The 229,709-nt window shown below is 44.1% G+C and overlaps 9 protein-coding genes and 2 long non-coding RNA genes across 20 annotated transcripts; 2 read left to right on the top strand and 9 right to left on the bottom strand.

The window, feature by feature from the left end:
* Nucleotides 1-433: 433 nt before the first annotated feature.
* On the bottom strand, nucleotides 434-14,195 carry HOXB1 (homeobox B1). Its single transcript, XM_035135926.1, has 3 exons — nucleotides 14,182-14,195; nucleotides 4,111-4,796; nucleotides 434-771 (listed from the first exon to the last, which is right to left on the bottom strand). The coding sequence occupies exons 1-3, from the start codon at nucleotides 14,193-14,195 to the stop codon at nucleotides 434-436; spliced, it is 1,038 nt and encodes a 345-aa protein (XP_034991817.1).
* A 10,448-nt stretch (nucleotides 14,196-24,643) lies between these two features.
* On the bottom strand, nucleotides 24,644-29,645 carry HOXB2 (homeobox B2). The gene is made up of 2 exons (XM_035137114.2): nucleotides 28,932-29,645; nucleotides 24,644-27,279 (listed from the first exon to the last, which is right to left on the bottom strand). The coding sequence occupies exons 1-2, from the start codon at nucleotides 29,323-29,325 to the stop codon at nucleotides 26,600-26,602; spliced, it is 1,074 nt and encodes a 357-aa protein (XP_034993005.1). The 5' UTR covers nucleotides 29,326-29,645; the 3' UTR covers nucleotides 24,644-26,599.
* A 4,364-nt stretch (nucleotides 29,646-34,009) lies between these two features.
* On the bottom strand, nucleotides 34,010-103,887 carry HOXB3 (homeobox B3). Of its 6 annotated transcripts, none has more exons than XM_060281432.1 (4): nucleotides 102,695-103,887; nucleotides 58,697-78,230; nucleotides 46,350-46,950; nucleotides 34,010-40,448 (listed from the first exon to the last, which is right to left on the bottom strand). In XM_060281432.1, exons 3-4 carry the CDS (start codon nucleotides 46,822-46,824, stop codon nucleotides 39,676-39,678), a joined length of 1,248 nt encoding a protein of 415 aa, XP_060137415.1. In that variant the 5' UTR covers nucleotides 46,825-46,950; nucleotides 58,697-78,230; nucleotides 102,695-103,887; the 3' UTR covers nucleotides 34,010-39,675. The 6 variants fall into 6 exon arrangements, with proteins under 6 accessions (XP_060137415.1, XP_060137416.1, XP_034991482.1 ...); XM_060281433.1 differs by lacking the exon at nucleotides 102,695-103,887 and adding an exon at nucleotides 89,058-92,943; XM_035135591.2 differs by lacking the exon at nucleotides 102,695-103,887 and having other exon boundaries at nucleotides 58,697-58,747; nucleotides 77,950-78,083.
* Nucleotides 80,792-89,064, bottom strand: HOXB4 (homeobox B4). The gene is made up of 2 exons (XM_035135597.2): nucleotides 83,853-89,064; nucleotides 80,792-82,018 (listed from the first exon to the last, which is right to left on the bottom strand). The coding sequence occupies exons 1-2, from the start codon at nucleotides 84,271-84,273 to the stop codon at nucleotides 81,681-81,683; spliced, it is 759 nt and encodes a 252-aa protein (XP_034991488.1). The 5' UTR covers nucleotides 84,274-89,064; the 3' UTR covers nucleotides 80,792-81,680.
* On the top strand, nucleotides 103,084-120,540 carry LOC132593032 (uncharacterized). Its single transcript, XR_009558453.1, has 2 exons — nucleotides 103,084-103,193; nucleotides 120,275-120,540. It is a non-coding gene; the product is annotated as an uncharacterized LOC132593032 (long non-coding RNA).
* HOXB5 (homeobox B5) lies at nucleotides 104,037-107,347 on the bottom strand. Its single transcript, XM_035135596.2, has 2 exons — nucleotides 106,688-107,347; nucleotides 104,037-105,261 (listed from the first exon to the last, which is right to left on the bottom strand). Exons 1-2 carry the CDS (start codon nucleotides 107,334-107,336, stop codon nucleotides 105,014-105,016), a joined length of 897 nt encoding a protein of 298 aa, XP_034991487.1. The 5' UTR covers nucleotides 107,337-107,347; the 3' UTR covers nucleotides 104,037-105,013.
* Nucleotides 110,650-116,013, bottom strand: HOXB6 (homeobox B6). The gene is made up of 2 exons (XM_035135598.2): nucleotides 113,130-116,013; nucleotides 110,650-110,909 (listed from the first exon to the last, which is right to left on the bottom strand). Exons 1-2 carry the CDS (start codon nucleotides 113,548-113,550, stop codon nucleotides 110,650-110,652), a joined length of 681 nt encoding a protein of 226 aa, XP_034991489.1. The 5' UTR covers nucleotides 113,551-116,013.
* Nucleotides 120,541-124,232: 3,692 nt separating the features above from the next.
* On the bottom strand, nucleotides 124,233-130,529 carry HOXB7 (homeobox B7). The gene is made up of 2 exons (XM_035135589.2): nucleotides 129,985-130,529; nucleotides 124,233-125,407 (listed from the first exon to the last, which is right to left on the bottom strand). The coding sequence occupies exons 1-2, from the start codon at nucleotides 130,382-130,384 to the stop codon at nucleotides 125,154-125,156; spliced, it is 654 nt and encodes a 217-aa protein (XP_034991480.1). The 5' UTR covers nucleotides 130,385-130,529; the 3' UTR covers nucleotides 124,233-125,153.
* Nucleotides 130,530-133,675: 3,146 nt separating this feature from the next.
* Nucleotides 133,676-135,836, bottom strand: HOXB8 (homeobox B8). 2 transcript variants are annotated; one of them, XM_035135588.2, is made up of 2 exons: nucleotides 135,017-135,836; nucleotides 133,676-134,096 (listed from the first exon to the last, which is right to left on the bottom strand). In XM_035135588.2, the coding sequence occupies exons 1-2, from the start codon at nucleotides 135,441-135,443 to the stop codon at nucleotides 133,789-133,791; spliced, it is 735 nt and encodes a 244-aa protein (XP_034991479.1). In that variant the 5' UTR covers nucleotides 135,444-135,836; the 3' UTR covers nucleotides 133,676-133,788. The 2 variants fall into 2 exon arrangements, with proteins under 2 accessions (XP_034991479.1, XP_060137414.1); XM_060281431.1 differs by having other exon boundaries at nucleotides 133,676-134,093.
* A 6,351-nt stretch (nucleotides 135,837-142,187) lies between these two features.
* HOXB9 (homeobox B9) lies at nucleotides 142,188-182,048 on the bottom strand. Of its 4 annotated transcripts, none has more exons than XM_035135584.2 (3): nucleotides 181,487-182,048; nucleotides 147,584-147,682; nucleotides 142,188-145,659 (listed from the first exon to the last, which is right to left on the bottom strand). In XM_035135584.2, exons 1-3 carry the CDS (start codon nucleotides 182,046-182,048, stop codon nucleotides 145,424-145,426), a joined length of 897 nt encoding a protein of 298 aa, XP_034991475.1. In that variant the 3' UTR covers nucleotides 142,188-145,423. The 4 variants fall into 4 exon arrangements, with proteins under 4 accessions (XP_034991475.1, XP_034991476.1, XP_034991477.1 ...); XM_035135585.2 differs by lacking the exon at nucleotides 181,487-182,048 and adding an exon at nucleotides 149,331-150,323; XM_035135586.2 differs by lacking the exon at nucleotides 147,584-147,682.
* LOC132593031 (uncharacterized) lies at nucleotides 174,435-182,256 on the top strand. The gene is made up of 2 exons (XR_009558452.1): nucleotides 174,435-179,227; nucleotides 181,642-182,256. It is a non-coding gene; the product is annotated as an uncharacterized LOC132593031 (long non-coding RNA).
* The last annotated feature ends 47,453 nt before the right edge of the window (nucleotides 182,257-229,709 follow it).

Below are 229,709 nucleotides of genomic sequence, written 5' to 3'. Positions count from 1 at the left end.
GCGATGCCCATCAACTTGGAGGGAGGCTCGAATATTTTATGGGGGGGTCGAAGACACTCCGCCCGCTAGGAATTGGCTCCTATGACCCCTCCCCACCAGAAACAAAAATACCCAAGGAGAGAAAGTATATACCTGCGTCATTTGGAAGCTGATCTGTAGGTGTGTTTCTGAACACACGGTTCTTTGTTTCTGAACACGCGGTTCTTGTTTGTGTGCACAGATGCCCGCGCTTAGGAATACACGTGCCTGCGCGGAGGCTTCCTCGATGGGCGTGTGATGTGCTTGCGCATGACGATAGAGGCTTAAGGCAGACTGCGCATTGGCCTGGCGTTTCTGTTCAAGGAGGAGCCATTTCCTTAAAGGGGGCCTGTGGGTGGGGAGGATATTCCAGTGCGGGTGGGGGTGGGTGGGAGGACCTCGCGTGTCTCCCTCTTCAAGAGGACACGGAACTGGGCGAAGCGTCGGGCGTGGAGGACCTGCTGGATCTGTCCGAAGCGGCCTCGCTGGCTTCCTTGACCGAGCCGCTGAGGGCGGCGGGGGCTCCAGCCAGACCCTCCTTCTCCCTCTTCTTCTGCTTCATCCTCCTGTTTTGGAACCAGATTTTCACCTGGGTCTCGTTGAGCTCCAGCGTGGCCGCGATCTCCACCCGCCTGGCTCGGGTCAGGTACTTGCTGAAGTGGAATTCCTTCTCAAGCTCCGTCAGCTGCTTGGTGGTGAAGTTGGTCCGGATGGTGCTGGCGTGGACGGCCAAACCGTAGTCGGACACGGTCGCTGTTCAGAGACGAACCACAAGGCCAAAGCAGGGGGGGGAGGGAAGCAAGGAAGCCACGCGTTAGAATTGCAGCCCCCTCGAGTCTAAAATCAGAAGCACATACACGCCCACCCACGGGGGAGCTTTGGATTATTCCCCCGTTTCCACACCACCTGCAGGGTCTGTGGGAACAGGTCTGTGGCTATCAAGCAGTCAGGGATATATGCACTCTGCAGATGCTCAAAGGTAGGCTTTTCCTCAGGAACATTCTACTAGTATGGCCACTGAGGGTCCTTTTTCTCCTGGTGTGAGGGCTCCTACTCTTTCACCCCAATTTTGGATCCTAGAAGATTGTGTTGTGACAATTGGGGCCCACGATGACACTTTTGCATTATTCGCCATTGCCCTTTAAAACAACTTTACCGGTTCCCCCCACCTTTAACCGTTTGTGTTTATTTACTACTTTTTTGTACACCGCCTTTCATCCACAACCGCTCCCAAGGCGGCTTAACAAGAGAAACACATCAAATCAGTTCGCCGCTGTTTATATATTGTTAATGGAATATTCGTTCTCTTATACTGCCCTTCTCCTGCAGGAGCCTAAGGCGGCTAACAATATTCTTGCTCATTATTATTTGTAGTTTTAAGGCATCTTAGTTTTAATAGTTTTATCTTGATACTAATGCCATACTACCATGCCATCCGTTCTCCTGCCAAAATTGCAATTCCAACGCTCGAGAAAGAAGGCAGAAAGAAGTGCAGGCTACTGGCACAAATACCAAAAGCGCACACTAACCTTATGCGCAAACCCTACATACACACCATGCTCATAATGGTTCAAAGTCACCGAATGTTGAGTAGGAAAAAAAAACTGACAACTGGAGTGGAGAGGCTGGAACAGGACAGGAGGATAGAGAAACTCAGAGAGAGATAAAGGGCAGAAAGAACCATCTCATTGTCTAGATAGGTCACTTCCTGGTTCACACAGAGAAGCTATTTTTCAATGTCTCCAGGAAGGTGGGGAACTCTGCCCGTAGGCATTAGTGGAGAAATATTTTTTTATTACACCCCCCCAAAAAAAAACCCTAAATGGAGAGAAAAACCTCAAAAACAGCCAAATGAGGACTGGGTATGTTCAGTGAGTATAGGGATACTGGCTTTGGGAGATAAGGAAGGACAACGAAGGAGAGAGAGAGCAGAACAGAATGCATAGCTGCCAAGTTCTCCCTTTTTTAAGGGAAATTCCCTTATGCTGAATAGGCTTCCTCGTGAGAAATGGGAAAACTTGGCAGCTATGACAGAATGACTGGAACTCTGAACAAGAAGCACTTAATGGTGCAAAATTTTGTTGCAGGGACCCACTTGCAAGTTTTAGGTTATAAATGTGTGCGTTGCCTTGGGTACCGCGTGGCAAACAGGTGATTCGCCCACTGGATTTATTTCGGATAAACGTATCAACCAAATTACTGCTTCAAGTGGTCCGTAAAGTTAACCAGGATCCGGGGCTAAACTCTGGTGAACCCAGCCTGATAAGAAAACTCTCCCAATAAACATTTCAGCCAACGCTTAATTGCTAGGAAAATACACGCCGGGAAATTGTAACACCATCCTCTACATCCCGGGTGTGAGAAGACTCTCTGTGGTTAGTGACGGGGTATACTCTGCACCTGCTCAGAGGCACTCTCTACGCTTCTAACTGCACTGTTCCAGGGCTGACGCCAAGCGTCAGAAACAGATGCTCGGACTGACTCTGAAGCGCTGTACCGGGTATCTTTATCCGTCCCTCTGTCCATCCATCGCCTCTACGCCGGTCCTGCTTCCCAGTCCCCCAAACGGTCTGGTCTTTTCCTTAATTTCATTTTTGTCCCTACCTTCTGCTTGCAAATTCCTCTGATTTCCCCCAGTCAGTTCTACTAGGGTCGTTCTTACATGGCTAAGATTTGTTCTTTTCTTTTTAAACCAGCTGAATAAACTGAAATATAACAAACAACGAGGAACTTTGGGGGCAATTCAGACGACATTCTCCGGCGTGAGCGCCATTCGTTTGGAATGGTTGCTGCTCACAGACGTCAAGGAGTACTCCTACCCTCCAAGGAATTAAAGGCTTCCACGCAACCCTAAAGGGAATTGTGCGAAGCTCGGCCACCCCAGCCTCAGAGGATGCTGCCCTGCAAAAAAGCCCAGCGCTGGGCTGAGCCTCCATAGGAAAGGCCAGGACTGCCCTGGCTGTTATTATGCCTGACACGCACCCAATGGACACTTCCCAGTTCCTACATTTAGAGGGGATGGATCTCGCGGGCTTTGCGCGTGCCCTGACTGACTACAGCAGTAGGAAAGTTGTATTCAGGATGTCATGCCCATCCCTAGATTCCTCTACCCTTGTGGGTGAATGGTGTGAGGCAGTCCTGATTTTCCCTTGGTGGAGCAGCGTTTAGCGGTAACCCTGTTGCTGATGCTGCAGCGGCCAATTGCCATAGCTGCCAAGTTTTCCCTTTTCTCGCGAGGAAGCCTATTCAGCATAAGGGAATTTCCCTTTAAAAAAGGGAGAACTTGGCAGCTATGCCAATTGCAGGTGTGAAGGAGCAGCCACAGGACCACCATTCTAGACTCGGCTCAGACATGCCTTTATAACACGCGCGTGGGGGAGGGGGCAACACTGATTATCTTCTCGTGGGCATGGACCGAAGAGTGAAAGTGCCGCGGAATGTTAGAAGAGCTGGTTGCACGCGTGCGCGTGTGTGCCTCTACATGCTGGGTGAAACCCCAACCAAATAAACTGGCGCCACGTTTTCTGAGTCCTGTGAGCAGCCCTGAGAGGCAATGTCCGTCTGAAAAGCGTCATAAATATATCACATAATGAATGAAACAAACCTGCCTGCCCCATAACCAGAGGGGGAGGTGATCCCTGGGAAGGAAAGAAGATTCCGTCCTTTCCTCCACTAGATCCCATTCTGCAGTTTGAACCCCCGTTTGCCTCTCAGGGCCTAAAGCTAATAACGCTGGTCTTCTCTCTCCCCTTGGGCAGCTTTGGAAACAGAAGCAGATTGTACCCCTCCCCAGAACCATCCGTTTCCTTTCCACCCACGCCCTCTGTTCTGCACACTCACTTAACCCATTATGGTTTTTCCGTTCTGGCAGAGATGGGAAAGTTGGTGATGGCAAGGCCTAAGAGTATTGTTTTTTCTGGACCAGATCCTGCCTCCATGTGACTCCACAAGTCACATGCTCTTGGGATGCTCTGGACTCTGGAGTAAGGCATGATGGAGACAACAACCACCCTCCAGTGGAGGGGGAAAACATGGAAACCAGCCTCTGCTAGCCTCCCCTCATCTTGTGAAAGGGAACCGAGGGGGCTTTACCTGTTTTAGGAGGGTTCCTTTTCACTTTCATCCATTCAAAGGTCTGGGTGGTGGCCGTGGCGGTGGTGGCAGCCATGGGGCATGGCTGGGCTGAGCAAGCCCGCGGGTCTTTGTTCTCCTGTAAGGGTGGGGAAAGGTTGCCAAAAGCCCCTTGCAAATAGCCACCCTGCTCAGACCCATAGAGGTGTGGCTGGAACTGGCCCGGGGTGGCGCAGAAACCGTCAGGTAAGCTTCCGAGGCTGGAAGAAGAGGAAGAGGAAGAAGGAGCCACGCTGGTAGGGTAGGCCGAGGGCTGGAAGTAGCCTCCATCTGTCTCCTGGGGGCCGAGGAAGAACTGCTGGTTGGCGAAGCTTGGGCTGCAGTTGGGGGCTGCCGAATATCCTGTACCCGATGGCTGGGATGACCCCGCGAAGGAGATGCCAAGGCCAGCAGGGTTGGGAGGAAGAGGAGGAGGAAGAGGAGGAGGGTAACTGGAGTTCTGCTGCTGGTGGTGGTGGGCGTTGAGCCCAGCAGCGCCCACCCCCGTCGTCCCGAAGCGTCCCTCTTGATGATAGCTGTCACAGGAAGGAGAGGTACCTGAGCAAGATGGAAAGGAAGTTGTCCCTTGGTCGAGATGTTGGTAGTCCTTGGGCGCGTAGGCGCTCGTCCCACGGTTACAAATTGCATAGTCTAAGAAGAAGTTCATTCTAGGTATTGTTCCTTTGCCAATGATGGAAGAGGGTCAGCCTGTTTTACGGGGATCCCTTCTGCCCTACAACCTTTAGATAGTATGTCAAAAGTTAACTAGGAAAAAGAGAGAGGGAGAGAGGGGGAGAGAGAGAGAAGCCTTCCCATCTACGGATCTCCAGCCCTGGAGCCCCCCATACCCCTACCCCTCCTTCCCAAAGCCTTCAGGGTGGGGGTGGGATAGAAAGGTGGGGGTGGGGAGAGGGGTGGAAGAGGGGGTCTGGACCACGTGGTCGCCATCAAGCCCAATGAACAAATGCCTCCTGAAGTTTGTCAGATATCTACCATCATCCATCAAGTCCTTGACATTTGCATGACAAAGGAACTTCAATCAAACTTTTCCCCATCGATCTGATTAACAACACGGATACGTCAAAAGGTTTTTTTTTTCCTCAAAGACTTCGGAAGAGAAGGGGGGGCAAGGAAGTGACAGAAAGGGGTTGGGGAAAGGAAGGGGGGAAAGTTAGGACTATTCAAGTTCTGTTCTATGAGTTAAAAAGACACACACACCTTCCAGTTCATAATATGGTGAAAATAATTAAAACTTTTCTTCCTAGCTGGGGGGTTGGAGGGAGAGAGCGCTTTACCCCCCCCCAATATCAGCTACAATAGGCTCACGTATCCCGTAACATAGGGGGGGGGAGAGAAATGGGGAGAGGTAGGGAAGGCTTCTTTATAACGGAAAATGTTCTTTTTCCTCATTTTAAAAAAATTAATCACCCAAAAGATACTTAAAGGTTTATGGAGTTTGCTTAAAGTGCTTTTTGCTTTCCCTTAAAAAACAACACACAAACTAAATCCAAATAGCTCTGCTTTGCACATCGCCTTTGTGTCTGGAAGCAGTGTGCTAAAGAGCAATTTAATTCAATCAACATTCTAATGAGTTGTGAAATAAAGTTAGAAACACAATTGTGTTTTGTTGGAGGGGGGAAAACGCAAATGAAATTGAAATTCGATCTACCCTATCCATCTACCCGTTATTTATGTTATCTGGCTATCCATCCATTTATTCTCATCCTTAGGCCCTCCCCACCCTCCACCCCTCCTCTTTCTACATTTCATAAAAATCAACTATATTACCAGTTGGGCTTGCTGTCACTGGAGTTTGATTTAGCTGCTGTTGCGGGGGTGGGATGTTTTTAATCGCTGCTGCGGATCATTCTTAAAATCGAAACATACAAGCAAACGACTCCCAATAAGACCACTTTACTCCAGCCACACTTTTTCTAAGACTGGCAAATTCTAGAAGAGAAGAACAGGCAATGTTGAAAGGAGGCGGTTTCTCATATGATTTAGAGTGAAAACAGCTAAAATAGGCGTTGGGTTCCTGAATGCTTCCTCAGATGGGTTGCATTCGTTTCGTTTGGAGTAGGGGCTCAGATTCTCTCTCCTCTACTCTTTTTCTCCTCTCGAGCAAATGTTGCTGAGAGCCACCAAACTTCGCAGCTCTCCTCCAAAGCCAGCCCTGTAGGTGAACTTTTGGCCTGCTCTAAACCTCTGGTGCTCTCCTCGTGGGCTGAGCTACCAGTAAATATCCTGACAAGTAACAAATGACCGTGGGCGTCAGATTGGTGGTTACTCTTGTCTTCCATGTGCTAACAAGTAAATAAATGTTGCTTGCCTGGGCTTCCCATTCTATTAGGCGTGGAGTGGTTCGCAGTCTCTTCGTCCTTTGTCAATTTACACATGGCCTAGGGAAAGAGGCGATCCCATGGAAGGGGAAGTTCGTAATCATCCATTTATGGACTCTCGAAAGTAGCCGAATGGTCCTTTAATGACGCATCAAACAGAACCCCGAAGAAGGGAAGCGGGCGACTGAAAGGAGAAGTGCCCACAAAGGCTTTAGGAATTGATAGCAATATCTCGTGCTGAAAGGGTGGGGTGGGGTGGGGTGAATTATAGAGTCCCCACCCCACCCCCACATTTATGGAGTTGCTCTCGTCAAATCGGAGGAGCTTCATATGCTGTCTTTATGGGGTATATATTTATTGGGTTCCACACTACAGAAAAGGGGAAGGTGGGGTGGGTAAGTACAGAATTGCTGGAGTAATATTCGAGAGGTTTGGGGAAGATAGAAAAGAAAGGGTGAGTCAAAGAGAAACAAAGACAACTAAGGGCGAATCTACTATGAAACAAATGAAGCTTAAGCTTAGGGCCCCCGGAAGCTAATTTAGTCCACATTGCTTGAAAGAATTGGGTCCAGTAGACCCAATTTGAGTCGCACGACTCAAATCATTACAGGATGCATCAAACATGTATATAACACTTCCCTAATTTTCATCCCTCTTCCCATAATTCAAAAACTATAAGGCACAGGATTTTTTTCCCACACCAGTGACTTTGACGTGTGATGTAACCCAGTATAGCAATTTCATTCAAAATCTGAGATGTAGTAGTTAATTTTTGTAAAAACGTTGTGGTGATCTGTCATGGAACAACTCCATTGAAGAAGATAACACTGGTTACCCAGACCTTGCTGCTGGTTGTGAAGGGGCCCCCATAACAGTTCAAGCTTCAGGACCCCAAAAGTGGAGGTTCGCCACTGAAGCCAAGAAATATAAAGGAAAGAGGAAAAAATAAAAATATATATAAATGACTTAAAAGAAGAAAGGGAAAGTTATGTTGTTTGCAAATACACACACACACACAAGTACATAACACTTACATTAAATTATTAAGGCTACAATCCCAATCCCACTTGGAATAAACCCCATTGAATTCAGTTGTTGATGGTGATACTTTCTGATGATACTTTCTGAAAGCTAGTTTTGCGACACTTAGCCAGCTGTCGCCCTGTAATTGCCATCCTGTTCACCTGACTGTAAGCCAGAGCCCATTTTGGCATCTTGAGGACTAGGACTGTTTGACACGTGTTTTCCGCATCCACGTTTTATTTTTTTTAGATGGACGCCTTTACAAAACCTTGAAACCATGATGACCCTTTGAGACCATAGCTGCCAAGTTCTCCCTTTATTTAAGGGAAATTCCCTTATGCTGAATAGGCTTCCTCGCGAGAAAAGGGAAAACTTGGCAGCTATGCTTTGAGACAGTGATATATGCAACGCTCTCATCAAACTTTGGAGGCCTGCGATCCTAACCTGTGAATCCCGGCAGGTGCTGGACTCTCTCCCTAGGTTAGGTCTGGGGGGTTATCAGAATGCGATTACTTGGGTGTTCTTACATGACATTCTACGGGCTGAACTTTCTCCCAAAGAAATTACTATGGTGGCCCAGTGATGTGGGGTGTGTGTGTGTGTGTGTGTGTAACTACCGGTAATAGAGTTATTTAAAAACTTTTTTAAAAAAAACCAAAAGCCATTCCTCCCTTGGAAAGTATGGCTAACTTCAGGTCTCAGCTTGTCATTTGCTTCCTTCCGGTGTTCGGCTTGTTAAACGCGGGATTAATTTGCCTGGTTAAGAGACATCAAATTGTGGTCACGGAAAGACTAATAAATAACTCTTCCTGCGTAAAGCCCAAATAAAACCCCGAGACCATTTATCAAGTCCTATCAGTGCTTCTGAATTTGAGGGTATGGCGGAGAAGGAACAGCCAAAATGTGATAGGTATCCTGTCTTCGGAAATATTTGCATATTGGGTTTTTGTTTTGTTTTTGCAACTGTAGGAGAGACAGGTCCAGGATTATGGTGACACGCACGATGACGATTACTAATAATACTAATAATAATTTTTTAAAAGCTACCAGGAGTATGGGGCTGAAAAATTCTACCAAAAAAGCAAGGAAAAAGAAACTAGAGGGGAAACAAATAGGACACAAATCGGCATCACGTGGTTTAAATAAGCATTAGGGGCATCTATAACAATAATATTTTTTTTAAAAAAAAGAAATTTAAAACGACAAAGTTTTCCCCCCTGGAAACTTAACCAAAAAACGAGCAGGATACACATGGTAAGAGAAACTGGAGAACTGGAATGAAAGCAAATAGGACGCAAATATGCATCGTATTATTTAAATAAGCATTCGGAGCGTGGTTCGCCTACTGAAACTTCTCATATGGCATAGCAGCAGCGTGCTATGAAAACCTCAGGTCCTCCTATCTGCATGCCCGCGAGCTTCTCGCAACGAGCCCTTCCTTCCTCTCTCCTTTAAAATCACAGCTAGCTGGCTTGTTTAAGTTTGCTGTGTCTCCAACTGCTTAGGACTTCCCACCACCGTTTCGTTCCACATTATTGCTATGGCGAAGGGCTAGCTGTTGCCTACGGAAAACTCAATAGACCGGCTTGTTGTAAACCAGTTTAAAAGTGGCTAGATTTAAAACTGCAACAACTAGTTGTTGGGCTTTCCCAGTGTAGATGATACTGCCTGGGGGAAAAGGTGTGTCGAGAAAGGTCTTTCCTTAAGTGCGCCTGGGGGTCTCAACAGGAGAAATGAGTTGCTTGGGGGTCTTCTTCTGCTTCTATGCATTTCCCTTTGGAACTCCACGGCCGCTGGCCATCTGCTCCCGACTGGGAGTGACTTACACGAGGACGTCTTTCATTCCTACCACACACACACCCCAGCCCTCCCCGTCCCCATCCTCTGGAGCCTTGCGACAGATATGTGCCACAGCAGAGCGAAGAGAAGGTGTCTGCTAGCTGCTCCGGGGAAGATATAAAAACAAGGAAGGAACTCTCCTCCAAAGAGCCACTGTGAAGTTAACATGCCCATTCCGCGGGCGCACCCTTAATTCCAGCAAGAAAAATAAATGGATAAAATGCCTATTCTATAGAACCAGGTTCTCAATGTAAAAGAGGAGGGCAATCTAAAATTCAAGCGTTTCAGTTTTCAGATCTCACCTTTGAAATCCAACGGTGGGGGTGGGGGGGACATTGTACTCTTCAAACACTAAATCAGAAGTTAACTCATTTTAAGACCGTCATGCTCTCATAGAATTACGGATTCATAGAATTGTAGAGTTGGAAGGGGCCCTAAGGATCATCTAGTCCAACCTCCTGCAATGCAGGAAATATATAGCTCTACCATATCAATCTGCCACATTTGCACTTTGCTACCCCTGCTACCAATCTAGCAATCCGAAAGCACGTCAAAATGCAAGTAGATAAATAGGAACCGCTACAGCGGGAAGGTAAACAGCGTTTCCATGTGCTGCTCTGGTTTGCCAGAAGCGGCTTTGTCATGCTGGCCACATGACCCGGAAGCTGTACGCCGGCTCCCTCAGCCAATAACGCAAGATGAGCACCGTTAACCCCATAGTCGGTCACGACTAGACCTAATGGTCAGGGGTCCCTTTACTTTTACCCCTGTCTTAAGAAGAACCTCCACAATCTAGAACAGAAGAAAGAAAGAAAGAAAGAAAGAAAGAAAGAAAGAAAGAAAGAAAGAAAGAAAGACTATATCTTTGAACATTGGCAAGAATACGTGTTACAGAATTTGATAATCTTCCCCCTCCCCTTCTAAACTTGTTTCAGTTCTAAAAAGGCAAAGAACTTGGTGGTTTGTTAGGGCGAATAGGACAAGCTGCCAGGGAATCTTGGTTTTTTTATATCTATTTTTTCCATCACATATTCTCTCTCTCTCTCTCTCTCTCTCTCTCTCTCTCCACACACACACACACACACACACACACACAGAGAGAGAGAGAGAGAGAGAGAGAGAGAGAGAGAGAGAGAGAGAGAGGGAGCCTTTGTACTTGCAGAGAACTCTGGGCAACTTTTCCTGACCATTAAAGAGAGAGGAGGAGGAGGAGGGAGAGAAAGACGTATATTTTCTCATCCCAAAGACAGCCCATGGTAGAGACAGTGTGAACAATGCATTCCTGTTTCACTACAGCTGCGCTGCTTCTAAAACGAGATGTGTTGCTGGAGCTGAAGTTTGCTTGAGAGCCACACCCTGCAGGTGATGATGAAGTAGTAGTTTTTGCCTTTGGAAGCTCACACCATATTACATTTGTTTGCCTAAAGGTGTCACTGGTTTTGTTTTTCGTTTTTGTTTTGTTTTAAAATCTGGCAGCCTTGCATCCCAGATGGTAGCCAGCCTGTAATTTCTTGGCAAAGTTAGTATTTTGCACATCTTCAGAAGCATTTTCTTCTTTGGGTGTGGCCGTAGCTTAGCTGTGGAGCTACAGGGTTCTTGCTTTGCATACACAAGGTGCCAGGTTCAGGATCTCTAGGTAAGAGTGTGGAAAGCTCCATAAAAAAGTAAGAAGAGCCTGCTGAATCAGGCCAATGACCAGTGCTATTTTTCTAGAAAAAGAGGTGTCAGAACTCACAATGAACGACTCCTTCGTTCCCTTATAATAGCAATGATGTCCACCGTGTGGGATGGAACACTGGGGCAGACAAGTCACAACAGTTCCTAGAGTGTCCACTAAGACGGACTCACCTGGGGGAACATCTGACTAAGTTCCTGTTCCTCCAGATATGCAGATGAGATGGATTAGCTGGCAGACAAAAGCCCCTAGCCAACAGCCATTCTCTCTCTTAGCCTTTTCTCCTTCAATGGGAACACATCTCCAGAGAATCTCCAGTTAGGATGGATCTCCCTCTTGGCCTGCTGCCAAGAGAGAGACCAGATAGAGCCTCACTTTATTAAGTAGACTCCAGATGTACATACTTGTAACTTTTCTACGTAAACCTGCCTTTCTGAGATTATGCTGTTAACTCAGGATGTCATGTGAGTAAACTCTATCTTATTTTAATACTATTGTGTCGTGTATTTCTTTTAAGAGGGACAAAGGGGATTTGCCAGGAAGTATAATATTGAAGTATAATATTGTTGTAGAGGTTCTAGCAAACCTAACGCTCACGCTTTGCTGCGCACAAAAGGGGAATGTCACTCTGCTGATATTGGAAGCTTGCTAACACAAGCTTGGATAGGATCTATCTAATAATATAATATCCTAATCCACATTTCTAACATTCCCACACACCGACCTGAGAGGTAGCGGAAATGAGTTCAAGTGAGTTCTGGCTGGAGGGAGGGAAAGCCCCTGCCAAAGATCCATCTAGTCCAACATACTGTTATCACAATTGCTAACCATATGCCTATGGGAAGCCTGCAAGCAGGACATGAGCTCAATAACACACTGCCTACTTGTGTTTCCAGCAACTGGCATTCAGAGGCATATTGCCTCTGACAGTGGAAGTAAATCACAGCCATCATGGCTAGTAGCCATTGGCAGTCTTGTCCTCCAGTCTGAGAAATGATAGAGAGCTGCTGCCACTCACTGCAGAAATTGCAGACAATGCTTAATTATCTGTTTTGGTCTAAGGAAGCTTTTGGTGCTTCCTGTGTTCCTGGTGTGAATCCTGGCATTCCACTGAGGGGGAGGCTGGCTCTGGCATTTCCCTTTGCATTTGTCTACGACTGTTAACTTTTGGCTGCTTGGGGCCATGGTGCTACTTGCCTCCTCAAGATGGAAGCAGTGTTTTCCGAGTTGCTTGGCCGAGGGAGCCGCCGGCGTATAGCTTCCAGGTCATGTGGCCAGCATGACAAAGCCGCTTCTGGCAAACCAGAGCAGCACATGGAAACGCCGTTTACCTTCCCGCTGTAGCGGTTCCTATTTATCTACTTGCATTTTGACGTGCTTTCGAACTGCTAGGTTGGCAGGAGCTGGGACCAAGCAATGGGAGCTCACCCCGTCACAGGGATTCGAACTGCTGACCTTCTGATCAGCAAGCCCTAGGCTTTGGTCCCCACCTGGGTCCCATAACACCTTTATTAGGGCCAACCAAATAGTCACAAAAAATGTGGCAAGCTTTTGAGTTCTCCAGAACTCTTCGTCAGGCAATATGTTATACAAAAATCAGGTGGTGGTATGGGGGAAACAAAAACAAGAAGAAAGAATGAGAAATTGGGTGAGTGTGTAGACTCAGTTCTGGGACGGAGATTGTAAGCTGTGTAAAAATCCCATCCCTACACCAGGTGCTACTAATATCAGATTACTCACCTAGGATTCTGGGATAAAGAAGCAATACAGTGGTACCTCTGGTTAAGAACTTAATTCGTTCCGGAGGTCCATTCTTAACCTGAAACTGTTCTTAACCTGAAGCACCACTTTAGCTAATGGGGCCTCCTGCTGCTGCCACACCGCCGGAGCACGATTTCTGTTCTCATCCTGAAGCAAAGTTCTTAACCCGAGGTACTATTTCTGGGTTAGCGGAGTTTGTAACCTGAAGCGTTTGTAACCCGAGGTACCACTGTAGCTACTTTCCCTGTGGCTGGTGAGAATAAAGTCTGGCTTGTAGGCTGTATGTGTCCCATGCCTTAAATGAAATGCACAGGTCCCCGGGCAAGCAAAGAGGAGAGAAAATATTGTCTGAAGAGTTATGGAGAACCCGAAAGCTTGTCAGATTTCTGTGACTTTTTGTGTGGTCCCCCCAAAAGGTATCACAGAACTTTGGGCGTTGAGGGTTTCCTTCCGCTTATGGACCAGCACAGATACTTAAGGTTTTTTTGTGCCAGATAAAATGGTAACTGACATAGCCCAGTCCAGACAGTATGAAATGCTCACGATTAGGTCTATACTTTCTCATAGGGCTAGTGGTCATTTTCTGACTCAATTAATGTTACCCCTAGTTTTCAAAACCTCTGTGTGCCTGTGGGCAACCAAGCTATCGAGTTCTTTCCCCAACATGCTGGATAGTCCGTAGGGCTGCAGTTTAGTCAATAGTTAATCAACTTGAGGTCATTACCATATTTCAGTCAGGGAAAGTAAATTGTACAGTATCTGGTTAGGCTGAAAGTCAAAGGCACATGTTTAAAGACTCCTGGTTATGTTTTGTAACTGTAACAAAGGATAAGAAAGACACTATTAAGCATGGCCTTTCCATCTAAGAAGGAGTGGGAAATTTTATTCACCACTGCTCTCCTTTAAGTATCCTTGCAGTTCATTTGTGGCAATTTCTTTTTTTTTCAAAGATAAATTTTTATTCATTTTTCATAATCATATTAGCAAACATTCATATTGCAAATAATTCAACCTATATGACTTCCTTCCAACCCATAAGTGGTAAATTCTGTCAATCCTACTTCGTATTTTCTATTTGCAACAGACTCAAGACACTGTAGACGTTATGTTGCTACCCCTAACGCTCTCATACCCATATAATTTCCTTTAGCATACTCTATAAATTTACTCCATTCAGCTTGGATGTGAATTTCTTAGTCCCTTGTTATGTCCTGGATTTCAGGTTGCATTTGCCTCCTTCAGCTCGCTTAGCACTTACTTAAAGACAATGGGATATGGGTGTTGGTCTAGGGGACTTCAGAATCAATGGGAACCATGCTCTGGCCTCTGCTACCAGCCAGGACACCAAGAACCACTACTGGGAGGCTGCACCCCCTGCCTGACAGAAAGATCATCATGGCAAAAGGGAAGATCAACCTGGTCCCATCCATCAATCAGAGAAATAGCAGTTGCAGGGAACTTGCCTGAAAGAACACACTGCTGCCACTGCTGGCTTCCCAGGACTGCAGCCCTAAAGAGAGGCACACTCTAGCCTCATCCATCAGTCAAGGAAGGAGAAACAATTCCAATGCTTCCTTCCTTCTTTCCTGCTCATTCCTTTTTCCTTTTGTATCATGCCTATTAAACTGCAAGCCTGTAGAACAGCCTTTACCAAAGGTGTCATGGGCTTTGAAGACACTCGAACTCAGCACGGAAGGGAGAAACATGCTAAGAGGAAGACACACTTGGCAAATCCACACTGTGATCAACTCCCACCCGGAAACCAATGCCCCCACTGTGGAAGGACGTGTGGATCCAGAATTGGCCTCCACAGTCACTGTTAAAACCGTGTTTATGGAAGACAGTCTTACTTGGCTACAAGTGATCACCAAAGAAGAATTTTAATATATAGAGAGAGCTTAGCATGTTTTAGTTGCTTTATGTTAGTTATTATTACAGTACAGAATGATTAATAATAATATTTATTATCACTATCGTTTGGAATGTTGTTATTAAGCAAAGTGCCCACCAGTTTGATGGTCTGCATCATGGAAACTGGGGTATTGGATTTTGTTTGTTTGTTGCACTTCTAGTCTACCATTTTCCTCCAAGGAGGTCAAGGTGGCATACGTGGTTCTTCCCCTCTTCATTTAATCCCCACAACAACCCTGTGAGGTAGGTTGGGCTGAGAGGCAGTGACTGGCTCAGTGTCTCCCAGTTCATGCAGTGATACAGCCTCCATTGCCACAGGGCCAACATGGGCAGAGCAGGGTGTTTCTACCCCCTTGCTCACTCCCTACAAGCATCAAAGCCTGAAGCAAGGGGAAGGAAATGCATCCCTGTGGAGCATGCAGAGGCGCATAACCCCCACTGTCTCTTGGTCATGCCTCGCCCTTCCAAAGCATGCTCAGTGCTCAGAAAGGGCTGCAAAGCCAAGGAAATGGGTTCAGAAACTAGGTTTGATATTTATTTAGACATATAATTCTCATGTCCCTTTTCGTGCCTGCTTTGCCACCCCAGAGCACCACCATGCACTTCAGTGCAGCTCTTTAGCAAAAAGACACAGGGTAGCTGCGACACAGTTGGTGTCTCCCTTGTTTTATATTTCCTTCAGTCTTCCAAATTAGCAATTTTCTTTTTTGGCTAGTGTACGCGAGAAAATCTTGAAGGTTCCAAACAACAAAATAATAATGGGATCCCATCAGGGTACTGCAATTAAAAGAGATGGTGTATTCCATCAAGTATCAGGGTGTTGTTCTTTTTTTTTTCTTGCTTCCTAAAAATATTTAATTAGACATTAGCCTTTAATTATATTTACTGCTTCATTTTCACTTGTGTATTTAGAGAGGCGATAGTGTCACTAATTATTCTTATCCCCTAAAGCACAACCGATAAAAGCCTCCCTCTTAATACTCACTTTGACTTGATGAGGCTCCTTTCCTCCCTCCCCAATTTTATTGCAAAGAAAAGCAATCAGAGGGTTTTTTAAAATATATATTATTGGTGTAGAACTCTGGAACAGTCTCCCTAGAAAAGTTGGGGGAGCAAAGAATCTCACTGGGTTCAATGCATTTAGGAAGATTATATTGTAGTATCTCAACTAGAGCTTCAGTAGTGGGCCCCTGAGATCTGGGAGGAATTTTCCCACATATAATCTTGAGCAGCAACAGCTCCTCCTCCTCCTCCTCCTCCCCCTCCTCCCACCCCTTTGAGCATCAGAGATTGCTATCACTAAAGACGGGATGGTGCATGGCATGAATTTGCACACCCTTGGCAAACCTCAGTTCATGGGTAGTCTTCATTGACACAGTATTTCAAGGATGACATACTGATGACTTTTGGGCAGTGCCCCCTACCCTTTCCAGAACCTACTTGTGGTTTGACACTCTACTGTGTTTGCTGGTTGACCCTTGCAACAGGACACCCTTTACCAGACATCTGATGAAGCAGTCTGTGGTCCATGAAGGGTTTTGCCGTAATAAATTTGTTTATTATAAAATTTATATCCTGCCCTTCCTCCCAGATGAATGTGTTAGGGCTGTCGCCAGCTAAGCCATACTAAGAATAAACCCATCAAAATCAATTAAGTCAGTCATGTCAATTGATTCCAATAGGTGTACTCTGAGTTATATATAGCCCTTAGGCTGCAGTGCTACCCCCACCCCACCCCACACCAGCACCTTGCAGTAAGACTCTTGGTTGATTTTGCTCAAACATATTAATATAGCTACTCATCAGGGAAAGCCATGCCCTCCTCCTGCTGCAACAACACTATCCATGCCCTAGGCCCTTAAATATATAGTCGATCATACCATCCATTGAAACATTCCTGCTTTGTGGTATGCATGAATGAACTGGACTCTGAACAGTTATTAAAGCATATGACTTAAGAAGAATCCGGACATCCCTGGTGTAACTAACCAATGGGAATTTTGGAAAACAATATTGCAGGGGGTTACGCCTCATGCATCTGCTCTTATGAGGAAAGGTTGTAGCATTTGAAACTATTTTGTTTAAAGGAAAGACAACTTAGTGGAGACGTGATGGGAGTTTGTAAAATTATGCATGGCATGGAGAATAGGGGTTTTTCTCACACTCTCCTAGCACTATAATTTAATGGACATTCAATTAATCTGAATGCTGAAAGATTAAAGACAGATGAAAAGAAAGTACTTCTTCACACAGCTCATAGTTAAACTGTGGAACTGACTCTCACCAAAGGCAGAGGTGGCTCCCAAATTGGATAGCTTAAAAAAAAGCATGGACAAATTCACAGAGGATATGGCTATCCATGGTTACTATCCACAAGGGCTATGTTCTGCCTCCATGATCAGAGGCAGTGGTATTTCTGAATACCAGTTTCTGGAAACCACAGGAGGGGAGAGTGCTCTTGTGCTTAGTTTCTGTCTGAGGGTTTCCCAAAGGTTTGGCACTGTGAGAACAGGTTTTTGGGCTAGGTGGTCCTATCCCAGCAGGCTCCTCTTATGTTCTTACATTCTTTGAGTCTACTCATGCCTGGCTTCATCAATTCATATGTTTGAGGACTCTCTTCCTGTACCACAAATGTACATGTCATCTACTCACTGACTTTCCTGTTGTGTGTGTGTAACTGCTCCCCCCCCCATGTTTGTTTTGCCTATTATCATTGTATGTTTCGGGGTGGAGAACCTTAGACCTCACCTTGGAGCTTAATGTGGCCCTCCAAGCCTCTTTACCTGGCCCCCAGGATTCCTTACAGACCACACACCCTCTCTAGACACACATCTTGTTGACCTTGCTTTGCACTTTCCTTGAGTAGTTTCTTCCCTGGCTGGAATTTGTTATATAGTCCCTGTTGTTTCCCTGGATGGAGGATTCAAAGGGTTGTGGGAGTGTAGAAATTTACACTTAATGGTCCACCCACTTTTGCCTCTGGCCCCACCCAGCAGCACTATTTGAACCTCAGAAGATTGCCCAGGTGGGAATGTGTCCCTCGGGGTTGAACAGGTTTCGCATTCTGGTATATGTGTGTGTGTGTGTGTGTGTGTGTAATATCATTAGGGCATTCAAGTGGCACCATGGCTATAACATATCCATAGTCTAGATCAGGACAAGGTAAATATTGCTTTGGTGTCTTTATACTACATTAACTTGCCTTGTTTGTATATTTGCAGTTAATAAGCTCTCATCTCATGGAGAGGGGAACCATCAGATGCTTAATTTATGCTCTGCAGTTGCTGAGAGCATCAGGCCTGGGCTTTCGAAACGTGTTTCCTCTGGCATTTGACATTTTGAAGGAAGTAAAAAATGGGCTAAACAAATGGTGAAATCTTTCAGTCATTCAATAATTTAGATTTTATTGAATGTGTTCCCTTCTCTCCTCTGACACTTTGGTCTTGCTAATTAGGACAAATAAGAAAGGTTTGCTGTGAGCAAGGATAATAACCGGCGAGGCCCCCCATTTATTAAGTCACTTTCTGTGGGTGGAGAATTGATTGGTGGCTGTGAGTGGCATGCTGCCTAGACCTGCAGCGACTTGGAGGAGTCATTATGATCCGCAGAAGGGCCCTAGCTAGAGATTTGTATTGATAAGGTGTCAGTTGTTTTGCATTGGTCCTCCTAGAGAATTAACCCCTCTCACTTTCTCTCTCCGCCCAGTGCTGAATTATCACCTCCTCAATATGCTCTGAGTTCAGGCATAGTCTGAACCAACACCAGGAGATCCAGGAACTCCCAAAGAAGGGACTACAGTCTTAGTGCAGTCTGAATGGGACTCTCAGAATCAAAGCGAACCTGGTCATTTTGAGTGGCAACCAATGCCAGGTAGAAAAGGCTTTCATTATAAAGATGTTGGTAGAACAGGTCCTCTATCTGCAGCCATCAGTTTTATGGCCTTGCTATGCCAATGATGGTTTTCAGTTAAGTGCAGAAAACTAGGGAAAGGCACCTCTTGCCACCAATTCCACCTGCACATCTAAGAAGATTAGTGAGTCAATGGTCAATGAGAACCAAAGCTACAAAACTTAGTATTTCAGGGGGTGTGCAACTCCATTCAGAACAGGTTGTAAACTCCAAACCTGTGTCAGCCAATCTGTCTACCAGCAATACAATACTACTTTTGTTTTGTCTGCATTAAGTTTTAGCTTGTTCACCACACAGTCCCTCATAGCTACCAAACAGCAGCTTAGCCTTTTAACTGCCTCCCTAAGATCAGATGAAAATGAGAAATAGAGTTTCAGTTAACCTGGGGAGAGAGGTCAGGAATGCTACACGCCATGGCTATAATGTCTTCTTCCAATGGCAAGGACAGATTCTAACAGTTAAAATGCAATATATCGCTGTTTCCATGAAGTCTAGAAACTTTATAGATCTAGAAGCTATATATCTAGGATAGGAAAGAGAGAGATATACCTTTAAGACTCTGTCTTGTTAGTCGTTGTAACAAATACATGGCTTTCGTTATTAACAGCATCCTTCTAGTATCTAGAGCAAACTTGTCCAAATTGCTGTTTGGTGCTTTAAAAATCTCTCCACTTTTATGTATATATACTCAGTCCAATGAAACAAACATCACAGTCCCTCAATGTTATGAATAGGATGGGAGGTGGTATGAATGAGAAACCAGGTACCGAGGATGGAGAAGCAGCACTGGGGTGTGTTGCCTCCTCCTGAAAAGGGAAGCAAATGTGAAGGGTGAGCTGAGCATCTTGTAACTCTGTCTGGACCAAATAAAGGGTTTGAAATGCAGGCTCTTTGATTTAGTAACACTGGATTCTTTCAATGGGAAACAGTCCTCATGTTCTGAGCTTCCAAAACATTTGGATTACTCAGAACACTTTGATTGCTAGGTGCTTTTACATATTTATTTTTATTTTTATGTATTTATTTTTTTTGTACATGCATATCCCATCTTTCTTCCACCATGGAACCCAAGGGGGTTCCCAGGCAATCACCCACCCAGGCGCTGATCTTGCTCAGTCCTCCTTAGCTTCAGCAAGATGGCGACCTCTTGAGACTTCAGTCCATCCTGAGGAACCATATGCCTCAGGTCTTCATTCATTCAACTCCATTTTGCCAGGGCTGAGGGGCCCCAGAATCTTTATTGTTGAATCAAATACAATAAATTCCGTTGCACATCTGAGACTGAAGGAAGACGTTCCAGGCCATGTCAACCAGGAGAACTTGAGCCCTGTCTCACAAGAAATCACCACTGACTCTGCTCTACAGTGTAGGCCAGCCTTCCCCAACATGGTACCCTCCATATGTAGTTGCATGGAGGCCAGCTCCCAGCATTCCTGACTATTGGCCATGTTGGCTGGAGCCAGCGGGACCTGTTCTTCAAAACAGCTGGAGAACACCAAGTTGGCAAAGCCTGATTTAGGCAAACTGCACACAAATGTTGTAAAAAGTCCCACTCTTTTAAAGAAAATCAACATTTGGATGCTGTGATTTTGATCAGACAAGTGTTTTGGAAAGGGAATGCTTATTTCTTTCCCTGCTGGCCATTTCCCCATTCAAAACCACCCCCCTGCAGCTGCCAACAGATGGGTGTTTACCCTTGCATCTTAACCATGTTATTTAGCTTAACAATGAATCTGGCATGGACTTAATAGAAATGATCTTCCTTGGCATCCTGCCTACTTTTTAATTTTTTTAAAAAAAATTTGCATTTCTTGCACTGCAATAAATGTGTTTCTCTTTTGAGTACCACTCATCTCTTCCCCAGGAACTTCCCTCCTGGGGTTGGCCACGTCCAAAGCACCAAGGAAAGCTATTCATTATCCACGATTTTATTTAATATTACTGGCTTCTGGAATATGCTCAAGTATGGCATGAGAAATGCCAGACACTGTCCATAAATGAGTCATTTATTCCTGTGTGTCTGTGGCCTTGCAAATGGAAAGAGAAGCCTGTATACCTTTTTTAGCCCCTTAGCCTCCATTTACAGTTTCGCAGAACTCTGGAATTCGTAGTCCACCTATCATTAGCCCCAGATATACTGTGGGAAATTAACCCACAGTGACAAATATTCTAGCTTTACCACTGGCTAGAACTTAAGCCAATTCGACCATGACTCTTAAAGGCTGCATCTGGATTATTGTAAATACAAGCTGGCAAATGCACCCTTCATATATTCAGAGAAATGTCCCATGTGGTCAAAGGATTCAGCCTACTCAATGAAAAAGAGCCTCCAAGGTTTAGACTTGCTGAACCATCTCCCCCCTGCATTCAGATTTACTTCTTTTGGTTGCCTTTGCTGAGCCATTGGGAAGAGGCAATTTGTAGTTAGACAGTGGCCTTGTATCTCAATCAAATTTCCAGTGGATGGATGAATTTTGCTTTATGATTGATGCATAATCTGACTCCCTTCCCAATCAAATTAGTTGATGAGATGATTCTGTGGGGGGGGGGATGGTGATCTCCACTGTGTGCTCCACCTGATCTTAAGACCCAAGAGGGTCTGTAGGAAAGTGGGTGGTCTTCTAGATACTGTATTTGGGGCTTAAGTCATTTAAGGCTTTAAACACCAATTTGAGCATTACAGTTACCTGTGGTGTCCATTCTCAGCGGTGCACCCAGGGAAGCACATTGAGGCAGGGGTCCAGGACTCCACTTGGGAGAATGAGTAAGAAGACCCCCAGATGTGGCAGGGGTGGCTTACCATATACCACATTTTGAAATAAGAAAATACATATTATCATCTAAAGTGAGGGTACACAATGTGGTGCCCCCCATCTGTTTTTGTACTACAACTCCCATGATCATTGGTCATGCTGTCTGAGGTTGATGGGAGTTGTAGCCCTGCAATATTTGGAAGGCTACAGTTTCCCCATGCCTAATGCACATGGTTCCACCCTCCAGATTTCTCTTCAACACTCACATTTTTCGTGAGAGTTTGGCTTAATCCCTTAATCTGCACCCACAGACGGAACCATATTTAAGAACGCAGAATTTAAAAAGCATCTGTTAATATTCATCCATTGCTACTGTTTTCTCCCCCCCCCCCAGTTCCTGTTTAAATAGTAAGTACCACCCTGGGAGCAGTCAGCTGTTGTTGTTTTCCTTATAAACTGCTATAAATCTCCATTACGTCATTCATGCACATTATTATATGTGTTTGAGTTGGAAACTTAGATGTGTTCTGCACATGCTCAGAGGCATATGTTTCTTCATTGCTTTAACAGTTCTGAGGCTAAACTCTCTCGCACTGGAAGTAAATCTCACATTAAGTCCTTGATGGAGTTGCCTTCCTAACCACTACAGATTGGTATAGACAGATAAGAGTCCTTAAAGATTGCCAGGGATCAGGTTGAGCCAAAGTGATCAGAATGTACCATGGGGAACTGTTTGCGATGCCAGTGCTGAGACCTGCATCAGCACTTTTGAAGCATATCTCTCACACAAAGAAGTATTAAAACCGTAGGTTGTTAGAGATGCTGGGAATTGTAGCCCTTTAGGGGGTAAACTATGGTTCTCATGATTCTTTGGAGGAATGTTCTTTAAATGTGCTTTAAATGTAAGGTGTATGCAGACTCAGAGCAAAATTCTATGCCTGCTTACTCAGAAGTCCCAGTGGAGTCACATCTACACCATACATTTAAACATACAAATGTTTAAAGCACATGATTATTTGAGGGAAGCCATGTGCTTTTAATGAATGTGGGTGTGACCTAAGTTACATGGGGCTTCCCCCCCAAGTATTTTCTTCCAAAATAAATCACCCCTGGACATAGCTAATGTCTTGCATGCAGGTTCAAACTCTGTTATCTCCAGGTAGGACTGAGCGAGACTCGTTTGAAACCTTGGACAAAGCCATAGCCTCGGAGGTGGTGGTGGAGAAATAGTCGGGTCCCCCCACATCAAGCCTCCAGAGGGGTGCCATTGAGGCTCCCAGCCAATGTGTGTGTATACACAAATGCATGTGGAGGGATGCCAAACTGTGGAGGGATGCCAAACTGTGTTTTTGACCAGGGTGAAATAAAACCTAGTTTTGCCCCTGCCTTGGAGATCTGCTCCCAATCAGAACAGACAATATCAAACTAGATCAGGCATCCCCAAACTGCGGCCCTCCAGATGTTTTGGCCTGCAACTCCCATGATCCCTAGCTAACAGGACCAGTGGTCAGGGATGATGGGAATTGTAGTTCAAAACATCTGGAGGGCCGAAGTTTGGGGATGCCCGAACTAGATGGACCAATACTGTAGTCTGAACTGCTTCCTATGTTTATCTAAATTCCTAGGCTCCGAATGTGCTGACACCCTATTTTTCCTTCAAACCATATGTCTGTTGCATCTGGCTCTGGTTGAGAGATCTTGAAGTTCTAGTAAATAAATAAGTAAAGTAGATCTGACAGGCCCAAAGTCTGCCCATCCTTTAAGTCTAGGAGAAAAGTGAGGATGCAAGCATTGTGAAACCTTATGGAGAAAATCTTGGGGGTGCAGCAGTGCAGTGCTGAGGGACTGGCCACTCTAGGACTTTCAGGAAGCTGCTGCTTTATGGTAAAAACTTCAGAGGTATCTTAAAGGGCCATTTGTTGTCATTAGGCATAAGCAAAAGCAGAGAGAAAATTCTACATGTGTGCTACTGACTGAGTAACAACTGAAGGTAACTGAAATTGACATTTTATCATGAGATAGATACTCAGGCACTGTTAACTCCTGTGGTCACTCTCAGCCTATTATTTTATTGGTTTGTTTTTCTTACATTAACCTCCGACTTTTCCTCCAGATCTCAGAAGAGCATAGTTTGCACAACACAATTTTGTCCTCACACCAACCCTCTGTAGTAGGTTAGGCTTCTGCCACCTAAGGCGACTCCTTTACTCTGCCTAATGGTAGGGCCAGCCCTGCTGCAAACTCAACTGCTAAGCCAGAGGGTTTATTGAGGCAGTTTCATACCTTAAAAACCTTAAAACAAATAAATGCATTCTCATTTATGAGAATATTTGAATATTTGTGTTGTGTGATGCTTGTAGCCCTGCTTTGCTAAGAAATTTATTTTGAATAGCATGCTGATACACTGTATAAAGTGGACTATGCTGCAATGAATGGAGTGGAGTGGATTTTACCTCAAAAGAAAGTCCCAACTTCAGTGGGATTTACTCTATGTAAGTGTGTAGCTAGAAATGCAGCGCAAATTGTAAAGCATATGCCTGTTTGACTATACTTACAGAATAGATTTCAACTGGTTTGGGTGGAGGGTGTGGCGAATGAGCAGGAATGTATGTTTGTTTATGTGGTTTTGATTCCGTATTGTGGTTTCCTAAATAGAATTCCCTGATCATATGTGTCTTGGGTGGGGGGTGGGGAGGCATGTGTAATAAAAAACAACAACATTGCCTACGTTTTATTTATTTTCTTACCGACGTGCAAGAGGACGCCTTTCTTTGCAGCAATTTCTCCTTCCACAAACGCGGGTCTTCTTCCTTCGCGATTATGGGGATAGAATTGGGGTGGGTGGCGGGGCGGGGGGGGAGAGAGAGCGCACGAGAAATGAAACAGGGTTTATCTGCAGCGAAGGGGAAACGTGTATCAGACCATCTTAGAATGTCGTTAATAAAAAAAAATCCTTGGATGCAAAAGCCCATCATGATAATTGTCTAATCTTGCTGAATGAAATCTTACGAATGGAGGATTCAGAATCTCAAAAGCTCCCTGTCTTGTTCAGAATCACAACCAACATTCCATCCGCCCACGCTTCCACCACCCCCCTCCCCCGCGTCACAACCTACCCCCGGCATAATAGAACAGTTTCTTCCATCTATAATGGCTGCCTGGTCGTCCTCACCGCACCCTCCCCCCCGCCTCGACTTGTGTAGTCTTCGATTCCTGCGCCATTTTGAGCTCCTACTCCCCTCCCCCCTCACTCCGATCTCCTAGAGTCCAACAACACCCCCCCCCCTCGCCCTTCCTCTCCCGGATCTCAGTGTGTTACTTTGGCCCACAAATGCGACTTGAACGCCTCCCAAAATCCTGCCATGTTAGGGGAAATACCGGTGACTTAGCAGAGACGTAATATGATTTATTTGTGTATGTGTGTGTTAACATTGTGCATGTCACACACACGGCCGGCGATCCCTCTTCTCTGACCGTTTGCCATTCGCAACCCAGCAAAACTCGCCTCCGCCACCAACCCCGCCACAAGCCACCCACTTTTAAGATAGGGTTTGGTTTAAAAAAATAAAATAAAATTAGGGCTAAGAAATAAAGGTCCTTATGAGTTGAATAGGCATAGGCACAACCAATCGTTAATTCCGAATCTAAAAGGCAGACAGAAGGGTCTTTTATTTCGTCTATGTACGTGGGGAGCTTGAATTAGTCGATTGAATAGCCTTCTCTGCATAGGAAATTTCCTATTTTCACGTCTGAATTTTTTTTCTCCGTTCCTCTGCGTGTCCCTAAATTTGGAACACCCCTTTCTTCCACATCGCTAAAAAAAATCTGGAGAACAGACGCCTGTTTCTCCTCTCGAGGTGACGTGTAAAAACCACGGAAAAGATATTCTAAAATCTGTACTGCGCCCACCTATTGAATTATTTCTTCTCTCTCTTTCTCTCCTTTCCCTTATCCTGAGACATTGCGGATAAGGGGCTTTTTTGTTCTTATTTTCTTTTCTTTTTTTACAACGGAGGGGTGACCTAATTTAGCAAAAAAAGGGGGGACATAGAAACTTTGGGCATTACTGATATTTTGTAATAATAATAATTGCAACAACAATAATAATCTTTTTGATAACAAATTGTGCCCCTTACTTTCCATTCCCTTTCTGGTTTATGCTGGGTCAGTTAACTAGATGCTTTTTAAATAAAAGTGGCCCTGCTCAGAGTGGTCGCCCCCCCCCCCGCACCTCTCAAGAACAAATCATATATTAACACGCATCAACTGAAATATTTCCAAAGTGAGGTGTTTTGTTGGTTGTTGTTTTTTTAGCATTATAAATATTATACAGGATCTCTGCTACTCATACTACATATTGTAAAATGTTAATAAAAAGAGAAAAGAACGTGATTTTAAAAAGAAGTTTAGTACAGCTTTTTAAGCCTTTGAAAATATTTATACTCCTCAGCGGCTATCGCCCCTAATTCTTCTTGTTATGTAAACGAAAGGCTAATAAAAATAAAACCTCAAAGAATTTTAAAGGGAGGAAAACGAAATACAGTCTCCTGCTTTTTTTTTAACGTGAATGTAAAACAGGAATGCAGCGTTTAATACTATAAAGCCATTTATTTAATCTATGAAAATAATGTACAATAAATAATTTGCATTTTACTATTAAAGCATTTGAATAAATAATCTACCTCTAAAACATAAAAAGAAGGGACAAAACCTCCGTCGCTCTTGTTGTTTTTAATTTTTTTTCCTTCTTCCTATTTTGTTCTTTAAATTAATAAATCTAAACGTCTTGCTTTGTTTCCTGAGAAGTTCACTTTTTTTTAGAAAAACGGACAGACATTTTCTTCTTGAGTCGAGGATTTCTTATGCAAGGTGAAGGGAGCTTCTAAAGATATTTCAAAGGCCAGAGCTCATTTTTCTCCCTTAATATCTGATAAATATCTCCTTAAGCGTGGCACCCCTTTATTATTGTCTGAATAAAAATATATACGAGATAGAAATACCTGAATTCAGTCAGAACATAGATTCCTTTAAAAGAAAGTGGCAGAAATATTTCTTAGGTTCGGGTCCACTAGTGACTCACAAACCTCTTTCGAAATAAATGCTTTTTCAATGGGGTGTGGAGGGGGTGTGAGGGGGCTGTCAGGCGTGGGGGGAGCGTACTTTCGGTTTCCATGGCATAGGGAGTTGTTGGTGTGTGCATGCCTGTGTATATTTATAGGGGCATATAACCCAAGGCAGATAAGGAATGTCGGAGAGGGTGTTTACTGGAAATTCAAATGTGGCAGATCGAGAGAACAAAGTGTGCTTGTAAAAAAGTCCAGATCTTCTACGGAGAAGCTGACAGGGCTGTCTAAGAACCCCTGGAAGCTGGGAGAAAGCCTTTCTGAGGTCTGTGGGCAGGAATCCACAGAGAAAATATTCAGGTCTGGTGGCAACAAAGGAGACTTCTGGCTTTCCAGGAAGGCATTGTCCAGGGAGGAAGAGGAAGAGGAGGAAGAGCGGGCGCCAGCTGTCCCATTTGGCTCTGCGTTGGGGGCGCTCTCCTCTGCGGGTGTCAGGTAGCCAGCGGGGGGCCTCGGCGGCTCTCTGCTGCTGCGGGCAGGGTAAGGACAAGGGATCTCCAGGACGTCTCCAAATGGAGAGTTGCCCTCCTCCTCTTCCTCCTCCTCCACCTCTTCGCTGCCTTGATCCAAGCTGGCGTCCCCCTCGGGGATTTCCTTATGCTGCGTTTGTCGCTTATGCTTCATCCGTCGGTTTTGGAACCAGACCTTCACTTGTCTTTCCGTCAGGTCCAGCAAAGCCGCGATCTCCACCCGGCGGGGTCTGCAGAGGTATTTGTTGAAATGGAACTCCTTCTCCAGCTCCAGCAGCTGCGTGTTGGTGTAAGCCGTCCTCAGCCGTCGAGAGCCGCTCCCGCTGTTGTCTAACAAACCCTGGACGTCTTGGACACAGAAAGAAAGAAGAAGAAGAAGACAGTTTTAAAAATGAAAATGAGACGAAATAAAGCCATTAAAAATAACAGCTGGGTGAAGAAACGTTCCTCCTAAGTGGGGTCTGCCCACGTGCGCTTTTTTTATTGAGACAAGGGCGTGCGGGGGAACCACTTGGAAATTATAGGGAAATTTTACAAAGTTTTGTGCATCTAAGTCAAAAGTCTTACACACACATACACATCCCTTACAGATAAGCAACAGTGGAAACCAGCGCTGGGAAACTTATTTAAGGTCCTGCAGAGAACAGAGTGCGGGGGCAGGACAGGGGGAGGGGAGAAGGGATGGTGCAATTTTGGAGGGAGACTCAATGCGAAGAAGAATTCCCTGCACGCTCACTCTGGGATGGAGAAATCAGTATTCAAGACACGCTTGTGGAAGACCAAGTCTCCATAAGACATCTTCAAGCCTCTCCTCCATCGATTGCAAGAGACGACGTCAGTTTCCTGCCTTCCGTCTTCCCAATCTACCTTCTTGCCTAAGAAGGGGACCTTTAATAAAGGAATGGCAAAGCCTTCTTAGCGGGGAAAATAGGAAAGGGGAACCCAAAAGGGGACGAGAGAGAGAGAGCGAAAGAACCGATGGGATCTTTCTTTCTTCGCTGCTTTATCCACACAGCCTGGGAAATAGGGGATCCAGGGAGCTAATACTGTGTCCCCCTCCCAACAACCGCGTTGCTTCTCTCCCAATGGAGTCCTAAGGATGTCCATCCCAACCACAAATCCAGGATGTATGCAGGTGGGACGTGGGAGGGTGAGGACACTGAAGGAAAGGAATTACAGTAGCTCCTTTCCTCCTTAGCTTGGTGGCTAGGTTGACCCCACCGCGATGCTGACAGGGCAGGGCTTGTAAAGCAGGGGTCCAGGCCCCCGCTCAGCAGAAGGAGGCTTATCTCATTTTGAAGCGAAGGAGTGCCATCCACCCCAACTATAAGACCATGAAGTCCAGGATTTACAATTTCCATAATTGCACTTCTAGAAATCCTACAGGACTTAACTGAGTTGGTGGGACAGAAATGTTGAAATGGAAGACTCTCGCATCTGCAGGGAAAATTGAAGGGGTGCCCTGCAAATTACCAGTCTATGAAATAGGGGTGGTCTAAAAAAAGGACTATATTCCCCGCTCCTTTCCTCTGATGTCTTCTTTCCAACCATATTTCTTCTAATCTTGACATAAAACAGCTTATATAAAATATACCCCCCCAAAAGCGAATCTGCAGAATTATATTCTGTATTGTCCACGGTTTCCCACTGGAATGACTACCCAGAGCATAAACAAGGCGCCCAGAGGGCCAGAAATGAATACCAGTTCGGAGAGGCTGTGTGGATTTTTATTTCAACTTGTTCTAGAGATTTGCTAGAAGAGGATAAGGAGAGAGAGAGAGAGAGAGAGAGAGAGAGAGAGAGAAAGAATGATTCTCCCTGCCATTTCAATAATTTCTTCTGCTTGGTGTTGGTTTAGGATTAAGGCAGGCGTAGAGCATTGCCTCGGTTTCCCAGCAGCGAGCACATTTTATATAGTAGGATTTTTTTGTCCTGTTCAGTCAACTCCGTCAGTCCCCCCCCCTTGACACCCCAATTTCCCCCCTTCGTCGTATACAGACCTGCAGGAGAACCCGCGGCAGATCCAGGCAAGGAGGAGGAGGAGGAGGAAGGAGAAGTAGTAGTAGCAGCAGCAGCAGGGACCTGGCTGGCTTTCTTGAAGGATTTCTTCTCCTTCATCCAGGGGAATTCTCCTGCCAGGGAAGGAGGCTGGAGCGCGGGTCTCTGGGCCTGCCCATGCCTTGGTCTCTTTTGGCTCCTTGGCGTAGGCTGGTTGCTGGATGAAGGATCCAAGCCGAGGAGGGTTTGTTCTAAAGGAGGAGGAATTAACGTCGGTGGTTCCTTGATTGATGAAGTTTGAAATGTCTCCAGGACAGCGGGAAGGGACGTCAGACACTCCGCTAGCGATGGCTGGCTGTTTATGAAGCCTATCTCCCTCTCAAATTCAAAATTCATGGCTTTTTCCAGGGGCCCAGTGCAAAAAAGGGAGGGGGAAAGAGGGGGGGAACGCGGGCGGATGGGAGGGGAAGGAACGGTTGATCTTAAAGGCCCTTCCAATATTTTATATCGCTTCAGTATTAATATTATTTGCAGTCTCCTCCCCCTCCCTCCCCCGTTTTTTTATTTTAAAAAATTCTTATATTGCTGATAATACAGGCGTATGGGGACCTTGCTCTATTAAACTGACGAGCAGGGATAAATTGCAGCCAATCCTGGCCATGTGACCTGGCTCGCCCAATAGCAGGGCCAGCCCGGTTGAAAACAGAAAGTATTTTTATTTAATAGCCAACAACAACAACAACAACAACAACAACAACAACAACAACAACAACAAATAATAATAATAATAATAATAATAATAATAATAATGGCAGCATACCTATCCTTGGGAGAATGCCACTGATCCCCACCCCCCTTTGCTAACAAATGCTAAGTGAGTGTTAAGGAAGATACAGTATTGCGAAAGATCTGAGGAGGCAACTGTGGGGTTGGTGGTGGTGGTTACAGTTTGCCTTATTGCCTCGTCTCTGTCTGGTTGATTGAATCGTTGATTTTAGCTCAGTCCAGGAGGGAGGAATTAGAAAAGAAGAGACAGACACCAGGGTTGAAGTAAAAATCACCCAAGCAGAAGCCGAAAACTTAAAATTTACAACCAGCCCAACACTGAAACCCAAGGAAAGAAAAACGAGTGGATTAGCAGACACGAATCTGTTTGGATTTGCATATATATATATATATATATCACACATTATAAACACTGCTGGAGAATATCAGGTTAGTGTGAAAGGATGTTGGAAAGAATTATTTCTAGAAGCTGTCCTCTTCTAAAACTTATGAGAGCAGTTGGGATTGAATAGGCGATAGTGGAAACAGTTGTTAATGAGTTTATTAGTCCAAAGTTTTCTTTAAAAGTAGGGGGAAACCTAATGTATCTCCCCACCCCAGCTCAGTTATATGCACCCAGAGACCATAAACTCAAGGAGTTAATTTTTTTTAAAAAAGTTAATAATATATAATGAGTCCTTTAAAAAAAAAATTCCACGCAAACTGTGAGAGTAAAAGAGTAGAGAGTGAGGGGGAGAGAAAGAAACGATCAATCTTTCTCCACCAAAGACTTCTGACAGCCCCGGCTTCGCTAATGTCCTAAAGAATTTGGACGTTCATCAGAATTCCTCAGTGAAGATTTATTCACAGATTTGGGCCTGCTTGGTAAAGGTACAAAATAAGAAAGTTTGGAGTCTGGAGGGGGGAAAGTTGAAAGAGTGAGAAAGAGATTAAAACTAATCAAAAGGGAATTCTGAAAACCTTAGAATGCTTCTTTGAGATTGTTTATTCAAGCTACATTTATCTCCTTCCACAGACTTTCTAGAAAGTAAGGCTAGGAAACTACACCAAGGAGTGAAGAAAAGCTTGGCAACTTTTGTCAGCTCAAACATCTGTGTGGGTGGCATTATACAAAAACCCTGAATCTGGAGGAAATTGAGGTTTGGGAAATGTGAGAACACCCCCCCAAAATCTATGCATGCAGATTCATGAAGTGCTCTGAAATTTACTATAGTACTACTATGAGCCCTAGTTCTCTCTGTTTTTGTAACAAACATTTGAGAACTGTGTTATCTGCTGTAATCAAGAAAGTGACATTAAGAAGCTGCTGGAAAATACATTATTAAAGAAACATGTTTTGATGTGATTTGGTGGTCTTGCTGCTAGTAGTGGGAATATTACTAGGTGCACCAATGCTAGTAGCAGTTTAAGACAGGGGTCAGCTTTTCAAATGCACAGAATTTCAGAAGCAATAGATGAAGTGGGTTTTTTTGTTTCTGTTTTTCTCCCCATGCCCATTCATTGCAAGATTTTGAGTGAAATGTGTGCAGTCAGGCTCATCCTATCATAGATTCTGTTGCTAGTAAAATAGTATGTTCTTATCCGGAGCATGCACAATCTTTCAGAGTAGTTTCATAACTTTTTTTATGCATAGTTCTCCCTAACATTCAAAGGAAGAGAATAATACGTTATTGTATTGTGGTGTTTTACCAACATCTGTAAAACCTTTGAAAAATTCTACTGCTACCATAACATTATGTTCCATAATCTTAAAAAAGTGTAGAGTGCAGATGATTTAAAATGGAGTGGACCACTTTTATTAGCTTACAAGGAGATTGGGGTGTGGTGAGAGAATATGGGGGAAACGGAGACAGGTTGTTTGAAATGCAATTACTTTTAAATGCTTGAGTTAAGCATACGCAACCCACCACTGGAATTCTACTTTCTGTTCCATTTCCCAGGCCAAGAGCATCAGATTTCCACAGGAAATCCATCTGACTAACCAGATTTCACTTGGCTGCATTTGCACTGCCAATCCTTCAATGCTGTCAATTGCTGACATCAGTTAAATGCCCCGAATGCTTCAGTACATATGGACCTCACCCACAGCATCACAGCGTAATGGGTTTTGTAGTCTTGCAGCTTTCTAAATGGACTTCAGACTACATGCACAAATGTTTCAGACATAGACATAAAGATATGGTTAAAATACCATAAGCACTTGCCCTTCGCACGTGTCAGTTTTGTGAATGAGAACGAACATGGTTTGGATTGAAGGGTTTCTTGTGAGGGTTTGGGTTTTTTTAAGGAATGCGCAAATATTGCAAGTGTAGTGATGACTTGGCTGCAAAAAATTCATATACAGATGGGTACAGCAGATTCACTCAAATCATTACTTTTCGAATGGCACACACAATATTGACTGTTTTAATAATCAAGTTTTGAGGTGGATCCTGGTGTATTATTTTTCAGTGGAACCCAGAATCCATCTGAAGAACATATGGGGGGGGGATGTACAAGAGGCCATGTGTGGGAGGGGATATTTCAAACTGCAGATGTATTGCTGCATTCCCAAAACAGAGGCCTATTAAAACCTGGTGATAAATTAAACCTCAATTAAACTGGAGCTATTGGAACTTCATATTGCAATCCTATACCACTGACCTGGGTATAAGCCACATTTAACTCATGGGACTGACTGAATTCTGAGTAGAAATGTATAGGACTGCACTGCTAAAGAGCCATTTCCAATGTGTACGTTTTTAAGAGGCTTCCTGATCTGATACATTCCCTAGTCAAGCATGCCTTGAGAACATGTGTCTCTCCCAAGCAAAAGACTTTTGAGAAACGAAAACAAACCTCATATATACAGCGTATTAAAGCCAAATCAATTTGATTTTAGTGAAATCCCCATTATTTGGTGGTAGTAGCAGCACTACTACAAAGCAAAAATGTGTGCTATTATGGTACTTCTTTAAATTTATTTATGGAGATAGTGTGCAAGGAACTGGGCCCTTTGGCAGGCATTATCATAGCTGCCAAGTTTTCCCTTTTCTCACGAGGAAGCCTATTCAGCATAAGGGATAACTTGGCAGCTATGGGCATTATACAAACTTATTTTAAAACTATTTGAGGAAACCTTTTCACACAGGACTGAAAAACACAGATGCCAATATTTTGGCTTAGTTGTATCATCCATAAAATCACATTCAGGGAAATGGAAGGAGGCGGCGGCATTACATTCTTGACTATTGTTGTTTGATCATATCCCAATCAAAGTTTCCACGCTCTTATGCTTTTAAATTATAGCATCAGATAATATTAAATTACTTATTGCATGGATGAACATAACCCAGCTACAGTCATGGACACAGGGAAAGAGTGTTGCAGTTGTTGTTGTTTTTAAAAAACTGTTATTTATTATTGGATCAAGGCTAAAATTATCAGTGAAACTTAATATATGAAACCAAACATAAAACAAAATTAAAATAATCTTTCTTACCAAGCCCTCTGGCCTGAAGTTCTTGGCTGCCCATGGATTCAGTCTTCACATTAACTAAATGTAGGGCTACAGACCTCATTACACATGTGTTGCAATCCACATTCTCCCTTTCTCTAAGGTGGTCCTTTTAAAGTTGATGGAACTGCTTGGGGTTTTGTTAGTTGGTATTTGTAAACTTACACCAGATAACTATGGACATAGTACAATATCCAATCATGTAGAAACAATTATTTCTCAACCCAGAAGCAATTACTCTAATATAATCCTATAGACCTCAGTGAATAGTTTAGACCCTGCATCCAGAAATCTCCATGTCTATGGCCTGATTAATATATTTTCTACTCTGAGTCTAGCCTTAAACAACATCTGTCAAATGCACAGTAAAGGGCAAACATGACAGCAGCCATTGGTAAAGTGCTTGCCCCTATAAGGGATCCATGCATACCCCATCACATATAACTATGCTTACCATGTGAGTTACCCTGCTGAGATGTAAAGCGAATGTGCCAGCAATTGGTGCTAATTCTACACATAAACCAGCCAACTAACATGGCGGGTGCATTTATATGTGATGGAACACATGGCCAAGGATAGTCATGTGGGGAAGGGCCATAGCACAGTGGCAGAGCATCTGCCTTGCATGTAGAACCTCCCTGGTTCAATCCCCAGCATCTCCAGGTGGGGACATCTGGCTGAAACCCTGGAGAGCCACTGCCACTCAATATAGACAATGCTGAGCTAGATGGAACAATGGGTTGACTCAGAATAAGGCAGATTCCTTTGTACTTATGACCACCTTAGCATCTATTTTGACCCTAGGTAAAGCTGAACTATGCAAACAATTTGGTTCCTTCCCACAATGTCCCTTCCCACAAGCAGCTTGCAGAAGTGGCTAGAAGTGCTGAAAAGAGGCCATGGTGATAATCCAGTCCATATGATTCCAAATTACAGAAATGACCTCTGTATCATAAAGTTAGGATACAAGGAAAACATCTCACCACCGCAATAGCAACATATGGATCAGGGCTATGACAATGACTGAAGGGACTATGGCTTAGTGATAGGGGCTTCATATTCCATAATCCCTGACATTGTGAAATAACAGTATTTCAGAGAGCAGAACTGGAAAAAGGCCTCTCACTAGGTTTGGAGAGGTGCTACCAGTCAGGAAGTCTGTGGTGGGCTGGATAGTCTGTGAGTAAATGTGTATTATATATATCCTGCACAAACCTGGTACCAATTTGATAAAACGGGATATATCCAATTATATCCTAGGGCAGGGATAAGGTACCTGTGGCCTTCCAAATGTTGTGAACTGATAGGAGTTAGCATGTGTGATGGTGAGAGCTGATGGGAACTGTAGTCCAACAATATTGGGAGGATCACAAGTTCCCCATTATACCTGAGCAGCAAATGTGTATCACAGAAGCACCAAAATGGTCAGTACCATCTATTAGACCAGCAACCTCCTGTGCCTAAAGAATTTATCTGCACTAGGGTTTCTGGTATAAGTGTAATGATGGATAGATAGGTCAACCCAAATCCTCAGTAACTGGAGGTCATAGGCCTTGAACAAGTTCCCCTAATTTCTTAAAGCCCCCCATTGCCTGTATTGCAATTCAGTTCCAAGTCTCCACATCACAAACCCAACTCCAGGGGTTCCAGAAATGAGCGTGCTTCCTCACTCCCCAACTGGGCAGAGTAGAGTCAGAAATCAACCCCCCCCCCTTCCTCTTATACAAAGGAAGCCTCCCTTAAGCAAATGGCAAAGGCTCCTTCAAGGTGGGAAGGCAGAAAGAACGTGAGGGCACCAGGGGAGTGAGTGACTTTCATTCTGTACAGCACCGAGCACAGTGTTTTAAAGCATGGAATAAAGTAGGAGTGGTGGTGGGAGCTGCCGGAGAAGGAGCAGCAACAGGGCTGGTCGTCGTAGCAGTAGGAGTAGGTAGCAGGCATTCTTGGCAACCAGAGAATGGCGGAGTCTCTTCCCAGCCCTGTCCCGAGCTCTCTCTTCCACAAAGCTCGCATTTCGACCTGAATCGCTCTTACAGGCACATAAACGTGACGTTCTAATTTGACAGGCCGTTTACATTCGGTTTCCAACATCATAAAAGTTTTATGGAAACGCGCTGCTTGTAAAAATAAGTTTTTTTAAGGGTTGAGAGCATAAAATACAAATTAGCAGAGCCTTTATCTTATCTCTGTCGCTGTGGCACGTTCCCCTCCCCCCACCCTCTCTCTTTCCACGGCTGCTGCAGCATCTGCCTTCAACTCCTTTCTTGTTTTATTTAGCGATTTAATTTCACGATAGGTTTTCCCCCCACCCCCGCATACACACACACACACCCGCTCTTAATTTCAGCCAGATAGCCCCGTGTGTGCCTTTTGTTATGATTAATCATTTTCCTTTGTTTTCATTTTAGGCCCAATGGCTGTTTAGTCTGGACGGCACGTGATCGGACTTCTTTGTATCCACAAAAGATGAGGGGTAATTTTAATTGGCGTGAGACTATTTAGAACAAGATTTTCAAAGTGGAAGGAAAAACGGGGCGGGGGGGGGCAGAGACAAGGCGGAGATCGGGGGAGCTGGAGAAGAAATGAACCCCCTAGCGATTAACTTTTTAAGTAAACACAATCATCTAGGAGAAAGTGCTCTGATTTTATAAGCTGTAAAAATAAAGCAGCGACAGTCATAACCTAAGGGGGAAGCGGGAGAGGAGGAAATAGATAAATGTCTTTCTCGTTAATGTCTGAAAAATTTAGAAATGAAATGTGTTGTTCTCTTTTCCACCCCCTCCCCTATTTGACAGCTCCAGAGCTTTTTTTTTTTCCTTCTGCCTGTTTTCAAATCCGACCAATGGAACAAGAGCCAATTAAGAACAGAAAGTTTATTCAAGAATTGTTCAACAGACAACCCTTAAGGAAATAAATAAAGTTATCTACTGTAAAGAACAAAGAAAGATGTTTCAAAAAAGAGGAGGAGGGCGTGGTGGAGGAGGAAGAGGAGAAAGGAAGGAAGGGTTTAGCTAGTTCTTCTAACTGAGGACTATACAATTACAGCCTGGCTCGGATTTCATGCCTCCAGTAGAACTAAACACATTATTTTAAGTACGAAGGTAACTACTGGCTTTTCCCTAAATTACAATAACTAAAAAAAGAAAGAGAAAAGGGAAAAAAACTGGTTGTACAATGACAAGGAAAAAACACCATATTCCTTTATAACAAGTAAATACTAAAAAAAAAGTACATATTTTTTCTTATAAATACATAAATGTTGGGGATAAATAATACAAAACCAACAAAAGGGAAAAAATAGTTTAAAACTGGCTATAACCAATAAATATATAATATATATATATTTATATATATGAATGTTCAACCGGAACACGCGCACACACACCCATTGAAAGACGTCTCCAATGGGTGTCCTTCAAAAAGTTGGTATATATACCCATTAAAATGTAAACTCTAAGTGCAAGAAGGATGCCAGGCCAAAGAGGAAGCGCCAGGAAACACGCCCCCTCCCCAAAGGGCCATTTCCTTCCGCTTCCGTTTGGAGGACATAACAGTTTCTGCTCAAATATACCCTGTTTTCACGTTCAAGAAAAGAGACGCAAAGGAACGCAATACGCCTTAGAGGTGACGCTCCCCCGACCCATAGCGAATCCCAAAGAAATGGGGAGAGGCCACTACTTCGCAAGGAAGGGAGGAAGGAAGGAGATGAATGTCTCTATTTTTTCTTCTTCATAATGTCGCCCCCTTGTACATTTTGCACAAAAAAACCCTGTTTTCTCTTTTAAGCCAAGTTTTGCTGTATAAATTAGTTTGCAAAAGGGCACCTCGCTTTTCTCTCTCTCCCCCAACCCTTGACGGAGGTAGTGGGAATTCAAAGAGAGGAGCACAGGTAGCCCTAAAGAATTGGCAAGGGTGGTGTTTTTAGATGATGGGGCTGTAGGGTGGGCGGAGGAAAGGGGTCAAGGGGGAGGAGAGCCAGCTTAGGAGGGAAAATTCAACCATTTGTATGTGGTGGAGATGAGTAGGGACTGGAAGACTTCAGGAAGGCGGTTTTCCACTTAAGGTCTTAGACCAGGCATCCCCAAACTCGTCCCTCCAGATGTTTTGGGACTACAACTCCCATCATCCCTAGCTGACAGGACCAGTGGTCAGGGATGATGGGAATTGCAGTCCCAAAACATCTGGTGGGCCGAGTTTGGGGGTGCCTGTCTTAGACTTTTTCTTTTCAAAGAAACCTTTTGTGGTTAGCTGTGGGGTGGGGGCGGAAGCGACTTCTTTAAGAATAATTGGTGTATTCACAATCTACTACGACCACAATTGGTTGTGCATGATGCATGTTTTTTGTGGGTTTTTCCCTTTAAAAAAGAAAAGAAATTAAACTGTTTCATTTGATTCTTCCATTCCTCCCCACCCCGCAAAATAAATAAATAAAAATCAGCCCCATTTTTTCTGCATTCAAAATATTTGTGTCGAAACCCTAGGACCAAAATTAGTTGAAAATGCAAATTGAGAATGGATGAACTGTATTGACTTCAGGAATTGTCCATTTATTTGTCAGGTTTTGAAAAGTGTATTGTAAGTGGGGGTTAAATTCACTGGTGAGCCCCCCCCCCGAAGTTCATTGCTCAATATCAACTGGCCTTGCTGTCTGATATCTATGTATCTAAATGTGTACCTGATTGTCTCTACAACACCTACTTAGTGGTCTAAGATTGGAGATAAATGTATTTCTCTCTCCCCCCCCATGGGTTTTTATTACAATTTGTGGTGCAATCCTACACACGCCTACTCAGAAGTCCCAGTGAATTCAATAAGATTTACTTCCAGGTAAGCATATACTGCATAAGAGAGCAGCCTAAATGGTGTTTAGGTCTGGGAAGAGTATTCTTATGGACACAATGCCAAAAAGGAGCAGAAAGTCTGCGAGTTCCATTTCCATGATCTGCAGCAGCGATGCATTCCGCCCCCAATTGTGTCCATCAACTCCAACACTTTCAATAAGTGTTATTGCAAAGCAAGCGCTTTGAGGACTGACATCTGTAGGATAATCTTGAGCAACCTATTTTAATCAGTTTCATCTGTATTAAAGGAAAGGAGCTACATCAATTTATACCAATAAATTATTCTGCCGGCTTTTTTATGGTCTGCCTAGGGCATATACACAAGGCCACACATTTTTCATTGGGAGTAACTGGCAGTGACGACATTTGGTATTGTCACTCCACCCACCCATGATCCTGAAAGGGGGAGGAGGAGGCGAGTTCTTTGCCACCCGGGTAGTTACAAACCAAAGGGTGGTTTCAAGAGGTGGGCTTGGAGCCCTGGTTTTGTGGCATGCTGGACTCAGTCTTGGGGTTCCTCTGCGGTGGGGGTGTGGTGTGAAAGTTTGCTACTGTTGCTTGGCTACAAGCCTTATAAACACACACACAACAATAAATGCTCTAGCTTGGAAGTCTAGCTGGTCTCAGTGGAACGTCTTTCCAACTGAGGATGCTTAAAATGTATATTTACTTGGGAGCAGTAAGAGTAATTCTACAGTAAAAGAACTAAGTGGGTTAGCAAAGTTCTTGAGCTACACCACTTCAAACTGCATATGGGGAATTGCATTTTAAAATGCTCCCTCATTTAAGATAGATACACTCCCTGCATGTAGAAATCTAGCACATCAGGAATATGTGCTAGTTCACTGCAGGCGGGGTTTTGTTTTAAACTTTTTGGGGGGGGGGCAAGATCCTATAATAAAAAAATGATCCACACACACACACCTCTGCAGTTTGAAAAGCTACTGTCCAGAACCCTGCCACTTCAGTCTGCCCACTGAAGAAAGAAGATTCCTCACTGAGAAACCTCACTGAGTTCACAACATTCAATTTAAGTCATGGCCATCAGCTGGACTTGAAACGAGGGTCCTTTAGGGCCCAGTCAAGGGATCTGCTCCCCCCCCCGCACTTTCCCCCTTTTTAACACGAGGGCTCAGAATCGAAAGTTGCCAAGGACTTTGTGCTGTATGTGCAGAGTGCATTTTGTCCCACCCCCCTGGAAACACAAGCCACTCCCCCACTGCACCCCCGTTCTGAGGATGGGATTGGCCGAAAGGTTCCCAAATCAAGTGACGTGACCGGCAGGCGAGAGGCTTAGCTCCTTGCCCCTAGAAAGCCAACACCCCGCCCCCCCCATCAACATCGACTCCCGCTTGCTCCTTTTGTAGGGTGTGGGGGACAATAGTAGGCTGGGGCAGAAGGAAGGAAGAGGCAGAAGGTAACCCTTCCGATTTGCAGGGCACATAACATCTGACGGGTTCCTAAAGGGTTTCAACACAAATGCTTTTTGTTTGTTTGTTCCTTTAAGAGAGAGAGAAAGCGCTCACCAACACAACCAACAAACCGATCCAACCCAGCCAGCCACCCCCGCCACGTCCCAGTTGTCTGTTAACTCCCACCCCCACCCGATCTGGCCCCTCCTCATCACAGATGGGTCAGTTTGGGCGCCTCTTGGATTCTACCCTGAGTCGAAGCGTGGTGGGTGGAAAGGTCTGTGTAAGTCGGGTGGGACTCGCAAGGTCCATGGTGCTGGTTGGAGCCCATTTGGGTGGGACCCCCGTTGTACTCCATGCTGGCTGGCTGGTGATGCTGGAGGGGGTTCAGCCCGTAAAGCGATGGGGCGGAGTTGGGCATGGAGTCCACGTAGTTCCCGCCCACGTACACGGGGCTGCCTTGCATATTGGGGGGCCCGTATCCGCCTCCCCCATTACCCTGTAAGACGTGCGGGTCGTACTCCGGCGGCGCCGTGTTGGCGTACTTCTGTTGGGTGGGGCAGCTTTTGATGGGGTTTTGGTAGGCAGTGGGCATGGCGTAGGCATTCTGGTGGGGTTTGCTGAAGGAGGGCGGAGACGGGGCGTCGTAGTTCGAGGTCATGGGGTGCAGGGCGCCCAGGAAGCCCGCCGAGGACTGCATGGCTTGCGGGGGGCTCCCCGTCGGGGATGGGCCCCCGGACGAAGAGCCCAAACCTTTCGACTTCTGATCCTTCTTGTACTTCATTCTCCGGTTCTGGAACCAGATCTTGATCTGCCTCTCGCTGAGGTTCAACAGGTTTGCCATCTCCACCCGTCGTGGCCGGCACAGGTATCGGTTGAAATGGAATTCCTTCTCCAGCTCGACGAGCTGGGCGCTGGTGTAGGCCGTGCGGGCTCTCTTGGAAGCCGAGTTGCCCGGAGGGCTTTTCTCGCCGCTGCAGCTTTCTGGAGAGGAGGTCGGGAAATGAAATCAGAGATAATTACTTACATGCAGAAAATTGAATGCACAGGCCTCTTAATAAATCCTCCAACAGGCGAGAAGACTTGCAGCCTCCCCTCCTCCTTCCATTTCCCCCACTCCATAATCATGTCATTTATTAAGAGTTCTGTTCTCCAAAGCTGCCCCCTCGCTTTATGAAAATTTGATCATGTCATGCAGAAAAGGAATCCGAGGCTATTTATTTGGGAGTCGATTATTTTGAAGCAGACCCTTTCAAAGGAAATTACGCCTGGCAAGTGGGCAGTGTTTGGAAAGCAAAATTAATCAGGCGCTCCTGTACACAAGCCTGCAGTGTCAGTGTCCTTGTTATTCTGTGTGATTTAAACAAGCCCACAAAAGCACATGCACCCTTCTACATACGTGTGTAAGGCTCAAATGTCAGTATATGCTTGCCAATGAGCTTCTCTATCTCCCTCTTACTTACTCACTCACTCGCTCTCTCACTCACATACACACACACTATGCTCAATCTAGTGGGAAGGTCTCGTGCAATCTTTATTTCACTGCAATGGAGGTCTGTGAACTGCCCGCTGGGTTGTGCTTCATGTGTTCCTACAACCAAAATTGAAATTTGGAACCTCTTTCCTACGCCAAATATTGGATAAATAACAGAGTGCCTCTGAGCATGTGCAGAGGGCCTTTTCTCGTCACTGACTAAAACCAACTTCTACACATCAGAGATGGGGGGAGGGGCTAAAAGCTTTCAGGGGCAGGATTCATCCTTTTCATACAGACCAGAAACCCAAGTACATTTCCTTTTTTAAAGTGAAACGCATTCCCGGGAGGGGGGGAGTTTTGCATCTGAGTCCAGTGCTGTGGATTGCAGCCTAGCTGCAGGAAGTAAAATCAAGTGTAAATCAGTGGAGCACAGGCCTAGTTCAATGTAGGTGGTAGAGTCTTGATGTAATGCAACTACATCAAGTTTTGCAACTGTAGTTTGGAGTGCCATTTATGATTAATTGTCCTCAAGGAAACTCACTACAGGGGAAAAATGTGTTGAAGGTTCTAGCCCGTTCTGCCCATTACTATGCTAGTTCTTGGCATGCATGAAGATTATGTAAGCAAGCAATTGCAAAAAAAAATGTACAAAAAGCGCACATTTTCTGAAGTAGGGCAGTCCATTTTACTACCTCAGAAGTACCACCTCATTCTACTGCATGTGTAATTTTCAACTTTTTTGAGAGAGAACTGCATATAAGATAAATATACCCAAAGATGTCTGTATCTGTCATTTATACGTGTGTGTGCCTGTAAATATCTACATGGGTGTATTGTGGTTCATTGCTCATTTAGCAACTTAGGTCTATTTTGACTACTGTACATGATGTTTGTGTCATTCACAGGACTATAAATGTGGGATATATTATTACTAGAGCAGTCAAGTACAACATTCCCCTGTTGCCTAGAATGGACTCACAGGGAATGTGTCTCCAGACAGGGAGGACTTCCTGTCATACCTGCTCTGGAGCTTCCTCCCCCTGTGTGTGACCAGGTAGATGGGTGTGACCCTAGCTGACCAGATAAAAGGGCTGGTCACACAACCATCTCTCTCTTGGACTCTTACTCTTGGACTCTCACTCTCCTGGCTCTTAGCCAGCGCACAACTCAAACTTCACATAGGATGTAGCCCACAAGCAGAAAGTCTGAGATGTAGCTCAGACTTCTTTTTACTGTAACCACAAGATAAAGCCTGCCATCAGATTACTGCTGTGAACTGAATGTGAGTAAAACTTTATTCTTACTTTTAAAGAAGACTGTGTTGTGTTATTATTATTTTAAGAGGGAAATAAAGGAGACACTTGCCAGAAACAATCCAGACTGGACAAGCCAGATTGAATTGCTTAATTAAAGGATTCTAACAAATCATCAACTGGCTTCTAATAAGTTGCAAAGGGAATGTGCTCTGCTGTTTACTCACTAGCATGAGTGAGAAGGGACAATATCAAAACAATATATCCTCTCCTACCTTCCTTAACATTCCCACAGTAAAGAATGCTAACCACTTTTTGAACACTGAAAAGAAATGTGGAATTAATGTAATATTTTAAGGGAAATGTTTTATAAGTGGCAGAAAGATTCTTCTATCGTTTACTCAGAAGGGGAACAGTAGATGCTGGGAGAAATGCATTGTGTTCATCATCCAGTGATTGCAACATGGTGTACAAAACAATCTTTGCAGATCAGACACTGGGATTTCATATAATCTCATCAAAGGTACTGTATATTCCTGCGTATAAGACTACTTTTTAACCCAGGAAAATATCCTCAAAAGTCAGGAGTCGTCTTATACACCGGGTCGTATTTCTTATACGGCGAGTATATCCCAAACTCTATATTTTAACTGGAAAAGTTGGGGTCGTCTTATACGCCCAGTCGTTTTATACGAATTTCCTTAAGAAATGTGTTTTCACATTCAGGTGTAAGGCATGCAATGATGCTTGCATGTGAAACTTTGAATGCACTGTGATTTTAAAGGAAGTGGGCTTTGTGTGGGATCCACACAAAGTTAGTTGCACATAGAATGCAATCCTAACCTTGCCTACTCAGAAGAAAACCCTATTGAATTAAATGGGACTTACTCCCAGGTAAGTGGGGTTAGTATTGCAGTCTTAGTTCTCATTGAAATCAGGTACTCACAACTTGCCAATCTCTTATTGATTTTCATGAGAAATGGGGCATTTACTTAGAACTCCTGAGCACTTGTCTCTTTCCAGGTAAGTGTATTTCACAGTCAGTAACATCACTTATTTGCTTTGGATTGTTATGTTTATCATTGGCAACTTGTCTAAGGCAAATCAGTTTCAGAATGCTCGATATCTGCTTGACTCCTTAAATCAGGGGTCAGCAAACTTTTTCAGCAGGGGGCCGGTCCACTATCCCTCAGACCTTGTGGGGGGCCGGACTATATTTTGGGGGAAAATGAATGAATTCCTATGTCCCACAAATAACCCAGAGATGTATTTTAAATAAAAGGACACATTCTACTCATGTAAAAACACCAGGCAGGCCCCACAAATAACCCAGAGATGCATATTAAATTAAAGAACACATTCTACTCATGTAAAAACATGCTGATTCCCGGACCGTCCACTGGCCGGATTTAGGTGGTGATTGGGCCGCATCCGGCCCCCAGGCCTTAGTTTGGGGACCCCTGTCTTAAATGCTTTTTCCTTCCACACAGATGATACAGGCAAAGTTCATCAGCTCCAGTGCCACAGTATAATATTTACTCATGAATAAAAAGAGTTTGCAAGTTTGCAAACTATGTCACAACCAAAACAATATAGCTTCTTTGTAGATCCAAATTATACTGGTACTTCAAATTGGCTGCAGCCTTAATTCAGGCACTAATCCAGTTCTGTGCATTTTGTGCCATGGCAACACTTCCGTTTTATACAAATTGTGTGCACTAATTGCATGGTACACACTGCACACATTTCATTACTAGAGCATCTTATGCACAGGAACTTTGCATGGAAAACTGGTTAAGATAGTCTTAGCCAAGAAAACAAATCCTTTTCACTCAGGAGGAAGAGTCCTGGTGGACTGTGTAGTCCAGCATTCTCTTCTCACAGTTGTGGGATATCTAAAATAATGCAGTCAAAACCAATGACTTCTGATTGCTAGAAAGGCACACACACAGAGGAAGTTGGATCTCAGAGTCTACAGGAAATTCTCCCTGTGAGAGCCACTCCCACTGTGTCCAGCCAGGTAAAGGGGCACAACCTATATAAGCTGGTCATGCCCCCAACCTGCTCTCTCTCTCTCTCTGATCTCTGCTATCTGATCTCTTCACTTTGATGCTTCATCAGTGACTAGGAATGTAAGACATGTGCTGAATCTGAGTCACAGCTCAGACTCCAAGTCTAATCTAAACTATCATATATGTCTGTAGCTACATTTTAAGACTGCCTTAAGACTGCTACTGTGAAACTGAGTGAGTAAATCTATCTTTACTTATAAGAAGACTGTTTTGCATGTTTATTGTTTTAAGAAGAAGAAGAAAGGGGGGAAATAACAGGAAATCCAGTCTGCAGTAAAGCATCCTGAATTACTTAAATTAAAAGGCTAAAGCTAGCTTCCTTACTTTTGCTGACAAAGGGATGTACTCTGCCAAACTCACAAATGTGATTCAAGAAGGGTCATATCTAAGAAATATATCCTCTTCTGTTTTCCATACTCTTCCCTATAACAGTGGGCAATCAGATTCCCTGTAGGGAACCCACAAGCAGGACAAATGAATAAATTCCCAAACAAGACCCATATCCTAAGTTTGCTTAGAAGTAGGTTCCACTGAAGTCACTCACACTTCTTTCCAAGTTAATATCCTTAGAATTCTGACATATATATCCTAAGGATGGCAACCAGAGTCATGCAGCTGTTTTGTCCTATATAAAACCTGCTGTCTTTAATACATCTTCCATCAAAATATCAAGATAGAAAAAAAGCCATTTTGCCTGAGTGTGGTATAACAGTAAGTAGCCTTTAGCATTGCAACAAATCAGTTACTCACTGGCTGGTATTACTGAGCATCCATGCTAAGCCAATGAGATATAAAATGGAGTACATCACACTTCTTGGGCTTTGATGAAAACACATTTTGTCAGGGATAAAAACCAGGCATTGAGCCAATGACAGCCAGACTTTGCAAGGGACCGAGAGTAGGAATGAGATGGCAAGAGTCCTGAGGTGATGGAACAGACTGCAACATTTCAGCATGCAAGCCAGGGATCAGCCTTTAGGACAACAACAACAACAACAACAACAACAACAACAACAACAACAACAACAACAACAACTCATTGCAAGGAAGGAAGGAAGGCTAGAACCTTTCTCCTCCACCTGCTTTTAGTTTATGGGCAGTTTTAAAAAACAAGCACAGAAAACCTTCCAAAATGTTCCTCCCACCTGTAGCCCAAAGTGGCACAACTCTACACCCCACCTCTTTCTGATGCATACTGGTATGTAGACTAACCCTGAGTTCAGCAACTGGCATCCATGTGAGCCAATTTCATTTGGCATAAAAGCAGAGTGCTTTCGACCACAGTCTGGTTATCACTGTCACTTGGGACAGAAACTGTGTGTGGTGGTGGCAGCGGAACTAGCCCACGCTGGCTTTAATATCCAGAGATGACCCTCAAAGCCATGACCTTCTTTGAGAGATTGGAGACCCAACGCAACTTTCTGAGCTATGGATGCATGTAGGCAAAGTAAGTCGCCCTATCCCCTTTCTTTGCTCTTTGGCCTTCCTTGCACACTCCAGAAGGCCATTTATCATACCATCAACACCTTAATCTACTGCCCCTCCTATTGCCTGCCACCCTCACCCCATCCAGTCTAAGCCTTGAGGCCACTCCCCACTTCTACATCAACTTCCTCCTTCTGGTTCAGGGTCTTTAGCAGGCCTAGCACAGCTTTTTGGAGCCACCAATGTCTTGCTCCTCCTTTAGGTCTTAAACTACCCCTGGCTCTTTATATGCCAAGCTGGGACTTTTGCATAACCCCTGCCTTGGCAGTGGCTCACAGTAACCCATTTGGAGCCTGCTATTATTATTATTATTATTATTATTATTATTATTATTATTATTATTATTATTATGTGGCTCTTTGTACAGCTGCAATTAGTTGATGTGGACTCAGAGCCCCTCTCCTCTAATGGGCCTTGCCCTTTAGATTCATGCATCAACATATCCTTTCAGCCCCCACCCCCACCCCACCCCCCTCCAGATAGGAAGCTTTGGAAACTGGGCTCCTTCCCCGTCCAGCCTGGCCCCACTGTGCCCATGCACCTGTGTGCGTGTGTGTCTTATGCACATGGAGGGGGTGGATATTCCAAAAGCAGATACCTGCGCTGGGGGAGCTGTTTTTCTGCTTGGAGTTTTGCCTCGACTCTTTCATCCAGGGGAAAATCTGTTTGGCGAGAGCGGCGTTACTAGAGCCCAGGCTGGATTTGCTGGGAGTGCTTTTGACCCCCCCAGGCTGGCTGTGGTTATTGCTGCTGCCGCCCCCGTTGCTGCTGCTGCTGCTGCTGTTGGTGGCGGTGATAGGATTGGGGGGTGGCGAGACGGGCGGGGGCGGATGGTGCTCCTGAGGCAGGCTGGGGCGCATGCAGCTCCCGTTCAGGTCTTTCGTTTTGGCCAGAGGGGAGGCGTTGCCCAGGGACTGGAGGGTGCAGGCCGGCCTCTGGTAGTCGTGGTTCTCCACGTGAGCCGCAGGCTGGAAAGGCTGCGGCGGAGGGCCCTCGTAGCCGAACCCATTGGCTCCCTGATAGGAGTAGCCCCCGAAGAGCGTGGAGGTGTCGTAGTAGGTTGTTTTCTGCATCGCTGGGGCTCCCCGAGGTTCTCGCGCGCTGCTACCAGGCTCTGGCTGACCCCCTCATGGAAGGACATTGGCACCCCCAAGGTCACGTGGTGAGGAGGCCTTCCCCGGTGTCTTTTGCAAGCTGACCTGAAAGGTTAGAAAGGCACACACAATAATACGGCACGGCCTATGAATCCATCTTGGTCATTGAAAAGCCTCGTGACATGAATAGCTCGGGCTGCTACGCGCGAGGGGAGCGGAGAGCAGATGCTGCCTGGGCGCTCCTGGGCGCGCCTCTCGGCGAGCCCCTTCTCCCCTGGAGCAGCCTCGCCAACTATTCCAGGACAAAACACAGAGAAGGGGAAAGGGGCTCCTCATGCCCGCTTGGATCACTAAAACCGACCCCTGAGCAGTATTGTCCTTTTGTTCTTTCCAATTGGGTTGGTATTGTTCGAGAACCATTGCTGAGATAGGGATAGAAATCTTCCAACGGGGGGGTGGGTGGGGATGATTTCTTATAGGCCATTCAATCTAACTCTCTAAGGTGTGCACATAGGTGCCTGCCTGCATACATAACATTGTCAATACACACACACACACACACACACACACACACACACACACACACACACACACACACACACCATACAGGAAGAAGGCGACATAGTTCGCCGCGCACCCCCACTCCTAAGAAAGCAATGGAGTCTTGGCTTTTTCCACGCGAATCTCAAGCCCGTCGATTTCCGTGAGGGAAACCTCCAATAAAGGGGCCCCGAGCAGAAATAAAACCCAGCTGGGAAGTAAAAGTCCCATCGGGGCTGACCAAGTTTGAGTTGTGAAGTTACTTGGTAGATCCATACTGGATAGGTTTCTTCTGTACCGGTGGTATCATTTTTATATCTATCCACACACACAAACGCATTGTATGCATGCAATTATCAAGTTCTTCTAAGTTGAATTCGTATTATAATTTAATATTCTCCTGATATGATTCCTACCCCAACGAGGAACCTCAGAAAAATAATATAAAGTGTAAAAGTATAGATTGTGTAATAGGATTATTATTATTACTATTATTAAATCACTGTTACCTTAAAATTGATCAGGATCCATGTTTTTAAATAAACATTTAAATGTTAAACATAAAACTGAACTCAGCTTCTGACATTCTGCCAAATGGTCCACTTGCAGCATAAGGCTAGGCATGTTTACTCGGAAGTAAGTCCCTGTGTGCTCAAGGGGGCTTACTCCCAGGAAAGTCCAAATATAGGACTGCCGCCTTAGTGCGCTGAATTTAGAGAGATGTGATGGCTGGAAACATTGTCAGATTTAGAGACCTGTGCTGAATTTTTTGATGTTGGCGCTTTTGATACTGTTTTCCATGTTGTTTTTGCAACTCTGTAACAGTTTGGAAACAGGCTATAGAATCCACTCTACCCTGCAAGCCCTTAACAAATCTGGTTCAGTTGCGACTCCCAAGGTGCTAGTCCGATATGAGAAACAGCTTCCTTCTATGGCTTCTCATCCTTTCTTAAAACAAAACAAAACACAACCCAGTTTTGCCACCAGACCATTTGGTTCTCTTGATTTTCTTTCCCTTTAACTGTTATGTTTGGTTTGTCCTCCCTTTATATAGGGGTGGGAGGGGGAAATTCCTTCCTCAAAAAGAAAAAAAGTACGTATCCTTCTAAGGAAACATTAATTTTCTCCATGTTGGAAGGGTGCAAAAAGGCTAGAATTATTTAATGGGTCAAATAATAAATCAGTAGAGAAAGCACGCACACACACAGAAGGATGAATAAGAGAGAATCCTGTTTCACTGTATTCTGTATTTCATTTCAAATGCCTTTTTTCCCAGTGAGCTACAATCTATTATACTCCCCTACAGAATGAAAAATAATACTGTAACCCAATATTGGTCAATTCTGCCCATAGGAACGCAGACACAACAGGAGCAACCTTCCCCCCTGACTTCCCTACATCTATGCACTTCAAAACCTAAATATAATTCAGACCTCATACCCAACCACATGCCCCACCTCCTCCACGAACCTCCTCCTCCTCCTCTTCAGTTTATGCCTGTATAAATTCTGCAGTTTGCAGAACAGCAACTCTAAAAGTCTATGTTGTGATCCTTTCGTATGTTCCATGGATTAGATACAACCGTTGCCTTCCAGAAGCAGGCTGTTAAAATATTTGCTATGTATTAACTGGAAAGAATGATAGAGTCGCTGTCTTGTTTCAGCTGTTCCTTAGCAGACATAAACAGTCGAGTACTCTCATGGCAACAGATTGATTAAAAATAAAGAAGAAACGCAATAATCATTAATTCGATATTAAAAGACTGGGTTCGCTGAAACTGTCTAAGCGGTTCAGCCATAATGATAATTTTACTAGGCCTCGCTGGTTTGTTTTGGATTTCTTGGGAACTCTGGAAGGCCTATGAGAAGGCGGAGGCAAATGTCTTCTTCTTTTAAAGGAAGAATTAAACAGTGCATTAAAAATAAAATCCCATTCTACTCTTCTCGAAAAGGAATCCAAAGTGGTCTGAGCGTTCAGTAGCAAAGATTTTTTCGCCCCTTTTGTATCTCATCTTTCAACACGTCCCAAATGTCGGTCATTTATCTTAGTCGGAGACGGGTGGAATCGTAAATGATTTACTCCAAGGAATTGTTGCTGTAGTTGTTGGGATGTGCGTGAGTTTTAAAAAGCACCCAGAAATCTCCAAAGGAATAATAAATAGGAATAGTGCATTGGAAATTAGTCCTCCGAAATGGTAACCGCAGAAGTTCCTTCTCTCTCTCTCGGAAGTTTCGTTTTTATTCCAGAACAAGAACCTAGATTCTAAATAAAAGCCTCTCTTCTCGGGAACTTTGGCAAGAGAGATATTTTTTTATTTATTGCAAATTGATTTTTTTAAAAAAGCGTGAATCCAATAATCTAGAAGTCCGTTAAGGGGTTTGTAACAAGAGGGAAGGGAAGGCCGTGGAGCATGGGAAAATATAGTATTAAAAGCTCCCTTTAACCTCCATGTTGGAAAAAGAATTCTAAAATTCGCAGTCCTACTCTGGTTATGGGGGAGAACCGGAGAGCCGTTCTCCTTAGGGTGTATTTCTCCATAGTAGGGCAAAGGTAATAATAATAATAATAATAATAATAATAATAATAATAATAATAATAATAATAATAATAACTGGGGTTCCGGACAACTCTCCAGTTCACAGCAAATTGTTCACTACATTTAGAGCTTTCCCCAAAATTAAAGGGGCAAAAATCCTCCACCACGTCAAATAGAGAGAGAAAGAAAGCGTTCTAGATGAAAAGGCGAAGGAGAAAGGGGGAGGAAAATAGAAGGGGGAGAATAGCAAAAAGAGGGGGGAAAGGGGGGTAGAAAGAAGGGGAGGGAAGGAGGGGGAAGAAGAAGAAGAAGAAGAGAGAGGGTGAGAGAGAGAGAGAGGAGAGAGAGAGAGAGAGACGCTGCGTGGAAGGAAGCTTAAAGCTTGTGAACTCTTCATGAACCGCGATGCGAGTCATACAGCTATAAATCATGGAGACACGGTCTCCGCCATTCACAAACTGATAGCCTATTTCGGTCCACCTTACCTTAGCCTCTGACGAGAGCAGCGCGGCGAGCAGACATAATATATTTTCGCAGCCAGCAAGCAACGCAATCAATAAGCGAGGAGAGCTCCCCCCATTCCTCTCTCGTGCTTTTTTTTTAATGTTCAAGGAATATCTAGAGAGAGAAATCCGGTCATAACGCCAAAAGGAGGGGGGACATCTCTATAGGAGCTTACGGTGAGGGATGCTCGGGTCCTCTCTCTCTCTCTCTCTCTCTCTCTCTCTCTCTCTCTCTCTCTCTCTCTCTCTCTCTCTCTCTCTCTCCTCTCTTTCTCAATCCGTTTGGGGAGGAGTGCGGGGGGGGGGAAGGTGAGAAGAGGTAGGAACCACAAGATGCTAGACAGCCTTCCAAAGATGCATAGGGAATCCTTTGATTGTGGCTGCCCTATAGTCTTGGTACGCCCTGTTCACGGTTAACAATGGCCTCTGGCTTAACAGCAGAAGGCAAGAGAGAGGGAGAGAGAGGGGGAGAGAGAGAGAAAGAGAGAGAGAGAGGCAGGGTACAGAGGAGGGGGAAACAGAAAGAATAGCTGACACGAAATCCTCGACAAGGAATGCATAGACTGAGATTTAAATGACATAATAATAACATCCAGTTATTATTTTTGTTAAACCGGGCAAATTAAAACAAGAAAGCGCGGGAGGGGGAGGGGTTGAGGGGGGATTCAGAAGAGAGAGATGTAGAGATTTCGTTTCTGGGGGCGGGGGGAACGGAGGGGTGTTTTTTTTTCCTTCTCCCTCCTGCTTTGGGAGGGCTTGGGCAAACGCCAAGGTTGCTTCCTGACGGCGTCAGGAGTGGAAAGGAAATATGCAAATAGAGAGGTGGTGGACAGAGGCCTAGCAGCATAGCAAAAGCTGTATTGATTCACGTGCTTCGCAATTAGGTGTCAAGTTATGCTAATAAATCTTTGGAACAGAGGCAGATTTTATTTTTTTTCTTTCTCTCTCTCACTCTCTCTCTTCCCCAATTTCCTTCAGCAGAGCAAGCGAGGGAAAACTCTCTCAGGCCTCCATTATACCCCACCCTGGCCAAAATGGATTGCATAACCCTCCAATATGACTTAATTATTATGACAAGCATATGCGGGGAGGGGGAGGGAGACGCAGCAAAAGAAAGCAGCATTTTTAAAACAACAAAACAAGCAACAGCTGCTGAGAACACGTCCTTGAAAAGTTTTACAAACCCTCTGGGTGACATGAAAGCGTAGGAAAGGGAAAGTTTTAGAAAGTTTATATACTTAACCTGGTTGAGTGCTATTGGTTCCCTGAATGCTCATGTTGTGTATGCATTATGGGTTGCAATCGGGTACGTCAAACTCGGAGCAGACCTGCTGAAATCTTCAACTAGTAAAGTCCATTGATGTCAATAGGTCTACTCTGAGTATGGCTTAGTCAGATGCCACCCATAATGCAAGCGTTCACACATAGGAAGGAAGAAGAAAGACTGACTGACCTACATTTCCGGCACCTCTCATCGTGTTATGCTGAACATTTGGGATGCAAAGTTTCATTCAGTTTATTGGGATTTACTTGCAAGCGACTGTGATTGGGGCAGGAATGTGATAAGGTCACCTGACACAGGGAAGTTATTTAACATTAGATAGATAAATAGATAGAGATGACGTCTCTTTAAGTCACTCAAGATTTATGACCCCCTTCCCTGCTCATAACACAAGGCGCTTTGCTTGCCAAGACAAAAACGTTTTTGCTCTGCTTTTGCTGCTGACCTGAAAGGGAGCTGCCGCTACAAACTGAGTGTGGGAGGAAGAAGTTGAGGTGTCTGCACATTTTTGGGTGCGTGCGTGCGAGGCAGAGGAATAGAGGAAAAGGAGAGCTATTGTTATTCTCTCTCCCGACTCCTTTTTGCACCTCTACCTTGAAGGGGGCTAATTGCTGAATCGAGGGGAAACTGACATTCAAAAAGGGAGTGGGCTCTGGAATTGGCTCATTCCTTTCTTGGGATGTTCTTAGTCCTCCCCATCTTTGAGAAGGGTTCTGTTTGGGGAAAACTTTTTCACTTAACTTTTCAGACCTAACTTTGTCTCTCATGCCTAAAATTGCAAGTGACTTTATCCACCCGGGCAATGTTATCTTATTCCTGTCCACTTTGGCTTTTTTATGAGTTAAGAAAAGAAATCCTAGATCTGCATGCGATGGTGGGCTATTTTCTGCTTTGGAAGACCATCCTGAGATTGGACGCTCAACTGAACCATGGTATTCAAGAAGAACTTCATTGCCAAAACACATCCTGTGGAATTCTCCGGGTGAAACTTAAAAGTCTGCTGCTGGACAATAAGTAGTGTCTCCACGGATGGTAAACATAACTTTCAGGAGGGGCGAGCGCTTCGCTTTTTTATTGGCATAAACACTCCCTTTCTTTAAAAAAAAATCGTATTAGTAGCATTGTGTGAGTATTTAATGGTCTTTTTGAATTTCCAGGTCTACTGTCCTTTTAGTCCTTCCAAGACTTAAGGCTGCAATCGCATCTGGGAGTAAAATCCATTGAATTTAATGTGGGTTACATCCGACAAGGATTGCTCTATATAAGGCTGAAATCTAAACGCTAGGAAGTAAGTCCCATTAAACATACCAGGTCGTCCTTCTGACTTACATGCTGAGGACTACGATGCATGGAATAGAGGCTCAAAACAAGACCAAGGTGGAAAGCAAAACGATTAACTGCAGAATGTAAAGTATCGAACTTTCTGCTTAAAAAAAAGGCCTTTAATAAATCCTTAAAGTCTTTCTGAAACTGGTATGGGATAGGGTCTGCTGGTCGTGCACTTTAGGCGGGACCCACACTAGGTCAATGGTGTTTTCTTAAAACTCACCAGTTCCTAGGCTGCTGGTCCTGAAAGTATAATGGAGAAGTACAATTCGAAAAAGGAGGGGACCTGTTCAAAATAGAGACCAAGAGAAAGAGAGGGAGAGACACAGAGAGAGGGGGGGAGTGGGGGGGCCAAGTGGGGGGCGTTGGACCGTTTAGTAAAAGTCTAGAACGTAAAAACAGACAAGTTTGGGACAGGAGGCAAATTAATCACTTGGGTAAAAAATAGCCTCCTCCGTTCCATAACACCACTGTCCAAACACTCCTACCGGAGATTCTACAACAGGACCCAGGTCTTCACCACCATCGTTCGCTCACTTTGAAAGTTGCCAGCTAACGTTTACATGTGTGTGCTGGGAGTCAACCGAAGTTAAAGATGATGCATGGATACATAAGAGCCATATTTTAGGCGCGCAAGCACGCATTTAGGATACATTTCGTTCCGAATGTTTCCTTTCCAGGCTGGATTGAGAGAGGGTTATCTTGCCTGATTGGGGAGAGGGTGTTAGCAAGAGGCTTTGGATGTTCTCTAACGTTGTTAGGGTATGGTTTCCCGCGGTTGGGGGGAGGAGTTAACGGGTTTATGTTTTCCTGTTGGTGAACTTATATCTTTCGATTAAAATAACAGGAATAACCTAACAAGGGAGGGATATCCAGATCCCTCCATTTTATTTCTTATATGCTTAGCACGTCGTGGTTTTTAAACTTTGGCAGAATATTCGCGAGGGGCCGGCTCCGAGAGAAGGGAGAAGCGACCCCAGTTCATTTACCTGCAAGTAAGCCTCGCTTATTTTCAACGAGTACGTGTGTACACAACACACACACACACACACACACACACACACACACACACACACACACACACACACAGGTCCTTCTGAGCCTTTGAGACTTTGCAATAGGACATACACGAACCCAACGCAGATAAACAGGTGATATTGCTCTCAAGTTAAAGCCTGCCGGAGATCCCAACTTTAATCCCACCGAGGTCTAGTAAGACTCAGAAGGGTAGTCAGATGGTGTCTGGCATTCTCATGTGTAGGCGAACAAAATGGGCCGAAGGGGAAAGCGATTTCGCCAAACAATTAACGAGGATTTGTGGAAGGCGAACTACTTTGAGATTTATCATTGAAGCTTGGGTAAGGCTTTGGTTTAGAAAAAAAAACGAGAGAGAGGGAGAGGGAGAGATCATTTTAAAATATTTTCGTTTGGGGAAACATTCCTTGGCTCTAATAACCCGGTTTTCCGTTCTGAATGCTAATATTATTAATCTGCAATAAAAACGTCCGCTAACCACACACCAACACTCCCCGAACGGTATCCCTGCACGTCGCAGAATCTCTGGAATATAAATCACGCCCGGGAGGCCCCAGCTGCCCCCATCTCAATTTTGCGGCCTTTGGCAATAATTCCAGCTTCATTCCGCCTGCTTTTTGTTGTTCATAGAGGCGCCCGCCCCTATGAACGGCCACCGAGTTGGCACCGGGCCACTTATAGCACTTGCCAACATCGGTGTGCTATTTCTGGCTCTGAGTTTAAATTATTCGTTATTTGCATCATAAATAAAGTTGCTTTTTTGTTTGTTTTGTTTTGTTTCATTGTGACGTGTTTCTATGTGTGAGAAATCTAGCAGCTAATAATAATAATAATAATAATAATAATAATAATAATAATAATAATAATAATAATCTCACGCTTCTAGAACTCAGTGAATAAACCTAGTGGCGGCAAAATGGGGCCAAAGCAAATGAAGGCAGCTTACTAAAACGATTTCTGTTAACCTGCTACTGCTGCCGCAGTTCATTAGCTACAGTTTGCACGTTCAGCTGCGAGTCATCCAGTATTGCCTTAGTATGATGATGAGGCAAGAGTGGCATAAAAAGCACGTGTGAAGTGGTCCTGAGCACCTTCAGGGAGAAGTCATTCCCATCTTTTTAAATCTCGGCTGCTGGCTTTTGGAGGGCAGGGGTAGTGCGCCAGGGGGGGTGGGTCACCAAGACAGCCCCATAAGTGGTGTTAGCCGTTGGATAGAGGGCAGAAGTGGAGCAGTCCAAGTCTAAAAGACATAGAATCTACAGGAAAGGGGAAAGTGCCTTCAGGAAGGAGAAAACTTCCTCCCCACACACCAAATTCCGTCTATTTCAATGGGGGAAAGTTTCTGCCCAGTACCCACCAAAAAGATGGGAAAGCAGCAAATAGACAGAAACTATCCCGTTCTAGTGTTTGGTAGTGTTTTCTGGTCTTCTTCGTGTATTTTCTTCAACATAAGGTTTTTCTATGTGTCCTGATGGCATTACTTAATGCTGTTGTTATTAATTGCATAAATACTGTCTGTCCGTCCGTCCATCCATCCATTCATCCATTACGTTTTTATCTTCATTTTCTGCTGTGGAAATCAAGGCTACCAGTAGTAGTAACACATTATGGAATAGGGGCAGATAGCCTCAGACCTTAGGGCTGAAGGTGGTCCTCTATATCTCTTTACCTGGCCCTCGGGGCTCTCCCCAGGCCACATCCTTCTCTCCAGCCCTGCCTGCCACCCTCCTCAAGTATTCTTGCCTGGAATGTATTATGGAACTCTGATAATGGCTCTTGCTTGCCTTGATGAATAAGGGTATGTGAATGTGTGTAGAAATCAGACATCAATACAAAGATAACATTTGCATTCATTGCTCCACCCACATTTGTCTCTGGTCCCTCCCAGTATGGGCATGTGGCCTCTGGTTGCCCAGAAGCAAGTGAAAGATGTGGACTGAAAAAGCTTCCCCAAAGCTGTTGTAGGACAAGAAATCTTTATAGGAGTCCTTTTGTATGTAGATAATCTACATACAAACCTTGTTTATTTAATATAACATCAGTGATGCTTCACTGCAGCTATAGTTGTTTTTAATCTATCTATCCATGTAGTCGTCTATGGAATGCATATTTGTGCTTATGGCTCTAAAACTTTGTATAAGTTATATGGAAATAGAGCTTCCTGATGGAGAGTTTGGGAGTACAGTATTGGGTAAAACCTGTTGTTTATGGCCCTACTATAAAGGAAAGTGAGGTAGCTGCCCCAGACATAAGTCTGTCATAAGTGCACAGGGAAATTTTCCCCGGAAGCCAGCAGTACTTACTACAATATTTATCTGTGTTTTTTTTTTCTTTAGGGATTTATATCCTAGAATGCCTTTCTCCGTTACATAGGAGCAGGTTTAAGATAACTTCAGTTCTAAAGAACTTGGTTTAGGTACAAGTGCATCTGGCTTAACGAAATGTACATCCAAATAAGTGTGCGCTTAACATTCTCCCTCTTCCTCCTTAATCCTCTCATAGCCACACGTGCACGGAAACTCTACCCATGCGCCTACTCAGGATAAACCAGCATCTCTCTATCCGATTGTTTCCCTTGATGGATTGTAACTCTTTCTCCCCCCACGACCTTTGGTTTAGAAGCCTAATAACTCACCGGATTAATGGTCAATCAACGGAAGTAGCTTTAAATTGGCTCCAAAGTATAAAACATAAACAACAACACCAGCCAAAAGGGGGAAGGAAAGAGAGAATCCCCCACAATCCCGGTCTGTTTCGTGCTCCACCCTCTTTGGTGGGGAGCTACTTTGTCTTGTGTAAGTGGTCCCTGGGTCTTGTTCTACAGTTGGGGTGGCTGGAGAGGGGAGGCGTGGGCGCCCTTTACTAGTACGGAACAGTCCAGCACATATTTAAAAAGGAGGAAGATCAGAGAACCTGATAGCATCTGGATTTCCATGGAGACTACATTTTCAAGGGGATTTGCTATTACGGAACGTGTTTCGTATCAAATGCGAGGGCTTTACAGGGACAACCTGACCACAAGATGATTCTAAATGCGATTTACTCCTAAGGCTGCAATCCTATGCGGTTACCTGAAAGTAAGAGTCAGTGGACACCGTAGGACCTACTTCACATGAAGTGTTCCTGTGAGCGGGACCTCTAGGCAGCTGACTTCTTGAATTGTCTTTCTTTCGAATTATGAAATAAAGGATTGGACCATACTTTCACGACGTGACCATTTTCAAATTTCTCTTTCTGTGTTTTCTTAAAATACTTAGACCCCGCACCTTACTGTTCCCACCTGATTAACTTCACGCTGGCAAACTTATTAGGTTCTTAATACCGAGCTTTATTACTTGGATCTATGTCAGGCATCCCCAAACTGCGGCCCTCCAGATGTTTTGGCCTACAACTCCCATGATCCCTAGCTAACAGGACCAGTGGTCAGGGATGATGGGAATTGTAGTCCAAAACATCTGGAGGGCCGAAGTTTGGGGATGCCTGATCTATGTGTTCCGAAAAGGAGAATGGATGGCATTCAATGAAGTTTTACTTAGAGTAGTCCCATTAAAAGTAATGGGCCTAACTTAGTCATATCCCTTAATTTCCATGGACGTACTCTGAGCAAAATTTAGTTGAGTAGGAAGCAGTATTTTTTGCTGCTTTCATAATCGATACCCTGGCGCCCCTCCTTCAGCAAGGGTGAAGTTGACGAAGGAAATCACGACCTCTCCGTTATTTCACTGAGCAGTTTACCCTTTCTGGCTCCCTGCTCCCTCCTCCTCCTCCTCCTCCTCCTCCTCCCTCCAGGATTCAAAATTTCAGCGTTGTTATCTCTTCCTGGCCGAAGATAACCGTGGGAGCAGGCGGAGGCACTTCCTGGTTTACTAGAAAGCTACTCTGAGCTGGCATGGAGGAGGCCCAGTTCAACACCCACGCTCGACCTCTTAATAGCAGCGTCAATTGGGAGAAAATAGCGCTTCCTTGGGAGCCCGTGTAGCGTTTTTGAAAACCTTCCTTCCGCATAATTTCTGCAGAACTTCATTCAGGGCAGATAAAACTTGATTAGCACCTCAGCAACGCTGCAATCTTAGTCGTGCTTACTAGGAAAGGCCAATTGAATTCAGTAGGACTTACTTCCACGTAAACATATTTAAGGCTTTGGCTATTTTTCCTAGCTGGGAAATTAAAGTGGATTGTGAGGTGGATGGGGACTAAAGTGAAGATTCCACCTCTCTTCATTTATTTACCGCGCAATCCTATGCATGTTTACTCCGGAGCAAATTCCCACTGATTTAAATAGTCCAAGGGAAGAGGGGTTATCAGATTGCAGCTTCAAGAAGGTGAAAAATGTAACGAAGACAGATTGTTTGCTGGTGGAGAGGGTGGCGTCGTCAATAAGTTTCAGATAATCTGTCTTTTGGCATGAAAATACACTGTTCAGAGTCATGCATGCAAAAAGGGAGAGGAAATGGGTGAGAAAACAGATTCCTATCCATGTCTTGTGCACGTCACTTCTATCCTTCAGCCTTTTGGGCTTCTTTGGAGGTCAGTGGCCTGGAGAGCAGACCCTGATCCCAGCAGTAGAACGAAGATTTCACCCCGTTAAAGAAAAGTTGTTCACAACTTTTAAATTTAGAATCCACTTACTTCTGTCTGGGAAGGAAGACGACGATTGGATACCACAGAGCGAAATTGCGCCTACAAGAAAGGAGAAAGGAAAATATTTTCAGGCAAGGCGAAGGCTTCCCTTCTGAAGTTGCAGCTAGCTATTCGTATATTGGAAACTTGCCAAATGGTAAAAAAAGGCAGGCACAGGCAAATACCCGAGTTCTAGTCAAACTTTATGGAGCTGGAGTGTGTCCCCTCCCTTTCCTTCACTTCGAGTTCCGTCATAACATCATAAAGTTCGAGAAGGGGGTGGGAGTTAAAATATATAACCGCAACAAGCGGAGTCATCTACCATCACTAACTTTGGGTGGGGGGGGAGGAGAGAAAAGAGGGACACAATCCTCCTTGGCATTTTGGTTCTGTTTAATGCACAAGGAGGCTGGCGGTACAGAGTGGCTTACTGTATGCTAGCAGATATTGCTAAGAATCTGCTGTCAGAGACTGCGCAACTTGGGTGTTCTGTGAAGCGCTCAGCACACTATTGGAGCTTGTAATTGCCCAGCAGCCCACAGTACTGGAAGGTGCCTTGAATGGCAATAAACAGGTTTACATAATTAATAGGCAGGAAAAGACTGAAAGGGTAGGATGGAATGAAAGAGACAGGCAGAGAGAACAGATAAGCACTCCTCTCCTATACAGGGACCCTAAAAGCAGCTCTTTGCATTGAAAGAGACTATCACAAACCAGTTTGAAGGTGACTATCTGCTCTTTTTATCCCAAAGTAGTTTATTCCTGCTTGCACCCCCGTCTCTATTTGGGGATGCTAGCCATCTCCATGGAGCTAAGTTGCACTACAGTTAGTGGGACTTGATTCCACGTAGAGGCGTGTAGGATTGGGAATGCCATTCTGTTGCGTTTTCTTCATCCACCCTTAGATATATTAGGTTTCACATATTAACCATCCGTTTCCTTGTCCCGTTTCCTGCTTTACTGAAACCCTCCAAGGCTCTTTGATCTATGGCATTCATCAGCATACCTAAAGGCTAATTGGGACCTAGGCATCCATAACAGACGGGCATAGAGCTGAAGCCTAGAGTTAATTTTTAATTGCAAGATGAAGAATTGTGAAAGCGGCCAATGTTTAACAGGCCCTCAAAAGCAGTATTGTGGGGCATGACTTGGAGCTTTGGTTTTAAGTCATTTATTGGGATGGGGACGTGCTTGCAGATCTACTTGTAAACGCAAGGACTTGACACATTCAAAAATGCGTTTTGGAAATTCTCAATCATTATATTATAAACCATGGGCCAAAAGGCCTTCTCTCTCTCTCGTTCGCTCTCCAATTCCCAAATAGGTAGGTAGCATGATGAATAGCTGATAGTGGACCAGCATCCTTGCTCTTTGTGAAGACAAAGATCTGGTGGGTTATCGGAGGCAAGTGGTTTGGTGTTTGGTGCTGCATTCATTAAAATCTGACCACAGTCTAGATCAGGCATCCCCAAACTGTGGCCCTCCAGATGTTTAGGCCTACAACTCCCATTATCCCTAGCTAACAGGACCAGTGGTCGGGGAAGATGGGAATTGTAGTCCAAAACATCTGGAGGGCCGAAGTTTGGGGATGCCTGGTCTAGATAGACCCTCAATGCTGTAATGGAACCTTGCTGAAGTCCAAGAGGCTCCTTGTGGTTCTTTGGCACGTTGCTACCTAAACTGTCCTAATTAAGATAATTAAAATAACAACAGCAACCCAACATGATTCCCATAGAAGTTGCCCAGAGAATGCCAACTGAGTTTGTTTTCGAACTGGTAGAAAACAACATCTGAATTAAAGAAGCAGCCACTCCATTAATATCAATTTCCTTCAGTGAAAACTTTGGTTCTTCATCAAGTTGATGATTTATGATAAAATCGATTAAATTAGGGTCACTTAAGGGCCTTGTGGTTTCCTCTTGGATTTCATCTGTCAACGCATCAAGCAGTTGTTTTTTTTAATCAAGTTTAGCTGGAGGCTAGTAAGGAAGATGATTCTGGAGCTGAGGAAATTTAATGCAAAGCAATTTTCAGGGAAGGGAGGCGCTCAGAGAGCAGAGTTCTTGCTCTCTTCCAATATGGCATTACTTTGCCGGAGGAAATATTAGACATTGGGGTGGTGTTTTGTTTGTTTTTAATAAAAAAAAAGTGTACGTTTATAGCTGGGGTATGGTCCCAGGAACTGAGTTATTAACATCGCCATCCTGAACTCAGAACATATTTGTACTGTCAGCAATAGTGGCTTTATCTATTTCACCATCCCCCCCTTTTAATTTTTTTGGTGTGTAAGTTTGACTGTAACCTCTGCTTCCCGAAGACTCAGCAGAATGAAAAAGCCCTGGCTTCCTAACATAAGAAGAATTCTTATGTCAGATTCAATTGTAAGGAACAAGGAAAGAAGAAAGGAAGGAATTTGATGGAAGAGTCCCTTCCCTCCTTTGGTCTAAGAGCATTAAAAACATTTAAAAACAAAAAAAACACAAAAAGAAGTACAGCCATTCAAGTGTAAAAGAAATTTGCCCTTTATTTCTAGAGAATGTGGACTGCATTATTTACCATGAAACTCTGGAAAGAATAAAATAGTCCAAACCGTCCATGTTTACCTGGAAGCAACTGCCTTGAGTTCGGTTGGACTCACTCCTCTGTCCAATAGGATTGCAATCAGATAGCCCGATTCTATGCATTGTTCCTCTGAGATAAACCCCACAGTGCAATCTTATACATGTCTACTCAGAAGCAAGTCCCACTGAGTTCAATGGAGGTTACTCCCTGTTTAGTGAGTATAGGACTGCAGCCTCATTGTGTTCGGTGGGGTATGAGTCCAGGTTAAGGGTGCACCCCCGGATTTTGCAAAGGCCAAACAATGTGTGCATACCGTAGCTACATATGACTGCGAGGACAAACAAGCTTGTAAGATGCCTCAGTCTCTGAAAGACTAAGGGGGTCCCCTACAAGGTAAAACCGCAAGCTTCGTTTTACATTGCTGGCTCTGTGGAGACTTAACACTGCTTGCTTCACACTCCGGTAAGATATTTGTTAACTACAACTCACAAACATAAAAGAAACGGGGGAGGGAGGGGGGAGAGGTAGAAAAGGGAAGGGATACAGATTTGGTCTTCTAGGAAAAGGCTGGTCGTGACAGGAGCCACCTCAAACAAACACAACTTTCTCAACACCATAAATCACATCTCTCTGTTTAACACCAGGCTTCCCCTCCCTTAAAGAAGCGTTTGTAGTTTTCCCTTTCAAACAACCCAGAGGCGTTAAACCTTTAACAAATGTGGCCTGGGAGGGGCGGGAAGTGCGGAGGGGGGGACCTATTTGGTCCAAACATCAGGTTTGGAAGAAGCAACCTGCCTCCCCCTTATTTTATTTGCATTGGACTCCCAGTATCCAACCATTATCATGAGATCATTAATATTATTTGTTTACTATATCCCAGCCTTTTCTGGTCAAGCTACAGGACTAGTTTCCGAGAGTGGTGGTAATGTTTTGGGGAGGGGGGGGGCTGTGCTTCAAGCTAGAACTCCAGCGGACCAATGGACGTCTTCCCAAGCTTTGTCAGAGCTATTAATTAAATCTCAACGGCCCCCGGAATTTCCTATGCTAGGATCAGACGAAGTTGTATAGTGGTTTGGGATTTGTTTTGATCTGTCTTGTAATTTATTTTTTTATTTTTATTTTTATTAATCCCTCTTACCTGCAGCGATTCTCAACCAAACGACTTCAGCAGGAAGATCGAAGGCGGCTCACGAGGTTCAGAGGAACTCGAAGGAAGCCAATTTGGGAGAAGGAGACAGAGAGAAAGAGAAGAACTACTTGACTGTAGCTTTGTAGATTTTGCTGCTAAGGTTTGTCTTGAGGCTTTTTTGGGGGGTCGGTTTTTCCACCGCAAGGAAGCTTTGATTTTTTGATTTTTTTTTAGGAACGGGGGGGGGAGGCTCTATTGGATTCCAACTTGACAGAAGGAAAAATACAATGGTTTTCGAGACACAAAGGGAGAGCAAAAATAATAATAAAATAAAAATATTCTGCAGCAAGACGAAGACACGGAATACTTTTTCATGGGACAACAATGCTCTCTCCCTCTGCCACCCCCCCCCTCCACCTCCGAAAAGGAGGAGGAAAGCCTCTCTCGTTTCTAAGCAAGGCTGTTTCTCTTTATAAAGACTTAAAAATGTTGCAAGAGGGGGGATCCTACTGACTGACAAGAGGTGCCAGATAGAGAGGGACCAAATGGATTCTGGTTTTAAAAGACCAACAGGAATTGGCTGGTTCTCAACGTCAGGATACGAAATTGATTCCATATGTCCTCCCCCCCCCTCTTCCTCAGCAGTCTCTCACGCGGGGAAAAAAGGATCCAAAAAGAGCAAAGGCTAACTGAGATATCTCTCTTTGTTAAAATAAAATATACATAAAATAAAAACCAAGGGGGTTCAAATAAAAGGTTGTTACTATTGGCTGTTTTAAATAGCAAATCGCTACGGGTTTATGCTTAAACACGGAAAGGTAAGGAACTGAGAAAAGGTCATTGCGAATGGGAACGGCCTTGCATGACATTTTAACGTGGTCTTTAGCAAAATCTCCGTCTATCCACCCATGCATCTTTATCCCTGTCCTTAGATTTTTGCCAAACGTGATATGCCTTCCTCCAGTTTTAATCCCATCCATTAATCCATTATATTCCTCGTATTCCCCCCGCCCCCGTTCCTTTTCTACAAGTAACCCAACTCAACCCTTACTGGTGTGTTCACTTTTCACCCTTTCCATCATTCCCTGTTTTATCGTCTATATCCTAGATGTCTGCCCGTCCCGCTATTATATGTAATTCTCCCTCCCTTTCTACCTGGCACCGCGACCTGGCAAATATTTGCCGGGAATTGCTGGCTTTTGCTCTGAAAGTCGTTTGAGATCGGTAGCCTTTGGGTGGTAGCAGAGCCAGGAACAAAGGAATAAATTCACGTGGAATCTGGAGGCCGGCCTCCCCCTCCTCATCCCACGCTATCTACAGTTGCCTGCAGCTGGCGCTGGATCCTGTCTGGAAACCAAGCTCTCGGGGACACTGGCCTTTTAACAAAGAACGAGCCCTTTTTGGTAAAGCTAGGCCGCCTTAGCCTTCGGTTTTTCCTGTGCTAGTGATTCCCACATTGCGTCCATTTTTGGAATCCATCCGGTGTGAACATGGTCCCTTTTTCATTCATGCCTGGCTGATCTGCCCTTTCAACATGTCTCCCGGAGTTTTCTGACCCCCTGGAAATAGCCAATAGCCGAAGTTTTTTGTTTTTTTTAATTAAAAAAGAAATGCACCCCCACAATATGACATGAAATAATATTCTCCTTTTATAAAGGGCCAGTTTTACGCTCCAGAACGCGTGTGCGGGTACGCGCTGGGATTGTGCGCGCACATGTCTATCCAGTTATGGTCCTGGAAATGTTTATTCGGAAGGGAGCCCCATGTTGTTCAATGGGATTGGCTTCGTCCTACGGCATGGGTTAGTATTGCAACGTTTTAGCAAGCGTTTACATTTGATAATTCCCCGCCAGACATCAACACTTTCTTACTATTTGCCTTTCTTCAACAATGAAGCAGAGGGAGGTGAACGAAACACTGATTCTAAGCGCTTGTGGTCCCCCTGAAAAAGTCTAGCAATCAACGTATTTCCTCTCTTTCCTTCTCCACCCCGCCTCGTTTTGCTTTCAGTAATCCCTGCTGAAAGTGGACACGTTGCAGAAGCAGTATTTTTTTTAACGTCTGTGACATTTTTATCTCCAGAGTTATCGAAAATAGGATGAACGCCTGCATTATTTTAACCAACTGCCCTTTTTTCTTTTAAATAGCAAATTCGTCAAGGAGACCCACATAACATTACCCGAAAGTAAATTCCATTGATTTCAATTTCCAGCAATCAATTCCTCAATTGATTTCAGTGTGCACCCCAATTCTAATGTCCAGTGGAGGGAAATACAGGGGGAAGTTCTCTTGCCAAATCTCATTGAAATGAATGGGAGGCCTTCATCTCAAGGAGAGGTGCTCAGGAGACCTTCCCAGCGGATTGTACACAGCAGATTTTAGCATTGCAGCCACTGCTCCAACTTGCTACCCCATTCACTTTTTTTCTAACACCACAGCACCCCTAAATGCATATGATTAATGTAATCCAAAGCACACAAAATTTGTTCTGCTTATAACATTATAAATGTAATGACTCAATCATATTTATCACGAGAGCATTATATGAGGCAAAGTAATCTCCCCTCCCTTCCAGTACCTGAACCTGACGTTACTTGAAAAATTCATTTATTTTCATTTCAGTTGAATTTGCGCAGGAGAACTTCCTGTTGGCTCACTCCCAATGAATTTATGAATGGTACATAGCTGTATACTGTTATATTCTGCATTACACCGATGTTATTATATTCATTGCGTGGCAGTCTGCTCCACTTAAATGAATGGGGTTCGCTTACATGGAGGGCTGTGTATATTCCAGATGTCAGATCTGCTGGTTGGCCTAACTTTAGTCATGAAATTTATGTAGCCCTACTTGGATGTAAGGTCCTTTATGGATAGTAAATCAACACACACTCCACTCCATTGCGCTGAAAGTAAAGTCGCCACTGCGCTCCAAGTTAATCAATCTGGTGGCCCAATACTAAACAGATTTACTTCGAAGTAAGTCCAATGTTACACCCAAAATATACCCATATAGTTAACTAGCGGGGTATAAATGCATTTTAAAATCGGGCTGCACGGGTTATTTCAGGGGTACTGATTTGCAGAACGGGAACTTTATCGGCATGCTTTCGCGAGCTAGCGTGACTCTTCCCTTTTCTAGCTCGCGTTAGCAACATCCCCTCGTGGATACAAATAGCGTGAGAGTTTCCGGGGAGCTTTCAGCGTCATGCGTGAACTCCACCCTCCTCTCCTTTGTTCCCGCTCGCGCCTTTGGCATTAGAGAACCTGGTCTCTCCGCTATGCTGTAGGGCTCCCTCCTTCTGTTATGTGTGAGTCGGTCTGTTAGGGAGGTAGAATGGGGTTGTTTACACAATGAGCCTCAGGGTTGGAAAATATGGCCTTAAGGGACCCACCGTTCCAATATCCCTTTGACTTGACTTGATTAAAACCTCCAAGAATTAAATTTACGAGAACAGAGCCTTTCGCCTTAAAATTTTATAACCCTTTGTAAAAATGATCACTCGGGATAAACCGATTAGTGGTACACGGAGACAAAATCTTTGGCAGTTCACAGCAAAGGAACCTTTTGCGTACTGTTTATTGGAGTGCACATTGTATTGGCAATGTATCGGTAATACAACATTCCCTCCACTAGCAGTATAATCCTAGGCATGTCTACTCAGGAGTAAGTCCAATAGGACTTGTTCCCAGGTAAGGGTCTACAGGGCTGAAGCCTTATGCTATTCCACAGGGGCAGACATGTTAGTTGGAACAAAGAGTACCATAGTTATTCTAAGAAAGCATATGTATTATGGCATTTTCGTGGACTGTACTCCACGAAAACATTTGATATAACCAGTGTGCTAGGTCAGGAGTAGGGAACGTCCAGATGTTGCTGGACTACAGCTCCCATCATCTCTGACTATTGGCCACGCTGTCTGGGGCTGTTGGGAGTTGGAGTCCCAACAACATCTGGGGGGCCACAGATTCCCCAGCTCTCTGTTTAGCCTTTAAGGTGCCACAGGGTTTTTTGAATGTTTTCTCTCTTGGGCAGTGGACGCTGGAATTTCTCTCATTGTTCCCCCCAGGTTTTCTGCCAGTTAGACTAGGTGTCATCGGATTACTGATACTTGCTCTTAGCAACCCGATTCTTCTGGAGTTCAGTAAACCAGTATGAAGTTACCCACAGAAGTCAATGGCTAAAAAAATAAAGCGGAAGTGGAGTAGCCCTAAGTAGCGAATATTTATCTATATGTCTGTCTCGCTCTTCCTAAGAGCTCCTTGCTGTGGCCTCCAAGGTTCTCCCCTCTCATCCACACAACCCTATGAGGTAGGTAAACTGAGAGGGAGACCGTTCAGTAGACTTAAGTAGAGATTTGAACCTGGATCTGCGCTTTTCTCATTCCGCTACTCTAACCACTACACCACATCAGCTGTTAGGGTGAAACCTGGAACTGGGGGGGGTTGGTTAGTTGATATTTCGATTTCAATTTACTGTTGTTGCTTCATTTATAATATATATCCGTAGTGTTGATTCATGGTTTGGAAGATTGTGGGAGGGAAGGAATGGTGCTGCAACTTACTTTGAGCTTAGGAAAACAGATGCATGCAGGATATAAATAAAATTAAGGCTCATTCATCAGTTGATTTTAAAAATGCTGGGAACTGCACATAAGGCTAAGATCCCAAGTATGGTTACTGCACAAAAATGCAATCGATACTGGTGAGAATTGTGTCCAGATAAAACAGATATAGAATTTAGGAAGCTGAGTTCTGGATTGGCAAAATCCAGGAGTGAGTTTGCCTTCATGGGTACAACTGGAATTTAAAGGCGATGTGGAGCCAGAAATCATATAAAGCAAACTATACTTTTTTCTATTAAAAAAAAACAAAAGCTTTCCATTGTATTAGCACTATTCACTTGGTTGCTGTTGATCAATAAGGAAGTTCTCCTGCGGACTCAAGACCCATTCAAGAAGTCCCATTAGTTTTAATGGTGGCATTCAAGAGTTCTCCATTCGTTTCAATGGTGCTCGTTGAGCATCACGATGAATTTCACCACCACAGATTTCTCTGTGGACAAAGCACTTGTGAGGGAAATATATAAGAAAGGAAACTCCCGTTTAGTGAATAGATTTGAATTCTGACGAGAAGATGACAGGAAAAGAAACTTGCAACTAAGTAGCAGAAGCAATTTGGAAGTGTGTGTGTGGGAGGAACAATCAATATATTAGAGAGCGTTTGAAATATTATTTATCTCATTCCTACGTTTATCATCCGCAGCAATATTGCTAATCTTCTGATATATTGGAGATCAACCGTGTTAATAAAGAAATATGCACAGAACACAAAACGAAAAGTGCAACGATTTTTTTTTTGCACATTCTGAAACAGCTTGTATAAAAGTACCCCGGCAGCAAAGTTATTATATTACCTCGATCGATGAATAGACCGATAATGAACACAAATGGGGAAATGTGTTATGATTTAATGAAGCTGGGTCTTCAGCAAACACAAAGATCTAGGCTAGGGGGAAACTGATGTGGTCTTCTTTGGGGAAGGGAAGCAACGGAGAGAGTGTAAGGTCGATGTGCAGGGGAGCATCGGAAGGAAACGATGATACAAAGGAAAGAAGGGAAGGACTAGACAAGGAGAAGGATAGAGAAAGAAGTATTTGACTGGTTTGAAGAATCACAACGAAAGAATAGAAAGGTAAAAGGAATGTCCGGACCGCGACTAGTGGTGTTGCTGCGGCTGCTGTTGTCGTCCTTGTATTATCTCACATTGTGTCAGGCGCTGGACGTTTTCAGCACCTCTCGCACATTCACTTATGACAAACACAGCTGTATCGAGTTTCTAGTTGGCACAGTCCAACGAGAAGCTCTCCAGCCCCATTGAAACAAACAAGAGCTACGCCAGAGCCCCCATAGGACCCCTTCCCTGGATCGAGACCATCTTCATTTGAAAGCAATTTAGAAGGCATTCCTTAAAAAGCCAAATATTCGATGTTAATCCTACTCAGAGTAGAGCCACTGCAATTAACAGCCAACGTCGGTCTGCTGATTTCAGTAGGTCTGCTATCAGTAGAACTTGGTTGCATGCATATAACTCTATGTGCTTAGGGGTACCGTACTGCTAAAATCATTCCTATTTCCCTGGCCTGCGGAAGCCTTTTTGACACCACCACCATTTGTGTTCCTGCGAGGTCCAGACCCAGAGTTTCCCCCGCAAGGACTTGGGAAGTTTGTGTCCAGAAAGGGAGCCATCCTGTTTACCGCGCATTGCCTCCCCATCCCACCTCTCTAATCCCACCCACCAACATCCAAGAGCCCCTTTCAGAAGCAAAGAGGAGAGGAGGGCTTGGATGCTGGGGGTTCCCCCCTGCAGAACCCGTATCACGATGGAATCTGGGCCAGGATGATTTAACAGGGGAGAGGGTATTAATAATGCCACGGCCACATGTTTAGGGTACAGTATTATGTGAATTTCTAAAAACAACTCGGATATATCCCCACCTTTCTTTTCTCCTTCGTGTATCCCTCCCCAACTCTCTTCCCCCTTTCTAGTTTCCTTCCTTCCTTTTTTTCCTTCCTTCCTTCCTTCCACCCATCCTTCTTCCATCCTTCCATCTTTCCTTCTATATGTGTTTGGATGGATAAAAACCATCCGTCCAAACCCATATATGCAAAGGAAAGGGAAGTGTCTCTTGATTAAAATATCAAGGAAGGAAGGAAGGAAGGAAGGAAGGAAGGAAGGAAGGAAGGAAGGAAGGAAGGAAGGAAGGAACTCTTGGTTTTCCCCCTGGGCTCTTCGATGCCCCCTCCTTGTCACCATTCATATTTAATGAAAATCACCATGTTGGTCTAATTGCACTACATAAAGGTTTACACTAGCAGACAGGGTAAAACAGCAGCACTCGGGGCGGTGTTAGAAACTCCGCTGGTTAGCAAAGGAGACAACGGGTAGGGGGATCTTCAGCTAAGTATCCTGAGTTTTCCATCTTCCCTTGGACTTGCCTGTCAGTTCCGTGCGCTCCCTGCCCATTGCAAGTTGTGCTATTGTTTCTAACTGAAGAATCGCCCAGCCTGACTTTCACCTTCCAGCTCTTTGAAGCGGCTCACTTTCTCGATGCAGCTAGGACTGGGGGACTGCCGATTCCTAGCTTGAACTGGACATTCCCGCCCCCAACTTCTGAGACCTTTTGTATTTCACAAAGGACAACCCTTGGCGCCCTTCGCCCCGAAGCTCTCCTTGCCTTACACGGCATCTTTAACCTTCAGCGCCTTCCCTTCCTCAACCAGCTGCCAAAGACTACCACGACCGGTTATTTCAAGAGCTGCACCATCCACTAGTGGCGAATTTTGCAGCCCCTGAATTTCTTGAGGACCTGCGGCTCTGCGCCTCCACCTTCCTCCACCCCGCCTCTTACAACCGAGTGTCACATTGCCTCCAAGCACAAAATAACACACACACAAGCCTCAATAGGTTAAGTGTAGCACAAAAGCTTACATGCTGAATAAGACCGTGACAACGTCAATAAAATGCCGCTTGATATACAAAATTACCAAGCGTTCCCCACAGGAAATATGTCTGTCTACTCATCCAGCCAGCCACCTTCTACTTTCCTGTGAGCTTACTAAGCCAGTTTATAAAGTGCCTCTGCTACCCATAAAGCCCACTTTATGATGGGAATCCTTTCCTTATTATGGAATCCACAAAACGTGCTATTTGCTATCCACAGTATCACCTATCTCCAACGAGCAAGAAAGCGAAACAAAATTCAGAAGCAAGCGAAAATCCTTAAATAATAATAGCATTCCTGTTTCAGATAAGTACATAACTAGACTTGCGGTGGGGGTAGAGGGGAGCCCCCCCCCAAACAGAGTTCCTGCTGGGTGTCCTATTGTTCTGTCATCATTGGGTATCTACCACAGGTTTGAGAAGTGACGCCTATTGTTCTACTGCAGCCTCAAATGAGAAACTTAAACAAAACAAAACACACACAGACCTCCTTTCACTCAACTCGGAACCAATCGTCTCAACTGAGTGCGTTTCTTGGTACACTTCAGACATAGGCAAATTTAACATCTCAGTCTGTCTTCCAATGTCCTTCGCTGAAGAGGTGACTACTTTATTCATCCATTCATTCGTTTATTTTTAATCAACATGAACAACACTATACGCCTATCGCCTGGATTTCCCACACGTGAAATATGGCTTTAGGCAATATCCACAGGGAAGTTCTGCGTCGTGTGCCCCGTTAAGGGGAGCTGCGGAAGAGCACGGGCAAGAAAATCTCCCGGTGGATTGTGCCCTTCATCCTGGAACAAACACCTCACGAGACAGTCACCTATACAAGAACTCTCCATAGTTCCTACTGCTGCTTGGTGTTTTTTTTTAGGTTCTGGAATAGAATCTCCCGGTCTCAAAACAAACAAACAAAAAACTCCTAGCCGCGACTCTGACGTTTTTCTGGTTCCAGGATTGCCCAAAATTTATACAAATCTCTCCTTAATTGGTAATCACAGATGCTTTAATTTAAGACCCCCAGCTATACAGTTTTCACATTAGGTTTTGATCAATTACAGTAAATCGTCTGAAATAATCAACTCTAGGGAGAGAGGGAGAGAGAGAGGGAGAGAGAGAGGGAGAGAGGGAGAGAGGGAGAGAGGGAGAGAGAGAGTTCTGAAAGATCACACATCATTTTCGTTTGAGAAATGATTTATCTCGGATGGTGCCATAAACAACACAACTCTCTCTCCCAAAGACGCACACACATACAATCGGAGAAGGTCTGTTGCTGCTGCTGGGGCTGACATGTTTATTGTAATAAATCAAGGGGGGAGAAGGAGAGAGAGAGGAAGAGAGAGAGAGAGAGAGAGAAACGGTTTGAGGAGAGAAAAAGAGAAAAGTGTGTGTGTGTGTTGTGTGTGTGTGTGTGTGTGTGTGAATATATATATATATATGTGGAATGCCTGGATGGGTATAAATATACACACCACCACGGGGTGAAGAGAAATGGGAGAAAATGAAGATGGCTATTTGTCACATTTTACGACAATAACATTAATAACAAACAATAAATTTACATGGACATACAGACTGGGAGGCAAGACGGGATCTCCCGCTACTTACAATAAGTCCAGCCCTCGGCGTGGTTTCTTGCTTCCTGAGAAATGTTTTATTGCAGCCCTCTCTCACTCAGACTCAGTCTCTCTCTCTCTCTCTCTCTCTCTCTCTCTCTCTCTCTCTCTCTCTCTCTCTCTCTCTCTCTCAGATACTCTTGCACACACACTCTCTTTCCCTCTTTCTCTCCCCCCCCATAGGCTTATGAGAGAGAGTGTGTGTATGTGTGTCTGTGCATGAGAGAGAGCGAGAGAGAGCGCTTTTTTTTTAAGGACAGTTGAATTTCACGTCAGACACAAGGAGACCATGTCTGCGATTTTCCTGACGAATACATATCTATTCTGCAACCTCTGCATTAATTATTTAATGAATCACGTGACTTGGGGAGCGTGGGGTAGGGGGTTATCTTTTTCTTTCTCTCTGTTTCCTATGCACAGTGAGGGCCGTTGTGACCTTCCGCTGGAACATCAGCACCGTGTGTGCTCATACACACACATAACACACACATATCGCACCACACAAGCTCTCTCTCATGCTTTACACACACTCAAGCTTGTGCGTGCATGTGTACATATTCAGTATATACACACACAAACACACAGGTAGATCCAACTTGCTTGAATGTGTGCGGAGAGTATAACATTATGAAACCACGTGTTACAAACAAATATATATATCCATATGTTTAAGCAGTAGGAGCAATGCATGTGCTGTACTGTATCGGAGTGGGCAACTTTCTTCATTTCAGATTATTTACAGAGATTACAGTCATTCTGTAAAATATTGGGTACCGTCATCTTTCCAGGTGGATCCTTCCTTGCTTCCTTGTTCATTTCCCAGCCCCCAGCATCTTTCTTCTGGCTCACCACCTTTCCATCTCTTTAGCCTTCTCAGTCTATTAAATTCTCTTCCTCCACCTTTCTTTATACATATATGGGACTATAATAAACATGCTCCGTAGCGTTGGGATTATTGCCTCTGTTTAGTGCAAAGGGCCCGAGGACCACCACCACAATGTTAATAATAATTCTAATAGAAGCTGTGAGACAGATTTAGAGTTTAAGATGAGCTGCCGGGATGTTGGTGTTGGTGATGGAAGCGAAGAGCTACAGAGCCTCCTTTAATCTGAAGACTCTGGGTAAGGAACTTGCACCAGACGATAAGACTGCAAAGCATACTACGGTAGCATGCGCTTGTGCAAACGTGTCCAATCAATTTTTTTAACATGTAGAAGTAGGAAGTAAAAGGGCGGATAGCTGAGGAGTCTGTGCAGCTATGGCCGAAAAGAGTGCTCGGCCCGCTCTTACTTTTTCAGGTAATAAAGAAACATCGACCTCCCTCCACTAAACAATAGAACTGATAAGGGCCTGTGAGGCAGCGTCTTAAACAGACGGTAACATCAAATCAAACAATGGCAGTGGAGGGATGGATGGAGGTGGTCGGGCTGGGCTAGGAGCTGAATGCTTGCCTTTTTCTCAGAGAAAGAGAGAGAGAGAGAGAGATGCACATATTGATGGCACTTCGACAACTGGGATCTCTTCCCTGTTCTGAACGCTTTCGACAAGTATAAACCTCACAGCAATTATGAGCAGGAGCAAAACATTTTAGATAGGAATAAATGAGAGATCGACAACATGTAATTCCAGGTCTTTCTGACCGTGGGGTTTGTAGAACAAAAGGATTGTGGTGGGTAGGTTTGTTCACACCCTACGGTAGGAACAGATGTAGCGTTAACTGCATGAAACCGGTGATACGAGTGCAAAGCTTTTTCTTTTTTTAAAAAATGAGAAAAAAGAAGCCAGGTGTATTGTGTGTGTGTGTGTTTAAAAAAATAATCAAATCAAAAAATGCAGAATTCTCAGCACGGCTAATGTTTCCCACCCCAAATCTTAATCGCAGTATTCTGGGGTGGAAGCGTAACGGCAGAAAACTAACGCGGTTCGATCCCAAACGCCTTTGCTTACAAGTAAAAGCTGCGATCTTCCGGGATAAATCAGTCGGGACCCTTTTGCCAAGCGAATCAATGGGTTTGTTCGATGGGAACATCGCAAGTCATTCTGACTTTCGTTCGAACATGCTTCCAAGAAAGGGCTCCTTGGTTTCGCTCTAACATAACTCCCCAGCAAATCCCACTAATTTTTCAGTTGCATCCCATTCTAAATACTGGGAGGAAATCCCACTGCCATCAGTGGGGCCTGCTTTCGTAGAAGAAAGGTGTTTGGGACAAATCTTGCAATAGTTCGAAGCCAGCGAGGCGATAAAAGGGAAAGAAGAGAAGTTGACTGCAAGTGTTCACAGCCATGAGGAGATCTTGCTAAATAATAATAAAAAGTTGGGCTTTTTTGGACCTCTTAAACAACTGATTAAAAAAAAATACAGAGGAGCGAAAAATCGAGAGAGAGCCAGAATAATATTTCGAGTTTTTAAACCTCACGGATTGCTCGGAGATATTAAAAGAGAGGCAAAGAAATATCAATAAAAATATATATTTCTTAAGAAGAAGAAAAGTGAGCAGAAAAGAAAACATGTCTATAATCCTTGGGTTGCAAAGGAAACAAAAATCCGTCTGCTTCTCCCTCCTTCCCTCCCCCCCTTTTTGTTAAAAAAGAACAACTTTGATTTAAAAAGATGTTTCTGTCTTCTATAGTTCAAAGGAAAGGAAGCGCCTCTCCTCGCCCTGGTAGGTGCGAGAAACCGAGCGGGGTTTTTCTCTCTCTCTCAAGATAAAATGAACGTTTATATAGTGGGAAAGGCAGATTGATTTACGAATTTAAACACGCCGGTTTTATTGGGGATCATAAATCTGCCAGGGTGCTACCGATCAAACTGAGAAAGCTCCCAAACTCCGCTCCCCTGGCTAGCTAAGATCCACGCCTCTTTCTCTGTCATTGAAAGGGACGTTTCCAAAGGGAAAGGTAGCAGGATTGTAACATAGATCCGGTGTGTGTGTGGGTGTTTGCGCCCGCGCGCGAGCGACTTGTGTGTAGACAAAGGAACACACAGAAGAAAAGGGAGCTAAGGAGATAAAGACAGGGTTTATATGCACATGTCCTGATAATAGTGGAAATAATACGAAGTAATAACCATATGTAGAATAAAGAAGGGGGGGAAGGTAGAGAGTCTCAGAGCATGTGCAGACTGCCTTGGCCTAGCCACTAAATAAAAAAATCACAGCCTCACCCTATCTGCGTCTAGGGAAGGCTTCCTAGGATACAGGGCACCCAGTAGGCTCAGTTGCTTTCAGACCACACAACTGCAGGTGGCGTTTTCACACGTGTACTGCTGTGCGCATTTGTTGTTAAATACAAATCTATGTTGCGCCAGTACAAAGAATATGAACCACGAGAAAGAAGCAGACACCTACATACATACTGTACATACAAACAAGGTCTCCTTATGCAGTTGTCTAACACCAATAGTTCTTCCTTTTACGTTCCACCAAAATAATATATTAATAATATAGATATAACTAGTCTGGGATGGGGAGCTCAGGAAATAGCTGCCCACCTTGTGCTATTAGGATGGAGACTTCATTGCAGTGCTTACCACCTATACCGCTTTGCATATGGAAACCTGGGACCTCTAGGGTGGGATCTTGCTACAACAGCCACCACCCAGCACCCTTGGTAGTTGGTATTTAAATAACAGTCCAACTGCACAACCATAAGTAAACATTTTGCAAAGGGTGACAGAGATCTCCTTCTGGTGAGCCCAGACAGACTGGTCCACAAACCACTTAGGGTATATTGAGGCCCAGTTTGTGCCACTGGCTTCACTTTAGATGCAGGTACTCAGGTTTTAACTGAGCTGCAGATGAAGATGAAATGTCCACATTTTGGGGAAAATATTCAGTCTCTGAACCACTTTGTGGTTCATGTCCTCACTCAGCCTTATAGAAGGCTGCAGGTGGTGTGGTATAAATGGGTCTACTGATAAATTTACAACAGGGTAACATGAAGGAAAAGTTGCTCCTGAGCACAAAATTTAATTTCCTTGTAAAGTCAGGGTCCTCTCCACGTCGCTGTAAAGAAAACATCATCATAACACTGCATTTTCAATTTGAAGAAGTCTAGTGGGCCTGACTACTCAACAATGTACTGTATGGTGATCTAAGATCTCTAGAAAATCATTACAAGAAATGCTTGATATAAGACTTGAAATTTATCAGGAGAAGGGGTGGGGTGGGGAGGGGAGATAGAAGCCTAATACCCAAAGGAAGACAAAAGAAGGTCAAGGCAGCCATTTTAACAGAATAACAGTGTGGGTTTATGCATGTCTTCTCAGAAGCAAGCTCCATTGAACTAAATGGGATTTACTCACAGGTAAGTGGCATGTAGGATTACAGCCTTAAGGTGCTTTACTCCAGTCCAATAAATAAACTTGTTTATCAAGGAACCCATCACTGACACCTTTTGTAAAGGGCTCCTTGCTTTTTCTTAGAGCCTTTGAACCCATCTACCAGTGAGCGTTACTAACTGCTGTTATGACATTAGCTTGCGTTAAATAAAAGGTAGAAAGAATGTGAGGAAGGGGGTGAAGATGAGAAACAAGATGAAAGGAGGAGTGTCAAATTCATGGCCTAGTCACCCCACATTTCCGTTGCATGCATGCCACACATTTAAAGCACATTTAAATCACATGACATCCCCAAAGAATCATGGGAACCGTAGTTTTCCACTCACAAAGTCGCAGTTCCCATAACCCTTAACAAATGCATAGTTATTAGTGTGTGCATGCTTTACACATACATAGCTCTATGGTGTGCATGTAGGTTCCCTTTTTCAGCAAATCTGGGTCTCACCGAGCAAATCTAGGCACCAGTGACCCAGAAATTAATCTGAACACCACATATATCAGCATACTGCTCATTGTTCTTCCAGGGAAGAAGGTGAAAAAGCAGAAAAAGGTGGCTAGGCTGCTATACTACCGCAACAGCCACCACTGATGAAGACTGTGATAGAAATAATAATAGCCACTGTACTTTGGGACACAGGCATTACACCTATTTAAAACGAAAACCCAATAGACCAAAAGTATGGGGGACTGCACAATGACAATGCAATCCTATGCATGCCTACTCAGAAGCAAGTCAAAGGGGACCAACTCTCAGGTTAGGCGTGTATGGGATTGCAGCCTCAAAGCCAAGCCATCAAACCGGCCAAAATTTAGGCCATCTCCCATTCATTTCGAGGAGGATTGCGCAGGAGAACTACCTGCTGAACTGTGCGCCCTAAAGAAAGCTAGGGAATGAGCAACAACAAAAAGCCATAGCCTCCGACAAGATAACCGGACTGGAGGAGGAGAAAAAAAAGCCAGGCGCCCACACACAAAAAAGGAAAAGCGATAGACTAAGGGAGCCGGAGGCCCGTTGGTTCTCTGTATTGCCCTCGTTTTCACGTTTGCCTCCGGAGTTTGCTTTAGCCCGCCCCTGTTTCCGTGAGAGCAATGCCACCGAGCACAATGTCCAGTCTTGAAAAGGTCAAGGGGTTCTGAGGGGTCATTCTGTAGCTGCAATACCAGGCTAATCGCTTAGAAAACGTGTCCCTTGGATGAACTCCATCCTCACTCCGCAGCTCGCCAGGGTCAGATCTTAACTCCATTTCTTCTAATATAAACCTCCCCCCCCCCTGAAATGCAGATGGATAGATCATGGACGGACGCACAGACAACCTCTTCACTCACACCTCTGCTGGCGAACCTTCAAAAACCCGCGCATAAATACCAAAGGCAATATTTTAAAATCAGAAATTAAGTAGCCACGCCTCCTCTGTATTATCTGCAGTTATGGAATATGTAACATTGCATTATCCTTACAACATCCCCTGGGATAAAGAGTTCTAGAACAACAGCGTAAGGGTTCCCAGCTACTCCAAACCCACGGAGAAATGAAGGCAGGACGCCCTTTTCGAACAGGCACCTATTTTATTATAGCACCCAGTCTCCTGCCCCACCTCACCCACATTGTCATTATAAAATAAACAAACATTATTCACAAAAGCCCAGCTGTTAAAAAACACATTTAAAAAGCAAACCATTCAAATTCCTTTAAAACATCTCTTATTAGCACTCTTCTCCTTTCTTTCTTTCTTTCTTTCTTTCTTTCTTTCTTTCTTTCTTTCTTTCTTTCTTTCTCTCTCTCTCTCTCTCTCTCTCTCTCTCAACTCCGGTTTTTTTTAAACAACAACAACAACAACCAGGAAGGGCTTCCTCTTAAGGCTGCAAACTCATCTAAGGCTGCAGCCCTATGGACACTTACTTGGGGGTAAGACCATTTAATTCAGAGGGATTTACTTCGAGTAAACGTGATGCATAGATTCGGGCTTCCCAGGGCACGTTTTTAAGAGCAGAAGGCATTTGATGTTGTCCCCGCCCCCTCCATCCCTAAAAGCGAAGCAATATATAATTTCAAAAGAACAAGCCGAGCCTTAGGAAACACACACACAATGTTTGTTTGTTTGTTTACCTTTTTAGCTTCCCACATCTTTTCTCCAGGCGGTTAAAGGTGGTGCTCATGTCTGAAGTAGAGTCTTCCATTTTAAAAAAGTAAAAAGTAAAAAAAAAAAGTTCAACTTTGTATGTGTGTGTGTGTGTTTGAATAAGTATATGTATACAGAGGGGTGTGTGTGTATATATATATCTATATATATTAATATATAGATATATATTTTCTCTTGAAGAAATCTTGAAAGATTCGAGGCTCCTGGGTACTCTTTTTTTTCCCAACAGAAGGTCTGCGGAGGTTTGCTGTTGAATAACAATAGGAAAAGGATAAGTATTTGAATAAAAGAAATGATTAATGATTTTTTCGGTATAATTCTCACATTTTTCTCAGCTTCTGTCTGCTTACAATGCTTGTGAACTTTTAGGGCCTATAGAAATCCCCACCCCAAAGCCTATTCACCCTCTCCAGCTTTGATTTGGCTCTATAGAAACTACATTCTTACCAGCATATGCTTTTAAAAGTTTTGTTTGGGGTATGTGAGAGAGGGAATGCCTTGAAGTAACCCTGAAAAACGCAAGAGACATGCCCCCCCCCCAGCACCACTGAAATCAATGGAAACGTAACCATCGGGAAAGGGATACTGTCTCCATCTTCCTAAAATTCAAACTTATTTCTGTGTCAAAATAAAAATCCTGGCATCGAATAGGGAAATACACGTGCAACAACACCCTTCTTATTTTACTCGCAAATGTCCCTCAAGTCCTCATTGCCAGGTGGTAGCTTTCGTGCATCATAAGAAACAACAGCAAAATGCTTAAGGGCTTAATTCACGTGGTGTCCTCAAGTATCGACCCACTAAGGTCTGCTGTAAGGTGGATATGGACCAGAAACCAACCGAAGGTAATAAAAAAATTATTGGCACCAAGTTCTTAAGTGATGTGTTGCAAGGCCGCTGTTGTCCCAGGACATCCTGCAAACAGTTAACCCCGTTCATTTCAATTTACAGTACTTTCAAGTAAAGAAGCTCAGATCACACCAGTGTTGGCTGCAGCAGCCCTATCATAAAAATTCCTGGATTAGGTGAGGAGTGGATTGTGGCCAGTGGTTGCTTGTCTACAACAAGCCATTTGCTCTACAGTCACTCTCGTGGTTTTTAAGCAGTTGTTCCACATTAAAAGGGTTGTGAATACCCGGCGGTGTGAGAATCAATAAGGTTGTTTTTGTCTGTTTGTTATTTGCACTGGCTCCCATAGAAGGAGTCTGCCATCTTATGTGGAAGAGGAGATTATGCACACGCATTAAAATTAAGTTCAAAGTGAGCATGGCGGATTGGGCCATCGGTATTAACCCCATCGAGGTATATGTTCTGATAGTACAATAAAACAGTAACAGTAACACACGATTTGAGTAATGGTTAGTAAGTGGCCTAAGGGAAGGTTCCTGGAGTATTTTAACCTTCATGTGGAAATTACTTCCTGCGCACTGCTAAAAGCAAGACCCAGCAGGAGCTTCTCCTGCACAGGCTCCACTGAAATGAATACGACCTCCATTGCAATGGAGCATCTGCAGGAGAACATCCCGCTGGATTCTGCCCTAAGGTACAAACCGTATTAAGACCGTATTAGGGACAGAAGTGGGGATTTTAAAAGAGAAAATTACTATTTTCTTTGCATGGTCTCTAATCCGTCTCCAAACACACACACACGCAAAATTTGTAACTTGGAACTGGAATGCTATTTCGTCCTAAACAGTATTTTCGATACTTTGTATGAGAAAGAAAATGAAAATTAATACAAGAGCTATGGAGCACCAAAGAAGTCATTTGTCTTCTTGATTATCTATTTGCTTGTCAGAGTTTGAGCTATTGCAGCGGCTGGCTCCTTTGTAATATAAAAATACACAGAAAACCTGCAAACACCGAGAAACATCTGTGCAAAAATTATGGTCATTAAATGTATTAAATACCTTGAAGAAGGTAGCTTTTCTCGGGACGTGGGGTGGGGGAGAAAATAAAAGACAAGAAACATCTCTTGGAAAACACACTGCTGCTTTATAGTCTCAATATCCACGTAGAAATTTAACGATCAGGCTACTATTTTAGTTTGAACCAGTTTGGGAAGCAAAATGTAACCACATTAATGCATGCTTAGAGGAAATAAATCACCTCATATGAGGCTTAGCTTTAGTTAAGGAGGATATACCCTATGGTCAAACATCTTTTGTTTCCATTAGGGGAGTGCAGGCTTGGAAACTGACAACAATAAAAACCTGGTCGAATAGAAAAGGGGTCTGCAAAACTATCAGAACAAAGGAGTAGTGTCGCGACTATTTCAGATACACTCTGAAAGACACGGACAACCGTATTCACCATAAATGCTTTATTTCAGGGTTGTTGTTTTCCACCGTGGCTGCTGCTATATACATGTTCTTATGGGTATCACACAAAACAACAAGAGGTAATTATACAGAACGAAAGGAGGGGCGTGTTATATACCCCCCTCTCTCAAGTTCTCTGGAATCATACCATTTCGGAATGTCATATACAGTACAGTATAGGAGAGAGAAGGGTGAGAGAAGAAAATGAGGGGGGGGGGGACAAGAGAGAGAGAGAGGGAGAGGGAGAGGGAGAGAGAGCGAGCGAGAGAGAGCAGAGAATACCCATATTCCTTTCCTCACGCCTTACTTCTCTGGGGAATTTCCTGAAAATTCATCTTTATCTTCACATTCATTTCAAAAACTGAAGCGAAGGCGCATCCTTATTTACAAAGGCACCCCCCCCCCACACACACACCCGTTCAATTTTCATGGCTGCTGGAACCCAGATGGCCTTATGCTATAATCAACTTTATAGACTGAAATGCACTGCCCTTCTCCGCTTTCCAGGTCTTCCAGGTTAGATAATTAACCTGAAGTACTTTCCTGCCGCCTTTAAATTACATTGCTTCTTCCTCTCTTTTTTTTATTTTGTGTCCTTCCCCGATTCTCGCCCCCCACCGCCGCGGCCGCGTGATGCCCTTCCTTACTTGGAATATTACAATATTTATCATCCAGTAAAGTCCTTAGAGGGCTGTGAGAATTCTATTTTCCCCTCTCCTATCTAGAGCTGTGTTAAGCAGATGCCAACAACACTTTTCTGTCGCCTTGTGGGTAAAAGTCTGGGTTTAAACTGGGGTTTCTGGCTCGTGAGGTGGGTAGGGTAGAAGAAGGGGGAGAGAAGGAGAGAGAGAGAGAGAGAGAGAGAGAGAGAGAGAGAGAGAGAGTCCAGTTCTCCTTAGGTGAAACCGGGCCTCATTTATTAAAGACGACTCTAGCTGTCGCGCTAATGGTTGGCATAAGGTCCTTCGTTTGTACGCGAGAGTAAACATGACAAATGGGCCCGAGTTTGGCTTGATTAAGGATGAAAAAGGGATCCATCTTAGCCAAATCTGAAAACCCCATCTCCTATAGAACAGAGGAGCTACCCCCCAAACACAGCAACCCTGCTTTCCGGCCAAAGAACTAATTCCCCCCCTCCCCCGCGAAAAAAAAAAACCCTCTCATCCTCCTTTGTTTCTTCTCCCCTCGTATAAATAGTGGTCCCCGTTCACCCACCCACTTGTCCCCTCCCCCTAACACCCCCATGTTTCTCCCTTAGGAACAGGAAAACTACCAGGCCTCCCTCGCTTTCACACATCAGTTCTTAAGCACACAGATCCGCGCGCACGCGCACACGCACACATACACACTCGAGGGCCGCCAAGCTCAAAGGCCAGTTATAGGGTGGGGGTGGTCGGGGTGGCGGTGGGGTTTGGGGTTGGTCCATTGCCTCGGTCCTGGGCTCCTCCCGCGCCTTGCGCCGAGAGGTTGGCGGCAGAATTGGAACGGATCTTAGTATTGGGCAACTTGTGGTCCTTTTTCCATTTCATCCTCCTGTTTTGAAACCATATCTTGATCTGGCGCTCGGATAGGCAAAGCGTGTGGGCGATTTCCACCCTCCGCCTCCGGGTGAGGTAGCGGTTGTAGTGGAATTCCTTCTCCAGCTCCAAGACTTGCTGCCTGGTATATGCTGTTCTGGAACGCTTCGGCTCCCCTCCCGCGTAGTTGGGGTTGACTGAATGTAGAAACACAAAAGGAGGAGTGGGGCAGGGGAGAGAGAAAGAGAGCAGGAACAGGGAGGGGAGCAGGGTTAGGGGGGGGAAGGAGATGGTGGGGAGCGTTACTCTTCTTATGCCCCTTGAAAACGAAACAAAAACCAAGACGTTCTCTTGGGGGGGGGAAGCTCCTGGAAGACGCCACAGCCCTTTACAAAACAAGTCCCCCCAAACCACACCCCTCCCCCAGCGACGCTGTAAGGGCCTGGATCTTTACCTCCTACTCGGAAAGGAGACCCGTGGGAAGGAAGTCCCACGGAGCTTAACCGTGTTTGCTCCCATCTAAACGATCGTAGGAATGAGTCCCAACGAACTCGGTGGGATTGTAAGTCTCTAGTATCTATCCACACAGGAGGGGAGTAGAGGTTCCGTTTAGCTCAGCGGGGCTTACCTCTGGGTAAAGAGGCATAGGACTGAACTGCCCGAATGCCAGCCATTCCTGTGGGTGTATCCAGAGTTTACTTTTAGAACTTTGAGGGTTACACAAGGTTGATTCTGATCGCTTGAACGCGTGTCTCCCTGTCTGACCTTTCCTCTCACCCCGTGTCTCCCAGTGCACCCCACTCACTGCCTAAATCTTCCCGTCTATCTTCCTGCTTCGCTGCATCTATGTTAAGCCTTACATAGCTCTTTTAGAAAAAAACAAAAACAACCACCATTCTATTAAAATCCAGGCTGTTCTCCTGGTCCAGAAGTCGCCGAAGTCCTCCAAGCTTTCAAACAGCTGCGCTTAAACGGCAGTGCAGAGAAATCCCACTGGAATCATTGTGGTTACTCCAGAGGATAGATCACAGTATTAGGTGAGAAAGGACGAGAGTGATAGCGAGACGAGGAGGGGGTTGCATTCAGCTATGGACCCTGACATCACACAACAGCCCTGCATTCCGTTTTACAGCCTCTGAGTGTTACTAGCCTTTGAGTAACTAAATGTGAAGAGAGGGAAGGAAGGCCGAATGCATATATGCGTACCAGAACCCTAATAATGCATCAGAGCCTTGAGTGCGAAATAGATCTACAATTTGCTCTGCAGTTCAGCCTTAATGCTTGGGCTGAACTAAATGCAGTCAAATCGCTGTCGCTAAATAGGCATAAATTCAAATACACCGACTTAAGCGTCTTGAGGATCGAGCTAACAAGCTGCCTAAGGCTCCTGCACGTGTACGAAGGAGTTGCCTGTGCACCTCAAAGTTCTATAAAGTTTGCCCCACATGTAAGACAAACCAACCCCTCGATCGTGAGACACGCAAGCTTCTTTTCCCCCCTCTGGGAAGTCATTCCCATTGAAACCCACGAGACTTCCTTCTCTGAAACGTTGCTCTGAAGGGACCATCTTAAAACAAACAACCCCCCAACCCCCAACCCCAAGCCTTGGAGAAAGGCAAAGTAGAAGTTTGCTGAAACTCTCTACTTCAATACAATTTAAGCCGACAATGAAAATAAAAGACCCCCGTACCTCCTTCAAACTTTTCCTGGGGAACGTTCTCCAGTGGAAGGAAAGAAAGAAAAGAATAAAGGACGGGGGTGGGGGGGAGGAAGGAAGGGAAAGAAGGAAAGAAAGAAACTGGAGGAGGATGTTAACAGGGACTTCAAAGGCAGTTGGCCAAGAAGAGCAATAAAAATTTATGGAGGATGTAATTATAGCGCTCTGCAAACAGGGAGACCATAAATCTCCAAGGGGAATGGTTCTTTTACAACGGGGGCAATAAGCTTTTCTCTCTCTCTCTCTTCTTCTTCCCAACAAGACTTTGAGGTGCAAGTTAGTATAAAGCGAACGGCACTTTAAGGTTCACTTACCCGTGCTAACATGAACCTTCTTCATCCAAGGATAAACTACCGGTTCTTTGCATGAGGACGGGCTTTGGTTGAGAGAGTTTTGGCTACAGGAAGGCGGTGGGCTTGGCGTGATGGATTCGCAAGTGTGGTTTGATTCGGAGAGATGGTTTTGAAGTCCAGCTGGAGCATGGACACGCTGGCTCCTGGGAGATAGGACCGATGCTGGGTGCCCAGAGCCCTGACATGGAGGATAGGATGGTTGGTTACAGGCGGACCGCGCTGGGTACAACGCCTCGGGTTGGAAAGAGTTCTCCTCTCGCCTCTGGCCGCCGAAATATTCCGGAGAATGACTGGGAAGGTAATCGTGCTGGGAATATTCTTCGCATGGTGGGAATTTGGGGTCCACATAGTTGGAGTTGATCAAGAACGAACTCATGGCCATTAATTTTGGAATTGCAAAAGGGCGCGCGCGCGCCAGCACGCACACTCCCGCTCACTCACACACACGCACACCCCAAAAAATATACTAAAATTTATTCCTATTTCTTTCGGGGCCCCCTCCCCTTCCCCCTTCTCCCTTCCTTCCCCTCCCCTTCTCACTCGTTTTCCTGTTTCGAAGAGCCCTCCTACTTTTGCCGTCAACTGAACAAAGTTAGATGTTCATGTGACCCCAGGAACCAATGGAGAGGTTGCCTGGGATTCCCGGATAAGGAAATAATCAAGAAGGGGGAAAGGGGGGGGGGAGGACGCTTTTAGCCTTTCCGTTGCCAGCACACAGTCAACTTGGAAGCAGGTTGTTTTAAAGTAAATTGGACTTAACTTTACATATAAATGCACTCAGGAATCTAGGTGGGACTCCGCATTGCGGAACAGTTATCATTATTATCTTTTTACATATCAGGATTTACATAATTTCATATCCCGAAGAAATCTATCATCTCATAGCCAAGAAGTCATCACAAAATCCAAGTGCCCCCACCCGGTGCATTGACTGAATTAAAATCACTGTCGATACTGGCGAGCGTGCGTGTGAGAGTGTACACACACGATTCCCCACGGCAGAGTTTGCCTCGAAGTAAAAAAGCAAAATACGGTAACAACACATGTAGTCTGAACAATAGGAGACTGGGAGGAAAGGAAATATTCTCCTCGGTTTATGATGCATTAATCTTCTAGCTACTGCCTAAATTTTTGTGATAGAGCCCTGCCGGTGGCAAAGATAGATAGAGCTCGTTTGAGATCGATAGAAACGCCATTAACTAATTCGGGTTACCCATCCCTTTAAAAGACAGGTTCTGGTTTAGACTGGTACTCCCCCCCCCCAAGGAGGAGAAAATATATTTTAAAAAGCATGGAGACAGAGGAGCAGGGAGTTAGGGTTAGTCTACAATACGATGATTTTAAAAAAATCCAGCTGCATACATAGCTTTTTAAAGAAGTATTTAAGTAAGGGAACATACCCTGCATTTTCCTGTCTATTTCCTAAATGTCCGTTTTCATTAAGACGCAATGTGACCACCCCTTTTGGAAACCCTCGGGGCAGGGACCTGTCACCTGTCTCTTCTGAGTGCTGAGTGGCGCCTCCGCACAGATGGCACCAAACAGGTAATTTTTAGAGACCTGTTTTCTCTCAGCCCGATTTACAGAAAGAAAGGCATGGTTCTAGAGAGCAATTTCTGCAAGCATATGAACACAGAAGGGAATAACTGTTCTGTTCTCTCCCTGTGGATTTCCTGTTCCGCAGAAGATACCCGATAATTTGAATCAACCTGTCTGGATGCTTAAAACATGGTGGCGGGGCGGGGCGGGGGCCCCCCCACTGCCATTAAAGCAACACACCACCAACACGGAATAGTCCTTGAAGGGAAAGTCTTTTAACGATTTGCTTCGTCCTTTTTTCTCCCTTTCTTTTCCTCCTCCTTCTTCTTGAGGGATGCGTTCCGTAGCGTTTGTGTCAACTACATATTCCCCTAGATGCGAATTTGTGACGCAGCTTCTTTTACACAAATTCGGATCTACAGGGTACATACAGAAGACAGAGAGAGATAATTCTCCTTTGAGTTTGGCTAGAAGTCTTCCGCTTTGGCTTACAGCGAAGAGGAAAGGTGCTTGGCCATTGGGGCGAAACAAAAAACAAAAAAGAAACAAATAATCCGATTTTCAGGAGGAAGGTATGTCTGGAAATATTTGCTTGCAACACACGTCGCAAAATCGCGTGGTTGTTAGCCCAACTCTGTCGCGTAATCCACTGTTGCATCTTCCTCCGCAGAAGGAATACTGTTGCAGAAAGGTAGTCCAGAAAAGTTGGGAGGGAAGGAAGGAAGGAAAGTCTGTTGCAGGATCTAAGCAGAAACAAAGTTACTCCCAATCCACTTCAGTGAGATTTATCGTTTAATTAGAACTAAAACGACCCTGTTCGCCCGATTTCGTTGTAATAAGGAATAACATTAGGCTTATTCCGATAATTTGGTTGTCTAATAACACACATTTACCCAGGGATGAGTCCCACTGAACGCAATGGGGCTTAACTCTGAGTAGGCACTTGTAGGATTTTACTGTAGGGAGGGAGATCTTAAAACAAATACAAATATAAACAGGAAAACAGGGTGTGGCTTCCCCTCCCAACACACATGGGGCAATTCCATCCCTTTTCACCCTAGGGAAGAGGAATGGGGGAGGATCAAAGGAATTTCATTTCCGAAAAAAGGGGGATATAAAGCAATAAAATATGCAGTTTGTGTAAGTAATGGACCTTTTGCGGTAGGAAGTCGGGAGCAGCGCGGTTTTATGTAGATAGCTGTTAAGGCTGCTGGACTGGAAAAATGAGACGTGTTGGAATTCGTGTTGCGGTTTTTAAAAATTAAAAGAAAGGAAGCGGTCCCAATATTTTAGTGTAGGAATAGGGAATCCTTCAGGTTACACGTAATTCTTCGTCAGGTAGAACAGTTTGTTCATTATTTACTCAGCAGTTGGCACTGGACTACCTATGAGATGTCACGCTGGATGAAACTGAATCAGAGCAGAGCAATAGATTATGGCCCTATTAGTGAAGATAGTTCGTTTCTCCTATGTATCGAATATACTACCATAGGCAAGAGGTTATTGGTTTTTAAACCGTTTAGCTGGGGAGCGGAGGAGGAGGAAACGCACGTGCTTCGAGACCAGCCTCCCACATGAGTCAAAAATTAGTTTGGAAAAAGTCAAAGCAGGCACTCAGACATTCTTGTTGTCCTCTTTCCACCCCGAAACAACCAAACTCGTGGCATGAAGGCTGCGTTAATTCATGTCTCTACGCCCGCTTCCTACAACATATGCTGGTTAGATAACATACAAGGCGTTTGTGTTTCAATTAATAATGCCATATTAAGCCTATACCCCAGAGAGTCTATGCCACTGGAATCCAAATCTCCAACTTCCAGGTAATGGACCGTGCGAGCACGAAGGCACCGGCTTTCCAACACGGGCATCCCGAACCTGAACGTATTCAATTGGAAGTAAGAGCTGCTGATTTCAATAGGGCTTGCTTTCACGTCAGTAACAAGGTTCCCGGGATTTAGACCCACCCCACCCCCCATCTTCCATGGATTTCATCAGGTGCACCGTTTAATTCAACTAATACGTCGCAACCTATTTGTAAAGTGCGCCACCCCGATCGGGCGGGGGGAACCCATACCTGCCCCGGTTGTTTTAGCCTAGCGGGGCTAATATATTGTCGGGCGACAACATAGGAAATTCGGGATCGCAGCTGCAGATTTGTCTACTAAGAACAGAGACAAGCCTGACTTGAAAGCATACCATACTGGGAATAATTTGTTTCAATGGGAATCATTACAAAATTTAGGACTAAGGACACTTTTGCAGAGTTGCAGGCCAACTCCATTGCGCGGAGAGAAAGAGAAAGAACTTTCCTTCCACGAAGACTACCAGACACAAAGGTATACTACGGTAGTTATACACCTTTGAGACATCCGTTCTCCTCTTTCTCCTGACCTTGATCGCTTCCATTTTTTATTTTCCCCGCCCTCTCCTGTTTTCATCTGTATTCCATCCAGTCTTGTCTCAAGACATGGGTTTTTCGGGAAAACGAATAGCTAGGCCTACTCTTTTATTTATATATATATTTATCTTTCTTTTTTTTATTTAAAGCGCCACCGCCACTTTTTTTAGAATGCCATGCGCAAATAGACAAAGGGGGGTTTCATCCTAGTATCACCAGCACCCCTAGCGTCTAGCAGAAATGTTCCATTCTTTCCACCCTCTCCAAAAGCCCCCACCCCACCCGCACCACGCACACACAGAGGCATGGACAACAGCCTGCTGTCCCCAAATCAAAATATACACCTCCCCCCACCCTCCCAACCACCCGTGTTTTGTTTTGTTTTTTGTTTTTGGTCACTCTCGATTGCTCTAATAAAAACGTCTCAACTTTTCGGAAGTTTGCAAAGACAGATTTAGCCCAGGCGTTCTCTGCATTTCAAAGAGGCAAGTTAATGAAGCCCTAAAACAACAGAGTTTCCAAGCAGATGGGACCCACAATACATTGTTTGCATACTACAATAAAGTTCAAACAGATAGGAAAGGACGACTGGGCAATTGTTTGTCACAGAGGGTGCACACCTTTCGGACACACCTCGGGCGTCCCAGCAATGTGTGTGTGTCCCCCGCTCCTCGCACAACATAAAACTAAAAGCACCTGCCAATATATGTAAATATTATTACTACTAAGAACTGTTGTCTTCTGGCTACCTTGAGTATAATCATTGCGTTAATCCCGTTCCTCGCAATTGGGGGGGGGCTTGCGCAGGAGAACTTCCCTCTCCCCTCTATATTACATTCAGGACCCCCCCCCCCCCATCTAGGTAACTGCTGCGCCTGCCTCAGCGTTCAAGGCTGCTTTTCTGCACGTTGACCTAGCAGATGAGCTCCAGTTTGCTACGGATAGACTTACTTCCGAGGAAATGCGTTAGGGATCGAGCTTTTTTTTTTTTTTGCAATCACATCACCCTTCTCTGGATTGAGAGCAAAAAAAGCCTGGAGGTCTTCTCCTTCAACTCCTATACCTCCCCTCCCTTTCCCCAAGGTACAAAAACTGAAGCGTTTACAATCCCCCTCCCCTTGTTCGCGTAGTTAAAAATAACCATCCCGTGCAAGACAGGATACAAAATGCAGCAGCCTTTCCCAAGCGGTCCAGCCACAACCACAATAAAAAGAACCCAAAACACCAACCGGAAAACTGGATCCTTGCGTCGTATCTCTCCTTCCTCCATGAAAAAGATTTTTTTTCCCCACGATAGGAAATCTCTTCCTTTTCCTTTCCTACCCCTCCCACTGCGATTGCCTTTTAAAGCCTACGGAATAGCTGGCTACCAGCTTGCAGGGAGCCGTAGGCCTAACTGAGCGTTTTCGGTTCGGATACCCGCAAGTTTTCGTATTAATCTCCATACTTTGTCAGTCTTTGTTAAACAGCTAGGCGTGTCCCCAGCGCCTCCAACATTTTAATATTTGTTAGACGCGCTGACCTGAGTTTCACCCCACTCCGGGGCTCTCCCTCTTGCATTTTCTATAATACGCTTGCATAGTTCTCTCGGTCATATTGAATTTTACCCAGGTCATTACTTTGGAGGGGTGGGGGAAATGCCACGGCAAGGAATTTTAATGCAGGCTTTCCTCTCTGTAGCGCCTGCGACTTTTTCAGTCTCTTTGTAAGTTGCTCTTTTGCCAGTAGATGCTTATTCAAAAGAGAAATGTGCGAGGACATATGCGCGCGTGTGTGCAGATAGATAGACAGATGAATTTACGAATATGTGCACGTCACTTTAGTCTGTTTATTCGTGCATCTAGATATGCTTTAAATGAACACATGCATAAATTATTATTCAGTTGATGTGCCCCTTTTTTTAACTTCGGGACCAAAACTTTTTTCATTCCAAATTAAAATGTAAACACACTTTCCTCACACATTAATAGGATCTATCCACACACACACACACACACACACACGGGGAAAAAGAAAAGAAACAACGACCACTTAATAAAACACAATACAGAGAAAGGATATGGGGATTCAAAAGGAGAAGGGGGGAGGGAAAGAAGCACATGTACATGTTCCTAAATCCCTGTGCCTTTTCCCATCACGAGCAAAGGTGCAGTTGAATGTCACCTACGCTTATGTCATATATTCCCCCTCCCCTCTCCGAGTTAAAGTAATTCAGAAAGGAAATTTATTTGAAAGAAACTCTATCTTTGAAGCCACCAGAGGTGTTACCCTGCCCTAACTCATCAAAGGTCTAGCTTCAAGAATGTAATGGATTGTGAAGGCTTGAGCTTTCCAGGCCCGTAGGTGTCTGTCTACACACACCCTGTAGAATAGACGGTGAACAATATACATACATACATACATACATACATGCATGCATGCATACATACATACATACATACATATACGGTGTGCTGTAGAGCAGGCTGCACTTGACAGAGGCATGTCATTGGAAGTCTATCGAAAAGTCAATTGGTATTAAATTATTTCTATTAATAACTCATTACATGGATTGTCTTGGGGGGGAGGGGCGGACTTGTGGAAATAACCTCTCGCTCTCATTTTCGCCACCAACGGGTTTTGAACTTCGTCCAATAGCAGCTTATCCCCTTGTTCGCTCGGATTCTTGATCCCTGACGGCTCTTCCTAGAGGGCTGGGCTATGGTGGCAAATTGACTCTTAAACGGTAGGATACACAGGGATCTGTACTGGGAGCAAAGGAAGCGTGTGCTTGTGTGAGCCATGAACGTTCATACCGAGATGATTTTAACCTTCTGAAAACAAACGGAGTTGTTACCCACTCACGTTCCCCCTCCCTTATTATTACACAAACCTGGAGCGGGGATGACTGCGCTTCAGAGATAACTGTAGTAATTAGAGAAGCCTAGAGACGGATCGCCCAAGTTACGCTTAAAATGTAGTCCATTTATAGGGATCTTTCATAAATACCAAGCAAAAAAAAAAGCCTCAAGAGTTCGTTACAATTAACCTGTATTGCTTTATGGGAGAGTACGCACGCAAATACACACCTTGAAATGCAAATACACACCTTTTGCATTTCAACCCATTTGGGATTTGATATCCGAATGGAGCTATATGGAAACCAACCATTTCTATGTGACGCACCTCTCAAGAAATGCATTTTGGATGTAGAAATACCCTCTTGCTTAGGATCGGGTGTACCTTTAAACAGGAGGACCGCAACCTGCTTAAACCTCTTACTCCAAATTAGGGACAACCCAATTTACAACTCAGTAACTCAGTTTAAACTTCCATCCTAACCACTTGGGTTTGGACTCAGTCCGAAACTTACGCCCAAGCAACTAGGGTAAGACAGCAACTTGTCACCCCTGGTTCTAAATATTTACACTTAAAACAACAGTCTTATTGACCTTTAACAGGACTTTATATCCCGGATCCTGAACAGGCTTTATTGTAAACGAATCTCACTCTTTTCAGCGGGGCTTGCTTTTGATAGTCAGCATGTTTAGGATCTGTGCACAAATAAATTAGCTGGTAGCCAACTACGTGGTTCTAATTCATGGAGGTTCTGCAGTGAATCGCTCTTTTCCACCATCGTGCAACAAGGCGGGGGGAACTGTTCTTCATATAGAATCGATTGACGCTAATTTCAATTTAATCCGCTAAATGTTGAACAGGAGAGTTATAAAAAAAAGGAAGGACTGGAGCTCAGGTGCTTCTGCAGTCTGCATGTGTGTACTTTGAATGGTTTCATAATTTTTCCTTCCAACTGTACCATTATCCTAACTGCTGAGATAAACCCCTTCCATTTAAAATCAACATGATTTATTTATTTATTTTACTGTCATCTTTAATCCGGCCTGGTTCGTTCTTTATTGTTGCCGAATATATTCTGCACCAATAATTCGAATGAGGAATGATCCCCAAACACACACGCATAAATTCAAAGGAGGTGCATGCCCTAACACTCTTGCGACAAAGTTTTAGAAATTAAATCTGTCAGCCAATCGAATATTCGATTCCTCTCAGCCATTTGACCGAGCAATGTATTAATGAGTAAGAAGCAGTTAATTGCCACTGCATTGCAAAGCCTCTGTGAAGACACCGTTAAGACTCTTAACTTTAGTTATCTTCTTAATTTAAGAGGATCCTGAAGTAAGTGGACAATCCCTCCTAAATGTGAGAGGATTTGCAATCGACTAAACAAAAGGCGCTATTTATCGGAAGGAAAAGTAAACGTATTAAATGTTATTAATCAAATTCGGGAATGTGGCATAGTGTCTCTTCGAATACTTTGATGTTGAAGGACAATATATGATTATCTAAAGAAAATGAATATAATAAAGTGAAACAAACCTCAGATTCCAAATGCCTTAAAAATAAGCAAGCTCAGAACCCAACAGTATTGCGGAAGATCCAAGATTAAGATACTATCCGACAATTTATTTTAAGACAGCTTTCCAGTTTTAAGAGGCAAAGTCTCCACAGTAATTAATTCCCTAAAAGACAAAGTCATAGTTATTAACCCATTAATCCCTGATGGTTAATCTGTAAAACTTTACAGAACACCCCAACAGGAAGTCGTATAGGATAACTTCCGGGATGCTTCACATTTCCTATACAGGTATTACTAGAGGATTAAGGCTGAAATTTATCCTGCGCGAGACCGAAATGAATGGGGGGCTGAGCAAAACCGAGGTAGTTAATAAAAAATAAACAGGGTTTGTTTGCATATGGGAAATGGTCGCTGGACTCTGCCCTAAATCTCCTTACAGCTTGGAGTTTATAATAAAATCTTTTAGAAGCATTCTTTGACACATCCTGTATTGTTTCCAATTCCTTTGTTTATTATTCATTTTAACCACGTGATACGTATTTTTATAGTTATTTGATTTCAGAAAAGCATACATATTTACCCTGGGAACACCCCTCCAACTTTGGTTCAGTGATTATTTTCCTCATGGGGGATGTGTGGAAGATTACAAAGATTATTTTAATTAAAATATTATGTTATAAATGTTCGCTGTGTAGCAACGATTTATTATGCTTTAATAATAATAATAATAATAATAATAATAATAATAATAACCATGTTATTGAATTAATATATTATAGCTCTTTAATTTATAGTATACATAGATGATGACAGCAGTTTAAGAGCTTGTACAGAAAAAGAAACTGTTCAAAAGAATAAACGTGTGTGTTCTAAATCTGCGCCGACTAGAAGGTTGTGATCCTGCGCATTCGTTGATGCGCAAATGCCATTGTGGTGAATGAATGAAAGCACTGCCCCGATCCTGCGTAGTGTCCATTCACTCTAATGGCCCTTACCCAGGAAGAACTGCCTGCGGCACTGAGTCCAAACTGTTTAGTACAGTAGTTACTTAGAAAGAAAGAGAGAGAGAGCGAGAGAGCCAAGGAACCCCCAATATCAAGCTCAAAATACTACCACCTCATCATCCCAGCTAACCTGCCTGCCCCCAGCCTCCCAGCTCCACCTTGTCTCCCTTTCATAGACAACAGCCTTGTAACATTTTGAGTCGCCTCTCTCTACACTTCCTAACTCTTACCTCCCGATCGTATTCTCTCATCTCTAGCCAGTAAACAAGCAAGGTCTCTTCCTCCCCTCCGCCCCCACACTACACCATCACCCCTCTCCCTTCCCTTCCCCTCCCCCCTCCTCTTTAGCACTGACATCCAGTCTATCAGCCTCAAACACAAGACCCGGTCTCGCACCGCCTAAACTTTTGACCCTCGCCTTTTTGACCCCTCGGAGCTATAATGGCGTTCTATCCAATCTACCAACGACCATATTCACCTCTTCTAGTCTTGCGCAGACTTTCTTTCTTTCTTTCTTTCTTTCTTTCTTTCTTTCTTTCTTTCTTTCTTTCTTTCTTTCTTTCTTTCTTTCTTTCTTTTCCCCGCATTTCACTCAGCATTTGCAACCCACCTCCAATCCCTACATCCACCCCCTCCTCCCAAACCACACTTCAAAAGGGTGCTGCGTGCGGGGGTGGGGTGGGGAGGGAACGGGAAGAAAAGGACAGCTGGGCTCGACGCCTTGAGAACCAGTTTTTATTTTATTTGCCAACTTGAGGGTTACCCGCTGCAATAGTTGAGCCCCCTGTTTTCACCGTTTTAGTGCTGGGGAGCTGCACGGTTGCAGAAGGTGGCTCGCGGCTCCCCCCCACCCCGCAGTAGGGAGGGCGGGGTTCGCCGTGCATTTGGGCGAAGCTTCCAGGGGGATAAATGAAGACTTCTTCAAGGACCTCGCCAGAAAAGCTCAGGAAGTAACCCTGGATAGCTGTGGTGGATTGGTCTGAAGCGGGCTCTGCTGGTTATACTGAGTTGTTACAAGCTTTTGAGATTTCCGCCCCCCCTTCCAATCTTGCCACCCCACCCCCCTCTTTCGCACACCGATATAATACTACAGTATATAATACTTCGCAGAGTTTATTTTAAGGGAAGTTTGCCTTTTTTGTGCCTCCCCCTGCGAAACAGCAGAAGGACCTTCGTTAAACCGTGCTTTAACAAATCCCAGGAAATCAGGTAGTGTTAGTTTGCACCCCAGCCAGGAACAACAACAACCCGAAATAAATAACTTGCGGAGTTGGGGCCCTTTAGAGTCCAGAGCTGAACTGGCTTAAGTTGCAATCCTACCTACTCTTAGTTGCGAGGCATTCCCATTGGGTTTCCCTTGGGCTTAGGGACAACCACTGAACATGCAAGAACCCGCTTCATGGGATGCAATGTTTTGAGGTGGATTGAGCCACACTCAGGATAAACACTTAAATTACTCAAGTCCACTTATTTTAGTGGGTCTACTCTGAGTATGACAACCGTTGGGTAACACCCAAGAGTTGCGCCTTTTTTTGTAACGTCATTGCCTCCCCCGATTTATCAAAGCAGAATGAACATTTCATTCTCAGTTGGACTGTTGTTGTTTTAAATAAAGCAGCACAGAAGAGGAAGAACAGAACCATGGAAGGAATATATTCTAAATTCCTTTAAGACACCCACCCCTCACACACATATATGGATGAATTTGGGGCTGTGAGACGAAGTGACATACTTGGGAAAGAGTATTAAAACTGTTCAGGAGATGTTGATTTCTTATGAGACACAAATCAAAACTGTCATCTTAAAAGTTAACGTTTATTTCATGTGTGGAAGGAACAGAGGGCTATGACCTTTGGATGAAAAATATGCACGTGCTGATCAATTACCCTGTTAACAGATGTTGGTACTATCATATCATCTGATCAAACCTTCATCTCCCGTAAACCAAGTCGGCAACGTGTTTCTATAGGTCAAATGATTTATTAGGGAGTAATAAATATATAATCTCATATAAACGATACCTCAGTCTTACTTCTTTCATTTGTCCATCCATCCAAGCAACGAACCAACCAACACATTTATTATATAGGAATGCCAACGCAGTCAAAGCGGTTTACAATGGTAAGGAAAAATAGAGGAGGAGGGAAGAAGAAAGAAAGCACTAGTTGGAATCAGCTATACCACCGCTATTTGCTTGGGTAAAGCTCCCATGAATATTTTAAAGCGTGTTTGAAGCAGTCAGGAAAGTGGTGATATTCGTTTCCTCTTCTAACAAGACGTGTGCGGGTAAAACACCTATGGAAATTAGCTTCTCCACGTCAACTAGCCGGCTATATCTTCTCCCCTTAACACTCCCCCCACCCCAGCAAATAAATTTTCACTTCTCACCTTTTCAACAACATCCCAGGCTACCATCGATGTTCTCCTTTCTACAGACTGGAGGGAGACTAACGCTGAGTGACAGCGGCTTGCCAGGGGCTGCCCAGAAAACAATGTTTGAGATTAGATCCTGTCCAGGCCATGCCACCCATCCTCTCGATTATGTTCTTGTCTACATATGCTTGGTCAAACCAGAATGGGTGCTCGTTCGTTTGTTTTCAGTTGCAGTTGTGGCGTTTTTGTTTTGTTTTGTTTTGCTTTGTTTTAATTTCAACAAACCAAATGTTGTTCCGAATTGTGGAAATTTGGAAGGAGAGCTTACAGAAGGCGTGCATGGTTGTGAAAGACCACTAAAACATGAGCCTTAAAATGAGACTCTCCCCAAGTACTTGAGGAAGAGTCACCCATTGCATTTTGATTTGGGGCGGGCAGGCGGGGGTGGGGTGGGGGAGAAGAAGAGCTGGTTCTCCTATATAGATGCTGCTCTTTACCTCTCTGTCTGCTGACCTGGGAATGATCCCGAGTTCCTATGAATTATTGATGAGCTATAAGGACCGTCCCCCCCTTCTTTCAGTATGCAAACCCCATTACACTGTTAAAATGGCGATTTAATCGTTTAGAATAGCTTTGCTTTGCTTCCTGCTCGCGCCCCCTCCCCCCTCCCCTCAAGACAACTCATTTGTGCCCCCTTTTCATTTAATTTTCTTAATTAAAATCCTTTCACAGATTTTAATCCCTCTCCTTTTCTCTTCTGGTAAAGGAGAAAGAGAGAGAGAGAGAGAGAGAGAGAGAGAGAGAGAGAGAGAGAGAGAGAGAGAGAGAGAGAGAGAGAAGAACCTTATAGTTAAAACAGCGAAACTGCTTTTTAAAACCAATTGTTTTAAACAATCATAAACCCACCAGCTTCTATTATTTTTAAATGAAGAAGAATAGGGGAAGTATTTTTCTTTGGTGTTATAGCGAGACAGACAGAGACACCTATGACATCATTCAGCCAAAGTTAATAACACTATGCAGTGCAATCTCATACACGACTTCCACTGTGTTCGATGAGGCTTACTCACAGGTTGGTATTGATAGGATTACAATTTAAGTCCCGTTGGTTTAATTGATGGAATGAAGCAGGTGCCTGAATCTCTCCCGTTGAACTAAATGGCATTTTAAATTGCTTGGGTTGGTGGAATAGAGGTCCTGTTTTATTTCTGCTTCTAGACGGTATTGTGTCTTTGGCCGGGTACCCCCCTTTTTAAAAAAATGTCCCAATTATCTATCCGAATTAAAACAGTTTTAAGCAACATAATATGGGCTGAAACTCCTCAATCCCTCCCTTAGTACCACTTGAAAATCCACTCTGTTATTTGACTTGCGTACAGGTAGAAGGCAGAAATCGGGAGCAAACATAAATTCTTATGTGATTATCTGCATCCTTTTCTCTGCCTCTTGCTTTTCAAAGGGTGCAGTCCTAGACACACACCCCTGAGAGTCCCATTGAACTCAACCAGAACTACTTCTGAATATGTATGCATAGGGTTGAACTGCAAGAGAAGAGAGACTGTCTCCACCATTGCTATACAGTTTACTAAAGGAAAGGAAATAACACACACCCGCTATAAAAGTCCTTCTACATACTTGGCTACACATGCCATCAACTTGTAAGATGTGAGTTCAGGGCCCAATTTTGGATAGGAGGTGTATTCCCTGCAGCTGACAGGGGGAAAATAAACCACTTCACTTTGTTCTTAAATATCCATTTGTCTATGGCCCTGATAAACAATAACCTTAGAGTTGGGTATCACCACAGGCATGTGGAAAAGCTTGCAAGTTAAATATATATATTTAACAAAACATCTGTGCAAAAGCTTTGAATGCCAAAAATTCTGCATGGTACAAGTGCCTGAATCTGCTCTCCTACAACACATTACATGACAATTGCTTCAAAGAAGGGCTGAAGTGCCTGCAAGCCACAAAGCAAATATTTTAGAGACACTTCTCCACAAAGTAAAAGCTTTGTGGCCAGTTTAGTAAATCTATTTCTTTAGCTATCTATATAAATATCTGTGCAGGTTATGCTCATGCATAGTGAGTAGATGGCTATAAGGTTGTGTGTGTGTGTGTGTGTGTGTGTGTGTGTGTGTGTGTGTGTGTGAAAGGGGGTATTCATACAATGGTTTATACACACACATGCGCCTGCAATGAATAGGGTGGACTGGTTATCATGAGGCCAACAGAGTTCAAGGGGAGTTTATCCATTGACTTCAAAGAACATTGGATCTGACCTTTTGTGGTCAAGAAGTCAACTATTGTCGCCTGACAAACTTACTACTTAGAGAGGTGTATATTGGCTGGTCTGGAGCAGATTGTCTCCTCCTCCCCGAACACCCCCCCTTCACAATTTGTGAGGATAGACTGGAAAGATTAATTGGGAAAGATTCGAACAGGATGCATAAAAGGCCCACTTCTGTTTTGGGAAAGTCTGGGATCTTTGGGGGAGGGCAGGAAGGATGTGTGTGCGCGCAGTTTATTGTTTACAACTGCTAGTTACAGTAGCAGACTACTCCTCCTCCTGAAATTCCCCATCACTGTTACAACAACTTCACTAGCAGAGCTGTACAAAAAAGAAAGAAAAGAAAAGCCACAGTCCTAAATACCACTGGACACTGTACCTAACCAATATTATTGAAACCAATGTGTGTCTTAATTTCCACTTCCTCCTGTTTGGATGATTTTTGACTCCTACTACTACCCATCCCTGATTCTTGTTCAGTAGTAGCAGCAACTTCTCCACTGCATGATATAAAGAAAAGAAAAAAATTGTAGGGAGAAACTTTAAATTCGGATTTGCAGAATTCGTGAAGAGAAAATACTACTAATAATAATAATTATAATTCAAACTCCATTGTATAGAATATGATATTATCTGCAAGATATGATGTATATACGAGTGTTTCCTGTTTACATTGTATATAATGAAATTTCACTACTGCATATAACAACAACAACAACAACAACAACAACAACAACAAGATAGGCAATTGGGAGTGAGTAGTATTTTCTGGTGAAACCCTCCTGTATCTAGGAAGAATTGCCTTCCTGTTTACTCTCCCATGAAGACTTTATCAAGCCGTTGCAGGGAAAAGCAAAGAAACTAAGAACAAGGAACAAGAATAGGAAGAAAAAGATAAGAGAGGAATTCCTACTTTTCCTTACTATAAACTCCCTTTAGAATGCCCACTGGCCATAATAAACACTGGGGTTTGTGGAGAAAGGAAAGCAACTTTGGAAAAGACATAAGGAGAAGGAAAGTGCGTTATAGAAGGGAACTTTTGACTTAACTCTGAATGCAGATGAACAGAGAATGTCCACAGAAAACCTAAATAATTTTGCCTCCTCTGTTGGGGCAGTTCTAGTTTGCGGAAAGGATTTAAGAGTGGGGCGGGGAGGGAGGTCAGGTTTAGGACTGCGGATCAGTGGTCATGCTTAACAGATTCTGAGATGTTTCTGCTTTCCCTTCTATATATGTTTTGGGCAGGACAGAAGCAAGGAAAACACCCACCGGTCCCCTTTATGAAGGGATGGCCTCCCTTGTCCGTCTTTCTTTCGACGCACGGAATGCCCTTCCCATTAAAATGGAACCGGATGGAATCAGCCCAACCAACATAACGGCCAGGATCAAACGAGGTGCTAGGGATGGGGCACTGGACCTGGTTCTCTTGAGACACCGCAGGTATCATCCTGATAGGATGCCCTTCTTGCAACGGCTGTGTGGGATACCAGTCCTGCAGCGTAATCCTAGGCATGTTTCCTCGCAAGTACTGTATGGCACACTGAGTTGCAAAGAGCATACACCCTCAACTTACCTAACCCAACTTACGTATTGAAATTGAGTTCAATAGGACTTTACTCAGGCATGGTTAAAACTGCAGTGTCAGCCTGCATAGGATCGCAACCCTTCCTGCCACATATGCCGCAATACGCAAGTGAGAAGTGTAGGTATGTAGGTACATGGGCGTGGGGATTAATCGTACAGGCAGGTGAATCGCAGACATGCAAAGAGAGAAGTGTGGAATGGATAGGAAGAAAGGGAGGTTTATGGAATGGAGAAACTCACGGATGGATGGTGGAAATGTCCTTAGCAATAAGGTCCTCTGTTTTCCGACCCTGAAAACCAGAGATCTCCATTCTTCCCATCCATAGGCATTACTCCTTCACTCCGTGCCCATAGTCTGGATTGTTGCCCAGTGTCCCAGCGCCAATAAAACAATTGGCCGGAATGGAAATGTGTATGAGCACACATACCAAACGTCGGCGTCTTTCTTGAGACCAGATACAGATTCGATGAGACAGCAGTATTTAATAGAACAGATAAGAGTGCAGGACTGGCGCACAGCCTTCGAACTCTAACCTAAACGGTTAGCATTCCTTTCTCTCTCATTCTGTGGAGATGTATCTATCTATCTATCTTACAGGTGTGCATGCGTGTGTTGGCTTGCTTGTGGCAGCCCCTAAAGTTTGAATCATTTATTTCCTGTTCAAGAGCACGATCCAGTCAAGGTTGAAGTGCCATTTAATTCAATGGAATATATTTAAGCAACTGCCTAACTCTTCAGTTGAATTATATGGGAGTAGGATGTGCTTAATGATAGGTGGGTCATAACTCCAAAGGCTTTTCAGAACAAAGGTGTACTGTATTATGAGACATTCGGAGCAAGGTTTTAGAGAATATGGTCTTTCCCCCATTCAAGCCAGCAAGCCACCAAAACCAGGCACATTGCACAACTGCAGTCAAGTGTGTTCTCAGATCATTGTTCTCATAGAAGGGCACAGAGTCAATAGGGGACTGCCTTCAGAAACAGTAGGAAGGATGGTCTAAATGTGATAGGAAGGGAGAAGCAGCAAAAGTGGCCCCTTTTATCCTACACCGAAAGACATGTGTCTACCAAATGTTACACAGCCCTAAAGATCCTGAAGGGGGGAGGGAGGAAAGGGGAAGAATAACACTTTGAAAATATTCCTCAACCCACAAAACCACCAGAGCTCATCCAGCAGGGTTACTTACTTAAAATCTATTTAAATGAATAGCGCTCTTGCCTAGGCCCCATTCATTTAAATGGAACTTGTGGGAGATAATTCAGGTTGGAAAACGGTTGCTTCGCACCAGCTCATTTTTGAAAGCGGGTGGGGAAATATGGGGGGGGGGAAACCAACAACCTCCAAAACCCACAATGGCTACAAATCAGAAACTGCTCTGCTTATGGAAAAGCAAGGCCTCTTTGAATCTCTGATTTACTAGTAATTTCCATGAAAATGAAGAGGAGCGAGGTAGAATAAAGAAAAAGGGCTGGTGGTGAGGTTACAGCAGAGTCAACATCTCATTTCATCAGTCCGAAGGAGTTTATGGTTTGTTTGTTTTTAAACGCCAACACACAATTTACATTTTAGTTCTATGCTAGTTTACTCGGAGGTAACCCCACAAACCTCAGTGGGACATACCCCAGATATACCGTAAGTGTGCATAGGTTTGCATAGGAGAAGACTGCAGATCCCATTGAAGTCTGTGGAATGCAGCTGTCATTTTGAAGCCCTGAGGCTCCCTCTTATCTAAGTCCAGGACTGAAGATCCTATACAGCCCCTTATTCCTGAACGTAAGAAGCAAGCAAACTTCAAATCTTAAGCAAGGTTTGTCCCGCTCCCTCCCTGTGTTTTAAAACATTTCATTTACAACAGCAAATAGAAGTTTCTAAAGCTCTTTGGAATAATCGTGTTAAAGTCCAGAGTCAAACAGCTTTAGGTCAAGTGCTGAATGTTTATGCTTAAAGCATCCTCAAGACAAGAGGATTTTTTACATTCGTTGATCAGCATCTGGATTAGGCCCCATCTGGAAAGCCTCTGCTACCTTTATGATGAACCTTTCCTATTTGGACGGAAGAAACGGGAAGTTTTAAACATTTATGGGGTATGGAGCAGTATCCCCCCCCCCAAAAAAAACCTCATTTCCCTTTTCAAAAGGCGCCTTGCTTCAGACAGAGAAGATTCCATAAGTGGGCGAGATGGAAACCTGCCCCATTTAACAAACCGCAGTCTCTTCCACCTTTACTGGTATATCAGCCAAGCAACTAGCCTGTGCACATTGACTTGGAAATAATCCCCACTTGATTCACGGTGTTTACTTCCGGGGGAAAAATATGCATAGCAGAGAGTTGCACAAGACACGGGGACACACCACATAGGACACTATCCACGGGGATCTTCATTTCCACTAGGCTTGCGCAGGAGAACTTCCCAGGCCATGGTTAGCAGCAACATGTGGAAAATTACAAGTATAAGGAGGAAGCGAAGGAAGATACCTTGTAAAATGGGTTGTGGGGGTTGGGAGCCCAAAAGAAATGTCCCGAACGACAGAAATACTGAAGAATGGAGAGGGGGAGGGAAATTGTAAACGTCGAACGTTCTGACGGTAAGTTATTCAGGAATACACATACACATACACACACACACACCACACGGTTAAAAAGCAAGAGTGTCTCTCAAAGTCTACATTTTGCTTTCCCAGCGTGTACGCACACACGACACACACACACACACCCCAGCTTCTGTTGAAAGCAAGACGTCGAAATCAATCCTACTGATTCTGATAGGAATCACTTCTAAGTAAGTGTGCTTAAGATCTGGACATCAATACATGCCCAATACCTGAATACACCCGCAAAGTGCTTTTCAAGAGCTACCAAGGACCTCAGCGAAGTTGTCATACATAATCCCTCTCTCCCTCGAGCAAAATCCTTGGAGCACTCCTCAGTGACATCGCCATTCATCGAGATGGAACGCTTCATCCTATTTCCTCTTCTTCTGCTAACCTTATGCCTTTAAATATACATACATACATACATACATACATACATACATACATACATACATACATACATACATACATACATACATACATACATATCGTGGGCCACTCCAAGGGAGTACTGGGGCCTTTACATTCATTTAGCTAACACTGTACAGAAGCAAGTTGGAAAGAGAGACGGAAATCCCTCCCCCGCCGCCGCCCCGCCGCCCAATCTCTAGCAATCTAGCCTTTTAAAAGTCATTTAACCAGATAGTATTTCAAGAGAAACTTACTTTAAGCTTAGCAGTTTCTAAGTCCTCTGGAGTAAACACTGAACCATCAATGCTTCCTATTCCAGCAATGGAGAAGCCTTTATCTAGCCTGGAAAAGTGATCTCCCATTCCTGCCCCTCTCCAAGCCAAAGCAGGCAGTTAAAATGTCACTTAACATTCTGGAGAATGTGAAATATATTGTACATTGTCAACTCCCCAAAACCATAAAACTAACTTTATGGACCTCACGTGACTTTTGAGAGCCAGTGAGGGGTATCTGGCTGAGGTCTGGGCGATTTTTACGATCTAACTTCTAGATAAAACCCTATCCATTTGACATCTTAATGTCACAGCCACTTTTGGTATACTTACTTACTTTGCTATGGGTAAAATATATGTGTGTGTGTGAGAGAGAGACTCTGTGTATTCAAGGGAAGGCGAGAAAATGGGTTGTTTTGGAAATGACAACTCACATCCCAGTCCTCTCAAAACCACTTAAGAAGTAACCAAAGAGTTTGGGGTAAGTTCACAAGACCGATTTTAATTCGTACAAGACAGTCAGCGAGAGAAAGAACGCTGTAAATTATAATTTAAGGAGATCAGCAGCTATTTATTTCCTCTTTTCAACAAGCAGAATTTACTGATAGCGCTTTGGTTTAAGGGAAGGAAGGGAAGGAAGAATCCCAGGCTAGGAATAAGGGAAGGTCGGTGCAAAAATGTTGTTTAAATTATGCATAATGAACACAATTATAAAGTTAAGGCAACTGTGCATTTCTGTGTTGAGTTTAAGACTCTGTGCGAGAGAGTATGTGTACTTGTATGTGAAGGAATATAGTAGTAATATTAATAAGAATATAAAACAGCTAATAGCATATTAGCTCTGCAGCTCAGAGGGCATTTGTTTCATGTAATGACCACTTCACTTCCTCTCCCAAATGTTTGGTTTATGGACTTGATGGCTGCTATTCTCAGCACGGTTACTTGGAAGTAAAGGCCACTGAAATAAATGGGGGTCTTATTGCCAAGTAAACGTGGTCAGGGTCGCAGTGTTTAAGGCAGGAAGCAAAGTTTGAGAACATAACAACTGGCTTGTTTTCTTTCTTTCTTTCTTTTTTCCCGTTTGGGTTGTGAGTTTCCTGTTCAGCAACAGCACCGGACTGAAACGAGGCGATTTTGTACCCTTCCCTCGTAAGGTTGGGGAAATGCCCCCGAGGAGAACCTGGCAGATGGGCCATACGGGTTGTGAAGACACTTTCTGTGGTGGTGGTGGTGGTGGTTGTTTTTAAGTTTGTATTTCGCTTAGGAGTAACTTTAGGGCCGATAGTTTCCATCGCCGTGGTATAAAGAAACACAAAAGATGGTGTGTGGTTTTTTTCTGGTCAGGAGAAACGTTTATTTGACTTTAAGTTAAGGCTACAAACGGATACGAAAAGCTTCTTGGCAAAGATGGGAACAGGCAGCTAACATGACAAATGCCATTTCAGACACACAGAACACTGAATTCACCCTGCCCACTAAAACTTCCTATTAGTCACTGCAGAAATATTTCTAGTATTTACAAACATTTTCAACATACTATGGTTGGTCCAATCGTATACCCTTTTTAAGTGAACTTCACTCACATTTATTAAAAAAAAGAAGTTTCAGAACTGGCCTAGGATCAAAACAAGGCCAGGAAATATGAACCAAATCACAGACTTGACAATTTCAAAGACAGAAAGATACATGAGCTTATATATAGATATATTGTAATTTTTTTCTTTTTTTTAAAAAAAAGTTTGTTGTGGTTGATGTTTTTAATTTTTTCCCTCTGACACTGAAGTACAGGATAGCCCAACTGGAGAAGAAGGAAAGGAGGAAATATCTCCTCCCAAAGCCTAAACTTTTTAAAGGACTTTCCTTCTTCGCAGTGGTTTATAAATAAGTTATAACATTTAAAGAGCACGTTAAAAAACAAAAAAAACATGCTAGCTTTTTCCAGAAAGCGTAATTTATAGCACAGACACAAACATTTAGAACACCTAAAGCATTAAAGAAGCCTCTGGAAATAACTTTATTTATTTTAATTTAGAGGGGGGGAATCGCAGCAAAGGACACAGTCCTGGAATAACAGTACCACCGAAGTTGTTTAATAACAATAATTATAATAAATCAACCAACAGCATGCTGAATGGAAAGTGCTTCACTTTACAGTACTCCAAACTTTAAAAAGAAAAGAAGACTGGCTGTTGCTTTTTTTTTTAGTTTTAGTTTTAAACTTTCTCACTTTCTTTCTTTCTTTACTTCTCCCCCCCCGCCCCACACTTCTATTTCTTACTATTCCCCCCCCCTTGATATAATTTAAGGCTGGAAAGCGCTGCCACCAGACGCTAAACTCATGCTTTTGAGTTTGTTATCTTTCTTCCACTTCATTCGCCTGTTTTGGAACCAGATTTTTATCTGTCTTTCGGAGAGACACAAAGCGTGGGCTATTTCTATTCGCCTTCTGCGGGTGAGGTAGCGATTAAAGTGAAACTCCTTCTCCAGTTCCAGGGTCTGGTAGCGAGTGTACGCCGTCCGCGCTCGTTTACCATCCGGTCCAGTCATATCTGGGTAATAATACATGGACAACATTTTGGGTTCTGTTCGGCTTTGTATTTATTACTATGCCAGAGAGATTATTCGACAAGTTTCCTGCTTAGTTGGGAAAGGTGACCCCACCTTACTTGCAAAATCGCGCCCCAACCACCTCTGCAGCTTCCCTTTATTCCCTTTTCCGTGACTTCATTTTGATTCTATAGCTCCGAACCTGAATGCCACCCATTTTAAAAAAACTATGCGCCAGTATCACGATGTCCCACCCCACCCCCCTCTCCTGAGAGGCATCCTTTTCCTTGACCCTATAACAAGTTTAGACATTTTCACAACTCCAGCGTCTGCAGGTTTACTCGGGAGTAAACCCCACTGGCTTCATTAATGCCTACTTCTAGGGAAGGGGTGGACAGGATGGCAGCCTGACTCTGACGCTCTAATCCTTAATAGTATCTCCCTGTCTCTTTCTGCTTATACTGTATACCAATATAATCAAAATGGGGAAACATACACAGACGAGCAAAGAGGAAGGCAAGCGAGTGCCTACCAGTTTGGTACGTTCCCGTGCCTCCCCTTCGCCCTGGAACTCACTTGCCCACCCCTTGACACTAGCTACCTACACTTCGCTGGAAGCAACTTCCACACTGAAATCCTTGGGGCTTCCTTTCTTCACCCAAATGCATTTAGCATCGGCGTGTTAAGCGAGTCGATATTCCCTCACCCTTCGAACTCTGCCGCTCAGATCCTCCTTGGCAACGTCCATTCGTTTTTTACCGTGGGGGAGGGGAGGGGAAAAGAGTTTGCCATTATCCCACATTGTCACAACAGACACTATAATGTGGGGTGGCGGTGGCGGCAAGAGTAGATGCTTGACGGACCCATCTGTGCCCACAAACAGCACTGTTTTTCTTCTTCCCCACAACCAGCCTACCCATTCCTTTCCTCCTATCTTTTCAACTCCTGGTATTTTAAAAGCCCATTATGACTGCTGCCACGACTACTCTTATTCTCACGTCTCTGAATATTATAATATGGTTACTTCTAGCACTAGGTCTTGTCACCCAGATACCATGCTATGTCTGCGTTGTTTTATTTTATTTTTTAAAGAGGGGAACATATTCAGAAAACCTCTCCTAAATCAGACTCCCCCCCTTTTAAATTAAATTAATTTTTGTACAATAAATAAAATTAAAGGCACTTTCTGATGGGAAGCAGAAAGGGAAGCCATAAAAAGACACGCCAAGGCTGTCTTCGCAGGCGATTGTGCTCCATTTCCATCTCCCATCCCCCAGTCCCTGTCTGCCCTGCCAACAACATATTTCATATATATTCCTAGAGAGAGAAGAGAGAGAGGAGAGAGAGAGAGAGAGAGAGTAGATAGATAGAGAGATAGAGAGAAAGATAGAAAGATGCAACAGCGAAATTTTAAAAAGGAGCATGTACCATGGCTAATATGAAGTTTTCGCATCCAGGGGAATATCTGTGGGCTCTGTCCTTCTGTGGCTGGCGTGGACGTGGCGATGGGCTCTGCCTGAGCTCTGACGCCGTTGCTGTTGACTTGGGAGCCGCTCTCTTCAGTTCCCGAAGACGCGCTGGTTTCGTCTATCTCTGTGAAACTGGTGGCGTTGGCCGTGCCGACCGAGGCTGCCTGGTCGGCGGGGGAAGACGAGGCTGCTTTGCCTCCATGGCTCTCGCCGTTGCTGCTGCTGCTGCCGCCCCCGCCGCCTCCGCCGCCGCCGTTGTTGTTGTTGTTGTTGTTGCTGGTGCTGCTGTTGGTGCTGGTGCAAGGGAGGGACTCGGGAGAGGACAAGGAGCAGCTCGACGCCTGTCTGAACCTGCTTTCCGGCGCGGCTTGGGCAGGGAAGGCGCGGGAGCTCTCCCCAACCGTTGCAAAGTGGCTGGAGGAGGAGGTTGAACGGCTGATGCTCAGATCCATCCCATTGTAGTTGTATCCACCATAAGAGCCGGCGTGCATGTTGCCTGGATCTCTATAAGATCCGTTCATGGAACTGCCGGTCCCATAATTTAACAGCTGATAGTCTGGGGCATTAGGATAGCGTCCTGAGAACGAGTTTACAAAGTAAGAACTCATTTGGGTTGTATTTTGGAGGGCTTGATTTGTGGGGCTCGTGGTCGTTATAACCCCTGTGCTTGAGGATTTATGATGTATTAATGAATTATAGCGATGCACTGTACTTCGTTTTTGCTATGTATGCGGCCAAATATGGGGGTGGGGTGGGGGGTGCGTTTGGGAATCACGTGCTTTTGTTGACCAGTCGTAAATTCTCACTGATGACCTCAAGAGGCAATTCATGCTCTATGGTTACAAATAATGACGATCCGAGAATCGTTAGGCCCATGTCAATGCGCGGCTTCCAAAAGGGGGAGGAAAGAAGGGGGGAGGAATCAGAAAGCAGAGGTGGCTCCTTGTTGGCGGACTGCGCCACCTACTGGGCAAAGGAAGAGTTAGCCGGCATGGAGGATAAGCTCACCCAGGTTTTTTAAAAAATAAATAAAAGAAAGAGTAAAGCGCTCTGATTCCGTGCCCACCTTTTACAGAAATAAAATACTTCCACCGCTACACCCCCCCCAAAGTGTCCTTTCGGAATCTTTATTTCTCTTTTTTAATCTTGTTGTTTCTGAAGATAACATTTCCCCCTAATACAGCCCCGTTTGCCTCCTTTCACGCTTGTGCGCTTTTGTGTATTAAAACATTGCTATTATTATGACTACTGGTGGTAATTGCTGCTGTGATAATAAATTATAACCCCAATGCCTTTATTGTGTTGGTGTCAGAAAAGGTGTCGCACCAAAGGGTCCATCCTAATTTAAACTCAAACGCCTGCTCCTCTTTTTCCGTTCCGCCTTTCCCTCCCTGCTTTCTTCCCATTATATGCATGTTTACTCAGAAGTAAGCCCCTCTAGGTTCAGTGGAGCTTGCCTCCAGGTAAGTGTGCATAGCATTGCAGCCTAATACTATCTGCAGGATACGTGCCTCTCAAAACCAGCACCTACCTATGCTATAATACTGAGTGCTTTTCGCTTATTTACACTGCACTTGGTTCACATAATCAGGAGTACTGCTGTTGCTATTGTTGTTGATATTATTATTATTATTACATCTCAGTACCTTTGCTGCGTAGGTATTAGAAAGGAAAGACTACCCCCTTTAAAAATTAGGGGATTCTGTGTATTTATTCATATAACTGGTGATATCCTGAGTGACATATCGCCCATAACATGAACAGTTACAATAGAATGCTGTCCCCACTTAAAAGGGCAATCCTATTCATACCTACACAGAAAGAAGTCCCATTGTATTCAATAGGGCTTACTCTCAGGTAAGTGGGTGTCGGATTACAGCCTTAAAAAATTGAAATCAACGTTTGGTTTGAAGTGAACCCTGCAAAAATAAATAAATAAATGGGCCAGGTTTATGAAAACCTTTGCTTTCTCCAGCATTTCCGAAATGTTTCCCCCCCCCACTCTTTGTTTTTTCTCGAAGAACGCTCAGGAATTTCGAGAAGTCAGCCTGGAACCCATTGGAAATTATGAGCCATATTCAAAGTGACATATAATTATAATCATTACGGCCAATGTAAAGAGTAGCAATAAGGATAAGTGTCCTGCAGATGCGAGGCTTCTGCTTGAATTGATTTTTTTAAATGTCTGCCATTAACACCATAATGGGGGGGGGGTTGAGGTGTTGAGGTACCTGTGAATTTGGGGTGGCCAAACCTGTAAGATAACAATCCACGATCTTTTTTTGGGGGGGGGGTTAAGCAAAATAAGGATAGTTGGTTGCAGAATAACAGCAAGTCAGAAAGAGTTGCAGACCGCTTGCTTCCACAGAACGAGAGAGACAATGACAATTAGGGAAAAGCTGCATTTCAAAGCTTCCCTAAGTAATCTTGGAGCTCTCTGGAAACTGTTCTTTGTCTAACCATGGCAAGCACGTTGCCATGCAATAAAATAATATAAAGAAATGTTGGAAGGAGGCACATGGAGTGGGCATAGATTAGCGGTATTCCAATCATTCCTTAAGTTTCCTGCTGGAATAATTCTTTCAGCTTCGATCGTACACACACAAAAAGTGCGAACTGCTTGTGGTTCCACCTTTTTAATATAATTTTTTAGTTATATGTAAATCGTAGTTGTGGGGTGTTTGAGCAGGCGGTGGCGGGAGAACGAACTGAAGGGAAGTGGGCCAAATGTTTGAAGGCGGCTATACAAATGTTAGATATCTTCTAGCAGATGTATGATTGGGGAGGGGGCACAGTTATGCCTGCTCCCTTTATTTATTATATATGCGGTGAGCTTCCCCCCTTCATAACTCTTTTGTGCTGTAACAATAAAATATATCCATATTAAAGTTAAATGTCAACTCCAAGATATTCTTGGTGAAAAGGTCTTTCGTTTAAGCTTAGGCTGAAGAGTATTGGAAGTGGGAGGTGTGAGCAGCCGAATCTATCTTTCAGCGCTAACTTCTGTAAAGCTTAAAAAATTGCTTGGCTGTTCAGGTTAGGGGAGAGAACTTCTATCAAACAGCAGGGCTTTTTATTGTTCCCTTTCCCCCCTAACAAGCCCACAGCTTCTGTAGGTAGACCAATTCCTCAGGAAAGAAGTGCCTGTGCATGTGTGTGTTTGTGTGTGTGTGTGTGTGTGTGTGTGTGTGTGAGTGTGGAGAGGGGAGGAGGATGCACACCCTAAAAATAGGAACGTGCCAAGTGTTTTTCTCAACATGTTTGTTTGCTGTTTATTAGAGAACTTCCATCTCCATAACTAACACAAACTACAAACACAACACTGTACAAAAAAAGTCATAAAATAAAATAAACAAAAACACCCCTCCTTTTTTTATTTCACCATATTTTTAGGTAGCATTTGTTCCTTTTCAATAGATCTTTTCTTTAAAAAAAAGCAACAGCAACCCTTAAATGTCAAAGAACCTAGTTTAACTCTTTTCTTTTTTTAAAAAAAGCAACACATAAGTAAAATCGTGCATGAGACTTTTGTTTTACAAAATGAAGACAATCAACAACCCCAAAAATCTGACACATATATTGCAGCACCTCCATTTAAATACAAGAGTTAGCAAGAATCCTAAGAAGGACACCCAACAAAAAAAATCCGTTTGTGGTGCGGGGGCGGGGAAGAGGAAGGGCCAATAGAAAGAATAGGGAAATAAACTGGACTAGAAGCTTGATTATGACACGACAGATTACTGGGTGCGGGTGAGGGTGCATGAGGAAGATGGGTCAACACCTCCATACAGTCTCGGGTATTTTACAAAAAAAGTGTGTCTCCGCTGTGCCTTTTATTTTTGCCCATTTGGGAGCCCCTCACAACCGTTGGCATTTTCGCTGCCTTCCTTCTCTTTCCCTCCTCCTTCTGCAATCTCTCTCTCATTCCGTTGTTTTTTCCTCTTCTTCCTCGGCACTCAGCTGAGTGGAGTTGAGTAGCTTGTTTTCCTTTTTCCACTTCATCCTTCGGTTCTGGAACCAGATCTTGATCTGGCGTTCCGTCAGGCAGAGCGCGTGGGCGATTTCGATCCGGCGGCGCCTGGTCAGGTAACGGTTAAAGTGGAATTCTTTCTCCAGCTCCAGAGTCTGGTAACGGGTGTAGGTCTGTCTGCCTCGCCTGCCACTCGGCCCGAAAGAGGAACCTATGACGGGAGGAAAACAAGGGTTGGTTGAAAAGGATGTTGGATATTTATTGGGAGTTTCAAATATGCATGACAATGGCTACTAGGCTAACCTCTGTGTGTGTGTGTGTGTGTGTGTGTGTGAGAGAGAGAGAGAGAGAGAGAGAGAGAGAGAGAGAGAGAGAGAGAGAAGGTGTTCTGTTCTCTTCACTTCCCCTCTCCTTGTACCCCCCCCCCCGCATTCCAGTCCTCCAATCTCTCCGATCGAAAGGCCCTCTTTGTACACATAAACTTCCAGAAGGATAGGAAATTAAAAAAAATGAAGGAATGAAGATGCATACAATAAGACAAAAACTCAGTTTGGGTTGCCTTCACTTGATGCTTTCGAAATGTCTACCAAAATAACCCTGCACTCCATTTGGGCTGCAGTTGTGTGGGGACATTGTCCCCATGCAAAAGCATGCTCTCTGGAGAGGCCCAACCGTGCTCCCAACAGGCTGAGCTTCAAAACTTGCACCCTGGCCAAGCAACATATGCAATCCTTTCAAAATAAAATAATGATAATAAACACCTCGAAGAAGAGATCTGTGTAACTCGAAAGCTTGCCATTCCTGTTCTATGGAGCCTAGTTCCTCCAGCAGAAAAGATCCACCCACCCTTCCCCCATCCACCCTTGCGTTTCCCTGCCTTGTGGACTCTAGTGCCCCCACTGAGCGGAGTTCATGGAGGGCTAAGGCTGCGGTCCTATGCATACTGCCTTGGGAGTAAACCCCAGTGGGCTCCGCGAGATTTTAATTTTGGAATAATGCTGTTTGGGAGCAGAACGCGTTACTCTTAGAGCCTGTGGTCCCCCAAAGCCAACTTAAAAGCTTGGAAGGAAAACCCCACTGAAGAGAAGCAGTCAGACTTTCTGGAAAGTAAATGAGCTCAGGATCGAGGTGCCACTGGGAAGTAATGGCGCATAGAAATCAATGAGACTTAGCTTCGCAGCTAATGTGTTTTTAGGGTCGCAGTGGAAAGGCTTGCAGGATTTTGTCCTGAGAGAGTTGCTAAGGCGTTAGCCTCCCCTTATGCACTTATTTCCGGACTGAATTCATGGGAGAGGTTATGAATTCCCCTTCTATCCTTACTTCATTTTACTTCTGGGGCAGTTCCTTTCTGTTATGTAAAACTTGCAAGGTACTGGGTCCCCTCCTCCTCCTCCCTTCTCCCCTTCTTTTCTGTTTTCCCTCCCCACCCCCACCCCCCGTATTTTATCGGTAACTGGAATAGATTCCAGAGTTTCAGCAATAAGGTAAGTTTATTGATTCCCCCCCCTCCCCGCCCAACATCAGCCCACTCTGGGATTTTTGGGATCGACAACTTATAATACGTGTAAACACAGAGAAGGGAGGAGAGGTTGCTGTTTCTATCTCATTTTCAAGAATGCGTTTTCATGGAAAATCTAGCACCTGGAGGGCCATGGTCGATCACAGAAGAAGGGGTGGGGGTGGGGAAGAGAGAGAGAGAGAGAGAATGGGAATGAGTGAGTGAGTGAGTGAGTGAAAGAAAAACTATCTGCAACTCCTCTCCAGACAGGCATTTCATTATGCGCGAGTTTCATTAAAAATGTAGCTCTCTCCTTTCAAATATTTAAGCCCTTCCGACATTATTCAACTGGCTGGGTTATAGAAATACACTCTCTGGGATATAAATTGGCCAAGGTGTGTGTGTGTGGGGGGGAGAAGATATGAGAAGCGGGCTAAAACCAAGTCTATTAAAATCAATTGGGGGGGGGGGACTTCAGTGTGATATGGATTGCATCATGCGTGTGTGTTTGTGTGTGTGTGTGTGTGTGTGTAAGTACACCAGACACGTCTCTAAATCACTCCTCCTGAGTGACAGCTAACATTGCCTTCCACAAGACAGAGCCCAGTCAATCAATAATCTCAGTACCTCCCCAGATAACAGAAAGTTGGCTAAAGAAACGAACTCACTGAAGGGAACCTCATGCAATGAATATGTATACACGGGCGCGCACACTCACATACACTCAAACCTTCGTTATGGAAGTTATTATCTAAGTAGGATAAAAGTTTGAGGAAAGTTTCTGCTTCCCGCTGTCTGGAAGCGGAGACGAGAAGGGCAGCGTTTCCTGTTCAGAAAGAGATGAGGTGAAAAGGGAACCCTCCCTACCTATCTATTCGTCTGTCTGTGTGTCTAGCCATCCTTACAGAGAACAGGGAGAAAATAGGAACTTACTGTTGCAGGAGTTCATCCTCTGCATCCAGGGGTACACTGGCGTGGAGCACTTCTGATCTTCGCTCTCCCCGAAAGCGTGTTTGTTCTGGGAGCAATCTGACTTCCGGACTTGCTCCTGGCCGAACGGAACAGGGTCCTCTAAACTCGAAAGAGAACAGGCTGTCTCTTTCTCTCTGTAAAAACCAGATGTCCCGTAATCGCAGGCTGGGCTCCGGTTGTAAGCTCCGTTGGCTTGCTGGTAGTAAGGCGCGCCCGGGTAACCTTTATCCGGGACCCCCCCACCCCCAGTTCCATAAGTGGCAGGGTAGTGCCTTAAAGGGTCCGCATACCCCGTGGAATATAAGGGGAGCTGTCCCAGAAACGGTTCTTGACCCCCGGCTAAGCTCACCGGAAAAGTAGAGTTGACAAAATAAGAACTCATTGGAAATAATAATAATAATAATAATAATAATAATAATAAAGCAGAGGAACAGCGTCTGTTCTTTCCCTTGGTCTTTATGATTTGTTGCGTTTTATAGTCCAAGCGGTTTAGCTATTAGCAGTATATGGGAGATTGGGTTTTAGCTGAAGGGGGATGGCCGCGTGCCAACCAGGGACATAAGGAAAGAGAACCATCTGATCACGCGCTGACCAATAGCAGAAGTCGAAGACTGCGAAATCGCACCCTAGAGGGGTTAGCTTTGCACAGGGGACCCCCCTAGAACAAACCAGCGAAAGCATCTCTGCCACCAACACCATCACTTTTGAACAACAGATACGCGCGCCCCCTCCACCCCCACATAACACAGATAGACACCCTCCCTCTTAACCACATACTAATGATGGGGGGGGGAGAGAGATAAATCGATTAAAAATTTGGACTTTCCTTTGGCTGTTGTTTTCTTTTTCTTTTTCTTTTAAAGAAGAAAATAAATAAATGCAGGAGGAGGAGGAAGAGGGTGGAAAGACAAGAAGAATAAAACAAATGAGAACTGATTCTATCATTGCTGCTGTCGTGGACACGAGGGAAAAGGAAAAAAATTGAATTCGTTTCATCTGGAAAAGTTTGGTAATTTCCAGCGTGTTTTGGTTGGGGAAAGAGGTTATTATCCCCCACCCCCACCCTTTGGGTTTTTACAGGAATATAGCGGGGAGGGGGAGGGGAGCTATAAATTCATATAGAAGCATATGTAGGAAGAAGTGGAACGCTAGATTTAAAAGTTCGACCGATCTTGGTATACAGTACTTTTGGAGAGGGTTATATTATGGAGCGTCTTAAAAAAAAAAAGAACTTTAAGCCACCTTCTGGGGAGCGATGGAGAAAAATTGTTTTGTGTCTCCCTCCATAAAGGATCCTAATGAATTGAATGGCTTGTGTGAGAGTGTGTATGTGTGTGAGTTTTTACACACTCACGCTCGGATTTTGTCACGAGGGTCCTAATCAAAACCCTTTACTTTTAAGTTCCTGCGGTACCGTATATAAAGTCCGGAAGATGAATGGGTGGGAATGGAGCTGAGCTAGAACGATATTCCCGCATATCTCTCAAGAACTGTGCCCTCTTGCGTTTTTGTGGTTAAGGCCGGGTCTTTGGACAGTTTAGAGTTAAGGGCAGCGGTTGGTCTGACGGCCAAGAACACTCCTTATTGATCACCAGGCATCGGGGAGAAAAATATTTAAGGCAGCTGGGAATGGTCATCTGGTAGATGGTGCCCGTGTTGTCGATAGAGGTGAGCCGGCAGAAAATGATGTCTGTGTCTACTTTGTGCGTTGGAGTTTTTTTTTTCTTCCCCAATTCGGCATAGGTTTAACTCAGGGATAAATGAAACTCGCTCAGAATTCGGTGCCATTCTGATATTGTGTTTTTAAACTAATGAATGAATTAACGAACGAGTGGGCTGGAAGAGTTGCCCAAACGGCTGAAGTTTGGGCATTTCTCTTCATGGTTTCTTCCCACGCTAACCTTTATGCATGGCGAACCAGTAGTTCGTCCTACCTTCAGATTGGTACAGTAATGGCATATAATTTAATCCTAACTCCCCACCACCACCACTTTTTGTTTTGCATTATTTTGAATGTGAACAACTGTGTATTTCAATAAATATTTTTAAATGCTCCAACTTCGTATTTCATAAGGTAACTGTGATTTGCCAGTTTCTCTCATGTTCGCTGCCAATTACTGTCATCTCATAACTCTGTCTCCGAGCTGTCCAGTTACCAGCTTCTGGTAACTACCAGGCACTCCCCCCACAAAAAAAACAACAACCATATGTGCTTCCCCCCCCCCCACCTTGCACGTCCATGCAAACGCAAATAAAACAAACCTCTCCAGTTTATCCCAACTTCTGATTATCCGAATGTAGAGGTCAACACCGCAATTTGGACAAATGAAAGTTGTAATCCAATCCACCTATCTATCACTCCTCTATTACAGACGCTGTAATCTGCTCGCAGGAATTATCCGCCACACATATTCTCAATTGCTCTCAGATCAGATTTACATGGCAACGTGATTCCTTCAGAATGGCCAATGTGAATTTGCTCAGTCGAGGGTTTAGCATTCGTGAAATGGTACCGGATTACGATTAATTTGTTGGAACCATCGGCTTTAATGACAAGGAAGCCCGTACGGTTTTAACACTCCCTGAGAATGCAAGGAAATAACAGGCAAAGGAAGTGGGTGGTGGTTTTCTGTTTTGTTTTGTTTTTAAAGCTCTCTCCTACAAACACATTTCCCCTGTAGGTTCTCCTCCCTCAATTTGCGTACAGAGTGCATCCGAACTGTAAATAGAACCGCTTTATTGGCGTGGAAAAGCAGAGGGGAACGGGAGCAGAGCAGGAAAAGTGGATCTAAGCAACAGCACCCCCTCCATAGCTGCCAAGTTATCCCTTTTTTAAAGGGATTTTCCATTATGCTGAATAGGCTTCCTCGCGAGAAAAGGGGAAACTTGGCAGCTATGACCCCCTCCCCTCTTATTTGGAAAAAAAAAGAGCACGACCTTTAAAACTCTTGTTCAGAAACATGCACATATCACATGTGAATAAGAATGTATGGATTAAGATGTGAAGTTTGGCTACTTGATGGTTAAATAAGTGAGTAAACATGCTGCTTGCATTTAACTTTTTATAACATAACTTTGGAAAGTGCTATTATCCGTTGGGATTGGAGAGGAGTACACGGAATCCCATTTATAATATGATGCAAATCTATTTTTTATGCCTTTTTGTGACTCAATAGACTTTCCTCTTACATATCCGTGCAATTCGGATCACCTCTAATGTTTATTTTGCAAAAACTTTATTTTCTCTTTTTTTATATAGAAGGTCATTAATTGAAACTCCTCTCCTAATAATGAATTACTCATCGTTCAAATGCTCCCCTCCCTTGCAAGGAAGGACTGCTCTTCAATTTAACTGATGAACATTAATTTAAGAGCTTTTAATGATTCATTTGTAAAGAATGAATCACTCTCTAAAAATGACTTTTAAAGGGGAAGGTGGCTTGGAACTTATAGTATAACAGGTCTTAAGCGTATGGAATCAAAAGGAAGTTTGGGGGTTTTATGACCGGGAATATTGTTTATAAGTCAACAACTTTTGTCTTCTGTAGTGAAGTGTCTTGATTCTTGAAAGTATTTGGGGTCACAATGGGTAATGGGATAATGTTTTATTTAACTTTAGCTCGGATATTTCTAACAAAATTTAAAAAATAGTTGGGTAATAAATATTTGTTCTTGCATGTGAACCATTCTGCCTGTAAGCAGCAAGCCTTACAAAGAGAATGTGTTGTTGTTTACTGCTGCTGCTGCTGCTGTTTGGGCTATGGCACTATTAGAGTTTTAATCGTGGGTCTGTAGGAATATTTATACACTGGGTCTCCAGTTTTCAATGTTACGCTTGGAAAAAAATCACCCACCAGCCTTCTATAACCCAAATAAACTCTCCTCTGTAGCCTGTTGTTGCTGTAGAGACCTAACATGCTTTCTCTTAGCTTGGCGAATTCATCTTGACCAAAGTGTGGCATAACTCAAATGGCAGAGAATAAATAAAGATTAAAGGGGCTTATTTACAATGTGTGTAGCTGGTGCTCTGTAGCTGGGGGGGGGGATGCTCCAGGTTCCTGCTTCCCACCCCACCATTTCCTCTCTGCTCATTCCTGCCTCTTCTGCATAGCACCAGCCAACTTTACAAAGCAGAAGGGAGAAAAGTGTGTGTGTGGGACAGATAAATGAGGGGATTAAAACAACACCCAAATATTTCTCTGGGCAGACACCAGGCCTCGGAATGGCTTGTTGGGAGGCAGAAGTGCAGAAGTTTAAGGGAAGTTAAAGCAGCCCAGAAATCTGCAACCTAGGCAAAGCGAGAAATTTCTCTTAACTAGAAAAGAAAAGGAGGAGTATCTGGCTGTTCTATTTAACGTGGAGGTTGTAATTCAGCAGCAAAGAGAAGTGCGAAGCCAGCAGGACTTTTGGGCAGGAGACTTAAATTGGAACCATAAACTGAAGACTGGCCTTTAAACCCTAGCACAGATACACACAGAACTGAATAGCCGCCTGCTTTTATTCAGGATCATAAAACTATTCACAGGAGAGAGCCTTCCTTTTGTCACATATATAGCCCTACTGCAATTCCATCTAAGTGATGTTTTCCTACATTGTTGCCATGTATAAGACAATGAACTCAGAAGGGATATATATAGATACTCTCTCTCTCTCTCTCTCTCTCTCTCTCTCTCTCTCTCTCTCTCTCTCTCTCTCTCTCTCTCTCTCTCTCTCTCTCTCTCTCTCCCCCCCCCGCCTCTCGCTCTTTCCAAGCACGCAGCCATTTGAAACTTAATTTCCAGTCATTTACGTTTAATTTACCTAACTTCCCCTACAGTGTATAATAATTTTGTTAATGGGATCACATAGGACTAAAAAGAGGGAGGGGGCGCCAGTCATTGTTTTATCAAAAGAGTTTAGCTAATAATTAACAAAAATGGGAAATGAGTCTTTGGGGTAAAGTTTTTAATGTGTTATTTTAAAAAAAGCCACAAAAGAGAACCCACAACCAACCACACACAAAACGACCACCATATTGCTTGATTTGCTTGCCCTCCAAAAGTAAAGGTAGTAAGGAATTATGAGAAATAGCATTTTAACAGATTTTCAAACAACAAAGCCAGATAGGAATGTGGAGGTCAGCTGGCTATATTTGGGGTGGGGTGGGGTCGTCAGGATTAAAGGAATATGGGCACAATCTTCCAGAAAGTTCTCTAGCACAGAAGCGCAATTTATGCCAACGACGTTTCCATAGCAGATCCTCTGGGAGGATTGCGTTCTGTGTTAGCAGAAGCAAAGGCAGTTCTAGAACACGACCCCTCAGCTTCCGATAGTGTTAAGTGTGAAGAAAATAATTGTTCTTTCTAAACGCACTGTAACATGAGAATATCCTTCATTTTCAGTTTACAAATATATATATATACACCAGCTTCAGTTCACCACTGGATATTTGATCATGGGAGCAGAAGTAAAGACAAACATAAATAACTTCAAACAGATAAATAATCAGAAGCAACTTTGATAGGAATGATCACTTATTTTAAGACGCCGAGAAAAGTACCCGATTTTACCAACTTACCAAAACTAAAGAACTAGCTCCTCCTGTTAAAGAAGGTTCAATGGGTTTTCTGCACACAGAGACACACAACCCCCCCATCTCGCAATGTTAATGCTAAAACCTGAAAGCTGTGAAAGTATTTCACACGACTTAAAACACTAAAAGAAGCCTAGTCTACTATGATGAGCGAGCTATATACCCGGAGAGATGGATGGGAATTATCTCCAGCTCCGTTTCCAGAATGTGTAAAGCATGTCCAATCCATTACATGACAAAAACATATTAACTGTAGAAAATGAAAATCTTGGTCTAGTTAAACTAGTTTTCATGGGAAATTAATCATTGTAAAACATGGAAACAAAAACCGAATCGTTCCCCTGTTGGACGGTAGATGGCAGCAAACAGCATAGAATGAGCAAGCTGAGAGGCTGCAAAGCCAACTCCTAAGACAAAATAAAGAGAAATAGCTGCTTTGATTTGGGGGGGGGAGTATAGGAAGGGAGGGAGATAAACAACTTGGTAGTGTTTAACCGATAGGAATTCATTAATTAGTGGCTTTATATAAATGGGCACAATCCACCGGGAAGCTCCCCTTAACAAGCCCCCTTTGAGCTAAAATAGAGATGAGCAGGAGCGCTAAAGGTAGGAAGCAGAGGTTGAGTTACAAAGGCCAGCTCATCTAATAAGACTAATAAGACCTATTGGGTAAAAGGGGAAAAAATCGAGCCTTAAATACTTAAAGTGGGTAGAAAGGAGGGGCGCAGGAAAGAAGAAAGAGCGTACAAAATGACGACTGAGCAAACATTAGTTACGTATGAAAAATGCAGAATGAATTTTATCCACAACTTTTCAACTTTCTCTATGATTTTCACCCTAGCTGTGATATGCTTCCAACGAAATTATACTCAGAAACAAACAAACAAATAAATTGGTTAACATGCTAGAAAATGTGCACATTTAAAAAAAATAAAAAATCACAAGTGTTACCTAACTGCACAATACGAAATTTACCAGGAGACCGACCGGTTGTGCATGCAACACTCGTATTTCAAATAATAATAACCAGGTTTATTTTCTTTCTGTCTTTCTGTCTTTCTAGCACAAACATGAACACAGTACTGGTAACCACCGTAAAAAGGGTATGAAATATTTCAAAATATCCTGTCTCTCAGCCCCCACCCCAATTTCCAAAACAGGTGTAGCAATTGTAGTGTACACCTTTCTCTCCTTTTATACAACACGTTCTTAGTTACTTAAACATAGGTAAAACCAGTGTTTAAAACGCGGAAGGAACACACACAAAATATATATTAAACACATATAAACTATTATTTTTAATACTCACATATACCGTTTATTAATTTTTTTAGAAAGACCATATAACAGTGTATCGCAGTTTCCTCTCCTCGTAATCTTTTATTTTATGGGTTTTCGAATCTAACCCCTCTTTATTATAAAATAAAGGCACTGCGTATTACTATTTTTCGTTATTAATTTTTTTATTATTATCTTTGTCTTTCCTGTGCCCCCTCCCCTCTCTCCCACCCACCCACCCGCTTCCATTGTACAGAACAGCTCCTTCGAAGAAAAATCGCCTATGTTGTCTCCATGCACCCTGGAGGGAAGCATCTCGTGGAACTGGCCTCTGTGCAAAACTTCCTAAATTGTGTGGATCTACTCGATGACAAGCAAGTCTGGTTAGATCGTTCTTCGGGGGGAGAGGAATAGGTTTAAAGGAGTAGGGGAATAATTAAGGGTGGGTGGGTTGTTATTTTTCTATTTTTTTCTTGACTATGCAGCTATCTTCAGCTATTCTTCTTAGATCTCCAGTCCAGGTGACATAAATATTTCAAATCTTATTAGCAGCAACTGCACTCCGTACACCTCTCTCTCCTTCCTTCCTTCCTTCCTTCCTTCCTTCTTTCCTTCCTTCCTTCCTTCCTTCCCTCTTTACCTTACAGAAATGTACGTTTATTAATATCTATTTCCCTGCTATGCATTCTTTCTTTCCCTGCAACCCCATAGCCTTATTTAAGACAGAAAGAGAAAGGCAAAACCGCATGTGCAACCTTTTTTTTTTAAAAAAAGAAAAGAATAATAAAAAAGAATTAAGATAAACTCGAATAAAATATAAATACATTCACTTACCTTTTGGCGCCTGTCGTTCTGTGGATTAAGGGAGGAGGAGGAAGAAGAGTTGGAGAGGAGGAGGGAGGGGGACAGGATTGCGTTTGCTTTTAATGTGTAAGCTGACAAATATTGTCCCAACCTGATAGCCGTCCATTGCGACTTCGGAGAGCTTTTCCTTTGCCGAGTCCTTTTGCACAGAAAATGGAGTAACTTCCCTCTTTGAAAAATGGCACAAGCCTCCATCCGGTACAGATTCTCCCTCTCCCTCTCCATCACTAGGCATAGAACAACAACAACACCCCAAAAAAAATCACTATGGAAATTTAACACAGAGGATTAGGAAAGGAAGAGGGAGGATCGATAATATTAGCAATCTGAAGTCATTCCTAGATGTGTGTGTGCGTGCGTGCGTGTGTAATGTGTGTGCGTGCGCTTCCCCTTCTCCTCTATTTTTAGCCCTATCGAGCTTATACATGAAAGTTAAAAAAAAAATGTAAAAAGAGGCGAGAGTCCTACAGAGGACAGTGATCCGACCCAAGGTACAGCGGCCAAAAGAATGGTAGAATAACCACATGGGAAATCATAAAAAGTTCATGTTCACGGTTAGCAGTCCACATGACCAGCTCTGGCCAATCGCAGAACCCAGCCACTCATAAAGTTCTATCACAAAGTTGTAAATTTTCATAAAACAACAAGGAATTTATTGCATTTCTTCATGACTGCTTTAACAGCAGTCTTTTTCTCAGCCGCCATCTTTTCTTTTTTAAAAAAAACCCAAAGAGAAGAATACGCAAAGATTCTGCGCCCCCCCCCCCACATTCCCGGCAGGGGGTCTTGCACAAGCCTTTATATACGAAAGGTTACAGGAACCTACTTTTGTAAGACTAAAAAAATGCAAGTGCATTTCAGACCTCGGACAACATCCTTGAGCTGCAGGTTTCTGCAATTGTGTTATTTACCGGTAGTCTTTAATGACGAAGGGGATGGTCCACCTCCGGTTTATTTTTAGTCTGTTTTTGTGTGTGTGTGTGTGTGTGTGTGGAGTGGGGGGAGGTCAAAATATGTCGTTCTATAGTTCAATCTGGTTGTTGTTGATATTGTTGCTTTCCTCTTAACGCTGTTCGAATTCCCTTGCGGGAATTGCCCAAGAAATTAAAATGTTGACTCTCTTCCCCTCCACACCCCCAATCGAAGTTTAAATAATTGAAGGTCCCAAGTAGTATCCGAGAGAGAGATGTATGGACACGTACATATACCAGCTTGTATATATGTGTGTATGCACGCATATATATATGCATATGCATATATATATATATACATATACACACACATATATATATACGTGTAGGGCGTTTCTGTATAGGTGTGTGCGGAAGTATGCATGCTTACGCTCATCTATAGAAATGGAAGAGAGGAAAAAACAGGCAGGCGTATATGCACAGGCGCACTAGTGCGTTAGGAAACGTCCACTACCGCAGTGGTACATGCCACGAAAACAATAGTACTGGTCCAATGCAGCAAAATCTGGCGAGGTAGGGGGGTTGGGCTGTTCTAGAACACGCTTCTGCCGCCGCAAAAGGTGTCTTTTGCAGTAATCTGCATTGCTAGAGAAGCAAATATACATTCCCGCTTTTGGGGGGGGGGTGCCGACCTTTTTTATTTTAAGGACGGGAGATGCTGTAAATTTGACCTGTTTTAAAGGAGACACTCAAACACACCCAAACACACACACACAAACACATACGTCCATGTGATTGTGCATATCCCTATATAAACCACCCAGCCATGGCGTAAACCTATGTTAATTCTATCTACGCGTGTATTGTGTTTGTCCGTATAGGAAATATTGCACGCATATACCTCTATAAACACATATATTATTTATTTGTGTATATGTTAATCTCTCTGTGTGCGTTTGTTCTATGGATAGGTAGCTAGATATAGGCAGAGAGAGAGATGATATAATTATATTTCTGCTTCTTCAAACTCTCAGAACGCCGTTTGGAGCGACATTGGGAAGCATTTTCCCTGGAATATCTTTCTGGGGGAAAATACGGTTAGCATAGCAGAATCCTTCCTGTTTATTTGAAAAATATTTGTATTTCTGGGGGGAAATACACTCTTTTGGAAGGATTTTTAAAAAATCAAACTAAAACTAAAACACACACGTGTGTGCGCGCGTTTGTAAATGGTTTGCAGTTCAATTTTATTGTGTAGGGAAAGGAAGAATGAACGAAGGAAAGAAAACAATTAAAAAATTTCTATATATTTTTTGTCCATTTTATTTTAAATTCTTTGTCGCAACGGGCAGGTGTCTCTTTATATATTATTAACCTATCTATATATTATTAGCCTATATATATTTCTCATTGTTGGCTGTATTGTTAGCAGTCTTGAGTGTCCTGGGTTGAAAGGCGGGGCATAATTATTATTATTTTTAAAAAAAGAGTGAATACACCCAGGTACAACACATCCCTGAGCACGGAAAAATCCCAACTGCTCGATTCTGTGAAAGTGTAACGTGTAAAACAGAAGGACGTGTTGAAAGGGCCCGAAATTGGTTGATACAGTTTTTGCCTGGTTTATTTTCCTACATTTAATTGCTTCCATTTAATTTTATATTTGTTTTAATGTTGAGCGTTACTTGACTCTAATGATGGAAGCGATGGTTTCCCCATAATAAAAAAAGGCCGAATAAGGCGATAAAAACACAAAACAAGGAAGCACACCCAATGCTACTGAAACGGCGGCTTCGCTTTTTCAAATCGAGGGAGTCTTAAGTTGATGATGCTGTTATTTCTTCTTTTCCTGCTTATTTGGAGTCTGGAAAGATCAAAGCGGGAAGGATGGTTCCCCCCCCCCCGATGTAATCATCAGATAGACGCAACTTACATTCTTAGTCACGGTTCTTTCCCCTAGCACAGTGGTTAACGCTGTATGGCCAACACATTATTACGGTGGAATTAAGATACGTGTGTGTGTGTGTGTGTGTGTGTGTGTGTGTGTGCGCGCGCGCGCATATATATATATATACCGTATATATATATATATATATATATATATATATATATATATATATATGAATATGCGCACACACACCTCACACCTTGAAGGAAATAAAAAAAGATGGCATGAAGATAGTTTGCAAGTAGAAAGACCCCCCCTTTCTTCTTCTTCTACGTTTTTAAGATTCGCTCACTCAGGCCACAATCCAGTAGGAAGGTCTCCTGCGCAAGTGAAACAAGGAAGGGGCTGAGCATTATAAAGGACTTCTACAAGAACCACCGCCCCATCTCAAGTCCCATGGATTCTGCTCACAGGGAGCAACTGACCCCATCCATCCAGCCCCCCCAAAATGAAGAAAAACCCATTAATGGACACGACTTCAGTCTATTCAGTAAGGTTATTTTCTTTTTTAATGATTCTTTTTCCCTCTCTCTACGCATAGTAATCACATAATACGAATAAAAAGGCTTGGCCAACTATTAAATTATTTGCTATCTATCATATACATCAGTTTTACTCAGCACAATATTAATTTTCGGATCCTCTAGTAACGGCAATAAGGAAGTGGTCCATTGTCCAACATGTAAAAATATACACCAACCAAAAAATAAAATAAAAAAATAAACAAGCAAAAGGGAAATAAAAGGAAAATAAAAATACAGCACCGGTAACCAGACGTAGAGGCACGAATCTACGAAGAGGAGAGGGGAGAATAGAATGGGGGAAATCTCTTAGAATTATGTACAACAGTCGTCTTAATGTTAAGCGTTGTGTTCCCTTCATACATTTTTCTAAGAAAAAGTGCTAACCACGTCCACATTTTCACTTCATATACCATTTTCTTAATTAAAAAAAAGTTACATTAGGGAAGGCGGAAAAAGACCCTCCCTTTTCTTTAAACAGGAAGATTTACAAATACTTGGGACTATATGAATACCCACACAGGGGATCAAAACATTATCTATATTTGCTTCTAAAGAGACATTTAATAGGTAGATTTATTATTCATTTTTGTTGTACAAAAAACAAAGCAGAGAAATGTTAATATAGGTAGTTTTCCAAGTGTCGAGAAACAGAATAAACCATTTTTTTATGTTTTCAGTTTTGCTTAGATGTTTTGATTTCTTGTTCAATGTACAGTCTTTATTGGTTCACTTTTTAAAAATTCCGTTTCTTCCTTTTATTTTTCTGGACAGTACAGTTCAGTTTTTGCCGAAGCTTCTTCTCACCAACATCTCTCTCTCTCTCTCTTTCTCTCTTTCTCTCTTTCTTTCACTCTCACTCTCTTCCCTCTCCCCCGCCTTCTTCTCCCTTCACTCTTCTTCATCTTCTTCAGCATCTGGTTTTTCTGGGACGTTTGATCCGGGGCCTGCGGGTTTGTTTTCCTTTTTCCACTTCATGCGCCTGTTCTGGAACCAGATTTTGATCTGTCTTTCTGTAAGACATAAAGCGTGGGCTATCTCGATGCGTCGCCTTCTGGTCAAGTAACGGTTGTAGTGGAATTCCTTCTCCAGCTCCAGCGTCTGATACCTGGTGTAGGTCTGGCGTCCTCTCTTCCGGTCAGTCCCTGTGAAACAATAAATGAGAATCTCGTCAGTTCCCTTTCGCTCGCTGCTTCTTTTGTAATTCTCTCTTCTTAATGTGTATTATCCCTCCCGGATTCACTGCCCACTTGTACTGGTCAAGTCAATTCAAATTAAATTAAGTCTGCCTTGTTATAACAAGAAGCGTTTGTTTGTTTGTTTTAAAATAAAGGTTGGGTTTAGAGTTTAGCTCAGGAAGGAATGTATCATTATCCTCAAAAGATTGTCCGCGTTAAATTTGTTCCTAACTCCAATCACCTTGAAGCAAGCCCCTTTAAATCCAACAGGACAAGGTTAGGCTTGCAACCTTAGTCTGTAGGCTGCGATCTCCTATACAGGCTTACCTGGGAGTAAGTCGCACTGAACTCAATGAGGTTTAACTCTGAGTAGACATGCATAGGATTGCACACAGGATGGCACCTCAAGAAAAAGTTATTTTTACCTGTGCAGACTAGCAGGCTATTCCGCTTGAAATAAAAGGAATAGTAACGTTACATGCTATGGATATTACCAGAATACCTCCTCCCAAAGGCTTTATTGCAGCCTTTTAAATTTGCAGTTCTACATTCTCAATATATATCAGCTGCGAAGACTGAGCTTGTCCTATGTTTACTCGGAAGAAAGTCTCACTGAGTGCAATGGGACCTCTCCTCGGGTAAATGATGCCTAGGACTTCAAGCGTAATGGATTTTATCAGATGCTACTGCTTCACATTTTGTCGAAGAAAAACCCGATGTTTTAAAATGTCCAGATATATCTCTCACACCTCACACCCCAATACTTGAGATTTATGCGTGTGGGGAAAGTATTCTTATCAAAAAGGTGCGTTATTTCCCTTCTCCAAAAGTGTGAGATTAATTCTTAATCATGCAGCAAATGTTGGAACGGGTTTAAATTCCTTGGAAACATCTTCAGTATTAATGTCCACATCTGGTAAGCTTCTGCAAGCCAGTAATGCTAATGCGCGGGTAATGTTACTTCCTTCCTATTTCAACTTGTGTTTTATTTCTCTCCAAGTGTCTAGAAAAATTGGTCTCCCCTCCATTAGGGAATTCGGAAGCTGGACAAAGTATGTGGACATTGGAACTCCTCAAAGGAAGAGGCGTGCAAGTCACCGACCACAACTATTTTACACAGGCCTCCAAAGAATATGGATTCAAACCAGGAATCAATTTTCCTGTCATTTCTTAGAGTCCGCTTGTGGGTACAATCCCGTAACCGAATCGATACTCCTGCTTTTGAGCAGATAGATTTTTCTGTCCAGCCAAAGGAGGCTACATCATTCATCTGAAACTTTCTGGAGGTTTGAGAAGTGTTTGCTGCTGTTGTTGTTTTTTAAATAAAAATGGGGGGGGGGGCGACGGGACGGCGGCAATAGTCTTCTGTTAAAGAAAAGAGTCGTAGAAAAGTCCGCCTGACTGAAAAGGCGGGGGGATAAGATGTCTGTGGAATGTGGGTTGTAAAATCTGTTGAAGGGAGCACCATAAACTTCTCTTGAATAGGGCAACCAAGACACATTCTCTTTTCGCCAACGGAATCGCCCAGATCCAACCCAACAGCAGACAAGAAAGACGGAAGGTTGGGGGGTGGGGTGGAGAAGAGAGGGAGGCGGGCGGGGGAAGAACCTTCTCTAGCTGGATCTAAGGTCGATGTAAGTTCTGGGAACTGGCAAGGAAGCCACCCTTAGCAACGATACCGCGTCGTCTACAGACGGCAATCAGAGCTTCGGAGTCTTTTTCAGCACCTAACCAACCCACACGACACTCTGCCCCCTCCTCCCTGCCCACCCACCCACCCCCAACCCGTCACCACTGTGTTTCAAAGGAAGTGGGGAGAAAGGAGGGGGTTATTCTAAACCGTGTCTCCCACAACTCCACTCCGGACCCCCGCGAGCACACACAAAAATTGCGCTTTGATATATCATCTGTAAACCACAGTTTATGGATCAGGTAATAAGGGAGGAGAAACCAACCTATTAGGCCAGGTCTTTGAGAACTTTGCTTTGATGTGCCTCTCTCCTTCCCACTCTTCCTCCCCGCCCCCCACGTCTGCTTTCCTGCAATCTGCATATAGTCCCGGCCTGGAATGTTTGCTCTCGTCCTCCTAAGAGTACTAAAAAGCTGCGTCGCAGACGTTGTGTCTTTAAAGATAACTCCTTTATCACACTATCAGAGGAATTGCCTGGCAAATCGCAGGGGATGTGGACGGGGTGGGCGAGAGGAAGGGTTGGTAGAGATCCTTCAGTAATTTCCACTACCCAGGGCTCGCAACCTAACTGCCCTACATTTTGCAGCAGATATATTTCTACCTGTTCATCTTCTACCTGTTTGTGTGTGTTGCCATGCAATTAAATAATAATAAAGGATTTAGCAACTGGCCACTGGCAAAATATTCTTCATTGCCTCCCTCACATTGCCCTTTTTTTCTATACAATTAGTCGTACCATAACACATTTGCTCTGAGCGTGTTGTGGAGGTTTTCCAGAAGTCTCTTCCCACATTTCCCAGCTACCTATAAGCGCTTGTGGTCAGCCTTGGAGAAAGAGCAAACACGAAACTGGCTAGCAAGAACCCCAGTGGACACGGGCATCCTGTTAATACCAACGCTGGTAACAAAATGAAAACATTACAATTTGCTCAGTTGCTAGAAGGCCAGCAGATGTTTTTCCTACACCTGCAATCCCTTGCATATCATGTGGGGAGGGGGTAGCTCAATAGCCCCATCTTCCGATGTTTTACCCCCGCCTACCCCCCTCCTGCTTTTCCTGGGTAACTTAAGACCCAAGAGTCTACAGGCTTAAGTGAGACTTAACACTGCATTTCTCAATTTCTAATTAATTTCCCCTGGAACATCAAGCCTGAAGAAGGGTTCTGTGCAACTCGAAAACCTTCACCCAGCAAAGTTGATTGTGGCTGGTCCTATTAAAATGTTCATTTCTACTGGTCCCGTAGCAGGATTTGTGTCAATTAGAGCTTGTTGTGGAGGTAGGCATAATCTAAGCCTTAGCAAACAAGAAAAGCAGGGGATGTATATCTGGCCCCTCTGTCGCTCTCGTAATAAGATGGGCACTGGCATCATTCAATAGGCTTATGGGCATCTAATATGAGTGAGCAGGTTTGTGCATCAAATACCATTTTGCGGTGGGTTCACCCCCTCCCCTCTCTGTTTTGTAAGGTGCCGTGGCAAATTTAGAGGGAAAACAAATGTCCCACGTTGACTTTAAGAATAATGCCAAGAGCAGACAGAGAGAAAGACAGACAGATTGATTACAGGGTTGGTTCTTGTTGTCAATGATTCACACACAATTGGGGTTGGTGGGAGGGGGGAGGAAAGCTAGATGTAACAAGCCCGAGGTATTTGTCCTCCTGCTACAGAAACCTTTGGCGCCCCACCAGAGTCACAAATGTAAACAAGCTACTTACAGTGCAGTCCAATACACCCCTACCCAGAAGTAAGTCTCCGTGAGTTCAGTAAGACTTACTACCAAGTCAGTTGGGTAAATAGGACTGCAGCTTTTTTCCCACGCTTCTGCTCCTAAGTGCCACAAGCAAATTTGAGGAGGGCAGATATACTGTACGCCCCCGCCTCTCCGCTTTCTCCTTTGACCACTCCATTCCCTTCCGATTTCCTCTTCCAGAAGAAGTCATTTAATTCTCGGGGGGGGGGGGCGCTAAGGTTCTGATGAAGAGCGAGGGGGAGAGACGGGCGACATGTTTGCTGGCAACTCCAGTTCCGAAGGAATGTCGACTTAGAAGCGGTGGTTGAGCAAATTAAGTGAAACTCTTAATATCGCGGAAAGAGGACAACAACCGCACACTCCTCTGTCCTCTGTCTTGCCCGGCCCCTACTCGATTCCTGCCTCCCTCCTTGCGTCTTTCTTCTTCCTGGGGTCGTGTCCAACGTCCGTCCTATTCAGGAGAGACCCACTGAAATGAATGGAAGTGACGAACACAGGCCGTTCATTCCAATGGGTCTACTGAAAGTAAGGGCTAGCGTTGTATACAGCCTTCCCCCCCCCCCCGCAAAACCAAACGACACTCACCACAACGCCCTGAGCCGTATTCCATGGAAACTTATTCCCAAGTTTCCTTTCTTTGGAACCGCTGGGAAATTTATAAACATATGCATATATGGCGCGGGGAGGGGGGGAGTCTTGAAGGGTGGGTTTCCTTTTCTCCCCCCCCCCTTTTTATTATTATCGTACAGCTCTGTAATCCCAACACACCACCTTTCTTCGAGTAGAGGAAGCCCGCAGCAGAAGCAGCCGAGCTAATAAATATTTAAGCTGCTTGTTTGTTTGTTTGTTTGTGTGTGTATGTATGTATGTATGTATGAAAGGGTTGCTTCCTTGAGGGGGGTCTCAGAGAGAGAGAGAGAAGAGAGAGATTCATTCCTTTGGAGGCAAACGTCATAAAAGGAGAGCTCAGCACAATCCTCTCCCCCCCCCCCGTCCGCACATCCCCAAACACAACTTCCCCTCCCACCAAAATCATTTATAGCATCTCCCCCCCCCCCGGTTTCCTCGCCCCCTCCCCACCCACCCACCTCAGAGGACTCTCACCTGTGCTTCTCATCCAAGGATATATCCGTAAGTTGTTTTCGTGCCGCAAGTCCGCGTCTCTCTGGTCGCTTTTGTTGCAGTTGGACTTGGACGCGTCTCCCGGACACATCATGGAGAGGTTTTGCTCGAAAGGGGAACAGTGCATGTTGAAAGAGGCGGCTTCCAGCCCGTAGCTGCTGGAATACATGCCGGCTGCTTGGGGGTGCATGCCTCCCCCGTTGGGGTACAGACCAGGCATGGAAGCAGCGAAAGAGGCCGTGGAACTCGAGCCATACCCGTTGCGCTGGGCATTGGAAGCGAATGCGCAAGAAGTTTGCTCAGGAAACACTCCGGAGGGGAAAACCGAATTTGCGGCCTGATATTTAGAAAATAAAGCATTCGCATAATACAATGAACTCATAATCTGGCCGGGTGATTTGTAGGCCGGGACGTTTTAGTGTCGGTTTTACGAGGTACCGTGATATATTACGGAATTAGACTCCAGATTTACACCAAAAAGGACCCCCTTTTTCCTCCCTTGGCCATGTGACTCGGGTCCACGTGATTCGGGCAGAGCCAATCCGCGCCTAGCTTCCTCCCTCCCCTCCAACGCTCCCCCCATCCTTCACCTCCCAAGCTGTGTCCCCCCCACCCTTGTAATATGGAAAAGGAAGAGAGAGAAAACACAGTATGGAGCACTGGTTGGGATTTATAAAATACGATGCATTATTGATGATAGGATACAAAACCTCCCAATATAGAAGCGGGAAGGAGACGAAATGTGCACACGAGTCAATAAGCCACCGGTTATATCAGTTGCTCAAGTAAGACTAGCAGGAAAAGCGGGCGCAGTGGTTGTGGAGGGGGGGCGGGGGTAGGGTAAGAGAGAACAGAAAAGAATATATGAAGAGACTGCAAGGTGGGCGGGGGAGGGGGAAGAGATGGGAATAGGAAAAGGAGGCAGAAAAATACAGTTAAAAAGGAAGATGAAAGAAGGAGGGAGGGGTGGGGAGGACCCATTTTGTCGGTAAAAACAGCTTGCGGGAAGTTCTCCCGGGCAAGCTTCCACGCAATGAATGGGAGTCTACGGGGGTTGCCTTCAATCCAACGAGGCCAGCATAGGAGAACCCTCTTGCGAGATAGTACCTTATTTCTTTCTTCTATAAAGAAGCAGGTAAAAGTAGGAGACTGTCCTTTTTGATCAAGAGTAGACTACTTTCCTCCTCCCTCTCCCCAGTCCCTCCCTGCCCCTCTCTCCCCCCCACACACTCTCCCACACATACTTTCACTCTCATACAGACAGAGAGAGTGTCACACGCGCGCACACGCACGCGCTCACACAAATACACGATAAAAAAAAGCAGACTAGGTATATAGCCCTCCCTATCCCACGACCTCGGGGCGGGTTTCTCTAGATATACTATACAGTTCCATTGACTCTCTCTCTCTCTCTCTCTCTCTCTCTCTCTCTCACACACACACACACACACACACACACACACACACACACACCACAACACACACACACACACCACAACACACACACGGACTCACCATCTGACTGCCGCCAACAAATCGGCCCCCCACCGCAGTGATACTTAATATTTCCCTTTTGACCGTCCCCCTACAAGCTTGCCTATTTCCCCTTCTAAACGCCGTTCAGTTATGCATGTAATTTATTCCACTGCCACAGGCGTTGGGTCTCGGAGCTGGCTTTGCTTTTTCTGGTGGCGGAGGAAGAGGAGGAGGAGGGGGAAAGAAGGGGAGGGAGTAGGAAAGATTACAACAGATCTCTATTTAAGCGTGTCAGCTCTTCTGCTGGACTCAATTACAGTGAGAAGGAAAATGTGACCAGCTGGTTACTCTTCTTTCTGCTGGAGAAGCAAGGAAGGCTTCCAAAAGAAAGGGGGAGGGGGAGGGGAGGGGAAATGGAAAGGCACACTTTTCATTGAAACTTATCAAAGCCTTCTATGACAAATAAGAGTAAAGATGGCCTTGCAGTTAAGAGATTGGCAGAGGTCCTTCTTTTCAAGGTTAAGTTGCAAAAAAGAGGGGGGGGGGCGAATAGGAAGGTTGTATACATCATGCTTACGCTCATTATGGGAGGGGGCCGAGGGCAGCCAAACTGACAACGTGCCACATACTCCGAGAGACCCAGAGAGGGGAAGGGGGCGAATGGCCACCATAGGAACAAGGGAGCTGGAATCCAGCGGTGACAGAATACAATCACACACACACAAACACAGAGAAGTTTCCTGGCACAGAGAACCTCCATCAAACCTCCCTATCATCACAGGGCATGAAATACATGCTTGCAGTACTTTTCAAAAGGATAACCAAGCCCCCCCCCCACCTTCGCTTTCCCCCTGGTTCGCAAGCCCTTGCTCCTCTTCAGGTGCAATGTTCTCCAAAAGCCACGAGTTCCTTCGGTGTCTCTCCAAAGGCTTCCTTGGGTGACAGTAGGAATGGCTTGGCTGCATTTGGGTCGGGTTTTTTTTGAGGGGGGGGGGTTTACTGGTTTTTTTTTTACTTTCTCTCCAAGACGTCCCAGAGGAAATTTTAAGGCAGGGTGAAGAAAAGAACAATGTCGCAGGGGAAATTGTGGCTTGTAAACTTTATTGTAACTCCTTTCTTCCGCCGCTTCCAGCTTCGACAATAGAACAAAGTGAAGAGAGAACAACAAAATATAGCATTAGTTTCCCCGCCCTCCCCATAAAGTAATTCACGGATACAGTATACATTCTCTTTTTTTTCACAGTAAACCTAAGGGGGAAAGAAAGAAACCCAAAAAAACCCAAGGAGTGGGGAAATACTTTTTTTTTACAACTTCTTCCACTGTGTGCATGCTAACTAAAAGGAAAAGGGGAGGGGGACCTCTCTATTTAATTTTTATTTTCTTTTTTTCACCTTATTTTTTTTAAAGATACACTTAAAAAGACAAACGCAGAAACAAAGCCAAAAACGGGACCCAAAAATAGGAAGGGAGGAAATGAACCACAGGAAAAAAAGAGACGACTACAGCATAAATAGGCAGTTTCATGTTGTCGGGTGTGTGTTTTCAGAGCTACCTCCTGAAGAGTTTAACCACAACAAGAGAGAAGAGAGAGAGGGAGAGGGAGGAGGGGAGCAGAAAGGAGGGAGGGAGGGAGGGAGAAGAGATGAGATGAGAGATGTTGATTTAAAAGTGCACTATGTATCATTTTCACATAATTTCTCTATATATTTATATTTATATTTATATAATATGAGTGGGCGAGACGGAGAGGGGAAAGTAAAAGAAGAAAGGCAGAGAAGAAAGTAAGTCTTCCCAAAGTGCAGTATATCATTTGTACATCGTTTCCACAGCACTGAGAAGTGTGTGTCTCCTAATGAGGGAGCGAAGGAAGGATGGGGAGGCGGGCTGAGAGAGAGAGAGAGAGAGAAGGGGTGAAGAGAAGGAAATCCTTTTCACAGTCATGGTTAACAGAAGCTATTGCATTACACTATTACTAATTCTTAACTGGCAAGAAAACGCAAAAAAGAGCAACAAGGCTAAAAAGACTCCAAGAATCTGTCTTCTTTTTCTTTTTGTTAAATATAGATATAGTTCATTGTTGGTATCAAAGGACAACCAGGAGAAGAGGACGCTCACAGCTATATTGTTTTACAGCAATAAAAGAGGAGTCCCCCCCTCCTCCCCTAAGCAGTGTTGAGATTCACCCCAGCCCACCCCAGCCCACCCCAACCACCTCTCACATTAACTGGCATTAATGGAAGGACGAAAGGTTGGGGATTTTTCTTTATTTCTTTTTTTTCCTGGGGCTTGCCTGTCCACTCTTCCAACTCCTACTTCTTGTCCCCCGTCTGTGCTTCTCCGGCCTCCTCCGCGTCCTGCGCCCGTTCCATTTTCTGTTTCTCCAGCTCCTCCTGTTCGCATTTGCTGCTGGGGAACTTATCCTTGTTGTTCTCCTTTTTCCACTTCATCCTCCTGTTCTGAAACCAGATCTTCACCTGCCTCTCGGTTAGTCCCAGAGCGTGCGACACCTCGATCCTCCGCTTGCGGGTCAGGTAAGGATTAAAAAGGAATTCCTTCTCCAGCTCTAGGGTCTGGTAGCGGCTGTACGTCTGCCTGCCTCTCCTCCGTCCGGCGGCTGCTGGGGTGTTGCGAGAGGGAGGTGGGAGGGGGAGAGACAGAGAGACAGAAGGAGAGAGAGAAAAGGGAGGTTGAGAGAAGACACATAAAACTGCTTTGGGGGCAGAGAGAGCAGGAGAGAGGAGGGATGCGCGCACACACACACAAAGACAGGGAGGAACTGCCCTTCTCTAACGTTGCAAGGGGGAGGGTGATTATCCTGGGAAGGGTGGAGGGAGACATCGAGGACCACATATGAGCTCAAGCCGCCCCCGCCCCCCCCCCGCTCTTGCAATACCAGCCTGCTTTCTTGAAAGGAAATATTGCTCCCAACACTCCCTCCTCTCACCCCCTAACGGGGTCATTTCTGGCGAACACCCCCCCCTCCGCGCGTCCCCGAGCAGCATCTTAGTTTACTTGCAAGAACCCTCTTTTGCCAGTTCCTTTATACAGTGTGTGTGTGTGTGTGTGTGTGTGTGTGTGAATGCCACCACCGTCTCCTACACCCCATCAGCTCTCCAGAGGGTTAAAAGATAACAACAACTAAGGGCCCGGGAGGGAGGGAAGGAAGGAAGGAGGGAGGGAGGAGGTGAAGGAGAGACACAAAAAGGGGGTCTCGGAGGTTGTAAAAGTACCATAAACTTTAGGGAAGGCTTCTCACACACTGAAATAAAAGGGGGGGAGTCCAGTTCTCCCCATTCAGGAGAAAAAGGGCTCCCCTTTCAGGGTAATTAAGCGATAAAGCAATTGAGAGGTGCAAAAGTTTACGCTCATAAAACAGTAAAAAGTAACCGAGGGTTGGGGGCGAGGGGAGGGGAGTTGGAGAGGGAGGAAGATCATGGAAGAGGTGGGCAAAAAGGAGGGCTAACTAGTTTTATGGGTTCAGGAAATGCCTCGGCCGTGGCTGGGCGGCGGCGGGCCCTTTCTATGATGCCTCCTCACCTTGCGGTCTCATCCACGGGAAGAGCTGCGTGGGAGACGGGCTCTGCTCCGAGTTGTCCGCCTCCTCTCCCAGGCCGGCGGAGGCGAGCTTGCAGTCGGGATACTGCACCAGGTCGGACTCCTGGGCGCTGAAGATGCTTTGTCTCTGCAACGGGTCATAGCCGTAGAAGTTGCTGGGGTCCCCGTGGCACGCTACGGCGCAGGGATTCTGTTGGTAAGGGGAGCTGGAGAGAGACGATGCTCCGTGGTAGAACTCCTGGATCTGGGTGGGGTGCTGGAAGGTGCCCCCGGTGCTCGGCCCGTACACAACCGTCGGTCTCCCTCCGAGCTCCTGGGCGAAGCCACAGTCGTAGAAGTTGGGGCGCAAGGAGTCCCCGGTTTTGTACTTGGAGAAGAGGGAGTTGACGAAATAGGAGCTCATTGTCATATAAATAGCTTGTTTTAAATAGGTAAAGATGCAGGTAACAAGGTGAGGGTCTATCAAAAAGCCACAGGATATTTAGCCACCGAATCAGATGGAAGCGATGAGATGCTAACCCACGAGTCTTTGTGGTTTCCAGGGATACATACAGATATACATAGATTAACAGAAAGGAAGAAGGGGGGAAAATCCCGAGGATTGAATCAAAACTCTTTGCCACAGTACATGGTATCGGATTCCTCTTTTTTATTGTTGTTGCTGTTGTTGCTGTTGTTGTTTGTTGTTGTTGTGATTGTTATTATTATTATTCCTTTCTCTCTTTCTCTCTCTCGCTCTGTCTTTCTCTCTCGCTCTTCTCCTTTTTCTTCTTCCCCCCTCCTTCTTCTTCTTCGGCCCCCCCTAAAAGAGAGTTCTCGCTTTACATTTCCAAGGAGAGGTGCCAGTTCATAAACAGTTTTCCGTGATTTACTTCGGAGCAAATGAGTTTGTTCATATTTCCCAGTGTCTTTTCTGGATCATTTGCATCTATTACGGAACCGTCATCCTATTGGTTTCCACGTACTCCACACGGACTCTGAACAGCCTGCGAGCAGAAAGGAGAGTGAGACAGAGGAGGAAAGAGAGAGAGAGAGAGAGCGAGGGGGAGAGAGAGAGAGAGAGAGAGAGAGGGCGCGCACAAGAGCGAGAGCGAGAGAGCGAGGGAGCGAGGGGGGTGGGGTGGGGTAAATATAGAGATTAAATATGCTAAACTATCTACGTTAATGAGATATCTCTCGCCTCACGACAAATCATCTACCTAAGCCCACCCAAAAGATTGATATTTGGGGAGGGTTGGAAAATTAAAGAGAGGCTTCGCTCCCATCGTTAATTTCCATTTTTTAAATTTTTTTTTATTTTATTTTAACGAGGCAGTTTTAGCCTTTGGAAAATGTCAGGGTTGCTTTGGAAAACTGTAAAAAGAGGCCGGATTTAATTGCTACCCGTTTTTTTCTAAAAGCCTCCTATAAATGTAATTGGTATTTTAATACCAAGTTATCAAATCGTACGGCGTCCTGTAGCCTCAACATATTTTAAAACAAACGAGGTAGTCAGATTTAACATTTTAATGATCAATTTCCTTATTATTGATAAAGGTTTAACTATCAGCACGAAAAGAAAGAAATGGCCCATTTGTTTAAAAAAAAAAACTCCCCCCAGAAACAGAGGGGGCCGTAAACTGTTTAACAAACTATAAAGCGCAATAAAATAAAATAAAAAACAAAAACAAAACAACAACTAAATAAATAAATAAAAACGCGCACACCCGGAGATGTTCTTGCTGGTTATATCGCACTACATAAAAAGCTGTTAAAGGGTTTTTATGAGTTCTTTCCCCTACTGCTATAAAAACCCAGGCTTCGATTGGCGCCTAAACTCCATTATCGCAAGATGTTGGGGTGTCAATACTGAATTAAAATGATTATAGTTTTTCATATATAACATTGACTTTTCGGCTCTCTCTACTATTCCCCCCCTCTACCCTACTGTTCTCCCTCCTCCTGCCTCCCTCCCTCCCCCCCTCCCTCTCCTTCCACATAGGAGAAGATGCGATGTTGCGTCTCTTATCACCTCCAAAGCGCCACATTTATGGGCATTCATAATAGCCCATTCTCAGCACCGTCACCCCACCTACCACCTCCAGAAAACTTAGAACACCAGGTGCTTTTAACACTGGAAAGAGGGTGTGTGTTGAGAGGTGTGTGGGGTGAGGTTGAAAAGGGGGTGGAGAATGGGGGGGTTATTTTATTTCTATTTTATACTGACGTTTGTTAAAGTTGCTTTCAGCTTTTAACATGCTAACTCGACAATTTCTCTCTATATAAGCACACAGGGGGTAAATTCTAGGAACCCTTTAACGTAGTCAGCAACTATTATGAAGACGTTTCCTCAGATCATAAGACATCTGAGCTTCCTCTCGGACCCCCACCTCCGAAAAACCTCTGTCCTAATAATCACCGCCTCTCCAAATAGGAGCATCCCCATAAGCTTCCTCCTCTCCCCCCCTCCCGCCACCCCACTTGAAGTTCATTTCTACAACACATTTAAGCTGAGATACCCCACTTCTTGGGGTATTTGAACCTATCTTCTCTTGCCCCACTACCCACGCCATCATCCCAGCAGTCCTATTTTGTTTACACCTCAAAGGCGAAAACAGACATCTCAGCTCTGAAACTGAAAAAGGCCCCCAGAAACCCCCCCAAAAAGATTCCCGAAACCTAATAGAATCCCTTTAAACTTTAAAAGGTTTGATGTTGAAAACAATATTTAAAGCTGTAGCATTCGAAAGAGGTAACTCCGACTATGGTCCTGTATCTAAATTGAGGGAGAAAAAGAAAGAAAGAAAGAAAGAAAGAAAGAAAGAAAGAAAGAAAGAAAGAAAGAAAGAAAGAAAGAAAGAAAGAAAGAAAGACAGGGCATTTAAAGCTTATCCAGGCTTATTTATTTTAAAGTAAAATCTATTTTGCTTTATTTCGTAAAAGAGGAATTTGATCCAAATCTATAATCCCACGCAATTGGAGCGTTAACTGCTTGAGATGCCTTAAATGTAAGCTTTTCTCTCTCTCGCTCTCTCTTGCTCTCTCTTAAAGGGTTTTAATTTTTTTATATTCTCTTTTACTACCCACTAAGCATAACAAATGAGTTTTTAAAGAAAGTTTGATTTTAACAACCCATAAATTCACGAGGTAATAGAACAAAATAAGAGCAGGATCTTCCTTCTCTTCCAACTATTGTAAACGATTTAACGTTTGAGTTTCTAGGCAAGTCTACTCAGAAGTCAGCACCACTGAGTGCAATGGGGTTTCCTCTCAGGTAAGCGCATACGGGATTCCAGCTTTAGAGCACAATCCTGTGCATGCTTGCTCAGGAGTAAACCCCACTGTGTCCAGTGGGGATTGTTCCCTAGTGAGCGGAGATTGCTTCCCAAAAGTTTCAAACATGTCTCTAAGAAGATTTCAGAAAGAGCAGGGTGATTTCTCTCATCGCCATTGCCCGAAGATGAGTGTGTCTGTATGTCTTAACAAAAAACTATCCTCCTTCGTGATAGACAAGTGTGGCATCCTCGTGTGTGACAAGTAACCTGGAAATGCATAACTACAAACATGTGAAAAGTCTATTAGCTTTTTAGCGTTCTCTCTCTCTCTCTCTCTCTCTCTCTCTCTCTCTCTCTCTCTCTCTCTCTCTCTCTCTCTCTGTGTGTGTGTGTGTGTGTGTGTACGAAACACACACACATAGATACGCATACGCATTCAAGACGAGAGGGATTGGCGAGTGGAGAGCTAAATTGTCTTGGAAGTTAACGCATTTACCAAGCGCAGTAGAGTTTAGTGCATGATGTCCAACAAAGCGCCGCCAATGGATCTAGAAGCAGTCGCTTGCATTATATCACCGGCATACTGTACGAAAGACCTCTGATGAAAGGAAAATATTTTTATTATGGTGGGGGAGAAAACCACAAGAGAAAGTGGGAACATAATTTACAAATACCCAGCGGAGGGAAGATTTATTAGCAAACCTTCCCCCAAAATACATCACTTCGTAAACTGTAACTTCTCATTACTTTATAGCTCCATGAGTTGTTGTTGTTTGTTTTTGAAAGAGGCTTCCTATTAATTTGCACAAACTACTTATGGCTAAAGGATCGCAGCTTTTATACAGCGAGGATTTGCTGGATTTCGCCTTTGGGGTGGAATGGGTGATTTGCAAGGGAGGGGTGGCATTTCATTTTCTTGTTCTCCCCAACACCTTTTGGATTTGTACTGTTGTAAAAGTAGGCTCTGAGCCCGTTAACAAAACTGTGTATCGAATGTAACCAATCTGCTGCATTTTTCATCAAAATACGTCTACAAAACCTGTAAACCTTCGTTAGAAAGCCTTTATTAAAATGGTTCCGTTCCTAATATTCCGTTTTCTGGTCATGTTATTTCGTGTTTTATATCCAATAATACCCACTTGCATTTTCATTTGAGGCTTTTGGGGAGTGGGGGCAGCGAAACAGATCTGAAAGTGTTTTGGTTTTTTTAAGCCAATAATTTGATGGTGTTCATACTCTTAGACCAAGAAAATATTTATAAAGGGTCACGTGAAAAGGTAAATTCACCTCTGTTTTCGGTTCATTTTAAGCACACACCTCTTCTTATTTATATATTTACAAACACACACATACACATACACATACATACATACATACATACATACATACATAGGAATATGTGTGGTCAGGGTTCACGAAATGTCTGGGTGAGCGCATTAAGAAAACAAGTGATTGAATAAGCCTATAAGGTTTTGGGGGATACTTGCAATTGTCTGAATTGTCTCCGTCATATAATGTACTACAGAGATTCCCATCAAAGTATAATGGGGTCCTTGTGGAATGAATGGGCATTTCCTGCCCTCTCCCAAAATTTGCGATCCATCTGCTTTATTTATTGCAAAATGCATTTTTTGTTTTGTTTTGGAAACTGTAATATAAGCACCATAACCTTTTAACGGCCCTAAAACAGTGGAGGAGCAAAACACCACCCTCTAAGGTTATATTCCTGTGCTCTTAAGCGTTTGTTTGCTTGCTTCCTTGACCACACACTCACATAGCCTCTTCAGACCAGGCTCCGGTCACCCAGCGCACACATACGGCGTGAAATGGACATGAATGGGAACTGTGCTGGAGCTGTTCCGTAGTTTACCAGTTCCTCTTCATTGCAAAGGGGCTTGCGCAGGAGAACTTCCTGCTGCATTCGTGCTGCAAGCTTTTAAAATCTTTGTGGATGTCTCTCTTCCAATGGACTGAACATATAAGAACCGAAACCTCAAAATCGCCATAATTAACCCTATATTTTATGCTGGAGGATTTATTCACAAAGGTTTTGAGCAGCAATTCCGTTTATTGTTCCTAATGAAATCAAGGTGTTGCGGACTCGAGAGGGGAAAGAAATCCAATAAGCTGCTGCTCGGTGATTTCTAAAAGTGGAGTAACAGCGCCATCTAACGACCATTCCAAGTAAGGCGCTTTTAGAAACGTACAAGCCAATTATAAGGGAAGGTGGGAGGTGAAGATTTGGTGTGTGCGCGCACGCGCTTTTATGGATCTCTTTTTTCTTTTTCTGTCTCTACCCCTTTGTGTGCGTTTTAAAGTCTTGTTGCACACGATAAATCATTTCTAAAATCGTAAGATCCCGTGTATATTTGTGATTGGGAAGAAGAACTCCACCCCACCCATCCCTACCTCAAGCTTTGCTGTATAGCTACTTCCCAGCCGGTCATTTTCAGAGCAATAAAAGACAGGGGCTGGGATTTCGCTTTTGGGAAGGGGAAAAAATCCACCATTGTTTCAAAACCCGAGACTAAACAATTGAAGTATTCTGCTCTGGATGGGGGAAAGCTCGGGTTGTAAATAGATTAAAAAGAATGGGAGAAAGGCTTTCTAAACCCAGACGTCTCGCCAGAACTTTGGTGTGTGTGTGTGTGTGTGTGTGTGTGTGTGTGTGTGTGTGTATATGTGTGTGTGTGAGATGGTGTGTGTTTGTTGTGAGTTTATGACCCAGGATGCTGGCAGCTTGGAAGTGATAAGAAGCGCCACACAAAGGGCGAAGCGATCCAGAACGCTGGATTTTCACGGAATTCACAAGAGGGGGATAAATTATGTAGACTTTCCTTCCTTCCTTCCTTCCTTCCTTCCTTCCTTCCTTCCTTCCTTCCTTCCTTCCTTCCTTCCTTCCTTCCTTCCTTCCTTCCTCTCCCTCTCTCTCTTCCTAAAATGATTCATATTTTTTTATTTTAAAGTGTCCCCAATTTCTGGGTAAACAAATGTCTGTCTACTTCTTCCATCCCCCTCACCTCCTCTCTCTCAAGACATTCTAGTAATTTAGGAGCTTCTGAAAGTTTTCTACTCTTGTTTGCTTTACAGTTGCTTAGTTCCTTAACCTTCAGAAATTTATACCCTATAAAGTTTTATGGCGGTCATATTCTTTTATTGCAGCCCTACCGCGCAGACTTTTCTTCTCTCGCTCTCTCTTTTATGACAAGCCCCTCTCCCACTTCTATTCCACTTAGATCCAGCGATCATTTCCCCCTTCTCTTTCCAGAGCTTGAAAAGATTTTTTTAATTACTTTTTCAAAAATAAGATAAGAAATCATCACCATGATCAAAACAGAGAGTTTATTTTTATTTTTGACATCGCCAACTTTACATTTCAAGGTATGTGTTATAAGAAAATAGTGGTTGGTTTGCTTTCTGGCCTCATTATTTGGATTTTTTTGGTCGTGGGAAATTGAAAAGCACTATTAAAAACAGCACATGGATATCCCTTTCCCAGTTGGTAATGGTTCTAATTGAAATATGTCGGACAACTCACTTTGGGGAAGGATCATTACATGAAAGCTTATTGGCCGTGCGAATGAGTTGTAAGGCAAGATATGTTTATCGGAGCTTCATTATATTTCTTATTTTCTTTTCTATTTCTTTTTAACTCCAATGTAAGTTGGGGGATCCTGGATCTACTTCTTCCCAGCCCTGAAAAAGAACCTTCGCCTCACCATCATTGGATTGCATGTAGAAGCCTCTCAAATTGCAATGTGTAAACATAATATTAACTCACTCACATACTTCCCCCCTTTCCCTCATTCACCCATCCATTCATTCATCCATTCATCCGTCCGTCCATTCTTTTTATTGGCTTTAAAAAGTAATAATAACGACTCTTTTCGCCACAAATGGAAAGTCGGAGAACCGCTTTATTTCTGTTTTGCTGAATGGGTTTATAGATGCAACCGATTTCACACGGGAAGAAAACAAAAAGGCGCCGAAATTGAATCATTATCAGCTTTTCTTAGTGACGTAAAAAAAGGGGAGCCACTGACCAAACGAAAACAAAACAATACAAAGCTATCTTTATAACACACCCTTAATAGACAGTAAAGAAAACAAACAAACAAACACAGTTGCAAATATTCTGAAGTTCTAGAAGAAGCAGTATAACACAATTAGATACAGGTAGGGGGGTCTCCCTTCCCTAAAATCGGTTTTTATTTTGAGGCATTAAACAGCCGTGGAAAATACATTTTGAACCGATGGAACAGAAGAAACAACAGAAGGTTTTTCCAAACATTTTCTCTCACTCTTAAGAACAGTTTCCTCTAACGAAATCCACTAGTTTTATTTTATTTTTTTAAATTTACTTCTGTTTATTAATCCATGCTTTAGCAAAAATGCGGTTTTAAAAAACTTCTCTTTTCTTCACTAATAAGGTCTAGAAATGAGCCTATGGCTAAAATGAGTGAATATGCTAATAGAGAAGGCTTTCTTTACAAAATGTGAATGTTAGCGTTGAAAGGGGGTTCAGGGCGATTTTGAAAGATGCTCTCTGCGTCCTGTCGGGTTTCAGATTCACTTAGTGCACCAGCGAGTTAAAAAACCGAAACAGACAAAACCGCAGAATTCTACCCAACCCCAGCTGGCTCAAAATACACTCCAATGATGAGAATACTATCTAAAACAAAACAAAACAACACCTCCGATTTTATACTTAGTAGGAGGGGGGCGGAATCAGGACGCTTCCTTGGAAATTCCATTAGGGAACTGGTTTTATAAGACAAAGTGAAGTTTGACTAATTTAAGCCACTGGGACCCTCTAAAGTTTAACCTTTATAAAAAGGAATTCGCTTATAGTTTGCCTCGTCGAAGATCACTCCTGAAAGCTCCCTACCCTCCAATAACTTATATAGGGCGGGAGGATTCTAAGAGAAAGTGATAGGAAACTCCCCCCCCCCCAAAAAAAATCCCTCTTATTTTTAAAACTGCAGATTTTATTTTCTTTGACGCTGAACTAAAAACCCTAAAAGGATTCTTTCCTTCCCGCCTCAGGAAAAGCCTACAAACCAGGCCACGCTATGTCGAAAGATCAAAATATGCCTATCAAATCTCTAAAGCACAACCGCCTATCAGCAGGCAAAAATGGTATAAAAGTCCTATATAATATTCTATGAAATTAGATTTCTCTGCTGGGACTGTTTTGTATCGAAAGATTCCGAAAGACAGACATTAATTTCTTCTCTCTCTCCCCACTCAATTTCCCATCCTCTTTGTTTTTCTAGGAAAACTTTTCCACCAAATAATGGTGTCCTTTCTAGAAGTGGTAAATCAGAAGAGGGTGGGTGGGGGTTCTACGAAGGCTTGAAGGGGGGCGTGTTTCTATATGTATATTTTTCGCCAGCTCTGGAACTAACAGGTACAGACCCCATTTTTATATTCCTAAAAGCCACAGAAAACAAGCGGAACGTTCACAAAAGCACAACCACGAACACATCCCCCCCTCTATGAAAACAAACAAAAGAACGAAAATGCGTACGCGCTGTAAAACCACCTTGTACTAAAGTTACTCACCTATCTACTTCCCCTTCCCAAGTCCTATCAAAGATGGACAGGAGTCGGGTGGGGATAAAACTATTTTAAACACATGGGGAAACAGAACCCCATGAGGGGCGATTTCAAAGGGAGTGGGGTAGGACCCCAGCAGAGATTGCAGATATGATCACCCCCCCCCCCTTTTCCGAGTATGAAATGGGAATTCTTTCTTCGTCCCCTTTTTGTAAACAGTGAGGATGTCTATCTGTGGGGCAGTTCCCACCCCAAATGCCATAGCGACCTTTTGATGCCACTCAAAAGTTCTTTTTCATGTTGAACATGGATGATGGATTTATACATGTCTTCCAGGAGCAATGGGGTATAAGGGAAAACATCCCTTGAAACATTCAAGTATTAAAACTTCTCAGCAGAAGTCTGGGTGAAGGAGAAAGAGAGGGTGGATGGGCGAGTGGGGCAAAAGGAAGACCCAGGAACCCCCCACCCCACACTTGGCCCTTGAACGGTTTCACGGAAATTCATTTTCACTGCAAAAGATAAAGAATCGAGCACTGGTGGGAACAGCCTTCTCTTCCTTCACTTTTGCAAAGCTAGGGTGCGCCCCTTCCCCAAACTCAACATGGCTTGTCTCTTTAAAAGTTTAAACCAAACTTCGTGGTGGCTGTGGGGAAGTTCTCCTGCGCAAGCCCATTGCAAGGAAGGGGAGGCCTCGCAAAAGCAGCCCTGCGCCCTGTTTGGCCTTGGGATGGTTCCCTTGCACTCTTGATTAGGCGGTGGGCTTCATTTGTGAAAATGGCATCCATGTCTCAGTAATAAACCTATCTCCTGCCCCATTTGAATATATGTGAAGGAAGGGTGGGGTGCGGATTCCCTGCGCAATGGGACTTCTTCTGACCCTCAATAAATGGAGGTGAAGAAGTCCTCGAAAAGTTGATGAGTTTAACTGGTTCCTTTCACTTGATAAGGGCTCGCTTTTTGCTCCGTGGAGAGCGATGTGGCCATATCCCCTCCATAGGAAAAGGAATATAAGATGGGGGAAGGTGTTGAGGCACAATTCCCCCGGTCCTAGGACTCTCCACTGTTGCCGTGGAACTCCACCGTTCATTTCTAAACAATTTGCCCAGAGGAACCCCAGGTTGGAAGGTACCTTGTGTTTGGAACAGAGCACTTGTCCGATGTAGACTGGAGGGACCAGTTGAGGGGATCTATAAGGACTATCCAAAATAACGACTTATGTGCATAGATGGGACCCTCTCAGTTAACTCGGTAGAAGGAACACATGCACCCAAAGGGAAAACAAACAAACAAACAAACAAACAAACAAACAAACAATGTGCCCCAAATTGGCGTTACCTCGTCAATAATCTTTAACAGTGAGAAAGACTCAACGGAATGAAAACAGGTGCATTCCTATTATGGGCACCCTTTGCATGCAAACCACGGTGGTCTGTTCGGGTTTGGCGTGGTTTCCTTGCTATCTGAAGCACTGCTGGGAAGTCGGTGCCCATAAATATACAGCATATAAGTTTCGAGACGGGGCCAACATTTGGGGTGAGAAGAGGGAGGGGTGTGGAAAGGGAGAAGGAAAGCATCATTCTTTCCCTTGCTCCTTGTTCATTTTCTTCATCTTCATCCTTCGGTTCTGAAACCAGATTTTGACTTGTCTCTCGCTCAGGTTGAGGAGCCTGGCCACTTCGTGTCTACGGTCCCTGGTGAGGTACATATTGAACAGAAACTCCTTCTCCAGTTCCAAGGTCTGGTACTTCGTGTAGGGGCATCGTTTCTTCCGGGAAGAGCGAGCGTGCAACCAGTTGGCCGCAGGGTTACCTGAAAAGAGAAAAACAGCGAGGAGACCCCGTCAGACAAGCGCCACTGGAATCCACAGAGACACACAACCCCACCCCACCCCCACTGCCTCCTCAGAAGAAGGGACTCTTGGTCAACTTTTGAACTGGGAGAAGATGAGCACCCACGTAAAGAGGGGCACCCATCAAGTACATTACAGGTTACAGCTGAAAGCCACCTTTGAAAAGCAACAAGCCAACAGTTGTAGAAACAATGCCTACTAATATTTGAACATTTATGTGCAAGGTTAGATATATGTCTGAGGCAGAAACTGATACTAAAAAGGGAAAGTTAACGGAACCTTTTTCTGACACTGGAAGGTGGTTAGAGAGTATAGCAAGTGATGCAGCTATTGCTTGAATGGAAAGGAAGGAAGGATGAAATATATTTACACACACACACACACACACACACACACACACACACACACACGAGTCCATCTGTTTCTCTATATATAGATAGATGGGAGATTATGGATGGATGGAAGGAAGGAAGGAAGGAAGGGTCTATTGTCAGATGAACACTATGGGAAGATGTAATAGTATTCTACAGTATTCTTTATTTCCTGCGCATCTTTGGAGAATCGTGGCGCGCAGATTGCCTTTCTAGCAACCTGCCTTTCTAGTGTCATATATGCAAATTGATTCATATAAAACAATGCATAATTTAGCACTCCCTCCTCTTCTTCTGCTTTCTTATAATTTACTTCTTTTAAAAAAAGAAGAAGACCTGTGACACCCTAGCTACCCTGCCAACGGCGAAACCAATTGCTTGTTGTTGCCTGTATGTGTTGTCCGGAAAGACGTGTTTACATCAAGGTCCTCCTAGGCACCGCAAAAGACTCTGGAGAAGCACAGGGTGACAATGAACACAGGCCACAATTCACCAGGAAGCTATCCTGCGCAAGGCACATAGCAGGACCTGCCCAGCGGACTATGCATTGCTCCCAGTGTTTGGGGGGTTTATTTATTTAGAATAGTAATTCAAGAAACTACTTCATGAGGGTTAGGATCCCACTCTGCACGAGTCACGGCAGAAACAAGAGTGTGGATAGAATCCATTTCTGCGTAAGGAGATAGGCACAGAGAGGGGGGTATATTCATATTGTAATAGGTCTATTCAAGATTAAAGAAGCCTCGTTGTGACGGAATATTTGACAAAAGAAACCTAGAATACATTTGAGCTGCGCCGGCTGGTCAGTACTGAAACTCTTGTTGATAATCAAACGGAGAGTTTTATAGTCCAAAGCCAAACTTCTGTCTGACTTTGGGATCGTTTTAAGTGGCGCAGGAGGTGCAAGTTACAAAATGAAATGCATTCGGAGTTGTTTTTTAAACCAGGCTTTGCTCCCCCCCGTCTTACAAATCCGAGCAGCCGATTCCACAGCAGAAGTGACTGGCTCTAATAGGCAGAATTAAATATTAAAGAGGCATGCTGTTAATAATTAATACAGCTACCTATCTTTTAATGGCATTTGGATGAAATCTCCACCAATGGCCCTTCTTTTAGTGGTGTGTGTGTATGTGCGTGATTTCTTGGCATTTCAAGGAAACATGACGTCTGCCACAGGAAAACAAGTTTATCTTTCATTTCACACTATTCCCCAAACAGGAAACAAACAAACAAAACAAAACAAAATCAAAAGAAGAGAGAAATGTTCGCTTGGCACGCTACTCTCCCACCACCCCACATACAACCCAAAATGGCACACATTTATATATATACAAATTAGACCTTCTCGAAGAGTGTGGATTCTCAAAAGCGCAATGCTTTCCGAATGGGAAAGAAGGGCATGGCAAGTGTCAGACATTAACTTCTGCTTCTGCCACGGACTTTTTCTCCTTCTTTCTTCCCTCCATCATCATCTTCTTTTTATAGCATTCTTTCCATATCAGACCAAACATACCTTCTAAGCTAGATTGCACAGGACGCCCTTGGGCAGCCTGGGCCTCTGGAATCGAGCAGGGTTCTTGGGTAAGATTTTTATCTATCTTCAGTCCCGGGGCTGGGGAGAAAGATGGGGGTGGGGAGGAGGGTAAAGGGGGGCACATAAGCTTTTTTTAAAAGCACCCTTCTACTTCTTCTCTACCGTTCTCTTCAGCCGCTGATCCAGATATCCTGCCAGCGTCCCAACAAATACAGTAGACAAAAAAATCCCTTATTCGCCCCCCTCCCACCGTGCAAGGCTGGGTGAAATGCTACGAACACATACAGAACTGCACCAACAGCCAAATGCCCGTTCAAAATTCTCGCTGTTTCAGCCCCTACTCCGCCTGTAGTTCCGGACTGGGAACTTACATTTTAAACATAATAATAATAATAAAGCATTAAAAATAAAAAATCAGTTGAGAAAAGATAGTGACAAATCGATAGATTGCATTCACCACCCCCCGCCCCCCGCAAAAATCCCAGGAAGCCATCGCCTCGGATGAATGACTTGCACTGAGATTTTAAACCATCTAAGTCATACTTTCTCCACCAACCAACATACTGAATCGAGCTATTCGGCTATTTGAAACGTCTCACACAGGGGGAAAGGCGGTGGCGACAGCCTTCAGAGCATCCTGTTTCTTTACCTTGAAGAATACGTAAGAGGCAAAGATGATTCCTATTATATTTTATTGTACCTCCATCCCTCGCCAAACCCTTTTCGCTATATATATATTTTTTTCCGCGTAGGGGTGGGGTGGTGGAGCAGGAAAGGGAGATAATAGCCACCACCCACCACCAGGTTGCAAAATGAAGCACACGATTAAGTTTAAGAGTTTGCCAGTCTGTTCCCCTTTAGGAAATAAAAGACCCAATTAAGCTCGTTCCCCATTTTACTGTTTTGTTGAAGGGGGGGAGAGGGCGGCGGCTTTGGGCTCTGAAATATTCATACGCATGTCGGGTGCATTTCATAAACAAACAACAATCAACAATCAGGGAGAGAGAGAGAGAGTGACAGAAGAAAGAGTGGCGGGGGGGGGAACCGGGGGTCTTTCAAGGTAAACAAGGGCACAGAGTAACATAGCCCCCTCCTTACTCCTCCACGTGAACTTCTTTCGGCCCCTTTAAAAAACAAAACAAGTATATTTCCCCAGGTCTCGCCCCCCTCCCGCATCCACAGATCCACGATAGCCCTACTCAGAGTAGATCCATTGGAAATAATGGACATGAACGACGGGCGTCCATTCATTTTAATGGCCCTGCTTCGAGTATAACTTATGGATAAGAACCGCAGAGACAGACAGGCAGACGGACGGACACACACACACACACGCCGATCTTTCCCGGTTCACTTTCCCCCGCTGCTCATTTTCCTATATAGTGAAGACAAATATTTTCACTTGCCCTTCTTAAAACCACTGGGAGAGGAAGATCGAAACTCATCCCCCCCTTTTGCATGATATTCCGTGGACTTAAAAATAAATACATATCGCAATAAGCAGCAAATGAATCTTTGACACCCCTACCCCCACCTCCCTCCAATGCTAGAACAGCGCTAGTGGGATTTTATTTGGGGGTGGTGGTGGCGTAGTAGGGCTGGGGGAAGGGAGAGATTTCTCTTTTAAGACCTGTTTTTTTTTAAGCTTCCCTCGCCCATTGTGCCGTTTTATGACACCCCCTCTTAGGTTTTTATGCTGTTCACTTCCTCACTTTTTATAACTTACTTTGATCTGGCCTGCTTTTGTCCTCGCTTCCTTCGCAAACTTTATTGTCCTCGAAGCTGGGCCTTTGATTGGAAGCGATCCCTTCCCTTCCAGCAGAAGTTTCTAAATGGTACTCCTGTGTCCCCTGTTTACGGATCTCCCCGGGGTGTCCCAGCAGCGGCTCTGTTTTAACTGGTCCCTGCCCGGCTGCTATGCTCTCTGCTCGGGGCACGGGGTCCAGCCAGCTCCGTAGATACCTGCTCTCGGAGGTAGGGATGTTTTGATGCTGGATGTAAGGATGGTAGACCGAAGGAAGGGTAGCAGCCGTGTGTGGCGTCAGTGGCGTCCAGGAAGCGCTGAAAACGGATGATTTGGGCTGGAAACTACAGGAGGGGAACTCGAGGTGTTCACTGTGGCTAGTTTGTCTGGAGTTTGAATACTGCCCGGAAGAGAATTTGGCGGCGGGAGAGTCTTCGCTGTCATGACTTATAATGGAGTCGACATAATAATTGCTAAGAGTTCCAGAAATGGACATTCTTGGACATCATACGAGCCCCACGGTTCAGTGAAGGGGAAAAAGCAAGCAAAACAAGCAAGCAATAATAAAAAAAAAAGAGAGAGGAGTAGATCTGTAGTTAAGCAGGCTCTAGAGGTATTAGGGTATATAGAGGGGAAGCTGTAAAAAAAAGAAGAAGAAGAAGGGGGGAAAAGAAAAAGAAAGAAACCACAGGCGACACTCTGCCTTTAACCCCCTTTTCTCCTCCAGCATCAACTTCCTAGCCAAGAAAAAGTACAGTCGGGACTGCCGGGTTGGGAGCTTCCAGCAAAATGATTGGTCAAACTTTTTTCGTGAGGCTGATAAAGCGTCAGGGCAGGCGTAAATCAATCCTAGCGGAGGGGGTTGCGCTGGGCTGTCAAACCGCCCTCTGCATTCCATATCAAGGATGGATTGTGTTATGTTGATGCAATGTTGCAAAACGTCGGGAGTTCAGAAAGCGCGAAACGTACAGTGCAAACGCGGGTGGGGTGGGGAGGGGAGGAGGTGGCGTGGGGGTGGGGGGTTAATAGGTCCCCCCTCCTCTCTCCTTCCCCCCCTTCTTTTTTTAAATCCCCTTCTGAATCATGAAAGAAAAATGCTGTGTTTTGCCCTCTCTTTGCCTTCACTAATACTCTTCTGGGGGAAATTCTCTCTTTCCATGCACCGCCCCCCCCCCGGCGCGTCCCCCACCCCCCACATCTATAAACTGTGTAATTCTAGACTCCGCTCACTCTCCTTCGAGGTGCCCGTGTTGTTCAGCTGATGGGGGGGGAAGGCAATATAAATTGCGCTGGCTTTCCTCTAAAGTTTTCTAAAGGGGGGGTGATACCTTTCGCAAGGGTTACAATGGAGGGCTTTGAAATGTATGTACGGGAGATGGCGATGATCGTTATGGGTGGATTGTGGATTGGAAGTAAAAATATTAGTAGACTATTCCCCCCCTTTTTTGTATCGGATGACTTCCTGATCTTGTTGCCTTCCTTTCCCTGGTTAAACGTAACTGTCAAGGGTGTGTATAGAGTAATGTCTGTGTGCATTATATATTAAACACTGTCGCATGTGTATTATATATGCCTCGGGGTGTGTGTGTGTGTGTATCTGCATGTGCAATATGCATGCCTGAGTGAAATCTATCGCCTGTAAGTGAAGGCCAAACCATATGATAAGCTTATAATTTTTTAAAAAAACCAAGTCTCGCCACATATGCATATGTGTATAGGCAGATCTCTCTCTCTCTTTCTCTCTCTCCATATATATGGTATGCATGTATATAGACACATATACAGAAAGACAAGCTCTAGGTTTAAATGTTTTGTTCGTCTATATGAGTGCATTTCAAGATTCAGATAAACAGATCGATGATCTGCAAGGTTTTTACCGCGATAGCCCGGTTTGTTTTGAAAGCAATGGAGGTTGGGGGGGGGGGAGGCTGAGTTGCATCGCTGAAATCAACACACTCCTCTCTCTCGCCCCCTTCCCTCCCCGCCATATACACGCACTTTAATTTTACTACCCTTGTAAAATGTCCAATCCGGTAGTGATCCTCTTTGTTTCCTTACAGAAGGCGTTAGACTTGAGACGGTTAAATAGTTGAATAAAACTTACATTAGCTTTCTCTGATTTTTATAGCCTTGAATTTACTGCCTGTGGAAAAGGAGGGTGTTTAGGGGGGGGAGCCCAAGGGGTGTCTTGAACATATCAGCGCACGTCTCCCTCCATCCCCTCTTCCTTCTCAACCTTTTTGATGCTCCAGATCCAATCCAGTTAAGCCGAAGCCTTGTATGTTTCAATCAATGATCCCACTACATCATCTCACAGCGCATTTGCTCCGGAGCAGTTATGTCCAAGCCAACCGCTGTGGCGTGTAGGCTGACAACCCAAGACCCTAAGTATATTCATGTGAGAGTTTATGTCCACTTATCTCAGTGGGATTTACTTCCAAGTAAGTAGATTTAAGGCCGTAGGGCGTGCCCAATAGGCCTGAAACGACTAAAATATCCCAATGAGCTTCGGCTTAACAGTCTTGCAGATCGAGCTGTCTGTCTCTGTCAAGGATCTCACACAATGCCCTATCGTAAATTCGTCTTTTACAACGCGGTGGGTTCAGTTTCCCTTCTAGCAGAGCAGGAAGTGTTTGACAGAGGTTTAAACTGGACACAGCTCCATAACCTTTCCGGCACTAGAGAGAGACAGAGAGGGTGAAAAGGACCCCGAGCTCTCACACCAAGGGTTGTCCAACACCCTTGGTCCAAAATGCAGCACGGAATAATTGTTCAATACTGGTGCAGGAGAAAGGTACATTCTGCGAGGACAGAAGGGCTTCGATTAAGCGGTTGCTCTCCTTGAGAAAACCACTCATCCTTCTAGATCATAATTCTGGGCCATGAAGAAAATTAGCCCAAGATCAGCAACAACGTCACGTCCAAAAGAAGGTTGTAATTTTCCTCAAGTAATTTTCTCAAAAGGATGGAGATGATGTGTGTCTCTGTGTTGCACACCAAGGTGCTATGCTGGTAGGTAGCAGAACAGATCTGAGATGGGTGAAGGATCGTGACGAGAGGCAAAAATGAATAGGAAGAGATTGAAGGAAAGACAGTTAGAGAGACTGGTACAGGTTTTTAAAAATAATTAAAAGAAGCCAGAGAGAGAAAGATAAAGAGAATGCAATATTAAGAGTACTTATTTGGAAGTAAGTTCCTTTGAGACCAAGGAAACCTACTTCAGAGTAAAATATGTTTAGTGTTGTGATAGAGGCAGGGAGTCAAAAAGGAAACAGAAAATATAGTCAGTTGATTTTGTGGGTGGCACATGGATTCAGGGGCATAGATAGAGGATTAGGCAGACTAAAGTTCTTTTGCGCTTGAAGGTTTAAAAAACAAACAAACACCTGAAACCAATATCTAGATCACTGCCTCCATCCCATCTACCTCGAGATTCTCTTTCCTCTGGGACGAAAGAAATAAAGAAATGTTATAGCCGGATGCTATGCATGTTTATTCAGCAGTAAGTAGTAGCAAGTTCCATGGGATTTACCTCCAAGAGAGTCTGCAGCCTTAAGCACCCCAAGTCAAACTTAAAACGTTTCAGTCGGAGAGTTAAACTAGTGCCTCACACTCCCATTGAAACGGGTGGAACCTTCAAGTGTGTTTAACGTTGTCTGGATCGTTCTCCCACTATTTGGTAGCCATAGTATGCAAAATGAATCGTGGTGGCATTTGGGGTAAGTTGTGTGGTCAGCTGCAGAATTATTATGGCCTTCAATGAGATCCGAATTCAACTTGATTTTACTTACAACTATAGGCTTTTCCTGTATCGCTGCATCACTTTGGTGTCATTACTTTGAATCTCTAGAGCAATATTGGGGAGGGGGGAATCACAACACAAAAATAATTCCTTAAATCAACCTCTTGTTTAATTTTCCTAATTTCATATATATGTATTCAAGACTTAGAGACGCCCACCCCCTTCCGGGATGAAAAAGCCCCCCAGTGTAATTAAAACTGGAAATCAAGCATGCGTCCTGTTTTATGGTATTCCAGAAATTACTGGGTGTTTTTTTTTAAAAAAAAAATCATTCTGTTTGGGGGGGGGCGCTATCTAGATTTTAGAGCGAAAGAAAAAAATGTGAGAGAGATTATTTAAAGGCATTGTGGAAAGGCCAGCTTGTTGACTGATGGGGCGGTTTAGACAAGCAATGGATAAACAGACATTTTTTAGCTGTTCTTGGGGAAGGGGTTAAAAAAATTAAATAGCGATGAAATTTACTGAACATTAATTGAAAGGAAACACCTGTTCAGTGTTTTGCAAGATAAATTGTCCATGTTTTACCTGTAATAAATATATTATTGGAAAATCCTCAGGCACCTCCTATAAATAATTATGAGGCATGTCAGCAGCCGAGTATATAATTTTCTGGAGTATATAAATTCATACCAAAATGACTTCAGGAGAGTTACCCTGAAGTAGAACCCAGGGCTTTGAGGGATTCCCCAGCGAAGTAAACCACACAAGAAGACCTGCAAAAGTCATTTGCCTTCTCAACTACTGGAGTTTTACCCAGGGGTGCATTAATTTTCATTTCTTCTCCTTCTCCTCTTTAAAAAATATGCACTGCCATGCAGGGCAACTCCTCGCATTCTCTTGCGGGAGGCTAAATACCAGGTCCATTTGGATGATTCTATATCGGAGGGAAACAATCATTTTGCCTGGTTTGGGGATACTATTTCCTTAAAGGAAGTATATACCAATAATTAAATTATTATTATTATTATTGAAAATTAGATACCAAACGGAGATGCATTTATGCTCGGAAAAGACTTAAGCAAAAGGAACAGAGTTTCCCCCAATCCTCAATATTTCTAAAGGGGAATTTACTAAGAACAACAGGGACTTCAACAAGATTACAGCTATGAGGTAGCGGTCACCAAATAGACCTCCAAACTTCCCAGTCATCAACCCATTTAAACTGGAGTACCTGGAGTTATATCAATGGGACTTTATAGCTCTAAATGCTTGAGTTTGGGGTTGTAGTACTATGTTCTGGTTTGTGGACTGGATGGAGTACGTTAGACAAATACAGTTAGCTCAGGTAGTAGATTTCAAAGATAAAATGATATTCTGTTCCATTAATTGCTTAAATGGCTTTAAAGACCTGTGATATATCTACAAAATAAATGGAATGTCTATAGCCAACCAGCTGAACGGGCTTCTTCCATTATTATTTTTATTATTAAAGTAGACTGCAGTGGACTGCTCAAAACCATATTCATTGTTTTCGATTGGTGGTGGTGGTGGTAGTGGAACATTTCTTATGGAAATTTATTGCCAAATCCCATGTTCACACGTTAACCTTCGGTTTGATGTTTTGCATGCTGAAAACAATTCCTTTTGGAGAGAGAGAAAAATCCAGTAAATTTATTCAATGTGCAGCAGACGTAACTCCTTTAAAACAAAGTATTTCTCTCTCTCAATTTTATCTTCTGGCTGAATGGTAAAATCTCTGGGGTCCAAATTTTGTGTGAGTCCTATTTCACCGGAAAAGTGTTTCAGGGCTAGGCTTGTATCCCTATAGCTTTCGGGGTGGGGGGAAAATGAGTTTATGACAAGTAGCAAGTAGCCTTTTCTTTTTAAAAAAGATTCCAAGCTTTCACAGGCAGCTGCAGAGGGAGAGCTTGGGCAGTAAGACACCCCACCCAGATAAGCAGGGCCCCCTTACCTGCCTCCTCTACCTACCTACCTACCTACCTACCTATATCTACATCTACATCTAGTTTAAGGGCCTAATATGTGGGGCAAAGCTGGTCCCCCTGCATAGGCACTTTGCCAGTAGGTCAACAGTCTTCGAACATAATAGACTCATTGCCTGTTATCCAGCTTTGGAAAACTTTTGGTTCGATTCTAGAGTGGGTCCCACAAATAGTTTCATCTACTTTAAAGCTACTTCAGTACCACAGACGCTCAGCAGGATGACTTCTAAGCCTTCAAAGGACAGCTATTTTGAAATCGGATACAGGATTAAGCCCAAATGACTTTAATTGAAAGGAACACTTTGGCCAACAGCATTTGATAGCAAGTTAAGTCCCTCTGATTACAATGTATGTGACTTTCAAGTCAGTGAGTTTAGGCTGTAATCCTAAAGCCAACACCCAAATCCTACTGAGTAGTCTGATTGGTTAGCCAAGGGCTACTTTGGATGGGCTGGGAGCTGAATCGTGAGCCCTAGTGGATTTCCAGTGGAAAAGGTTTTGAACAGAGGCGATAGCTTCGTTCAAGGCGTGGGTGTCCTTGAAGAGTCACTGAAATGTTACTTGCAAGAAAACGTGTATACAGGGGGTCGGTTTAACACTGACCTCCTAAGAGCATTTATTTAGTAGAAAGTTTCATTCATTTCTCTATCTGTACTCGGAAGCAGAGGTGCTTAAATTAGAGAGGCGTGGGTCAAGCCATTGAATTCCACGTTGTGGATTGAATAGTTTTAAAGGGCGAATGCATAGCTGCCAAGTTTTCCCTTTTCTCGCGAGGAAGCCTATTCAGCATAAGGGAAAATCCCTTAAAAAAAGGGATAACTTGGCAGCTATGCGAATGGTGGTAGATTTTATGAGTCTACCTCGTGGTAGCCTCAAATACGCCTCTCAGGATTCCTCCAACTCCTAACATTTGCTGTTGTTAATTTACAACTCAAGAACATCGTACACACTTTTATTATTTCTATATTAAAAAATCAAAAACCCCAGGACCAGGGCACAGAAAACAAACTTGGACAAAAGATTAATTTGCACCAGCCTGTTACAGGTTATGAAAGAAACTTTACTTCTGAGGGTGGTGGTGGTGGTGGGGGAGATGGGCGGGGAGAGTCCTGCATTTGAAAACTTTATTTTGTTTTAAATCAAATATGTTTTTGTAACCTTTATGGGGCAAAAAAGAAAAAAAGAAAAGAAACAAGAAGAAATCTACCTTTCTCCATTTCCTGTGCTAACCCAGGGTTATGAATGCTACCGTTTAGAGTTTTTTTTAAAAGAGCCCCCCCCTTTTTTTAAGTAAGTGGAGGAAAGGAGGGATGGGAGGGGAGAGTGAGAAAATTCCTTCTCTGAAGGGAAGCAAAACAATTTACACATGTACCTAATACTCCCGGACCAGAAACTAGACCTAACTTTAAAAACACAGTTCCAAGCTGCATTTATAATCTTAGCAGTTAGTAAACCAGTTAGAGATCTCTTGTAAAGTTAAAAGCCTGTGTGAGTTACAAAAAGGAACCCAAATAAAGAAAAACCAGGGAATTGAGGGAGGTATCATACATTTAATAATTTGAGCTGCCTGGGAACCAAGATGTTCACCCTTTAGGAGTAAGATTCCCAGAGAGTATAGTCGAAATTAGAGTAGAGATAAAACCTAGATCCGAAACTGGGGGTGGTATTCAACTAGGTTTTACTCAGAGTAGACGTATTGAAATAAATGGACCTAACTTAGTCATGCTCATTCGTTTCAGTGGGTCTTGTGTGGGCAAAAACTTAGTTGAATACCACCCTGAGATACAAATCGAAATATTCCCATCACCGAACAACTTCAGTATATTACAGTATTGCTGGCAATAGGGTTGCTACATTGGCTAGCTTAGATGCAAGCCAATGGGTCTGAAGGTTGTAGGGGGTTAATCTCATTTTCTTAAGAGTAAATTCAGTGGAAACGGGTGGCGTTTAACTGTCAAGAAAATCCACGGGAGCTTGGGGAGAGTGATAGTGTGGATTACGTATGGAATAAACTTTTGAGTGACTAACGAACTTAATTTAAGGAACAAAGGAAGTTATTGTGGATGTTCTCTGCGGTATCACTCTAATTTTGTGTCTAAGACATATTAATCATTTCCATTAGGTAATAGTTATCTACCTTACACACATACGCGTGCGCACACAAACTTTAAAGCTATCTACTCGCAAATAAATGTTATTTATTCCAATGGAACTTCCAAGTTCACACTCCTGCGTATACCCCATAGTATCTGTCCATAAAGTTTGCATCCCTTTTACTGAAATCAGTGATGAGAGACTTTCCCTCAAATAAATGAGTTTAGGATAAGGATGCCAATAGTCTAATGCAATATCGTTCTTATTGGTTGTCATCGACGGCTGGTATTCAACAACCAGCTGCTCTTGGTTGTGTGCGGAACAACTAATCCCTTTAACAGCAATGGGAATTGTCGGAGGGCCGCGATCCTACATAAACGAAAGTTCAAAGTAAAGTGATCCTTTACTTCCGATTGGCATCTGCCAATAACATTTTTAAAAAAATGTATCTGGATGCTTAGGAAGGCGTCAGAGTAAACTTTCTAATATCGCCTTAGATGTGTACTGTATGTGTGACCGAGCGCACAAACATTATTTAAAACTTTATTATGCGAAGAGTCGGATTAACAAACCATGAGATGTGGTGGTTGGGGTGTGACCCCAGAAAGGACACACACACACACACACACACACACACACACACACACACACACACACACAGGTAATGCGCTTAAATTTCTCAAGTATTGCTTCCATCCATATAATCTGTAGCAAGAAGCCTTGCTTTTAAAAGGGGGCGGGGAAGAGAGAGCCACAGACACAGACAGACTGCTCTTTTCACGCTGTATTACATTTGTAGAAATATGTTAACATCCCCTCAATACGAAGGAACCTAGTCCCCAAAGAAAGAGAACAAGGAAGATTGGGGTTGGGTAGGTGTGAGGAGGGGAACCGTGAGTTTCAGAGACTGAATCTGCCCAAAGTTGCTATTCGTTGTCTCTCATATGTGGCATGTGTCTGTGCGGGGGGGGGGAATAACCCTCAGTTGGCCCAGCATGGGTGTGCGTGGTGTTTTTGTTTTCATTTTGCAAAGACCTGCGATTATGCATTTATGTTGCGCTTCGCAAAGACGCGGGACTCGGCTCCAGGTAAGACCGATCTTAACTTTCTCTCTTTGGGATGGTCCGAAAAAAAGCAAGCGTCTATAAACAGAAAGCAACAGACTGGAGAGAGGAAAAAAGTAAAGTTGGAGCAGTAGACCATAGCTGTCAAGTTTCCCGTTTTTAAGGGAAATTCCCTTATGCTCGCTAGAAAAGGGAAAACTTGACAGCTATGGAGTAGACCCCCACCCCCAGCAATTATGTAGAATTTTGGTTTATCTCCAATTCTCTGCTACGCTTACTTTGGAATTACATTTAAAAGTTTTAGTTTTGGCAGCCAGGAAACCTAAGAATGTAAGAGTTCCCCCCAATTCAAACAAATATCACAAACCTAGTTTTAGCGGAAGTGCTTATTACCCAAGTCAGTTTAAGGGTGCCGTTCTCCAGAAGTCATCTGCGAGCAAGTCCCACTGAAACTAGTGGTGTACATGTGGTTATGTTCTAGGAGTTCACCCCAATTGCCGAAATCCAGCTCCTCGGGCTTAACTGGGTTGTGGGCCGTGAGCTGTATGTCAACCATGGATATGTTTATTTATTAGAATTAATCTGTGCGGACGCGTTAGCTACTGTTGTTATTCAAATACCAGCGCTGCAATACACAATCTATTTAAAGCCCTGCTCTAGCTAATTGGACTGTTCCGGAGTGAATTGTTAATTGCGGCCAATATCCATTCATAGATTTACAACCCCAATATTAAGCATGTAGGTTTGGAAATAAATCCCATTGATTTCAGTGTCATTCGCTTCCGGGTAAGCCTGCTGGTAGACCCGGCGATCCCAAGTAAGTTTTGATTGAAACAAAAACAAAAAAAAACATTTTACAGTAAATATCCCCAAAGGTAAGCGCCACTGATTTCAGTATCACTCGTTTCTGAAACCTGGGGATCACATTCCTGATTTTAAAGGCTTGGCATTATTATTTGGGAGCAAGTCTCATTACAGAAAAGAAAGTTTACTCCAAGTAGACCCACTGAAATGAATGGGCCCCGCTTAGTCATGTTCATTCAATTCAGTGGGCCTACTCTGAGTAAAATTTAGTTGCATACCATCCAGAACATCATTCTATAGGTAATACCCAGCTGAAATAAACGAAATAACACACAATTTTGTCTAGCACAAAATGTGGAAGGGTAAGCGTGGTTTTCTTGCAGTGTTTCTCCCCTTCCAAACTTCCTGACCTCTTCCTCTCAATCTGGAACTGTTGCCAAATGTCAAGGCATAAACTTTCTGGCACAGTTCGTTGCCTTTTTGCTGAGTATAAATATCCGCTACAGGGCCTTAGAAAAGCAGAACGGGCAGGTTGGGGGGGGGGGAGACGGAAATCAAGTCATTTTAGGGGGGCCATCAAGCAGCAGACACTTTCCCCTTTCTCTCGATTCACACGACAGAATCAGAACTCCAAATTAAGATGTTTTGGGGAAACTCCTACCACATCAGCATGCAAGCGAGGCTTTACCCTGTTTTGGAAGAACACCCAAGAGGCACACATAGATCCAGATCCGGAACAGACTTCGGAGGAAAGAAGCCGCACAGTTTTAAAACGGAACTTAGTTCCATGAAAGCGGCAAAGGAGAGCCTAGGCTCACTAGAAAAGGAAGTTCCACACTGAACACAATGGGGGCACACTCCCAGGTAAGTGGATAGAGGACTGCGGCCTTTCTGATCCTCTAATGTTTTTGCCTCGGAGCACATGTGCTGAGAATCCAAGGAAGGGTGGATCAGAGCAAAGGTCCATCTGGGCCAGCTCTCTAGAGAGCCATTTAGAGAGGCCGGGGAGCATTTGCCTTCCCCAGGCCCTAATTTCAGGCTACGTGTGATAATTTCTCAGGAGCACTGTATATCTCAGAAGATATATAGGTAGACAGATACACACACGCGCAACAAATACTCTTCAAATGCACTCTTGGGTTGCTGTTGTTTTGTCTTGCTTTTTTGCAGTTTAATCGTAGGAAAGCAGGTCTTTGAACTTTGCTATGTTTCCTGTCCCGCATCTGAAGTGTGCCTCCACTAACCTAAAATGGTGTCCTTTCCTGCTCCCTGTTTCCAACAGTGGTCAGCTAGATGCCCCTCTGAGGTAGTGATATAGTTATCTACGGGTGAGTCGCGAGACTCATTCCTCTTCCGAGCCATTCTTACGCGATCTCAGCAATAAAGTCCCAACTTAACGTTCTACAGGTAAAGTCCTACCAAAATTATCCGCCTACGTAGGTAAGAGAGGAGCGAGGCATTTAAAGATGGGTGTAAGGCTCTATGATTTTCGAGGGGATGCTCTTCCCAGGATAAGTGTTTAACACAGAGGTCACTAATCCGGCTGGAAAATTATTTGGTTGAACTGGTTTTGGAAATCTGGTCGAACTGTTCGGGAAACTGTGCAAGAGCACGATTCAGATGCTGCTTCCACCAGAGGTCTACTTCCCATATGACCTATGTTTTCACACGAGACAATTAAAAGTGCCTTTGAGTTCTCCGTACCACATGTGGGTGTTGTTAGCGCAGAAGAAGAAGAACGTATCTAGAGTTTACAATCTCATTCTAGAGACTATTCTAGCGTAACTCGACTGAACTTCAAAAGACACCATTCCAGAAGACCCTAGTGCCACGCGCGGCGAAACCCTTCAGCTACTGTTAATATAACCTGTTTAAGCTTCTGCTTGCATCGTTTAGACACGGTGCAAAAAACCGCACAGCTTCGACCTTCTGCTGCATCACCGCCAATAGTCCCAGTGGATCTTACTTCTCACGTAAGTGTGAGAACGACATTGTGTCATTCGTTTCCCTGCACTTTCGTTTAGGTCTGTCAACATACCCAATATATATAGAGCACAGGTAATCCGAAACTCCTGAAATTAAAGCATTTTGGTCTAATCAGGGTTAAAATTATCTGAAAGCTAAGTACTTCTACCTAACTGCATTGAGAACTTTTTTTTACGGAGTGGAAAACTTCTGCCTACATTTTTCACCCCCACTCCGATATATTATACTGTTGCATAGATTGCCGGCCAATCGTAATCAGATTTGTTGGAAATAAACGTTATTTATATAAATGGAAATTAATCCAATTTCCTCACGCATCCCCCTGAATGGTAACATACTGGGCACAATCCTCTAGGAAATCCTATTCTACAAGCCACATTGAAGCGGAAGCACACATTTAGGTTGCAATCCTATACACACTCTTACCCCAGACCAAGCCCATCTGAATACAGGTTGTTGTTGTTGTTGTTGTTGTTGTTTTTACTACTACTACTACCACCCCACCTTTCTCCCAGAACCGAGACTCAAAGCGACTAGGACCTTACATTGTCAATAGGGCTGGCGCAGGAAAACCTCCCTTATTCAGAAGTACACCCAATGGGTTTAACTTAATTCCATGTTTACTTTACATAAGAAGTGGAGTGGTGTCGGGGCGCAAATGTGTCTTTTGGATACTTGCTCTGAAATGGAAGTCCTGCCCTAAAATCGTAGTTTTGTGAGGAATACCATTGTTTACACGCAGAGAAGAGAAAAGCAGCCTGCACATGTTCAGAACCCCTCTATCTCTCGTAGTTTGAGTGAGTGAATGGAGTGCCAGTTAATGCTTATGTAGCTAAATAAGTGTTTGTTAGAAGAATAGATTATAGGGCCAAACTCTTCCTGATCCAGATTAAATCCTGTTTTAGGATGGGGTGGTTTAGGATAGGCAAAAGGAAGTGATATCCTGATGTAAGGGGCAAAACGTCTGTTTGTATGAACAGTAATGCTAATTAATACCGGAGGATCTTAGAGAAAGGAAAATAATTAAGTATGAAACACCTGAATAAAGAGGAATGTACATTTCTGTCAGCCCAAAACTGTTTGTATAAGAGGCTGGCTGATTTTAAGTGACATTGGGTGGGTGAGGACTGCAGATATTTTTGCATGTGGAGGAGTCGGAGTTTCTTATTCAACTGGTGCCTTCAGTCTGCAACGCTGGATGTTTAAATATTTAAAAGACTCAAATAAGAATAATAAAGACTTAAGGTTGCCGCAGATTACTACAGACGTAAAAGCGTTGAAGGTTTATATCATATTATTGCCTTAAAATTCAAGAACAAGACTTCACGTTTGATGGTTGTTCTCTTTAAAAGTCGGCTTTCAAAACCATATATATATATAATGGCCTAGGTACGAAAACGTTCCTTTTCGTTGCACTCTAACACTAGAATCGAAATCCGCTCGGGAAATTCTTCTACACAAGCTTGACTGCGATGAACGAAACCTGTACAAATGTAGTGCCCTTGTGGCCTTCTCTTTACTTTTTTGTGGAAGGAGCGGCGGTCTTGCGCAGGAGACCTTCCAGTTCCCTAAAAACGAAACAGCCCCACCCCCGTGCTTCCGTACAAATGGTTCGAAATTAAATTCTCTCCTTTTAAGAAGCAAAGTGTGGCAAATTCCAGATAAATTGTATCATTTGTAAAATAGTCGAAATATTAAGTAGTGGTGCTGGGCTGCCCCAAAGCTCTGCGTACGGTGGGAGAAAGAAGAAGTAGAAGTCAGGTCTGACATCTGAAGCATCATACAGTATATACTTACTCAGAAGTAAGTTCCACGGAAACGGGGTCCAGAGTGGGGGGGGGATTTACTGAGGAGCAGCAAGGGGGAAATCTGAAACAGCTTTGGACATTGCTCGTTTAGTGTAGAGGGGAGCTTTTCTAGGTCAGCCCTTCCTGGCCGAGAAAAGGGGGTGGGGAACAGATAAGCAGGAGGATCTATCTATGTATCCCGCCGGGAAATCGTCCTTTATCAAACTTCACTGAAATGAAGGCAGCCGGGCAAAAGAGTGCTGTAGTGCCATACTTGCGCAGGAGATCTTCCCGACAGATTTTACCCACGGGATGGCGGGGTGGGGGTGGGAGGCCCCTTGATAAAACTGAGCTAACAAAAGACTCCCATAAAGTTAAGGGGAATGACTGGAATACTTGAAAGGAGCACTTCCGGCGTACGAGGAAATGGACTGTATTGCCTGCCAAAGATCCTGCCACAATAAAGGAGCAAGCCCTTTAAGCGCTCTTCCTGTCTTTATGGTGGGGATCTCTGTGAACGGGACAGATTATACACAGATTGCAGATCTTTGCCAACTGGGTGTTTCCAATGTACGGTTATCTTAGTTACTGAGAAAGAGGGCGGGGGTGGGGAGAGAGATCTGAGTTGTGTGGCGGCGAGTGGAGGGAATGAGGAACTTGGAAATGTTCTCCGGTGTGGGAAAGGAGGAAGCTAGAGGGAAGCGGTGTGGGGGAAGAGAGATTGCTTTGGTTTTAAGCATAATCCCAGATGTGCACGTGATATTTTTTTTCATGCCCCAGATTATGAAAATCAAAATAAGGGAGCCTAAGAAGTTTGGAATCACCTATGCCCTCAATCCGGTTTCAACCCGAGAGTCCTTGTTTAAAAGCATGGCCTCCTCCTCCCCACCCCGGAGCAAGAGGGACGTTCTCCTGCGCAAGCCCCGCCTTGGAGAAGTGATGAGCCCCCATTCACTTAAACGAGGCTTGCGCAGGAGCAGGGGTGCCAACTTGAGTAGAATATTTGGGGGGGCAGGTAAACCCGCATAATCGATCACATGACATGGTGCACACTACTTGATTGGAAATGCCCATCAACTTTTGGGGGGCGGGGGCCCTAAACTATTTTATAGGGGGGTCCCCCTCGGCTCGTAGGAGTTGGCTCCTATGCTCAGAAGAACTTCCCGCTAGATAGATTCGCCTTCCTCTCTCAGCGCATAGTTAGAGGCACAAGTTTCTAGGGTCCTCCGCGCTTCTGCTTGACTGCTGCTGCGCTGGAAATTGCCAGACACTTCCTTTTTAGCCTCTCGCGCGAATCCACAGCCGTGGGAGAGACATTTTTAATTAACAGGCGCTGGTGCGCACACTCTCAAACCACAGTAAAATGCTTTGCAACTTCATCTGGTGTAAATCTAGAGCGAGGCTGGGGTGGAGCTTCGCCGTGGCCTCGTTTGCTTCCAAGATTTGCCGCGCGGCCTTCCGCTGCGCTGTAAATCCGGCGCCACGCCTCTCTCGCTGCCTGCCTCCCTCCCCCCGGAGGCCCTGGCCGATTTGCGCAGCGCTTTGTAGGCCTAGAACGGCTGTCACCGGAAACCGTCAGAATTATATCTCCCCCCCCCCAAACACACAGAGCAAGCAAGCAAAATAATAATAAAAATAATAAGTCGAGGCGAATAAACTGGAGTAAATCAGGTAGTTTTATGTTCTTGTGTGTGAAAAACGAATTCCCAACAACGTGAAACTACCTAATTCACCAAGCAGTTCTAGTTCATTCCTGTGTGTGTGTGTGTGTGTGTGTCAAAGGCTAACGAGGCTCCAGGAAAAGCCCTCAGAGCGGCCATTTTGCTGGGCCTCACATAGGCGCGGGCGCTGACTTACTGGCTCTCTCCCATCTTTATAGGAAAGCGTTGCTAGGGAACAAACGCCACAAAAGGACTCTATTCAGAAGCCAAATTAAAAACAAAACAAAACAAAAAACCCAAAACACAACACCCCACCATTTCCCGAAAACTACTATTCAAATTCTTTCCTGTGCGTGGTCGTGTGTTAAAACGGATCTATCCTGCAGGACTTTACAAAGCGGAGGGCAAACGCACCAGGGGGAGACACTAAAAATGCCGTTGACTTTGAAAAACAGCACGCTATTTTAGGACCCTGAAGTTATAAAGGGGAGGGAGAAGGAGTCAGGGAAAAGTGTTTTTATAGAGAGTTCAGAAGGAGAGTGGATTTGGCAGTTTAAGAAACGGGGTGGAGGGGGAATAGGGTTTCTTTCTAGAGCGCGCATGTAATGCAGTTCGCACCACAGCGAACTACACAATCAGAGCACAACCCAGAGGAAAGTTCTCCTGCACAAGCCCCATTGAAACGAAGGGGATCCGAGTAAGAACCATGGGCGTAGCAAAAGGGAAGGGCAGGGAGGGGCGGGCAGCTGCCCCCCCAATAAAAAAAATCAATAAAAATACATACTTAGCTAACTGAGGTTCTTCCCACCCCAGCAAAAGGCATCCCCCACCCAACAAAAATTCTGGCTGCGCCCATGGTAAGAACATCTTGGATTCTGCTTTGCTCTATTTTTTTAGGCTGCTATCCTAACCTCACTTACCTGGGAGTAAACCCCATTTAATTCAATAGGGCTTAAGTCTCTGAAAACTTAAACACTGTACTCATCTGTGGCCTTTTCTTCCTAGGAACAATTCCTTGGCAAGTATTTTTAAAAGGTTAGGGGGGGGTATTAAAATGTTGATTGTATTTGAAATACCGACTAAAAAACAACCCCATCCTGCCCTCTTTTCTTAAAGGGACTTGCTCAGGAAAAAGCCCACTGAACTCACTCACAAACTGCTCATCCTTTGAATTTATTTGGGAGGGAAAGCAGAGAAGGAGAGAGGCAGGCAGATGCTGGCATTTAAACTTGCCCTATCTGAATGTTGTTCTACTGTGGCCCTGCTCTTTAATCATGAGGTTGGGAGGGGAGCTGGTGGTCTCTTGCTGGGGGAGAAAGCACTCTGCACCTGCTCAGAGGCATTTTCCTTTTAATGTTAATTCATACTCCCCCCCCCCGTTTGAAATGAAAGCAATAATCAGGGCTGAGGCCCCCCCCCACTACTTCTTGGTTAAATAAGGATTAGGTGCAGGTCTCTTTCATACATACCCTATCAGAGGGATGAGGATTCATGCTTAGATGTCCCAACATACATGAATTATATTGTGATTATGCATTAAATCCCTGCCATTGCCACCTATTATATGAATTTCTGTTGTCTGAGGATATCATACTCTCTCCCATTTTCTCTTAATCTATTTCGAACATTTATATCTCCCCTTTCTGCCATTATGGAACCCAAAGCAGGAAAGTAGAACACTAACTATCCAGGTCCTGTCTAGACCCAGATCTTTTTAGCTCCAGCACTTAGGTCCAGAGTAAAAGAAGTCAGGTGTTTTTAATTATTAAATAATGCAGCAGGTTACTGAGTATGAAAACCCAAGCCACAGTAAATTACCCCATTGGGTCAGATTTTCCTCTTGCTCAAATTCCCATGGAAGTTCCTTCAAAAGCATTTACAGCTCCCATTCTTCTCAATGGTCTCACCTTTACACATAATAACTTCTCATTGAATAGCATCTGGATTATTTATGATGCCAACTGGACTGTGTGCCTTTTTTCTGCCTCAGGCGAAAAAGATTTCTTGTGGAATGTGGGTGTGCATGTGTGTGCTCCTATGATACCTTTCATTTCAGCCTGAGGAAGAGTCCTGTGAAATTGCAAAGCTTGCATAAGTCTATATTAGCCTAAAATGATAGATGTCATTCCTTCTGTATCGAACCTTTTGAGTTATGTTGACAAATTCAATAACACTATTATAAGAGTGGCAGCCATAGACATATTTATACCTGTAGAATACATCATACATACAATTTTGCTATAGGATCAAGTTTAGCAACATGATTATAGCCCTGTTATTTTGGAAGGTGTGAATGCTGAGTTGGGCTGGCTTCCCTGGGGTTTTAGACTGGGATATTACTTGGTACAGAAAGCTAATTCACATTCATGCTTATCAGAAGCATTATAGATTTCCTGTCACCTCAGGTTATCATTTACACCAGGCACCCCCAAAATTCGGCCCTCCAGATGTTTTGGACTACAATTCTCATCCTCCCCGACCACTGGTCCTGTTAGCTAGGGATCATGGGAGTTGTAGGCCAAAACATCTGGAGGGCCGCAGTTTGGTGATGCCTGATCTACACACGAAGTTTCTCAGTGGAGTCAGTTCTTACATTCAACAGTTCTCATCAAGGGTTGAGATATCCAGGCCCGGCCCTACGTGCAGGCTGGGTGGCACAGGGCACCATGGCGCCGGCCCGCCAGGAGGGTGCCGCAAGCTGCGCCCACCCGCTGGCTGACCGGTCCGCCGCGCAGCTGCACCTGCCCGCCCGCCTGCCGCGCAGCAGCGCCTATTGCACCCGCGCTGTGCGCGGCGCCCACCCGCCCACCGCGCTGGGAAACACATTTAACAGTAAGATAGGGAAATAACTCAGTATACTTACTGGGAGTGAGTTCATTTAAACTTAATGGGAATTGCAGCCCCATTGAATGCTTAGGATAGAGGAACCACATTAAGCTATAGACTGGCTTCCAAATACTGCTGAGGAAATATAGGTTGAATTTTTTTGATGCATAACTGCATAGTCATTAAATTAATAATTTAAATTAATAATTTCTCCTTGCAACATTTGATTTTTGCCCCCAAGGCAACATAATGCTTTTAAAGAAAGGATAGGGTTAGTTAACCTGTGACCCGCCAGATGTTGCTGGACTGTAGCTCCCATCAGCCCCAGCCAGCATGGCTGATAGCTAGGGATGATGGAATTTGTAGTCCAGTAACACCTGGAGGTCCACACCTGGCATAAAGCAATGTCTACAACAAGCCTGCACTATTTTTAAAAATTGGCTGTTCTAAATACACTTAGCAGAAACCAAGTTCCACTGAACTAAGTAGAACTTACATCTGAGTAGATGGGTTTCGGATAGTCCTGCAGGTCTCTGAACAACTACTAGTAACAGTCCAATAGATGCCTCTGTGTTCACAGAGAGAAGATTTTTTTTTTTTAAAAAAAACCCTTTCATTAATTCAAATTCTAGTGGGAGATTAAACAAACCTTTTCACCTAAAAGAGAGCTCTGTCAAAAACCCAAGCTTCTTAATTGATTACAACCAGTCAGTTATTCAAAATATTAGCATTTTCATTACAAGCTAACTAGAGGCTTGTGTTAAAGATGTCTATGCTGATACAGACTATATATTTATTGTTGTAATTTATTGCATCTCAGCCCTTGTGGGTCTTCTGTGGAGAAGCTTTCACCCCTGTATCATGGTGCGCTCTTTTAAACATTATTCCATTGCATAACAGATCCTTGGAGCCAAAAAAGTAAACAAAGGAAATGATGCAGTTCCCCCTTTGAAGAATTTTAAGTCACTTGTCCATTAAATGTCCATGCTGAAATGTCAAGATAAACATCACAATTAAGGGGAGGGGGCTAGGGTATAGAAAACAGAAGATATATAAGGCCTAGGCAAATATAACACTTTTAAATAATGGGCTTTTGTTGTCTGCACAAGTGCTAGCTGGCCAACCTTAACATTTTCGCAGCAAGACTGTCACTGCTTTCAGGTAGGATTCAATTACATCCCAGCAAATTCAGGTTGTACAGTTACAGTTGACTGGGAGGGCTTGCACAACAAACCCACTTCACAAAAAAATCAGAATTTTTCCTATAAGGAAAGTGATGGGTAAGTGCACTGAAATGTGTGGGATAAACATTTGGTTTTTGCAACATCATCTAATCTCTCTGCGAGCAAATAAAAATGAATGCTCATTAAATAGCCAGTGTCATTTAATATCTCTGCAAACAAATCAGGCTCAATAAACAGGTAATCTGGAAATGCCCATAGGCCCATTGACCTTACTATATATCTCCCTGTAGGACTGATTGGTGAAGGAATAAAAAGCAACAGTATAGTAAATGGGGGGGGGGGGGCGGGAAGGAGTCAGTGGAGTAAGGCCAGTCTGATCATGAAGTGGACTACAGACAGTGAATTCTGAGTGCAATTTTGGGCAGCAAAGATTGCAGAGTGGCGGATTCTGAATCCAATAATTAATCTGTGCTTATCATGATCATATAATTCTGAAATACACATGGCTGTGTGGGTATACCAGAGCTGGGAAACCTGTGGCCCTTGCCTAATTTCAAAAGCCCTTTATAAGCTATCAGTTCAGACTTATGGGAAGAATGGTACGTCCTTCCACTCCATAGCCCACAGCATGGTGAAAGAGACAAGGGGTAGTAGCAAGTGGAATAGATAAAGGGATGACCTTGCCCACTTTTGGCTCTGACCCACCCATTGCCAACATGCAGCCCTACCCACCAACATATTACCCCTGAAAGAATGCAGTCCACATAAGAAATAAGGTTGCCCACCAACAGGACTGGTGCACCCATGAGGCAAGCTAAGGTGACCACCTCAGGTGGCAGGATCCAAAGGGCTCGTAGGTCTTTATCCCCCCACCCCATTCCTGTTGTAGATCTTCACCCATCCCTTCTTCCCTGACTAGGAGGAGGACAGCATTTTGTGGTCAGCCACAGGTGCCAAAATGTCTGCTGTACTATGCACTCATTAAGTGTATTTGAGAAAGGACTGTAGCTCAGAGGTAGAGCATCCACTTTGCATGCAGAAGATCCAGCTAGGGCTGAAAAAGATCCCTTGTCTGAAATCCTGAAGAGCTGCTGCCAGCCATTGTAGACAGTACTGAGTTAGATGAACCAAGGGTCTGACTCTGAATAAGGCAGCTTCCTGTGTTCTTATGTAAATACATGATGGCTATTACTACAACTACTGTACTAGAAATTGCCTAAAATTTGAGTCAATCTATCAAGCGATACCAAGCATTGCTATATACACTCAACTACTTCCATATGAGAACACATGTCACATTATGCAAACCATTATTTATAGTGGACAAATGCAACCTTCCATTGGGTCCCCTGGACTCTTCCTAGGCACACCACACCACCTCTCCAGGTCACACTCCCCTGTGACCCTGCTCTGCATCCTTCTTGAGTGCTTTTGTCAGCCTGGAATGTGTCCTTGAACTGAAATAACGTTTCTTTGCTTGCTTGGGTGGAGAGAAGCATATATCCTGTATATTCCTGCGTATAAGACTACTTTTTAACCCAGGAAAACCTTCTCAAAAGTCGGGGGTCATCTTATACACCGGGTCGTATTTCTTATAGGGTGGGTATATCCCAAACTCTATATTTTAACTGGAAAAGTCGGGGGTTGTCTTATACGCCCAGTCTTATACGCCAGAAGATACAGTACCTCTGACTTTTACATGGCTGCAATGAAGCCTAATGTACAAAGCTTCCCATTGCTCCAACCCACTTTGGATCTGACCCTACTCACCACTGGTATGTGGCCTCTGGAAGGCTCCTTAGAAGCAAATGCAGCCCTCAGGCTGAAAAAGTCCTCCACCACTGCTTTAACGAATGTCACTACTTGCCACCATAATTTGCCCAATTATAGCTCATATTCTAACTCATCATATGTGACAACTCTTGCTCTCTCTGAATCCTGACATTATTTACGGATTGTCCCATGATGGGAATGGAGAACTTCCAGCACCTGCACCTTTATATGCTATTTCCTTGAGTGCTTGCTTATGTTAAGAACCAGACTCCATGACCTGAGGTTTTTTAAGGAGCTATAAACATTCTCAATGTTATGGTTTGCAAGTAATCATGATATGCTGTGCTTTTAATATGCCAAACTTCATTTTTCCATTTGTTCTGGGAGTATCTTAATCTTTTTGATATTTCCCTGAGTAGATGAAGGGGGTGGGAACCAAGAATTGTCTCATGTACCTTACCTGAAGGCTCAGGTAATTTTTAGAGGCCCTGCTCTTTCAAGAACACAATACTACTATAAAAGTGGTAGTCAGGGATATATCTGTGCCTGTCAAAAACACACACATCTTTGGTCACAAATTTAATTTGAGCCACCAGATTCTAATTGTGTTATTCTGAAATAAGTAAGTGTGCAGTGGAGCCTCTTATGTAGGTTTTTAAGATGCACCTGTCCTGGCTCCATCACTTCTAGCAAATTTCACTATTTCAGTTGTCTTTAAGAAGACAGGGCAAGTGACTACTCTGTAGCAAATGGCATTCCGCTGATGCTTTTTGTTGCTTTCTTTTTTAAGCTAGCTGCTCATATTCCAATTCTTTTTCATATGCTCATTGTTGTTTTATATTGTTTTAATTTGAACTTGTTAGCTAGCTTGGCTGTTACTTGTCACAGAAAGGGAGGGCATTATGATTTTTAATACACCAGTATGTGTGTGTGTGTGTGTGTGTGTGTGTGTGTGTGTGTGTAGTAGAAAGCATGGTTTCTCAAAAACACATGTGAAGCCAGGACATTTTCCACCCATGATCTCACTCATTCCCTATAGAAAAGAGTGTCACATAAACACGCCTCTGAACTCCAGAACTCCAGAAAGGAGAGGTGGTCTGGTTTTGCACCTGCAGCAACTTAGGGCGATCACAGAATCAAAAGACAATGATGCCCAATTACGTTTGAGATATTTGGCTGTGTATGTAGGATTACAGTGGAACCTCGGTTTATGAACACCTCGGTTTATGAATTTTTGGTTTACGAACGCCGCGGACCCATCTGGAATGGATTAATTCACTTTCCATTACTTTCAATGGGAAAGTTCGCTTCAGTTTATGAACGCTTCAGTTGATGAACAGACTTCTGGAACCAATTGTGTTCATAAACCGAGGTACCACTGTAGTACTATAAAGTATCAGGTGCAGCCTAATATACGGTATACATTAACTCATCTACTCTTGTTCCACCTGGATACGTAGACAGAGTCAAGAGCATTTTTGTGACGTAAGATGGGGACATCTGCCTATATCCTACGGGGAAATGGTATCAGCATGCATTTTGCTGCTAGTGAGTTTCATACCACCTCTTATATAATTCCCTCTATTTCTGATGAGTGTCAGTAGGCTTGGGGGGTTGCAGATGCAGGGGGGGGGAAAGCTAGGGAAAAAGAAACCTAAAGGGGAACGGTCAAACCAGACTAATGAAGGCTGTGCATGCTCAGTAGCCCCAGAATGGTGACCAACCGTTGGGCAGAACAAAACAGAAAGCTGAAGAAGTGCAATGAAGTATACAGTAATGGAGAAAGGTGTGGCTGGCTGGAAAAGCGAACAGGAGCAGACAACAACATTTTGTTGCAGATCTTACTGGCGAATTCATGTGAGGAATCAGTGCTTCCTATTATAGTGGCAAACTGAGCAAATGGTATTGGCAGCACGAACACAGGTGCTTTTTTGCTGCTGTTAGTGTTTTTGTACAAATGCTATAGTACCACTTAATGGATAAAAATAGGATGATTACTCTTTATTTCATTTACATGCTGCCTTTTCTCTGAAGAGTTCAGCGCTGCCTACATACCTTTCCTGCCTCCCATTTTATCCTCATAGCAACCCTGTGAGGTAGATTAGTTTGAGACCTAGTAACTGGTCCAAGCCATCCCCTAGGGACCTGAAGCTGGGTTCCTGATGCTGGCTTAGCCTAGCAGTTTCTCCACCAAACCACAGTAATGGTTTCTCTCTATCATCACTCGGGTTCGAATGCTGCAGGTGCTGTCTGGCCTAAGTCCTAGTCCCAGTGACTCTCTTGCCACTGCCTCACACTGCTTTTCAGAATAGGAAACTGCTACTGCAATAATCAGTAATTATGCCCCTGGCAGGCTCTCAATCCTACCCACTCCTGGGAGTCAACACTATGACAAGTTCAGAATGTTTGTGTTTAAATTCCCATTATACCCTCCCACTACTGGAGGTATAAGCCTCCCATGAACCAGAGTGGTTAAAGCTATTGCCAATAACCGTTGGTGTGTTGTTGTTTTTAGTGTGTATGCAAGGAAGCACAAGTCAGCAACTCTAGTGCAACACTGCCAGCATTCAAAGTTTTGTTGAAAAATTTTCTCCTGTGCATGAGGACTTAACCCCTAGAGCCACAACAGATCAACTTGACCTCCCTCTTAATTCCACCTAGAAATTATTTTGTGAGAATTCTGATTTGGTGTTAGTCACTGAATGTTTAATATGCAATGTCAGCATTTGACATCCAACAATATACAGTGGTGCCTCACTTAATGAATGCCCTGCTTAACGAAATTTCCGCTTAACGAAAGGTTTTTTCTAGCAGAGGTTGCCTTGCTAGACAAATTTGTTTTACGAAAAATTCGTCTAGCGAATCGCGGTTTCCCATAGGAATGCATTGAAATTCAATTAATGTGTTCCTATGGGCAATTTTTTTTAAAAAAAAAAATCAATGCATTCCTATGGGATTCGCTAGATGAATTTTTCGTTATAAGAAAAGACCCATGGAACGAATTAAATTCGTCTAGCGAGGCACCACTGTATGTCAAATTTCATTAATTCATACTTCACAGTATGGAACTGTATTTATTACTGTTCCTGTTACTATTATTTTATTTGTTTATACCTCACCTTTTCCCCTAACAAGACTCAATCTTTAAAATACAATTAAACATTTACGGTATATAATTATTTGAATAGTTTCCACGCAATGGTGTTTAGCACTTGACAGCTATTGTTTGTCTGAAGAGTGGACTGCATATCAACTTACTCAAAAGAGCACAATGAAACCAGTCCATAGCAATGACATTAAAACAAAGCTGATACTATAGCAGGATAACAGCATAATATGGAACTTTGATTTCACACATTAAATAGAACCATTTCTACTTCCTTGTCTAAACTCTAAAGAACTTTGATACAGTACTTTAAGAGGGTTTGGGCTGGAGAGCTTTCTTAAGTCTAATACGTCTAATACAAGTGACTTAAGAGGTATCCTATTATTATTATTATTATTATTATTATTATTATTATTATTACCACTACCCCACCCATCTGGCTGGGTTTCCCCAGCCACTTTGGCTGGCTTACAATATATCTAAAAACATGATAAAAACATCCATCCTTCGAAACTTCCCTAAACAGGGCTGCCACATATTTTAGGCAGTCTTGGAGGGAGCCAGAGCTAAGTTATAGACACGGGTTATTCTGGGATTTTCCAATAAGTATTAACAGAGAAAGGGATCGCACCTTGCCGTCTTATAACAATGGCCTACATATCTGTAATTAAGTGGAAGGGCTTCAGGGTCAAAGATCATGATCAGCAGGCCCTTAAACCCAGCACTATTCTTCCTAAAATTTAACCACAGATTTTGAATAGATAGGGGTGGGTGGTACTTTGACACACATTTAGGAATGATCTTATACTACAGCTAAGCCCCAAGATGTAGAATCATAGAATCATAGAGTTGGAAGAGACCACAAGGGCCATCCAGTCCAACCCCCTGCCGAGCAGGAAACACCATCAAAGCATTCTTGACATATGCCTGTCAAGCCTCTGCTTAAAGACCTCCAAAGAAGGAGACTCCACCACACTCCTTGGTAGCAAATTCCACTGCCGAACAGCTCTTACTGTCAGGAAGTTCTTCCCAATGTTTAGGTGGAATATTCTTTCTTGTAGTTTGAATCCATTGCTCCGTATCCGCTTCTCTGGAGCAGCAGAAAACAACCTTTCTCCCTCCTCTATATGACATCCTTTTATATATTTGAACGTGGCTATCATATCATGTCAAGGTTTCCACAGGCCCCAGCTTATTCAGTGACATCTACTCATGAGTAAATGAACTTACTTAAAGCATAACCTCTCAGGTATAAGCTATGGAAATCTACAGAACTACCTATTACAAGCTGAAAATGAATATTTACATATGTACTTGGGAGGATTGTTTCCCTGTGTGCTTTTAAAAATATTGATTAATTGATTACACCTGCCCTTTTCTTGAAAGGTAATACTTTTATAAGCAGTTGCTTGCTTCCTGACCATATTATGAAGGCTGTGATACTGTATTTCTTAACATGGGTGTAAGCTCTGTTGAACTGAACGGGACTTTATTCTGAGCAGACATGCATAGGCTTGCTCGGATAAAGCAGCTGTGTTTAGGCAGCACTATGCAGTGAGAAAAAAAGATGCTGGTATTGTGTATGTGATGTGGGTCCTTTAAGACTGCCTCTGCTCCTTAGCTGGTAGGGTGGGATATGCTGCAAATAGGTGGCACTTATAGGTTTTAAAGTTAAATAAAATTACTGTACGACTTCCATTTCAGAGAAGATTTCAGTGGGCAATTATAGCAGAGTTAATGCACTATACTATGCTTTGTTTTTTACACTCCCACTGCAGAACATAAAAAAAGGTGGGCGTATTGCTTAACGAGGAAATAAAGCATAATTTTGGAGGAGTAGTAGTAGTAAAATTGTAACACCCATGGCAACGAGATGCATAAAAATGAATGAGTGTTTCCTTAGTATTATCGCCACCTCCAGCTCAATTTCCTTTTTCTCTGGCTATAGTCGAGGCTTACAAACTGAAGCCATTTAACAAACGAGTAAGTCTCCGGGAAGCCAACGAGTTTATAATCGCTGCCCACTTATCATTTGATGTCATACTGACATACGTGTCCTAATGATAACTGAGATGTTAATTCAGGAGGCTGACCTCTAGCCTTCGACGAGTTGTTTCTTCCGATTGTCTGTAAAGCCAGAGTCCTGGTTAACCCTTCAGGTGGCCTCTAGGCGGAGCTGTTTCGTCAAATATATATCTGGGTTTTTAAAGAATTAAAACGATTTTTTAATTTTTTAATTTTTTTTTTACGGAGACGTGGTTCAGTTATACGATGCTCTATCATTTCATTCCCGTCAGTCGCATGAACTGGATATAAGAATTTAAACTATTTTAAGGGGGAGGAAAAGGAAAGGGAATGTTCTTTACGGATGAAAAGTGGTACTGTACTGTACTGGGATTGCACCATCTTTTTATTACTGTATAAGGTATTTGAAACAGTGCTACGGATATTGTTTTAAAAACCAGAGGAGTGTGAGTGGATGGATCAAACCACTGACGTGTGTGTGTGGGGGGGTGGATGCTGGGTTTTATTTCAAGTGCCTAGGATCGGGTGTGAAAGCGCAATTTTATACCTGTCGACTCATAATTAAGACTCACTGGGGTAAAATAAAAATAAAAATACTCTCAGTATTAAGTATGTATGAGATTGCAACCTAGTCATTTTTATCTGAACTCCCTGTTTTTATACTTAGAGCTTTATCTTGTACTTCCTTGGAGCTCAATTGGGAGAGGGTCTGTCGTTTTCACTTACAAAATTACTGATACCCCCCCCCCTAGATCGTGCAGGAGAACAAAACGCGATTCCAAATTAAACGCGAGTGAGAAAGAGGCGGGGAAGAGGAACATTTTTTTGGGAGAGTGACATGGGACAATAGAAATAGCTTTCAAAATTGTTTATCAGAATCAACTGCAAGGCAAATTCAGCTCCCTAATAAAAAAAACTAAGAGGAAAAATACTGAATTGCTCTTTTCAAAAGCAGCCTCTGAGAAGTCAGCGTAGACTCGGAGATTCCAGGTGCAATAACTGTTTTTCTGGTTCAGACCTAATTTGGCACACTGTCGCCAGCAGCGACCAGCCACAAGATATGGCAAGGCAGACATTAAATTTAAACAAAGCAAGTTTGTAGTTCGGTTCCATTTATTAACGGTAATGTATACTCTTCCTTTGCCCCATTGTTACTCCAGAGCCTCCACCCCCGAAACTGAGCTGACTTCTGCGCATAGGAATGCACTGGCGGGCTCAAATTCTATGACCGAGCCGATTACATGGAAGAAAGACCCAGTCCAAGGGAGCCTGACTTCTGAGTAAAATGCACAGGACTGTGAGGCTGCAATTCTATCATAGCTGCCAAGTTATCCCTTTTTTTAAGGGATTTCCCCTTATGCTGAATAGGCTTCCTCGCGAGAAAAGGGAAAACTTGGCATCTATGAATTCTATGGAAGTCCCACTGAACACACACCTCACTTGGAATGAAGTATTTCAGCTGACAACCACCCATTTTAAAGTAAATGTATTTTTTAGGTCGGGATCAGGGTGCCCAAATAGAAAGAAAGCAAGATTCGGAATTTGGCTAAATCGGTAATCTGAACCCTACTTACAAGTAAGCCCTGTTGAGTTCAGTGAGACTGGCTCCCAGGTAAGTTTGCACGTAGATAGCATTGCTTAGGAAGATGTGATGGAGACACAATGTTTTATCGATGGCTGATAATGCGCCACGGTTGTTCCTGGAGCTGTTCATCACTAAGGGCAACGCTAAGTTTTACCTCCCGAAAAGTCTGACGAATGTAGCATTTTAGAGAAGACTACAAGAGCAGGAAGCTGTGGTTGTGCATGGCTAGGAAACACAGCCCACCACACCATGTGAGCATCATGAGCGTCCAAGCTCTTTGAAAAAAAAAAACTATTCTGATCTCAAATAAAGAGATTGAACTCGTCCACTGAGCAACATGGATGTCAGAAGTGCTTAGTTTTGTCTGGCTCACGCCTGAAAGTTGCAATCCCATGATATGTGTGTTCAGGTAAATCCAACTGAACTCTTACTATTGGGAAAATATTCATCGAATTAGATTTTCATAGTACAACCGGTGTTCAGTTGGCGGGTCGCGACTGCTGCGTCCCAGCTTGACCTACTACTAAACTGGGTTTGAACAACACCATTACCACAAAAGAAATACACGGTTAACAATTTTTTAAAAATAATAATAATAATAATAATAAAGAAGGCGGGCTCCAAATACTTGCTTGGGCCAAATGTGGACATCAGTTCTGAAAAGATTAAGAACTCTAACCAAAAAGTCATTTAAAGTTAAGGTATTTTAAATATGCAGTTATTTATTTTTAAAAAAGCATGATTAAGTTAGATTACAACTATGCAAACGCTTAAGCCTATTATTACTCCTGCTTATAGGAGTCATTAGACTAGCTCATAAACTAAACTCCTCTTCGAACGGGAATAATGCATTCCCGTCAGCTGCTATAAATGCTCAAAACAGAACTTTTAGCCGATCGATGCAAGAAAACATTTCATTCAACACGTGTCACGGTTTTTGCAAAGACCAACCCTTTAAAGCAGAGGAAATTATACTTCAACCAAAGTTCACGGCGGTGCTGCGTCTCTTGGGGTTTTGTTTTGTTTTTTAAAACTACCCTCTTAAATTGGTTTCCGCATATGCTTCGGAGTTAGTGATTCGAGCAATTAAGCCTTTCTTTAATTAGCACGAGTGGCGCTGTTTGGATTTTTTCTTGAGCAAAATGGTTAAGGGCAAAACCTTATCTTTAAAAAAGAAACGTCATTTAACAGCAGGTAGAGAATAAGCCATATCGCTTCCTGGAATGTCCCACCCCCCTCCATTTGCCATAAATCGGCAAAACGTTTTCTAGAGACTCGTTGGACGAAGCCAATGAGCTCTCCATATGTACGGGCGCATTTTAAACTTTTCTAAATTGGATTTTTTTTTAAGAAAAGAAAGGATGGCTGAGTCACAAATAGCTTCCAGGAACCTTAACGGAAGAACTTATTTCCAGTCTGTTTAGGTCTCAAGAGGACTTATTTTCCAAGGGTTTTTTGTTTTGTTTTTCGCCAACGGAGCAGAACCGAAGCACATTCCAAGGTTATTTCAGGTTTGTTAATGTGCTCAATAATACCGGTGAGTAAAGATCTTCGTTTGGAGAGCCTAATGCCCACAAGGGAGGACATATTATAAGAAACGAACAAGTTTAATTCCTGCAGATTCGAGGTCGGGGAACACATTACGATTCCTCTTAGCTGACACAGAAACCTGGGTGATGCACATTAGTAATGAACAGCTAAATTTCACGTTTCTCCTTATGGGGAGTAAATTGAGGGGGGGGGTATTCTTGGATTCAGTCAAGATCAAAGATTGTTGGCGTCATTAACGACAGCCTCTAGCGCAGGAGGTTTTGTAAAACGCGGGTCATTTCAGTCACTTGAAAGGCTTTTCATTTGAAGCTTTCCTTTTAAACAATGCAAGAGCACGATCCGGCCAAAAAGTTAAGCATTAAAATAGAGAGAGAGAGAGATTTCCAGAGGAGAATTAAGCCTGGAGCTTAAATCGCCCTCGCGGTAATTCACTGAACTCACAGGTGTCTAACTTCGGCAGGCGAGACCTCCAGGTTTTCAGCTTCTGAAATGCCCCTTTATATTCTCAGATGTGGTAGCTGTTGCTTTTCAATCGCTTACAATCTATCTTGCTCTTTTCCCACCACTTCTCTTTATTTCTTTGGTCATGTTTACGGGAGGAAGAGCGGGCGGGGAAGGCAGACCCCGCTGGAAGAAAGGGACTAAGGAGCGGGAAGAGAAATCTAAACCCAAAGAAAACGGATCGTAGGTATGATGCAATTTTGTTTCTCCCCCTCGCCCCAGAATAACCCTCCATCTTCTATCCTGCCTGCTCCTATCTCACGTTCTTTCTCTTTGCCTGCACTGTCTGGCTTTATGGAGCCAAGAAGAGAAAGGTTTGGTCCAGTAGCACCTTGCAGACCGATTCAAGGCCTGTTTATTCTGATTAAAAATAAACAGACAATCGCCCCCTAAATCCAATGATGCTTATTTCCAAGTTGAGTGTGAATAGGATTGCAGTTCAACTCTTTCCTAGAGAGCGTGTGCCTCACCTCTTTTTCTTCGAAGCTAAAGGGATCTTATTTATCTGCTTTAATTCACCATTTCCCCCTTCTCAATCCCTATTTCTTCTGCCTGTGTAACGTCCGACTAGGGAAGCAAGCTGGACCTGAATTAGACTGCAATCCTATACACGCTTACATGGCAGTTAGTGCCATTGAACTCAGTGAGACTTACTTTAGAGATCATGGGCATAGGGCCTTGCTGTAAAAAAATAATAGATCCTGTCCAATACGCTTAGAATCGGGCTGTCGGGGTTCTCAGGCAGCTATACCTAAAATAAGCAATGGACTGGCCTGTTCCGTTGCAATATCCCTGTGGATTTAAGGCTAAGAGACGTATTTGCATGTCAACGGATAGGGCAGGAGATATTAGGAACGTAAATCTTTATCAACTACTTCTTTATATGGAAAGCCGTTAGTAAACTGGGTCTGTAAGGTTTATAGATAGATAAGGAAGCTTGAAGGAAAGAAGATGTAAAAAAAGAGGACATACTTGGCATTCCCACTACTTCAAAACAGCCTCTCTCTATATATACACACCCACCCCTTGCAAGGAAAGAGATAGTACGTCCCAAATACAATTCTAGATTTACGCTTTCTTATTGGCTCTACTTGTGCAGGAAAATTCCATTTAATGGCGCCCAGGAGCGGGAGAAATGTCTCCCTCTCAATCGCGCGTGCACCAATTAGGAATTCTCTTTGATGTTGAACTGCTCCATTCCGACGTCCGCGTACACTTGGGCCTTGGGCGATCGCTGCGCCCCTCCACGGGAAGGTCGTCCTTCACTTGAGCTTGGGTAGGATCAATGCCTTTCCCTTGGTCGCTTGGTTTTCCATTTGACCTCAGCCACGGGTAGGAAAGCAACTTATTAAGTGGCAGCTTATTTCCCCCACCCCACCCCCTTAACATTTCAGAATCATTCTGGTTTTTGTCATTCTTCCTTAACTGTCCTCACTTAAGTAGCATAACTATTATAATAAGAGGTGTGCTGGGTTGACGTGCCGTACTTTTCTTTTATTAATTTTGAAATGTATTTTAGTGTCTGTTCATGCCTTCCTTCTGCCTGAGACTGTTCCCTTATAGCGAGGGGAGAGAAAGAAATCTCAGCTCCACTATTTTCCTTTAAAGTTAGGAGCTATGTGGCGATTTAAAAAGAACAACATGAGTGGAAAGGAACTGTTTGGGGAGGCACAGACGCGTAAAGACGCACAGGTGCTTCGTACCCCCCAACAAGTGCAAAACTACCACGTTTCTTACCGGATTGCTCCAAGGCATTAGGACTGAGCTTGTGCAGGAGAACTCGCCACCCCACCCCCGCCTTCCGCGCTAGGGCCTTTGTGATTCGCTCATTAGCAAATGCAGATATGTTATTATTGTTTTTAAAAGCATATCCTGGAACCCGGCGCTGGGTTTTTAAATCAAACTTGGGATGCCACCATGAATTCGGTTGCTATTCTTGTCTGTCGCAGCTGACTGCCGTGGCCCTTCTCTCCAACCCCGCTCCCCAGTTCTTTAAAGTTCCCGCAACTAATTCTTAATCTCATTTCACTCCTATCATCAGCGTAATCACGCCACAACTTTTTGGGATTCAATTGACCTGTGTGTGAATTCGTTAATTCCCTAACGTTGAGGTCCAGGGGCACAACACCACCTCCCCCCTCCAACCACTTGTTACAATACGATGAGATTTAACTCAGACGAGGAAAACATTTTCCCCAGCGCATTCGTTTCCTTTCATTTTCCCTCCCGTCCCATACATCTTTCTTTTTCTTTTAAATTTAATGATTCTGATTATAATAGGATCGAGGCATAGGAGGAATATTTTTAAGTGCTGCATTTATTATTATTATTATTATTATTATTATTATTTGCTCAGGACAACACTTTCCAAGATTTTGTCATGCTTCCCTCTCCCAAATAATAACCCTCTGCTTTCTCCTCCCCAACCTCAGCGCAATTGACCCACCTGGTGAAGTTTTGTCTCTTTTAGATAGATCTAAAGATGCTTTCTGCAATAAAATTTTCTCCTCCGCTTCCTCCCTTGCTTCTCCTTTGCTCTCCCCTGGTCCATAGTTAGGTTTCAATAGGATAGACACCTCGTACTCTCTTTTGTCCACGAAGGCAGGAGGAGAAGGTGAAGGACTCCCGCGGTGTAGAGTCCCGTTGGAGGCGGCGGCGGAAGTTAATTCTTCGCAAGGTGACGGCCGAGGAAAGATGCCCAAAGACGGCTGTGGAAGGGAATTGGCCGCGAAGGCTGGCTGCGGAGGACCGCCTTGGCGGACGGAGAAAGCCGGTTCTTTCATCCCCAGCCCAGGGAGAGGAGGAACTTCTGGCTGGAGAGGGGTCGGAGGAAATTTCTCGGCCTCAAATTCCAAGCAAGAGGATTCCTGGTCTTTTCTCCTCGAAGCGTACAAGCAAGACGAGCTGATCTTCGGAGGGAGGAACTCATGGTGGGGATGGTGACCTCTCCAACCTGGATGGTGTGAAGGAGGTGGAAGGAACCGCAGTCCAGACTGGTGGCTGTTCATGCCTCTTCCCCCATAGAACCACTGTCCACTGCGCCCCCTCCTCGCCTCAAGCCAACCCAAATTGCAGTGTGAGGCTTTGGCAAGGAGAGACTAGAGTGTATGTATGGGGTTCTCCTGAAACCCACCTATTATCCTATAGGGTGTTCGGGTTTACAGGAAAGTTGCGAAGATAACACCCTCCAGGCAGGAGCTTGGCAAAAAAAAATAATGATGGAATATACCGAGCCACTGTCTGTGCGTGTGCGAGAGAGAGAGAGAATGTTTAAGGGAAAAGGTCTCGAGCAATAGACTTATCTGTTAGAAAATGCGTCCGCCGAGCCACTTCCGGCGGGCTAGCCAATCCCAGGTGGACATGGCTTCTACGGACATCCCCTGGTGTCAATTTTAATGGCAAACTTTACTGGTTTGCGGAGGGACTCATCTCTTTTTTTTTTTTTAAAGGAACGAAAGAAAATCTTCGGTGCAGACATCTGTAGCTACAATCCATTCAATTCACGCCACTCCCTCCCCCCCCCCGCCTCCGAAATAAAATCCGTCTGCAACAAAGGGGAAAGCCCTTTGAACCCTGAAAAAGCAAATGATAATAATCATGCTAATGATTTGTGCGCATCTGCAGATTTACAGTCTTCTTGCTTGTGCTTCTTTGCAGTGTCTTGCTCACTGCTGCGCCTCGCTACTGAGAAAAGGCCGGATTTATTTATTTCTTTTACAGTACAGTATTTGGGAGGAGAGCCTAGCTGGAATCGCTGGGCCCGCTCTGCCTGCATACTTGAAAAACGTAGGGGCACGTCAAGCTCATGCACAAATACACCAAAGTTCTGCTTTTAACTAACGATAAACCGGCACCCCCGGCTAAAATATTGGCTTCCAATAAACTGTGTTCCCTTGAAATTTGAAGAAGGTAGATGAGCCGCTTTCTTATAATGTACTACGCCTTCATATGGCTGTATATTCATATATAAACAAGAGAATATATACGAATGCAGTAGGTCGTCAGGCGTGAAACACTGCGGATGTGAGTGTGCATGTTTGCAGCCAGTTAGATCTAAATTCATCCCATACATATTGTAAAGACTACATATTGTTGTATGGTTTTGTGTTTTTAAAAATAAAGGCAGTCGCCCTGTTCTATCACTCAAATCTCCCACAATCTTGAGAAGCAGAGCTGTTCTTTCAGAGAAGAGGAGACCCACATCCTTGGACGAGAACTTGATACTTTCAATGATGACGTTACACCTTGTCCTAAGGTGGTGTGCATGGTTCTCCTCCTCCCCATTTCATCCTCACAACAACCCTGTGAGGTAGGTTAGGCTGAGAGATGGTGACTGGAGGAAGGTCACCCAGTGAGCTTCACAGCTGCGTGGGAAGTCGAACTCTGGACTCCCAGGTCATAGTCCAACACTCTAACCATCACACCACAGTTGACTTCAGCTGATTTCTGGTTAATGCTCTATTTAAATTAGCCCGCCTCTTACTCCTAATGGGTGTATCAGGGAGGATTCAAGTTGCCCTCTAGAGACAAAGCCGTGAAATAGGTGTGTGTGTGTGTGTGTGTATTTGTGGATATATACTTATATATCTCACGGTTTTGTCTCTAGAGGGCTTTTATAATTATCCTCCCAGCACGGCTTAGCTATGTACCGTTTAATTAAGGCTCCAGCCTCCCGTTTATCCTGAGCAAAAGTCTCAGCTAAATCACCATATCTCCACCACCACTACCGTTTATTTCATTCTAGGACCTAACAGAAAAGTTTTGTAGTCTCTCACAGGCACCAGCCATGGTAAAACATCCATACAACGTTTTAAAGTTAAACACAGACATAGACGGATTTGTACATATGTGGGTGATTGCTATATATATAATATATGCGCGTAAGGGTTTCGTTCATGTTTAATGGGGCTGAGAGGGGAGACCCTCCTGATGGGTTCGGGAGAGATCCACACTCTTTCTAAGCGCATGTTTATATACAGCTCTGCAGGAGGTTTGAGACGACCTTAATAAAGCGTTATTACTATTTTGGGATATCCCCAAAATATCCACAACGCAATTAGGAACGCCAGGAATAAGAAAGCCTTTGGAAAGTTTTTGCCTAAGTCGGGCCACAGCAATTAAGGAGCTCTGACTGGTTTCCCCTTATTATTGTCTGCGGCTTGAGAAAATGGCTGTTCCATCTTGCAGATGTTACTGTTGGAAGCGGGCCGAACTTCCCTACACAACTTTATATCGTCCGCATACGGAACAATAACAACTGAATCCTAAGTAAACTTTCTGCTGAAGCAAGTTCCACGGAGGTCAGAGAGACTTTTATTTCCCAAACCGGATAGAATATGGCCAAAGGGTATTAGGTCCGAGGACCACTGAAATGAATTGAATTGCACTTGAAATGCATAGAAGATGTCAATATTATCCTAGCGGACTAAGACTAAAAAGGATAGAATTCCACAGCCACAAGTCCCCCCCAAAAGAACCTAAAAGAAGTGGGCGGGAGTGAGGGAGACACGCATTGATTTCTAGTGCCCGGCCCTACCATTAGATAAGAGTGAGGATGTAGAAGATTTAATTTATTGTTACAGTTTTTTTCTGCAGCGGCAGCTTTTGAATTTTCGTTTCAGGCACCAAAATACTACGGGCCAGCCCTATAACTCTGAATACGTTCTTCTCGACATGTTTGACATTTTCTCTTGAGGTTTGTTGTTGCTTTGACCTCGACTCAAGGCTGAAGTTGGATAGGAAACCGTGGGCAAGACTTGCCCCTGTCTGTGCACAGGCCTATGGGAAATTCTCCTGCGAAACTGCAATGGAAAAGAATGAGCGGGCTGTACTTTTGCGCAGGAGACCTTCTCTCTGGATTGTGCCCATTGACTTGACCTGGACTGAGCATGGCCGCTGAGTGTTTCTGGCCATCGCTTTTGAAGGCCAAAGTGCTAAATTCACCAACACTGCAATCCTATACACACCAACTCAGAAATAAGTCTCACTGAGTTCAATGGAAAAAATATATAAAAAATTCCTTCCAGCAGCACCTTAGAGACCAACTAAGTTTGTCATTGGTATGAGCTTTCGTGTGCATGCACACTTCAATGGGACATTCTCAGAAAAGTGTGTAGAGAGGATTGCAACTTGACTAGGGAATAAGTTCCACAGAGCTCAGAGGGCACTTTATCTGATTCTCAGCGTAGAATCCCACTCCACAACCCATTAAAAGATGATCGTGGAACATGTTCGAGAGTGGTCATGTTGAAATCACAAGAGATCTTACTAATGGCAGTAGAATTATCCTGCTAGAGGTCACAGTCATAGCTACTACCAACACAATGAAAACTTCGAAGACTAATTCAGAATATGCTTTATTATCTCACCTACCGTACTTTTTTTTAACCCTACACCATTTTTAGGGACAAAGAGCCTTTTAAGCCTCCCGAAAGGAGGTTAACTTTATAAATTCTACCTTCATAAATTTTTACCATATCCAAGCGGTGTGCAACTCATTTCTCCGCGAATTCAGTAGCCAAATTCCCTTCGATCTGAATGGAAAATGGGTTTGCAACAGTCTACCTCAATTCTAGTTTACAATGGGGTCTACTTTACTGCCAAGGCACATGTACTTGCGGTATAATCTTTACTTTCAAATATAAATTAAGCTTGATGACCTTTTGGGGGGGGAATCCCTGGGCTGCGATCCTTTCTCTACACAGCTACCACAACTTCATGGGGCTTGCCTCTGAGTAGACAGGATTGTGGGGTAAGCGTCTCAGACAAAGACCCTTTAGTTCCTTCCAGCTGCGGAGGAAAGCGAATGCACTCGAAGAGCACTCTTCCTCAGAAGCTGGAGCAGATAAAGGGTAACTAACTGCACACAACCCCCTAGCAGTTCTCCTGCGCAACTCTTGCTGAAATGAAAGGGGTGATGCCCAAGAGCTCTGCCGTGCTCGTTTTGCTCGAAAGGATTGGCGGAGGGGAACTTCTCTGCGGAGATGGTGCCCAAAGGGCGAAATTACAGAAGGGTGACCCAGCCAGTGTCCGCGGCACCCCTAGACTCTACGGCAGCCCAAACGGAACAAGCATAGTTACACCCCGATCCTAACCATGTTAGCTTACCCTAGGTGCTAAGAGGGGGTGCAGCCTTTCGGTCCAGCCCTCCCTAAGACGCCTCGGAAATACGCACACCGAGTTAATCAAGAGGACTTACCTCCTAGTAAACATAGTGAGGAAGGGGTTACCGGTTACCAAAGACTGCGGCCCTAAATTGGAAGACTATCCCATGGAATTCGTGGCAAGCTTTTTTTCCAAACAAACAGGTTTCCGACTGAGATGTAGTCAATCCTAAACACAATTACAAGGGAGAGACCTACCGAACGCAGCGGGGCCTGCTTTCGAGTCAACATGCGCAGGATTTTGCTGCCTGTATACTGTACTTTGAGCTCAGAAACACACCCTCCACATATAAGTTTAAATCTCTTTCTTTTTCCTTATTCTTCATCCCTTTGTCTACTTTCCCCACGCTCACTTGGGCATTATTTACTTCGCATGGCCCTTCTTACAACCACTTCTCAAACTAAGACCTTGGGGATGAAAAAGTACCGAATTGAGCACTGATCTGTTACATTAAGCCCCGATCCACACCGGATGAAGGCTTATCTTGCTCCTCCCCACAACCCTCAATGCATGCGGCATAGCTGCCAAGTTCTCCCTTTTTTAAAGGGAAATTCCCTTATGCTGAATAGGCTTCCTCGCGAGAAAAGGGAAAACTTGGCAGCTATGGCATGCGGCCTTTGAGGATATTCTGGAGACGACTATTCTTTCTCTCTTCGTACCTTATGGATGCTACCGTACACTGCACACACTTACCTGCGAGTAAGTCCCACTGAACTCAGTTGGGCTGACTTCTGAGTAGACATGTCAGGCTGCCCTTCTTGCATGCAGCTGCCCGTGGACCTCAGTGAGATTTAAATCCGCGTAAATACGCAACCGGGGTCTGGATGTGGCCAAATTTCCCTGCCCGCAAAACGCAGGCAATGCGCGCAACAAATTAAAAAGCAAACGCATGTTGATGTTCTCATCCCCTTTTCCCAGCAGCAAGTCGTAACGGTATAGGACGGCTAAGCATAATACGCCGTGCAGTTTCAAGAGGATATAAGAAACTTACCACAGTATTTGTGTGGGGGCGCCAGCAGCAACAGACTTTCCCTTCGAGACCTTTCCCCTTTCCCCACTTGTGGCAAACTTGTGTCGCGGCAACTTCAACTTGGGCCTGTATTCTGCCCGGGTAGGGTTCAAAACATGGAAAAGGCGGCTTTCTAGGGGTCGGAAACGAGAGAAAGGGACGACCCAGCGAGGAAGCATCTTGGAAAGCCACCAACGCGACCTTCAGGGGAATAAGGGAATGGTGAGGAGACGCCGCGACCCATTTCCCTTGAGGTCATGTGTTTCTGAAGGTCGTAAACACGCAGCACAATCCTGTAAATGTTTAGTCAAAAGAAAGCCCCGTGTGAGTTTTTGTGAGTCCGGGTCACTCCCTTCCAACTCTACAGTTCTGTGATTCTACTCTCAGGTGGATGCAGGGCAACCTTATTCTCCTTAGCATAGCAAATGTGGCCGCTGGATTTGTTCCCAATCTCTCTCTTTGGTCCCCCACCTGTAGAGGCTCTTAAACTGAAGCGAGGCCGTTGTTTTATACTTAAGATATGTAAGAATCAACTGACATAATCAGATGCGTACAAGTCTGCAAAGCATATTTATTTTTATTTTTTGAAAACCACAGGGGGCAAGAGGAGGGTTCTGGGATACTCTGTTACAAAACCTCAATAAGTCTCTGAATTGTTGCGTCTACAAACTTATATTTCTAGAGCAAGACATAAATAGTCATTTAATCTGTCCGATTTCTGCTGGGGTATGAGAACACGTAACACGTCTACTCTTTTCTATTGCTCTTATTAGGAAAGCGTCAAATGGAAGAGGGAGGGGAGGAAATTTTATTTGCTCTGTTTATTTTGATATAGAACATGCTTTTCCTTTCTGTGCATGTGTGGTTGCTCGACCCCCACCCTCCACCCCCCACCCCACCCGCAGGTCTTGGAACTACCGATATTTAAAATATATTTACTTAAAATTAACAATTGTACATTGTTAAACAATGAGTGTTACTATATCTAGGGGTCCAGAGACTTACCTTTTAATAGAGTTCACCACCCAATTTCTACCAAAACTTTTCAGTGTCCCCTGCTGCTATTGAACCGAATTAGACTCTCTGAGACTAGTGCTCCAGAGTTGTCGTTTTAAAGAAAGAAAAGCGAAGAAATGCAACATTATGCTGGCGGAGGAGGGTGGCAATTCACACATGGAGGCAACTTTATGTTTTACAGTCTGAATTTCAGGTATTTCCCAATTTCAGGTGCAAATGTTCTTTTTCTCCCTCAGGAAGGCCCACATGTGAAGGCAAAGGATTGTGTGGATACCTTAAGTGATGTGGCTGCTATTCTTTACAAATTAACGTGTGAATTCGAGTTATGAATTTCAGCGCCCTAACCTTCTAAGGACGAAATCTCTGGAGAAACCGCATTTTCTGGTGCTGAGCTCCTCCAGTGGGTGGAATATGCTTGTCCTCGGGGTTAGCGTGGGCTGGGGAAAGGATATAACTCAATTCGTCCAAGCTCTCAAGAATTTCAACAACTGGACATCCCGCGGTACCAGTTTTGGGATGTTAGTGTGAAAGTTCCAAAAGTCAGCTGCGACTCTGAGAAAAAAAAGGGGGGGGGGCTGGTCGATGGAATTGGTTCATTTCACATAGCGAAGGAAAGGAAATAAAGGGAAATGCGACCCCCTCCCCCACAGCACATTCACAGATGAAGTTCCATTAAAATGTTGCACTCAAAAAAGAAACAAACAAAAAGTTTGAATGGATGGTTGGTTTGATGCAGGGGAGGGGGAAGAAAAGAAAACTGGGTTGGAGAGCAATCTCCGGAAACTCATTCAGAAAAGAAAGAGAGAGTAGCACCCCCCAACACACACACACACACACACACACACACACACACACACACACGGATAAAGGAGACTTTAAAGCCAAGAGATCTGAAGTTCTCTCTCTCCTTGGTCTCCAGACTTTCCCCTCAAAAGGTTTTATGGTGTTTTCCTGGGCAGTGTCAAAGTCTCCCACATCTCTGTTGAAAATGGCCTCTTTCTCTCTCTCCCCTCCCCTCCCGTCCCACTTCACTATTGTGCTATACAAGAACAGCTAAACTTGGCCATATCTGTTTCCCTCCTCCATCTTTCTCTTGCGCCACCACCGACACCAAATTGTTGCGATGTAGACGGATGTCCTTTCTCCAAAACAATCGGATAAGACATGAAGTGGAGGGAATTGTGCAGTGTAAAGCTTTTGCATGTTCACTCGGAAGAGTAATCCCTTTTTTGCGTTTCATGGGGCTTACTCCTTAGTAAGTGTGTTTAGGATTTCAGCCTTAATTAGTGAGGAACTGCATCACAGGACTTGGGCCCCTAGATGAATATCTGTAGGAACTTCGTTGGACCTATCTGATTTCCTATTAGGCAAAGGACTCCACTTACACCCTCCTGCTAGCTTGTGTATCCCATTCATCCCAAAGTCAAATTTTAGTCATATATTATTTTTATGATTTTCTTACCTTTGGGGTAAAGTGAGGAGTGGCAATCCTGATAAGGAGAGAGTGGACAACATCCCCTGTTGGTTAGGAAAACATTGTTCTCTGGATTAAAGTTGTTTGACCTTAAAGGTCAAATGTCATTGCCTTGAATATGCAATGTGGGAATAGGGGAGTGGGCTGTTTTGCTGGAATGCAGTGGAAATCAGGAAACGAATATAACACAGTACACAAAAGAGATTGTTTCTTGGCTGTTTCTAGGAGGATTTGTCAATGGCTTCAGTGGGCTGGCCCAAGGTATTTTGGTGCCTACAGAGAAAATTCCAAATGGTGCCTCCTCCCATTACATGATGTCAGAAACCTCTTTCCCAGAAATGATACTGCATAAGATTCATGGAAGAGGATAGGAGCTTCATTCATTACTTGGACCCAGTCGGGCTCCTGAGGACTCCCCAGTACATGATGTCCCCATGGGGTGTATATTGCTTGTGTCACCTGCTCAGCTGTGCTTAATGTCAGTCCCCCAAACCCACTGCCAGAAGCAAAGTCACACATGATGGGCATATGAAGTAGAACATGACCCGCTGTCTGCAGAAAGAGAGATCTCCATTAAATAAGCTGAGTTGGTGGAGGAGAAGGTTCAGGTCAGGGATCATAAAGAGTTAAAAGGGACTCCAAATATCATCTAGTCCAGGCATCCCCAAACTTTGGCCCTCCAGATGTTTTGGACTACAATTCCCATCTTCCCCGACCACTGGTCCTGTTAGTTAGGGATCATGGGAGCTGTAGGCCAAAACATATGGAGGGCCACAGTTTGGGGATGCCTGGACTAGTCCAACTCTCTGCCAATACCAGAAATCTAGCCTATAGCAAAGAGGACATTATTGGAACCCTTTACATCAGGATGTGACAAACTGTCTAAAGCTGGTAGTTACCTGCCCAGTTAATTTTCCTTTGAGCAAGCCTTTAATTTATGCCTGGGACGATGACATCATTTTTATTGCATGTCCATGATTATATTTTTGTTCATGATGCTATTGTGTCGGTCACACGTGATTGCATTTTCCATACAGTTTGTGCCTGAAAAAGTTTTGGGGTGGCCACACTGCTTCATTTCCAGTCAATGCATATCCCATAACTTCCTGCTGAAACCCCGTAATTTTTAATACCACAAATGTTTGGGTCAAGGGCGTACCCACCACGGGGCAAGTTAGGGCAGCTGCCCTACTCTAGAAGCAGGGCTGGTGGGCAGATGCGGAGCACAGCCCGGCAGAGCGCGAGTTCGCCATTCCCGCCGCGCCGCGACGCACCCTCCCTCCAGCTCCCCGGCGCGCCCTCAGGCAAGGCCAAGCGCGGCGGGGAACCAGGGAGCGCGGCGCAGTGGGCGGGAACGCCGAACTCGCGCTCCGCTGGGCTGGGCTCCGCCTCCGCCCACCAGCCCTGCTTCTAGGGAGGGGCACAGCCCGGCGGAGCGCGAGTTCGCCGTTCCCGCCCGCCGCGCTGCGCCCTCCCTCCAGCTCCCCGTCGCGCCCTCTGGCAAGGCCAAGCGCGGCGGGGAACCAGAGAGCGCAGCGCGGCGGGCGGGAACGCTGAACTCGCGCTCCGCTGGGCTGGGCTCCGCCTCCGCCCACCAGCCCTGCTTCTAGGGAGGGGCACAGCCCGGCGGAGCGAGAGTTCGCTGTTCCCGCCCACTTTGTGGCCCCTCCCCTTCCGTGCCTTGGCCCCTCCCCTTGCCCCCCCTAGTTTTAATCCTGGGTACGCCCATGGTTTGGGTTTATTTTTTAACCTCGCTTTCGTTGTGCTATAGCCCTAACCCTAACCCTCCAGACACAATAATTTGATAGTGTTGGGGAAACATTGCAGAACATACCAAAGCAGAATAAATGCACTATTATTGCATCATGAACCCATAGCTGCCAAGTTATCCCTTTTTTACAGGGATTTTCCCTTATGCTGAATAGGCTTCCTCGTGAGAAAAGTGAAAACTTGGCAGCTATGCATGAACCTGTTGCCATCGCACACCAACAATAAGACACCAGTCTGGAGGAACCTAAAGTTCCTTTCTTTTTTTCCCGCTGGCCTGCAGAAGCAAATTGATGTTAATATTTGTGCATTCCCCAAACTGCCAACACTAGAGGGAGCCCTAAGATCAGTTTTATTCCCTAACTCTGGCAGGATTCATTCTGGTTCAGAAGCAAACTCAGAAAAAAGAACTTACATGGGTGACAGGAAATGGGGAAACAAGGAGGAGCGAGCTTCCCACTCATGTCCATAAGTGACTCCCACATACCCACAATATACATTAATCCTTTCAGAAATCTAATATGTGGAACAAAGTATATGTCAGCCTAGAAAAGCTCTTTGCCCCTTCTCTGTCTCGTTCAGTTCAGTTTCTGGACTCCTTTCAGCTGTGTGAAGTGAATCAAATATTTACTTGTGCCTTCTGACAAAGTTCTGAACTCCCAGGTTTTAAATAGAGAGGCATACGTTTTCTAATAATAATAATTTTTTATTTGTACCCTGCCCTCCGCCGGGTTCAGAGCTCAGAGTGGCTAACATCATATAAATAATACAATATGCATAAAAACAAGCAATCAATCAATTAAAATGCATCCCAGAATTAATTCAAATAAATTAAAATTAAAACTGGACAAATGACAATCCTCAGGTTAAAATTGAAAGCAGTTAATACTCACCAGGACCAACTGCTTCCACTGATAATTTAAGGACCTGTGAGAGGGCTGGGAAGCCTCCTTCGTGCTTGTTCTTATACAAAGAGAAAATGAGTCAGATGGAACCCCTGTCCAACGGTCTAAAGGCCACTGCACTCATCACTTTGTTCACTCAAGTAGTGTCAGATGCTGGACCAGCCAAACACATTTTGCTGCCTGAAGCAAAGGGAAAGATGGCACCCTCCCATGACACAGGCTATGTACAGTATGCACTATACAGTACCTTTAAAGCACATTCTCCCCCTCAAAGAATGACCTGGATCCTGCAATCAGCACCTGAGACCCTTCTTTGTGTGCCTCTTCTGCAAGAGGCCCAGAGGGTGGCAAGACAAGAACTGGCCTTTTCTGTGGTGGCTCCCTGTTTATGGAATGCTCTCCCCAAGGAGGCTCACTTGCTCCTTCGTTATATATCTTTAGGAGGCAGGTAAGAACATTCCTGTTCTCCCAGGCCTTTGGCTAATTAAGCAATCTCTGGCCTTTTAATCTGTGTGGCGGGGTGGTTGTTTTTGTTTGTTACTATGCTTTGCATTTTTGTGTTTTTATATTGTAAACTGCCCTGTGATCCTTGAATGAAGGATCTAATATATGATGATGGATGAAAAATCTAATATATGAAGTGTAAGCACCTGTGTGTAAGCACTAAAGGTAAAAGGGACCCATTAGGTCCAGTCGTGACCAACTCTGAGGTTGCGGCGCTCATCTCGCGTTATTGGCCGAGGGAGCCGGCGTACAGCTTCCAGGTCATGTGGCCAGCATGACAAAGCCGCTTCTGGCGAACCAGAGCAGCACACAGAAACGCCGTTTACCTTCCTACTGTAGTGGCCCCTATTTATCTACTTGCACTTTGACGTGCTTTCAAACTGCTAGGTTGGCAGGAGATGGGATCGAGCAACGGGAGCTCACCCTGTCGTGGGGATTCGAACCGCCGACCTTCTGATCAGCAAGCCTTAGGCTCTGTGGTTTAACCCACAGCGCCACCCATGCATGTGAAACCCAGGATAGGCCCAAGACATTTGAGCACCTGAGGCAGACCCCCAAATGCCAACCCCCTTACCTTTCAAGGAAAAGGGGTAAAGGAAGATTGACATCAGGAACTGCTGCTACTGGGCATCCTGCCACCTGAAGCAGCTGCCTTACCTGGCCTTGTGGGTGCCCCGGCTCTGGTGAAACCTGTGCCATGCATGGGACATGTGATTACCCACAGGTGCAGCAACATCCTTGCAGCCTTCTGCGGTGCCTGTGGTTCCCTGGATGAAGGCCAGCACTTCCCCACACTTTTAATAAAAAGAACCTGCACTTAAATTAATGGAAATGGCTTGGCAATCACTGCACTGAATCCAATAACCCAGGAGTAAATAACATTCTTGTTAATTTAAAACCCAAGCCTGGCCATGTTTATGACTTTGCAACACTCAAATTATTTGGGAACTTTATATTCTGTCAAGGGTGCAGACGGATGAGGCTGGAAAAGTTTCCCAGGAGCCATTTTAAAGGGGCTTCTAATCTTCCCCTTTAGTGGTGTTAATTCAGCTCAGTGGAGTTTTTTGAAGCACCATTTGGCAGCCAGAGAGAAGTCTGGAGAGAAATAAACTTCTCCTCTTGATGGTGTCTTTATAGCAGTAACTCTCTCTCTCTCTCTCTCTCTCTCTGTGTGTGTGTGTGTGTGTGTGTGTGTGTGTGTGTAGATAAATACATGACCTTGTCCATGTATTTGCTCAATAGCAAAAGATGTCACTTACTGGAATTTTGGGCTCTGTTATAGCTACTTGCCTTGGTTCAAACAATACATTCTGCTTTGAAAACAACAGCAGCTTTCCTTGAAAAAAATCAGTGGTACCAACTGGAGAGAGAGAGAGAGAGAGAGAGAGAGAGAGAGAGAGAGAGAGAGAGAGAAGAAACTCCTGTGGGGGGAATCTGGTTTTAAGCCAGCAAGACAGACATAGCTCATAAGTCATCCCATACACATTAGATTGTCAAATCATAGACTGAAATAAGGACTGAGATCCAGTAGGAAAGAAGGATGGCGTTCTGGCTAAGCCTTCACTGGCCCCCCACCCATCAATTCCCCCAGTATGAATACAAACAGAAGCAAATCTGACACCAGTAAAACTATGCAGATGTGAACAACGAAGAGTTGTGTAAACTGGTGAAAAAACTTCAGGGCACTCTAATGGTGGTAAAAACATCCTAACCAAAGTGTCTGAAAATTTACTTGGGCTGCATGCACACATTAAAAGCACACAATGTCTCTCAAATAATGTTGGGAACCGCAGTTCACCCCCCACAGAGCTATAATTCCCAAGACCCGCAACAAACTAGTTCCCAGGATTCTTTGGTGAGGGTGTGTGCATAAAAAACACATGGTGTGTATATGCAGTGCAAAGACCCGCCCAGTGCCTCCCCCCCCCAATTTAGTTTAGCCCCCAAATTAACTTTTATTATGCTTATGTCAGACACCACGCTTACGCCTTATCTCTTGTTTATGAAAGATGGGAGGAAAAAGAAACCAACTTTTTAATGTGCTCATTTCTTTACAATACACCTATACTTAAGTATACACCACCACACTTAAACTTATAAGTATTGTTTAGGCACCTACTTAGGAGAAACATCAGTCGTGTCAAAGGTGCCGCTGCCCCCGCTGCCGCATAGCAGCTCAATATAATATGTAACATCATATTTTGATGTAAGAGTTAATTTCGTGTGCACGGCGCCGTTGTTGAGTTTGAGAAGCGCCGCTGTTGTGAATGACAAGCGCCACCACTAGCACGGTGCGTCTTTGGTAAATGAGCGCACAAAGCTGAAAGTCCTTTAGTGAAACAGTAGGTATACATTTCGGTAATACCTAGGTATATATGTATTTTGTTTTCCTAGCTTGATCAAAATTATTTATTATTTCGTAACAGGTAGAGAGTTAAGAGCTTAGCCTTAGGCGGCTTCAGCAGCGGCGAACACCTGGCGCCCCCCAGAATTCATCACCCGGGTGCCCCGTACCCCTTGCACCCCCGGGAAAAGATGCAGCCAAGGTTTCAAGGGGTCTCAAGAGAACACATAGCTAGTGTGGAAAGATTGCTGCACTAGCAAATGTCAGTTCCCCACAGGAGTATAAATGCAGCATCAGTTCTACCCTTTTGTAAGCCTAGTTTGATTAAGGCCTCAGTTAATGACTCAGTTCCAATAATCGTTTACTGGAAATGCTAGAGGATATGAATGCCTCTATCTGGAAGCCACCTCATCTTAGAGCTGTTGAGAGAAATGCCTTGTAGAGGTGAGGAGACAGTGGGGGGGAAATTTCTGCTATGCGATGGGGGATAGTTTCTTAGTTTTGATCAAGGTCTTCATTCAGGGTCACAGCTGGATACTGTCAGGCACCACAGGGGGTGAGCTAGGGGCCCCATGGATCAGACACAGGGATCCCTTTCACGATTTGAGACAATGGTCACAGGAGGGACTTATCGACACGGGCGGAGGAAGGGGTGTGTGGTGGGTGTGGCCCGCCCTGGGTGTCATCCCTGAGAGGGTGTGACATCACCGCACCCCAGGGTGCCGGAGCTGCTAGCTCCGCCTCTGTTTATTGACAATTCCTGCTAGGAAATGGGTGGGAGCTTGTGGCCCTCAAGATGTTGCTGGGCTCCAACTTCCATCCTTCCTGACCATTGGCTGTGCCAGCTGGGACTGATGGGAGCTGGAGTCCAGCAACTTCTTCAGAGACACAGGTGCCTACTGTTTAGCTACAGCATCCACACCATGGCCCATAATGGGGGAAATCCAGTGACACTAAAGGACCGTTTTGAGACCACTGGCTGATATAGAGCTCTCTGTGTTGCTATCTTCCATCTGGACAATCTGTTACTGAGAGAAGCCACCAGGTCTGTGCTACTTCTGGCCTTCTGCCTATCTCCTACACAAGGTACTTGGCTGCCCCTGAACCTGAGCACCCGAAAGGCTCTGTAATGAGCATCTTCGGCTGTGATCACTGCATTGCAGGAGGTTGGAGCACATGATCCTTTGGGTCCCTTCCAACTTTACATTTCTATGATCGCCTCCATTCCCAGGCAATTAAATTCTAAAATTTGTTGACATACTTAAACAGATGCTGCATAGCTCAAAATGTGCTGACCAGAAATGGGTCAATATGTGGGGCAGACTCTAGTTCCAACCCCAGTCTATTTTTAATAATAATAATAATAATAATAAATAATGATAATAAATGTTTAACAGACTATTGTATTTTAATATTTTGTTGGAAGCCGCCCAGAGTGGCTGGGGAAACCCAGCCAGATGGGCGGGGTATAAATAATATATTATTATTATTATTATTATTATTATTATTATTATTATTATTACTACTACTATTATTATCCTGCCCATTTGGCTGGGTTGCCCCAGCCACTCTGGGCAGCTTCCAACATATATATAAACATAATAAAACATTATACATTAAAAACTACATAAATTTTACCATATCCTTCAGGTGCCTTCTAACAGTTATATAGTTACTCATTTCCTTGACACCCGATGGGAGGGTGTTCCACAGATTGGGTGCCACTACCGAAAAGGCCCTCTGCCTGGTTCCCTGCAGCTTCACTTATCGCAGTGAGAGAACTGCTAGAAGGCCCTTGGAGCTGGATTTCAGTGTCTGGGCTGAACGATGGGGGGGGGGGTTACACACAGCTTTCTGGGTGTAAAAAACTACAGAAAGCACAACTTGCCTGGGAGCTAGTCAGTGATTTTACTATAAAGCAACAAAACAAAACAGAACCTTGCAGTTTAACACATACCATTACATCCAATAATGACTCCCTCTAATAGGGAATTCAGGTGGTGAGTGCCAACAAGATTGTACCCAAAACAGGGACAAGAAGAATCATGCTCAGGAAGCTTAAGGTTTGCAGAAGTACAAAAGAATCTTTAAGGGGCAAAACCAAACCAACAAGCAAATAAGCAGCAGGTTAATGAGGACTGAGTATGTTCAGCAGGCAAAGAATGTAGATTGTGCAGTTGGGGAAAAGGTGGATCAAGGCCAGGTGGGATGAGATGGAGATGCCCTGTCGGGAAAGAATGACTGACTAGAGCCCTGAGAGCAGGAGCTGAGCACTCCTGTTTAGAGAGGGGAGACACACAGCTACAAGCTGGCTTCTTCAGGTCCAGCCCACTTGTGACAGACTAAGGTCAAGTTCACACAAAGAGAAAAGGACACACGTTTCTGTCTTAGCCCTTCATCAGCAAAATGAGGATGATTCTGATCACCTTTACAAGGTTGATGTGTGCGATACGGAGATTCTGCGTTGTACTGATGTTGGGTGCAAATCTTTATGGGGAAGTACTTGTTTTTTCCCATTTTGAAAAAATATTATTTTTGTTTTCACTTTTGCATATGATACATTTGTTTCGTAATTCGCCTTGAGTCACTTGTTTAAGGCGCCTGAGAAAATTTATTAATAATAATACCGCATTCGAAATGCTTTGAACCTCCAAAAGAGCTGTTTACTTCCGACCTCTCCTTCCGCCCGTTCTGTACGCGGAGACTACATCTCCCAGCAAGCAATGTTCCAAACATAGGGGACTAAAAGGAACACAATAGGCAAGATCCCCGCACTCAGATAAACACGTTGACTTCCGGGCATGCTTCCTTCCTGAAATTCTTGTGCCCCCACGAAACTGTTCCTTCCTGTGCTGTCTTCTGCATTCCAAGTCTCCGAGCGCACTTTTATTCTTACGGAACCAGCAGAAATGAAACTTGAGGACATTTAAATCCTCAGTCACTATTAAAGGACGATCCCTTGCCAAATGGTTGTAAAAAAATCAACGCATTGAGACCCAAAGGGGAGCTACGTCAGGCCCTGGGAAAACACCATGTGTGGATTGAAAGAACGTGGGGTGTTATGACCTCTCAATTCCAGCAGGGGGCACTCTCTAATTACGTTTTAATTTTACCGCATCTGTAGGGGGAAAGCGTTTGGCAGAAAATATGCACTCCGTTTTTTTCTCATCCGCACGGACATAAAAAATGGGAAAGAATGGGGAGGAGGTGAACACACACACAGAGATTGCTTTTACTTCATTTTCCTGTATATAAACATACTGCTACATCACACGCCAATCTTACTATGATAAATATCATGCAATATATGTAATGCAATATCCTCTTCTGAGTCATGTTTTTTAAAAAAATAAAAAAGCACAAAATGTGTATGTTTATTCTGAGTGCATTAGAGCTAGAGCAGAGATAGCAGTGTGTTGGTGCATTATGCAATTTCCAGGACATCAGTAGTGGCCAATCAGAAAGGTGGAAATAGTGGCAAAACAACAACAACAACAAAAACTTTCTTGCTTGGCTCTGAGGTTGGTTGTTTTGGCATGTGTTGAGCTTCAGACTCATGCATGACTGTCAACCCCAGATCCTGATGCTATTATTATTTGTTACCTTTATATCCCATCTTTCATCCAAGAAACTCAAAGGTGATGTACACATATCTCCCCATTTCATCCTCTCAACAACCCTGTGAGGTAGGCTAGGCTGAGGGGGAACTTGAAACCATGGTTTCCTAGGTTCTTGTGCCAACAGTCTAACCACTACATATCAAGGGTGAGTCACTGTTGTTGTTATTATGATGGCACCAAGCCAGTAATTAAGATGTGGGCCCAGAATTCTCCTCAGCAGTGCATTTCTGTCAACCCACCCTAGCCCCACAGGCTGGCTGCCAGTGGCTGGCTGCTGCCTACCCCTGGCATGCAACAACGAGATTTGTAGCAGTGGAAACAACAGAGGCTAATGTATATGGGCATGTGGGGCACTGCCCCATCAAGTTCAGCCTGTTGTCAACCAGTCCTCCTTATATACAACCAGTCCAGGGTAGGCCTACTGTTGATCAGCCTCCTCTTCCTTAATCTCAGTGTAGCCCTTATAGAATGCAACAGAGAAGAGGACAGGGACAAAACAGGAAGTAGTTAGCTCCCCCTATCTTAGGCTCCAGCTCCACCAGCCATTGGCTCTGGCTCCCCCTACTGTTGGCCTCCCTACCTTCCATCCTACCAGCCTCAATGGCCGAGAGAGTGGCTGTGGGTTCCAAGTTTGCCACCTGCTGACGTTGGGCCTGCTTTTATGTTAGCATATATACTGTTGTGCTCCAGGTTGTTCTGTTCTGTGTTGTGTCACTTTCATTTGGTTGCGTTTTGGCATTGGTCCTTAGTGGGGAAACAAAGGACACTAACTGGAATTGCGTAGTCTCCTGAGTTTCAGACTCGGGGACAGATTCACAGCAAGAAGCTCAGGGGTGGGGCCTGGCAGGGCAATGAGTACAAGTCTGAGTAGGCCTGGCATTTAGTGAATCGGGGGAAGAGTCTGTTATGTGCAGTGGGTCAGAAGGCAGGGCTGAAAGCAAACAGCAAAGGGAGCATACTATTGCATGCCCTTTATAATTCAGATGCCCGTTACAAAACCCTCTTTAGAATGGTGAAGAAACATCAGTTTGGGCACTGAAGGCCAAAAAGCAATTGTCGTCACACAATATTTTACTCATTTGACTGGTGATCCTGCACGCAGAATAAGCATACACATCCTGCAATCTGGATGTTTAGATCAAATTTCAGGACCTGGCCACTCTTAGCACCAATGGGCAATTGCCTGCATAATGAAAAGGCTTGCTTCAAGCATTTTGATTTCTGTCTATGTTCCTAAGAACTCTCAGAAATGTATCGATGGTGTGTGTGTGTGTGTGTGTGTATCAGGAATGGCATATGGATTACTGATTGGCACCCTTTCTGCAAGGGGTGCTAGGGCTTGCCTTGTATGTGGAGATAGCACCCCTAGCACCCTGAGTGAATTAACAGCACCCTTCAAATATTCTGGAAAGAACAGCACCCCTATGAGGCAGTCTTTCCCAAGCAATCTGGCACATCTGTCTTTGCTCCTCCTGCTTCATACCTCTCCTTGTCCTGGGAGACCAGTGGGACTTGTCACAGCAGGAGGGGGAGACACCTTGACTTCTTCACCAGCCTGACTCCTCTGTGCCTCTTTTTTTTATATATAAGATAAATTTTTATTCATTTTTTTCATAAAGATATTAACAATCATACATATTACATATAATTCAACCTATATGACTTCCTTCCAACCCATAAGTGGTAACTTCTGTCAAACCTACTTCGTATTTTCTATTTACAAACAACTCATCACACTGTAGAGGTTATGTTACTACCCCTAACGCTCTCATACCCAGATAATTTCCTTTAGCATATTCTATAAATTTACTCCATTCAGCTTGGAACTTCACATCATCCGAGTCACGTACTCTGTGTGTTAATTTGGCTAATTCCATAAACTCTAGAACCTTCGACTGCCACTCAACTATAGATGGTATATCATTTGTTTTCCATTTCTGAGCAATAAGAATCCTGGCAGCCACTGTGGCGTACATAAAGAATCTTACGTCTGATTTTGGGATTTCCTTATCGACTAAACCCAGCAGAAAAGCCTCAGGCTTCTTCGGAAAGGTAAGTTTCAAGATTTTTTTAAGTTCATTGTAAACCAGATCCCAGAATTGTTTTAACCTATCACACCCCCACCACATGTGAAAAAATTCCCCCACCGATGTTTTGCATTTCCAGCACCATTTGTTCTGGTTCCTGTACATCTTAGATAATTTTGCTGGCGTTAAGTACCAGCGGTAAACAAGTTTCATTACATTCTCCTTAAGTACAGTACAGGCTGTAAAATTGATATTTTGTTTCCACAATTTTGACCACATATCGGATGAGATGTTGTGCCCGAAATCTCTGGCGACTCCTCTGTGCCTCTTGGCCTCCCTCCTCTCCTGCTTCTGCTTCTGCTTCTGGAATTCTTTCTGCTACAGTCTCTCCCTGCTCACTAAACCCTGTTACCTCTTTAACTTCCAACATCTCCTCCTCCCAGTCATCTTCCTCTTCTCCCTTTGGCCACTCATTGTCATCCCACCACCAATCCCTGGGTTCTGAGCCTTGGTGGTTCCCAGCTGCTGCCTCCCACCATTCATCTTTGTCCAGCCAATGCATGACATTAGCTATGGGAGGAAAGGCTGTGAAATGCACTGGAGGAGGAGGGGAAAGTAACTTCACTGTGCTCTCAGGTAAGTCATATGAGCACACCTTTGATATGGTGGGGTCGGGGCGGGGAGAGGTGACCCCAAGAAATAACATCTGGAATTATTTCTAGTATAGGGATAACATTTTCCCATCCCAAGCCAGGGCCTCATTTCCTTCTGGGCAACTTTCTGATGGCCACATGCCTCGAGGTTTGCATTCAGCTGCCAGGCCTGAGGTTCTCCCCCTCTGACCTAGGGTTATTTTCCAGAGTCTTACTTGCTTCCATGTCATGGGGATGCCTGTATTTTACACACAAAGACCCCATATATAGTTCCCAGGGCCTTTCTTCCAGAAGAAGCTTCTTCCTCTGTAAAATTTTGTCACAGAAAGGTGAGCATGAAGCAGCTTATTTTAGGAGGGGAGACAATGAAACATTTCCATCAACTCCTACTTTTCAAGAGGATTGGTAACATAAGCCCTGTTGTTGTTGGTCCAGAAGGAATATCAACAGGAAGATGGGCAGAAGGAGCAGTTACTTGGAGAGAACAAACAGGGGAAGAAGCAGGGTCTGCAGATCTCCTTATCCCACAGATAGACAGTGTCTAACTGAAAAAAAGCCTTCCATGCAGAAATGGCCATGAGTCGAGGGAAGGAGCCTCTGCATGAAAAATAAAATAAATCGGTATCTCTAGCGCTTACATATGCAATACTGGCAGTGTTGAATCCCAGCTGTTCCATAACCTGTTCCCACCTTCCGATCTTTTGGCTGCTGAATAGCACTGGGATGACTGACAAGGGAAGGAAGCTGTAGAGTCTTGTCGTTTTCCTATATTGCATGCAGTGGCTAATAAAGGGAGGAAAGAGCAGCTTTTCTGCCAGTCATAACAGTCCCTTTTTCTCTTTGCAGGAAAATTATTTAATCATTAGGTAACACCAACACCCAGTGCTATTTTTTTTAGAAAAAGAGGTACCGGAACTCACCCTGAATGTAGCCCTCATTCTCTTAAGAATGGCAATGGCGCCCATCTGAGAGGCGCCAGAACTGAGTTCCTGTGAGTTTCCCCTGAAAAAAGCCCTGTGTTCCACACAGTTAATTAAAAGCGAAACGTTGCATTTCAGTTGTCTGCATATCTTTCGTTGGAACCAAATATGTTTTACAAGTTCAACCTAGGCAGCAGAAATAACCATGTCAGGTAACCATGAACAGGAATGAATGGTAGTTTGTTCTGAATCTCTCTGCTTTTAAGGTGGCTGTACAATAGCTGTCATAGGGACCCAGGTGGCACTGTGGGTTAAACCACAGAGCCTAGGGCTTGCTGATCAGAAGGTCGGCAGTTCGAATCCCTGTGACGGGGTGAGCTCCCGTTGCTCGGTCCCAGCTCCTGCCAACCTAGCAGTTCGAAAGCACGTCAAAATGCAAGTAGATAAATAGGAACCACTACAGCGGGAAGGTAAACGGCGTTTCTGTGAGCTGCTCTGGTTCGCCAGAAGTGGCTTTGTCATGCTGGCCACATGACCTGGAAGCTATACGCCGGCTCCCTCGGCCAATAATGCGAGATGAGCGTGCAACCCCAGAGTCGGTCATGACTGGACCTAATGGTCAGGGGTCCCTTTACCTTTACCTTACAATAGCTGTCACTAGCTTGGCCCACGAACCACCACAGCATCCAAGAAGCATCATACCACACTGTACAGCTAAATGACTTGGGGAGCATAAGTTGGCACTTACTTGAAATGTTTAAAATACAGAGGTTAGGGCAGGGGCAGGATGCAGCCCCTCAAGACTACCTCTATGGCCCCCATGGCTCTCCCCAGGCCACACCCCCTCCCCAGCCACACCCAATTCCAGACCTTACTTCAAACTCCCCTTGAATGTTTTTGCCTGGCTGGGATGTGTTCTTTAGCTCTTACCATGCCTCTTGCTTGCTTTGATGTAGGAGAGAGTGGGGTGTGTGAGTGTGTGTAGAAACCACCCTAGTGTGCAAAGGTGAAATTTACATTCATTGCCCCTCCTACTTTTGCCTCTGGATTTGCCCACCACTGAGATGTGGCTCCTGGAAGGTTCTCCAGAAGAGAATGTGGGTTTCGGGGTGGTGGTGGAAACCTACCCCACCCCAGATTTATTTGGACACTTTGATAGGGTGACAAGCAGGTGAGTCTTAATATACCTAAGTTTTGCTTTACAGTATGGCCCTTGGTGACTGGACTTGTGAAAGCCCCAATATTTATGCAATGCATGTTCAGAAGGCATTTGATGGCCTCCTGATTCAACTCAAAGGATATATCTGGTGGTGATGGAGCTACAGTCTCATCGTGTGTTCAATCACCAGTCTCTCTCTCTCACACTAGCCAACACAGTATGGTGAATGGTTGATTCTGGAAAGAAGAGATGATGGAAACAGCTCCTTTTCCTGGGAAGAAGCACCAAGTTGAGCTGAGGCCGATGTAATTCCCCCAAAGGGTGGTTCTGGGCGGGGCCAGGGAAAGAAAACATAGGTTGGATCCCAAGTCCATTCAGCTCAGTTTCATAACCTGGCATAGGACAGTATTTTAAAGTTTTGTTTGCCCTCTGCCAGGCTAAGGCAGAGCTGCAGCAACAGCCCCATTGCTGAATGGGGTTCGGATCTGGTTTAACTTTACGCCGACTTAACTTATACTGGCTTGCTTTATGCCAGCTTTTTGTGTACAGGATTGCTCCCTTAGGGTGGCATTCAACCACTTTTTACTAAGATTACACCTATTGAAATTAATGGCCCCAACACTAGATTAAAATAGAAAGCAAACAACAATAATAACAATATCATTTCAATAATGCAATCATATCATCAACAGCAACATGAAATCTTATTGGCCTAATACATTATGAACAAGTACAAATTTGGCTTGTACCTTGACAGCTGGTGAAGCAAATCCTGCCACATCCATAAGAGCTGCTCAATTACAAGAGCGCAACAGGAAGTTTATTATTTGCAGCTCAGACCAAGTTGGTCTGAAAATTTAGTTCGAAACACAGAGAAGATAAAATAAACAGCGTGGGCAGTAATATAAGTTGGTACATCCTCCACAGGGCCACTGCCACAGGATCTCAAATAATAAGATTTTAAAAAACTGTAAGTTTGCACTCACTGCATTCTGAGCTGAGTAAAACTGTTAAGAGGAGGATGAGAGATAAGCTTCAAGGGACACAGACTCAGATTTATATTTGATCACAGCATACCAAGGGCCATCTTATTATTGGTAACAGCACATGGACCAGATTGGATAGTAACACTATGTATCCCATCTTCAAAACATGCTTAATTGAATGAGGATTCAGGAAGGAGAAAAACTACGGAGAAGCCATATAATTTAATTTGGTGTACGGTACAAGTATTTAGAGTTCAAGCTCTTTTTAATCCAGTGCTGCTAGTAAACTTAATTCTCCTTATTGGGTTACAAGTCATGCAGCCATCAGATGGGTGATTGATTCAAGGAAGAGCAGATTAATATAAGGCAGAACAAAACACAAACAGCAAAAAAATAAAGTCAACGTGGGAAGATTATTGCCAGCATCACCAGGGGAAGGGGAAAGGAATCTTTGCTGAACTGAAATGTCATGAAGCAGCATTGGATAGTCCTACCCATTGAACTGAATGAATATACAGTAAGTTCGTCTTGTTCATTAACTTAACATAGGTTTACTCTGGGTAGGACTAGGACTGAGTGCAACCCACAGATTTTTTTTGGAGGGGTTGCATAATAATCTATAAACAGATTTTAAAACAAAGCCGCACTGGTTTCTTGCAAAGTTTTAGGAACATATGTTTTATTACATGTTGTTTTACACTGGAAATCGCGCCGAGACTTTTTAAAACAGTAGTATAAAACGATATCTATGTCTAATAAACCAAAGCAAATCAAGCTGGGGTACAACCCAGAAATGTGGGTGTAGAAATTTGGTGGCCAATGTCAAGGTGTGGAACCAGGTCATAAAATTCACATTAACATAGTGAACATCGATCTGGAATCTCTCGTTAATTCCCAGGATTGCAAACCTCCCTTTCATCCAAGCAGCGTCCGCGAATGAACTGGGAGGGCGTCAACCTGAAATCGTCAGTCTCAAGGGCAACTGGAGTCTACCTTCCTCTCTCCTTATCGTGGGTGAAAGTTATTCCTGTCTCCCACCCCCCACCCCTCGGAACCTCTCGAGGCGACCTTGGCTCGGAGGCCCTTTGTCTGCACTAATCATGACCTGGTCGTTCGAGCCGTCAGTCAAAAGTTACGTGCGTTTCATCAGCTTTCCCCCCACTACCTTGGCCAAAGTAAGGGAGCGAGAGCGAGAGAGCTTTCATGCAAAAAAAACCCCAAACTCCTCCACCCGTTGTACAAACAAAAAGCGAAGGGAAACACTTTCACACCGTAAAAAGGTAAGACATCTGTAAATAAAAGGAGAAGGCTACAGCACGGTCTGTGTTGACCGAAAACCGGTTAAGGAAGGGTTTATAGGTGGAGGTGTTTTTTCTGACTGCTGCATGAAATGGCCAAGCTAAAAAATACCCAGTTTTCCAAGTGAGGAGGACAAGACTCATCTCCCTTCCTAGCCCTGCAGTGTTGAAATGCGTTTCTTCAGGATCGTGTTCGCAAAGGGTTTCCCCAGCCACTCAGGGCGGCTTCCAGCACATATAAAAACATAATAAAACGTCAAACATTAAAAACTTCCCGATACAAGGCTGTCTTCAGATTAATAATAATAATAATTTATCCAAATAAGTGTTACTGAATATACACAAACATTATGGATCCAGAGCTGTATCTTCGACTTACATTTTCTTAAAAAAAATAAACCTCAAACATCTACAACTCCCAATGACTGTAACTCCTATAACTCTCGGAGAAATATACACCAGGAAAAGAAAGACCGTGCTGTATAATTCAGTTCAGATTCACAACCTGTAATTTTAACAACACTCACCCACACGCCATAATCTCAGCGCCAAGAGAGCAGAGACTGAATATTTCTGCGGGCACTTACTTAGGTCTTTATTCACTGAGTAAAGGTTAATAATGGACACCCTCCAAATAATAGGTTGTCCCCGTAATGATCTTGTGGGAATGTTAAGAAAGGTAGGATGGGCTATTATCCTCTCCGACTTCCCTTAACTTAATGCACACGAAAGCTCATACCTATGACAAACTTAGTTGTTCTCTAAGGTCGGTGCTACTGGAAGGATTTTTTTTTATTTTTTGTTTCGACTACGTCAGACTAACACGGCTACCTACCTGTAATAATTCCCGCAAAGGGGCCCAGAGTTGAGTATTTTTTAGATCTGATAGTGCGGAAAGCATGGTTTTCAACAAACTATCGCCTAACTTGAGTTATACGGTGGGGATGATTCTCAAAGGAAGATTGTATCTGAGCGAGGATACATAATATGTACAGTATTTGTCTCGTGTCACATAGACAACGTTACATAGACAAATGCTACTATATGGCCAAGGTCACATAATCTAATGTTAGTTATACTCAGAGCAGACCCTCTGAAACCAAACCCGATCAGCACTATAGCTTATTAAAAAGATCTGTAATTAAAAGGGTTAATTATCCTGTTTGAGCAATGAATGAATGGAGCCCTTCTTCAGCTGAACTGATAAGTTCGTGGTTTTAAAATAACCCTTTTCATTCATGTTGATCTCTATCTATCTATCTATCTATCTATCTATCTATCTATCTATCTATCTATCTATCTATAGATATACTGTATACATATACACAAACACACACGCATATTGTTTTATAGGGTGGGAAGCCAACAAAGTGCCTATCTGTACATGAATATTTCAAAATGATCTTTGCAGGCAATATAAACTCCCTTAGAACTTAGGTGAAATATTTAGTTTTCAGTCACATAATACCATACTGTACTAGAAAAGAAAAAGAAAAAGGGTGCACTGTATTAGAATCTGTATATGTAATGTGGGGCAGAAGCTAAGCATTAGCAGTGACCTTCGAAGGCCCTTTCGCCTCACCCTTGCCGGAACTCACAAAACAAGCTATGACTTGGTAGCCTGAGCCCCACCGCCTTCCAGGTAGGAGCCTAACGCTAGTCTACCATACTGAGTGGCTGCAATGAGGACTGATAATAATGTGCGGGGTGGGGACACTTTGCACACTGGGGGAAAAAAAGCACAATTAAAAATGCTACTGGTGTTTATCCAATTCTAAGGATGCAGATTAAAAGGACCAATAAAACGCGCAATACAGACCGATGTTAAAAATTCGGTTAGCACAGCTAAAATTTATGGAAGTTGGGGAGGTGAGGAGAGAGGGGTGTATGCAGAGAGAAATAAATAAATGTATGCGAAGAAGGTTCCTGAGCGGGCACAAGAGAAATAAGCAGATGGATAGACAAAAGTGGCTGCATGGCTTTGTAAGAGTTTTATGCAACTCATAGAGCCATGGAATTTTAAAGTTTGAAGGGACCTCGAGGGCCATGCAGTCCAACCCCGTGTAATGTAGAAATCACAGCTAAGGAATCCCTGACAGATGGCCATCCAACCTCTGTTCGAAAACCTCCAACGGAGCCTTGTTTAAGTTCATCATGCAGTAGAATTACTGCGCAAAAACCAAGGTAGCGCAAATGCATTCTGCAAACATGCAACAGAGGGGAGTTCAGGAAAAAAACCCCAAAAACTGAAAAGGGACATAAATCGGTAATGCAAGTGAGCCACAAAAGCGAAATAGCCATCTGGAAAATATTTCCCCACGACCTTAAATTCGACGTTGTTAAAATCGAGGAAAATTGTTGAGCTTGTAATTTTGTGCAGGTGAGCGCGGCATACCGGTGGGATAGAGGCCTTTCCCATCCCAGTTAGGACCTTCACTATCTTACCCTGCATTTGTTTTTAACGCCTCCATTGAAAAGAGGTGAAAATGGGTCCAGAAGATACGAACAGCTTCCAAGTGTGTGGATATGTTTTTGAGATCTTTAGGAAAGCCAGGCTTGGGCAACAAGTGACTTGCTCAAATAATGTCCGAAGAAGGAATTATTGCTTTAGAATATTAAACACCTGAGTAACGAAGCAGGCTTTACAGTTTTTGAGGGGAGGGAGTTCCCATGCCAGTTTTTCTCTCTTCTTGCTTTTGTTTTGTTTTGTTTTGTTGTAAGTGTTATTATTACTTATTAAATTTCTGTACCGCAGTGAAAATGAATTATTTTTGTGATCTCATCTAGTCTACCCAGAAATGACCAGCCAAATATCTATCTATCTAATCTATCTATCTAACATTGCTCTCAAACATCAACCAACCTGTTTGCTTCCAATATCTAGTCAAACAAACCCGTAACGTTTTAAGAATCAATAAATTCACAAGAACCTAATCTTGTCACAAAGACTGAAGTTCGGAATACGAGCCTGATTTTTGGTAGAGACCGGAAACATTTACTGAGTCTGTACTCGCACACAGCCTGTTCTCTCTCTTTCTTTTTAAAGAAAAAAGCTCCACTCCCATATACTATCCCTTCCCCTCTCACTTTATTGCAATACATTATTAAGCATAAATCCCATGCAAAAATATCATAGCGAAACTACAACAACGGGAAAGCATTTCACTCGCCTCTCCATAAATACATAATAAATACAAAATTATATAAACCATAGTTTATTGTTCCTTTGTGTGTGTGTGTGTGTGTGTGTGTGTGTAAAGTAATTTACAGTTCCTTAATCCCACATTTCTAGAGGACGAAATCGGAGCATGGAAAGGGGAGAAGAGAAAATAAGTGGGATTTCAAACTGGGGTAGAAAAGGAGGGGGAAAGGGGGGCAGTTTCTAGCCCGATCTCAATGGTGTTGAACCCAAATTACGTGGATGGAGTGTGATTTAGACTCAAAATAAATGGAACCACCGTCTTAACTCGACGTAAATGCAAACATTTTGATTTAACTGGATTGTGGAATGGATTCGTCACTGTTTCAAACTTTACACACGCACATATGGAGAGAGGGAAGCTGCTGCAGAAGACAATGAGACTTACTTCTGAGTAGACATGCATAGGTTTGCACTATATGTAATTCAATGACTATCTGGGGTAGGGGGAAGCCGAAGGGTAGTTTTCTGGTCTGTTTTCGGCAGCTGGCTTCTTTTCTTCGTAAATTCGTAAATTCAAAGGTGGCACCAGTTACCAGTAGTTTAATTATTTTTGAATTACGGACAATAACACGGAGTTATGGGAAGGTCTGATGCTATGAATAAAAGCTTCTCTTTCCTATTCTATAATAGATAAGCAATTTGTATGCAGTGTTTTCACGCATTTAAACGACCAGAAAGTGCAGACATTGCAAGAAGTACCAAGGGACAGGGAGACTGATGGTGTTCTTGATGTGCAGCTACAGTCGAAATCTCTTCTACTTAGGTTTCAAACCATAAAAATGAAAGAGAGAGAGAGAGAGATGTAAATCGGCCTGAAATTATGAATTTATGATCTAGAAGATTTCCCCCTCATTAATAACCCAAATCCATGCACTGAAAAATGTCATTTTCTAGAGTTAACTTCCAGGGAATTTAACTATTCGAGGAAACATAAATCTCCTGCACTCCATTTCTTACCCACCCACCCCCCGAAAAAGGTGGGGGGAAATGTTATGCGTGAAGGTTTGGATTTACGATTTAAGTCCTTGAAAACATAATCAAGAAATAGATTTGCAGGAGAAATATGACCCGCATCTTTGGAGAGAGCGCTGTAAGAATTTAGGGGCTAATAATTTAAGTTTTGGTCACACTTTGACACAAGAAAGAAAGAAAGAAAGAAAGAAAGAAAGAAAGAAAGAAAGAAAGAAAGAAAGAAGGAAAGAGATTCTACAGTATATGTAATCTTCCCCTTTATTATTGTAGGTTTGATTTTCCCCATGTTTTCTGCAAACATAATTTCAGCTGGTGGGGGCAAGTGGGCAGGAATGAAGGGCAAAGGCAAGGGCGAGACTTGCTCAATGCAAAACGGAATAATTGACATTTTAAAGAGCTTTTAAAATGCTTCTCTCTCTCTCTCTCTCTCTCTCTCTCTCTCTCTCTCTCTCTCACACACACACACACACACACACGCACACACACACTTCAGCTTCTCTCTGTGGCCACAAAGGGGTTCATTAAATCGAACAAAACTCCACCTCCCTTCCTCTTCTGAAATTAGGTAATGAGGGGCAGAAGCATCTAAACGCTATCTTAAACGGCTTCTTAGCGGAAGTTTTAGGTTACACAAAGTGATGGGCTGCAGTACATTATGAGTTGAATAAAATCTGCCTTCTTTTCCAGTTTTTAAAGGAGCACGTGGACTGATCACATGTTTTAATAAGTAGCTTCTTGTTTTTGCAGAACATTATGCGGGAAACCATTTAACGACGAATCGACGGCTGGAAAAAGCAAGCCCCCCCCCCCAAGAGTCCTTCCTAGCAGCACTCAGTTTCCAGAGGGCTAACTAACGCTGTTGCAGCAAAATCAACAAAAGAGTCTGGCAGCACCTTCAAAACAAAACATTTTTGTTTATTTATTTATTATGGCATAAAGCTTCCCCCGGACTGAAAAATGTCCAGGGGCGTTTACAGAGAATGATGCACATAACACCTTTTAGCCTGGAATGCGTTGATGCTTTTAAATGCAGAATTGGAGGTGGAAGTGGACGGTAAAGCAGCCCTCTAAGGCTAATGGAAGCAACAGGGAGCAATTGTGGTCTTCATGCCTGGCTTGTGGGCTCTTCAGGATAATCTGACAGGCCACAGTTGGAGACAGGAAGCTGGACTAGAATTCAGGTTTCCAAAATGTGTTGTTGGGACCCCCTGCTGTTTTGGGGGGAGTGGAGTTTGGTAGGAGCCATGCTTTGCATGCAGAATATCCCAGGTTCACCTCCCTGAATTGCTAGTTAGAAAGATTAGGTGAGGTCTGGAAGAAGGGGCCTTTTCTGCAGTGGCTCCCATTTTGTGGAATGTGCTCCCCAGGGAGGTTCTGCTGGCACCTTCATTATGTACTTTTAGGCACTGAGCGAAAACATTCCCTTTAACCAGGCCTTTAGTGATTGACATCCGATGCCCTTTTAAAATGTGTTCTAGAAAGGGGGATTATTGCGTTGTCTTTGTTTTTATTATGTATTTTCTGTATATGTGTGTGTGTGTGTGTGTGTGTGTGTGTGTGTGTGTATATATATATATATGGATTTTATGTTGTAACTGCTTGAAAACTACTGGTTTAGGGTGGTATACAAATTTAATAAATAATACATATTATAATACATATAATAATACATATTATAATAAGGTAAAGGTAAAGGGACCCCTGACCATTAGGTCCAGTCGTGACCGACTCTGGGGTTGCGCGCTCATCTCGCATTATTGGCCGAGGGAGCCGGCGTACAGCTTCCAGGTCATGTGGCCAGCATGACAAAGCCACTTCTGGCGCACCAGAGCAGCACACGGAAACGCCGTTTACCTTCCCGCTGTAGCGGTACCTATTTATCTACTTGCATTTTGACGTGCTTTCGAACTGCTAGGTTGGCAGGAGCTGGGACCAAGCAACGGGAGCTCACCCCGTCACAGGGATTCGAACCGCCGACCTTCTGATCAGCAAGCCCTAGGCTCAGTGGTTTAACCACAGCGCCACCTGGGTCATATTATAATACTAATGCTGATAAATGATTATATACAGCAGGTGGCACTGGAATTTATTTTTATTTGCTTCACTATCATACTGAAATTGATTCCTATTTGAATTCATCTTATCATTACGTAAATAAAACCTTTTGAAGACTTACTTGAAATTCATCTTCCTCCTGGCCCAGAGTTCTTGCAATTTACTGTTTATTCCTAGACTACAGCAGGTGGCACTGTGGTCTAAACCACTGAGCCTCTTGGGCTTGCTGATCAGAAGGTCAGTGGTTTGAATCCTGTTGCTCCGTCCCAGCTCCTGCCAAACTAGCAGTTTGAAAGCACACCAGTGCAAGTAGATAAATTGGTACCACTGCAGCAGGAAGAGAAACGCCGTTTCCGTGCACTCTGGTTTCTGTCACAGTGCTCCGTTGTGTCAGAAGCGGTTTGGTCCTGCTGGCCACATGAGCCAGAAAGCTGTCTGTGGACAAATGCTGGTTCCCTCGGCCTGAAAGTGAGATGAATGCTACAACCCCATAGTCGCCTTTGACTGGACTTTACTGTCCAGGGGTCCTTTACCGCTTTACTTTTACTAATGATGATGGTGATAATCAGGTAGCAGCAGGTGATTGGAAATACCTTTTTCCGCTTAAGACCCTGCAGTGCTGCTGCTAGCTAGAGTAGACGATACTGGGGTAGACAGACAAATAGTCAGACTGGATATAAGGCAGCTTCCCATGTTCTGACTAACACTTGAAGTGGGAGGGGGACAGTGCTCCGGGACTCCGGGTTTGGTAGCCAATGCTAATCTTACTCAGTGCAGACCCAATAAAATGAATGGACATGACCAACTGCATAGGAAGCTGCCCTGTACCCAGTCAGCTCATAGGTCCACCTAGCTCTGTATTGTCTACACTGACTGGCAGCAGCTCTCTAGTGTTTTAGACAGGAGCTCTCGAGATGCCAGGAATCAAACCTGGCCCCTTCTGTGTGGGAAGGAGATGCTCTACCACTGAGCCCAACTGCCTTTAACTTAGATCAGTTAATTTCAGTGGGCCTGCTTTGAGTAAGACCAGCACTGGATACAACCCTCAAATTTTTTTAAAAAATGTATATATTAAAAAAAAATATTCAGCAAAGTTTTTCTCCCAAATTCCATCTTTGCATGCTTCCTCATTATTTCAAATTTGGGTGGTGAGAACTGGTGCCATTTACATTTCCCTCATTTGGGGTTGTTTCTTGCATGGCATCACCTCCTTTTCTCTCTGCTATTTCATTTGTCATCTCTCACTATGTTGTCACCCTTTTGGACTTATTTGCACATTTAAAAATATGTGACACGTTTATTTGAGTTTCTATTATAGAATTTGTATAAAGTATCCTTCAAGCGTCGTAAAGGGATTTTGTCCTCTTAATTGTACCTTTCAGCTTCCTTTTAACTTCCTTTTAACTAATCCCACCAAGGTAAAGGTAAAGGGACCCCTGACCATTAGGTCCAGTCATGACCGACTCTGGGGTTGTGGCACTCATCTTGCGTTATTGGCTGAAGGAGCCGGTGTACAGCTTCCAGGTCATGTGGCCAGCATGATTAAGCTGCTTCTGGCGAACCAGAGCAGCACACGGAAACGACGTTTACCTTCCCGCTGTAGCGGTACCTATTTATCTTCTTGCACTCTGACGTGCTTTCGAACTGCTAGGTTGGCAGGAGCTGGGACCGAGCAACGGGAGCTTACCCTGTCGTGGGGATTCGAATCGCCGACCTTCTGATCAGCAAGCCCTAGGCTCTGTGGTTTAACCCACAGCGCCACCCGCGTCCCTTTATGTTAGGGAGTACCGTACTCATAAACATTCTAGGGATGGGGTGGTCATAGAATATTGTCAATAAAGGCAGCTGCTTTGGGGCAAGGCAGAATACTTTCTGAGCTGGGAGAAAAACCTCTTTCAAGCAAACCTCTTTGGGATGGGTGGCTGTGAGATGGGAGCTTCAGGAGGTGGGGTACAGAAGCTATGAAGTTTTGTGGGCAAGAAAGCCAAATCTCTATCTATAGGCAGTGCGAGTCATGGGTTTAGTGGGGGGGGGTGCAGGGAGGCAACTGTCCCCTCAAATCAAGTAAATAAATAAAAATATTTAACTAACTGACCAATTGTGTCTCAAATAACTTTGTTCTGCCCCCCCATAATGCCTGCCCCCCAAAATAAATCCTGACTATGCCTATGGTGCTAGTCCATGATATTTTGATTCCTAAGCCAGAAATCTAAGTTCCTCCCCTCCCCATTATTATGTAGCATGAGTCCCTAGGAAATTTCCCTGCACCTGTCTCATTGAAATGAATGGGACCAGTGCAAGAGTGAATGGCAGCCATTCCTTTCTATGTATGAGAGTAAAGCAGGTCCCTCAAGATAGAACACTAGTGGAGGTCAGATTGGTCTCAGTTAGCCTCAATTACTTGACAGGGGTGGGGTTTTCCTCTGGCCCCAAAGTCTTGCCCAGGGGTCAGCAAACTTTTTCAGCAGGGGGCCGGTCCACTGTCCCTCACACCTCGTGGGGGGCCGGACTATATTTTGAAGAAGAAAAAATGAACGAATTCCTATGCCCCACAAATAACCCAGAGCCCGCCCGCCGCACAGCAGTGCCCTCGGCGACCGCGCTGCGCGCTGAGCCCAGACCGGCGCTCTGGCGCCCCGCGCCACCCAGCCTACACCTAGAGCCGGCTCTGCCCCCCCAATCACTCCTCAAAACAGGTCATTGGTTGGTAGTCAGGGAGAGGCACATCACCTCCAAATTCATTGCCTCTTTCTCAGTGCTTCCCTGAGTGATGATTCTTGTTGAGAATGCTAGCTAGAGCATGACAGGGCCCTTTCAATCCTGTCCATTGTTTTAATGGGCATCGACTTAAAAAGGATACACAGAGGTCCACATGTTTCATCAAGGCTTGGCATATCTGTGGCAAATGATTATGTGCACACATGCCTGCGCAAAAATGTGTTGGGCCTGCTCGCATTCCAGTTTGTATGGAAAAATATCTGTAAAATGCTTAATCATTAGGAGCAATAAGTAAACTGATGTGCCTGGCTAAATTTAACAAGGTGTGTAAAACCATAAAGGGCTTGGTTATGCTGAAGGGACCTGCCAGGTGCTACTTGTTAAAATTCCACCCTTGAATGGAAGACTGGGTCGTCTGCAGAATGGTGGAGAGGGTTAATGTTGCTGACAGAGTCCTCTGCCCATCCCTTTACCCTGTGGTTTTTTTTTACACACACAGACAGCTCAGGCTGCATGGTGCCTTTCAGTTTTTTAACATTTAAAATGCTGAAATGTGACCTCTTCAAATAATCTCTCTCTCTCTCTCTCTCTCTCTCTCTCTCTCTCTCTCTCTCTCTCTCTCTCTCTCTCTCTCTCCATTGTAGATGTTTGTAGGAGAATGCTAATGTTTTATATTAATTCTTAATTGTACGATGTATTTATGCTTACGTTCTTAAATGCAGTCACCTGGAGACACAGGTAACAAGTGACGACTACTAATAATATAATGTGCAAAAACAGGAATTGTCTGTTATTTACTATGCTGCTTACCCTACCTAACAACCGGTTGCTCCAGAACATTATTGAGAATTGCCTGGGGTGGGACACCTAGGTTCACAAACCTGGGAGACCTGGATTCAAATCCTCACTCAGCCATGGTGAACCACACTGGGTGACCTTGGGCCAGTCACTGATTCACAGCCTTACATACTTCACAGGGTTCTTGTGAGAATAAAATGGGGGGGGGCAGGAATCATGTGTGGCCACCTTGGGTAATTATGTAATAATAAAATGCAGTAATAAAGGTAAAGGTAAAAAGGTAATAATAAAAACAAATCCCCCCCCACAGAAAGTGTATTATTTGAACAGAAAAGACAATGAAAATAATAATGTCTGTTTTAAAGTCTGCTTTCACTGCCCCCCATTAGTTAAATTAAACTGGATTTCTTTTGGGGAGGGGGGTTGTATTTAAAGACCCCTCATAATTTGAGGCCATAAACACAAGTTTCCGTAGCTTGTGTGTAAATGTGGCACTGCTGTCATACCAGAGATCTGAACTGGTCACTTGTAAATGGCTTTCCTCTGCTCCTCCTTCTGTTACTCCCTCCCCTCTCTTTTTGGACTCCCTACATTCACATGAAAATTAGGCCAAAGGCCAGATGTGGTTCTTGGTCTGCAGGTTGCTGACCCCCGGCTTAAATATGAATAGTAGCAGTATAAACTTTATATGAAACAATCTAGGAAATAAGTGAAGAGAATCACAAAGAGATGTGACATGAATACGTACTTCACGAAGCAGAGAAAATAAGGGATTGTATCCATCCTTAACTCTGCTCAGAGTAGATCCATCACAACTAGTGGGCAAGGCTAGCTTCCACCCATTAATTTCAGTGGGTCTACTCTGAGTAAAGCCGAGCTGGAAACAAACCAATCAAATGGGACCGAGAAGCATTTCCTCTGGCCTTGCGCTGATATAAAAAGCCCAAGGACTATAACAAGGTTCATATTTCTTTGCTGCTGACCATAGCTGCCAAGTTATCCCTTTTTTAAAGGGATTTTCCCTTATGCTGAATAGGCTTCCTCGTGAGAAAAGGGAAAACTTGGCAGCTATGCTGCTGACACAGCTTTATCCATCATTAATCTCATGTGCTTTTGTGAAGAGATCTTGGCAGCCTTATTCGATGTTTGTGCCGAAATGTCATTCAGGAACATTCCACAAAAGTAAAGATTCCACAAATGCTGCACACCACACTTCCATACCTCCATCTCTCCCCACTGCCGATTAGAACCAATTTTGTCACCCTGTCCCAAATGCACCCAACCAAAGGAACTTGCTTATCCAAGTTCTTCGCAAGCACCTTGAAAGCCTTTTTTTTTTAAAGCTCCCCATGTAAAAGGGCCAACCACAAACACATCTTTTTCTGGAGTGATTCTTTTCTGAACTGGAAAGAGCTTGGGCTCACTTCCACTTGGAACCTTCTCCGACCTTGGTGGTTTATGTAAACTCAGCTGTCCTGAAGCTGGTTGTGGTTGCTGAGTTAAGGCCGTCTGCACATGCTCCAAGGCACTTTTAGCTCCCTTCACATGTCCCAAGGTTAAGTGTAGCTGAAAAAGCAGGATTAAGCCCAGGTGTAATTTAAGCCCTGATTTTACTCCATTGGGGTTTGTTGGTTTGTTTGTTTTTAAATAAACTACATTGGAAGTGAAAATTCATGTGGATTTCCAGGAGAAACCATGAAAAGAGTTTGTAGTATGTTTTTGCATGTTTAGGTAGAGACACATTTTAGCTCTTGTTTTGAGAAAGCTCATTGAAACTCATGCACACCCATACATGCAATTGGGCAGTTTATTATGTACGTCTTCCACTGGTCTTGAAGTACTGAGAGTGGATACCATAAGCAGACATATGGTGGAACCTCCACTCACAACCACAATCTATTCCAGAGGCCCGTCCTTGTGGCGAAATGGGTCGCTGGTGGAAGCGACGCTGTGCGCAGGCGCATTTGGCGGCAGCCAGCTTCTGCACAGGGGCATTCGGCAGCAGCCCGCTTCTGCACATGTGCAGACGGTAGCAGCCACTTCTGCACGTGCGCGAATCGTGGCAAACCTGGTGTTTACTTCCAGGTTTGCCACGGTTGCGACTTGGAACTGGCCTAAGTAGAATGTAAAATAGAGACAAGTAGGACCTGCAACAAAATGTTGCAGCATGCATTGCTCCTATTCAAGGTTCCATACATTCAGCCATGTCCTCTTCCATGATACCCCTTCCTCCCCCACCCCAATAGATACTCAGTGTTCTGTAGCTACTGAGCATGCCCATTCCTCATTGAGCTGTTTTGGGGTCCCTGGTCCTATTGTTTGTGTAGAAGCGGCTCTCCAGGGTTTCATCCAGGGGTCTTTTCCAACCTTACCTGGAAATGCCCAGAACTGAATCTGGGACTTTCTTTGTGCTTTGCCACCGAGGTTGCATACACCTGATACATTTAATGCACATTGAACTTTTTTTGCAATTATGTTGCTTTCCCTGGCACAAGAATAATTTGTATTGTAGTTGACTCCTCACAGAGGTAAAGTCCCCAGCACCCTTAACAAAATGTCAGTTCCCAGGATTCTTTGGGGGAAGCCATATGTTGGGTGTCTGCAGCATGGGCATAGCCAGGATTTTTGTTGGGGGGGGCAGGACTTTTGTGGGGGAGAAAATGTTAGGATATGAATGCAATGAACAAAACAAACAAACAAACAAACAAACAAACAAACAAACAGGTAAAGGTAAAGGACCCCTGACAGTTAAGTCCAGTCGCGAACAACTCTGGGGTTGCTGTGCTCATCTCACTTTACTGGCCGAGGGAGCTGGCGTTTGTCTGCAGTTTTTCCAGGTCATGTGGCCAGCATGACTAAGCCGCTGTTTACCTTCCCACTGGATCTGTACCTATTTATGTACTGTACTTGCACTTTGACGTGCTTTCGAACTGCTAGGTTGGCAGGAACTGGGACCGAGCAACGGGAGCTCACCCCATCGCAGGGATTCAAACCGCCGACCTTCTGATTGGCAAGCCCTAGGCTCAGTGGTTTAGACCACAGCACCACCCTGCAAATTCAGAGTTTTGAAATCTTTCTCCTCTGCATGAATGACGCACCCCTTACTATCCCAAACAACAAGAATGTCATGGCAGGGCAGTCTCACTAGTTGCAGAAATGATTTATGGATGATATCTGGCTATAACTATGCTGGGCTGGCTCCAGATTTGAAGGGAACCTCAAGCAATGTGTCTTCTGGTGGGCCTCTAAGAAAAATGCGGGGGGGGGGGAGGGGAGAGAGAATCTGGTTCTCAAAAGTGCCAACAAGTAAGATTTATTACTGCATGACCTTTTGGGCCAGAAGTTCCTTTTTCAGAAGCAATCTTAAATTTGCAAATTCTTTAGAGGGTTGGAAGCAGCCTTGGTAATATGCAAGACCATTTGATGCCCTCCCCCCAGCTCTCATGGTGCCAGCTTACGAGTGGGCTTTGGAAAGGAGGTGTGAGGCTCTGGAAGGGTCCTAGGTGTGTAGCCAAGGAGGGCACCCTCCAAAAGCCTGGGAAGCACTTGCCCACTTTTGGGAAGAAGGGAGGAGGACTCTGGGACCCTGCCAGAACCCCCGTGCCTCTTTCCTGAACTGGGCAAGCTCTTCCCAGGCTCTGAGAAGCGGCACTCCTTGGTTGCACACCCAGTGTTCCCATGCCACTCACACTGCTCTAAATTCTTGCCTGCTGCCTATCTAGCACCATAAGACTTGAAAATTATGCATTTGTTTATTTTATATCCCTACCTTTCTACCTTTTACCCAAGACTGTTGTTGTTTTTTTTAAAAAAAGAACATCACAACAATTGCAATGCAAAGGTAAAACAACATTATATGTTGAGCCCTTTAACAGCTTCCAGTATCAATACAATTTGCTTTGAAGACCCTCCTTGTGGGTTGTGCCCTAATTCCCATGTTCTGCTGATTAATGTTAGTGTGTGACAATAATAATGGGAAGTGTCAGCTTTCCAAAATCAGTACCTGAATGCTCTGGGTTTTTTTATGTCTGAAACTCCCAAACACAACTATTATTTCAGGGCTGGGGAACCTGTGGCTTTCCGGATGTTGCAATGCCGGACTACAAATCCCATACAACATGGGTCAAAAGGTTTCTGCCATCAATGCTCTCCTGCTCTTTGACTCCCCTAACTAGCGCAAGCAGATTATCCACAAGCAGACCAAGTGTTTAGAAACAGGAATAGAAAAATTGGCAATTTGTGTAATCATAATCAAACTGGAGTTAGGATAATTTTCTTGAGAATTATGTCCCCTCCCCTCCACTCCCATCATCGTTTTGGCTTTTCTCAAAACCAAGGAACTTCAAGTCTTGGAGAGGGCCTGAAGGAGCAACAAAGGTCTTGGTCTGTGCATCAACATGGCCTTGGTTTTTGCCCTAGTTGAATTGCCACATCACGGTGACCTTCTGTAGATGCTGTTGCTTCTTCTGTGCTTGTGCAAACACCACTCCAGGGAAAAGCCCTTGTAGAAACTGGTGGAAACCCATGACACTGTTTCTCGAGACACATTCCATATATATTTTATTGAGCTCATTCAGCTGCATTAGTTCACTCGGAGGCAAAACCATTCAGTCAAGACAGTTGTTCCAACTTTTCTCCAACAGTAATAAAATGCAAAAATGAGTCAAGCATCTACATCTTGCACAATGAAACTCCTTGGTTAATAAGGAATAAGGAATGTTGGTGCTAAGCCCATTGTATCATCCCCAGGTCTTTGGCTGGTGTTGGCTATGCTCCTGTAGCTTGGATTTACTAGTGCTCACCTGTAGAATCATAGGATTCTCCAGGCAGAATTCCTCCATTAGGATAATTATTATTATTATTATTATTTATACCCCACCCATCTGGCTGGCTTTCCCCAGCCACTCTGGGCGGCTTCCAACAGAAAAATAAAATAAAATAATCTATTAAACATTAAAAGCCTCCCTAAACAGGGCTGCCTTCAGATGTCTTCTAAAAATCTGATAGCTGTTTTTCTCTTTGACATCTGAAGGGAGGGCGTTCCACAGGGTGGGCACCACCACCAAGAAGGCCCACTGCCTGGTTCCCTGCAACTTGGCTTCTCACAACGAGGGAACCGCCAGAAGGCTCTCGGTGCTGGACCTCAGTGTCCGGGCAGAACAATGGGGGTGGAGACGCTCCTTCAGGTATACTGGACCGAGGCCATTTAGGGCTTTAAAGGTCAGCACCAACAATTTGAACTGTGCTCGGAAACATACTGGGAGCCAATGTAGATCTTTCAAGACTGGTGTTATGTGGTCTCGGCGGCCACTCCCAGTCACCAGTCTAGCTGCCGCATTCTGGATTAGTTGTAGTTTCTGGGTCACCTTCAAAGGTAGCCCCACGTAGAGCGCATTGCAGTAGTCCAAGCGGGAGATGGGTCACTTACCAAGAAGGAGGAAGTACTGTATATCATCTTTCCAAAAAAGAGAAAGCGGGTAACTAATTTGCATAACTTTTGCATATGCTAATTTATATGTATGAATGGAAATTTAGAATTCCTGTAATTGAAGTAGGAATATAATACATCTCACCTTATCAAATAAGAAGGGGATCAGGTGACCTGTGTGCCTGCTCTGCTTGCTGCCCAGCTGCTCAATGCTGATGGGCAATTTCAACGTCCTTGCTGCTCTCCCTTGTTAGGAAACCTTATCTTTATATTTAAACTGGACTTGTAGTGGATAGCCCTTCAAACAGATATCCTTCTCCAGCTGTCAGCTGTCCGGTACTAATTGCCACTGTATGGCATCAATCCAATGTGGTCATAAAACGACAGCATTACATGTCAGCTAACAAATACTGTCAAATGCTAAATAGCTGCCTAATTACAAGCTTCCCTGGAAAAGAGCTTGCAGACCCACCGTTGAACTTCGTCTGTAATGTTCAGCCTAAGCAAAGGGACTGCTGTTTGCTTTCTATGCTACCCTCTCAATTTACAATAAGTGATGGATGGGTAACCCCAACAGTGTCTCACATGGATAAGGTTGTGCAAGACTTTTGTGGTAAATTTAATAATTCAATTCATTTTTGTTAACAAACACCTCATTTATTAGATTTGCATACATTCCACTATTAATTTATTAAATCCTTTATTTTATTTCATTTGGTTATTTTTTATTTCAGAGAAAACCTGCTGTTGTTCCAGGGCATTAGTGGGAAAATAAAATTGTGATAGCTACCCCCAAAAAGCCCTCTCCCGAAAAGAAACAAAAACAAACACAGACACACATTGCCACAATGTTTAGGTTATTCTGCGATTTAGAAAATAGTGGCCTCCAGGTGACAGGTGCTGAAAGGATTTCTGCTGCCACCAGATAAGGTAAGTAACCCCTCCAAATGAATGAGGAATGGGTATGTATGTGATAATGAAAATTTGCCTCATTCATACCCATTTGTTATTGTTAGCATTTTGTAATGCATGAAAACTGAGCCCCATCATGCAGTTCAAAATGTCATTCATTACAAAATGAATGTGCACCGCTGATAAGGTGTTCCACTCGGCCATATGCTGAGGTTCTTTGGCAAAGAATTCAAGGTGGAAAGTGTTTCCTAGAGGAAGAGAATCTGGCAACTGCCACAATATATTGTTATAGATTTGGGGTCCCTCACCTGGCTGGAAGCCATATCATCCTAGGATGGGGAACAATAGCACAGGAGCAGGGGCAGCCCAAGAGGAGGTGGTGCCCCCCTCTCCACCAGGGAAGAAGGGGTGAGAGAAGATTGACATTGGGAACAAGGCAGGAAGGAAGACTGACATCAGAGAGCCAGTGTGGTGTAGTGGTTAAGAGTGGTAGATTCGTAATCTGGGGAACCAGGTTCACATCCCTCCTCCACATGCAGCTGCTGGGTGACCTTGGGCTAGTCACACTTCTTTGAAGTCTCTCAGCCCCACTCACCTTACAGAGTGTTTGTTGTGGGGGAGGAAGGGAAAGGAGAATGTTAGCCGCTTTGGGACTCCTTTGGGTAGTGATAAAGTGGGACATGGGCGTAGGCAGGGGGCAGGAGGGGGCAGCTGCCCCCCCCCTAGAAGCAAAAAAATTAATGTATTTTACAGACCATAACCAGCACTTTTCCCCTCCAAAAACTGAAGTGGAAAAGGCTTTGCTTTAGCAAGAGCAGCTAAGTCTCCGCTTGCTGGGGGGGGGCACAGCAGTAACAAAAACACATCAAATAAATAAAGCAAAGTGGCTACCAGTAGTTAAGCAGTTAAGACAATGGAGCATATATCCCCAGGCAAGATTTGATAGCTGACCATTTCACCCTATTGTTCTTAAGTGGGACTTGTTAATGAGCATTCAGGAGCATTAAGAGTTCTATTGGCGATTTAATGAGGGTGCAGACTCAGAGGATTCAATTTGACTAAGGTGGCTCTGCAAGGCTAAAAGGAAGTGAATAAGAAAGGGGGGGCTGTAGCTTTGACAGACACAGTGATGTTTATAAAAAGCAGTGGTGTTCCAGTCTGCCCCTCCTCCTGCATCTGTATACTGTAAATCAGGGGTGGCCACCTCCCAAGAGACTCTGATCTACTCAGAGTTTAAAACTGGGTGTGATCTACCCCCTTTTGGGGGGTTCAGGTCAAAGCTGTTGAGTTTTTTTAAAGGAAGGGAAGCCCTGTTTTTTGGGGTTTAGGTCAAACTTGTTGAGCTTCTTTTAGGAGGGAGGGAGGCCCATTTTTGTTTAGGGCTTCAGGTCATAGTTCAATTTTTTTGAGGGAGGAGGAAAATTTTGGGTGAGCTTTTTTTAGGGGTGCCAGTGACCTACCAGTGATCTACCACAGACATCCAGTGATCTACTGGTAGATCACAATCTACCTGTTGGACGTGCCTGCTGTAAATCAAGCAGAGAGAAAGCTGCTTACAAGGCTCCTGTACATGCAGAGTTCCAGCATCACAGCGTCACCCAGAGGCACCCACAAATATGAGTTATCCCTCTCTCTATTTCTTCCTTCCTTCCCTCCCTCTTCCATCCTTAATAAAATACGGGGGGGGGCAGATAAGCCCCACATAGAAAGCCCATCAACATGGGGGGATGACTCTTTCAAATACGGTATTTACCAGTAATTGGGGGGGGGAGGCACCTAGGCCTCTAGGAGTTGGCTGCTATGCCTAGGAGTAGGACAATTCAAGAAAGCAGAACGATGCATATGGTATGGTAATATATCAATAGAATCGTAGAATTGTAGTCGGAAGGGACCACAAGGGTCATCTAGTCCAACCCGCTGCAATGCAGGATTTTTTTCCTAAGGTGGGGCTTGAACCATGGTTGAAATATTATGCTGATATGCAGCAACGCCTCGGAGCTGTCGTAGCTGCGGCCATGCCTTGCCCCGCCCTCGCCCGCCCTTCCACCCCCTCTCGCCTGCCCGACCCTCCTGTCCTCTTGCTGCAGAGTTCCAGCATCACAGCGTCATCCAGAGACACCCACAAATATGAGTTATCTCTCTATTTCTTCCTTCCTTCCCTCCCTCTTCCATCCTTAATAAAATACGGGGGGGGCAGATAAGCCCCACATAGAAAGCCCATCAACATGGGGGGATGACTCTTTCAAATACAGTATTTACCAGTAATTGGGGGGGGGCACCTAGGCCTCTAGGAGTTGGATGCTATGCCTAGGAGTAGGACAATTCAAGAAAGCAGAATGATGCATATGTATGGTAATATATCAATAACATCATAGAATTGTAGTCGGAAGGGACCACAAGGGTCATCTAGTCCAACCCCCTGCAATGCAGGATTTTTTTCCTAAGGTGGGGCTTGAACCATGGTTGAAATATTATGCTGATATGCAGCAACGCCTCGGAGCCGTCGTGGCTGCGGCCGTGTCTTGCCTCGCCCTCGCCCGCCCTGCCACCCCCTCTCGCCTGCCCGACCCTCCCGTCCTCTCCAGCCAAGCAGGGTAGCCGCCAACGCTACCAGCCCCAGAAGCACAAGGTGGCCGCTGCTGCCACCGCCACGATGTCATCAGGCCCGTTGGCCCTTTAGCCCCGCCCACTTTGTGGCCCCTCCCCTTCTGTGCCTTGGCCCCGCCCCTGAACGACCATGGCTTGCCCCCCCCTAGTTTTGATCCTGGCTACGCCCCTGAAGTGGGATATCAAATCCAAACTCTTCTTCTTCAGGATCTACTGCTTCAATAACTCCTGCCACCTGAGGCAGTTGCCTCACCTTGCCTTATGGGTGGGCTGGCCCTGGTCAGGGGAGTTATTGCTGGAGGAAGAGTTTTGGCTGATGCTGGAAGCTGGAGACACTCTGTGCTGGATCCAAAGCTATCACTTGGGGTTCTCCCTGGTAACCCAATGCCAAGATTTGTGGGGTGCTAATGCTTTGAGCCCCTCAGAGAGCCAGTGTGGTGTAGTGGTTAAGAGCGGTAGACTCGTAATCTGGGGAACCGGGTTCACGTCTCCGCTCCTCCACATGCAGCTGCTGGGTGACCTTGGGCTAGTCACACTTCTTTGAAGTCTCTCAGCAGCACCCACCTCACAGGGTGTCTGTTGTGGGGGAGGAGGGGAAAGGAGATTGTTAGCCGCTTTGAGACTCCTTTGGGTAGTGATAAAACGGGATATCAAATCCAAACTCTTCTTCTTCTTCTCTATCCTATGCTAAGGTTCAATATATGTGTAAATTAAACCATATATCCTGAAGACACCACAGTCTCCACTGACATTCATTCAAACCTTCATACCAAGGAAACTGAACTCTGGGTGGGCACAGGCATTCCTGAAGCATCTCACTGCTCAGAGATTGGGGTGTGAGTAACAATAGTTAGCTGTGAAATAGCAAGCGAGCTGTCAAATACATTCAAATACTGAATCACAGATATCAAATACTCAAATAAAATATAATTAGTTTTCAAATACAGATCTAAGTTACAGTACAAGCATTCAGAGAGTTGCAGGACAACAGGCCATGGACATTTGTAGCAGAGGAGAATTTTGGGAAGCAAATCCATTGCCATTCTGTACTGCAACCTTTAGGTGTTCTGAAATGCATCCATTTACATTCACTCCTAGGCACAAATGTGAAGTGCTCATATTGGGGACAGTGTTGTAAAGAAGGAAATACTTTCCCTCCATTTCTAGCAATGGGTAACCTGTGGGAATTAGACTTTAGTTCCCATTTACAGATGGCGCTGTAGTCTAAACCATTGAGCCTCTTGGGCTTGCTGATCAGAAGGTTGGCGTTTTAAATCCCCGCAACGGGGTGAGTTCCCATTGCTCTGTCCCAGCTCCTGCCAACCTTGCAGTTCGAAAGCACGCCAGTGCAAGTAGATAAATAGGCACCACTGCAGCAGGAAGGTAAACGGTGTTTCTGTGCTCTCTGGTTTCTGTCACGGTGTCCCTCTGTGGACAAATGTTGGCTCCCTCGGCCTGAAAGCAAGATGAGCACCACAACCCAATAGTCACCTTTGACTGGGTCCTTTACCTTTTACCCTCTTAGAAAAACTATGCAAGACACTCTCGTTTAAAGTTTAAAGAACATGTAACTTTTACTTAGTGTACTTGCAGTTGTGGATTAAATATATATACAATGCAGGTGGAGGTTCCTTTTAGTTGCTAAAACATCTGACATAGATTAACCTGTTACAGACAACTAACATTTACAGACTGACTGATATGCTAACTCTGATCAGGGAAGACAGCAGCACAATACAACATACTTGCTGCTCTGTTCACACTCACAAGACTGTTAATAACGGAACCAACTGAAATAACTGCCACAGAGCACATGACATCACAGCAGTTCTACAGCCCTTTCAAACATTAACCCTTTACATATGCATTTTGGATGCTAACATCCCACTTAGGCTTCATCCTCGCCAACGGGGATTTCACAAGGGTGCAATTTGTCTCTATATGTAAAGTATGCAGAGATTCACTGCAGCATGGTCTTTGCAATATGCCGTTCCGCACAGGCATTCTGTAGTAATATAACAACACAGAGCCATATATCAATAGTCTGTCACTGAATGATTTTCATCCAACACACAGCTAAGCCTAGTCTTTTCCAGGAGGTTTCAAAAAGTGTATCTGAGATTTGCGGAAAGCACGATTTTATTTATGTGCTTGGGAATTCTGGGTTGTTGTTGTTGAAGAAGAAAAAATCTCTTCAATAAGTTTTCCCTGAAAGGCATTATGGAAAATTGGCTTTGGCCACCCTGGCTGTGCTACTGTGGTATTTTAAATTTTAGCGTGTGTGGAGGGAGGGAGAGGGGATGTGGCTCCGCTCCCTAAAAAGCTGGAGAATACAAGTGGGTCCAGAAGAATGGAATTTTGCCTTGTTAAAAAAAAAAACCTACTCCAGAAAAGCTGGTGTATGATGACAACCAGATGCTTCTCTGATTTTATCCTTCATCTCTTCCAGAGGTATATATATACAGTATTGGCTGTGTCTAGGGTATTTCTCTTTTCCCAGACAGAAATTATTTCTGGCTTTATCAATGTAGAAGCACTTTTCTCAGAGCCAACCTCAGACATCAGCTTGAATTCACTGTTTTGCTAGAGATTCTTAAAGCAAACTGTACTACAGGCCCAGACTCCCGCTGGCAAAAGTGTATCCGTTTTGCTCCCTGCAGTGGGTTCTGAAAGTTCTTGCAGTTCAGAATTTATTGCAGCTATTCACTAGTCATAAAGCAGCATAGCCATGGCCAACCATGAGCCTAGCAGGAGGTAAGCAGACAGTAATGAGAGCCTGGTACTGCAGCACCAGCTCCAAGTCCAAGGGGCCCCTGACATAGTCCTCTATAAGTGATGGTGGCAGTAGAGGTGCTCTAAGGATGGCTGGGAGCTTTGCATTTTAAGTTCATGCAATGCTGCAGAGGACCCATTGCAATGTTACTCCAGGGCATTTTGGTAAATTTAAATGATGGCTCCTCACAGACTCAGCCTAGTGTGAGGTATCCAGAGCAGGCATCAGTGCTGGTGGACCCTGATTAGACCATGATGGCTGTCTTTGGAAAATAATAATAACAACACTACTACTAATGGCAGCTTCCAGCAAAATATAGAAACATAATAAAACGGCAAACATTTAGGACTTTAAAGGTATGTGCTAGCACCTTAAAACTGCACCTAGTAGTGAATGGGCAGCCACTCCAGTTCTTTCAAAATGAGAGTGTCAGGCAAATCCACCAGGCTGAACCTCTTAAAATTCTGTGAATTCTGTACTCATTATAGTTCATCACTGTCAACCCTACATCTAGGGTTGCCAGACTCAATAGAGGACAGGACTTGTGTGCCTTTAATTGCCCTGCTCTCTTTTGAGTCTGGAAACCTTAAAGAGAAACCAGCAGACCCTTTGCTTGGAAATTAAACAAAGGGTCTGCTGGTTTCTCTTTAAGGTTCTAGAGACTCAAAAGAGAGCAGGGCAAGTAAAGGCACAGAAGTCCTGTCCTCTATTGAGTCTGGCAACCCTACCTACATCTGCATCCTGTGACTTACTAGGCAATGCCCAAACGCTTTCCTGCCTATCTTCATGGCTATGAGGACTCCAGCCCATTATATAGAGAGAGCGAGAAAGAAAGAAAGAAAGAGAGAGAGCGCTCTCTTTTTCTCCATCTTCCAACAATAATAAAAATCAGCAAAAGCAATGGCATCAATAATCACAAGACTGAAAAATATGAAACAGTGGCACAATAAAACAGTCAAGCACCAGAGGACAGAGGAAAATGGAAGATAAAAACAGACTCACAAAACATATGAAGCCACCTTGTGCTCAATCAGGCTGCTTGGATGCAACGACTGGCACTGTTGACAATATGAATGGCAGCAGCTTTCCGGCATCATACTGCCAAAGTAGAAGTGACTGTCAGATGTGTTATTTTGCACCTAATCTGTAGGGCTGTAGTTGTTTTAAAGCCAGCTGGCTCTTCTTTTCTGACACCCTTTACAACTTAAAAAGAAAGAAAATAACTATTCGAAGCACATGCAGTTTCACATTTTAAACTAACTGAAATGTTATGATGACTAAAGGAATAAAATGGAGTTTGCTTATGCTGAATGGTATTTATTTGGGAACAAGCATCATTTTGCTATAAAGGGGGAAATATGTTTAAATTAAAAACAATAAAGTATCTGTAACCTCATACTTAATCTGCTTGCTGCACTGCCACAACTTTAAAGTGTTTCTAAAAATATGAAGAAAGGTGGTGATGTGGGGTGTGTTTGCTGCTGCCCCCATATGTCTCTCTCAGGAAATGGGTGAGGTCACCCCAGAATGCTCCCTGAGAAAATCATAATTGCTGTGCACATTTTGAATTGAGCCAAAGTGACTTCAGTGGTACCTCGGTTTATGAACACAATTGGTTCTGGAAGTCTGTTCATAAACTGAAGCGAACTTTCCCATTGAAAGTAATGGAAAGTGGATTAATCCGTTCCAGACGGGTCCGTGAAGTACTTAAACTGAAGCGTTCATAAACTGAAACATGGGTGTAATTGGTTCCAGAAGTCTGTTCATAAACTGAAGCGAACTTTCCCATTAAAAGTAATGGAAAGTGAATTAATCCGTTCCAGATGGGTCCGCGGCGTTCATAAACCGAAAATTCATAAACCGAGGTGTTCATAAACCGAGGTTCCACTGTTCATCCATCAGTGCACCCAGAGTTACTCTAGCCCATTTCCATATATCTAGGGGTGTTTCCTTGGTGTGGAATAACCACCCTTCATTCAGTCACTTTATACATGGGAAACTGCCTTATATAGACCTTTGGTTCATCTAGTCTGGGGTTGTTGACCGTGAATGGCTGTGGTTCTCTTGGTTTTCAGACAGGAGTTCTTACCAACTTTACCTAGATACACCAAGGGTTAAACCACAGAGCCTAGGGCTTGCCAATCAGAAGGTTGGCGGTTTCAATCCCCGCAACGGGGTGAGCTCCCATTGTTTGGTCCCAGTTCCTGCCAACCTAGCAGTTCGAAAGCACAAAGTGCAAGTAGATAAATAGGTACTGCTCCAGCGGGAAGGTAAATGGTGTTTCCGTGCACTGTTCTGGTTCGCCAGAGGTGGCTTAGTCATGCTGGCCACATGACCCGGAAGCTGTACGCCAGCTC

Source organism: Zootoca vivipara, chromosome 13 (assembly GCF_963506605.1).
Source record: "Zootoca vivipara chromosome 13, rZooViv1.1, whole genome shotgun sequence".
Lineage (NCBI taxonomy): Eukaryota > Metazoa > Chordata > Lepidosauria > Squamata > Lacertidae > Zootoca > Zootoca vivipara.
This window is presented reverse-complemented; position numbering and strand designations above follow the sequence as displayed.

Coding starts and splice junctions, on each gene's coding strand:
- HOXB7 (XM_035135589.2), bottom strand. CDS start 130,384: ATGAGTTCATTGTATTATGCGAATGCTTTATTTTCTAAATATCAGGCC. Junction 125,408..129,984: donor TCCTTGGATGAGAAGCACAG/GTGAGAGTCCTC, acceptor ATTGTTTCACAG/GGACTGACCGGAAGAGAGGA.
- HOXB2 (XM_035137114.2), bottom strand. CDS start 29,325: ATGAATTTTGAATTTGAGAGGGAGATAGGCTTCATAAACAGCCAGCCA. Junction 27,280..28,931: donor TGCCGCGGGTTCTCCTGCAG/GTCTGTATACGA, acceptor TCTGTGTCCAAG/ACGTCCAGGGTTTGTTAGAC.
- HOXB3 (XM_060281432.1), bottom strand. CDS start 46,824: ATGCAGAAAACAACCTACTACGACACCTCCACGCTCTTCGGGGGCTAC. Junction 40,449..46,349: donor AAACAGCTCCCCCAGCGCAG/GTATCTGCTTTT, acceptor CCTCCTCTCCAG/AAAGCTGCAGCGGCGAGAAA.
- HOXB4 (XM_035135597.2), bottom strand. CDS start 84,273: ATGGCCATGAGTTCGTTCTTGATCAACTCCAACTATGTGGACCCCAAA. Junction 82,019..83,852: donor GAAGGTTCATGTTAGCACGG/GTAAGTGAACCT, acceptor TTCTACATTCAG/TCAACCCCAACTACGCGGGA.
- HOXB8 (XM_035135588.2), bottom strand. CDS start 135,443: ATGACAATGAGCTCCTATTTCGTCAACTCCCTCTTCTCCAAGTACAAA. Junction 134,097..135,016: donor CCCGTGGATGAGACCGCAAG/GTGAGGAGGCAT, acceptor GCAACACCCCAG/CAGCCGCCGGACGGAGGAGA.
- HOXB9 (XM_035135584.2), bottom strand. CDS start 182,048: ATGAACAGCCACCAGTCTGGACTGCGGTTCCTTCCACCTCCTTCACAC. Junction 147,683..181,486: donor AAGAGACAAAACTTCACCAG/GTGGGTCAATTG, acceptor CTTTCTCCCCAG/CCCCGGGACTGAAGATAGAT. Junction 145,660..147,583: donor TGTGCAATCTAGCTTAGAAG/GTATGTTTGGTC, acceptor TTCTCTTTTCAG/GTAACCCTGCGGCCAACTGG.
- HOXB5 (XM_035135596.2), bottom strand. CDS start 107,336: ATGAGTTCTTACTTTGTAAACTCGTTCTCAGGACGCTATCCTAATGCC. Junction 105,262..106,687: donor AAAACTTCATATTAGCCATG/GTACATGCTCCT, acceptor ATTATTACCCAG/ATATGACTGGACCGGATGGT.
- HOXB1 (XM_035135926.1), bottom strand. Junction 772..4,110: donor AAGGAACCCTCCTAAAACAG/GTAAAGCCCCCT, acceptor GTCTCTGAACAG/CGACCGTGTCCGACTACGGT.
- HOXB6 (XM_035135598.2), bottom strand. CDS start 113,550: ATGAGTTCTTATTTTGTCAACTCTACTTTTCCGGTGAGCTTAGCCGGG. Junction 110,910..113,129: donor GAGGATGAACTCCTGCAACA/GTAAGTTCCTAT, acceptor CTCCCGTCATAG/GTTCCTCTTTCGGGCCGAGT.